Source organism: Coregonus clupeaformis, chromosome 6 (assembly GCF_020615455.1).
Source record: "Coregonus clupeaformis isolate EN_2021a chromosome 6, ASM2061545v1, whole genome shotgun sequence".
Lineage (NCBI taxonomy): Eukaryota > Metazoa > Chordata > Actinopteri > Salmoniformes > Salmonidae > Coregonus > Coregonus clupeaformis.
The window spans coordinates 50,248,189-50,536,546 of NC_059197.1; the positions used below are offsets into that span (position 1 = coordinate 50,248,189).

At 43.5% G+C, this 288,358-nt stretch overlaps 8 protein-coding genes across 22 annotated transcripts; 4 read left to right on the top strand and 4 right to left on the bottom strand.

Moving 5' to 3' along the window:
* The first annotated feature begins 14,216 nt into the window (after positions 1–14,216).
* Positions 14,217–48,185, top strand: LOC121531448 (synaptotagmin-9). The gene is made up of 7 exons (XM_041836689.2): positions 14,217–14,701; positions 26,403–26,766; positions 26,868–27,408; positions 41,906–42,026; positions 42,312–42,483; positions 44,643–44,772; positions 47,455–48,185. The coding sequence occupies exons 1-7, from the start codon at positions 14,554–14,556 to the stop codon at positions 47,527–47,529; spliced, it is 1,551 nt and encodes a 516-aa protein (XP_041692623.1). The 5' UTR covers positions 14,217–14,553; the 3' UTR covers positions 47,530–48,185.
* A 35,073-nt stretch (positions 48,186–83,258) lies between these two features.
* On the top strand, positions 83,259–86,246 carry olfml1 (olfactomedin-like 1). Its single transcript, XM_041836688.2, has 3 exons — positions 83,259–83,670; positions 84,725–85,007; positions 85,129–86,246. Exons 1-3 carry the CDS (start codon positions 83,554–83,556, stop codon positions 85,908–85,910), a joined length of 1,182 nt encoding a protein of 393 aa, XP_041692622.1. The 5' UTR covers positions 83,259–83,553; the 3' UTR covers positions 85,911–86,246.
* A 1,823-nt stretch (positions 86,247–88,069) lies between these two features.
* Positions 88,070–167,920, top strand: ppfibp2b (PPFIA binding protein 2b). Of its 13 annotated transcripts, XM_041838278.2 has the most exons (28): positions 88,070–88,228; positions 103,212–103,313; positions 120,340–120,563; positions 130,489–130,575; positions 131,628–131,741; positions 136,610–136,750; positions 145,912–146,121; positions 147,353–147,445; positions 154,046–154,157; positions 155,254–155,315; positions 155,429–155,504; positions 156,409–156,515; positions 156,776–156,843; positions 157,641–157,715; positions 158,053–158,113; positions 158,556–158,591; positions 158,984–159,122; positions 160,500–160,635; positions 160,858–160,986; positions 161,251–161,401; positions 163,302–163,413; positions 163,533–163,621; positions 163,791–163,913; positions 164,071–164,196; positions 164,799–164,987; positions 165,579–165,764; positions 167,184–167,249; positions 167,548–167,920. In XM_041838278.2, the coding sequence occupies exons 2-28, from the start codon at positions 103,250–103,252 to the stop codon at positions 167,608–167,610; spliced, it is 3,039 nt and encodes a 1,012-aa protein (XP_041694212.1). In that variant the 5' UTR covers positions 88,070–88,228; positions 103,212–103,249; the 3' UTR covers positions 167,611–167,920. The 13 variants fall into 13 exon arrangements, with proteins under 13 accessions (XP_041694212.1, XP_041694200.1, XP_041694202.1 ...); XM_041838266.1 differs by lacking the exons at positions 167,184–167,249; positions 167,548–167,920 and adding an exon at positions 154,514–154,546 and having other exon boundaries at positions 165,579–166,477; XM_041838268.1 differs by lacking the exons at positions 167,184–167,249; positions 167,548–167,920 and adding an exon at positions 154,514–154,546 and having other exon boundaries at positions 88,070–88,224; positions 165,579–166,477.
* LOC121532346 (rab15 effector protein-like) lies at positions 167,180–176,527 on the top strand. Of its 2 annotated transcripts, XM_041838281.1 has the most exons (3): positions 167,180–167,249; positions 174,864–174,923; positions 175,131–176,527. In XM_041838281.1, the coding sequence occupies exon 3, from the start codon at positions 175,170–175,172 to the stop codon at positions 176,046–176,048; it is 879 nt and encodes a 292-aa protein (XP_041694215.1). In that variant the 5' UTR covers positions 167,180–167,249; positions 174,864–174,923; positions 175,131–175,169; the 3' UTR covers positions 176,049–176,527. The 2 variants fall into 2 exon arrangements, with proteins under 2 accessions (XP_041694215.1, XP_041694214.1); XM_041838280.1 differs by lacking the exon at positions 167,180–167,249 and having other exon boundaries at positions 174,463–174,923.
* Positions 176,528–197,616: 21,089 nt separating this feature from the next.
* LOC121531446 (ovochymase-2) lies at positions 197,617–206,384 on the bottom strand. The gene is made up of 12 exons (XM_041836687.1): positions 206,251–206,384; positions 206,004–206,144; positions 204,856–204,986; positions 204,331–204,424; positions 203,986–204,117; positions 203,696–203,752; positions 200,045–200,228; positions 199,715–199,769; positions 199,248–199,440; positions 198,802–198,944; positions 198,281–198,443; positions 197,617–198,009 (listed from the first exon to the last, which is right to left on the bottom strand). The coding sequence occupies exons 1-12, from the start codon at positions 206,321–206,323 to the stop codon at positions 197,897–197,899; spliced, it is 1,479 nt and encodes a 492-aa protein (XP_041692621.1). The 5' UTR covers positions 206,324–206,384; the 3' UTR covers positions 197,617–197,896.
* Positions 206,385–210,959: 4,575 nt separating this feature from the next.
* On the bottom strand, positions 210,960–213,289 carry LOC121531235 (ovochymase-2). Its single transcript, XM_045216933.1, has 8 exons — positions 213,278–213,289; positions 212,961–213,058; positions 212,636–212,844; positions 212,385–212,504; positions 212,012–212,163; positions 211,607–211,802; positions 211,464–211,496; positions 210,960–211,247 (listed from the first exon to the last, which is right to left on the bottom strand). Exons 1-8 carry the CDS (start codon positions 213,287–213,289, stop codon positions 211,147–211,149), a joined length of 921 nt encoding a protein of 306 aa, XP_045072868.1. The 3' UTR covers positions 210,960–211,146.
* Positions 213,290–229,695: 16,406 nt separating this feature from the next.
* Positions 229,696–271,916, bottom strand: far1 (fatty acyl CoA reductase 1). 2 transcript variants are annotated; one of them, XM_041838265.1, is made up of 12 exons: positions 271,887–271,916; positions 252,877–253,100; positions 252,355–252,530; positions 242,277–242,456; positions 241,469–241,646; positions 241,317–241,361; positions 241,026–241,153; positions 240,834–240,901; positions 239,732–239,903; positions 233,827–233,956; positions 233,334–233,461; positions 229,696–230,365 (listed from the first exon to the last, which is right to left on the bottom strand). In XM_041838265.1, the coding sequence occupies exons 2-12, from the start codon at positions 253,063–253,065 to the stop codon at positions 230,203–230,205; spliced, it is 1,557 nt and encodes a 518-aa protein (XP_041694199.1). In that variant the 5' UTR covers positions 253,066–253,100; positions 271,887–271,916; the 3' UTR covers positions 229,696–230,202. The 2 variants fall into 2 exon arrangements, with proteins under 2 accessions (XP_041694199.1, XP_041694198.1); XM_041838264.2 differs by lacking the exon at positions 271,887–271,916 and adding an exon at positions 269,742–269,923.
* Positions 271,917–272,554: 638 nt separating this feature from the next.
* Positions 272,555–285,012, bottom strand: dkk3b (dickkopf WNT signaling pathway inhibitor 3b). Its single transcript, XM_041838263.2, has 7 exons — positions 284,719–285,012; positions 284,184–284,309; positions 283,910–283,987; positions 281,322–281,414; positions 279,955–280,099; positions 275,798–275,948; positions 272,555–272,801 (listed from the first exon to the last, which is right to left on the bottom strand). The coding sequence occupies exons 1-7, from the start codon at positions 284,941–284,943 to the stop codon at positions 272,777–272,779; spliced, it is 843 nt and encodes a 280-aa protein (XP_041694197.1). The 5' UTR covers positions 284,944–285,012; the 3' UTR covers positions 272,555–272,776.
* Positions 285,013–288,358: the final 3,346 nt, after the last annotated feature.

Below are 288,358 nucleotides of genomic sequence, written 5' to 3' on the forward strand. Positions count from 1 at the left end.
CCATCCACCAACGCCACGTTGCACCACAGACTGTCCAGGAGTTGGCGGATGCTTTAGTCCAGGTCTGGGAGGAGATCCCTCAGGAGACCATCCGCCACCTCATTAGGAGCATGCCCAGGCGTTGTAGGGAGGTCATACAGGCACGTGGATGCCACACACACTACTGAGCCTCATTTTGACTTGTTTTAAGGACATTACATCAAAGTTGGATCAGCCTGTAGTGTGGTTTTCCACTTTAATTTTGAGGGTGACTCCAAATCCAGACCTCCATGGGTTGATAAATTTGATTTCCATTGATAATTTTTGTGTGATTTTGTTGTTAGCACATTCAACTATGTAAAGAAAAAAGTATTTAATAAGATTATTTAATTCATTCAGATCTAGGATGTGTTATTTTAGTGTTCCCTTTATTATTTTGAGCAGTGTATAAAACGTCCTAGTTCAATCATAAAGCACTTCTACATTATTGTAGAAGCCATTGTTTCATATTGCTCTCAATGAAATAATCATTGAGTATGACAGTGTGTACCCAGCTCCAGGTTTAAAGACATGAGCCACCTCCCAGCTCCAGGTTTATAGAGATGAGCCACCTCCCAGCTCCAGGTTTATAGAGATGAGCCACCTCCCAGCTCCAGGTGTACAGAGATGAGCCACCTCCCAGCTCCAGGTTTATAGAGATGAGCCACCTCCCAGCTCCAGGTGTATAGAGATGAGCCACCTCCCAGCTCCAGGTTTATAGAGATGAGCCACCTCCCAGCTCCAGGTGTATAGAGATGAGCCACCTCCCAGCTCCAGGTTTATAGAGATGAGCCACCTCCCAGCTCCAGGTTTAAAGAGATGAGCCACCTCCCAGCTCCAGGTTTATAGAGATGAGCCACCTCCCAGCTCCAGGTTTAAAGAGATGAGCCACCTCCCAGCTCCAGGTTTAAAGAGATGAGCCACCTCCCTGCTCCAGGTTTAAAGAGATGAGCCACCTCCCTGCTCCAGGTTTATAGAGATGAGCCACCTCCCAGCTCCAGGTTTATAGAGATGAGCCACCTCCCAGCTCCAGGTTTAGAGAGATGAGCCACCTCCCAGCTCCAGGTTTAGAGAGATGAGCCACCTCCCAGCTCAACCTGGTCTCAGAGCATTTCGTAATATACTTTACATAATCCGAGATGCTTCATTTATTATGATATGTTACATTTCGTATGGTATGTATTAATTTGTGGATGTCCATCACACATTTCGTATGACATGTTACAAATTACAATTAGTATTAAATGTTCCGAATTTGCAACACCCACAATATGCTACGAATTTGCCAAAAGTACAATATTTAACGAATTTACAAAATGCACAATATTACAAATTAGAAAACGTACAATATGTTACGAATTTGAAAAATATATGTTATGATACAAATTCTAGCTAGGTGGCAAACGTTAGCTAGCTGGCTAACATTAGCTAGACCAGAGGTTAGGGTTAAGGTTAGGGTTAATTTTAGGAGTTATGTTAAAGGGGAAGGGTTAGCTAACATGCTAAGTAGCTAACAAGTAGTAAGTAGTTGAAAAGTTGCAAATTATCTCAAATGCTAAAGTTGTTTCTTTATGAGATTTGAACACGCAACCTTTGGGTTGCTAGACGTTTGCGTTATATGCCCCAACCATGCCGAACTTAACATACAGTCTCATACTAATTTGAGTTTTTTCGGATTTACTTTTACCATGTTACGTCTAGTCTGAGACCAGGCTGCACAACTTCAGCATTTAGAGATGAGCCAACTCCCAGCTGCACTGTACCCGATCAGCCAACAGGGGGAGAAAGAGCCTTGATTGTAAATGTTCATCTGCCACTGTCAAATCAGCCCTGTACCTCAGTTACTGTTCCGCCACAGGTTTACCAGGGATGTCATAGATTTAAGAGAACAAATATCAGATATACTTTCTTTGTTAAAGTACGGTTCAATGTCAAATGTCAATTAAATGTCAAAATACAACAGTTGTATTCCTTCTTTGAATTTCAAAAGCGGAAGAACACACTTGTATGAATTTATCAAGATATGCATTGTATGCTTACCTTATTGAAATACAAGTTGTATTTCAATAAGGTAAGCATACAATGCATATCTTGATAAATTCATCTTAGCTGTAATGGCGATTGAGTTGATTGACTGGCTGGAAACGTAATGGCCGGCGTTATATCGTGCCCCTGTAGCCATGGTAACAAACACTGAGGCCTACATTGCACACTCATGAAAGATTTACTATGATGAAAGATTTACTATGAATTGTGGGAGAGACACTTGCTGATAGACATTAAATATCCGTGGTGGGGGGCTGAGCGATCAGCCCCTGAGACGAACGGTGATAAATGGCAGAGTACACCACCCTGTGGATGAAGGGGACTGGGGGGGGGGGCGGTAGGCTTTCAACCACTCTCTGTCTCCTGACCTTTTCTGCCTCTCTTCCTCTATGACAGGCAAATGCCACAGTGTACCGCCAGGTACCACTCCCAGGTAAGGCTTCTTCTCCCTGTCAGATCTAGCCTTTAAGCAGGGGTGTCAACTCATTTTGCCCAAGGGGGCGCATTCGGTCTTCAACGAGGTCTGGAGGGCAGCACTGAAAATGGGTTGTATTTCCTTGCCGTCAAAATTTGCAAAACATAGTCCTCTATCCATCATTTTTTAAATGCTCGATGCCCCTGACTGTCTAACATTAATTTCAGGGATTATTAGTGAGCTGGACACAGTCAAGAAACTGTATGAAAGTAGGTCCATTATCATTTCTACACAGTTTCGATTTGGTTTTAGTCATATATAATGTTTGACACCCCTGCTTTAAAGTTTTGGTGTTGGAGCTATGGCTCTGAGATCACTGAAAATATCACCAGGGCCATTTTCTACTGACACCCCAGCTATGAGCTAGTCTTTATTGCTATGCCTAGTCTTGTCTATCAGCTGACTCTAGCAATGAGCCTAGGGACAAGGTTACTATTTGCATAAGAGCCTAGGGACAAGGTTACTATTTGCATAAGAGTAGAGGCTTTTAGAAGATGACACCTCCCTGTCTTCCATCACTCCTGCATTCTCCCCATAGTCCCCACTCCTTCCCTTAACAAAGCCAGCTGAATGGCCTGCCTCTTGCACCTGGCCCTGCCTGTGTAGAGTCCCGTGTCATTAAAGACTGCTCTTGGTGCTTCCTGTTCTCCAGACATCTTCAAACACTCAGCCTTCAGAGCGATAATGGCTGTATTATGGGTAGGCTGCACGTCACTGCCAAAAATCATGGACATGTAGATGACTCTGACTCTGGCCTTGTTGTGGTTCCTGTTTACATTCAGACCTGGCTTCATATGTGTTGTCAACAACTAAAGCGGTTCTTTATTTTCTTTGTGCATTTCAAAAGGTCAAAAGGTCAAAAGCTGAAGCGTTACAGATTCCGCGATAGAAATGTAGAAGTCATTTCCAATTGAGCCGACATAAGCAGCATTTATCGTGAATGCAGCTGGAACATTGCCTTTAAATTTCAATCACGCTGTAAAGCTGAATTTCTGCGATGTGGCTTGAATAGAGCCCTTTGTGTTACTAGGGTTAGTGACAGTTATGCAAATCTCTAAACATAAGCCCATTCAGTGACAAAAGCCCCTGTTTTGGAACTTTTAATTACATTGACATTTTAGTCATTTAGCAGACGCTCTTATCCAGAGCGACTTACAGTTAGTTAGTGAGTGCATACATGATTTTTTTCTTTTTCATACTTATACCCCAGCAACCATCAATTTATTCAGGCACAGGGCACTGGATGCAGAAAATAACAACAGCTTTCATCTTTTTATTTTTATTTTTTAAAAACCTTTATTTAACTAGGCAAGTCAGTTAAGAACAAATTCTTATTTACAATGACGGCCTACACCGGCCAAACCCGGACGACGCTGTTATTTTCCATTCTCTTCTGTTCTGTTCCATTCTGTTCTGTTCTGTGCAGAATGTGCCTTTATCTCATGTCTAAGGCTAACTATCTGACTCTATACTCTTCCTGTAGTGTCTCAGTGAGCTGTTCTCCACAGTCTCTCCTCTACCTCTCCTCCCTAATAACAGCACATTAATGTCTTGGCTGGGTTACTACTCACTATTCCCCTTTATGAAACTTAAATCCCTATAATGATGGTGATGAGGCCAGGGGCCTGGGGCCTGCCGGCCCCTCAGATGCTCCTGTTTACCTAGAGAGATAGCAGCTCACTGCCCTAAGGCCCCCAGCCTCCCACACATTAATATTTAATATGTTGACTTGGCAAAGTGTGCTGAATTGATAGCACACAGCCCGTGGCCAGCAAAGGCACTGAATGGGATCTAATGGGTTGGACTAAAGGGATATATGATGGCAAGCACTATAACCTGGTAATGTGAGGTTTTGTGTGCTGGATGGAAAGCTAGCAGAGGATGCTTGTTAATGACTGTCATTCAATAAAAATACATGTATCTTGTTTGTTGAGATGCACTTTTAAAGGGCAGAAATTAAATTTGATTTCCATTGATACTTTTTGTGTGATTTTGTTGTCAGCACATTCAACTATGTAAAGAAAAAGTATTTAATAAGATTATTTCATTCATTCAGATCTAGGATGTGTTATTTTAGTGTTCCCTTAATTTTTTTGAGCAGTGTATTTTGTATTGTATTTTGCATTGCATTATGTATTGTATTATGTATTGTATTTTGCATTGTATTATGTATTGTATTATGTATTGTATTTTGCATTGTATTATGTATGTAATAAAACACTAATTACTTCCATTCCCTGTGAGAACCAACTCCAAATACACATTTCATGCCTAAAAGCACAGTTGAGACATAAAACATGCAGTATAAGTGAAGAGTAGATCCGCTCAAGGACATTCATTTCAGAAACCCTCTGAACAGAAGATCTCTGAAGACATGCTGAATTAAGTATAAGCTGGGGCAGAAGCCCACCATGTCATAAAACAGACAACAGCAGTCACCACCACCATAGCAGTCACCACCACCATAGCAGTCACCACCACTATAGCAGTCACCATCACTATAGCAGTCACCACCACCATAGCAACCACCACCATAGCAACCACCACCACCATAGCAGTCACCACCACCATAGCAGTCACCACCACTATAGCAACCACCACCATAGCCGTCACCACCACCATAGCAGTCACCACCGCTATAGCAGTCACCACCGCCATAGCAGTCACCACCGCCATAGCAGTCACTGCCACTATAGCAACCACCACCACCATAGCAACCACCACCACCATTAGTGGAGTTTGAACATAGCCACTTGACATAGTGTACTGGACATAGTCAGTAAATTAATTAGTTGTGATGAGGTGTGAATGAAGGAGTCAGGCGCAGGAGGTAAAACACCGAAGTCCAGAGTTTATTCCGTTTACATAAATCAAACGCACCAAGCGTCAAAACTAAACTATCACAAGGGAAATATTCCACCTTGGCAATAACAAATGGAAGAGTAGCTCAACCGAGCTACTAGCTCTCACAATGAAACAATCACTCACAAAGACAAGGGGAACAGAGGGAACACTTATACACATACTAATTAGGGGAATGAGCACCAGGTGTGTGTGATTGACAACACAAGACATGACAAGTGGAGTGATGAGAATGGGATCGGCAGTAGCTAGTAAGCCGGTGACGACGAACGCCGAAACCTGCCCGAACAAGGAGGGGAGGCAGCCTCGGCGGACATTGTGACATTAGTAGGGGTCTACACTAAGAGTATTAGCTAGTATGGAGTTTGTACATAGCCCCTTGACATACAGTGTATTGGACATAGTGCAGTCAAATTAGCAAATCGCTCTCTAGTGGCCTCATGGGTGGAATGTTCAGAATTAAAAAAAACTTTAAAATCCGGTGTTTCTATGTCAAACGGTTTTGTTATATTTCAGTCTTCTGTAATGTATAGTATATAAAGTGTAATAATGGGATGCAAACTCAAAATGTAATACATTTCAACTCTATATCTGACATGGTACAGGTGTCTTCTTTTTTTAAGCTCATAACCATGTGTGTGTACTTTTATTTCAAAGTAGATTTGTTTAAGACTACCAAGAAACACAGTGTGACCCTGATTTAGCCCACTGCAGTAATTAAAGATGCCCTTTCCCTGTGTTTAACCCTGTGATGTGTGGAATTCTTTCAATGGATTCTCACAATCTCTGGTCCCATTGTGAGAGGAAAATAGTTGCTATGGATATGTAAAGTCAGTGTAAAAGGTTGTGTGGGTGAGCCAATCCCCATGGGAGGATTACTGCGTTCTCCACCAGTAGTCACCATGTCTATGTCAGCATACACAAACACACATTCAAAACATTGTTTTAATGCTATTTATTGTGTCACCAAAATGTGACGTATACAGAAGGCAGACATGACATCTGAAAAGAACAAAGACCCGCACATTGAATATGGTCCCAATTAACACCATCATTGACAAGGATGAAAACTGATTACATTGACATGACATGCATGACATCTCCCAGATAGTGTTCCCAAAATGTTCTCCTTTTTTCAAATGCTGATACACTCCAATGTCCATAATTAGCCTACAGTCTCAGAAACACAAGTCCTGTTGCTAAAGATGTATGCAGTCTGCCTTAATTGGTTGTATACGTGTACATTATAAATAGAAACTGAGAAAACACAAACTCCCAAAGCTCAGTGAATCTATCACACCACACTACAGTAGAGTGCTGCTCTAATACCACACATTGTGGTTTAGGTAGGAGACAGTTAAGAGAAGGGAAACAGCACACTACAAATGATTGTCATGGCTCAGTTACTCAAGTGCCATGTCAAACAAAGCAAAAATACAAGAGTATCCGCATTGATTTTTTTGAATGTGCAAATTGCCCAAAGAGACAATCTCTCAGGTTACAGTGACCAAATTACTGGCTTTAACTAATAGGGGAATTATGCAGCATTTCTCAGTTTCACCCATTGTGTAGTGAAATTTGTAGCACTCAGAACCTAAATTCAGATTTCATTTCACCAGTTGACAACCATACTGGTCATTAAAACCCCCTAGAGTCGATTGGCACATCGGTGCTTCAATCTAAGTAACATAATAAAAAAATCCCCATCAAAATCCATCAGTTTAAGCTAGAGATGTGTTTTTTTTGTATGGGCTGCGTCTCAATCCACCGCATCCGCCTATTTCGGCCTTCCGCATCTGTGGTGGGAAGGTGGCCGAGCTACAGCGGTGTTTGTCAGACCATGAGACATCCCAAAAATCGGTCTTCTCACAAAACATCTGTAGCATCCAAACAGTTTGGCCTACTTCACAAGTTTAAAGACCAGACATTGAAATGGGTTTAGAATATTTGAGGAAACAGATGAGAGAAGGATTCAACAGGGGAATGAGAATGGGCCAGATGAAGTAGAGGGCTGTAAAGAATGGATTCAGGAGAGGAATGAGAATGGGCCAGATGAAGCCGAAGGCTGCAGATGAAGGATCCGGGGGGGTGGACTCTAGAGTTTGGCTTGGAGTCTCAGGTAGACATCATCGTCAGGCCGTGGTACTTAGGCTGCCGTGGTGATGGCAATCCCCCCAGGAGATCCTTGGAAGAACCTAAGACATACTAGAGAGAAGGGATGCAATCTCTTGATAAGGCTAGTAAGCAGAGTGTTGTGCAACGCGACATATACACATGAGGAATGTTAGTTTGGTCAGGTTTAAGTAGGGTGGCAGTGGTGGAGGCTGATTAGCAATGAGTTGCAGCTGAAGCTGTTGAGGAGCTGCGTTCACAGAAACTAGTTAAATTGTTGCAACAGGCGTGGAAGCTGATTGGCAGTTAGTAGCAGCTGGTGCTTGTTGAGTTAGTAGGGAGCTGCGTTCAAGGCAACTAGTTAAGTGTTGCGTTCAAGTCTGGTACTCTCTCCTAAATGTATGTTAAATCTTAACACCATAAACTATTATGACCAGTTTATGGAAAGGGGAGACACTCACGATGGTGTTCTCCGTTTTGCTCTACGACCCCCACAAGTGTCATGGGACTCGTCTGAAGGTAACCAGTACCGGTCTTTAAAACATTATGGCAGTATGGAGGTAGTTTTGTGCCTACCCCAAAAAGGGGTTAAAATGTGTAAAAAATGAAATATATACACTACCAGTCAAAAGTTTGGACACACCTACTCATTCAAGGGTTTTTCTTTATTCTTACAATTTTTTTACATTGTAGAATAATAGTGAATACATCAAAACTATGAAATAACACATATGGAATCATGTAGTAAACAAAAAAGTGTTAAACAAATCAAAATATATCTTATATTTGAGATTCTTCAAATAGCCACCCTTTGCCTTGATGACAGCTTTGCACACTCTTGGCATTCTCTCAACCAGCTACACCTGGAATGCTTTTCCAACAGTCTTGAAGGAGTTCCCACATATGCTGAGCACTTGTTGGCTGCTTTTCTTTCACTCTGCGGTCCGACTCATCCCAAACCATCACAATTTGGTTGAGATCGGGGGATTGTGGAGGCCAGGTCATCTGATGCAGCACTCCTGTGCAATCACTGTCCTTCTTGGTCAAATAGCCCTTACACAGCCTGGATGTGTGTTGGGTCATTGTCCTGTTGAAAACAAATGATAGTCTTATCGCTGCAGAATGCTGCGGTAGCCATGCTGGTTAAGTGTGCCTTGAATTATAAATAAATCACAGACAGTGTCACAAGCAAACCATAACACCTCCTCCTCCATGCTTTACGGTGGGAAATGCACATGCGGAGATCATCCGTTCACCCACAACGCGTCTCACAAAGACACGGCGGTTGGAACCAAAGATCTCCAATTTGGACTCCAGACGACAGGACACATTTCCACCGGTCTAATGTCCATTGCTCATGTTTCTTGGCCCAAGCAAGTCTCTCCTTCTTATTGGTGTCCTTTAGTAGTGGTTTCTTTGCAGCAATTCGACCATGAAGGCCTGATTCACAGTCTCCTCTGAACAGTTGATGTTGAGATGTGTCTGTTACTTGAACTCTGAAGCATTTATTTGGGCTACAATTTCTGAGGCTTGTAACTCTAATGAACTTATCCTCTCCAGCAGAGGTAACTCTGGGTCTTCCATTCCTGTGGTGGTCCTCATGAGAGCCAGTTTCATCATAGCACTTGATGTTTTTTGTGACTGCACTTTAAAAAAAACTTTCAAAGTTCTTGAAATGTTCCGTATTGACTGACCTTCATGTCTTAAAGTAATGATCGACTTTCGGTTCTCTTTGCTTATTTGAGCTGTTCTTTCCATATTATGGACTTGGTCTTTTACCAAATAGGGCTATCTTCTGTACCCCCCTATGTTGTCACAACACAACTGATTGGCTCAAACACATTAAGAAATTCCACAAATTAACTTTTAAGAAGGCACACCTGTTAATTGAAATTCATTCCAGGTGACTACCTCATGAAGCTGGTTTAGAGAATGCCAAGAGTGTGCAAAGCTGTCATCAATCCAAAGGGTGGCTATTTGAAGAATCTCAAATATAAAATATTTTGATTTGTTTAACACTTTTTTGGTTGCTACATGATTCCATATGTGTTATTTCGTAGTTTTGATGTCTTCACTATTATTCTACAATGTAAAATAAAGAAAAACCCTTGAATGAGTAGGTGTTCTAAAACTTTTGACGGGTATTGTATATGAATATCAGTCCTCCCCTCTATATGAATGTCATTACTCACATCTCAGCCTTATGAGCAACATTACAGTTTGATATACGTAACTCTTAGTTCATGTAGTTACAGACAGTGTTTTATTGCTCAAACATTCAACCCCCTTTACCTTTACTCAGTGATGATAACACTGACTTGATGAACACACACCACCAATTGCCCACCATAGACCTTTACTCATTTTGGCACATATAATCATCATCATACTTCCTGTAAACAGAACTCCTTAATATTCTAGAGACCCACAAAGGGTTGTTATGTGGAACATCCCCTGGATTCCTGTAAAAACCAACCCTTCCTTCATTCCTCCCTCCTTCTACGATATCAGTACAACAGAGACCCAAACCAGCCATAACTCTGATCCATTATATTCACAATGGGACTCTGGGCTAAATTTAATCAAACCTGCCATATCAATGTTTATGCAGTATCTTAGTCAGTACAACTGCTGCCTGCCAGCAAACACATCCTATCATGACAACGATGAGTACTGTGTACTGTGTATACTACAATAAGTTACATGTTACAGTATACAGTACATACAGGAGTGCAGGTTCGATTGATCTGAGCCCATGCAGTCTCTGCACTAGCACCTTGACAAGCAGTTGACAAGCTTTCCATTAAAGGGGCAATCTGAGTGTCTATTTTTTTACTTTTAAATAAATTACATACCCATTGATTCTTGATGTCTCACGAGCTTGGTTAAAACTGTCGGACCCAAAATATACTCTATTCTTTGTAATTTATGTCATTGTAAACAAACATTGTATAGCCTCAAAACATGGTTAAAACTGTCATTGTGATCTCATTGATTGTCAGTCTTTGCATCCATAGCTCTGTCTATAAATCTGAGTGTTTACATTTCTCCAGGCCCATCCCTCAGCTGTTAACCAAATCAGTGGCCGGGTGACCCCTTAAGTTTTGTTTACATTTCAGATTACCCCCCTTAAATGTATGGTTTTTGTACAAGATGGGCGCCTCATTCCTATACTGTATGTCTGGTTGCCTATGTAGGGTCTAATTAGTTGGCACCATGCTGTGACAGTGAGACTCAGTGGCAGTCAGTAGCAGTGCATGGCTAAAATCACTGGGGAAGCCAGAAGAAAAGCAATTTACAACCTATGTGTTGTGATAATTGCATTGTTTGCTCTATAACCTGTTAGTTCATATGCCTTGCCACCGTGATATATAGGCCTAAGGCCAAGACAATAAGAAGACACAGTGGCAGAATAAATTCAACCACACCTTTGTTTCATCACAAAACCGGAGAGCAACCTCTGTCCGGTGAAGTCCACAAAGCATATTGCATGTAACAACCAGTAATATGACCTACAGCATGGTCAAGCAAGTTAATGTTTCCGACATTTCCAGACCACTAAACAACTATTGATTTAGAACCAATGAGAGTTACCGCTATTCCAGCACCACTTCAACGTCAACATTTCAGCATCATCAAATCACCTATGCTTAGTCTATGTGATTTGATAGTATGTCATACTATTTTGGACCAGACAGCATCCGATAGATGGCCTACGCATACAGAGACAGAGGGGTGCTGTTTCGCTCGCCGGATGCTTTCTCCGATGAGACACATTCAGTCTCTTGCGAATTGAAGGAAAGTTATGAAACACAGAGAGAAGAAATATAAATTATGTATATGGTTTTAATTGTTTTATTTAATTTTTTTTATAAAGCCTGGCTTCCCTTGGCAGCCATGAATACGCGCTACTGGTGGCAGTGGGGGCAGAGACATAGAGAGGCCTCTCTCATTACATTTACATTTTAGTCATTTAGCAGACGCTCTTATCCAGAGCGACTTACAGTTAGTGAGAGCATACATTAGTCTTCATTCCATAATGAGAGAGGAGAAATCACCATGTATGTCTAATGCTTTATTCTCCCTCTGATGTCTACTGCCTCTAAGAGACATACATTGTTTATTTGAGCGCAACAAGGAGACTGGACAAGAGCTACAGGTCGTTTTTTTTCAGTCTGTTAGTTGCCATAGATGACAAGCAAGCAGACTCAGATATGGGGAATGGAAAAGCCATTCACTTTTTCCCCTCAGCATGTAGCCACAACTGTTGCTGCTCGGCAGCTGTACTATTGGTGTGAACAATAAACAGCTGGGTATGGAGAAATCTAAATAGTCTTTCAAATGTACAGTCCAAATTGCTCATAAAAAGTACAATATAAAGAATCTCAAGTTATTTCCAGATGGAGATACAGGTGTTTGTATCCACTACCATCGCAGTCTATCAGTAAACAGCCGACGATTCCGAGGACAAGGCACCAGTGAGACTACTCTGTATATATTCTACATACCAATGAAGCTAGTCTTTTCTTTCACTCACTTCCTGAACCCAAATGCCAAGAGTTTAAAAGGCTGCCTTGTTTTGGACTAAGCTCTCATCTCATCTCATCTCTTTGGTCTGATCATCAAAAACCCTATCCACTTCTTACACTCCTAAAAGGCTTTCTTCGGCTGTCCCCATAGGAGAACCCTTTGTAGAACCCTTTTTTGTTCCAGGTAGAGCCCTTTTGGGTTCCATGTAGAACCATTTCCACAGAGGGTTCCTCATGGAACCCAAAAGGGTTCTACATGGAACCAAAAAGGGTTCTACCTGGAACCAAAAAGGATTCTCCTATGGGGACAGCCGAAGAACCCTTTTGGAACCCTTTTTTCTAAGAGTGTATACATCTGTTATCAACATCAACTGAATCACTGAATCAGTGTTTTGTGCTGTTTGTTGTCATCATGGCAGAAGACCTTGAAGACCTTGGCCGAACTTTGAGAGTAGCTTCTCGATCACAGCATCAACTGATTGACATATCCACAGTGAGGAGGAACAGATCCCCTTTGTTCCTGTAAGGCAGCTGGGAGAAGCTAAACCTTCAGTAAATCCTCCCTAATGAACAAACGCACATGCCAAAGGCTCCAGGGACCTCTGATTAATCACATCATAATGATCAGTGAATTTAATGTTAGTACGGCGCCATTAGACGACGGCAGGAACACTTAGAAAAAAGGGTTCCAAAATTGTTCTTCGGCTGTCCCTTAGGATAACCTTTTTTGGTTCCAGGTAAAATACTTTTGGGTTCCATGTAGAACCCTCTGTGGAAATGGGTTCTACCTGCACACACACACACACATTTTAAATACTTTATTTGAATCCACAAATCACATTACAGTTGAGAAGGAGGCAAACAATTCAAACGACAGATACAGTATCTTGACACTTATGGATACAGAAAGCCCCTTCTTCTCCAGACAGCTAGGCTGCCCATGAAAGTTGACAGAGCAGTACCTCGCTAGCTGCTTTGCCTTTGTCCTATGCAGGCCAGCAATATGAAGGCCACGTACTGTCAGCCTATGTACATGGCTGAGACTCCCTAATATCAGCACCACAAGTTTGCACTGATAACCAATACTCTTACCACTGATAACCAAGGCCGTTAGCACTGATAACCAAGGCTGTTAGCACTGATAACCAAGGCTGTTAGCACTGATAACAAAGGCTGTTAGCTCCAATAACCAAGGCTGTTAGCACCGATAACCAAGGCTGTTAGCACTGATAACAAAGGCTGTTAGCACTGATAACCAAGGATGTTCAGGCACACACACACACACACACACACACACACACACACACACAGCCAGTGTTTATCGATAAAGATGAGTGCACAAGCAGAATGTAGGCCTTTAGGAGACCACGGTTCATGGAAAAAACACAATAAAAAAACGTATAGCAGAGGCTGGAGAATGAAAAGCATATTTTCCGAGAAATTTCTTTGACATCTTTCAAGTTAATACCTTTACAAAAGGTATTTCTTTGATATCTTACATGTTGAATAGCTAGGGAACATGAAACATTTATTTGTCCATTTACTTATTTTCCAACTAGCTGACATTTACTGTCTTTTCCCCTAATTAGCTTAGTGACTAGAGGTCAGACATGGAGCTTTACAAAGTGACAAATCAATGCTGGAATTACTGTGCAACTCAGAGAGTCATGGGGGTTTATCCATGTTTATCCATGTACATCAATTGAGAACACACACATTTAATTGAAGGCCTTGTCAAGAGGCTTCAAACACAGCAATAAGTTACCAACATATTTTACATAGATTACGAACTGGGTTCAAAAGAAGAAACTATTGGAGAAAGCATGAATCATAGCAAAATATAAACCGATTAGCTTGAGGGTTAAAGAAAATATAAATATTATGTCGACTATAACAAAAAGACTGAAAAGTGTCAGGTGATCAAAGCTCTACTTCATTACTTAACAGAAAGTATCCTTCATCACACTGAATATCCACGATTGAGCGTTTAATAACAACAAACCATGAAAGATTGATTTACCACAATGTCTGTGTTTGTATTGCTTGTTCCATCACTTGCTCTGCAGAGAACGATAGGACGGGCTGTAATTCGTGGACAATAGTGGGGGGTGGGTAGGCAGAACCGAGATTCCTGTGAGTGTGCATTGAGAAATAATTGAGCGCTGTCAAAGCCATTCATTCAAGACCTTGACGAGCGCAGCTCAGTAATTCAGCACCACAGTCTAGTGAACAGCGCACAACGCAGGGCACAACGAAGGACAGCGAATGCCAGTGGATGGATTCAACCAGTGGCACAATATTTCCACACTTTATATTCTAACTAAAGTAATATTTCAGAGCAAAACTTCGTTGGATAAAGCTTTTCTCCACTCTCCGCTCGCGTGATGCTGGTGTAGGCAAAAAGTGCTCTTTGGGATGACTGTCTGCGCCGGGCACCTGGGTCTAGATAGGCGTTAGGAGTGGTGTGGAGCTGCGGAAGAGCCCCTCCATTCAGAAGGATGCTGGTGGGAAATGCCTGGAGACAGAGAGGACGAGATTTGTCGAAAGGCTCTGGAACTGCTGTCGGATCTATGTTCTAGGGGCGAAGTGCAAAACGACAATTGTGTGGATTTCATATACTATTTTCGAGATCTTGCCAGACCGAGATACTCAGACTCAGGTATGTTGTGCAATAATGTGAAATACAACGCATTGATTTAACTAAAACAATTATGAGATAGATTTTGTACAGGATGGTGAGATTGACATTTTCTTCAATTACTCAATATCAGAGAAACGAGCGTTATAATAGCAAATTCGGCCGTTTTAAAACATTTTGCGAGACACTTTTTCCAGTGAAAAGTGAGGTTTAGAAACTTGTTGCGTAGTAGTCTATATCAATATTATCCAGAACTGGAAAGCAGTGCATAGTGCATTTCCTTTTAAACAATGTAAAATACTTAGACAAATGGCATACACTTAGGCTAGTGACTTCTCTGATTAAATAAGTCATTAAAAATAATAATAATATCCTACACGAGGTTGCCTGTGTTCATCAAAGCGTCTACAGCAGCACAAAATGACGTTTTTTGTGTGTTTTGACAGCGTGGAGGGGATAGGAGCCCCACCCATTTACCATAGCCCAGATAACATAATGCTTTGAAGTTCCTGCTCACTGGCTCACACAACCATCCAGTGGCAGCAGCACTCTAAATTATTCTAAGTGTTTTATATTCTAAAGGTTAATTTGACAGTTTATTTATTATTTATTTAAGCTGTATATTGACATTCACAACTAAATTACCTTAAAGTGACAAAGTGATGATTGATCAAATGGAAATTGAGTTGGTACCTCAGTCCAACCACCACACACTATCAAGTCACAGACCAGAGTGGTTTGTGAGGTCTCTTGTTACTGTAGGTTAGCTACTGGGCTTGACTGATGCGTTTATTAAACATGTTACAAATGCCATTAAACATGCATGATCCTACGGAAGTTCTGCCAACAGATCTTTTCCCCGTTAACTTTGTGACCTATTTACTGCAGGTTGCATAGATGAAAGGAAAGGGTGGGAACTGGTTTTGACCCTCCCATATTGCCATCCATATCTGAATAATATCTGACCACTATGAAACTTTATGTTTTGGTCAGGCTCACTTGAGGAGAGAGTCTAATCTGGTCTGGACAGTTACAAATTGGATTTTTAGTAGGAAAATAAGTGGCCATATAGCTACATAAACTGCTGTCATGAAATGCCTACGGGCAACGGGCTTACTTACAAGAATATAGAAACAGCAGGTGTAATGTAATTGGACAGATGGGAGAAGTCCATATCAAATCCTCTGGTAATGCAATAAAAAGCTTCTTGGCATACAAATCCATCAAGGACAGAGATGAGGTTAAGCAAACCTCTCAGTCTGTGTTTGTCACACAATCTTCTCTTGCTAAACAAAGCCTCTCTCTGTGGCAGTGGGATAGCATTGTCAGTCACCAGTAGCTTTCTGTGGATCCAACAGTCTGTTACTGTCTTTAGTCTCTCAATCCCCCATATCAAAATGACCTCTCACCTTTGCAATTGTGCCTTATTGACATAAGGTTGGCGGTGCTGCTGCTGTAGGTTTATTGAACCATGACAGTCAGTGTGCTTCCCCAGAGGAACTAGACAACAGTTTAATGAAAGGCCACAACCTGGACTTCCCCTCTCTATGGATGAGTAGCAGACCAATATAAACAACACAATGGGTCTAATGGGAGGGCCAATATGACCAACTGCCTGCAGGCCTGTATGGTGTAGGAGTCTTCTATAATGAGACCACAAGGGGGGCAGCTAAGACCCTCAGTAGGCAATTTATTAACTCACCTTCGTGAAAATCTCAACTTTAGTAGATCTAAACCTACTAAGTGTTGTGGATGTGTACGGATCTGTGAGGACGATGAATATTATCAAACATTATATAGAACTAATGTGATCATTCAGTGATGAAATCCCTACACTCTTAGAAAAAAAGGTGCTATCTAAAACCAAAAAGAGTTATTCGGCTGTCCCCATAGGAGAAAACTTTGGAGAACCCCTTTTGTTTTCCAGGTAGAATCCTTTTGACTCCAGGTAGAAGCCTTTTGGGTTTGATGTGGAACCCTTTCCACAGAGGGTTCTACATGGAACCCACATAAGTTCTACCTGTATCCAAAAAGGGTTCTACCTGTATCCAAAAAGCATTCTCCTATGGGGACAGCCGCAGAAACCTTTTGGAAGCCTTTTTTCTACGAGTGTACTCTCAACAGAATGAGGCACTTCAAGAAGCTTCTTAGGAACATGTTTATGTGTGAGGCAGCTTGATGTACAAGCACACCCCCTGGACAGGACGCTAGTCTATCGCAGGGCCTTACCCCAAATCTATTTCCTTAATTCTGAGTGCCAAACAGAGCGGCACTGGCTCCCATTTCTACAGTCTTTGGTATGTCTCGGCTCGGGATCGAACTCCAACCATCCAATCTCAGGGGACACTAACCACAAGGCCACTGAGTTGGTCTCTGTCTTCTGCATAAGTCCTGCATAAAACTTCACGTCACAGTGGTTCTCAATCTAATCTTTTTTGCTATAGCCCTGTTATATCAGTGATTATCCAACATTTCCTTAACAAAATCTCAGGATTAAATCAGAGGTTTGTCAGCTTGTATGCTACTTTAGCACCCACTGAATACAATAAGTTAATGGGTTTGATGCAGCATCCATGTGAAGTGCCAAAGTACCAGTAATAATTGATCAATCAGTAAACACATATTCCCTAGTCCCTGACAGCAGGAGATTCACTTGGCCCATCACTGTTTTGGTAAAAGGCTGAGAGATGGGGCTGGAGTAGCTTCCCTGGAGGTATTGCAACGCGAGACTAGGGCTGGAGAAATGTAGCCACTCTTAAATTCATAGACAGAGCTATGGATGCAAGGACTGAGCCTCCATGATATCAAACATAAAGTTCTAACTATGTTTTGAGGCTATACAATGTTTGTGTACATTTACGTTGTTTAACCCTTCCCTTATGTTCTAGGTCAAATTGACCCAGAACAGAGTTTAAAATCACTAAAATACTATTTTACGTAACCATTTCCACTATGATCCTTCATCTACTTTCCTAAGTATGGGTCTCAAACTTGTAAAATACGTAATAAAAAAATGAATACAAAATTAGATCCAGTGCCGGAATAGTGACATACATGATGATCTGGGTCAATTTGACCCGCAATTTGACCCCTGCAATTTGACACACACAATTTGACCATGACCTTGTTCTACCGTATATAACCTTGGTCTAGAATCAAGCTGCTTTATGCACAGAAATGGTGCAACCATGCTGATCACATAGATATAAGTATGATTTCCCTATTATACTCAGAGGCTGAGCAACACATATCTGAAGTCAATTTGACCTGCAATTTTAACCCGGCGATATGACCTTGGTCTATTGAAGTCGGAAGTTTACATACACTTAGGTTGGAGTCATTAAAACTCGTTTTTCAACCACTCCACAAATTTTTGTTAACAAACTATAGTTTTGGCAAGTCGGTTAGGACATCTACTTTGTGCATGACACAAGTCATTTTTCCAACAATTGTTTACAGACAGATTATTTCACTTATAATTCACTGTATCACAATTCCAGTGGGTCAGAAGTTTACATACACTAAATTGACTGTGCCTTTAAACAGCTTGGAAAATTCCAGAAAATGATGTAATGGCTTTAGAAGCTTCTGATAGGCTAATTGACATACTTTTAGTCAATTGGAGGTGTACCTGTGGATGTATTTCAAGGCCTACCTTCAAACTCAGTGCCTCTTTGCTTGACATCATGTGAAAATCAAAAGAAATCAGCCAAGACCTCAGAAAAGAAATTGTAGGCCTCCACAAGTCTGGTTCATCCTTGGGAGCAATTTCCAAACGCCTGAAGGTACCACGTTCATCTGTACAAACAATAGTATGCAAGTATAAGCACCATGGGACCACGCAGCCGTCATACCGCTCAGGAAGGAGACGCGTTCTGTCTTCTAGAGATGAACGTACTTTGTTGCGAAAAGTGCAAATCAATCCCAGAACAACAGCAAAGGACCTTGTGAAGATGCTGGAGGAAACCGGTACAAAAGTATCTATATCCACAGTAAAACGAGTCCTATTTCGACATAACCTGAAACACCGCTTAGCAAGGAAGAAGCTACTGCTCCAAAACTGCCATAAAACTGCAGGAGGGACTGGTGCACTTCACAAAATAGATGGCATCATGAGGAAGGGACATTATGTGGATATATTGAAGCAACATATCAAGACATCAGTCAGGAAGTTAAAGCTTGGTCGCAAATGGGTCTTCCAAATGGAAAATGACCCCAAGCAAACTTCCAAAGTTGTGGCAAAATGGCTTAAGGACAACAAAGTCAAGGTATTGGAGTGGCCATCACAAAGCCCTGACCTCAATCCTATAGAAAATTTGTGGGCAGAACTGAAAAAGCGTGTGCGAGCAAGGAGGCCTACAAACCTGACTCAGTTACACCAGCTCTGTCAGGAGGAATGGGCCAAAATTCACTCAACTTATTGTGGAAGGCTTCCCTGAAATGTTTGACCCAAGTTAAACAATTTAAAGGCAATGCTACCAAATACTAATTGAGTGTATGTAAACTTCTGACCCACTGGGAATGTGATTAAATAAATAAAAGCTGAAATAAATCATTCTCTCTACTATTATTCTGACATTTCACATTCTTAAAATAAAGTGGCGATCCTAACTGACCTAAGACAGGGAATTTTTACTAGGATTAAATGTCAGGAATTGTGAAAAACTGAGTTGAAATGTATTTGGCTAAGGTGTATGTAAACCTCTGACTTCAACTGTAACTTTTGAATGGTGTGTGCTAGAAACAAGCTACTTCCACAGGAATGGTGCTGATCACATAGATACTGTATAAGTACTGTGAAGCCAATTTCACCTTAACCTCAACCTTTGACCTTGACCTTTGTGCTAGAGACAAATTATATTCTGTGCAGTAAAGATCTATCCAAGATGATCACAAGGATATAAGTATGTTTTCCAGGTGATGTTCAGAGGCCAAGGGGACAGTTACCTGAAGTTTGGCAAAGAAATTGTAAAAAAAATCATGAATGTCATAAAATGTCATAATTTGATTGATTTACGACTTTGGTACAGTAATCAAAGATTTGGCTCTACATTTTTAACAGTTGGGTCTATCAACTCAGGGAAAAAAGCATATGAAATAGGACATTCTCAGCTACTGGAAAATACATTTTGGGAGGTTAAAATAATATATTTATCATCTTGATGTACTTACTGTACGGGTCAAATTGACCCGAAACACAAATGGTGTAGGCCGGATCGAACATAAGGGAAGGGTTAAAACATTGGAGTAAAACAAACTCATATTTTGGTTACGGCAGTTGAAATAAGCTCATGAGGCATTTGTAAGTTATACTCTTCAAGAATCAATGGGTACATTAATTTATAAGTCCAAAAATGCATGTAGCCTCTTTAAATCCATCCTGCAACTCAGATTTTTTGCTCTCTTTTTGAAGATCAACACCAATCAGGCATGTGAAATATTTGTTTGATCATCAGACAACCTTGGCCAACAGCACCTCTCGCTTTTTGTGTTCAATTGTAGAGAAAGTTAGGCACAGTCAACACAAGTTCCCGTGAGTGAAGTCTGCTAACGTTGAGTAGTTTAGGTCACTTCAAAAGCGATTAAACATCTTCGCTAAGAGATCTATTTAAATTTGCTTCGTTTAAAAAAGATATGCTATGCTGCTCTTATAGTTCCCAATACAGTATTTCTCAAGACTGTTGGTGCCTTTACAATTGACTGTGTTTTTACACACATCATTTATAAGCAGGGGTTGGAACCGGTCCAGGGAACAGAACCGAAAACCATCTATATTTTTTGTTTATGCTCAATCTGATTGGATGGGCCTGGCAGGGCCTGGTTCCCCAGTGGGTGGGCCTGTGTCCACTCAGGCCCACCCATGCCTACGCCCCTCGTGCCGCTCTGCAAACACAAGCTTCTTAGTTAGCTAGCTTATAAGGAAGCTTATAAGAAATCCCGCTATGCCCTCCGACGAACCATCAAACAGGCAAAGCGTCAATACAGGACTAAGATCGAATCGTACTACACCAGCTCCAACGCTCGTCGGATGTGGCAGGGCTCGCAAACTATTACAGACTACAAAGGAAAGCTCAGCCGCGAGCTGCCCAGTGACACAAGCCTACCAGACGAGCTAAATTACTTCTATGCTCGCTTCGAGGCAAGTAACACTGAAACATGCATGAGAGCATCAGCTGTTCCGGACGACTGTGTGATCACGCTCTCCGTAGACGATGTGAGTAAGACCTTTAAACAGGTCAACATTCACAAGGCCGCAGGGCCAGAGGGATTACCAGGACATGTACTCCGAGCATGCGCTGACCAACTGGCAAGTGTCTTCACTGACATTTTCAACCTCTCCCTTTCTGAGTCTGTAATACCAATATGTTTCAAGCAGACCACCATAGTCCCTGTGCCCAAGAACACTAAGGTAACCTGCCTAAATGACTACCGACCAGTAGCACTCACGTCTGTAGCCATGAAGTGCTTTGAAAGGCTGGTCATGGCTCACATCAACACCATTATCCCAGAAACCCTAGACCCACTCCAATTTGCATACCGCCCCAACAGATCCACAGATGATGCAATCTCTATTGTTCTCCACACTGCCCTTTCACAACTGGACAAAAGGAACACCTATGTGAGAATGCTATTCATTGACTACAGCTCAGCGTTCAACACCATAGTGCCCTCAAAGCTCATCACTAAGCTAAGGACCCTGGGACTAAACACCTCCCTCTGCAACTGGATCCTGGACTTCCTGATGGGCTGCCCCCAGGTGGTAAAGGTAGGTAACAACATATCCGCCACACTGATCCTCAACACGGGGGCCCTCAGGGGTGCGTGCTCAGTCCCCTCCTGTACTCCCTGTTCACTCATGACTGCATGGCCAGGCACGTCTCCAACACCATTATTAAGTTTGCCGATGACACAACAGTGGTAGGCCTGATCACCGACAACGACGAGACAGCCTATAGGGAGGAGGTCAGAGACCTGGCCGTGTGGTGCTAGGATAACAACCTCTCCCTCAACGTGATCAAAACAAAAGAGGTGATTGTGGACTACAGGAAAAAAAAAGAGGACTGAGCACGCCCCCATTCTCATCGACGGGGCTGTAGTGGAACAGGTTGAGAGCTTCAAGTTCCTTGGTGTCCACGTCACCAACGAACTATCATGGTCCAAACACACCAAGACAGCCATGAAGAGGGCACGACAAAGCCTATTCCCCCTCAGGAGACTGAAAAGATTTGGCATGGGTCCTCAGATCCTCAAAAAATTATACAGCTGCACCATCGAGAGCATCCTGACTGGTTGCATCACCACCTGGTATGGCAACTGCTTGGCCTCTGACCGCAAGGCACTACAGAGGGTGGTGCGTACGGCCCAGTACATCACTGGGCCCAAGCTTCCTGCCTTCCAGGACCTCTATACCAGGCGGTGTCAGAGGAAGGCCCTCAAAATTGTCAAAGACTCCAGCCACCCTAGTCATAGACTGTTCTCTCTGCTACCGCACGGCAAGCAGTACCGGAGTGCCAAGTCTAGGTCCAAAAGACTTCTCAACAACTTCTACCCCCAAGCCATAAGACTTCTGAACAGCTAATCATGGCTACCCGGACTATTTGCACTGCCCCACCCCATCCCCACCCCATCTTTTTACGCTGCTGCTACTCTGTTAATTATTTATGCATAGTCACTTTAACTCTACCCACATGTACATATTCCTTCAACTACCTAAACTAGCCGGTGCCCCCGCACATTGACTCTGTATAAATAGCCTCCCTACTGTTATTTTATTTTACTTCTGCTCTTTTTTTCTCAACACTTTTGTTGTTTTATTTTACTTTTTGATTAAAAATAAATGCACTGTTTGTTAAGGGCTGTAAGTAAGCATTTCACTGAAATGTCTGCACCTGTTGTATTCGGCGCATGTGGCCAATACAATTTTGATTTGATTTGATATACCTATTCCCCCTAAGGAGACTGAAAATATTTGGCATGGGTCCTCAGATCCTCAAAAGTATCTACAGCTGCACCATCGAGAGCATCCTGACTGGTTGCACACTGCTCGGCCTCCGACTGCAAGGCACTACAGAGGGTAGTGTGTATGGCCCAGTACAATACTAGGGCCAAGCTTCCTGCCATCCAGGACCTCTATACCAGGCGGTGTCAGAGGAAGGCCCTTAAAATTGTCAAAGACTCCAGCCACCCTAGTCATAGACTGTTCTCTCTGCTACCGCACGGCAAGCTGTACCGGAGTGCCAATTCTAGATCCAAGAGGCTTCTAAACAGCTTCTACCTCTTCTTTATCTCTGGTCTAGCTCTCATCAACTCTAGGCGGCATTATGTGTAATGTAATGGAACTGAGAGTCATGATCAAGGGCTAGCTCTGGTCCAACGTTAGTTAAGCCAACTCAAAGACATTCAAAGTTCCTTCATAGAAGCACTCCTACAGTGCTATGAAAAAGTATTTGCCCCCTTTCTAATTTTCTCTACTTTTTCATATTTGTGATACTGAATGTTATCAGATCTTCAACCAAAACCTAATATTAGATAAAGGGAACATAAGTGAACAAATAACACAACAATTACATATTTATTTCATTTATTTCCTAAACAAAGTTATGCAACACCCAATTCCCCTGTGTGAAAAAGTAATTTCCCCCTTACACTCAATAACTGGTTGTGCCACCTTTAGCTGCAATGACTCCAACCAAATGCTTCCTGTAATCCACAGTATGAGCAAACGCAACCACAGCAGGGCTGCCTAATTAGTACATTATATCACCAACATTGAATATGCATACCCCTATATATACTAGATATACAATTATTTTAAAAAATGCGCACATGTGAAATCGGCATGTCTAAACATTTGGGTTGTGTTGGGTGGTTGCTGGGTGGTTGATTAATATAATATGAATAATTAAAGTAATTAAGCCAGTGCTAATTACATGTCAGTCAGTGTTGCTTTGAGATTTCTTTTTACTTTAACCCTGTGTCGTGTTTGTAATTAATTGAGCTACAGATCTAATTAGAGGCAGTGGTATTTAGAGCTCATTCTGTTGCTTGCACCTTGTCAGTTTTAGGATAGGAAGAGCAGAGTAGTCCCAGGAGTTTGGTGGGACAACACATTTCATACATTCAATTAGCAAGGGAAAGATATATTCTGCTTCCAAACTCCTCATATAGTGTCCTTGATTTCTTCTCTTTTTAGAACAGCCAAATTCAGATATACCAAGGATTGTCAACATAGCAGACAACCAAATGAGTGAATCCTCAAAAACTGAAGTCCCACAATATCTTGGCATGCCATCTCTCTGTGGCTTAGTGCAGAAGCCCCAGCTGGTCTCCAGTGCAGTATGTGGGCCAGCCCAATGAGCCCATTGATCCCTGGCTGCACACTGTGAATGTAGAGCTGCAGAGCTCAACCAGGATGGAGTGGTGGGAGGAATAACTCTACACCAAATGAGGCTCCATTTCCCTCCACTGCTCTAGATAATCAAAGGGAAGTACGGCCGAGAGACAGTGTAGACAGTAGATTTGATTGGAAGCTATGGCAGTGGCAGGACACTCTGACAGGGGCTTATTCACTGTGGACTAAAAGCCCTCTTTGTGTCTGTATAGCCTGATTCACAATGACTGGGGAGGGGAGACATTCTATTTTAGTAGACGCTCTTATCCAGAGCGACTTACAGTAGTGAGTGCATACATTTTCTCGTACTGGTCCCCCGTGGGAATCGAACCCACAAACCCTGGCGTTGCAAGCACCATGCTCTACCAACTGAGCCACACGGGACCACATGGAGACAGGGTGAGCTCATTCATCAGGTAGTGAGATGCTCTTTCTGAGAACCGGAACATACAGTTGAAGTCGGAAGTTTACATACACTTAGGTTGGAGTTATTAAAACTCGTTTTTTCAACCACTCCACAAATTTCTTGTTAACAAACTATAGTTTTGGCAAGTCGGTTAGGACATCTACTTTGTGCATGACACAAGTAATTGTTCCAACAATTGTTTCCAGACAGATTATTTCACTTATAATTCACTGTATCACAATTCCAGTGGGTCAGATGTTTACATACACTAAGTTAACTGTGCCTTTAAACAGCTTGGAAAATTCCAGAAAATGATGTCATGGCTTTATAAGCTTCTGATAGGCTAATTGACATCATTTGAGTCAATTAGAGGTGTACCTGTGGATGTATTTCAAGGCCTACATTCAAACTCAGTGCCTCTTTGCTTGACATCATGGGAAAATCAAAAGAAATCAGCCAAGACCTCAGAAAAGAAATTGTAGACCTCCACAAGTCTGGTTCATCCTTGGGAGCAATTTCCAAATGCCTGAAGGCACCACGTTCATCTGTACAAACAATAGTATGCAAGTATAAACACCATGCGACCACGCAGCCGTCATACCGCTCAGGAAGGAGACGTGTTCTATCTCCTAGAGATGAACGTACTTTGGTGCGAAAAGTGCAAATCAATCCCAGAACAACAGCAAAGGACCTTGTGAAGATGCTGGGGGAAACAGGTACAAAAGTATCTATATCCACAGTAAAACGAGTCCTATATCGACATAACCTGAAAGGCCGCTCAGCAAGGAAGAAGCCAGAACTGTTTGGCCATAATGACCATCGTTATGTTTGGAGGAAAAAGTGGACGCTTGCAAGCCGAAGAACACCATCCCAACTGTGAAGCACGGGGATGGCAGCATCATGCTGTGGGGGTGCTTTGCTGCAGGAGGGACTGATGCACTTCACAAAATAGATGGCATCATGAGGAAGGAAAATTATGTGGATATATTGAAGCAACATCTCAAGACATCAGTCAGGAATTTAAAGCTTGGTCGCAAATGGGTCTTCCAAATGGACAATGACCCCAAACATACTTCCAAAGTTGTGGCAAAATTCCTTAAGGACAACAAAGTCAAGGTATTGGAGTGGCCATCACAAAGCCCTGACCTCAATCCTATAGAACATTTGTGGGCAGCACTGAAAAGCGTGTGCGAGCAAGGAGGCCTACAAACCGTTACACCAGCTTTGTCAGGAGGAATGGGCCAAAATTCACCCAACTTATTGTGGGAAGCTTGTGGAAGGCTACCCAAAACATTTGACCCAAGTTAAACAATTTAAAGGCAATGCTACCTAATACTAATTGAGTGTATGTAAACTGAAATAAATCATTCTCTCTACTATTATTCTGACATTTCACATTCTTAAAATAAAGTGGTGATCCTAACTGACCTAAGACAGGGCATTTTTACTAGGATTAAATGTCAGGAATTGTGGAAAACTGAGTTTAAAAGGTGTATGTAAACTTCAGACTACAACTGTATACTGATAGAACACACCAGGCTATCTCAGACAAAAGCCAATTCCCTTTCACTGTCTGTGAGAGGCCATTTGAGATGGGAGGACTTACTGATGAGTAAATGTTGACTGAGCAGTACTCTGTAAACTGCTAAAACCAATCTGAGTTTTTTTTTCCTTTGCTAATTGATACAATTGCAGGCCTAAAACCCAGAGGACAATGTCCATCAAAATGCCTTACAGTCTTTCCTTACAGTGACGTTGATAATAAAGTACACATTTTTGTGTAATATCAAGTTGAGGAACACATTTAGAGAGATATAAAGAAAAGTGAATTGCATAAATAATATGTTGATATCAATACAAAAAATATATTTGTACTGTCCCCTGACTTGCCCTAATTCCATCTATCCTTGGTTATGTCTGTCCAGATGTGTCAGTGAGCCTGCTGTCACTGTTGGTGACCACCTGTGGCCTGGCCCTTTTCGGGGTCTCACTCTTCTTCTCATGGAAGCTGTGCTGGGTGCCATGGTGCGACTGTGGCCTTCCCGAGGGCTTGAAGGATGGCCACGGGGACCAGCAACCAGTCCTGATGGAGATGGATGGGGTGGAGAATGAGTACAGCGAGGACTGTGTCAAGGAGCCCTCAGGCCTTTTAGCCCCAGAGTCAGCCATGAAGATCAGCCACACGTCCCCAGACATCCCCCTGGAGGTCCAGTCCAAGCCCAAGGAAAACCACGTCAGCCATATCGCCCGCGTGCAGCGCCAGATCACAGAGCCCACCTCCTCTGTCCGGTCAGCTCCACAACACAGAAACAATAACGAGGCAATTGAACTACCCTGTTGCATTATGTCTATAGATAGCTAATGATAACTGGTTTCTCTACCCTCTGTAGGCACAACTCCTTCCGCCGCCAGATGAACCTGTCCAACCCAGACTTCAACACGGGCCAGTTCCAGAGACAGGAGTCCCTGGCCACTCTGGGCCGGATCAAACCTGAGCTCTATAAGCAGCACTCTGTGGACACGGACGACGGCAGGAGGGCTGACAGCTGCGGCCGGATACACTTCATCCTCAAGTTTGACTGTGACCTGGAGCAGCTCATCATCAAGATCCACAAAGCCCAGGACTTACCGGCCAAGGACTTCACCGGAACCTCTGACCCTTATATCAAAATCTACCTGCTCCCCGACCGCAAGACCAAGCACCAGACTAAGGTGCACCGCAAGACCCTCAACCCCGTGTTCGATGAGGTCTTCCTGTTCCCTGTGGCCTACGCTGAGCTGCCCACGCGCAAACTGCACTTCAGCGTCTACGACTTTGACCGCTTCTCCCGCCATGACATCATTGGCCAGGTGGTGGTGGATAACTTCCTGGACCTAGCAGACTTCCCCAGAGAGACTAAACTCTGTAGGGACATCCAGTACGTCACCACGGTAAGCTAACCTCTTTATGTCTCTCAATACAGTATGTTCATATTGTCTTAGGTACATGGACTAGCAACAATAAATGCACTATTGTGACTTAATGAGTTAGTAAAGTTGGGACATTATCTAAGAGCGTTTAGTGGAGAGTCACTGTTCCCAAAGAACCACCCCTATAGTGTAAAAAGAAGGCTGACATAAAAATATACTTATATGGGTGAATAATACATGATCACACCAGGAAACACATGGGGTAGTAACCTAAATTTGAGTTGGCAGTAAAGAGGCTGCTTTGACATGAGAGGATACAGAGCTGGAGATTCTCTAGATTATTCACATGGACCACATGGATCACTATAGGGAGATGTGACATACTGAAGGTTTCATCTGTTCCATTGAATCTCACTGGACTCTCACTGACATGTCAAAAAGGATCCGGAGTCTCAATTGGCTATCTCAATAAAAGTCTAATAGGAGTCTCACTGAAGAAATAAGGACTATAGTGTCATTGAAAAATTGTAAGTTGTCTGCAGTCTCAAGGGAGGACTGTAGTCTCAGTGAAATATATATATATATAAATATATACATACAGTTGAAGTCGGAAGTTTACATACTCCTTAGCCAAATACATTTAAAGTCAGTCTTTCACAATTCCTGACATGTACTCCTAGTAAAAATTCCCTGTCTTAAGTCAGTTAGGATCACCACTTTATTTTAAGACAGTGAAATGTTAGAATAATAGTAGAGATAATGATTTATTTCAGCTTTTATTTCTTTCATCACATTCCCAGTGGGTCAGACGTTTACATACACTCAATTAGTATTTGGTAGCATTGCCTTTAAATTGTTTAACTTGGTTCAAACGTTTCGTGTAGCCTTCCACAAGCTTCCCACAATAAGTTGGGTGAATTTTGGCCCATTCCTCTTGACAGTGCTGGTGTAACTGAGTCAGGTTTGTAGGCCTCCTTGCTCGCACACACTTTTTCAGTTCTGCCCACACATTTTCTATAGGATTGAGGTCAGGGCTTTGTGATGGCCACTCTAATACCTTGACTTTGTTGTCCTTAAGCCATTTTGCCACAACTTTGGAAGTATCCTTGGGGTCATTGTCCATTTGGAAGACCAATTTGCGACCAAGATTTAACTTCCTGACTGAATTCTTGAGATGTTGCTTCAATATATCCACATAATTTTCCTTCCTCATGATGCCATCTATTTTGTGAAGTGCACCAGTCCCACCTGCAGCAAAGCACTCCGACAGCATGATGCTGCCACCCCCGTTCTTCACGGTTGGGATGGTGTTCTTCAGCTTGAAAGTGTCCCCCTTTTTCTTCCAAACATTACGATGGTCATTATGGCAAAACAGTTATATTTTTGTTTCATCAGACCAGAGGACATTTCTCCAAAAAGTACGATCTTTGTCTCCATGTGCAGTTGCAAACCGTAGTCTGGCTTTTTTATGGCGGTTTTGGACCAGTGGCTTCTTCCTTGCTGAGCGGCCTTAAAGGTTATGTTGATATAGGACTTGTTTTACTGTGGATATAGATACTTTTGTACCTGATTTCTTTTGATTTTCCAATGATGTCAAGCAAAGAGGCACTGAGTTTGAATGTAGGCTTTGAAATAGATCCACAGGTACACCTCCAATTGACTCAAACTATGTCAATTAGCCTATCAGAAGCTTCTAAAGCCATGACATAATTTTCTGGAATTTTCCAAGCTGTTTAAAGGCAACTTAGTGTATGTAAACTTCTGACCCACTGGAATTGTGATACAGTGAATTATAAGTGAAATAATCTGTCTGTAAACAATTGTTGGAAAAATTGTGTCATGCACAAAGTAGATGTCCTAACTGACTTGCAAAAACTATAGTTTGTTAACAAGAAATTTGTGGAGTGGTTGAAAAACAAGTTTTAATGACTCCAACCTAAGTGTATGTAAACTTCCGACTTCAACTGCATATATACACACACACACACACACACACACACACACACTACATGACCATATGTATGTGGACTCCGGCTCGTCGGACATCTCATTCCAAAATCCTGCGCATTAATATGGACTTGGTCCCCGCTTTGCTGCTATAACAGCCTCCACTCCTCTGGGAAGGCTTTCCACTAGATGTTGGAACATTGCTGCAGGGACTTGCTTCCATTCAGCCACAAGAGCATTAGTGAGGTAGGGCACTGATGTTGGGCGATTAGGCCTGGCTCGCAGTCGGCATTCCAATTCATCCCAAAGGTGTTCGATGGGGTTGAGGTCAGGGCTCTGTGCTGGTCAGTCAAGTTCTTCCACACTGATCTCGACAAACCATTTCTGTATGGACCTCGCTTTGTGCACAGGGGCATTTTCATGCTGAAATAGGAAAGGGCCTTCCACAAACTGTTGGCACAATGTTGGAAGCACAGAATTGTCTAGAATGCAATTGTATGCTGTAGCATTAAGATTTCCCTTTACTTGAACTAAGGGGCCTAGCCTAAACCTTGATAAACAGCCCCAGACCATTATTCCTCCTTCACCAATCTTTACAGTTGGGACTATGCATTCGGGCAGGTAGCGTACTCCTGGCATTCGCCAAACCCAGATTCGTACGTCGGACTGCCAGATGGTGAAGCGTGATTCATCACTCCAGAGAACGCATTTCCACTGCTCCAGTCCAATGGCGGCGAGCTTTACACCACTTCAGCCTATGCTTGGCATTGCACATGGTAATCTTAGGCTTGTGTGCGGCTGCTTGGCCATGGAAACCCACTTCATGATGCTCCCGACGAACAGTTCTTGTGCTGACGTTGCTTCCAGAGGCAGTTTGATACTCGTTTGTGAGTGTTGCAACCGAGGACAGACGATTTGTACGCGCTTTGCGCAACAGCACTCGGCGGTCCCGTTCTGTGAGCTTGTGTGGCCTACCACTTTGTGGCTGAGCTTTTTGTTGCTCCTAGACGTTTCCACTTCACAACAGCAGCACATAAAGTTGACCGGGGCAGCTCTAGCAGGGCAGGGCGACTCCGGGATGCTGACCTTCTAGGCAGAGTTGCAAAGAAAAAGCCATATCTCAGACTGGCCAATAAAAATAAAAGATTAAGATAGGCAGTCTGAGATATGGCTTTTTCTTTGCAACTCTGCCTAGAAGGTCAGCATCCTGAAGTCGCCTCTTCACTGTTGACGTTGAGACTGGTGTTTTGCAGGTACTATTTAATGAAGCTGCCAGTTGAGGACCTTTGAGGCGTCTGTTTCTCAAACTAGACACTCTAATGTATTTGTCCTCTTGCTCAGTTGTGCACCGGGGCCTCCCACTCCTCTTTCTATTCTGGTTAGAGACAGTTTGGGCTGTTCTGTGAAGGGAGTAGTACACGGCATTGTACGAGATCTTCAGTTTCTTGGCAATTTCTCGCATGGAATAGCCTTAATTCCTCAGAACAAGAATAGACTGATGAGTTTCAGAAGAAAGTTATTTGTTTCTGGCCATTTTGGAGCCTGTAATCGAACCCACAATTGCTGATGCGCCAGATACTCAACTAGTCTCAAGAAGGCCAGTTTTATTGCTTCTTTAAATCAGCAAAACAGTTTTCAGCTGTGCTAACATAAATTGCAAAAGGGTTTTCTATGTCACGCCATGGTTCTGGGGACTCTTGTATGTTGAGCCAGGGTGTTAGTTTATTTGTGTAGTGTCTATGTTTCGTTTCCTATGTTCTGTTCTAGGTTATGTGTTTCTATGTTGGCCGGGGTGGTTCTCAATCAGAGGCAACGAGAATCAGCTGTTGCTTGTTGTCTCTGATTGGGAACCATACTTAGGCAGCCTTTTGTGCACTTGTGATTCGTGGGATCTTGTTCCGTGTAGGTTTGTGTATATGACCGAGGACTTCACGTATCGTTTTTGTTGTTTTGTCATTTGTATCGTGTTGCTAAGTACACTATTAAAGAGATGTACGCATATCACGCTGCGCCTTGGTCCACTCATTATGACGATCGTGACAGAAGATCCCACCAAAACAGGACCAAGCAGCGTTTCCAGGAGCAAACGCCGGGTAAGGAGCTGGAGAGGTTGGCGATGGCCCAGGTGGGCCAATGGTGGTCCTGGGAGGACATGTTCGCGGGTAAAGGGCCATGGGCTAAAGTTAAAGCCCTGGCGAGAGAGGAGGTACGGCGCCAACAGTGTCGTCGTCGGACAGACGAGAGGCACCCCCAATAAAACATTTTGGGGGGGCACACGGCATGGACGACGGGGCTGCTGGAGGCAGATACAGGGCGAGTTTGTGGACGAGGAGAGAAGGCCACCAGGTTACGGGGGCCATTGGTCGTTAGAGGGAGGGATAGTGTAGAGGCACGGCGAGAGGTACTGAGGTGTGTTACCAGTCCGGTCCGGCCCGTTCCTGATCCCCGCACAAAGCCAGTGGTCTGTGTTCCCAGTACGGTCCGGCCTGTTCCTGTCCCTCGCACCAAGCCTGTGATGCGCGTCGCCAGCCCAGCCCGGCCCGGCCTGTTCCTGGCCCTCGCACCAAGCCTGTGGTGCGCGTCGCCAGCCCGGCCCGGCCTGTTCCTGCCCCTCGCACCAAGCCAATGGTGCGCGTCGCCAGCCCGGCCCGGCCTGTTCCTGCACCTCGCACCAAGCCAATGGTGCGTGTCGCCAGCCCGGCCCGGCCTGTTCCTGCTCCCCGCACCAAGCCTGTGGTGCGCGTCGCCAGCCCGGCCCGGCCTGTTCCTGCCCCTCGCACCAAGCCTGTGGTGCGCGTCGCCAGCCCGGCCCGGCCTGTTCCTGCTCCCCGCACCAAGCCTGTGGTGCGCGTCGCCAGCCCGGTCCGGCCTGTTCCTGCCCCTCGCACCAAGCTTGTGGTGCGCGTCGTCAGCCCGGTCCGGCCCGTTCCTGCTCCCCGCACCAAGCCAGTGGTGCGCGTCGTCAGCCCGGTCCGGCCCATTCCTGCTCCCCGCACCAAGCCAGTGGTGCGCATCGTCAGCCCGGTCCGGCCCGTTCCTGCTCCCCGCACCAAGTCAGTGGTGCGCGTCGTCAGCCTGGTCCGGCCCATTCCTGCTCCCCGCACCAAGCCTGTGGTGCGCGTCATCAGTCCGGCACAGCCCGTGCCTGTTTCACCGGTGCCTGGTCAGGTACCGGTCAGCTGCTCCACACCGGAGCCTAAGCAATCCGCTCCACGATGTCCAGTCCAGCTCCAGCCAGCGTGACCAGACCAGGGGCGCTACGGGGGGGTTGTTAGAGGGTGGTGGTCACGCCCGGAGCCGGATCCGCCTCCGAGGTGGAATGCCCACCCGGCCCCTCCCCTGTTGGGTTTTTGTTGGCGCGGTCGCAGTCCGCGCCTTTGGGGGGTACTGTCACGCCCTGGCTCTGGGGACTCTTGTATGTTGAGCCAGGGTGTTAGTTTCTTTGTGTAGTGTCTATGTTTCGTTTTCTATGTTCTGTTCTAGGTTATGTGTTTCTATGTTGGCCGGGGTGGTTCTCAATCAGAGGATCAGCTGAATCAGCTGTTGCTTGTTGTCTCTGATTGGGAACCATACTTAGGCAGCCTTTTGTGCACTTGTGATTCGTGGGATCTTGTTCCGTGTAGGTTTGTGTATATGACCGAGGACTTCACGTATCGTTTTTGTTGTTTTGTTATTTGTATCGTGTTGCTAAGTACACTATTAAAGAGATGTACGCATATCACGCTGCGCCTTGGTCCACTCATTATGACGATCGTGACATTCTAATGATCAATTAGCCTTTTAAAATGATAAACTTGGATTAGCAAACACAATGTGCCATTGGAACAGAGGACTGATGGTTGCTGATAATGGGCCTCTGTACGCCTATGTAGATATTCCATAAAAAAATCTGCCATTTCCAGCTACAATAGCCATTTACAACATTAACAATGTCTACACTGTATTTCTGATCAATTTGATGTTATTTTAATGGACAGAAAATTGCTTTTCTTTCGAAAACAAGGACATTTCTAAGTGACCCCAAACTTTTGAACGGTAGTATATATATATATATATATATAAAATTGAGACTACAGTCCTCCCTTGAGACTGCAGACAACTTACAATCCTTCAATGACACCATAGTCTTTATTCCTTCAGTGAGACTCCAATGAGACTGTAGACTTCTATTGAGATAGCCAATTAAGACTCCAGAGCTTTTCTGACAATGCGAGTCCAGTACTGTACTGTATATTTACATTTACATTTTAGTCATTTAGCAGACGCTCTTATCCAGAGCGACTTACAGTTAGTGAGTGCATACATCTATCTACTTACTGTCTGCCTGGAGGGCCATGCTCTTTTTTTACTTGTGTTCATTTTCACTTCCCATGATCCCATGATTTACCACCAGTGTAGGGATTTCAGTTAATCAATAGTATGGTAAGGCTTAGACAATGCCTTGAGGACAATTAAGTCTAGGGCTAGGTACTTTCTGTCATTGGCTCTACACTGGGCAAGTTGCACGTTAATATAGATCTATAATTAGTACCCATTGAGATGAACAACCTGTACAGGTACATATTTTTGTGCATTTTGATTAGAATTGCTAAAAGCTATAACGTGGAGAAGGGTTAGTGGAAGATTGAAGGCAAATTAAAGATTGAGATCTAAAAGCTATCAATCCATTAACAGCCAGTCACTTTAAATAAGGTCAGAAATATAGGCTAAAATACTATAGAGTAGATATTTTCACAGCTTTGCTCAGGAGGCCAGTCTTTCACATGTTGACTCTCAGAGAATGTCAAGCTTGGCGACTTCCTAGATCAAAAAATAAAATAAAAATCTACTTCCTGTGTCATGTGGGTGAGCTCACTTGGGAGCCATGGGTTTGCTTTAAAGTGGAAGCAAGTACAAACACACAGACACATACACACACAAACGGCCACACGCGGCCACAAACATAATGTACACAAATACACACGCACACACAGCCACTCAGCCAACTGGGCCAGCCCCCCTGGGAACAGAGCATGGGACATCAGAAGTCCAAGCACTAGTCCATGCATAAATCATACCTCAGGGTGAAGTTAGGTTTCAAACATCCCATATGTAACATAAAAGCTGTAAACTGGCATCACATTTGGCATTAAAGTGGTACATCTCCATAAATAAACTGTAGGATCGCATGAAGAGTAGGGAGGTCAAGAATACTTTGAAAATTTTACACACCACCAACAGTGCCTTGCAAAAGTATTCATCCCCCTTGGCGTTTTTCCTATTTTGTTGCATTACAACCTGTAATTTAAATTGACTTTTATTTTTGGATTTCATGTAATGGACATACGCAAAATAGTGAAAGTGAAATGAAAAAAATAACTTGTTTCAGAAAATTCTAAAAAAGTAATAACGGAAAAATGGTGCGTGCATATGTATTCACCCCCTTTGCTATGAAGCCCCTAAATAAGATCTGGTGCAACCAATTACCTTCAGAAGTCACATAATTAGTTAAATAAAGCCCACCTGTGTGCAATCTAAGTGTGACATGATCTCAGTATATATACACCTGTTCTGAAAGGCCCCAGAGTCTGCAACACCACTAAGCAAGGGGCACCACCAAGCAAGCGGCACCATAAAGACCAAGGAGCTCTCCAAACAGGTCAGGGACAAAGTTGTAGAGAAGTACAGATCAGGGTTGGGTTATAAAGAAATATCCAAAACTTTGAACATCCCATGGAGCACCATTAAATCCATTATAAAAAAATTGAAAGAATATGGCACCACAACAAACCCGCCAAGAGAGGGCTGCCCACCAAAACTCACGGACCAGGCGAGGAGGGCATTAATCAGAGAGGCAACAAAGAGACCAAAGATAACCCTGAAGGAGCTGCAAAGCTCCACAGCGGAGATTGGAGTATATGTCCATAGGACCACTTTAAGCTGTACACTCCACTGAGCTGGGCTTTACGGAAGAGTGGCCAGAAAAAAGCCATTGCTTAAAAAATAAATAAGCAAACACGTTTGGTGTTGGCCAAAAGGCATGTGGGAGACTCCGCAAACATATGGAAGAAGGTACTCTGGTCAGATGAGACAAAAATTTTGCTTTTTGGCCATCAAGGAAAACGCTGTGTCTGGCGCAAACCCAACACCTCTCATCACCCCGAGAACACCATCCCCACATGAAGCATGGTGGTGGCAGCATCATGCTGTGGGGATGTTTTTCCATCGGCAGGGACTGGGAAACTGGTCAGAATTGAAGGAATGATGGATGGCGCTAAATACAGGGAAATTCTTGAGGGAAACCTGTTTCAGACTTCCAGAGATTTGAGACTTTGCAAAGGTTCACCTTCCAGCAGGACAATTTTTTATTTATTGTATTTTATTTCACCTTTATTTAACCAGGTAAGCCAGTTGAGAACAAGTTCTCATTTACAACTGCGACCTGGCCAAGATAAAGCAAAGCAGTGCGATAAAAACAACAACACAGAGTTACATATGGGGTAAACAAAACATAAAGTCAAAAATGCAACAGAAAATATATATACAGTGTGTGCGAATGTAGTAAGTTATGGAGGTAAGGCAATAAATAGGCCATAGTGCAAAAATAGTAACAATTTCGTAATTAACACTGGAATGATAGATGTGCAAAAGATGATGTGCAAATAGAGATACTGGGGTGCAAATTAGCAAAATAAATAACAATATGGGAATGAGGTAGTTGGGTGGCTAATTTCAGAATGGCTGTGTACAGGTGCAGTGATCGGTAAGCTGCTCTGACAACTGACGCTTAAAGTTAGTGATGGAGATAAGAGTCTCCAGCTTCAGAGATTTTTGCAGTTCGTTCCAGTCATTGGCAGCAGAGAACTGGAAGGAATGGCGGCCAAAGGAGGTGTTGGCTTTGGGGATGACCAGTGACATATACCTGCTGGAGTGCAGACTACGGGTGGGTGTTGCTATGGTGACCAGTGAGCTAAGATAAGACGGGGATTTGCCCAGCAGTGATTTATAGATGACCTAGAGCCAGTGGGTTTGGCGACGAATATGTAGTGAGGGCCCGCCAACAAGAGCGTACAGGTCACAATGGTGGGTCGTATATGGGGCTTTGGTGACAAAACGGATGGCACTGTGATAGACTACATCCAATTTGCTGAGTAGTGTTGGAGGCTATTTTGTAAATGACATCGCCGAAGTCAAGGATCGGTAGCATAGTCAGTTTTACGAGGGCATGTTTGGCAGCATGAGTGAAGGAGCCTTTGTTGCGAAATAGGAAGCCGATTCTAGATCTAACTTTTGATTGGAGATGCTTAATGTGAGTCTGGAAGGAGAGTTTACAGTCTAACCAGACACCTAGGTATTTGTAGTTGTCCACATACTCTAGGTCAGACCCGTCGAGAGTAGTGATTCTAGTCGGGTGGGCGGGTGCAAGCAGCGGTCGGGTGGGCGGGTGCAAGCAGCGTTCGGTTGAAGAGCATGCATTTCATTTTACTAGTGTTTAAGAGTGTTGGAGGCTACGGAAGGAGTGTTGTATGGTGTTGAAGCTCGTTTGGAAGTTTGTTAACACAGTGTCCAATGAAGGTCCAGATGTATACAAAATGGTGTCGTCCGCATAGAGGTGGATCTGAGCGTCACCAGCAGCAAGAGTGACATCATTGATATACACAGAGAATAGAGTCGGCCCGAGAATTGAACCCTGTGGCACCCCCATAGAGACAGCCAGAGGTCCAGACAACAGGCCCTCCGATTTGACACATTGAACTCTATCTGAGAAGTAGTTGGTGAACCAGGCGAGGCAGTCATTAGAGAAACAAAGGCTATTTAGTCTGCCAATAAGAATGCGGTGGTTGACAGAGTCGAAAGCCTTGGCCAGGTCGATGAAGACGGCTGCGCAGTACTGTCTTTTAGGACCTTGAGCGTGGCTGAGGTGCACCCATGACCAGCTCGGAAACCGGATTGCATAGCGGAGAAGGTACGGTGGGATTCTAAATGGTCGGTGATCTGTTTGTTAACTTGGCTTTCAAATACTTTCGAAAGGCAGGGCAGGATGGATATAGGTCTGTAACAGTTTGGATCTAGAGTGTCACCCCCTTTGAAGAGGGGGATGATCGCGTCAGCTTTCCAATCTCTGGGGATCTCAGACGTTACGAAAGAGAGGTTGAACAAGCTAGTAATAGGGGTTGCGACAATTTCGGAGGCTAATTTTAGAATTGTTGCAAAAGGTGGCTCTACAAAGTATTGACTTTGGGGGGTGAATAGTTATGCACGCTCAAGTGTTCTGTTTTTTTGTCTTATTTCTTTTGTTTCACAAAAAATATATTTTGCATCTTCAAAGTGATAGGCATGTTGTGTAAATCAAATGATACAAACCCACAAAAAATAAATTTTAATTCCAGGTTGTAAGGCAACAAAATAGGAAAAATGCCAAGGGGGGTGAATACTTTCGCAAGCCCCTGTACTTCTTCGATAACAATGAAAAATGTTAGTTTTTTCCTTATTCCACATCTTCCAGGGCCAGAGAGAGACACAAATACCCATACAAGTGCACCAGCTCCAAACCTTTTACTTGGTCTCTATAAGCCTCTAGGTCAGAAAGCCACCTTTGAGTGTTGAATTGAACCGTTAGACAATAGAACAGGATCACTTACGGTTTATTCTGTCAGGAAGATAAAGGATCTGGATCTGGATGGATGGAGGGACCTGTTGCTGTTTACCACTTTGGTAACACTTTTAATTAGACACAGCTTAACTCATCTATTCTAGAACTCAGACCAATAGCCTCTTCAGGTTCACATTAATTGTCAGGCTGTTATAACAAAGATTACAAAGAGCACAGTAATTTGTGTCCCTGCAACGACAGTCAATAGTACTGATCTGAGCCAACTTGGGACATACTGTAATTAGCATGACTGTGTGTGGCATGATCCATTGCAGCAGGTTTACTACCTAGCTCCACAATAACCACCACTGCAGCATAATGTACTTCCGCCCCACCGCCATGTCTTTACATATTCTGCTGTTCTATCCTGCATGCAATGATGTCAGAGGGGGGAAAAAACAGTGTTTGTTGTTTGCAGTAACTTCTTTGTTGTTGTAATATTGCAAACGGACGTGGCACTTCCACCATTATTGATTCCAGCATTAAGGCATTATCTAGGCCTATGCGAGTGATGCAGCACTGCATTTTTGTTTTTCAACTATTTTAAGGTCATCTTTAAATATATTCAGGCCTCGTTGTTCCTCCAGTAATGAAGAGAATTAAGTAAGTAAGATAAATACATTGAGGAGTAAAGTACGTAAAGGGCAATCCATTTATCAGTGTGAGAGAATGACAGAGGGAAGAGGAAAAGGTGAATCAGGATGATTTACTAGGCCAACTGCTGAGAGAAGAGCGGTCACCACTGAAAAACACATCCAGATTTTATTCACATTTCCACCAGGTCCATTGAGTATTAAAGGCCCAGTGCAGTCAAAATTCAGTTTTTCCTGTGTTTTATATAATATTATAAAACAGCTGATGAAACTAACACTATAAAAGCATTTGGTCACACTTTATTTGGATAGTCCGGATAGTCCATGTAGATGCTCTACAGATGGCCATACTATCAACAAACTATCTGTTGATAAGCAACTGCTTGTTAAGGTTACGGTTAGGATTAGGTTCGAATAAGGGTTAGGGTAAGGGTTAAGGTTAAGTTTAGGGTTAGGATTAGGGTAATGGTTAAGTTTAGGGTAAGGATTAGGGTTAAGGTTAGGGTTAAGGCTAGGGTTAGTAGATAGTTAGTTGAAATGTTACTGATAGTCTGTAGAGCATCAACAGATGGACTATACTAATAAAGTGTTACCAAAAATGTGATCAGTGTTATTTCCTGATAGTTGCTGGTTGAAAATAAAATCTACACAGGACCTTCTAATCAGCAGGTATGCATGGGTGGGAGTTTTGGCTTTCCATGCGTAAATTGGTTAATAGCCCAATAACAAAGAGTGTTTCGAACATCTCTGCCAATAACAGCTAGTTTTCAGTTTCCCACAGTCATTTTTGCTCAATATAATTTTTTCCCACTATTACAGTAAGGTACTTAATTGTTACCCAGAAATAATTTGATATTGATATAAAAACGGCTGCATTGGGACTTTAAGAATGTTTTATTCACAAGATGACAACATCCCAAACTCTGTTGTTGTTAACTAGTCAAACATGAGTACTATCTTAGGTAGTTCTAATGTGTTAGCTTACCCTGATTCTGTCAGTGTACATTTAGCAGATACCAGCCCGGGTCGCACAGCTAAAGTGGGGATTCATGTTGTTCCACAGTGGGTCACAACTGCTGACTTACTGTCTGCTGATGTAATAAAATGACATGGCACGACATGGCCTTACACACGGTGGCTATTTCACCTCTCTATCTCCCTCTCTCTTTGTCTCCCTCTGTTTCTCTCTACTAACATGGTAGCAACACACCCTGTCTATTAAGAGGCCCTTTAAAAAGAGAGAGAGATCCCAGGGTGATGGATAATTACAGAAGATAGACTGCCAACATTCTCGCTCAGCCATATTGGAGGCCTTTAGAGCTCCAGTGTAATTTCATTGAAAGAGCACAAGTGACCATAATTCCACCACAGACTTGATTTAAGTGCTTCAACGAGTAAGAGGCGACTGTTATCCTATAGTCTGCAGATGGAAGTGGGTAATTTGATTATTTAGCCTGAGAGGGATGGGTTGCATGGTTCCACCCCTAATCTGTGTGTGTGTGTGTGTGTGTGTGTGTGTGTGTGTGTAGAGGCTGAGAGTCTGTGTGTGTGTGTGTCTGTGTGTGTTTGTATTGCAAAGTGTGGACTGATGATGCTGTAGGTTAGAGGTCACTGTGGTTCCTTGCCCTATGTTGACAGCCTTGATAAATCAACTATTTTGTTTGATTCAATTGATAGTGATATTGGACGGGCCAGAGAGCAGTATTAGCGCGCCCTAATGTTGTTTTGGATACAGTAGATTGCATTAGATCTGCCATTACAACTATCCAGATAGAACACTTATTGATGCTTGAATGAATGTCCCAATTCTACATTTTCCACCGTTGCACCTGACCTTTTTCAAACTCCCAATCAATGTCCTTGTCTAAAAACTAAAAGTCAACAACAACCTCCAAAATCTTTCACATTCCTTGCAGGACAGGACATGAATTACAATGCACAAAGAAGAACACAACAAACAGCATACATTATTAGTGCAAGTCCTTAGCAACCATGTCCATTGATCTCTGGTGGATGTGATGTGAGGTGTTTTAGAGAGGCTTTGAAATGGAACATCAAAGTAACTATCAGAGTTGAGACCCACTTATAGCAACATGCATTTTTCATATACAGCACATTAGAACAATGTAGCGCATCAGACAGCATGTTATTCTTAAACTTTGAGCTTAACTTTTGAGCTTTGAAGTTACAGTTTGGGACACTATTCCTACAGAAATACATTTTCCAATTCAGGTCCGTCGACGTTGAGTGAGCAATGAGCATAAATGGAGCTGTGTTTGCCTTTCAGTATATTCAAACTTCAGTTACTTAATCAGTGAACATATTCCCTTAGAGAACACAGTGTGCTATATGAGGAACTAAACCCAGTTGCCAATGTTGACGATGGGCTTGTCAGAGCCATGACAGCCAGGCAGAATGGCCTGATATCCCTGGCAACAGAGCTCCAGCAGGGTGTGAGCTAGCTAGCTTCTTGGGGAGGCTGTGTGTGTGTGTGTGTTTGTGATACTGGGACTGACCACTGACCAGGCAGGAGGTGACCAGGGCAGTCCTGATAATGAGTGGTTCTCTGTGGAGAGCTGGACTGACCTTTCCTGCTGATGCAGAATAATGGGGCTTCCCTCACACTGAGCCCAGGGGCCTGCTGACGGGAATCTTCACACAGGGGGAATGATCTGTTATAACAGGCCTGTACAGCTAAAGGCTAAGGAGCACACACGCACCAGTTGAGGCTGCTGAGGGGAGGACGGCTCATAATAATGGCTGGAATGGAGTGAATGGAATGGCATCAAACACATCAAACCACGTGTTTGATGTATTTGATACCATTCCACCTATTCGGCTCCAGCCATTAGCATGAGCCCGTCCTCCCCAATTAAGGTGCCACCAATCTCCTGTGACACGTACGCACACACACACACACACAACCACATGCGTATGCACAAACACGCACGCACACAAAGCCTAATTCAGATGTCAGGCTAGTGCTAGCCAAGCCTGAAGATGCTGCTTATTTAGTGGGCTCCCAGCTTCAAAAACCTACAGGATTAACAGGGTTGTCAGGGTTACCTACCATTGTGAGGTGCATGCCTCAACCGGAGGTGAGACTTGTGGCCTCCATATTCCCTGCCGGTAACTAACCTTGTGAGTGATGCTGGTGTCTGACGAACACATTACTCTCTCACAGAAAAGCTATTTTCGAAAGTGATAATTGGAACGCTGCTCTACCTGTTAACTCACTGTGAACCTGCAGAATCTCTAACAGGGAAGCCAGAGCTATAATGTATGATGACATTGTGAGACATTCGGTTACTAAACATTTTTCACTGATGTTTTCAATACTTTTTAGGACAATGTGGACTTGGGCGATCTCATGTTCTCCCTCTGTTACCTACCAACGGCTGGAAGGCTGACCATCACAATGATCAAGGCTAGGAACCTCAAAGCCATGGACATCACTGGAGCCTCAGGTAGGGGGTCAATAATGTAGGGACTGGGGTCTAGTCTAATATGACAGGGTAATATATCAAATGGAATTTCTGTCTCCCAGTCTTTTAATAACATGGTCCATTGAGCAGAAGGCATGACAAAACATATCAATGTAGCACGACTGTTGAAGAGGCCATGTCTGCATCCGAAATGGCACCATATTCCCTATATAGTGCACAAATTTTGACCATAGGCCTATGTGGACGTACCCCATCAGTTACTCCTTGGGTTTCCCCTTTCCCCCACTGTGTCCCAACTCTCTCTAGATCCCTATGTGAAGGTGTCTTTAATGTGTGAGGGACGGAGATTGAAGAAGAGGAAAACATCCACCAAGCGAAACACTCTGAATCCTGTCTACAACGAAGCCATAGTATTTGATGTACCTCCCGAGAACATTGATCAGATCAGTCTCCTAATAGCAGTGATGGACTACGATCGGTAAATACATTTCATTTTTGTAAAGCTTTTATGAACTGAACTCCATATCATTATGGCAGCAGTTTATGTTTTATTTTCTGCAAATAGCCTGCAGGTTTGTGGTGACTACGATACACTGAAAATAAAATGAGAAAGCAGTATGTTAGCGGTATACAAACACATACAGTCCCAGTCAAAAGTTTGGACACACCTACTAATTCAAGGGGTTTTCTTTATTTTTACTATTTTCTACATTGTAGAATAATAGTGAAGACATCAAAACTACGAAATAACACATATGGAATCATGAAGTAACCAAAAAAGTGTGAAACAAATCAAAATATATTCAAATAGCCACCCTTTGCCTTGATGACAACTTTGCACACTCTTGGCATTCTCTCAGCCAGCTTCAGCTGGAATGCTTTTCCAACAGTCTTGAAGGTGTTCCCACATATGCTGAGCACTTGTTGGCTGCTTTTCCTTCACTCTGCCGTCTGACTCATCCCAAACCATCTCAATTGGGTTGAGGTCGGGGGATTGTGGAGGCCAGGTCATCTAATGCAGCACTCCATCACTCCTTCTTGGTCAAATAGCCCTTACACAGCCTGAATATTTGTTGGGTCATTGTCCTGTTGAAAAACAAATGATAGTCCCACTAAGCCCAAACCAGATGGGATGGCGTATCGTTGCAGAATGCTGTGGTAGCCATGCTGGTTAAGTGTGCCTTGAATTCTAAATAAATCACAGACAGTGTCACCAGCAAAGCACCCCCACACCATAACACCTCTTCCTCCATGCTTTACGTTGGGAACTACACATGCGGAGATCCGTTCACCCACACTGCGTCTCACAAAGACACGGCGGTTGCAATCCAAAATCTCCAATTTGGACTCCAGATCAAAGGACAAATTTCCACCGGTCTAATGTCCATTGCTCGTGTTTCTTGGCCCAAGCAGGTCTCTTCTTCTTATTGGTGTCCTTTAGCAGTGGTTTATTTGCAGCAATTCAACCATGAAGGCCTGATTCACACAGTCTCCTCTGAACAGTTGATGTTGAGATGTGTCTGTTACTTGAACTCTGTGAAGCATTTATTTGGGCTGCAATTTCTGAGGCTAGTAACTCTAATGAACATATCCTCTGCAGCAGAGGTAACTCTGGGTCTTCCATTCCTGTGGCGGTCCTCATGAGAGCCAGTTTTGTCATAGCTCTTGATGTTTTTTGCGACTGCACTTGAAGAAACTTTCAAAGTTCTTGAAATGTTTCGTATTGCCTGACCTTCATGTCATAAAGTAATGGTGGACTGTCGTTTCTCTGTGCTTATTTGAGCTGTTCTTGCCATAATATGGACTTGGTCTTTTACCAAATAGGGCTATCTTCTGTATACCACCCCTACCTTGTCATAACACAACTGATTGGCTCAAACGCATTAAGAAGGAAAGAAATTCCACAAATTAACTTTTAACAAGGCACACCTGTTAATTGAAATGCATTCCAGGTGATTACCTCATGAAGCTGGTTGAGAGAATGCCAAGAGTGTGCAAAGCTGTCATCAAGGCAAAGGGTGGCTATCTGAAGAATCACAAATTTAAAATATATTTTGATTTGTTTAACTCTTTTTTTGTTACTACCTGATTCCATATGTGTTATTTCATAGTGTTGATGTCTTCACTATTATTCTACAATGTAGAAAATAATAAAAAATAAAGAAAAACCCTGGAATGAGTAGGTGTGTCCAAACTTTTGACTGGTACTGTAGCTGAGACTTCCTAAGTGTAACACGTTTTAGTTGATCATGGGTTTGAAAAGCAGCTGGCATTCTGTTAACTCAGCTCCATAGAGAGAAAACAACATTACAAAAAATGAAAATGTTGACGAACAAGCCTGGAGAACACAGAGTACAGACTCCTTGCCTCCTGATGCTGTTCAGAGTAAATATTTGAGGAGTTGATATAATCTGCCAAACATCACTATAATTATTACACCAAAGAACACGCTGTTGGACAGAAAATGCACTAGGATACCAAACCTACAGGGCTTTTTATTCTGTCAGACAAGTGGACTACCTACAATATGATTTTTATTATATATATATTTTTAAACAAAAACATGAATGGGAGTGCATGTATGGAAACAGAAGGTTTTGATGTGACCGTATGTTTGATGTGACCCCCATCCCATAGTGTAGGTCACAACGAGATCATTGGAGTGTGTAGGGTGGGCAACGAGGCGGAGAGCCTGGGTCGTTGCCACTGGAACGAGATGTTGTCATACCCCCGCAAGCCCATCGCCCACTGGCACCCCCTAGTAGAGGTACAGTATGTGCGTGTGTGTATGTGTGTGTGGGTGTCAATCTATTCATTCATTTATACTGTATGTCCGCCCGTCCGTCCGTCTTTCTATGTTAGTCAACATGTATACTGATGGAAGAAGAAATATGAAGTTTTATCCTTGACATTATGACCACACATCTCAAGGGGAAGTAGACAGCAAGGTGTTAGTAAACAACAAGCCATAGAGCTCTGCTTCTCCAGCTTGTATAGGGACAATAAAACACAAGCAGGATTATACACTGCTAAAAAAAATAAAGGGAACACTTAAACAACACAATGTAACTCCAAGTCAATCACACTTCTGTGAAATCAAACTGTCCACTTAGGAAGCAACACTGATTGACAATACATTTCACATGCTGTTGTGCAAATGGAATAGACGACAGGTGGAAATTATAGGCAATTAGCAAGACATCCCCCAATAAAGGAGTGGTTCTGCAGGTGGTGACCACAGACCACTTCTCAGTTCCTATGCTTCCTGGCTGATGTTTTGGTCAATTTTGAATGCTGGCGGTGCTTTCACTCTAGTGGTAGCATGAGACGGAGTCTACAACCCACACAAGTGGCTCAGGTAGTGCAGCTCATCCAGGATGGCACATCAATGCGAGCTGTGGCAAGAAGGTTTGCTGTGTCTGTCAGCGTAGTGTCCAGAGCATGGAGGCGCTACCAGGAGACAGGCCAGTACATCAGGAGACGTGGAGGAGGCCGTAGGAGGGCAACAACCCAGCAGCAGGACCGCTACCTCCGCCTTTGTGCAAGGAGGAGCAGGAGGAGCACTGCCAGAGCCCTGCAAAATGACCTCCAGCAGGCCACAAATGTGCATGTGTCTGCTCAAACGGTCAGAAACAGACTCCATGAGGGTGGTATGAGGGCCCGACGTCCACAGGTGGGGGTTGTGCTTACAGCCCAACACCGTGCAGGACGTTGGCATTTGCCAGAGAACACCAAGATTGGCAAATTCGCCACTGGCGCCCTGTGCTCTTCACAGATGAAAGCAGGTTCACACTGAGCACATGTGACAGACGTGACAGAGTCTGGAGACGCCGTGGAGAACATTCTGCTGCCTGCAACATCCTCCAGCATGACCGGTTTGGCGGTGGGTCAGTCATGGTGTGGGGTGGCATTTCTTTGGGGGGCCGCACAGCTCTCCATGTGCTCGCCAGAGGTAGCCTGACTGCCATTAGGTACCGAGATGAGATCCTCAGACCCCTTGTGAGACCATATGCTGGTGCGGTTGGCCCTGGGTTCCTCCTAATGCAAGACAATGCTAGACCTCATGTGGCTGGAGTGTGTCAGCAGTTCCTGCAAGAGGAAGGCATTGATGCTATGGACCGCCCGTTCACATCTGGGACATCATGTCTCGCTCCATCCACCAACGCCACGTTGCACCACAGACTGTCCAGGAGTTGGCGGATGCTTTAGTCCAGGTCTGGGAGGAGATCCCTCAGGAGACCATCCGCCACCTCATCAGGAGCATGCCCAGGCGTTGTAGGGAGGTCATACAGGCACGTGGAGGCCACACACACTACTGAGCCTCATTTTGACTTATTTTAAGGCCATTACATCAAAGTTGGATCAGCCTGTAGTGTGGTTTTCCACTTTAATTTGGAGGGTGACTCCAAATCCAGACCTACATGGGTTGATAAATTTGATTTCCATTTATCATTTTTGTGTGGTTTTGTTGTCAGCACATTCAACTATGTAAAGAAAAAATTATTTAATAAGATTATTTCATTCATTCAGATCTAGGATGTGTTATTTTAGTGTTCCCTTAATTTTTTTGAGCAGTGTATAAACAAAACAATCCATCCATGTAGTGGGAGAGGAGGAGAGGAAGAGGCTTAATTCACTAAGCTATTTAAAAACACTACTCCTCCACCCTCATTAATGGAGACCAGAAACAGTTCCTGGACTACATCAACGTTTACAGTAATGCAGCCTACACAATGAAATAACGGAAGTGCCTGTCATTGACTAACATTGTAGCTGCACAGTCAGAAGCCCTGGGGTGTATTCACTAGAACCAAGCGGAAGCTTACTAACCCATCAACCACAAACACAAACACTTGACTTTTCATTATTTTCCCTCGCCGCTTTTCATACTTTGGTGTTTTGAAATCTTTGTGCAAGACTCGCTGACCCTCAAGACCACAGACAGTTGTCATCAATAATTCACATCCCCGGCCACACCCTCTTTATTCATCTTCTCTACACAGAGTCTCTCTCCCTCTCTCCCTCTCTCCTTTTTTAAGCTATTAAATGCCAGCTGAAAAATACTTGCTAGTTATTAAACTAACTGCAATCTGAATTGGAGGTCCTCTGAAAGTAGAGAAATTAGTGTGTGATTTTTATTAAACGGAGCATGGCATTTCTGAGGCACAGTGCGTGACAATTGATTTGCGGACAGAGGCGCGACAGAACGCAAAGGGGGGCCGAACACACACATAGGACTATTTTTTGGTCAAACGAATGCAATCTTCAGAGTGCATTATGTGACTTCAGCCTCCCCGTTTCCATTTGCTGAAATTAGATTTAACCTCTGAATCTTTCCTCTTTGTGCAATTCAGCTGTCCATTGTATTCCCAGACCTCATATACTGTAACCTGGTTGTTGTGTTCATCTCTCTGACTGTGTTTCTGTTTCCTATCTGTGTGTTCTCTAGTGGGTGGGCCAGGGGACTGCAGGTGGAAGTCAGGGCGGTTCCACCAACTCTCTGAAGACTCCTCCCTCACCATGATTATTATTATTATTATTATTATTATTATTATTATTATTATTATTATGATGAGGAGAACACAGGGTGGTGAAGAAGAGGAACAGCAGAGAGCCTCAGCATCAAAAGAGGAGGAGAGAGCATTAAGCTGATGGTAGATGTTACACTCGGTTTCCCAGACACAGATTAAGCTTAGTCCTGGACTAAAAAACATGCTAAATAGAGAATCTCCATTTAAAAGTGATTTTGATCCAGAACCAGGCTTAAACCATGTCTGGGAAACCAGCCCTATGTGCTCCCACTGCTGAGTCTGTGACATTCTTGCATGGGGGACCATGTTTAGTCAACTGCATGTCCAGTGGCCATTCATTAGTACTATTTGTTTAAAAAACAACTGGGAAAAAAAGAAAAGTGTTCCAGTTTCAGTTGGGAGGTAACTGTATAGTCTTGTTTATGTCTTGTTTTATCACACATTGTTACAATTCATTGATATTTGTTCTTTGGGTACTGTGCATGGGTTCTTTTTTTCTGTAATATTGTCATTTCTAATGCTCTTTGGTTGATTACATGTGAGATACTAGCATACTGTAAACACAAAATGTACCATGAAACTAAGACCTAGTATGTAAATTGTCCATTCAGATGTTACTAAATAAATATTTATATAGTAGTTCCAGTGATCATACTGAAGAATGCACATACTTTTAGAAAGCTTTGACACAACAATACTCTCCCAACCTTCACCCAAAGTGCAATTCTGCCAGAAAAAAAGGTCACACATTATTTGGATAGTCCGGATTTTCATACTATCCGCAAACTATCTGTTGATAAGCAACTGCTTGCTAAGGCACTGTTAGGGTTAGGTTTAGAATAAGGGTTAGGGTAAGGGTTAGGGTTAGGGCTAGGGTTAGTGGATAGTTAGCTGAAACGTTAGTGATAGTCTGTAGAGAAGATGGACTATCACAAAAAAAAAGTATGTTAATTAAGTTTACTACACAAAGACAGACAGGTAATCTCAACAGTGAATTGCTGTGTCAGGAAGAAGAGAGTAAATATAATTGAATAGACGCACAGGCCTTAGAGCCTGTCCTGGGGGGGAGTGATGCCGAGCCTGTTGACAGCCAAACAAACAGTAATGAAGTGGAGTTATGTCACACATGGAGCTAACAAAAATATATGGAAATGTCTTCTCTATCCAAAATTACAACCAAAAATGGAGGAGGCTAATCGAAAGGGGAGAAGGTAAGGAACTTGTCTGTCGGCCCTACATTAAAGACCAAAATTTTAACAAAAATAATGTGATAAAAAAGTATACCAGTTCCATTTAAGGACCAAAAAATGAACGGCTGCGCCATACAGGTTGCAAAATAGTTGGGAAGAGATTTTCGATGTGCCGAATCCATGGCACATGGTTTATGAACTCATACACAGCAGCTAATGGGTATCCTTAATAAATACATAAAAAATACAAATACACAAAACAACGCCTGATTCAAAACTTTGAGTTTTTCTTATTTAAATTATTATACAAAATTCTTGCAACCAATAGAATGGTATGTACACTATCAGTCTAAAGTTTGGGCACACCTACTCATTCAAGGGTTTTTCTTTATTTTTACTATTTTTTACATTGTAGAATAATAGTGAAGACATCAAAACTATGAAATAACACATATGGAATCATGTAGTAAACAGAAAAGTGTTAAACAAATCAAAATATATTTTATATTTGAGATTCTTCAAATAGCCACCCTTTGCCTTGATGACAGCTTTCACGCTCTTGGCATTCTCTCAACCAGCTTCACCTGGAATGCTTTTCCAACAGTCTTGAAGGAGTTCCCACATATGCTGAGCACTTGTTGGCTGCTATTCCTTCACTCTGCGGTTCAACTCATCCCAAACCATCTCAATTGGGTTGAGGTCGGGGGATTGTGATGCCAGGTCATCTGATGCAGCACTCAATCACTCTCCATCTTGGTCAAATAGCCCTTACACAGCCTGGAGGTGTGTTGGGTCATTGTCCTGTTGAAAAACAAATGATAGTCCCACTAAGCCCAAACCAGATGGGGTATCGCTGCAGAATGCTGTGGTTGCCATGCCGGTTAAGTGTGCCTTGAATTCTAAATAAATCACAGACAGTGTCACCAGCAAAGCACCCCCACAACATAACACCTCCTCCTCCATACTTTACAGTGGGAAATACACATGCGGAGATCATCCGTTCACCCACACCGTGTCTCACGAAGACACTGCGGTTGGAATAAGAACTCTCCAATTTCGACTCCAGACCAAAGGACACATTTCCACGGTCTAATGTCCATTGCTCGTGTTTATTGGCCCAAGCAGGTCGCTTCTTCTTATTGGTGTCCTTTAGTAGTGGTTTCTTTGCAGCAATTCGACCATGAAGGCCTGATTCACACAGTCCCCTCTGAAAAGTTGATGTTGAGACGTGTCTGTGACTTGAACTCTGTGAAGCATTTATTTGGGCTGCAATTTCTGAGGCAGGTTACTCTAATAAACGTATCCTCTGCAGCAGAGGTACAGTTGAAGTCAGAGGTTTACATACACTTACGTTGGCGTCTTTAAATCTCGTTTTTCAACCACTCCACAAATTTATTGTTTACATTTACATTTACATTTTAGTCATTTAGCAGACGCTCTTATCCAGAGCGACTTACAGGAGCAATTAGGGTTAAGTGCCTTGCTCAAGGGCACATTTACGTCATTTAGCAGACGCTCTTATCCAGAGCGACTTACAAATTGGTGCATTCACCCCTATAGCCAGTGGGATAACCACTTTACATTTATTTTATTTTATTATTATTATAATTTATTTATTTATAGGGGGGGGGGTTGAAGGATTACTTTATCCTATCCCAGGTATTCCTTAAAGAGGTGGTGTTTCAAATGTCTCCGGAAGGTGGTGAGTGACTCCGCTGTCCTGGCGTCGTGAGGGAGCTTGTTCCACCATTGGGGTGCCAGAGCAGCGAACAGTTTTGACTGGGCTGAGCGGGAACTATGCTTCCGCAGAGGAAGGGGAGCCAGCAGGCCAGAGGTGGATGAACGCAATGCCCTCGTTTGGGTGTAGGGACTGATCAGAGCCTGAAGGTACGGAGGTGCCGTTCCCCTCACTGCTCCATAGGCAAGCACCATGGTCTTGTAACGGATGCGAGCTTCAACTGGAAGCCAGTGGAGTGTGCGGAGGAGGGTGTGACGTGAGAGAACTTGGGAAGGTTGAACACCAGACGGGCTGCGGCATTCTGGATGAGTTGTAGGGGTTTAATGGCACAGGCAGGGAGCCCAGCCAACAGCGAGTTGCAGTAATCCAGACGGGAGATGACAAGTGCCTGGATTAGGACCTGTGCCGCTTCCTGTGTAAGGCAGGGTCGTACTCTCCGAATGTTGTAGAGCATGAACCTGCAGGATCGGGTCACCGCCTTGATGTTAGCGGAGAACGACAGGGTGTTGTCCAGGGTCACGCCAAGGCTCTTCGCACTCTGGGAGGAGGACACAACGGAGTTGTCAACCGTGATGGCGAGATCATGGAACGGGCAGTCCTTCCCGGGAGGAAGAGCAGCTCTGTCTTGCCAGGGTTCAGCTTGAGGTGGTGATCCGTCATCCATACTGATATGTCTGCCAGACATGCAGAGATGCGATTCGCCACCTGGTTATCAGAAGGGGGAAAGGAGAAGATTAGTTGTGTATCGTCAGCGTAGCAATGATAGGAGAGGCCATGTGAGGATATGACAGAGCCAAGTGACTTGGTGTATAGGGAGAAAAGGAGAGGGCCTAGAACTGAGCCCTGGGGGACACCAGTGGTGAGAGCACGTGGTGCGGAGACAGCTTCTCGCCACGCCACTTGGTAGGAGCGACCGGTCAGGTAGGACGCAATCCAGGAGTGAGCCGCGCCGGAGATGCCCAGCTCGGAGAGGGTGGAGAGGAGGATCTGATGGTTCACAGTATCAAAGGCAGCAGACAGGTCTAGAAGGTGTGACGTCACGAGAGGCTACACAGCTTTCAGCGGGATTGCTCAAGTAGTGCAAGGAGACAAGGTTCAAACAAAACAAGGATTTTATTATAGGTCTTGGGAAATTAACGAAAATATAACAAAATTCTGTTCTCTTGTGGCTCTTTAAGGGTTAACAGTTCAGGGATGTCTCTTCCACATCCAAAATCATAATTCTCACTCGCTCAGATAACTTTTCCCCAGCCTTACTGTAGTCCACGTTGCAGCTAGTGGCCAACCCAGCAAAAAGTCCTTCCAAATGTCTCTCACGTATTTCCACAGGTGCATATATCCAAAGGTGAGTATTTCCCAAAGGTAAGTATCTCCAAATCCTTATATTCCTCATGGAAGTGGACGTGCAGCACTCTTGTTCTCCAGAGAGCCCAGGTTGGAGACTGTGTCTCTTCCCTTCCCAAACCTTCAGCTCATCAGCTCCTCATTTGTTTCAGCTGCGTGGGAAGATTGGCCATAGAGGGGTGGAGTTCCCGACCATACCAGCAGATGGAGCCATAGCTGTCTGGGTTTGCAGCCACCTCAGGGGATGTAACGTCCCTCCAGGACACAGCCTCTCGTGACATCACACATCCCCCTCCTCGGGACCGACGTCCTCGTCGGGGTAAAGGCAGCGAAGAAGGCATCACGCCGGGAGAGGGCGTCCGCATTGCCGTGGGGCTTGCCAGACTGCTCTCTCTTCAACTCCTCCAACTCTAGGACCAGGGACTCAGCCTCCTGTTGTCTCTCCTTGAGTTTCTTACTGAACGCATCAGCCTTGGTTTTAGCAGAGTTTAGCTTCTGTTGAGCAGCTTTCAGTTCCTTCTCTCTCTCTGCCTCCGCATTCTTCATCTTGTTCTCCAACACCTTGTACTTCTCCTCTGCCTTCTTCTGGACCTCCTTACTACTGCGCAGGGTCTCCTCACACTCCTCGATGGTCCTGCGCAGCCTCTCCAGCTCCTCCTGTTGCTTAGGGAAGGAGCTCTGTTGGAGTTTAGCCTGGAGGATATCTAACTCTTCTGTCTTCATGTCTAACTGTTGCTTTAACAAACGATACCTCTCAGCGGTCCCCTTCAGACCAGACAGTTCTTTGTCCAGATTCTGTAGCTCCGTCTCTGTGTCGGTCTGGGCACCTGCCATCCCTATCAGAGCCCGGGCGGGAGTGAGTAACTCGGAGGATTGCACCGGAGCCTTCCCAGGATGAGTCTTGCCTCTCCGTTTCCGAGGTACTCGGGTTATCCTCTCCTGAGACTCTCTCCAGAGTGGGTAAAAGGCTGGGCAGTCTCGTCCAATTAGGACAGGGACGGGGAGGGAATCAACCACCCCCGCCGTCGTGTGTATGGTTCCCCGTGTGCTGGTCATTGTAAGTTCAGTAATGGGGTATTCTCTGGTGTCCCCATGGACACAGGAAACTGGGAGGACTTTCCCGGGGTCAGACACGTTGGGCCCACCAAATCCTTACGCACCAGGGTGGCCCGGCTACCAGAATCCAGTAAGGCCTCCACATCATGGTGATTCACAGTTACCGGGCAGGTGGGGGGTCGATCTGGGCCGCCATCTACGACTCCCAAGAGCGAGGCAAAACGGTGTGTGGGTGCTGAGCTGGAGGACTCCGCAGTGGGCATAGGTTTATCGGCTGGTTTCCCACACTGCCAGGAGATATGTCCCATCTCCCCACACCGGTAACACTGTCGAGTTTCCCCCTCCTGGTGTACTCTTCTTGAACCCGCCTGGTTTCTGGCTCCCCCTGGAGCCGGGATAAGTCCTGACGTGGCTGGGTTCGAGACCTTGGGGTCCTTTGGACGGGTTCTTCCCATTTGTGGTGGGGCCGCCCTCCTGGGGTCTTTTCGGGAAGCATTCAGCATCTCCGCTGTGGCCTGGTACTTTTCCACAGCTTCCACGGTCAGATCAGCCGTGGTCAAGGCCTGTTGACTGATGAACCGTTTTGCCTCATAAGGCAGGGCGCGTAGGTAACGATCCACCACAACGGCCTCCACCACCGCCGCTGCTGTATTCCTCTGCGGATCCAGCCATTTCCTTGCGATTCGGACAAGTTCATGCATCTGCGCCCGAGGAGGTTGGTCTGGTTGGAAGGTCCAGCTGTGAAAGCGCTGGGCCATACCAAACTTTGTGAGTCCATATCTGCTGAGGATCTCAGACTTCAGGGCATCATAGTCAGTAACCTGGTCAGGGCCCAGGTCCCGGACAGCATTCAGCGATTCCCCGGTTAGAAAGGGGGCTAACAGACCAACCCACTGTTGCTTGGGCCAGGCTTCCCTAGTGGCCGTGGCCTCAAATGCATGCAGGTATGCCTCAATGTCATCGGTAGCTCCCATCTTAGATATAAAGTCACTTGCCTTTATTGGGCGGGTATTTTGGACCACCCTCTGTCTCTGCAACTGCAATTCCTCTGCCTTCAGAAGGTTGGCTTTCTTTTGCTCCTCCAAGAGAGCCACGTTTGCTTGCATCTGGGCTTGCTGGCCAGCAACAAGGGCTTTCAATATGTCCTCCATTTCAGTCGGCGGGGAGCCTACGGCCAACTTGGAAAACTGGGTGATCAAACCTTCGGTATCCTCCTCTGACATGCACTATTAACGCTTGAGCGTGCCCGTATTCTCCACCATCTGTGACGTCACGAGAGGCTACACAGCTTTCAGCGGGATTGCTCAAGTAGTGCAAGGAGACAAGGTTCAAACAAAACAAGGATTTTATTATAGGTCTTGGGAAATTAACGAAAATATAACAAAATTCTGTTCTCTTGTGGCTCTTTAAGGGTTAACAGTTCAGGGATGTCTCTTCCACATCCAAAATCATAATTCTCACTCGCTCAGATAACTTTTCCCCAGCCTTACTGTAGTCCACGTTGCAGCTAGTGGCCAACCCAGCAAAAAGTCCTTCCAAATGTCTCTCACGTATTTCCACAGGTGCATATATCCAAAGGTGAGTATTTCCCAAAGGTAAGTATCTCCAAATCCTTATATTCCTCATGGAAGTGGACGTGCAGCACTCTTGTTCTCCAGAGAGCCCAGGTTGGAGACTGTGTCTCTTCCCTTCCCAAACCTTCAGCTCATCAGCTCCTCATTTGTTTCAGCTGCGTGGGAAGATTGGCCATAGAGGGGTGGAGTTCCCGACCATACCAGCAGATGGAGCCATAGCTGTCTGGGTTTGCAGCCACCTCAGGGGGATGTAACGTCCCTCCAGGACACAGCCTCTCGTGACATCACAAAGGACAAGAGCAGAGGAGAGAGAGTTAGCTTTAGCAGTGCGGAGAGCCTCCGTGACACAGAGAAGAGCAGTCTCAGTTGAATGACCAGTCCTGAAACCTGACTGGTTTGGATCAAGAAGGTCATTCTGAGAGAGATAGCAAGAGAGTTGGCTAAAGACGGCACGCTCAATAGTTTTGGAAAGAAAAGAAAGAAGGGATACTGGTCTGTAGTTGTTGACATCAGTGGGATCGAGTGTTGGTTTTTTGAGAAGGGGTGCAACTCTCGCTCTCTTGAAGACGGAAGGGACATAGCCAGCGGTCAAGGATGAGTTGATCAGCGAGGTGAGGTAGGGGAGAAGGTCACCGGAGATGGTCTGGAGAAGAGAGGAGGGGATGGGGTCAAGCGGGCAGGTTGTTGGGCGGCCTGCAGTCACTAGTCGCAATATTTTATCTGGAGAGAGAGGGAGAAAGAAGTCAAAGCATAGGGTAGGGCAGTGTGAGCAGGACCAGCAGTGTCATTAGACTTAACAAACAAGGATCGGATGTCGTCAACCTTCTTTTCAAAGTGGTTGACGAAGTCATCCACAGAGAGGAAGGAGGGGGGTGGGGGGGGAGGATTCAGCAGTGAGGAGAATGTGGCAAAGAGCTTCCTAGGGTTAGAGGCAGATGCTTGGAATTTAGAGTGGTAGAAAGTGGCCTTAGCAGCAGAAACAGATGAAGAAAATGTAGAGAGGAGGGAGTGAAAAGATGCCAGGTCGGCAGGGAGTTTAGTTTTCTTCCATTTCCGCTCAGCTGCCCGGAGCTCTGTTCTGTGAGCTCGCAATGAGTCATCAAGCCACGGAGCTGGAGGGGGAGGACCGAGCCGGCCGGGAGGATAGGGGACACAGGGAGTCAAAGGATGCAGAAAGGGAGGAGAGGAGGGTTGAGGAGGCAGAATCAGGAGATTGGAGGGAGAAGGATTGAGCAGAGGGAAGAGATGATAGGATGGAAGAGGAGAGAGTAGTGGGAGAGAGAGAGCGAAGGTTGTGGCGGCGCGTTACCATCTGTGTAGGGGCAGAGTGAGTAGTGTTGGAGGAGAGCGAGAGAGAAAAGGATACAAAGTAGTGGTCGGAGACATGGAGGGGAGTTGCAGTGAGATTAGTAGAAGAGCAACATCTAGTAAAGATGAAGTCAAGCGTATTGCCTGCCTTGTGAGTAGGGGGACGGTGAGAGGGTGAGGTCAAAAGAGGAGAGGAGTGGAAAGAAGGAGGCAGAGAGAAATGAGTCAAATGTAGACGTAGGGAGGTTGAAATCCCCAAAACTGTGAAGGGTGAGCCATCCTCAGGAAAGGAACTTATCAAGGCGTCAAGCTCATTGATGAACTCTCCAAGGGAACCTGGAGGGCGATAGATGACAAGGATATTAAGCTTAGATGGGCTAGTGACTGTGACAGCGTGGAATTCAAATGAGGAGATAGACAGATGGGTTAGGGGAAAAATTGAGAATGACCACTTGGGAGAGATGAGGATTCCTGTGCCACCACCCCTCTGACCAGATGCTCTCGGGTATGCGAGAACACATGGTCAGACGAGGAGAGAGCAGTAGGAGGCAGTGTTTTCTTGTGAACAAACTATAGTTTTGGCAAGTCGGTTAGGACATCTACTTTGTGCATGACACAAGTAATTTTTCCAACAATTGTTTACAGACAGATTATTTCACTTATAATTCACTGTATCACAATTCCAGTGGGTCAGATGTTTACATACACTAAGTTGACTGTGCCTTTAAACAGCTCGGAAAATTATTGAAAATGTCATGGCTTTAGAAGCTTCTGATAGGCTAATTGACATCATTTGAGTCAATTGGAGGTGTACCTGTGGATGTATTTCAAGGCCTACCTTCAAACTCAGTGCCTCTTTGCTTGACATCATGGGAAAATCAAAAGAAGTCAGCCAAGTCCTCAGAAAAATAATTGTAGACCTCCACAAGTCTGGTTCATCCTTGGGAGCAATTTCCAAACTCCTAAAGGTACCACGTTCATCTGTACAAACAATAGTACGCAAGAATAAACACCATGGGACCACGCAGCAATCATACCGCTCAGGAAGGAGACGCGTTCTGTCTCCTAGAGATGAACGTACTTTGGTGCGAAAAGTGCAAATCAATCCCAGAACAGCAGCAAAGGACCTTGTGAAGATGCTGGAGGAAACAGGTACAAAAGTATCTATATCCACAGTAAAACGAGTCCTATATTTTTTTACGTCATTTAGCAGACGCTCTTATCCAGAGCGACTTACATTGTTATTTTTTTCATACCCCCTGTGGGAATCGAACCCACAACCCTGGCGTTGCAAACACCATGCTCTATCAACTGAGCTACATCCCTGCCGGCCATTCCCTCCCCTACACTGGACGACGCTGGGCCAATTGCGCGCCGCCCCATGGGTCTCCCGGTCACGGCCGGCTACAACAGAGCCTGGATTCGAACCAGGATCTCTAGTGGCACAGCCTGCACTGCTTTAGACCACTGCGCCTTAGACCACTGCGCCACTCGGGAGACTAAATCAACATAACCTGAAAGGCCGCTCAGCAAGGAAGAAGCCACCGCTCCAAAACCGCCTTAAAAAAGCCAGACTAAGGTTTGCAACTGCACATGGGGACAAAGATCGTACTTTTTGGAAAAATGTCCTCTGGTCTGATGAAACAAAAATAGAACTGTTTGGCCATAATGACCATCGTTATGTTTGGAGGAAAAAGGGGGAGCTGCAAGCCGAAGAACACCATCCCAATCGTGAAGCACAGGGGTGGCAGCATCATGCTGTGGGGGTGCGTTGCTGCAGGAGGGACTGGTGCACTTCACAAAATAGATGGCATCATGAGGAAGAAGTTGTGGCAAAATGGCTTAAGGACAACAAAGTCAAGGTATTGGAGTGGCCATCACAAAGCCCTGACCTCAATCCTATAGAACATTTGTGGGCAGAACTGAAAAAGCGTGTTCGAGCAAGGAGGCCTACAAACCTGACTCAGTTACACCAGCTCTGTCAGGAGTAATGGGCCAAAATTCACCCAACTTATTGTGGGAAGCTTGTGGAAGGCTACCCGAAACGTTTGAACCAAGTTAAACAATTTAAAGGCAATGCTACTGAATACTAATTGAGTGTATGTAAACGTCTGTGTCACGCCCTGGCTCTGGGGACTATGTTATGTTGAGCCAGGGTGTGTAAGTCTATGTTTTGTATATCTATGTTGGCCTGAGTGACTCCCAATCAGAGGCAACGAGTGTCAGCTGGTTGTCTCTGATTGGGAGCCATATTTAACTATCGGTCTTTTCACTTTGTGTTGTGGTTTCTTGTTCCTTTTGGTTTGTGTGTATCGAAGGACTTCACGTTTCGTTCGTTGTTTTGATCGGGTGATCTGTTTAATAAATAATATGTACGCATTCAACGCTGCGCATTGGTCCTCCTCCTTAAGCGAACGTGACAGAAGAAACCACCAAAAATGGACCAAGCAGCGTGAAGAGGAGAGAGGAAGGACCTGGGATCAGGGGAGTAGGAGTTTCGGCTGGGCCACGCTAAGTGAAGAGGAGAGAGGCTGGTCTATGAAGCAATGGATCGTGAGTCTGGCGAGAGCTAGGGAGGCCTGGTCCACGGGGAGGAGAGAACCCCAGAAAATTTTTAGGGGGGGGCTCACGACGTGGACGACGGGGCAGCAGGAGGCCGCGATGGAGCGGTCCAGCGGGTGTGAAGAGGAGGCCGCCAGGTTAAGGGGGCCACTGGTCACAGAGGAGAGGGAAAGTGTGGAGGCACGGCGAGAGGTACTGGGGTGTATTACCAGTCCGGTGCGGCCCGTTCCTGATCCCTGCATAGGGCCAGTGGCGTGTGTCCCCAGTACGGTTCGGCCTGTTCCTGCCTCTCGCACCGAGCCTGTGGTGCGCGTCGTCAGCCCTGTCCGGCCCGTTCCTGCTCTCCGTACCAAGTCGGTGGTGCGCGTCGCCAGCCCGGTCCGGCCCATTCCTGCTCTCCGCACCAAGTCTGTGGTGCGCGTCGCCAGCCCAGTCCGGCCCATCCAAGCTTCCCGCACCAAGCCAGTGGTGTGCGTCGTCAGTCCGGCACGGCCCGTGCCTGCTCTCCGCACCAAGTCTATGGTGCGTTTCGTCAGCCCTGTCCGGCCCGTTCCTGCTCTCCGCACCAAGTCTGTGGTGCGCGTCGCCAGCCCAGTCCGGCCCATCCAAGCTCCCCGCACCAGGTCAGTGGTGCGCGTCGTCAGCCCGGTCCGGCTCATTCCTGCTCCCCGCACCAAGTCAGGGGGTGCGCCCGTCAGCCCGGTCCGGCCCGTTCCTCCTCCACGCATCAAGCCAGGGGTGTGCGTCGTCAGTCCAGCACAACCCGTGCCTGGGTCATGTCCGAGCCGGATCCGCCGCCGAGGCGGAGTGCCCACCCGGTCCCTCCCCTGTTGTGGTTGTTTGGCGCGGCCGGAGTCCGCGCCTTTGGGGGGTACTGTCACGCCCTGGCTCTGGGGACTATGTTATGTTGAGCCAGGGTGTGTAAGTCTATGTTTTGTATATCTATGTTGGCCTGAGTGACTCCCAATCAGAGGCAACGAGTGTCAGCTGGTTGTCTCTGATTGGGAGCCATATTTAACTATCGGTCTTTTCACTTTGTGTTGTGGTTTCTTGTTCCTTTTGGTTTGTGTGTATCGAAGGACTTCACATTTCGTTCGTTGTTTTGATCGGGTGATCTGTTTAATAAATAATATGTACGCATTCAACGCTGCGCATTGGTCCTCCTCCTTAAGCGAACGTGACAGTCTGACCCACTGGGAATGTGATGAAAGAAATAAAAGCTGAAATAAATCATTCTCTCTACTATTATTCTGACATTTCACATTCTTAAAATAAAGTGGTGATCCTAACTGACCTAAGACAGGGAATTTGTACTAGGATTAAATGTCAGGAATTGTGAAAAACTTAATTTAAATGTATTTGAGTAAGGTGTATGTAAACTTCCGACTTCAACTGTAACTCTGGGTCTTCCATTCCTGTGGCGTTCTTCATGAGAGCCAGTTTCATCATAGCGCTTGATGGTTTTTGCGACTGCACTTGAAGAAACTTTCAAAGTTCTTGAAATGTTCCGTATTGACTGACCTTCATGTCTTAAAGTAATGATGGACTGTCGTTTCTCTTTGCTTATTTGAGCTGTTCTTGCCATAATATGGACTTGGTCTTTTACCAAATAGGGCTATCTTCTGTATACCCCCTCTATCTTGTCACAACACAACTGATTGGCTCAAACGCATTAAGAAGGAAATAAATTCCACATATTAACTTTTAAGAAGGCACACCTGTTAATTGAAATGCATTCCAGGTGACTACCTCTTGAAGCTGGTTGAGAGAATGCCAAGAGTGTGCAAAGCTGTCATCAAGGCAAAGGGTGGCTATTTCAAGAATCTCAAATATAAAATATTTTGATTTGTTTAACACTATTTTGGTTACTACATGATTCCATATGTGTTATTTCATACTTTTGATGTCTTCACTATTATTCTACAATGTAGAAAATAGTAAAAAAAGAAAGAAAAACTCTTGAATGAGTAGGTGTGTCCAAACCTTTGACTGCTACTGTATATGGGGGAACAATCATCCCAGCTCTGCAGATTTTGCTGCGAAGAGACAATCATTAGATCACTTGTTTTGGTACTGCCCATATGTAGCTTCTTTTTGGTCGTAGGTTCAGGAATGGATGAAAAATCGCAACATTTACCTAAAACTATTTCTGCGAATAGCACTGCTGGGTGATTTGAAAAACCATAGTCATTCGATCAATAATATCATAATACTCTTAGTAAAAATCTAGATTTTTTATTTAGAATCTGTAGAAACTGAGAATAGAAAGGTTCAGAACTTCCTCACAGCACAGTTGAAAAAGATATGGCAAGTAGAAATCAAAACTGGATGGTTTTCAGAGATACATGGGAGGTGTTCAATCAATTTTCAATCAATTTTATTTTATATAGCCCTTCTTACATCAGCTAATATCTCGAAGTGCTGTACAGAAACCCAGCCTAAAACCCCAAACAGCTAGTAATGCAGGTGTAGAAGCACGGTGGCTAGGAAAAACTCCCTAGAAAGGCAAAACCTAGGAAGAAACCTAGAGAGGAACCAGGCTATGAGGGGTGGCCAGTCCTCTTCTGGCTGTGCCGGGTGGAGATTATAACAGAACCATGCCAAGATGTTCAAAAATGTTCATAAGTGACAAGCATGGTCAAATAATAATCAGGAATAAATCTCAGTTGGCTTTTCATAGCCGATCATTAGAGTTTAAAACAGCAGGTCTGGGACAGGTAGGGGTTCCATAACCGCAGGCAGAACAGTTTAAACTGGAATAGCAGCAAGGCCAGGCGGACTGGGGACAGCAAGGAGTCACCACGGCCGGTAGTCCCGACGTATGGTCCTAGGGCTCAGGTCTCTCAGTTGGCTTTTCATAGCCGATCATTTAGAGTTGAAAACAGCAGGTCTGGGACAGGTAGGGGTTTCGTAGCCGCAGGTAGAACAGTTGAAACTGGAATAGCAGCAAGGCCAGGCGGACTGGGGAGGGTAGCTGATAGATGGGAGGGGTTGAGGGTAGCTGATAGATGGGAGGGGTTGAGGGTAGCTGAAGGGTAGGACTGAAGAAAAAGAGGGATAACTAAGGTAAATGTACCGTGCCCGTAAAATGATGCAAACAATTACATTGATAGAACCCACAATCTATCTGCAATATTAAAAGCTGATCTACCCCCTAATTAAAAAAATAAATAAACAGTAATGAGGTTGAGGCAGGGTGATGCAAGATGAAAAAGTACGCAATGTGTTTGGTGTGATTGAAGGCCAGTGGGGAGTGATCCAATCAGTGTCGGAGCTGCACACTGGGCTGCTGATGGGAACACAACACAGGACCGGAGACGGTTCCATCTGCAGTGCTGGAGCCAGGTTTAGAACCACTCCCCTCCCTCAGTGAAATCACATCAATCAGTCAGCAGGTAGTCATCAGGTGAACTCTGATGAGGAGGATGGGACCCCACCAGCAGCCAGATGGAGAGCTCAATTAATGGTTGAATTCCTAAACAACTAGATGTGCAGGTGTTGCATTGCATCAACCAATGGTTGCATGCCACGTCATCGACTGTGCAATCAGGCATCAGATTGTTATGTCAAATTATGTAGTTAGCTGATATGTTAATATCTATCCAGGCATTGTAAGACCTGGCATTTGCTGCAATGCAGTCGTGCAAGAACTGAAGGGGGTTGGGGTCTGTGGTGTGCCTCCGGTCTTACTAATCACTACAGCATCCAGCCCTCATGCTCCAGTAATTACAGTTTGGAAAATAAATTGTTTAACAGCAGGATCTCTCTGAAGTGCAAAGCAGTGCCAAAATGGGTGTGCTCTCATGACTGCTCCTTAACAGCACAGCCTGGAGGACCCGCTCTTTAGAAAAGGGACATAGGGGCAAGGAGGGAATACGGACAGAGCATTTTATCCATGTATAAATGTGTCTTTTCACCCCACTCTTTACCCTTCAGTCTAATCTTACTTTAATGAAAATGTAATTTAATCTATCTAGCTCTTTTCCCCTCCCCTGGCCTTCAGTCTTGGTTTGCCTAATGTTGTGTCAGAGCAACAGAGAGAGTGTGGATGACAATCCCCCATCAGACAGGCAGAGCCAGGTGATATGTTGGGAGACGTGAGGCGCTCCCAGGATGCAGTCTGCTCAGAGCCAGGTGAGATGTTGGGAGACCTGAGGTGCTCCCAGGATACAGTCTGCTCAGAGCCAGGTGATATGTTGGGAGACCTGAGGCGCGCCCATGATGCAGTCTGCTCAGAACCAGGTGATATGTTGGGCGACCTGAGGCGCTCCCAGGATGCTGTCTGCTCAGAGCCAGGTGATATGTTGGCAGACCTGAGATGCCCCTTGGCTGCAAATGCACCACAGACAACCAATAAGCAACGCATAACTGCATATACCAATTACCGACTTTGAGCACTAATCATCATGGTTTGCGTTTTCAACACCACAATCAAGTAGAGTATGTCAATCTCAACAAACAGAAAATACATCCCTCCCTACTCAGTATTGAAGGCTTGGTTTGACAATCTCTGAACGTCATTAAACTTTTGTGTTTTGTAACAGATGTCTCTTTCCATTAATCAAATGGCCGTTGCGCAGTTTGGATGCTGGAATTATATTAGAGTGGAGTGAATGAACATATGCAGGTAGCCTACAAGAGACTTTTGAAGTAGCCTAATCAGATTAAAATATTGTGAATAGTTGTGTTTATGCCCCACATAAAAGGTAATATACAGTATTTTAAAAGTTGAGAAATATTTAGGGTATATTGAAACGTTACGTTCTAAATCGAAGAATACCCGCTCGGATCGGAAAGGAGGCAGAACGCAGTGTTATGCTTTCCTGAATAACTGGGCCTGCTGGGAACATAGGCCTATGTGGCCACACTACAGTATATAGGACGACTTGGGAGAATGATGATCGGCAACAGAAAGCACATCAGTATCAGAACTAAAAATACAGCCAGACTGGCCTACTACTGTGTCTCCTTATAATCTGTTGAGAGTAGACCCACAACGGATCCAAATGGAATGAAACATTCAAATAACAAGGCCATTATTGAAATTACATTTTTACTGCAGTTTACAGCCTAGAGTAGAATTGTCCTCAATTGTACTCACTTGAAAACAATAATGCAATTATTCATTGGATTGTGGTGTTGTAGGCTAGTCTAGGTAGGATCATTTTATTGTCCCTAAACAAGATCAATAGGGGAGCTTTTTCAGTTCCGTGTCTTCACTGTTCTTTCATGTGCAATGACGCACCTGGCCTCTCTGCTGCCTATCAGCTATTCCTCTATCCAATCTGTGGATTGAACATTGGTGCAGATATGATTTTATGTGTGGTATGATTTCTAGTTAACCTATTGCAGATCTGGACAAATGATCCAACTACCACTATCGTCACTATGAATAGAGGGCAGGACGGACAGTTGACTGGTAGACTGTATTGACCTGTGGTATAGTAAGCGCGCGGAAAAGTGTAGTGCATAAGGGAAGTACCAAAACACCTTGATAGGGGAGGAGCATGCAAGAAGATGAGTAAATGTGTGTCACGATCGTTGAGAGACGGGTAGGACCAAGGTGCAGCGTGAAAAGCGTACATGTTTATTACCTCAATAAACATACAACAAAACAAGAAACAACGTAACGTGAAGTCCAAAGGGCTATACACATACCAGACTAACAGGAACAAGATCCCACAACTAAGGTAGGCAACCAGGCTACTTAAGTATGATCCCCAATCAGAGACAACGAGCCACAGCTGTCTCTGATTGGGAATCACACCCGGCCAAACATAGAAAACACAACCTAGAACTGCAACATAGAAATATAACATAGATTTCCACACCCTGACTCAACAAACAAGAGTTCTACAGGTCAGCCGCTGACCGGAGCTGAACTGGACCCTGGTGGAGCGGACTGCGCTGGCTCCGGAGTGGAGCCGCTGACCGGAGCTGGACTGGGCACCGGTGGAGCAGACAGCTCTGGCTCCGGAGTGGAGCCACTGACCGGTGCTGGACCAGGCACCGGTGGAACGGGCCGGGCCGGACTCGGGACACGCACCACTGGTCTGGTGCGTGGAGCAGGAACGGGCCGGGCCGGACTGGAGACACGCACCACAGGTCTGGTGCGAGGAGCAGGAACGGGCCGGGCCGGACTGGGAACACGCACCACAGGTCTGGTGCGAGGAGCAGGAACGGGCCGGACTGGGGACACGCACCACTGGTCTGGTGCGAGGTGCAGGAACGGGCTGGGCCGGACTGGAGACACGCACCACAGGTCTGGTGCGAGGAGCAGGAACGGGCCGGACCGGACTGGGGACACGCACCACTGGTTTGGTGCGGGGAGCAGGTACGGGCCGTACTGGACTGGATACACGCACCACTGGTTTGGTGCGGGGAGCAGGTACGGGGCGTACCGGGCTGGCGTTGAGAGACGGGTCGGACCAAGGTGCAGCGTGAAAAGCGTACATGTTTATTAACTAAATAAACATTCAACGAAACAACGTAACGTGAAGTCCAAATGGCTATACACATACCAGCCTAACAGGAACAAGATCCCACAATACACAGTAGGCTACCTAAGTATGATCCCCAATCAGAGACAATGAGCGACAGCTGCCTCTGATTGGGAATCACACCCGGCCAAACATAGAAATAGAACAACTAGAACTAAACATAGAATATATAACATAGATTTCCACACCGTGACGCAACAAACAAGAGTTCCATACGTCAGGGCGTGACAATGTGGCTATATGGAAGACATTATATAGTAAAACCTGCAAAACGGTAAATCGGGGGGAAAAACGCACTACCCTCCCCAGTGCCCAATAAAAAAAGACAACCAACCCCCCCACCAGCTCAGTAAATGTCTACCTGTCCTTTAGGTGCAGATGACAAACAATCATGTATAAAAGCCATCCATGATGAGGATTTGACAGATGAGTCCCCTACACTGGCTTCCTGTTAAGGCAAGGGCTGATTTCAAGGTTTTACTGTTAACCTATAAAGCGTTACATGGGCTTGCTCCTACCTATCTTTCCGAGTTGGTCCTGCCGTACATACCAATACGTACGCTACGGTCACAAGACGCAGGCCTCCTAATTGTCCCTAGAATTTCTAAGCAAACAGCGGGAGGCAGGGCTTTCTCCTATAGATCTCCATTTTTATGGAACAGTCTGCCTACCCATGTGAGAGACGCAGACTCGGTCTCAACCTTTAAGTCTTTACTGAAGACTTATCTCTTCAGTAGGTCATATGATTGAGTGTAGTCTGGCCCAGGAGTGTGAAGGTGAACGGAAAGGCTCTGGAGCAACGAACAGCCCTTGCTGTCTCTGCCGGGCCGGTTCCCCTCTCCACTGGGGTTCTCTGCCTCTAACCCTGTTGCAGGGGCTGAGTCACTGGCTTGCTGGTGCTCTTTCATGCCGTCCCTGGGAGGGGTGCGTCACTTGAGTGGGTTGAGTTACTGACGTGATCTTCCTGTCTGGGTTGGCGCCCCCCTTGGTTTGTGCTGTGGTGGAGACCTCTGTGGGCTATACTCGGCCTTGTCTCAGGATTGTAAGTTGGTGGTTGAGGATATCCCTCTAGTGGTGCAGGGGCTGTGCTTTGGCAGAGTGGGTGGGGTTATATCCTTCCTGTTTGGCCCTGTCCGGGGTTTCTTCGGATGGGGCCACAGTGTCTCCGGACCGCTCCTGTCTCAGCCTCCAGTATTTATGCTGCAGTAGTTTATGTGTCGGGGGGCTGGGGTTAGTTGGTTATACCTGGAGTACTTCTCCTGTCTTATCCAGTGTCCTGTGTGAATTTAAGTATGCTCTCTCTAATTCTCTCGTTCTCTCTTTCTCTCTGAGAACCTGAGCCCTAGGACCATACGTCAGGACTACCGGGCATGATGACACCTTGCTGTCCCCAGTCCGCCTGGCCTTGCTGCTATTCCAGTTTCAACTGTTCTGCCTGCGGTTATGGAACCCCTACCTGTCCCAGACCTGCTGTTTTCAACTCTTAATGATCGGCTATGAAAAGCCAACTGAGATTTATTCCTGATTATTATTTGACCATGCTTGTCACTTATGAACATCTTGGCATGGTTCTGTTATAATCTTCACCCGGCACAGCCAGAAGAGGACTGGCCACCCCTCATAGCCTGGTTCCTCTCTAGGTTTCTTCCTAGGTTTTCGCCTTTCTAGGGAGTTTTTCCTAGCCACCGTGCTTCTACACCTGCATTACTAGCTGTTTGGGGTTTTAGGCTGGGTTTCTGTACAGCACTTCGAGATATTAGCTGATGTAAGAAGGGCTATATAAAATAAAATTGATTGAAAATTGATTGAGTCCTTACTGCAATGATGCAATGGGTGCAGAATGTTGATTTTCAGTTGGACCACTTTCACCACACCAACAATCTGTTACTGTTGGACAAGTCAATGTCCTCTCTAGGGCAATATATGTTTTCAGCTGAAGGCTGAAAATGTGGTATCCTTAGTGATTTGATTTATTTTAAAAGATACATTGTCAACAGCAACAGTACAGTGTGTGGGAGTGTATTTAAATTAGCTGATTGTCCTCCTCCTACACAACTGGACAGTGCCGTGAAAAAGTATTGTCTTTACAAATATGTGACACATTTGCACGCACACCCACACACAAAAAAACACACAAATACACCTCTCACACATTGCATAGCTGAGCAGCTGACCACCGTACTGTATGTTCTGATGTGGTCCTCTGATGTGCTTCACACACACCAGCCCCTTGGTAAAGCTTGACCTAAATGGTACTTAGATTCCAATCCACAACACTGCCAAAGGCTTTTAAGTATGAACTCTCTCTTACACACTACTTAATCTAATCTCTTTGACCACATTCCCTGTGCATATCTGTGCATATCTGTGCTTCTTAGCTAGGTCCTTTCAAACAAGAAACAACACCTGAACATCCACTACTTCCCCTCTACATATCTAAGTGATACTCCAACTGCTAGCACACTACATGTGTCTATACAGACAAACTGTTACTGATTGATATAAAAACTGTTTTAATTGATAACTACTGGGCTACAAAGGCTCAACTTCAAAAGAATTATGGTCTCGATTGTCAAACTCAAGACCCTTCCCTGGACTAAAATGTAATGATCTGGGGTCCCTAGAAAGCGCAGACTCATAATGTTCGGTGGACTAGTCTAGACTCCCAGGGTAATTTCTTTTGTTTTTCTCCTCTTCTGCCCTCAAATTAAACTGGTTAACAATAGAGCCCCAGGAATCACACCGTTTTCTGTGATTTCTCTCTCTTCATTAAATTTGCAAGTTATTAACAACAACCGGCTCCACACACCAGGATTGTGGGAGAAACACATTTTAGATTGGGAAGGGTGAATTGTGCTACAGATCCTTCCTTAAATAAGTTGGCCACTATTTGTTTGAATAACTTAAGAACAATACATACAATTAAACTTAGATAAACAAAGATGAACTAATTACTTAAATAATTACTACCATACCCCATTAGACCTGGTTTACTCTATGGAGTGCTCTGATCTTTATGGTTCCTCATCAGCCAGTCTGACTCAGCTCATTACGGCAGGAAGAGGAAGTGTGGCCCACTTTCATGTTCTCATCTAAATCGACAGCAATCAGAGGAGCGGCCGTATGGAGCTTCTGCTATCTACAGTGCTGTGATTTACAGCCAGCCTGGATCAGGGGCAACATTTCGATTATTCCACCAGCGAGCAGCACTTCGTTGAAAGAGCAACAAATGAGGTCACTGTATCATCGAGGGATTCACACCTTGACTATTAGCAGATAATTGCCCTGCCTATATCACAGCACAATAATGTCTTGCTGTCGTCTGACCCGTTGCTCATTGAACTATACGCTTGTTTGGGATCTATTGGAGTTGAGAATGATAAAAACATTGGTGGATCGAGATAGATTTCCCTCCAATAAATTCTAATTAGGCAAAGCATTTCAGCACTCTCATAATAGGTGTTAAAATGGAGCTCCCACTAAAATGGGTCATGTAAATAATTCTGGATGGATCCTTAGTGAGGAACTGGGAGGGCCACAGAGCTCCTCCAGAGCCCAGGGACTGACGGAGAGCACACTGCGGTGGGGGAGAACAGCTACAGGACCTCCCCTGGGACCCCTGTTCACTTAGCTAGCATACTATACCATGAATACCACTCTGGGCTGAACAGGGCACACTGGTTTATGGGGCCAGTTGCAGCTGGTTCTTAGCATTGCTGATGAAAAACAATGTTTGCCAATATAAAATAATTGATCCTTCATTCATGTTAAGAAGCTGAAAACATGTCTATTGTTCTTCTAAGTGAAAATAACTATTTCATCACTTTATCAGTGTTTATTAGCTTTCTTGTAGGACTGTCTTACTTGTTCCATGTCTTACTTGTTCCATTTTGTTTTACTCTCAGCAGGTTTTGGAACATCTTATCTATTCTTAATAAGAACCAGCTACACATAATCTGAGTATGGTCTCCTCTACAGGAATCAGTCTATAAGAGTCAAGAGCCTCCCGAGTGGCGCAGTGGTCTGCATCGCAGTGCTAGCTGTGCCACTAGAGATCCTGGTTCGAATCCAGACTCTGTCGTAGCCGGCCGCGACATGGGGCGGCGCACAATTGGCCCAGCGTCGGGTAGGGGAGTGGCCGGTAGGGATGTAGCTCAGTTGATAGAGCATGGCGTTTGCAACGCCAGGGTTGTGGGTTTGATTCCCACGGGGGGCCAGTATGAAAAAGAAAAAAATAATGTATGTACTCACTAACTGTAAGTCGCTCTGGATAAGAGTGTCTGCTAAATGACTAAAATGTAAGAGTTGATTCTGAAGCTGGTCTTAATGCATCATCCACATACAGCCCAGATGTTGACCAGAACAGACTATGGAATCAGATACCAAAGCAGGCATCTGCTTTTGATGACTGTGGGGACTGGCATCCAGGGAACAGACAAGCACTTCAGAGCACTTCAGAGTCAGTCTGCCAGTGTTTACTCCATCCATCCCCATTAAAGGGATACACCCACGCTAATCTCAGCTCACAGCATGGCTCTCATCTCTTTATTTTGGATCACAAAATGACTTATCACTCCCTGCAGTTGATCTCTTGTTCACTCTCTTCTATTTACCGTTTCATTGTAGATATCAAACAGAAGAAACTTGATTTCGAAACACAAAACAATAATCAACAAACTTTTTCCTATCAAGGCAATTTTCCCACATAAAAGGCTCTCTTCTTGTTATTGAGCACTTTGGGCCTGGAAATGGACACATAGCAGTGCATTTGTCCTGATCTTCCAATTGTCTTTCAGAGGGACACTTTCAGGGGATCAAGATATTGTGGCTGTTATATTTAACCACAACATTCCCACCACTAAACAGACAGCATCCGATGGAGGAGAATTTGCTTTAAACAAAGTAAAGCAGAATCACAAGCTTTACGAGGGATCATCAGATTCAGGGGTACATACAGTAGAGTACATGTACATAACTTAGGAATGCAAAAATACATTGGATATCACTCTCTCTCTAATGTAATGGACACTCTTAGAAAAAAGGGTTCTTTGGCTGTCCCATAGGAGAACCCTTTTAGATTCCAGGTAGAACCCTTTTTGGTTCCAGGTAGAAATAACTATTTTGGGTTCCCTGTAGAACCCTCTGTGTAAAAGGTTCTACAAGGAACTAAAAAGGGTTCTACCTGGAACCAAAAGGGTTCGACCTGGAGCCAAAAAGGTTTCTTCAAAGGGTTCTCCTATGGGGAAAGCTGAAGAACCCTTTTAGGTTCTAGATAGTACCTTTTTTTCCTAAATAACATTTTCAGAGATCTATTTGGGTTGCCATGTTCTATTCATTGTGTAGATTGTGCAGATAAAAACATGAGAGAATATGATGCATATGCACAAGTCATTTCTGTTTCTCATTAGCTATTCACTGACGGATGCATACCAAGCAGCATCATATTGTGGAAATTCCTTAGTTGAGCAAATCATTCTCACATTCGCTATAAATATGTACAGTTAAGAGAATGTACAGGCACAGACATGCACACACACACACACGCACAGTGTCCTCTCACGGTCCACACTGTTACAAGCCCGACTCTCCCGGCCAAAGTATGTCTCACAAAGCACTGAGCAAAGGGTCATCTCTCCATACGGAATTTGGGATAATGTCCTTTGAAGTTCCCGAGAATGTCATAGTTTAGTATTCTGATCTACACTGATGGGAGAGAGATAGTTGGTGAGCGTGAAAAAGAAAGATGCGAGGGAATTATGGAAATGGGAGAGAGGGTTGTGCTGGTTCAGATGACTTAGTGGGGAATTGCTAATGCCTTAATTTGGTAGCTGAAGGAGACACTGCTCGCTGGCCATCACTGTTGCAGACAGTTTCACAATACTTTAGGGAGAATATGTCCCTCTGCTGTTAAACTACCTACACGATCACAGGATCAACTGTGCAACAGCAAAAGAGTCACTAGAGAAAATCTATAAATAACAATGGAACAGACAGGTCAGTGCAATCTACAGCTGGATACATCATGGTTAATTAGGTAACAACATTTACATTTTAGTCATTTAGCAGACGCTCTTATCCAAAGCGACTTACAGTTAGTGAGTGCATACAAGTTCATACTGGCCCCCCGTGGGAATCGAACCCACAACTCTGGCGTTGCAAACGCCATGCTCTACCAACTGAGCTACACGGGGCCACAACAAGCTTTAACAAGGACCTGGTAAGACTTCTAAGATCTATGTCTAAAGTAAATCCAATGTGGGAAAGCAGAACATGATTCAAGGCAAAACCTTCCCAAGCAGTACTGTCTTTGATTAAACTTTAGGACTGTGTATTGACTGTAACCATTACAAACCTCTTGGGACCCTTAGAGAGATAGACAGGAACATTACTGGCAGGGAGAAAAAGCATCAAACTCAAAAATGCTTATTTTTCTTTACTCTGTGGGGAACACATCAGCTAGAGAGAAACACGTTGGAAACATTCACCATTTACTTGGGATTGAATATGGACTGAATGCTGGTGTGAGTTTGTATTTGCATGGGATACAGTGCATTTGGAAGGTGGAAGACCCCTTGACTTTTTCCACATTTTGTTACTTTACAGCTTGTGATGTCACGAGAGGCTACACAGCTTTCAGCGGGATTGCTCAAGTAGTGCAAGGAGACCAGGTTCAACCAAAACAAGGATTTTATTAAAGGTCTTGGGAAACTAACGAAAGTATAACACAATTCTGTTCTCTGGTGGCTCTTTAAGGGTTAACAGTTCAGGGATGTCTCTTCCACATCCAAAATCATAACTCTCCCTCGCTCAAATAACTTTTCCCCAGTCTTACTGTATTCCACGTTGCAGCTAGTGGCCAACCCAGCAAAACGTCCTTCCAAATGTCCCACACGTATTTCCACAGGTGCATATATCCAAAGGTGAGTATTTCCCAAAGGTAAGTATCTCCAAATCCTTATATTCCTCATGGAAGTGGACGTGCAGCACTCTTGTCCTCCAGAGAGCCCAGCTTGGAGACCGTGTCTCTTCCCTTCAACAAACCTTCAGCTCATCAGCTCCTGATTGGTTTCAGCTGCGTGGGAAGATTGGCCATAGAGGGTTGGAGTTCCCGACCATACCAGCAGATGGAGCCATAGCTGTCTGGGTTTGCAGCCATCTCAGGGGGATGTAACGTCCCTCCAGGACACAGCCTCTCGTGACATCACACATCCCCCTCCTCGGGACCGACGTCCCTCGTCGGGGTAAAGGCAGCGAAGAAGGCATCACGCCGGGAGAGGGCGTCCGCATTGCCGTGGGGCTTGCCAGACTGCTCTCTCTTCAACTCCTCCAACTCTAGGACCAGGGACTCAGCCTCCTGTTGTCTCTCCTTGAGTTTCTTACTGAACGCATCAGCCTTGGTTTTAGCAGAGTTTAGCTTCTGTTGAGCAGCTTTCAGTTCCTTCTCTCTCTCTGCCTCCGCATTCTTCATCTTGTTCTCCAACACCTTGTACTTCTCCTCTGCCTTCTTCTGACCTCCTTACTACTGCGCAGGGTCTCCTCACACTCCTCGATGGTCCTGCGCAGCCTCTCCAGCTCCTCCTGTTGCTTAGGGAAGGAGCTCTGTTGGAGTTTAGCCTGGAGGATATCTAACTCTTCTGTCTTCATGTCTAACTGTTGCTTTAACAAACGATACCTCTCAGCGGTCCCCTTCAGACCAGACAGTTCTTTGTCCAGATTCTGTAGCTCCGTCTCTGTGTCGGTCTGGGCACCTGCCATCCCTATCAGAGCCCGGGCGGGAGTGAGTAACTCGGAGGATTGCACCGGAGCCTTCCCAGGATGAGTCTTGCCTCTCCGTTTCCGAGGTACTCGGGTTATCCTCTCCTGAGACTCTCTCCAGAGTGGGTAAAAGGCTGGGCAGTCTCGTCCAATTAGGACAGGGACGGGGAGGGAATCAACCACCCCCGCCGTCGTGTGTATGGTTCCCCGTGTGCTGGTCATTGTAAGTTCAGTAATGGGGTATTCTCTGGTGTCCCCATGGACACAGGAAACTGGGAGGACTTTTCCCGGGGTCAGACACGTTGGGCCCACCAAATCCTTACGCACCAGGGTGGCCCGGCTACCAGAATCCAGTAAGGCCTCCACATCATGGTGATTCACAGTTACCGGGCAGGTGGGGGTCGATCTGGGCCGCCATCTACGACTCCCAAGAGCGAGGCAACACGGTGTGTGGGTGCTGAGCTGGAGGACTCCGCAGTGGGCATAGGTTCATCGGCTGGTTTCCCACACTGCCAGGAGATATGTCCCATCTCCCCACACCGGTAACACTGTCGAAGTTTCCCCCTCCTGCTGTACTCTTCTTGGACCCGCCTGGTTTCTGGCTCCCCTGGAGCCGGGATAAGTCCTGACGTGGCTGGGTTCGAGACCTTGGGGTCCTTTGGACGGGTTCTTCCCATTTGTGGTGGGGCCGCACTCCTGGGGTCTTTTCGGGAAGCATTCAGCATCTCCGCTGTGGCCTGGTACTTTTCCACAGCTTCCACGGTCAGATCAGCCGTGGTCAAGGCCTGTTGACTGATGAACCGTTTTGCCTCATAAGGCAGGGCGCGTGAGGTAACGATCCACCACAACGGCCTCCACCACCGCCGCTGCTGTATTCCTCTGCGGATCCAGCCATTTCCTTGCGATTCGGACAAGTTCATGCATCTGCGCCCGAGGAGGTTGGTCTGGTTGGAAGGTCCAGCTGTGAAAGCGCTGGGCCATACCAAACTTTGTGAGTCCATATCTGCTGAGGATCTCAGACTTCAGGGCATCATAGTCAGTAACCTGGTCAGGGCCCAGGTCCCGGACAGCATTCAGCGATTCCCCGGTTAGAAAGGGGGCTAACAGACCAACCCACTGTTGCTTGGGCCAGGCTTCCCTAGTGGCCGTGGCCTCAAATGCATGCAGGTATGCCTCAATGTCATCGGTAGCTCCCATCTTAGATATAAAGTCACTTGCCTTTATTGGGCGGGTATTTTGGACAACCTCTGTCTCTGCAACTGCAATTCCTCTGCCTTCAGAAGGTTGGCTTTCTTTTGCTCCTCCAAGAGAGCCACGTTTGCTTGCATCTGGGCGTGCTGGCCAGCAACAAGGGCTTTCAATATGTCCTCCATTTCAGTCGGGCGGGGGAGCCTACGGCCAACTTGGAAAACTGGGTGATCAAACCTTCGATATCCTCCTCTGACATGCACTATTAACGCTTGAGCGTGCCCGTATTCTCCACCATCTGTGATGTCACGAGAGGCTACACAGCTTTCAGCGGGATTGCTCAAGTAGTGCAAGGAGACCAGGTTCAACCAAAACAAGGATTTTATTAAAGGTCTTGGGAAACTAACGAAAGTATAACACAATTCTGTTCTCTGGTGGCTCTTTAAGGGTTCACAGTTCAGGGATGTCTCTTCCACATCCAAAATCATAACTTCTCCTCGCTCAAATAACTTTTCCCCAGTCTTACTGTATTCCACGTTGCAGCTAGTGGCCAACCCAGCAAAACGTCCTTCCAAATGTCCCACACGTATTTCCACAGGTGCATATATCCAAAGGTGAGTATTTCCCAAAGGTAAGTATCTCCAAATCCTTATATTCCTCATGGAAGTGGACGTGCAGCAATCTTGTCCTCCAGAGAGCCCAGCTTGGAGACCGTGTCTCTTCCCTTCAACAAACCTTCAGCTCATCAGCTCCTGATTGGTTTCAGCTGCGTGGGAAGATTGGCCATAGAGGGTTGGAGTTCCCGACCATACCAGCAGATGGAGCCATAGCTGTCTGGGTTTGCAGCCATCTCAGGGGGATGTAACGTCCCTCCAGGACACAGCCTCTCGTGACATCACAAGCTTTATTCTAAAATTGATTAAAGAAAAAATTATCCTCAGCAATCTACACACAATACTCCATAATGACAAAGCGAAAACAGGTTTTTAGAAATGTTTTCAAATTCATAAAAAAACTAAAAACTGAAATACCTTATTTAGATAGGTATTCAGACCCTTTGCTATGAGACTTGAAATTGAGGTCAGGTACATCCTGTTTCCATTGATCATCCTTGAGAGGTTTCTTCAACTTGATTGGAGTCCACCTGTGGTAAATTCAATTGATTGGAAACTATTTGGAAAGGCACACACCTGTCTATATAAGGTCCCACAGTTGACAGTGCATGTCAAAGCAAAAACCAAGCCATGAGGTCGAAGAAATTGAACGTAGAGCTTCGAGACAGGATTGTGTCAAGACACAGATCTGGGGATGGGTACCAACACATTTCTGCAGCATTTAAGGTCCCCAAGAACACAGTGGCCTCCATCATTCTTAAAATGGAAGAAGTTTGGAAACACAAAGACTCTTCCTAGAGCTGCTGCCTGGCCAAACTGAGCAATCGGGGGAGAAGGGCCTTGGTCAGGGAGGTGACCAAGAACCCAATGGCCACTCTGACAGAGTTCTAGAGTTCCACTGTGGAGATGGGAGAACCTTCCAGAAGGACAATCATCTCTGCAGCACTCCTCAGTAAAAGGCACATGACAGCCCACTTGGAGTTTGCCAAAAGGCACCTAAAGACTCTCAGACCATGAAAAACAAATTCTCTGGTGTGATGAAACCAAGATTGAACTCTTTGGCCTGAATGCCAAGCATCACATCGAGAGGAAAACTGGCACCATCCCTACGGTGAAGCATGGTGGTGGCAGAATCATGTTGTGGGGATGTTTTTCAGCGGCATGGACTGAGAGACTAGTCAGGATCGAGGCAAAGATGAATGGAGAAAAGTACAGAGAGATCCTTGATGGAAACCTGCTCCAGAGCGCTTCAACAAAATACTGAGTAAAGGGTCTGAATACTTATGTAAATGTAATATTTCCATTTTATTTGATAAATTAGCCAACATTTCTAAAAACCTATTTTTGCTTTGTCATCATGGGGTATTGTGTGTAGATTGATGAGGGGAAAAAACAGTTTATTCCATTTTAGAATAAGGCTGTAACCTAACAAAATGTGGAAAAAGTCAAGGGGTCTGAATACTTTCCGAAGGCACTGTAAGGGGCACCGAAGGGGCTTGAATTTTTTAGCTCTACCCGTAGATTTTGCAGTGACGTAGTATCCCCATGAGTGACAGAACACTGAGCCAATCACGGCGCAACTAGAGAACATTGCCAACCCCTACACTCCGTATTTTCCACTGGCTGCCCCACTACCACAGAAAGCACTGAGCTAGGCTGAAACACCTGCATTTTGGAGCTGCCTTACTCAAGAAAGCAAAAAAGAGACCATGTTTGTTGTTAACTCAATTATTATTATTTTTTACATTGTTTGCAAACTGATATGTGACATGTACAGTGAGGGAAAAAAGTATTTGATCCCCTGCTGATTTTGTAAGTTTGCCCACTGACAAAGAAATGATCAGTCTATCATTTTAATGGTAGGTTTATTTGAACAGTGAGAGACAGAATAACAACAACAAAATCCAGAAAAACGCATGTCAAAAATGTTATAAATTGATTTGCATTTTAATGAGGGAAATAAGTATTTGACCCCCTCTCAATCAGAAAGATTTCTGGCTCCCAGGTGTCTTGTATACAGGTAACGAGCTGAGATTAGGAGCACACTCTTAAAGGGAAGCAATCAATCAGATTCCAAACTCTCCACCATGGCCAAGACCAAAGAGCTCTCCAAGGATGTCAGGGACAAGATTGTAGACCTACACAAGGCTGGAATGGGCTACAAGACCATCGCCAAGCAGCTTGGTGAGAAGGTGACAACAGTTGGTGCGATTATTCGCAAATGGAAGAAACACAAAAGAACTGTCAATCTCCCTCGGCCTGGGACTCCATGCAAGAGCTCACCTCGTGGAGTTGCAATGATCATGAGAATGGTGAGGAATCAGCCCAGAGGATGTCGTCAATGATCTCAAGGCTGCTGGGACCATAGTCACCAAGAAAACAATTGGTAACACACTACGCCGTGAAGGACTGAAATCCTGCAGTGCCCGCAAGGTCCCCCTGCTCAAGAAAGCACATATACAGGGCCGTCTGAAGTTTGCCAATGAACATCTGACTGATTCAGAGGAGAACTGGGTGAAAGTGTTGTGGTCAGATGAGACCAAAATCGAGCTCTTTGGCATCAACTCAACTCGCCGTGTTTGGAGGAGGAGGAATGCTGCCTATGACCCCAAGAACACCATCCCCACCGTCAAACGCCTCGAAACCTTAATGACTTGGAGAAGATCTGCAAAGAGGAGTGGAACAAAATCCCTCCTGAGATGTGTGCAAACCTGGTGGCCAACTACAAGAAACGTCTGACCTCTGATTGCCAACAAGGGTTTTGCCACCAAGTACTAAGTCATGTTTTGCAGAGGGGTCAAATACTTATTTCCCTCATTAAAATGCAAATCAATTTATAACATTTTTGACATGCGTTTTTCTGGATTTTTTTGTTGTTATTCTGTCTCTCACTGTTCAAATAAACCTACCATTAAAATTATAGACTGATCATTTCTTTGTCAGTGGGCAAACAAACAAAATCAACAGCGGATCAAATACTTTTTTCCCCTCACTGTATTAATGCCAAAATAACATGCAAACAGGCAACAGGTGGGGCTCAAAACAGGTGGGGCTGTCCGGCAGGTGGGGCTCTGCCCCCATAATGACAAAATGAAAACATGTTTAGACATTTTTTATTTATTTATGGAAAATGAAATACAAAAATATCTTATTTACATAAGTATTCACACTCCTGAGTCAATACATGTTACAATCACCTTGGGCAGCTATTACAGCAGTGAGTCTTTCTGGGTAAGTCTCTAGGAGCTTTCCACACCTGGATTGTACAATATTTGCGCTTTATTCTTTTAGAAATGGTTTAAGCTCTGTCAAAGACAACCATTTTTCAAGCAGATTTAAGTCAAAACTGTAACTCAGCCACTCAGGAACACTCACTGTCTTCTTGGTAAGCAACTCCATTATACATTTGGCCTTGTTTTGTAGGTTATTGTCCTGCTGAAAGGTTAATTAATCTCCCAGTGTCTGGTGGAAAGCAGACTGAACCAGGTTTTCCTCTACAATTTTGCCTGTGCTTAGCTCCTTTCAGTTTATTTTTTATCCTGAAAAAACTCCCCAGTCCTTAACGATTACAAGCATACCCATAACATGATGCAGCCACCACTATGCTTGAAAATATGGGCATTGGTACTCAGTAATCTGTTGTATTGGATTTGCCCCAAACATAACACTCTGTATTCAGGACAAAAGTTTAAGTGCTTTGTCACATTTTTTGCAGTATTACTTTAGTGCCTTACTGCAAACAGGATACATGTTTTGGAATATTTGTATTCTGTACAGGCTTCCTTCTTTTCACTCTGTCAGTTAGGTTAGTATTGTGGAGTAACTACAATGTTGATCCATCCTCAGTTTTCTCCTATCACAGCCATTTAACGCTTGTAACTATTTTAAAGTCACCATTGGCCTCATGGTGAAATCCCTGAGCGGTTTCCTTCCTCTCCAGAAACTGAGTTAGGAAGGACGCCTGTATCTTTGTAGTGAATGGGTGTATTGATACACCATCCAAAGTGTAATTAATAACTTCACCATGCTCAAAGGGATATTCAATGTCTGCTTTTTTTTTTTTTTTACCCATCTACCAATAGGTGCCCTTCTTTTCGAGGCATTGGAAAACCTCCCTGGTCTTTGTGGTTGAATCTGTGTTTGAAATTCACTGCTCGACTGAGGGACCTTACAGAGCATTGTATGTGTGGGGTACAGAGATGAGGTAGTCATTCAAAAATAATGTTAAACACTATTATTGCACTGTTACGTTCAGCAGCAACAAACCAAAAGTTGTCGCTCAAACAGAATGGGGAACTAACAAACAACCAAAGAGTCACTGACAACCAAAACCAAACAGGTGGGGTTTCAAGAGGGGTCCACTGAAAGTTGATAGCAACAACAACTTGAACCTAAAATACACCCACCATGAGCGCCCACTAAATGTGCCCACTAAGAGGCAAACAAAAGAAAAACCCACAGCAAACTTAAAGATAGGAAGCAAACCAAAAAGTTCAGCTAAACAAAAACAGGGAAGATCAGACAAAGGAATGTTTTTCTAGAAATCTAATAGGGAGTGCCAACTAAAGGTGTTGACCCTCCACATCTCTTAAGACAACTGGAGTACTCGGCCAGCCACTCTTAAATATCACCTGGGCCAGCACAGGCGAAACACCTTCCGACTAACGAGATTGACAAGCCAGCACAGGTGTAACCCATACTGACTAACGAGGTGACGCCAATCGGTGCGCCCTACATGCTAACGTGCTATACGTGCTAAAACATAAATAGAAAAACCAAAACCTGTAACAGCACACAGTGTGAGTCCATGCAACTTATTATGTGACTTGTTAAGTACATGTTTTACTCCTGAACTTATTTAGGCTTTCCATAACAAAGGGGTTGAATACAGTTCAGCTTTTAATTTTTATTAATTTGTAAAAATGTCTAAAAATATAATTCCACACGCCATTGACCAAACATCGCAATTTTATCAATTTTAAATTCAGGCTGTAACACAACAAAATCTAGAAAAAGTCAAGGGGTGTGAATACTTTCTGAAGGCACTGTATGTTGTTGGGTGGGCTAGCCTTACACCAGATACATTGAATATCAATTTGTGATCATGGCATTAGTAATTTTTATTTTGCATGCTGAAATCTCAACATAAGTGGACACTTAAATACAGTGCCTTGCAAAAGTATTCATCCCCCTTGGCGTTTTTCCTATTTTGTTGCATTACAACCTGTAATTTAAATAGATTTTTATTTGGATTTCATGTAATGGCCATACACAAAATAGTCCAAATTGGTGAAGTGATATGAAAAAAAATAACTTGTTTCAAAAGATTATGAAAAATAAATAACGGAAAAGTGGTGCGTGCATATGTATTCACCCCCTTTGCTATGAAGCCCCTAAATAAGATCTGGTGCAACCAATTACCTTCAGAAGTCACATAATTAGTTAAATAAAGTGCACATGTGTGCAATCTATGTGTCACATGATCTGTCACATGATCTCAGTATATATACACCTGTTCTGAAAAGCTCCAGAGTCTGCAACACCACTAAGCAAGGGGCACCACCAAGCAAGCAAGCTGCGCCTTGAAGACCAAGGAGCTCTCCAAACAGGTCAGGGTCAAAGTTGTGGAGAAGTACAGATCAGGGTTGGGTTGTATAAAAATATCAGAAACTTTGAACATCCCACGGAGCACCATTAAATCCATTATAAAAAAATTGAAAGAACATGGCACCACAACAAACCTGCCAAGAGAGGGCCGCCCACCAAAACTCACGGACCAGGCAAGGAGGGCATTAATCAGAGAGGCAACAAATAGACCAAAGCTTTTTGGCCATCAAGGAAAACGCTATGTCTGGCGCAAACCCAACACCTCTCGTCACCCCGAGAACACCATCCCCACAGCTCCACAGCGGAGATTGGAGTATCTGTCCATAGGACCACTTTAAGCCGTACACTCCACAGAGCTGGGCTTTACGGAAGAGTGGCCAGAAAAAAGCCATTGCTTAAAGAAAAAAATAAGCAAACACGTTTGGTGTTCGCCAAAAGGCATGTGGGTGACTCCCCAAACATATGGAAGAAGGCACTCTGGTCATATGAGACTAAAATTGAGCTTTTTGGCCATCAAGGAAAACGCTATGTCTGACGCAAACCCAACTCCTCTCATAACCCTGAGAACACCATCCCCACAGTGAAGCATGGTGGTGGCAGCATCATGCTGTGGAGATGTTTTTCATCGGCAGGGACTGGGAAACTGGTCAGAATTGAAGGAATGATGGATGGCACCTTCCAGCAGGACAATGACCCTAAGCATACTGCTAAAGCAACACTTGAGTGGTTTAAAGGGAAACATTTAAATGTCTTGGAATGGCCTAGTCAAAGCCCAGACCTCAATCCAATTGAGAATCTGTGGTATGACTTAAAGATTGCTGTACACCAGCGGAACACATCCAACTTGAAGGAGCTGGAGCAGTTTTGCCTTGAAGAATGGACAAAAATCCCAGTGGCTAGATGTGCCAAGCTTGTAGAGACATACCCCAAGAGACTTGCAGCTGTCATTGCTGCAAAAGGCAGCTCTACAAAGTATTGACTTTGGGGGGGTGATTAGTTATGCACGCTCAAGTTTTCCGTTTTTTTTGTATTATTTGTTTCTCAAATTTTTTTATTTTGCATCTTCAAAGAGGTTGGCAGGTGGTGTAAATCAAATGATACAAACCCCTCAAAAATCAATTTTAATTCCAGGTTGTAAGGCAACAAAATAGGAAAAATGCCAAGGGGGGGGTGAATACTTTCGCAAGCCACTGTATAACAACTGGAAATCCATGAATGGTCACATTCCTTCAATTGGCAATGAACAGTTACAGCACAGAGTTTTCAAACCCAGAGGCCCAACATCGCAAGACTTCCGGGAAAGCGTGCGAAGCAGACTCGGTAGCTCAGCTGGTAGAGCACGGCGCTTGTAACGCCAAGGTAGTGGGTTCGATCCCCGGGACCACCCATACACAAAAAAATTTATGCACACATGACTGTAAGTCGCTTTGGATAAAAGCGTCTGCTAAATGGCATATTATTATTATTATTATAGATCTGGGTTTGTGGTTTGAGAAGTCAATAAAAAATAAAAGTTTCTAGAAATCTAAAAGCACAACCTAGATTCGAGCCAATGTGTTATTTCTTAACCTTCAAAATGAGCAAAATGTAGTCCTTTATCCATTGTTTTGGGAATTTCCGATAATCCCTGACTGGACACAGTCAAGAAACTGTATGAATGTAGGTTCATTATCATTTCTACACAGTTTTGATTTGGTTTAAGTAATTTTTAAGTATATTGAGTTCGTCTCCCCCATGGGCCGGATTGGACCCCTCGAGGGCCGGATCCGTATGTTTGACACCCCTGTAACTAAACCATCTTTAGTTACAGAGCAACAGGAGTTGTTTTCAAGGCTACGATGCTGAAGTCGGCTGAAAGAAAACCTCTGCTGTCACCTAGGGGTGACAGGTAGCCTAGCGGTTAAGAGCGTTGGTCCAGTAACTGAAAGATCACTGGTTTGAATCCCCGAGCAGACTACTTCAAAAATATTTTGATGTGCCCTAATTGCTCCTGTAAGTCGCTCTGGATAAGAGTGTCTGCTGTCTAGTGGAAGTATGCTTTGACATTTCAAATAGAGGCAACTTCCTGACACTGAAAGGATAGTCAGATGAGTGGAAAGATGGCATGGAGAATATTACCTGATGAGACCAGTTCTATGCAATTCAGCTTTTGAGGGTTGTTTGCCATATCACACACAGACAGATGGTACAATATCTCATTCAGAACAGACAGAAAGGACAAACACATTCAAACAAATGAAACATGAGGGGTATACTACAAAGCAGGATCAAGGAGTTAGCCAGCTAACTAATTTTGTAGAAAGATATGCTTGATTTAATATCTATGTTTCACTTTTTTGTGAACCATAAAATCAATAGTTATTTCTGGGTACTAATGAATTATACTTTGTAGTATACCCCTCTGATCTCCACCCCAGACATAAAGTGCTTATGCCTTACATCCAGGTTCATGTAGAGACCATGTCTAGTTATCACTGTTCAAGTTAAAAACACATCCCACCAATTGCATTATACAACAGCATACATAATTCATCATTCGGATTTGAAAATAAATTGTGCCTTTTGCATTCATAATGCATACTGTCCCACTACATTAACTGTTAAGAGGAACTGATCAGGAGTGACATTCAAAAACTATCTGGATGAGGATTTCACAAATGATTGTAGCCTATATCAAATTCTCAATAACAAAACTGTATTGAAGTAGCAAAACAAACTGGCAATGAAAGGTTACAGGAAGTGTTGATTGCTGAAAGTACACAAACAATCAATGTACCAAAAACCCATGGAAGTACTGGACTGGATACAGCTGTCATGCATGTCCTCAGGAGGAAATGAAAACTAGTCTTCTCCAGATAATGTGGCACCACCTGCTGGTAGGAACAAGGTCACCGCTTGTTGGAATCACTGAAATCAACCTGCAGAGGGCTAGCTTTATGGGGCCAAAAGGCATCTTCTAAAACTATAAACAAAGATGAAGAAATCTATTCAGAGCCTGTTCCTGTTCAACAGCTGACTGACCAATGCTCCAACTTCTAAAATAATGAAATAAAAACCAAAACCTACATTTTTTCATAAATACATTATATGATTACAATATCCAAAATAGACAACATGCCTCAACATTTTGGGGAAATCTTTATACAATGGGAGAAAAACTATAATCCAGAAAATAATAGATCAATGCCTGCATGAGTTCACTATAAAAACTCATTAGACTTTGATCCTGCATAGTTTCGTATTTTTTCAGGACTGGGGATGTGCCAAGGGCCCATCTGGATAATATTAGAAGTTCTAAAGACGCAGCAGCCTGAGCAAAACTCTCTCTCAGAAGAAGGATCCAGAAACTCCTGGAACTGTCTCTCAGAAGAAGGATTCAGAACCTCCCGGAACTGTCTCTCACATCAACGAAAAACAGACATACAGCCAGATGACTCTGGAATTCAAACACACAACTCACCAGGGAGACTTATTTTTAGGTTAGTTCAGAACTAAATGCTCTTTTTTTTTTTTTTTTTTTTTGAATATACTTTTCTGGTTGTGTTTGAGAGTAGTTGAAATAAGTCAGAAAAGTGTGTTTGATGTATACCTGTGTGTTGACACTGCTCGTCCTGAGCCTGGGGTTGGGGCATGCTCAGAGGTCCACCCAGGAAGCCTTCATGATGCAGTATTTTGAGAGGAGGATTGCCCAACTTGAGGTAAGAGACATAAACTACATGTTTCCTTCATTACGCACACAATATGAATGCATTGTCTTATGGTCAAATAAAAAAACGAATATCTTATATTTTCAGATTACTCTACCTCGTTGTTTAGTCTGTATTGATAACATTACAGTAACACTAAACTAAAACCAAAGTTAACAGCAAATATCAAAAACTCCTGTTCAATCACTGTGATTATGCGAACTATGGACTCCAATGCATATACACCCTACTCTCATTTGCCACCAAACACAGTTTGCTAATGTTTTGGTTTGTTCATGTGGCTAGCGTGTACCGCTGAACATGTCCCAAAGTTCTTATACAAATGATCACACGCAAGTAGAATTTGTTAACAATGTTTATGAAGAATTTAAGTTACATTGTTTCGATTTATCGACCTGTACTCACCATCGCACCAAAAAATATTGGACTGATTTGGAGGGGCGAGCCGGTGACGCCCAGTACGAAAAAGGCAGTTTCATTCAAAACTAGCAGTATTTCAATTTTCTCTATTTGTCAGTTGGGATAATGGGATAATTAGGAGTACAGCGACATCTTCTATAACTGGATTGAGGTACGTTTTCGAGCCATATCCCGCGCCTGCTCCACTCTTGCCCAGATTAGGGCAGCCAAGCGTTTACGATCTGTAGGGATCTCAGGTTGGAACTATTCTGGATAATTTCAGGAGAGCTTGAGCTGGTGTGACATTTTGTCCCAGTTTTTTATTTATTCAGCAGTATGAGTAATTATTGATGTTATAGGCACTCTGCCTTAGAAGCCAGTTGTTGCTTCAGTTATTGGCTATTTAGATGATTGTTTGTCATTTTGAAAGTTTACGTTTATATGTCAGAGTTCCTCAATGTCTTGTAAACATCCATGGTTCCATTTCACCTTCTGCACCTGTAAATAAATACCTCAATTTTGCACCTGATTTTGTCTGAATCCTTATGCTTCACCCCCCCTGACAAGACCGCCTAGGGTCCACTATCTTACAATCACATTGTGCCACTTCTTAGACAGCATCTGCTTGCTCACCTCTCTTGCCCAGGAGCGTCTAATCAAATGTGAGCAGAACACCCAGCGGGTGGACCAGAAGATCTATGACCTGTCTACAGAGGTGCGTGGCCAGCTGGCTAACATGGAGGTGCACCGGACGGAGGTAAAGACCCAGGTGGATAGTGTGGCCATGCGGGTGGAGCGGGTGGAGAGGGACGTGGAGTACCTGGAGAATAAGACCCCTAACCAGCCCCACATTGAGGTGGAGGAGGTCCTGATGGAACAGCAGATGAAAGACGCCCAGAAGAAAAAAGTAAAGATCACACTGGGGACAGGTACATAGGAAACTGATGTTAACTGGAAAACAATGTAATATATGTGTGTGTGTTGTACATTACATATATTGAGAAATCAATTAGGATACATTCAATCTTACTCTTGTCCTTTCATGTATAGACTGCGACATAGCTCTCACTGGTGTGAAGTCTCTGAAGATAGTGAAGAAAGCAGGGGACGTCTATGGATCCTGGCTGAAAGACCCTACTAAGGGCTCTGCCAAAATCTATTTCTTCAGTGGGAATAAGAACAACACCCTACTAGAGTTTAAATCCCTGAAGACCTTCACTGAGGGAAGGCTCGCCCAGGCTCATCCAATTCAGCTCCCCTTTCCCTGGCAGGGAACTGGCCATGTGGTCTACAATGGCTTTCTGTACTATCACAGGGCAGACACACCCAACCAGATCTTAAAGGTGCATCTCCTCAACCGCACTGTGGCCGACAGTATGCTGCTGCCCGGAGCTGGCCGCCTGCCGACCTACGCCCTCACCACACACACCTTCCTGGACCTGGCTGTGGACGAGCTGGGCCTGTGGGTCATCTACTCTGACCCAGAGTTTGGGGGCAACCTGGTGATCACCAAGCTGGACAAGAGCAGCCTGGCTGTGGAGCACATCTGGGACACCACCTGTAAGAGCCACAACGCAGAGTCAGCGTTCATGATCTGTGGAACGCTGTATGTGGTGTACAACTCCCGCTACGGAGGGCGCTCCAGCATCCAGTGCCTGTACGATATCCACGACACCATCCACAGTGAGCAGAGCCCTGTGCTGTTCTTTCCTAAGCGCTACACCAACCACTACAGTATGCATTACCACCCCAAGGACAAGCAGCTCTATGCCTGGGACGACGGCTACCAGACCATCTACAAAGTGGACCTCAAGAGCAAGGCTGAAGTCTGACACAAATCTACATTAAAAGCAGTGTGTGTGCAAAAGTTAAGCAAGGACACGTCCTCTTTGTCCTGATGGTTGCATAGGATGTTCTTGGCAGATAGTCAAATCAATGCAGTCCTGATTTTTTAAAATCTATAACCCCTCATTATCAGTCATAGAACCACAGGTGTATTCAATTCAAAACATAACTAATGAACAATGTCCATAATCTGTTATCATAATAAAAAGTATAGCCAACAATATATCAATTTAAGTTGAGGTAACACAATACACAGTTTGCTCGAGGCCCATATTTGCATGTGACTTTCTGCAAGATTATAATAAACTGCATTTAAAAAGTTGTTTTTCTGAGAGCAATGTAGTGGTCAGATGCTTCTTGGTACAATGTAGTCAGATGCTTCTTGGAGGTACAGTGACTGAAAATAGGTTTTTGCCAATATGGCACTGTTGAACGGAATGAGGTGAGAGAGCTACACACACTCTCTTCCAAAACAGTAGCTTTTTGCATAGTCATGATGAACACATTAGAGCTCTGTAAAGATTGGATGTGCCTGTAAACTGATGGAAAACAACAAAATCTGACATTTCCACAAACGGATGGCACTTTAGTTTATTCTATTAACAGACAAACCACATTTTCCTATTCCTGTTCCTATAATAATTTTGATATGAGCTTCTGTTGTTCTTTGTGGTAACTTTGAAAGGCAGCACATGACATGTTATTATGGTGTATGTATATGGCATAGTAACCACGTCACCAGGCTAATTGAGCATGGGCAGAAGTGTAGGCAAATGAGATTAGGTAGCTAGTAATAGAGCCCCACAGTGGAGGTATCATAATACCCATAAAACCTAGCGGTCAAACAGGGAAATGGTTCCAATAGTTTTTCTACCATTCATTTTTCCTATAGGGAATTTTAGAAACACTTAAAATAAGGGCTGTGTTTTGTGTAGGCTTACCCTGGCGTGATGTTTTGATAACCATGTAAATCTCTCTCAGACAAGGTGACTTTTATCAATATATTCGGCTCTATTTACTATCAGATTCAAAAATGCTAACTAGCATCAAAGTAGACATCATGCAAGACTACAAATCCCTGCAAGCTCCTGCACGTCATCTCTAGTTGACACCTTTGCAAAACAGGTATTGTGTCAATTTAAATCTTATACAAGAAGGTTCAAAGAAATGTAAGTTTAAAGAAATGTAGCCAATTTATTCATTACTAAATGTAGCTAACATTGGATAGTTAATCCAGAGATATTTACCTTTGCCTCAATTCGGCAGTCTCGTCCAAATCATCATGGCATTTGTAGTTCTTTATGATAGCCACATTAGCAGCTAATTAGCATTTCATTTTTGGGGGGTAGATGCAGGTGACTATATTGATAAGTCACCTTGTCCTAGAGAGATTTACACGGTTATCAGAACGTCACGCCAGGGTAAGCCTACTTAAAATACAGCCCTTATTTTAAGTGTTTCTAAAATCCCCTATGGGAAAAAAATGTATGGTGGAAAAACAAATGGAACCATTTCCTTGTTTGACCGCTAGGTTTTATGGGTATTATGACTCATACTGTGGTAGTCTGTCTAACCTGAGATATTTTTATTTTTTTTATGTAACTATGGTTGTCTCACTTATAATCAGCAGATGGCACTGTTGTCAAGAACTTCAGCACGAACACCAGTGAGCCAAGCGTCCAAATTATAGCCTATATGTTTTAGTCCTACAGTCGTAGGGTATTTAATACTTTGCACGTGCTGGGCCATGGCAGACTCAACCAGGTGAGATAATAAAAAAACATGTTCGCACAGGTAAGTGGGCAAAAAAAATACGTATATTTGTGTGTATACAAATAGCATACACAATATGTGATGCGTTGTGCACAATATTATATTTATTACACATGATTACAATAACTTGTTTCAGATTTGAGTTTACATGTAATGCACCATAACGTTGGATGCCAACCGCCGATAAACCCCACTGAAGAAGAAGAAGAAGAAGAATGTACATGTGAGGCAGTCTTGTTAGTGTATTGAAAAGTAAAAGTAGCTAGAGCACGTGGACTGTGTAGTTTGATGGAATGGCACGCCCCTAGAATCACATGACAGGTGATTGGTGGAGAGGCTTTATGATGAACACACTTATGGCATTGGCAGCGCGAAGGCACAGTCGGCCAGGGCGCGGAGCATCCCATCGTTGAAAACACCACTTTCAGTGCCAAGGACGTTTTAAATCCAAAGTGGTCAATAGTGTATTCTGCAAGTTGCAGGGGAGGAATACGCGCTGGAGAGCAAGTCTCCGAAGTCGAGGATATTGTAGGTAATGCCAGAGACACTTGTTTTCTTCTTATTACTTACTTAGTAAAGTTTGTATTCTACTCGCATGTATTCATAATAGAAGTAGATAAGATTTAAAGCCTATCTATAGCCGAATGTACGACGACTTTGTGAATAAACACTATTTTAACTATACTAGTTTTTCTTCCAGTATGTTCAATATACTGATTTGCTTACGGAACAGGTGGATGAGCGTTGGGAAAGTGATAGAATAAAACTTGTCTGAACATGACAATGCAGTTGTGTACTCAGCATTCCACATAGGCTACTTAAGTATCTAAGCACTTGGCATGTAGCTTTATTTAAATAAAGTGGTTGTTTTTCTCAATTTGTTTTAGTTGCAGTAGTAAAATGATATGGTTTTCTGTTTTTTATGTATGTACACAATATATGGAAGAATTGAGGAGAAGGCTAGGCTACATTTAATGCACACAAAGCAATTCCCTGGTTTGTATTGGTTTGTAATGTGTGGCCTCTGTTGATGAAATGCAGTTTTGTTGTTTTCAGAGTACGCTATAGTAGCCTATGTTGTGTTAAATGATGTTGCAGCCTACTCACCAGAGTTTAATTGCAGACTATCAATTATGGACTGCATGACAAGCAGCTAAATATTACTTGCTGTGAATGATATGGTAATTCGTGAGTATCAAGGGTGTAGCACACCCAGCTGTGTGTGCTTGCCATCAAACAGCGAAGATGATTCACAGACCAGAAATGCTTGAGTGTCTTGAATATGGACGAAGAGTTGGAGGGGACATGCACCCAGGATACAATGTATTCTGTTGCCATGCTCATCCGAAGTGGCCCAGGTCGCATTAATCTGACTAGAATTGCTCCTAAACAACAGTGGTTCATTGGTCTCCAAACTATACTGAACAAAAATATGAACTCAACATGCAACAATTTCAAAGATTTTACTGTGTTACAGTTCATATAAGGAAATCAGTCAATTTAAATAAATTCATTAGGCCCTAATTTATGGATTTCACATGACTTGGAATACAGATATGCATCTGTTGGTCACAGATACCTTAAAAAAAAAGTAGGGGCGTGGATCAGAAAACCAGTCAGTATTTGCCTCATGCAGCACGACACATCTCCTTCACATAGAGTTGATCAGGCTGTTGATTGTGGCCTGTGGAATGTTGTCCCACTCCTCTTCAATGGCTGTGCGAAGTTGCTGGATATTGGCGGGAACTGGAACACGCTGTCGTACACGTCAATCCAGAGCATACCAAACATGCTCAAAAGGTGACATGTCTGGTGAGTATACAGGCCATGGAAGAACTGGGACATTTTCAGCTTCCAGGAATTGTGTACAGATCCTTGCGACATGTAGCAGTGCATTATCATGCTGAAAAATGAGGCGATGGCGGCAGATGAATGGCACGACAATGGCCTTCAGGATCTCTTCACAGTATCTCTGTGCATGCAAATTGCCATTGATAAAATGCAATTGTGTTCGTTGTCCATAGCTTATGCCTGCCCAAACCATAACCCCACCGCCACCATGGGGCACTCTGTTCACAACGTTGACATCAGTAAACCGCTCGTCCACACGACGACATACACGTAGTCTGCGGTTGTGAGGCCGGTTGGACATACTGCCAAATTCTCTAAAACAACGTTGAAGGCGGCTTATGGTAGAGAAATTAACATTCAATTCTCTGGCAACAGCTCTGGTGGACATTCCTGCAGTCAGCACGCCAATTGCACCCTCCCTCAAAACTTGAGACATCTGTGGCATTGTGTTGTGTGACAAAACTGCACATTTTAGAGTGGCCTTTTATTGTCCCCAGCACAAGGTGCGCCTGTGTAATGATCATGTTGTTTAATCAGCTTCTTGATATGCCACATCTGTCAGGTGGATGGATTATCTTGGCAAAGGAGAAATGCTCACTAACAGGGATGTAAACAAATTTGTGCACAAAACTGAAGATAAATAAGCTTTTTGTGCATATGGAAAATGTCTTTTATTTCAGCTCATGGGACCAGCACTTTACATGTTGCGTTTATATTTTTGTTCAGTATCATTCACAGTGCTGTTGATATCTCAGAGAGAGGGTGCCTGTTACATTCTTAATCTATTTTCTTAACTCTATTTTTTTAAACTACATTGTTGGTTAAGGACTTGTAAGTAAGCTTTTCATGGTAAGGTCTACACCTGTTGTATTCGGCGCATGTGACAAATAACATTTGATTTGATTTGAAGATACCTTGATTCATCAATAACTTATTTGATTGTGAAACCCTGCACTGTAAAAAAAGAAAGAAAAAAAAAAGAAGCTACTTAACCAATTGTTTAATCAGTGTTATTCTGTGAGTTGAATGGACTTCAAAAGGACAAGAATTTTCGCTAATGTGAGCTGAATTTGAAAAAGCTTGTTAAGTAAAATTACAAATTAATGTTTGCTCAAAACCACTAAAAACCACCCCCATCATTATCATATTTCCCAGGGTGCTCTATTGCAGGATGGTTTTCAGAATTGTTTGCTTAAATACCTGTGTTTTTGCTTGTACATTGATTGGTTTATTAATCTTATGCTACACAAACATAAATAACATACATTTTTCTAAACTAATCCAATTTGTTTGTAGTTGGACTTTTTGCACCTGTTACTGAGATAGCTGTTCCAGTTGATATGATTTAGGTAGTCTCAATAATCAATATTCCCTACCCTGGCAGTCATTCTCAATGTAGGTTGTGGGTGATTAAAAGTTTCAATTGTTGGATATCGTCACTCTGGCTGGATTCCAATAGGAATTACACATCACTTTGCAAGCCAGCATAATGTGACTTGCAGGCTTGATGTGGCCTGTAAACCAAGAGTTTCAGACCACTGCGTTAGGGTGTAACTAGGCCCTCAAAGAAAGGCCTTTTGATTTATGTAATGTATTGTCATAAAGAGATTAATGTTACACTAAGAAATATGCAAATAAGGTAGAATAAATTCTCAAGTTGAATTGTATGTTCACTTAACCTTAAATTCAAAGTTGAGAGACCATACAATTCAACTTGAGAATATATGTTGATTCAGCTACAGTATATGACCAAATGTTGAGCAAACTCACCAGCCTGTTGCAGCTGGTTGCCTTACAATTGTACAGTGAATAATTATTTTTTTCTATTTGGAGTTAAAATGAATGTGAGGAAGTACAAATTCTTTCCAACATACGAGCAATGTTCAAAGAGGAGTTTGCATTTACAGTATAAGCTTATGTCCTGCACTAAGTCACAGAATGAGGAAGAAAATACATAACCATAGTAGCAGATCAGGGCACTATACTCTGAGGATCAAACAGTGTGTTTAATACCAACAGGACTAGTCCTCCTTCCAGTCCTAGGTTTGGATTATTATTCTGTCAACTCACACGGCTATGGCTCTGTGAGTCGTCTACAGGAGGTAATCCTCAGTCAGATACTGGATGTCAGAGAGAGGAGAAAGCTTACTACTCCCAGGAGGGCTTGAAAAATCACAGGGAAGAGGATTTCTGGTGTTGATTTTAGAGGCCAACCGATACGGATTCCGATTTTTTTGGGAGGGCAAAACGTACCAATACCGATGTATCTGCCGATATACTGTTGTAACGCAGGGAAATTAAAAAGTGTCATTTTTCCACACTGAGTTCTCATAAATTGCCATCCAAAAGAGCAATTGTCCAATAACTATGCTTCAGATGTTGATTTCATACATGGTGACAATAATGACACACCATGAGAATGGCCACAAGTGTTCAGATAAGCATGAGATTCCCTTTTTTCATCCTATTTATTGAATATCGGTTATCGACCGATATGGAGTTAAAAGGCCAATATCGGTGAACCGATACATCAGTCGGGCTCTAGTTGATTTAGCACCACATAATCAATTTATTATATATAATTTTCCTACTTCTAGCAAAGAAAAGCAGCTGTTGCTGCTCTGCTTAGATCTCCTTTAAGGAATGTTCTACCAGAGTTCAGTCAATGACTGATACTCTTGGACAGACCTCTGGTAGCCTATGTATGGTGCTGGACACTTCTGTTTTGAGGTGGTGGAGATAAAGAAACAAAAGCTAGTGATAGGGATCTGCTGTGTTATTACATATAAAAAAACACACTTAAAGCGGCAATCAACAGTTGAAACAATAACAAAGCACTGTTTCGCTACAAAGCTGAGGGATGGGGCTAGAGAAATGGAGCCACTCTCAAATTCATAGACAGAGCTATGGATGCAAGGACTGGTCATCCATGACATCACAATTATAGTTTTAACCATGTTTTGAGGCTATATAGTGTTTGTTTACATTTACTTTGTTTACATTAAAGTAAAACAAGTTTATATTGTGGGTTCTGATGGGGTACGACTGTTGAACTAAGCTCATGAGGCAGTTATTCTTCAAGAATCATTGGGTACACATCATTAATTTATAAGTCCAAAAATGGAGGTAGCAACTGCAGATTGGCCATTTAATATATGTGTAGAAAGTCAAGACAACACATTGATAGTCCCACAGCTCCTGAGTGTAAATTTCCCTTGGTAATGAGTGTGTTGGGCAGCAGTCAGCGGGGCTGTGCTCTGAGGATCATGTGCTCAGATGGATAAAGCCCATTATTTGTCCTCAGCTCTGCTTTGTGCCGCTCCCCAGCTCCATGTGAAACAGTATGCGATTGTATGTCTTTGAGATGACATACCCTCCCAGGACCCAGGCCAAATGCATAAACAGATATTGCAATTGTTTAGCAACTTCCCCCTCAGGATGACTGTAAATGCTGTTTTATTTCTGTAGGATTTTATGTTTCATGGCATTTGGACTGCTATGAATTGCTTGGATATGTTCTGTATGGAAATCGTTGGACATCCATGCTTTAGTTACAAGTAAACCTGAGTCCTATGCTGAAATGTCTAATCTTTTTAATAACAACCCTAACCCTAACCCTAAGTTATTGATCCTGGGGTCCACCAGTGACATTCTTCAACCTGTGTGCTTTCCCCCTAACTGTGATGAGAGTTCATCAGACAAAGGTGAGTGACCTCTACCAGGCCAGGACATTTACTCTCTCCCTGCTTGACAAAATATTTAAAGTTCCATGGTAAACAGGCAGCCCAGAGTTAGCCGGAAGCGAAAAAGAGAGGTTGAAGTGAACATTGTTTTAATCTGACAGAGTTATATGACCATCACCAGTCAAGGCAAATCAAGCTAAAGCCTTCAGCAGAGCAGGGAAGTATTGAGTGGTGAGTGATTGCAGGAGGGAAAAAATACTGTGGGACATAGTTTGACGTTTTTTCATGCAGGTTGGTTGTTTTCCAGTTACAGTTGGAGTTCCTGAGCTAATCAGGTATCCCTGTGTTCTCTAGGAATATGATCCCTAAAACAACTAGTGCTTCACTCCCAGCTCAGATGGGGGTTCTGCCTGAGCGATGAGCTGTTAAAACATTTGGATTTGAAAACACTGCACTTAGTTCTGTGTTTGTCTTGGCCCATTTATCTATGTCAAGGATATAGAGTCTCTATCTCACTAGATGGTTCTTCTACAGATATTAAAGGATGGCACAACACTGTAACTACATTCTGTTAACAGACGTAGCCCTTTCCTGAAGTCAAATGACCTAGTGGCCTCATGGGTGGAATAAAAACCAGCCGAAAATCCGGTGTTTCTATGTCAAACGGTTTTGTTATATTTCAGTCTTCTGTGATGTACAGTACCAGTCAAAAGTTTGGACACACCTACTCATTCCAGGGTTTTTCTTTATTTTTACTATTTCCTACATTGTAGAATAATAGTGAAGACATCAAAACTATGAAATAACACATATGGAATCATGTAGTAACCAAAAAAGTGTTAAACAAATCAAAATATATTTTATATTTGAGATTCTTCAAAGTAGCCAAACTTTGCCTTGATGACAGCTTTGCACACTCTTGGCATTCTCTCAACCAGCTTCATGAGGTAGTCACCTGGAATGCATTTAAATGAACAGGTGTTCTTTCCTTCTTAATGGGGGGGGCTAGCCCTATTTGGTAAAAGACCAAGTCCATATAATGGCAAGAACAACTCAAATAAGCAAAGAGAAACGACACTCCATGATTACTTTAAGACATGAAGGTCAGTCAATCCGGAACATTTCAAGAACTTTGAAAGTTTCATTAAGTGCAGTCGCAGAAAACATCAAGAGCTAGGACGAAACTGGCTCTCATGAGGACCGCTACAGGAAAGGAAGACCCTCTGCTGCAGAGGATAAGTTCATTCAAGTTACCAGCCTCAGAAATTGCAGCCCAAATAAATGCTTCACAGAGTTCAAGTAACAGACACATCTCAACATCAACTGTTCAGAGGAGACTGCGTGAATCAGGCCTTCATGGTCGAATTGCTACAAAGAAACCACTACTAAAGGACACCAATAAGAAAAAGAGACTTGCTTGGGCTAAGAAACACGAGCAATGGACATTAAACATGTGGAAATCTGTCCTTTGGTCTGATGAGTCAAAATTTGAGGTTTTTGGTTCCAACCGCCGTGTCTTTGTAGGACGCAGAGTAGGTGAACGGATGATCTCTGCATGTGTGGTTCCCACCGTGAAGCATGGAGGAGGAGGTGTGATGGTGTGGGGGTGCTTTGCTATTGACACTGTCAGTGATTTATTTAGAATTCAAGGCACACTTAACCAGCATGGCTACCACAGCATTCTGCAGCGATACGCCATCCCATCTGGTTTGTGCTTAGTAGGACTATCATTTGTTTTTCAACAGGACAATGACCCAACACACCTCCAGGCTGTGTAAGGGCTATTTGACCAAGAAGGAGAGTGATGGAGTGCTGCATCAGATGACCTGGCCTCCACAATCACCCGACCTCAACCCAATTGAGATGGTTTGGGATGAGTTGGACCTCAGAGTGAAGGAAAAGCAGCCAACAAGTGCTCAGCATATGTGGGAACTCCTTCAAGACTGTTGGAAAAGCATTCCTCATGAAGCTGGTTGAGAGAATGCCAAGAGTGTGCAAAGCTGTCATCAAGGCAAAGGGTGGCTACTTTGAAGAATCTCAAATATAAAATATATTTTGATTTGTTTAACACTCTTTTGGTTTATTACATGATTCCATATGTGTTGTTTCATAGTTTTGATGTCTTCACTATTATTCTACAATGTAGAAATAAAGAAAAACACTTAAATTAGTAGGTATGTCCAAACTTTTGACTGGTACTGTATATAAAGTATAATATTGGGATGCAAACTCAAAATTGAATATATTTCAACTCTATATTTGACATGGTAAAGGTGTCTTCTTTTTTTTAAGCCCATAACCGTGTGTGAGGTAAATACTTATGTATTCAATTTTGAGAAACAGTATGTGACCCTGATTTAGCCCACTGTTGTAAAAGGTAACTCAGGTGAAATATGTGCTTAGTGTTACAGGATGATGACAGACACTACCATGTTGTAAGAAATAGGCCTACAGAACCTGGTAAAAGGATTGGAATAATTTTTTTTTTTGAACAAACAAAGTATGATGGATTTGATGAGCCAACTGAGCCAAGAGAGGGAAGGTCATGTTGTGGACAGTCCTTATTGGCTGGAATTTCCAGAGTTGAGTTTCTTCCTGGCCTTTTGTCTGATGTTTGTGACATATTGGAGTGCACCTGCTCGTGGATGACATTTCTCTGCTCCTGCAACCTGCACTCCCTCGCGTTACAGCTGCCAGGTGAGCGGAGCGATGATCGGCCCGGTAAGCTGGCAGAAAGTCAACCGGGTCCGGGTCATCTGTCCTGTCCTAACCCCACTACAGCTACTGATATGACTTCATACTTGTCTTCCATAGAATACCCTCCATACCGATGCAATGATAGACTGTTGAAGTTTGTTTGATTCCTTACCTATACAGTACTATGCATGCATGCACCAACGGTATGAGTTTGAAAGCGAAGTATCTCACTCCAACAATGGCCCCACATTGGATGTGCTGATTTCATCTGTCAGTCCAGTGGTCTGAGCACGTGTTGCCCATTGGTTATGAGACACACTTTGCATAGTGTGACTATAACGTTATCCTGTCATTTGAACTGGGTTTGTTCTGGTTGAGCTGGCTTGTGGGTTAAGATGTTGACACCATGTAACCTTACTCTGTCCTGTGCATCAGGAGTCATGTACTGCAAATACTGTAGGAGTCTGGTCTACCAGCCATTTTGAATGAGCTGCTGTAGATTTCTTGGTGGTTCCAACACGGTTCCAAGGCAGAAGCACAGCACACACAAACTCGTCATCTGTCAATGCTATGTGTTAGGCCCCCTGCCAACACTGTTACAATGAAACCTTGTCTATTATGCAACAGATCACCTTTCTCACGCAGGTGCCCAGTGCCACAGACACGAGTCGAGTCCACTTCTGTTTAGATGGCTACCTCTCAAGCGCCCAGCTGAAATGGAAGGCTGTATGAACAAAAGGCCTGCAGGCAGCTAGACCCCTCCAATGTGTCATCTTGTCAACTAGCACATGAACACATGTAAGTGGCAGAATGAGGCCCTGAAAGGATGTTGGAGCTGTCAGTGGGGCTCTGGCTTTGATGCTTATACTGTATATTAAGCTGTGTTGACATGATGGCTCTGTTGGTCTGCCTACTACTGCTGACATTGGCCTTTGTGCATGTTGGTTTCACTGCCTCAGGGTTAACTACTGTACAGTTCTACATGTCTAAATAATGGTGTGGAAAATGTTGTGCATCCCTTTGGCTTTACTAGCCTCTAGCTACGTGTTGGCAGAAGGTTGGTGAGAGAGATTTGAAGAAAAAAAACGTCTTCAGTTTCAAACACATCAAAAATATGTTTGTTTTTTTTTTGTAGAAAAAATAGGATGTTTAGTGTGATCATAAAGTAAATGTCCACTTTATCTGCAGGCAATTGTAAGCAAACCCTGTGATTTAAAATGTTTTCCTGCTTTCCTGAGCTAGTTAAACCTCAAACGTAAAACCTCAAACATGCATGTTTACACTAGTCCACACATTCTCTCCAAGGGCCTCTTACATGTATGGTAATAATAAGGTAGTGCTTATGACTACTGTGTTTTCTTGACTTTTATTTTATAAAGTTGGAAGCCTTTATCCGCCACTGAATGGAGCAATGCAGTTGTGAGGCGCTGTGATCTCATGTTTGCTTGACATGCTCTCAGTTATGATTGGGCTTGATTGCTGATATGAGTATGACAGGGCCACGTAACATCCACTGCCAGGGTGATTACACTCGGGCCGCCTGATGTTGACATTTTGGAGAGCTAACGAAGCTTCGCCAGCAAGGGGAGGTGGATGGGCTTAATATAGGGCTGACTAAGTAAAGCAAACCAAACCCAAGGTTACAGCAGGGTTTCCCACGTGTTGAAAACAAATCTGTCAACTGAGGGCTTAGTTATTTGGTTGGTTAGTTATTGGTTGATGAATGTTGTAATCATCAGCCAGACTCCCATAAGTAGAGTTTCTGTAGGGTGCTGTTAGAGAGATTTGATCGTTAAATACTCATGGCTTGGAATAAATCTGCTAAGTGGATGCATGTTTCTGTTGGCGTGCAAAGTTCCATATATCAGGTATTTTCTGCCTTCTTTCAATTTGTGATGTGTGAATTGTTAGCATTTCATAATGTGTGAAGACTTGTTCTAATGTTCTAGATGATATATTCACACATTTTAAAGGATGAAGATTACTTAATTTTCTGTAAGCATTAGTTAGCATACAAGGGTCTATTTGAGTAAAGGTCAGAGTAGGGAAAATCCCCATCCATATGTCTGTTCATCTCTTCTGCCTTCTTGGTTGAAATTCTTGGGTATTTCCTGCTCAACCCCTTATATTTGTGTTTGTGACAGCCAGGCCTCTGGAGCTCTCTCTCTCTCTCTCTCTCTGGGCTTCAGCAGCAGTTTGCTCTGCTAATCCAAACAGGCCCGAGTCAATGAGGGAAAACAGTAAACTCACACACCTCTGTGCTTCACCACACTTCACAAAAGTGCAGTTTCACATGCTCTGGCATTTCTGTTCACATTTCCCACCAGACTAATTGTTCAAAGTAGAAGGACCACTTCTTAGGCCCAGCCATTAGTGTCAGAAGGCCTGAGAGTTTCTCCTACAGATAGAAGTGGAATTTCTGTCTTCCTCTGGTAACTAGTGATAAACACTAGATTTTCAGTCATGTGAATTAATCAGAAAAGTTTCACCCCCAAAACGTTAAAGCCTTGATGACCTCCTTAAACAAACATTCAGGAATTATGTTAAAATGGCAATCAAATGCACTTCCTTTTTGCAGTGTTTTGCCAGTCTTATTTGAACCTTTGAACACTGTGGCCATTTTCCTTACACACAGACAAGCCATCCTCTGGTCTGGTGGATGTGGGACTTTTCTTGTCCCTGTGAAAGAATGGGACACCGCTGATGGCTGTACTGTAACTCTACCCAGCAGCGCTCAGTGTGTCAGTCTTCAGCAGAGCATAAGGACTGCAGGCCGGGATGACCTGGACAAAAACAGGAACTAGATCTTCCTCCCAGTGTTACTACTGTGACTGTCTGGCTCAAACAAAGCTCACCGTTCATTATTCTATGTCCTAACTGCAAGGGACCACAGTTGATATCATATGTTCTGATAAAAAGTATTTGTCATCTACACAACGTCCAGAAATATATTTCCATAGAAATGATCTTTATTACATCAATCTTGATGTGTCAGACTTTTATCAAAGACTCAGACAGAGGTCTTGAGTGGGCACTGAGCCCACCTGCTCATACAAGTATTTGTCTTTTCTCGGTTGGACTTTGCATTGAGGTGCATACTCTCTTGTTAATCATTAGGCCTGTGTTCCATTGACGGCAGTACTGTATGTAGCAGGTAAACAACATTTTAATAAATTAAAAACCCTCCTGACATTTTGATAGTGATAATGATCAAACTTTATTATCACTGTGTTAATACACTTATTAATGACTGTGTTGTCAATCTTACAGGCGTCATATGTTGTTGTTGTTGTAATCTCCCAGAGACTTTTGAATGGCAGCAGTACGTTAGACCTGACATGGTGCTGATAGCGCTGGCTGAGATAGAGCATCTCTCCAGTCCCAAGTGCTCAGCCAGAATCAGCTATTTCCTGGCCAGCATGAAGGAACGTAATAACACTCTAATTACAACAGCATAAAGTCCCTGGCAGGGGACAGAGAGAGGGCCATGAGGATCTGACCAGTATTAAATGCTGCTTCTTTTTATCAAGCTGGGAGCTTAACGATGCTGCTTTTTATAGTGCTTTGATAGGACTGGAGGGAAAATCAACTGGAAATAATCTGGCATTAATTTTTTCAGGATTATAAAGTAAAGGCATGGAAATTGCAAAGCACTGTTTAGAGGTTCAGACCTTCTCCCTTGTAGGAATGTTTAGAATAATTTAGGCCCTTAGAGAAAAGTTCTCTCCCTTTTTAAGCAGGTCCCATGCAGTGCTTATCAAAGTTCTCCAAATGGATGATGTGCAGAAACCAGATACAGAGCTGGATGTCTGTAATGTACTTAGGACACTGTTCGGCATGTGATGTTTTCTGATGTCACTAATCATTTTACTGATAGCAGCAGAAGCACTCGGCTGCTTGGTGATTCTCCAAACTGTGGGTGGCTCAGAAATGCACTTATGCATGTCACTGAATGAGCAGCAGGACAGAATAGGGCTGGAATGACCTAGCAGACACAGCGGTTTGGCACTGTACGGACTATACACAGGTGCAGTGGATTTGTATATTTGTTTGTACAGACCAAGAACGTCTTAAGATTTGAGGAAGTTATATAGTGTTACAGTTCACACATTTTTAAAGACAGCGGCAAGGGATGATTTAATCTTCATATCGTATTCTTGTAAATCTTTTTTTTTTGTTGCCTAGATTTAATAATTTCAACAGCATAACACGGATATGATTATATTTAGGCTACAGATGTTACTTGACCTCAGAGAAGTTCAATGGGGTTGTGTTTGTTAAGGTAATCTATGATTATCCAAACCAGCTCGGATTCCGTTTGTTTACGGGGTTTGTTGTTTTACCCTTCTGAGTTTTTGGCCACACCACATAAATGCCCCGGCAGCTCAATTTGGCTCAGCATGGAACCTCCAGGTTATGTAGCATTTGATGTGGTCTTTGGAGTAGTGTAAAAGTTCTTTATGTCTTTTCTAGACAGCTACACATTGTTCTAAACCTGCTGTTTTCTGCATTGTCAAAGTTGGCTATTGCTGAGGTGTTGAGTTTTTGACAGAAATGTGCTTTGACGGCACCGAGCTGGATTTCACTCTCTGTCGAGTCGATGGCTTATCCAGTGAGGAGCAGGCCCAGGTGTTTGAATTGAAAATACACCTTGCGGCGGAGAAAGGTGCTGACCCATGGAACATTATTGTGAGAGACTGCTAGACTGCACTGTCAGGGGCAGCAGATGAAATGGGAAGACAGAGGGACAGCCTGAGCACTGCTGGCTAATGTTATCCTCTTCAAACAGGCTCAGCCTACTCCTCTTCTCTGTGGGAAGAATGCCTGTGATAGCTGACTAGTGGCACTGGGGCTAAATTAAATAGAAGGCTTTAGGTGCTGTAAGGTTATTGATGGGTCTGTTTGCTGGGTTATATATTAGTCATATTTGTGACTGCCAAGTACAACCTCAATGCTTTGCACAGCAAGAAATCATTAAGACCTGGCAGAAAATGTAGTTCTTATAACAAACTGCTGTCATGACAGGATGTGTGCAGATGCAGGATCTTAATTTGACCAGTTTCTCACAACTGGAATTTTAAAATGGAAATTACAAACTTTAGAAGCCTTTTTAATTCAACCTCAAATACACTGCATGTTTGCATTTCAGCTGTGCAGGACATTTCCTGCAACAACAGGGTGATCACATTTGTTTTGCTGGCAGTTGTTTTTCTGGGAAACTGTGAGAATAAGGTGTTCTGTTTCTACAGAAACTATGAGTAATAATGAGAAATACAGTGCTATGAAAAAGTATTTGCCCCCTTTCTAATTTTCTCTACTTTTGCATATTTGTGATACTGAATGTTATCAGATCTTCAACCAAAACCTAATATTAGATAAAGGGAACATATGTGAACAAATAACACAACAATTACATATTTATTTCATTTATTTCCTAAACAAAGTTATGCAACACCCAATTCCCCTGTGTGAAAAAGTAATTTCCCCCTTACACTCAATAACTGGTTGTGCCACCTTTAGCTGCAATGACTCCAACCAAATGCTTCCTGTAGTTGTTGATCAGTCTCTCACGTCGCTGTGGAGGAATTTTGGCCCACTCTTCCATGCAGAACTGCTTTAACTCAGTGACGTGTGGGTTTTCAAGCATGAACTGCTCGTTTCAAGTCCTGCCACAACATCTCAATTGGAATTAGGTCTGGACTTTGACCAGGCCATTCCAAAACTTCCAATTTGTTGCTTTTTAGCAATTTTCATGTAGACTTGATTGTGTGTTTTGGATCATTGTCTTGCTGCATGACCCAGCTGCGCTTCAGCTTCAGCTCACAGACGGATGGTCTGACATTCTCTTGTAGAATTCTCTGATACAGAGCAGAATTCATGGTTCCTTCTATTAAGGCAAGTCGTCCAGGTCCTGAGGCAGCAAAGCATCCCCAAACCATACTACCACCACCATGCTTGACCTTTGGTATGATGTTCTTACTGTGAAATGCAGTGTTTGGTTTTCGCCAAGTAGTAGATAGTTTCACTATGATTATGAATATCTGGAAATCATAGGTTTATTACAGATAGCATATCTTATGTTCTAATGTTATCATAATGAAGCTCTAATTTCTTTGCCACTTCACTGTTATTTTGTTACAGTTTGTTCTAATGAACTTGATACACTCCAACAATGGTATCCTAATGCAGGGCAATAGCTCTACCAAGATCGTGTCTTCAAGACATAGCTACATTAGATTGCACAGAAGCAGACATTAGACTATTATTCTCTTTGGCCTGTCCATTAGTGCTCTGCAGTACCCTGATCTCTTCATGGCCTTTATCTGCAGGCTTTAATTAGGTTTGTATGATCCGGCCAGTTATTAGAATACCAGTGTCTGCTGCCCACTGTGCTGCTGTTACACAGAGAAGCTGTCAGTACTACAGAGGCTCTGAATGAATGGAGCCATCACCCTCAGCCGTGTCCAGCTAAATCTGAAAAGCCACATAATGAACACTGTTGACGCCTGGCTCCTTTCAAAGCGCTGCCTGCCTGCCTGTCCGACGTCTACAGTTGCCTTTTGTCACGGAGGCCTAAGCCTGTGTGTCGCCATGTCCTCAACGCATCACAGTCAATGGTCACATCTAATTATTTTTCCAGAGAAGATTACTTGAATAGCTATGTTTCCATTCTGTCATATGATAGATAGTACGGAGTTAGTTGGTGGGAATGAAAGAGTTAAGCAGTCAAAGCTCTGTTCGAGATGCTTTTATTGACTTTGGTCATTGGAACTCATCATAGGTTGATGTGTGAGACATGTATTTTTTGGCACAGCAATCAAATTATCAGTCACGCCTCACTCTGATCCCTTTTGAGCCGTAATGAAAACAGACCTGGGTCCTTGTGAATGCCTCCCAACTCAGCGATGGTTGTGTGGAATGGAGATATACCCCAACCCCACCAACCGTCAGCTCTATCAACAGCTGAAAGAAGGAAGACATTCACAGTGTGTTTAGATCCCGTAACCTGGGGGGTTGGACAGGGGACGTGCTGTTCTCTCTGTTTAAGAGGGTAGATGCTGATGGCTGAAAGGCAGGATGACAGAGGGAGGAGATCCTGCTGGGTGGCTCGGAGGCCTCATTAGAACAGGGGTCCTCCGCTGTACAGTCATCGGGGGGGTAATTTGTACCATATGACATTTATTTTCTAACTGATGTTTACTGTACAAAGTGTTCAAAGCTAAATTATATTAGATTTAGAATTCCTCTTTCTTAAAATGAAACAAGGTTTGTATTTCCCTCCAGGACACCAAGCATAGAGGCTGATGCAGTAGTCTGTCGCCATGGCCTCAGATGCAAGTCACATGTTGGAGGCGGCCTTGGAGCAAATGGATGACATCATTGCAGGTAAAAGTGATTCATTGTCTCTTCCTATTACATCTATTCTCCCACAGTTTATTATGCTTTTTTTGATTCACCATTGAAAAGATTTGTGTATTTTCACACAGCACTGAGATCAATTTGGAATACAAAACCAACTTGAGAAACTAGTTCACTTCTTTTGAAAGAAAGGTCCTTGCCTCATTATACCGTCTTTGTACACAGTGATTGGTACTGTATATCAAACTGGTTTAACTGCTGGCATGTGTGTGCTTGAAACAGACTGTGTCACTGCCACAGGTAAAAGTTGAGAAACGGAGCAGGCTAAGCAAGGCTACTGTCACGCCCTGGCTCTGGGGACTCTGAAATGTTGAGCCAGGGTGTGGATTTTCTATGTTTAGTTTCTCGGGGTAGCTTCTATGTTGTGTTTTCTATGTTTTGGGTTTTGTTCTAGATCATATAGATCTATGTTGGTCAGGGTGGTTCCCAATCAGAGGCAGCTGTTGCTCGTTGTCTCTGATTGGGAGCCATACTTAGGTAGGCTGTTTTCAGCTATTCTTTGTGGGATCTTGTTCTGATTTGGTTTGTGTTATACCGTAGACGTCACGTTATCGTTGTTGTTTTGATCGTGTGATCATTCTAAATAAATAATATGTTCACCTTCAACGCTGCGCCTTGGTCCGCTTCATCATGTGTCAACGATCGTGACAGAAGATCCCACCTTGACTGGATCAAGCAGCGTGACGAGGAGAGAGGATGGACGTGGGAGGAGATGAGTGCGAGTCTGGCAAGAGGGATGGAGGCCTTGGCCACGGGTAGGAGTGAAGCCCATAAATTTTTTAGGGGGGGGGCTAACGCCGTGGACGACGGGGCAGCAGGAGGACGCCAGGTTACGGGAGTCACTGGTCACCAGGGGGAAGGAGGTTGTAGAGGCACGGCGAGAGGTACTGGCGTGTGTTGCCAGTCCGGTCCGGCCTGTTCCTGATCCCCACGTAGGGCCAGTGGTGTGTGTTCCCAGTACGGTCCGGCCTGTTCCTGCCACTCGCACCAAGTCAGTGGTGCGTTTCATCAGCCCGGCGCGGCCCGTGCCTGTTCCCCGCACCAAGTCAGGGGTGCGCTTCGACAGCCCGGCTCGGCCCGCTCCTGCTCCCCACACCAAGCCAGTGGTGTGCGTCGTCAGTCCGGCACGGCCCGTGCCTGTTCCACCGGTGGCTGGTCCGGCACCGGTCAGATGCTTCACGTCGGAGCTAGAGCAATCCGCTCCACCAGTGGTCAGTCCAGCTCCGGCCAGCAGGGCCAGACCGGACCAGGGGTACTGTGGGGGGTTAGAGAGGGAGTGGGGATCATGCCCAGAGCCGGATCCGCCGCCAAGGCGGAGTGCCCACCCGGTCCCTCCCCTGTGGTGTTCTGTTGGCGCGGTCGGAGTCCGCGCCTTTGGGGGTACTGTCACGCCCTGGCTCTGGGGACTCTGAAATGTTGAGCCAGGGTGTGGATTTTCTATGTTTAGTTTCTCAGGGTAGCTTCTATGTTGTGTTTTCTATGTTTTGGGTTTTGTTCTAGATCATATAGATCTATGTTGGTCAGGGTGGTTCCCAATCAGAGGCAGCTGTTGCTCGTTGTCTCTGATTGGGAGCCATACTTAGGTAGGCTGTTTTCAGCTATTCTTTGTGGGATCTTGTTCTGATTTGGTTTGTGTTATACCGTAGACGTCACGTTATCGTTGTTGTTTTGATCGTGTGATCATTCTAAATAAATAATATGTTCACCTTCAACGCTGCGCCTTGGTCCGCTTCATCATGTGTCAACGATCGTGACAGCTACCCTGTAAAGAAATGAGGTCCTGAATAAAACATCAGATCAGCCCTGCCTGTGACACACAGGAGGCTACTGAGGGGATTACGGCTCATAATAATAGCCGGAACGGAGCAAATGGAATGGGATCAAACACATGGAAATCGTGTGTTTGATGTATTTGATACCATTCCACTTTATCTTTTCCAGCCATTTCCACAAGCCCGTCCTTCCTAATTAAGGTGCCACCAACCTCCTGTGCTGTGACAGTTCCATAGACATTAAAACCAGTACATAGTGATAGCGCTGACGTCATCCACGTATTCCTATGGAAAACTCCCCATGGCGCATGAAGACGGAAGTATTTGAATTTGAAGTGGGTCATATTGCTGAATAGGGCTGAATGGTACAAAAAAATTGCTAAGGATCATGGTCGATGTAGTAGTTTTTATCCTGCCTGAGAGAGCCTCCTTCCTCGTAGCCTACCGGCCGGTGATTGGTCTGTGTCAGCATTTGGTCCTGTGTGATGACAAATGTAGTAGTCAGAATAAATCACTATTTAATTAAATATCTCGATTTGTAGCGAACTTGAAAATAATTCACAGTGGGGATCAAACTTGATCATAATAAACTAATTTTAGAGCCCAAAACTTTTGGGCCATTCTGACGATGGTAATTTACGTAGGCTTTCAAGGGCTGACCAGAGCTTTCGGCACCGCTAGGTTGTTACACAGTAGTAGACCAGCAGAGCTCGTGACTTCACGCTCCAGACAGGTCACTGGGGGCCTGGACAGTTCCCCCTGTCATCATCAGACTGTTTACTATAGACTCCATGGACTTGAACTAAGATGGGTTTGTAACACGTTAGACAGAATGCATTTCCATTTCCATTGAACTCCATCTCTTGAACTCTTACTTTTAAGTACAATTCTAAACATCAGATTAGATTAGGTTATTACATTTACTCGTTTTTGTAAATATTGTAATTAATATAACAATTTAGTAAATAGTAGCAAAATGTTATTTTTCCCATTTATACATCATTTCTATAACATGTAGGCTACATTAGCCTACGTTCTGAGGGGTAAGAAAATAGAGTTTATTCTCAAGTCCCCGTGAACAGAATACTAGACACACAGGACTATTTCCTGATCAAGCCGCAGGGTCAGAAAAATCATTAACATGATACACACTGTGATAATGTGATAATATATGCCATTTAGCAGACGCTTTTATCCAAAAAGGGCATTATCATCATTTTCACAATTTCAGACTTTTATTTCGACCTCATAGTTTGGAAATATCATTTTTTGACTGCACTGCCCTTTTAAGCTATGAGTTTAAACATATTCGGCAACATGAAAGTGGGTCGAAACTATTAAGTAATGAAAGAGAGATTATCCAAAGCGACTCACATTCATGTGTGCATACATTTTCGTATGGGTGGTCCCAGCGGGAATCGAATCCACAGTCGTGGCGTTGCAAGCGCCATGCTCTACCAACTGAGCTGGAGAGGACCATGATATGTTTATACTGTATAATCTTTGATGTTCAGAGACATGGAGGACAGGGCATCTCTTCTCATACTGAAGATACCCAGCAGGCAGAGAGAGCTTTAATTAGATATTTAAAAACATTATTCATAGTGTGGATGGAAATCTCCAGCTAATGCCTTTCATTCCAACAAGCGGAACACACTCTAACCTACAGACAACTGTATGGAAATGCCAAGATTGAATATGATATGTGAGAGAGATAGCATTCAAATGAGGATCCCACATTGGCTTACAGTATGTCAGACCTCCATGTTATTTCTGAGGGCCTTGCTGGAGATCCTCAGGGATAATGACGGAGCATGATTGGATGTTTGGCTTGTTTACAGGTGAAATGAGATCAGTCTGTTCTGTTATGATGTGCTCTCAAAATATGAGTGTGTTTTAATGGTGTTTTCCTCTTTCTTGCAAGTACACTAAGAGTCCTATTTGGGGGATCTGTGCAGTGTTAGTGTGGTGGAAAGGCACAGTCAAACATGAACAGTGTGTGTGTGTGTGTGTAGTGTGTGTGTGTGTATGTGTGGGCGTGTGCCCACATCCAAGTGTATGTGTGTGTGGCTGTTAAATTAGGGGCAAGACTTTGAAAGGGGTTGGGCTGAGGGTCACATTCCCTGCAGCAAGCTCAACTATAGCCAACATGATTGAACTAATAAAGGTTTCATGTTTAATGCAGTCGGTCAACTAATTAGAGTGTGGGGGATGAAGCTCAACATGCCAGTTTGTGACTAAAGGGATCAACAGGACAACTCAATGCTACAATCAGCCTCTGTGGAGAGTGAAAGGCATGCTACTCTGACAGCCATTGGAATTGACCACGGAGTTTGACTTAGCTTGCTGTATTAGTGATGCGTGGGTTGACTCATAACCCGCAGTCCTCGCAGTTATATTCACGAGGCGGGCGGGTTTAGGGTGGGTTTAGGGTCATGAAATATTGTGTGGATGAAGGGCGGGGGGGTGGCGGGTGGGTTGAATAAAGAGAAAATAATACCTATAAAAGTCCATAAATGTATCATTATTGTGCAATTTATATCTATAGGGTACTTTGAGGTTTTTCTTTAATTATTTTAGACTATCAGGCATTAGTGTGTAAGCCTAAACTTTAGGGCCTAACTGTACACATGCCAAATAGCCTATACGTCAATCGCCAAATGATTTTGGGAACGGGCAGAAAAAGTTAGCGTCATCCACGGAGGCAAAAAGGACAATGAGTTCAATAAGAGAACAGCTGTGAAAGGAGAGAAAGAGAAGGGAGGGCCAGAACGTTTGGGAAAGATTTGGTGAAGTGGTAAAAGAGTATCATAGCAGTGCCGGCTATGTGATGTGTGATGATTGTGAGGCGTTATACAAATTCGACAGTCACAAGACGGGGACTTCAAATAGGCCTATGGCAGGTCAAGGGAATTGTAGCCTACTGTTCAGCAGTGCCGTTTATTCATGGATGCCAAGGGAAGCCAGGCTTCCCCAAATAATTTACCAAGAAAGAAATAAGAAAACAGAATATAATTTATCTTTCGTCTCTCTGTATTTCATAATTTTCCTTCAATTCGCAAGAGGCTGAATGTACTGTATCTCACTGGAGAAAGCACCCGAGCAGGCGAAACAGCGCCCCTCTGTCTCTGTATGTGTAGACCATCTATCTGATGCTGTCTGGTCCAAAAGAGTATGACATTGTTGCCGCCCGTAGCATTGAATGCAAGGGAAGCCAGCGAGCATTTGGCCTCCCTAGATAAAAAAGTATAAAATAATAGCCAATCAGCATTGAGTTAAACTGTGAATGGTCCTGGCACACCAAAAAAAAGTGTCAAGGGAAGACAGATTGGATTTGGCGTCACTCCTAACAAATCGCATTGAGCGCATACATTGACAGAAACAACTTGAATTGTTACATCTCGTTGTTGTCCTCCAGTGGCTAGCTAAAATTGGCCCTTTCCTAAATTAGCCATGGATGGAGATAGGGATTTGGACATGTGGTTTTACTTAATTATCTGTACTGGCCAATGATTATAACGACGATTCTGATCCAACCATTAATTTATATATTGTGCCCCTGGCCTGAGAGTTCAATATGTAGCTAGATGTAGAAGGCTAATGTTAAGTAGCTAACGTTGCCCATGAAAGGAAGTTAGGCTAGCGAGCAAGCATTTTAGCCAGGTAGGCTAAGACAACAAAAAATGTAAACCTGCACTGTATGACAGAGTGATAGATCATTTCGTCAACATGAAAGAGAGGAAGATGGCATTGGTGTTTGTCTACAAGTAGGGTGAGTCAACATGTTATATTCTACTTGCACGAACGCACACACACACACACAGAAATCAGAAACATGGACAGCCACATAATATTTAGCTTACGTTGATTGGACTAAATTGTTTTTTTATATATTTTAGTTGTCACTGTATTAGACTAAGCATAGGTGATTTGATGATGCTGAAATGTTGAAGTTGAAGTGGTGCTGGAATAGTGGAGGGAGCTCCTGTTTTCTTTGCGACTTGCGGTAACTCTCCTTGGTTCTAAATCAATAGTTGTTTAGTGGTCTGGAAATGTCGGAAACATTAACTTGCTTGACCATGCTGTAGGTCATGTTACTGGTTGTTACATGCAATATGCAGACAAAGGTTGCTCTCCGGTTTTGTGATGAAACAAAGGTGTGGTTGAATTTATTCTGCCACTGTCTTCTTATTGTCTTGGCCTTAGGCCTATATTTCACGGTGGCAAGGCATATGAACTAACAGGTTATAGAGCAAACAATGCAATTATCACAACACATAGGTTGTAAATGGCTTTCTTTTCTGGCTTCCTCAGTAATTTTACCCACGCACCGCTGCTGCTGTTCAGATGGGTTAAATGGAAATGGAAAATCTGGACACTGACAGTAGGTCTATAACCTCTCACATAGCTTTAATATTAACTCCTGCAGAATTAAGCATTTCTTGCAGTAAAATGATACACCAAATGTAGGCTACATTTTGACATGGGAACAGGATCATTTCTATCTTTCAGCATCTTGTGAGAATGTGAATGCTCAGTTACATACCGTCTGTAGTGGTGCTATCTTTATCAGCATCATAAAAGCTGACAGTATTTCAACCACATAAAATAGGCTATGCACCAAGCCGAACTGAAAACTTACCAGAAACATGTTGGGTCATTTTCACAGCTTTCTATTTCCTTACAACTGGTCAACCTGATGCCATGTGGAAATGTTGCACAGAAAATCTTTCCAGTAAATGTTTTGTTGTTGAGTTATTGAATTTAATCCCGGTCCCAAAACATCTTTGCGCCACGAAAGAAGCATAGATGACAGAGAACTTTACCGATGTTAACTAGATTGAAGCATTCATTCTATCGATATGTGACATTATTCTGGTGACAAGGGTTTATTTAGTCTTCTAGGACAGTGTTTTCCAACCCTGGTCCTCGAGTATCCCCAACAGTACACATTTTCATTTTAGCCCTGGACAGGCGCACCTCTTTCAGCTCACTGAGGGCTTGATGATTAGTTGACAAGTTGAATCAGGTTTGCTTGTCCAGCATTACAATAAAAATGTGTACTGTTGGGGGTACTCAAGGACCAGGGTTGGGAAACACTGTTCTAGGGTAACATATAGCCTAATGACAGAAGAGAAAATGCGTGTATCTAATTAAAGATAAGTTGAGTAACAAATAGCTTACAAAAATGTCAGAAATTATAAGGAGAAACATATCTAAATCAGGCAGAAAGAAATCCTGCACCCCCTGTGAAAAAATCATTCCGCTGTCTGTGACTGTAGCCTACAACACATTTTCTATATTAGCGGGTTAGGGTTGGGTGCAAGCCTCCGATTTTCACTTTATCACATATACAGTGGAGGAAAAAAGTATTTAGTCAGCCACCAATTGTGCAAGTTCTCCCACTTCAAAAGATGAGAGAGGCCTGTAATTTTCATCATAGGTACACGTCAACTATGACAGACAAATTGAGAAAAAAAAATCCAGAAAATCACATTGTAGGATTTTTAATGAATTTATTTGCAAATTATGGTGGAAAATAAGTATTTGGTCACCTACAAACAAGCAAGATTTCTGGCTCTCACAGACCTGTAACTTCTTCTTTAAGAGGCTCCTCTGTCCTCCACTCGTTACCTGTATTAATGGCACCTGTTTGAACTTGTTATCAGTATAAAAGACACCTGTCCACAACCTCAAACAGTCACACTCCAAACTCCACTATGGCCAAGACCAAAGAGCTGTCAAAGGACACCAGAAACAAAATTGTAGACCTGCACCAGGCTGGGAAGACTGAATCTGCAATAGGTAAGCAGCTTGGTTTGAAGAAATCAACTGTGGGAGCAATTATTAAGAAATGGAAGACATACAAGACCACTGATAATCTCCCTCGATCTGGGGCTCCACGCAAAATCTCACCCTGTGGGGTCAAAATGATCACAAGAACGGTGAGCAAAAATCCCAGAACCACACAGGGGGACCTAGTGAATGACCTGCAGAGAGCTGGGACCAAAGTAACAAAGCCTACCATCAGTAACACACTACGCCGCCAGGGACTCAAATCCTGCAGTGCGAGACGTGTCCCCCTGCTTAAGCCAGTACATGTCCAGGCCCGTCTGAAGTTTGCTAGAGTGCATTTGGATGATCCAGAAGAGGATTGGGAGAATGTCATATGGTCAGATGAAACCAAAATAGAACTTTTTGGTAAAAACTCAACTCGTCGTGTTTGGAGGACAAAGAATGCTGAGTTGCATTCAAAGAACACCATACCTACTGTGAAGCATGGGGGTGGAAACATCATGCTTTGGGGCTGTTTTTCTTCAAAGGGACCAGGACGACTGATCCGTGTAAAGGAAAGAATGAATGGGGCCATGTATCGTGAGAGTGAGTGAAAACCTCCTTCCATCAGCAAGAGCATTGAAGATGAAACGTTCAGCATGACAATGATCCCAAACACACCGCCTGGGCAACGAAGGAGTGGCTTCGTAAGAAGCATTTCAAGGTCCTGGAGTGGTCTAGCCAGTCTCCAGATCTCAACCCCATAAAACATCTTTGGAGGGAGTTGAAAGTCCATGTTGCCCAGCGACAGCCCCAAAACATCACTGCTCTAGAGGAGATCTGCATGGAGGAATGGGCCAAAATACCAGCAACAGTGTGTGAAAACCTTGTGAAGACTTACAGAAAACGTTTGACCTGTGTCATTGCCAACAAAGGGTATATAACAAAGTATTGAGAAACTTTTGTTATTGACCAAATACTTATTTTCCACCATAATTTGCAAATAAATTCATTAAAAATCCTACAATGTGATTTTCTGGATTTTTCTTTCTCATTTTGTCTGTCATAGTTGACGTGTACCTATGATGAAAATTACAGGCCTCTCTCAGCTTTTTAAGTGGGAGAACTTGCACAATTGGTGGCTGACTAAATACTTTTTTTCCCCACTGTAGTTCTCAAATGACTGCCTCGCCTGGTTCACCAACTACTTCTCAGATAGAGTTCAGTGTGTCAAATCGGAGGGCCTGTTGTCTGGACCTATGGCAGTCTCTATGGGGGTGCCACAGGGTTCAATTCTTGGGCCGACACTTTTCTCCGTGTATATCAATGATGTCGCTCTTGCTGCTGGTGACTCTCAGATCCACCTCTACGCAGACGACACCATTTTATATACATCTGGCCCTTCATTGGACACTGTGTTAACAAACCTCCAAACGAGCTTCAATGCCATACAACACTCCTTCAGTAGCCTCCAACTGCTCTTAAACACTAGTAAAACTAAATGCATACTTTTCAATCGAACGCTGCTGGCACCCGCCCACCCGACTAGAATCACCACTCTCGACGGGTCTGACCTAGAGTATGTGGACAACTACAAATACCTAGGTGTCTGGTTAGACTGTAAACTCTCCTTCCAGACTCACATAAAGAATCTCCAATCCAAAGTTAAATCTAGAATTGGCTTCCTATTTCGCAACAAAGCCTCCTTCACTCATGCTGCCAAACATGCCCTCGTAAAACTGACTATCCTACCGATCCTTGACTTCGGCGATGTCATTTACAAAATAGCCTCCAACACTCTACTCAGCAAATTGGATGTAGTCTATCACAGTGCCATCCGTTTTGTCTCCAAAGCCCCATACACTACCCACCACTGTGACCTGTACGCTCTTGTTGGCTGGTCCTCACTACATGTTTGTCGCCAAACCCACTGGCTCCAGGCCATCTATAAATCACTGCTAGGCAAATCCCCGCCTTATCTTAGCTCATTGGTCACCATAGCAGCACCCACCCGTAGTCTGCGCTCCAGCAGGTATATCTCACTGGTCATTCCCAAAGCCAACACCTCCTTTGGCCGCCATTCCTTCCAGTTCTCTGCTGCCAATGACTGGAACGAATTGCAAAAATCTCTGAAGCTGGAGACTCTTATCTCCCTCACTAACTTTAAGCATCAGTTGTCAGAGCACCTTACCGATCACTGCACCTGTACACAGCCCATCTGAAATTAGCCCACCCAACTACCTCATCCCTATATTGTTATTTATTTTGCTCTTTTGCACCCCAGTATCTCTATTTGCACATAATCTCTTGCACATCTAGCATTCCAGTGTTAATACTATTGTAATTATTTTGCACTATAGCCTATTTATTGCCTTACCTCCATAACTTGCTACATTTGCACACACTGTATATATATTTTCTGTTGTATTTTTGACTTTATGTTTTTTTACCCCATATGTAACTCTGTGTTGTTTTTATCGCACTGCTTGCTTTATCTTGGCCAGGTCGCAGTTGTAAATGAGAACTTGTTCTCAACTGGCTTACCTGGTTAAATAAAGGTGAAATAAAAATAAAAATAGTCGGGTGGTTGCGGATGGGTTATTAGCAATTGCGGGCAGGGTGCAGGTGAACAAACAGCTGACCCGAGCACCACTATTCTGTATGTAGGGGAATGTCACTGCTAGGGTTGCAAAGGGAGGGTATATTACTGGAAACTTTCTAAGTTTACCATTAAACTACCAGAATTGTTGTATATTTCAAGGATTGTATGTAATCTATCACAAAACATCTAGTGGCCCTTTTGGTTGCTTCAGATTATCACAGGTGTCTGTAATAATCTCTGGCCATCTGTGTGCCTTTATCACATGTAAAATACAAAATATTATTTAAAAACAAAAATAGAATGACAACAAGGTAAAGCATTATCGTAAATAAAACCATACATTTAGTGAATACCATTGGTGTTTTATATAAGTGTTTTAGCATGAAATATCCGTAATTATTTTTACAAACTTGTATTAATTTTACTATGTCAATATGTATTTGTTGTCAATGTTTTGGCGTCAAACTGGTGGCAGTTGAGAAAAAAGTCAATAGTTGGAAGAGTTACAGAGGTAATTGAAAATAATCCCATTGTTAATTAGATGCTTTTTTCAATAATTAGGCTATTTTCTCTTTAAACATATGGTCTATCTACTAGAAACTCATGGACAATATGGACACAGGTATAATAAATGAATACTATACAGTATATTAAAAAAAGTTATCCAAGTATAAATTACCAAAATTACAATAGATTGCCATAGTTTTTCTGTTAATTACCAAAATTACTGAAGATTCTGGTAACTTTGGTAAATTACCAGTAGCTTTGCAATCCTCGTCACAGCAGTGTTTTATTGTGTAAATCTAAATACATCTGAGATTCATGCCATTGGTCTTTCCCTTTCTGTCAAGCCACCATGACAAGAGATCGGGATCAACAGTCAAGTATGCTTGACTGATCAAGGTGAAAACGAGTTAACCTCAAGGTCTAAATCAGGATCTTCACAAGTTAATCATTGCAATTACCACAATAAGATCTGCTCAATAACAAGTCAAGTTAATTACTTTACTGTTGCCAAACATTATCTCATATGCAGCCTTGATTCTCAAGGACTACAAATAGAATAGAATCAAAATGTAATTACTGCGAGGAATCCCAATCATCAACAAGGCATTAGTACCAATCATCAGCCATATTTTGAGATACTGGTCTGATTACATTTGAGTATTAGGACATCGTTTTCCGTAATAGTATATGCTGGAAACATCTCTGAAAGGCACTTGACATTTAATATAATATGCAGGTAATGAGTTGCTGCAGCGGTGATGGACTTGAAAATATGCCACCTACTGGTTATTGCTGGAGCATCTGAATCAGATGAGAGAAACACTATTATTATCATCTTGAGTTGAATAATTGGTTTCTTTGTGTTTTTCACTTATTGTCAATTTATATTAGGATAATACTAATTAGTTATATGGATAGTAGTTGGAAACCTCAACCAACTCCAAACCATGCTCTCACAAAGAGAAGTAAATACTACACTACTGTAGAACTGAGCTGGCCTGGTAACTTGTTGTTTCGGGCGTTTTATTGAACAAACGTGTTTTGTAACAGGCTTGTGATCTGAATAAAGCAGATTATATACTAGATATTAGACGAACAATAAACAGGGCTATTTGGCTGTAGATACCCATAGTTATGATATTTTTAGCGAGATGCAGTTGAGCATGCGTGAATAATCCATTCCTCTCTGTGTTCGTATGCCCACTGGCCCTCAGGCAGGCACAGGCATATTTACGGAAAATCTAGTTTTTTTTCTACATCGTGTTCTTGTTCAATTTTCCTCAAAAGTCAAGCCAACCAAAGCATGCACTCAATGTACCATAGTTTCTTTGCATGTTTTTCTTTTAGTGAAAAGAAGGCTGTTTGTATACATGGATATGGACTGGTCCCAGATCTGTTTGTGCTGCATGTCATGACATTGACCATAGGAGTTGGCAAGACGGCACACACAGATCTGGGATCAGGCTAGTCCTACCAAGACGACCAGTTTTTCCCCCTGATTTACTTTCCTTTAGCATTTGGCTTTTCAACATAATAATAGGAACAAAAATCATCATTATGATATCATGCTACATCAGTCAGCTGAGTGTGAAGGCATTAGGGCAGGAGTGTCAGTCATTCCATGGAGGGTTATAGTGTCTGCAGGTTGTTGGTTTTTCCTTTCAATTAAGACCTAGACAAGCAGGTGAGGGGAGTTATTTACTAATCAGTGACCTTAATTCATCAATTATGTACAAGGAGGAGCGAAAACCCGCAGACACTCGGCCCTCCGTGGAAAGAGTTTGACACGTGTGACTCCTCTGTCCACAGGCCCAGGTGACCTTATGGCCCACCCCAGTATCATAGGTCAGTTTCAAATCATTTTAGATACCCACTCACAGGCTTCTAGGGCAAATAGGCATTCCCTGGTCTTAACCAGATGTAGTATTTTACCATGGCCTTATCAATGTCCTATTTCCAGAACTGTCCGTAGGTCACATCATCTCTAGTTACATAATGGAAAAACAAAGGAGATATATTGGCCTGTTCTGCCTTGATCTGATGCTAGTGTGAAGTAGGCTAATAGGAAAAGGGAGGGTGAAGTGTGTTGGAGCATTAAGATGCCATGATAATACACTGCTGCTCTGATCCTCTCTATGATCTGGGATTAGCTGCCAAATGTAAGCTCTCTTCTTTCAGGTTCCACACTTTCCACTTGTTGCTCTAACCCAGGGCTCTCCAACCCTGTTCCTGTAGAGCTACCCTCTTGTAGGTTTTAACTTCAACCCTGTTCCTGGAGAGCTACCCTCCTGTAGGTTTTAACTCCAACCCTATTCCTGCTGGACAGCTACCCTCCTGTAGGTTTTAACTCCTACCCTGTTCCTGGAGAGCTACCCTCCTGTAGGTTTTAACTCCAACCCTGTTCCTGGAGAGCTACCCTTCTGTAGGTTTTAACTCCAACCCTGTTCCTGGAGAGCTACCCTCCTGTAGGCTTTAACTCCAACCCTGTTCCTGGAGAGCTACCCTCCTGTAGGTTTTAACGCCAACCCTGTTCCTGGAGAGCTACGCTCCTGTAGGTTTTAACGCCAACCCTGTTCCTGGAGAGTTACCCTCCTATAGGTTTTAACTTCAACCCTGTTCCTGGAGAGCTACCCTCCTGTAGGTTTTAACTTCAAACCTGTTCCTGGAGAGTTACCCTCCTATAGGTTTGTCACGTTCGTTTAAGGACGGGTCAGACCAAGGCGCAGCGTGAAATGCATACATGTTTATTTCAACGATAAACACACGAACAAAACAACGTAACATGAAGTCCTAAGGCTAAACACAATACAAGCCTCTAACACGGAACAAGAACCCACAACTAATGAGTGCCAACAGGCTACTTAAGTATGATCCCCAATCAGAGACAATGAGCGACAGCTGCCTCTGATTGGGAATCACACCCGGCCAAACATAGAAATACACAACCTAGAAAGAGAACATAGAAAATACAACGTAGAACTCCACACCCTGACTCAACATACTAGAGTCCCATACGTCAGGGTGTGACAGTGCCCCCCCCCCCCAAAGGTGCGGACTCCGACCGCACAAACCTTACATAACAGGGTAGGGTTCGGGTGGGCATTCCGCCTCGGAGGCGGATCCGGCTCCGGGCGTGACGACCACATTCTCTCAGCCTCCCCGTTGCGCCCCTGGTCTGGTCTGGACCTCGGCGCGCTGCTTCCCCTCTCCTTCCTCCCACGATACTCCAAGCCCTGTCTGGACCCTGGTGTGGGAGACCCCGAACCTGGAGAGGGGCTGACGTCTGGGTCTGGACTGGAGCCACTGACCGGAGCTGGACCAGGCACCGGTGGAGCGGACTGCTCTGGCTCCGGAGTGAAGCTGCTGACCGGAGCTGGACTGTGTACCGGTGGAGCGGACTGCTCTGGCTCCGGAGTGAAGCTGCTGACCGGAGCTGGACTGAACCCCGGTGGAGCGGACTGCTCTGGTTCCGGAGTGGAGCAGCTGACCGGAGCTGGATCAGGCACCGGTGGAGCGGACTGCTCTGGCTCCGGAGTGGAGCAGCTGACCGGTGCCGGACCAGGCACCAGTGGAACGGGCACGGGCCATGCCGGACTGGGAACACGCACCACTGGTCTGGTGCGAGGAGCAGGCATGGGCCGGACCGGAGTAGGAACACGCACCACTGGCTTGGTGCGAGGAGCAGGAACGGGCCGGACTGGCGACACGCACCACTGGCTTGGTGCGAGGAACAGGAACGGGCCGGGCCGGACTGGCGACACCTCCACTGGCTTGGTGCGAGGAACGGGCCGGGCCGGACTGGGAACACGCACCACTGGCTTGGTGCGAGGAACAGGAACGGGCCAGGCCGGACCGGACTGGGAATACGCACCACTGGCTTGGTGCGGGGAGCAGGTACGGGCCGGGCCGGACTGGGAACACGCACCACTGGCTTGGTGCGGGGAGCAGGAACGGGCCAGGCCGGACTGGGAACACGCACCACTAGCTTGGTGCGAGGAACAGGAACGGGCCGGGCCGGACTGTGGAGGCGGACTGGAGGTCTGGAGCGGAGAGCTGGCACAACCCGTCCTGGCTGGATGCCTACTTCCGCACATTACGTGTGTGGCATTAGCACAGGACGCACTGGGCTGTGCACGCGCACTGGCGAAACAGTACGTAGAACCGGCGCAGGATATGCTGGACCGAGGAGGCGTACTGGAGACCAGGAGCGTTGAGCCGGCACACCCCGTCCTGGCTGGATGCCCATTTTCACACGGCACATGCGTAGTGCTAGCACAGGACGTACAGGACTGTGCCGGCGCACTGGCGACACAGTACGTAGCTCCGCATAACACGGAGCCTGCATGGTCACACGCTTCCTAGCGTGAGTACGGGGAGTTGGCTCTGCTCTGAACCCAGGCTCCGCCAACCACCCCGTGTGCCCCCCCAAAACATTCTCTTGGGGCTGCTTCTCGGGCTTCCTACTCGGCTGACGCCTTCTGTGTTGCCGTTGCTCCTCTCTAAACCGGGCCTCCACTGTCTCCTTCCAAGGACGGCGATCCATCCCAGCCTGAACCTCCTCCCATGTCCAGGATCCCTTTCCGTCCAGGATCTCCTCCCATGTCCATGATGTCTGCTCCTGGGCACGCTGCTTGGTCCATTTTTGGTGGGTTCTTCTGTCACGTTCGTTTAAGGACGGGTCAGACCAAGGCGCAGCGTGAAATGCATACATGTTTATTTCAACGATAAACACACGAACAAAACAACGTAACATGAAGTCCTAAGGCTAAACACAATTCAAGCCTCTAACACGGAACAAGAACCCACAACTAATGAGTGCCAACAGGCTACTTAAGTATGATCCCCAATCAGAGACAATGAGCGACAGCTGCCTCTGATTGGGAATCACACCCGGCCAAACATAGAAATACACAACCTAGAAAGAGAACATAGAAAATACAACGTAGAACTCCACACCCTGACTCAACATACTAGTGTCCCATACGTCAGGGTGTGACAAGGTTTTAACTTCAAACCTGTTCCTGGAGAGCTACCGTCCTGTAGGCAGTGGTGTAAAGTACTTAGGTAATAATACTTTAAAGTACTACTTAAGTTGTTTTTTGGGGTATCTGTACTTTACTATTAATATTTTTGCCAACTTTTACTTTTACTTCACTACATTCCTAAAGAAAAAATTTACTTTTTACTCCATACATTTTCCCTGACACCCAAAAGTACTGATTACATTTTGACAGGAAAATGGTCCAATTCACACACTTATCAAGAGAACATCCCTTGTCATCCCTACTGCCTCTGATCTGGTAGACTCACTAAACACAAATGCTTCGTTTGTAAATTATGTCTGAGTGTTGGAGTATGCCCCTGGCTATCTGTCAATAAAAACAAAAACAAGAAAATGGTGCTGTCTGTTTTGCTTAATATAAGGAATTTAAATGGTATATACTTTTACTTATACTTTTGATACTTAAGTACATTTTAGCAATTCCATTTACTTTTGGTACTTAAGTATATTTATTTAAGTATACTTTTAGACATTTACTCAAGTAGTATTTTACTGGGTAACTTTCACTTTTACTTGAGTCATTTTCTATGAAGGTATCTTTACTTTTACTAAAGTATAATAATAATAATAATAATAATTGGTTATTTAGCAGACGCTCTTATCCAGAGCGACTTACAGGAGCAATTAGGGTTAAGTGCCTTGCTCAAGGGCACATCGACAGATTTTTCACCTAGTCGGCTTGGGGATTAGAACCAGCGACCTTTCGGTTACTGGCACAACGCTCTTAACCACTAAGCTACCTGCCGCCCTACTCAATGACAATTGAGTACTTTTTCCACCACTGCCTGTAGGTTTTAATTCCAACCCTATTCCTGGAGAGCTACCCTTCTGTAGGTTTTTCGCTCTAACCCCAGTTTTAACTTCTGATTAATCTAATCAACCTGCTAATTATTAGAATCAGGCGCACAAGATTAGGGTTGAAGCAAAAACCTACAGTATGGTAGCTCTCCAGGCAGGTTTCTTTCCAGTTCATTGATTTTGGACGTCTTCAGTGGAATCTGTGTTCATATGGTTTCCTTGCAGCATACTGTAACGATAGGCCAACTGGCTCCAGATGTCTGAGTGTTTATGGAGGAAGTCTTAACTTGCTCTCCAGCTCCCAGATGATGATGAAGCTGGATCAGACATTAGCTTAGTGAGCCGATCCAGGTGACACGTGGATGTATAGTATAAAATAGATGGAGCTGAGTGGGTCTGATTCTGCGATAGATATTTATATGTGCTGATATACTATCTTGTCCACTATAATGACTCTTTGTCCTCTGTCCCCGGCAGGCTCCAAGGCTGCAGCCGAGTACACCAATGGCCTGTTTGATCTGGGCTCCTCAGGTAGCGCGGGGCCCCTGCAGGTGCTGCAGCTGGTTGAGGACCTGAGGCTGGCCCTGGAGCTGCAGCCTAGAGAGGAGGAGAGGAACACCCTTAGGACCCACGTCCCCAGCAGAACCGCTCACATGCTGATGGACTGGCTGGACGTGGACAGGGGCTCAGACAGGGGCTCGGTAAGTAGCAGGGAGCACACCTGGATCTATGGAAACTGTATTTTTTCATTACTTTTGCCAAACATCTCTAGCAACCATTACTTTTGTCAACCATCACTAGCAACCATCGTCATCTTTCTGTGTCTAACAATATAGTTTATAAACAGATAATATAGTTTTATCATTAGTTCATTATTTGCTCAGAATCAAATAAAAATCCTACTCATTAGCAGTGCACTATTTATTGATGTGGCATGATGTCGATAGTGCACAATTCACATGTGGTGTCGTGGTTGTTTACAGGCCAGTAAATATGTGGTCTGATTTACTTCTACTTGAGGCATGTTATCTCTGGGATTTCACAGCTGTGGCAGAAACTTCCAGAAACTTGTAGAAAAGTCAGCCGTATGCTGTCAAAATACTTTTCATTATACACAATTGGGTTCATTTTTTTCCCTCTCTCTTTGTAACACATTGAAGGAGAGAGGGTTGATTCATTGCAGCAGCTGTGTAGGAGTGTTGAACAGACCTATAACTATTCCTGGGTGCTGTTAGGTCTTAGCAGGGCTGTGTCTGGGACTGTGTCTGGGACAGACTGTGTGTGACTGTGTCTGGGACAGACTGTGTGTGACTGTGTCTGGGACAGACTGTGTGTGACTGTGTCTGGGACAGACTGTGTGTGACTGTGTCTGGGACAGACTGTGTGGGACTGTGTCTGGGACAGACTGTGTGTGACTGTGTCTGGGACAGACTGTGTGTGACTGTGTCTGGGACAGACTGTGTATGACTGTGTCTGGGACAGACTGTGTGTGACTGTGTCTGGGACAGACTGTGTGGGACTGTGTCTGGGACAGACTGTGTGTGACTGTGGCTGGGACGACTGTGTGTGACTGTGTCTGGGACAGACTGTGTGTGACTGTGTCTGGGACAGACTGTGTGGGACTGTGTCTGGGACAGACTGTGTGGGACTGTGTCTGGGACAGACTGTGTGTGACTGTGTCTGGGACAGACTGTGTGTGACTGTGTCTGGGACAGACTGTGTGGGACTGTGTCTGGGACAGACTGTGTGGGACTGTGTCTTACTGGGACTGGGACTGTGAACAGGTCTTATTTTGGCCCTGGCTGGGTCTCTCTCTGGGAACTAAGGCTGGCCATGTTTTAAAGACTAAATTTGTTCCTCGGAGACTCCTAATAGGGCTGAGGTCAACTTCCTGCCTTACTCCCTCTATTCGCCTTACTCATAACTTCTCCCCTCTCTCCCTCTTTCTAATCACTCCTCTCTTCTTTTCCTCCTACTTTCCACACTCACTGTTCCGCTCTCTCTACTCACTACACTCACTCTGTTTGCTATGTTCTGTCTGTCTGGTCACCTCAACACACCTGAAGCACTCTGGGGTGTTAGAGGGTAAGTCTGAATCAATTCTTCATGTGTTCACTCTCACATTAAAAAATACTATAGTGTATACTATGGTAGGATTACTATAGTATTCACTGTAGTGTTTTTGCTGACTTTACTGTAGTATTCACTGTAAAAACACTACAGTATTTACTGTAGTATACTGTAGTATTTACAGTTTACTATAGTATAAATACTTAGTAAAAAAATAGTAGTATATACTATAGTAAAGTAGTAGTGTTTTTGCGGACTGTACTATACTGTAATATTTACTGTAGTGTTTTTGCGGACTGTGGTATACTGTAGTATTTACTGTAGGATTTTTGCGGACTGTAGTAAGGTATAATGTAGTATTTACTGTAATGTTTTTAGGGACATTACTGTAGTATTTACTCAAGAGTTTTTGTTTTATTATCTTTGACATAGAAGTGGGGGGCTTTCTCCTTTTCCATAACCTGTAGGTAGGTAGGTAGGTAGGTAGGTAGGTAGGTAGGTAGGTAGGTAGGTAGGTAGGTAGGTAGGTAGGTAGAACTGGGTTCTGAACGGAGAGTGTGTAGTATACAGTACTATTCTACAGTATACTACAGTTTACTACAGAAGTCTATAGTAAGTATTTGTATTTGTATTTATTAAGGATCCCAATTAGCTGCTGCCAAGGCAGCTACTCTAATGTAGTATTCTATAGTAAACTAGTATTGTTTTATGTGGTCTGTTCAGCTCTATCAGCACATCGAGCTCTTAGCCTATAGATTTTTTGTGAATGTCATGCTTGTTTCTGCGTTGTTTTCTTTATTTGTTGGCTGTCTGTGAAATGTTTCATGACTAGGTTTACGAGGGTATGCAGGCACTTAACATATTTTGATCATATTTAGGAAATGATAAGCACATGATGCAACTGCCACTGTTCATAGAGCCGATTGTTGATGTGCGTTGTTATGGAATACACAGTCGTGTCATTGGCTGAGGCTGCGGTAAACAACCTGTTGGCGGGGCTAAGTGGCCAATGAAAGGCTCTTGTTTTTCCCTCTGTCTGAGTCAGAGAGGCCCTGCTCTCTCTGTACAACAGGGGTCTCACACGCCACACGGTCTCTTCACTGAGACCCCCCTCTCCCTCTTCCCCTCCCCTCTCTATTGGCCCGGAGCAAGATCAAACACACACTCCTCAATGACTCCCAACACACTGCTCTCTGAGGAGCTGAGCCCCTCCACAGAGGGAATGTGATAAAGCTCCCTCCGTACGTTATTGGCAGGAAGGAGAGAGACCATGTGATGCTCGTTATCGCTGACCTGAAGCTATTGTTTGTCAATCAGAGAATGTCAGACTGTAAGAGAGGGGTCAGGTGCAGAAGTCAAGCACGAGGCGGAAGATTGTGTTTTAAAGGGAAAGTTGTTGCCTTGACTTCTACAAGGAGTGATTATTTGAGAGAGAGAAAGCGAGAAAGAGGGAGGGAGGGGGCAATAGAGAGAGGGAGGGGGCAATAGAGAAAGGGAGGGTGCAATAGAGAGAGGGAGGGGGCAAAAGAGTGAGGGAGAGGGGGCAATAAAGAGGGGAGGGGGGCAATAGAGAGAGGGAGGGGGCAATATAGAGGGAGGGGGGCAATAGAGAGAGGGAGGGGGGCAATAGAGAGATGGAGAGGGGCAATAGAGTAGGGGGGGCAATAGAGAGAGGGAGGGGGGAAATAGAGTAGGGAGGGGGCAATAGAGAGAGGGAGGGGCAATAGAGAGAGGGAGGGGCAATAGACAGAGGGGGGGCAATAGAGAGATGGAGAGGGTGAATAGAGAGAGGTAGGGGGGCAATAGAGGAGGGAGGAGAGGGGCAATAGAGGGAGGAGAGGGTCAATAGAGTAGGGCGGGGGCAATAGAGAGAGGGAGGGTGGCAATAGAGAGAGGGAGGGGGCAATAGAGAGAGGGAGGGGGCAATAGAGAGAGGGAGGGGGCAATAGAGAGAGGGAGGGGGCAATAGAGAGAGGGAGGGGGCAATAGAGAGAGGGAGGGGCAATAGAGTAGGGAGGGGGCAATAGAGAGAGGGAGGGGCAATAGACAGAGGGGGGGGCAATAGAGAGATGGAGAGGGTGAATAGAGAGATGGAGAGGGGTAATAGAGTAGGGAGGGGGAAATAGAGAGAGGGAGGGGCAATAGACAGAGGGGGGGCAATAGAGAGATGGAGAGGGTGAATAGAGAGAGGGAGGGGGGCAATAGAGGAGGGAGGAGAGGGGCAATAGAGGGAGGAGAGGGTCAATAGAGTAGGGCGGGGGCAATAGAGAGATGGAGAGGGGCAATAGAGGGAGGGGGGGAATAGAGAGAGGGAGGGGCAATAGAGAGAGGGAGGGGGCAATAGGAAGAGGGAGGGGGCAATAGAGAGATGGAGAGGGGAAATAGAGAGATGGAGAGGGGCAATAGAGAGAGAGAGGGGGGCAATGGAGAGAGAGAGAGGGGCAATAGAGAGCGGGAGAGGGGAAATAGAGAGAGGGGGGCAATAGAGAGCGGGAGAGGGGCAATAGAGAGAGGGAGGGGGGCAATAGAGGGGGGACAATAGAGTAGGGAGGAGGGCAATAGAGGCAGGGAAGGGGGAAAAGAGAGAAAGAGAGAGAGTTATCCTGGTGATTGTCTAACTCAGCTGTCAACATAGCCAGGTGCAGGACAGAGTGTACAGTCCATGCAAGCAGTGACTGTAGCAAGCCATGCAAGCAGTGACTGTAGCAAGCCATGCAAGCAGTGACTGTAGCGATGGAGTCACTGGAGCACTCTGCTTTCTTGTTCCAGTTCCAAAACATGGCTGGGAACATGATCAGAGCACATCCACACAATATGGATTACCAAACTGGTTTCTTTTTATGTCTGGCAATGGTATGTATGCATTGTTGTCTCTCTGTGCAGCCTCTGTGGTTCAGGAGAGGACATGTCATGTATCATATGCAGTGGTCTCTGATACCCAGCCACCCACACTCCCGCTCCCTGTCCAAGTGGCTTAGTTTCTCCCATGTGAGTCAAGCAGGAAATGCCCAGGGTGGAGAATGAGAGAGAGATAGAGGAGTGATCTGGACCATGGTAACATACACTGTAGGGTGTTTAGAGGTAGGATCACGTAAATGTATTAAAGGCATCATGCCTCACAGTCACACTGTGCTCTGAGTCTAATTGACTTTACTGCAGTCAAGCTCTGCAAGGAGGACCATCTGTCTCACAGTAAGTTTACAAACAGTATGAGTCTGAGCCTCACTGACTGTAACCCATGATTAATTGCACTCTGCATGGAAGAGGCCTGTTGCAGAATGCCCTACATACATGTCACACACCCCCTGTGCTCTGTGAAGTGTGTACATAAAACTGTCAGAGGCAGCCAAATGGTGCAGTGGGGAGGGGGCTGAGTGACTTTTAAAGAAAGGTCCCATAAACAGGAAATGGGACGTCCAGAGAATGAATTCCAGTCTGAAGCTAAATGGTAGGAGGGCTGTTGCTGCATTGGTCTGAAGAGATAAGAAGAGGTAGATTAAAATGGAGCGGGAATGAGAGAGAGATGTGTGTATGTTTCTTTAAATGGTGCTCCCTCTCATCTTAAGCCACAGTGTTTCAGTTCAGGCTTGTATTGTGACTTTAAGTTAATAAGAGGAGAGGGTGGGAAAGACTGTTCAGGAGAGACCATCAGGAAAGACCATTCAGGAGAGACCATCAGGAAAGACTGTTCAAGAGAGACCATCAGGAAAGACCGTTCAGGAGAGACCATCAGGAAAGACCGTTCAGGAGAGACCATCGGGAAAGACTGTTCAGGAGAGACCATCAGGAAAGACCGTTCAGGAGAGACCATCAGGAAAGACTGTTCAGGAGAGACCATCAGGAAAGACTGTTCAGGAGAGACCATCGGGAAAGACTGTTCAGGAGAGACCATCAGGAAAGACTGTTCAGGAGAGACCATCAGGAAAGACTGTTCAGGAGAGACCATCAGGAAAGACCGTTCAGGAGAGACCATCAGGAAAGACCGTTCAGGAGAGACCATCGAGAAAGACCATTCAGGAGAGACCATCGAGAAAGACCGTTCAGGACAGACCATCGGTAAAGACCGTTCAGGAGAGACCATCGGGAAAGACAGTTCAGGAGAGCATCGAGGAGAGAGAGAGTAAAAGAGAGCGAGAGAGAAACCAAGCAAGCAAGTGAAAGAGAGAGAGTTGGCATGGTCTGTGTCTAGGCTGACATTAAAGCCTGTTGCTCTGCTTTGTGCTGGCTGGGTGCTCTTTCTCAGTCACATGCTGGGGACCTGGCTGCAGCAGCAGACATATATTTATCTCTCTCTCTCTCTCTCTCTCTCTCTCTCTCTCTCTCTCTCTCTCTCTCTCTCTCTCTCTCTCTCTCTCTCTCTCTCTCTCTCTCTCTCTCTCTCTCTCTCTCTCTCTCTCTCTCTCTCTCTCTCTCTCTCTCTCTCTCTCTCTCTCTCTCTGGGTGGCGGGGTTTGGACAGTTGGCTCTCCACGTCACAACGCAGCTGAGCACCGAGCAGGTCCTGTCCTCTCCAGGCTGCATCTCTCCAGAACTCCACAGCACTAGTCTCTCCGCAGCACTAGTCTCTCCGCAGCACTAGTCTCTCCACAGCACTAGTCTCTCCGCTGCACTAGTCTCTCCGCTGCACTAGTCTCTCCGCAGCACTAGTCTCTCCGCAGCACTAGTCTCCCCACAGCACTAGTCTCTCCACTGCCAGGATAAGCCACTCCAGAACCCAGAGGAAGCTCAGGCAGCGATGGGCCAATACCATGGAGAGTGATATTGACTTTTATAAGCATTTCACTTGGCTTAAAAAGGTGAGTGCATGGGCCTCTTATGTTGGCTGTTGTCTCTGGCTTGTTCTTCTACATTCTTGATAGAAAGAGAGAGGTACAGATGTAGGATCTTCATTTTAACACCCTGTTGAAGGAGAACATTCCTGCAATGCAAACCTGTAGGGTATTTGAGGTTTTAAAAGGCTTCTGAAGTTTGTAATTTACACTACAACCCCTAAACAAATGTCCATTAATTATAATCCACATAATATATCATATTTCCTGTTGCTGCAGGATTATTTTCCCGCTGTAGCAAACTGGCTCAAATTACAATCCTACACCTGTATGTTACTTGAGGAGGAAGATAACAGTGAACTGTAAGAATGAACTGCACAAAATTAGAAAGGGACCATATCATGAGATCTGTATTCCCATGAGATGTTGTTGTCCAGTCTGGTAATAGTTTTTCCTGATGCATTTCCACTAGTTTGAAGTTGAGTGGAGTTGTGAATCCTGTTGAGCTTTTGTGTTGTGTTGGCTGGAAACCTGTTATCAGATGACAGGCATTACAACACCAACCAGCTGAGGATTGTTTTGTAAAGAGAGCCTTGGCACTGTTATTCTTATGTCTTCATAATGCTGTCTTGTGATTATGTGATATCACAGCACTGTGTAATCCAAAATCAATGGCGACTTGATCATGGTCTCTGGGTATACAGTAAGGGTATAAAGCTGCCATGAAATCACCATTGAGGAAGACTTGATTGAGAAGGTGTGTTTTGTTTGGTAGACATACCAGGGTTCGAAATTCAATTTAAAGGTAGGACATGTTATTGCAGTCTTGGTGTGACTGTCAAAAGGAGAGTTAATTTAGTGGCTTGTACAAGCCTGGTTATGGTTGTTGTGAGTTATTAGGTAGTGGAATGGAGCTAGGGCATGTCAAGAGGTGGAACCACTGAAGCCAAAGTGGGCAGCATGCAGCCATAGTAAACCACTCCTAACATTATTTTATAGAAAGAGAGGAGTATTACCTACAATAACACTGTGGGGGCTGGTCACCATAAAACTAAAGTGCAACAGAAACATTCAAGGCCGTTTAGAGTACGCGGTAACCCTCTTGCTTACTGTACTGTACAGTCGTCATGCATTCTTAGAAAGGGGGATAATATTTTGGTCATGGCTCTTACTCTTTCTGCCTAGAATGTGCCTTTAAGAGGCATCAAACAGCCACTAGCTCATCGGAAAAGAGAGGGGTTAAGGGAAATGTCATTGTGGCTTAGCCTGAGAAAGATGCCTCTATAGTTTCCATAGCAAATTGTTTGAGCTCTCTGTCCATGTGTGTCCAGTACACTACAGCGCTAGGTGTCGTATTCATTAATGCACACCTTAGAAAAATGCTTTGCAATGGAAAACCACAACAAGCGTTTACTATTGCAAAAGTTCAGGTAGTCCCTCCCTGTTTCAGTCCCTTTTCATCCGTTTGATGCCTAGTGAACACGACCCTGTTCTCTGTAGCTTGTGTAATATCACTTAAAAGGAAGGGAAGTGGTCATTTGTCTGTGTGACAGAGAACGGGGCTGGCTCACCTCTGCCTTGGCTTGTGTTTACAGTCAGTGTAATGACTCTAATCACTGCTAGAAATCTCCATATGGACTCTGACAGGATTCAGGAAGTGCTGTAACCAATCCCTTTCATCTTCTGGACATCTAGCAGCACAGCAGGAACCTGGGTATAGATTTTGCTTTGGTGCATTGTTTAACGTAACCATGTTCAACATCAATCATGGGGTACCTAGAAGGGCAAAGTAAGTATTAAGTTAAGACTTTATGAAATATGACACTGACATGCACTCACCTCACACCTTTCCTCTCAACACCCAGTTCTCAGGGGAAATGGAAAGAGAGCCTGTGACCTGACTTCCTCTTTTGGACTTTAACAAGGCGACACTCCATCTTAACTCCTCCTCCACATTTACTGGACTGGTTGAACAGCACAGAAGATAACCTCCCCCGACAGTTTTTTTCTCGTCAGGACCAGAAAGAAAGGAACGCCGCTATGGCGTTTATTTTACGCCTGCTACATTAGGTTACTAGTACATAGAAGGGCAGGACACACTACATTTGAGTTTCAGAGAGTTCAAGCAGTAATGGACAGTGAGTGGGTATGGACCTGCACTACCTCCTAGAAAGTCAGTTGTGAAACTTCTTTCTGAGGGGACTGCCCTTTCAAATGACCTCAGAGAAACAGGTCTTTATATGTGTGCTGCCAGTACAGTCCGAGGCAGTGGCCCCCAGGACCAGGCAGCGCTATTAAAGACAGGATTATCTGAAACCGTACAGGGAGACAAAACCCCACAGAACCCCCGCCAGCTCAGCGCTGCTGACAAGTCACGGTATGGATTTTCTCCTGCTGTGACAGACCCTTATGACAGGTCCCCAAGACGATCACATGGGGCATTTGTACAGCTCGAAGGCTTAAGTCAAGGCCATGTTGTTAAGACATCTCTGGAGGAGTTCTCAGGGGCTGAGTAAGACAAGCGGTATCCAACAGGGTGTTTGCATGGATGTAGTGGTTGGTTGAGGAGACGTCCTAATGCTCCATGTCAGCTGACTGAGTCCAGAGAGAGAGGAAAAACTGTATTCCTCTGTAGAGGGGCTCTTACAGGTCACAGGTTTCACACAACACACTATATATTATTAGGAGAAATTATATGTTTTCTTATGCAAATCAGTGAAAACGCTATTATTTCCTTGTATCTGATGTTGGGGGCCAAAGGGTGTGTTTTTGTATGTTAATGCCATGTCTCTAGTGACCAGAGCCACGTGGTAACATGTCACATTGTTGTGATGTTAAACATGTTAAGATTCTCACCTGCGCTCAGATTTGGGTGTTAACATAGGTCTACTACTATTCTTGTCTTCCACCAGCTACCTCATATTAGAAACCTTGTTTGAAATGGAGCAGTCTTCCAGCAGGCAGTTGTCTTGGCTTTGGCTGCAGCCAGTAATACTGTATCTGACACGGAATGAAGTTCAGACAACAGTGCAGTGGAGAAAGTGTGTTCCCCTACCGGGAGTCGAACCTGGGCCGCCAAGGTGTAAACAAGGAATCCTAACTGCAAGACCAGGGTTCCCCAACTGGTGGCTCGCGGGCCTAATTTGGCCTGCGGGTGATTTTATTTGTCACCTCAAGTATTCTGAGATTTAAAAAATAATATTGGTGGACATAAAAGACTGTAAAAACACCAGCAAATCCGCTCCAAGTGATTGGAAATCTGTTCCAAAGTATTCCCACGCATTATAGATAGATATATGGGCTCCCGAGTGGTGCAGTGGTCTAAGGCACTGCATCTCAGTGCTTGAGGCGTCACTACAGACCCCCTGGTTCGATTCCAGGCTGTATCACAACCGGCCGTGATTGGGAGTCCCATAGGGCGGCGCACAATTGGCCCAGCGTCGTCCGGGTTTGACCGTTGTAGGCCGTCATTGTAAATAAGAATTTGTTCTTAACTGACTTGCCTAGTTAAATAAAGGTAAAATAAATAAAGGTACATTTGCAGTCTACAAATTATTTGTAAATATGTTCTGGCACCCTGACCATCCGCTCAAGAAAAAATTAATCTAGTTGATGATCCCTGCGCTAGACCATATGGGAAGATATTACAAAACACAATACTTATTTATTCTCTTTTATGGGGTCAGTGCAGGTGAATTGTTGATTGGTTAAGTTGTTGAACCTGTTCAGTGAGTCTTCCTCCCCCTCCGCCCATTCTTGACTCCTCTTTTCTCTGTGTGTTTTTGCAGGTTAACCTCCGCTCCCCGTTGAACAATGAGAGCTATCAGGAGCGTCTGGTTCGCTTAGAGGGGGACAAAGAGTCTCTGGTTCTCCAGGTAAGGTGCTGCTGTCATCTCTCAGCCCCACCGTGACTCTTGCAGGATTAGCGTTTCGCTTTTAGAGAGACGAGAGAGGGGGGTGGGGTGGGCATAGAGAGAGAGAACCTGACCACTGTGACTGAACCAAAATTAAGGAAAGCTTTGACTATGTACAGACTCTGTGAGCATAGCCTTGCTATTGAGAGACTCCGCCGTAGTAGAAATACCACAGTGTGCCATCACAGCAGCAAGATGTGTGACCTGTTGAGAGAGAGAGAGAGAGAGAGAGAGAGAGGTGAGACTGTCCAGGGCAGGCAATGGGGCTGGAGGCTGTTGTGTGTAGCACAGGAGCTCAGTCACGCAGTACGCCCCTAGTTTCTTGTTTTTCCCAAACAAACGTGTCTGGACAATGCCTCTGTCTTTGGTTGTACTGTGATTTGTCACGATGCTCCATGTTTTTTACATCTGTGTAATTGGTAGCTTCTACATCTGTAATCTAGGCTACACAGTGTATATTTATATTTTCTCTCTTTCTACAGTAGTTCCTCCTCGGGCTCTGTCATGTCTTGTCTGCCTCAACGTGTGCTGCTCATAACTAGCTTTATCTCAGCCTTGTGCCAAAGTAGCCCTTTCTTTCGCACACGCCAGTACATTCCTCAAGCCCCTCTGACAAACGCTGCTGATTGGCCAACAGGCCTGTGCCAGTTGACTGATAAAATGATTGGCTGCCACCTCCCCCAAGGTGCTTTACTGCTTTGCTTTCCCCTTTACCTGCTTCCTTGTGGGCTGGCCAGAGTTGACCCACCAAGACAAAGAAAGAGGCTAAGTTTACTCAGCTCAGTTTTTGTAATTCAGTGAACCATGTCAAGTCAAGGGTAGGTTATCTTTCATGATATTTCACATTGGCTGTTGACATAGAGTTCTACGCCGGCTGAGGAATGAAGTGAAACTACCGGTGTGTTGTCAGAGGAATTAGTGCTATTAGCATACGGGTAGTTCCAGTCCAGAGCAGGCGAGAGGAGGTATTTCTCAATGTGTGTAAGGTGTCCTGTCTGTGGGTTGTACTGTAGGTGAGTGTGCTCACAGACCAGGTGGAGGCCCAAGGAGAGAAGATCAGAGACCTGGAGAGCTCTCTGGAGGAGCACCATCACAAACTCAACTCCACTGAGGAAATGCTACAGCAGGTAAGAGAGAGACACTACTACCACTACTTTACCTGTGCTCAGCATATTAGCTTGGAGTTAAATATTGATGTTTTCAACCTCTACTTGTTTCCTACATAACTAAGTCTTGTTTTAGTCTTAGATTAATTGAATTGACTGTATTTTGTAAATGTGTGATTTATAGCACATTTAAAGATTACAATGTTCTGTAGCTTAGTGACAAATGGAACCAACAACCTGTTCTTTTTCTGTTTCCTTTAGTGTGAAGTAGGTGTGTGGTAAATTAGTAACAAGAGGTGTGGTTTCATTCATGCCATTCTTACTAACATAGAATTCTGTCGCTTCCTGTGAGTGACTCACCTCGATTGCACAACGTTTGTCACTGAGAAGATGGAGGGATAGCTTTCAAAGTTCACTATCTTTCAATCTTACAAGGTTACTTTCTCTGGCTGACTGACTCCATGGCATTATAAGAGCAGAGATATTTATTGTAGTGGCCTCCACTAAGAGCAGACTGCATAATCTTACAATAATTACAGCATATTCTTTCTGAAGCTAGAGCAGCACATAAAAATGGAGGGAAAATAAGACTTTCTCACAATTTCCTCTCAATGCACACAGTTTAGGTGCACCCATACTAAAATAAATGTAGCTGTGTGTACCAGGACAGGCTGCCAAGCAGGCTTTGGATCTTCAAAATTGTAGAGGTCTTGTCTCTGCCTTATGCACCAGCAGGTATGAAGAAGACACTAGGAAGTAAGTCAGTCAGTGCACCATGTTTGTTGTGGAAAGGTAGGGAGGGAGACAGGGTGAGAGTTGTCCAGTTTGTGCTCTGACTGTCAGAGACGGGAGTGAGGGGGTGTGAGAGAAAGGATCGCTTGAGCTACATCTGCTGACATCTCTTATCAGGCTGTTACGTGCATTCCAAACACTGGAACACAAAGCTACCCAATTTAAGAATCAAAAAGCCTGTTTAGTTCCCCATAAATGTCAGTGATAAAAAAATATTTTGTTTTTTTATCAGTTTTATTGGCCTCAAATGCCAAGCAGATTGTGTTGCTTTGATTTTGTTGCCTTTGTACATAGGCACAGGTCTAGGGGAAAACCTTTCTTCCCCCTGAGAAATACCATTTCCTTTTATTACATTATCTCACAAGGTCATGCTGAATATACAGTGGGGAAAAAAAGTATTTAGTCAGCCACCAATTGTGCAAGTTCTCCCACTTAAAAAGATGAGAGAGGCCTGTAATTTTCATCATAGGTACACATCAACTATGACAGACAAATTGAGATTTTTTTTCTCCAGAAAATCACATTGTAGGATTTTTAATGAAATTATTTGCAAATTATGGTGGAAAATAAGTATTTGGTCACCTACAAACAAGCAAGATTTCTGGCTCTCACAGACCTGTAACTTCTTCTTTAAGAGGCTCCTCTGTCCTCCACTCGTTACCTGTATTAATGGCACCTGTTTGAACTTGTTATCAGTATAAAAGACACCTGCCCACAACCTCAAACAGTCACACTCCAAACTCCACTATGGCCAAGACCAAAGAGCTGTCGAAGGACACCAGAAACACAATTGTAGACCTGCACCAGGCTAGGAAGACTGAATCTGCAATAGGTAAGCAGCTTGGTTTGAAGAAATCAACTGTGGGAGCAATTATTAGGAAATGGAAGACATACAAGACCACTGATAATCTCCCTCGATCTGGGGCTCCACGCAAGATCTCACCCCGTGGGGTCAAAATGATCACAAGAACGGTGAGCAAAAATCCCAGAACCACACGGGGGGACCTAGTGAATGGCCTGCAGAGAGCTGGGACCAAAGTAACAAACCCTACCATCAGTAACACACTACGCCGCCAGGGACTCAAATCCTGCAGTGCCAGACGTGTCCCCCCTGCTTAAGCCAGTACATGTCCAGGCCCGTCTGAAGTTTGCTAGAGTGCATTTGGATGATCCAGAAGAGGATTGGGAGAATGTCATATGGTCAGATGAAACCAAAATAGAACTTTTTGGTAAAAACTCAACTCGTCGTGTTTGGAGGACAAAGAATGCTGAGTTGCATCCAAAGAACACCATACCTACTGTGAAGCATGGGGGTGGAAACATCATGCTTTGGGGCTGTTTTTCTGCAAAGGGACCAGGACGACTGATCCGTGTAAAGGAAAGAATGAATGGGGCCATGTATCGTGAGATTTTGAGTGAAAACCTCCTTCCATCAGCAAGGGCATTGAAGATGAAACGTGGCTGGGTCTTTCAGCATGACAATGATCCCAAACACACCGCCCCGGGCAACGAAGGAGTGGCTTCGTAAGAAGCATTTCAAGGTCCTGGAGCGGCCTAGCCAGTCTCCAGATCTCAACCCCATAGAAAATCTTTGGAGGGAGTTGAAAGTCCGTGTTGCCCAGCGACAGCCCCAAAACATCACTGCTCTAGAGGAGATCTGCATGGAGGAATGGGCCAAAATACCAGCAACAGTGTGTGAAAACCTTGTGAAGACTTACAGAAAACGTTTGACCTGTGTCATTGCCAACAAAGGGTATATAACAAAGTATTGAGAAACTTTTGTTATTGACCAAATACTTATTTTCCACCATAATTTGCAAATAAATTCATTAAAAATCCTATAATGTGATTTTCTGGATATTTTTTTCTCATTTTGTCTGTCATAGTTGACGTGTACCTATGATGAAAATTACAGGCCTCTCTCATCTTTTTAAGTGGGAGAACTTGCACAATTGGTGGCTGAATAAATACTTTTTTTCCCCACTGTAAATACTTAATGTGGTTATATTGGAGAGACCACAGCCACTATCTACTGTCTACAGCGCTCTGTGGTGTGACTGGGAATTGTCAGCTGGACCCTAGTGTTAGACCTCCATTGATAACCAGACATTGTCGATCTTCACATTGTTTGGCCCCATTGAAGTTTTAATGAGATCTGTTCAAACAATGAGTATGTTTACATGCACAGTAATAATTCAATATTAAACTGATTATGGCAGTAGGCAGATTATTACTCTGCTTATCTAAATCGGAGTACGGTCAAAATCGAAGTAAGCATAGAATGATTAAAACACCTGGTTTTCTGAGCAATCTTTCAAATTATTAGGACATGTAAACACCTTAATCGGCGTTCCAGTGGTGTATATGATCTGTGCATGTTCTAGCACCAGCCGAGCGAGCCTCCCTCTTTAGCGCGAGTCAATTGACTTCAGAACAACTGTATGTATGCGTCTTAGAAGTAGTTTTCACATTCAACTCGGAATCAAATATGCTTCCCAAAAATAACATGGTTGTTTTGGAAGAAAGTTTATTTTGATTGGTCATTTTCTGCATTTATCAGAGTGCCATTAGGAAGCCTGATTTCAGATGTGTCCATGTAAACAGGATTATTAGGGAAATCGTTCTTCTTGCACAGCATAATCAAACTATTATCTTAATCTGACTATCCACAATAATCACAATAATCACATGCATGTAACCATACTCATTGTCTGGGGTGTTATTAGGCCTGGTGAATTTATAGGTTATTCTTTGTCACTGCTGTTCTGAACCTGGAACGGAGATGGCTATTCTGAGTCTCAAGAGAATGATTATCAGTATCTGCTGCCAGTTCCAGTAAAAGCTAATGATTGAGTGTGTTGGGCAGATTATTTCATCAATAGACTCATCAGACCTATACTTACTCAGAGCCACATGCCACTGAGGGATGCCAGTACAACAGAGTCCAATCAAGCCTAGATAAACGGATAGTTCTAGTTCCTACATTAGGTAAACGATTAGTTCTATTTCACTTGCTTTGGCAATGTAAACATTGGTTTCCCATGCCAATAAAGCCCATTGAATTGAATTGAATTGAATAGTTGGATATCAGTAGGCCACAGCCTGCATGTGTTTCAGTTCATAATTAGCTCAAAAGAAGGATTTCAACAGGCTTAGTTAGCTGCAGCATTAGCTGATAGGCTTTCACAGAAAATACCTTCAAATTGCTTCTAAATTCTCAGCTGATCCCGCTCGAAGTTATGCTGGTGTTGGGTTGCAAATGTCACAGGGTGCCATAACTTATTTAACAGATTTCATTTTCAATGTATTTCCCTTGAGCTGTGGTGATTATAGGGGTTTACACAGTCAGTCTATGTGTCTATCTGGTGGTGTGTAGTTGTTCTTTTCCATGTGATGTCACATATATTTAGAATAGCTTATTGCAGATCATTAGGCCTATGTATAGTTGCCTGGTAAGGGACACCTAATTCAGAAGTATGATGGGAAGTTATTTTGATGACAAGTGATAGTGAATCTTGGTCTGTAGTAGAGAGAGTAAGTAGTATCATTCGCTGGAACAGGAAGCAAAATCAGCCTCTAGTGATGAGGGGTGTTGGGAAATCCAAAGGGCGTTAGGGAAATGTGTTTACTGTGTGTGAAATCTATAGTCACAGCTCACACACACACACACACACACACACACACACACACACACACACACACACTCTCTCTCTCTGATTCTCTCCACAGTGACAGTCTATGTCACTTAGGTCTTTTGACAGTTTTTAGAGACTGTTTCTCACTTAGGATTCTGTGTCTCACTTGTTCTTGATCTCTCGCTCTGTCTGTCTCTCTCTCTCGCTCCCCCCAATCTCTCTCTCTCTCTCTGTCAGACAGAGGAGGTCAACATAGAGCCACGTAGCATTGTGTGTAGCATTTAGCGGAGCAGGGCCCTGGCTCCCAGGCTGAACTGTTGGTTTGGGGAAACTTTGTGCCCAGTGGAGCGGCGACTGACTTTGTACTGCACTCTGGTCACCCTGGTCAGTGGATGCATTTTGTGTGTGTGTGTGTGTAGGGGAGTGTTAATGTGTGTGTCTCTGTGGCTGTGTGCGGCACAGGAGCTGCTGAGCCGAACCTCATTGGAGACCCAGAAACTAGATCTGATGGATGAGGTTTCCTACCTGAAACTGAAGCTGGTCGGCATGGACGAGGAACAGAACCACAACGACAGCAGCGAGGACCAACAGAACAAAGCTGAGGTAGAGTACTGTAGTACAGGCTGGCAGGAGGGGAGAGGATGGGCATGTAAGAATCACACACTGAGCTGGTTAACCATGAAACATAACTTAAACTTGACTTAAACTCAGCCTATTCTGAAAATGAAAAGCACTCCACTCAGGGCTTTGTATGGTGGCACCATTAACCCGCAGCTGTTAACAAGAGTCCCACAAAGCCTTATGAAGTGAGCCAACTTAGTATATTTTCTAGTTCGAACAGGACTGGAATGCCAAGTGAAAAACAACATAATTCCATCAGTAGCAAGTGTGGTCTCAGTGTGGTCTCTCAGTGCCTTTACCAGCTTCATGACCCACCTGTTGTTCTCTTTGAGGCTGGCTGGGTAGAAACCACACGTGGAATGTTTATTTGATGTTGCACAGACCACAATGTGCTCTAATGTGTCAGCAGGCCTATGTAGAGCTTTCAGATACTTCAGGAGAAACTTGGCATGAAGAAAATGAAATCTCTATTACCTTGAGAATAGCAATTCACAAGTAGCCTCACTTTCAGTCTTAGAAGAGTTACATGGCTGGGGAAAAGAGACTACAGGAGTAGTGAACAAAGGATTTCAGTTAAAACGGCATAAACATGTAGGTCTGTAGGTTCACTTTGACCCATTTATATGGCCACTCCAAACCTATAGGTTTATAGTAAAGAGAAACAGGTGGTCTCCAGAGCCTGGGACACCCCAATGGGACACCCCAAGAAGATCAAACACTCTCCCTAGACAGACAGGTGGCCCCCTAGACAGGCTGTAAAGTTCCCCTCACAGGAGCACCTCCTCTGTAGGTCTGTCAGAGCCCTGGTCATCCACTGACTGGTCACCATTTTATAACTTTATTAGGAACTGCCATGACCAGACCAGCTCTGTGGCTTTCTGCTCTAGTGTATTGGGCTAATAAAGGACATGAGTCTTCCAGTTACTGTGAACAGTTACAATAATATTAGAAGTACAATTGTAACTGTTCACAGTAACTGGAAGACGTTTGTCCATTATAAGAGCTTATACAACTGTTTGATTGCTGACATTAATTCATTTAGTTCCTCTGACTGTATCCAGAGCTAAGTCAGACACGTCCGTGTGCTTGCTGGATTCCACCTCATGTTATGTGTTGCGTCATCCCTCTGGAGAAGGGGCAGGTGCGACCACATGCAGTCAGCTCAACTCCAACAACCTGACCAACTACTCCAAACAAACACCCCAGTCCAGTTCACCAGCAACAGCACCTCCGCCTCTCCTCAATGAGCCCTTTGTGCTGCTTTGTTCATTGTATCACACCCAGCTGCTCTCAAATGGCGCTGCAGCATGCGAATATGAGACCTTGAAAAAGAGGGGAGGAGGAGAGGCAGACTTTGCCTGTGATGTTGGCAGTGTTTTATCTCTCTGTCTGTCTCTCTGTCTGTCTGTCACCAGAGCCTCAGCCCAGTAACAACTCCCAGTCTATCTGTCACCAGAGCCTCAGCCCAGTAACAACCCCCAGTCTGTCTGTCACCAGAGGATCTGGCCTTGTTAAATAAACATAATTTAGCGTTGTGGACGTCCGCTGAGGCCCAGGGAACCCAAACGCCCCGGCTGCCCCAAACGGCGATTTAGAGACTGATAAGCAGGGCTGGAAATTGCCAGAGACACAAAATCTTGGCGGGGCCTAAACGAGAGCCGCTGACAGACAGTGGGCAGATGAGAAATGGCAGCGTGGAGAAGGGCAGGCTGTGCTCCAGACATTCTGGTGAGCGCAAAAAGACGCTGAACACATTTACACAGCAGATTGGACGTGAGGGGCACATTTATTCGAAAGTAAATCGCTATCTGATTCAGAATCTTGCGATAACATGAGCAAACTTCTGTAACTGTTGGTAACAGTGACATTATGCAGAGTTGTCTTGGGGACAGAGTAGTACAGTGAAGGGAAAAAAGTATTTGATCCCCTGCTGATTTTGTAGGTTTGCCCACTGACAAAGAAATTATCAGTCTATAATTTTAATGGTAGGTATATTTGAACAGTGAGAGACAGAATAACAACAACAAAAATCCAGAAAAACGCATGTCAAAAATGTTATAAATTGATTTGCATTTTAATGAGGGAAATAAGTATTTGACCCCTCTCAATCAGAAAGATTTCTGGCTCCCAGGTGTCTTTTATACAGGTAACGAGCTGAGATTAGGAGCACACTCTTAGAGGGAGTGCTCCTAATCTCAGCTTGTTACCTGTATAAAATACACCTGTCCACAGAAGCAATCAATCAATCAGATTCCAAACTCTCCACCATGGCCAAGACCAAAGAGCTTTCCAAGGATGTCAGGGAAAAGATTGTAGACCTACACAAGGCTGGAATGGGCTACAAGACCATCGCCAAGCAGCTTGGTGAGAAGGTGACAACAGTTGATATGATTATTCGCAAATGGAAGAAACACAAAATAATTGTCAATCTCCCTCGGCCTGGGGCTCCATGCAATATCTCACCTCGTGAAGTTGCAATGATCATGAGAACGGTGAGGAATCAGCCCAGAACTACACGGGAGGATCTTGTCAATGATCTCAAGGCTGCTGGGACCATAGTCACCAAGAAAACAATTGGTAACACACTACGCCGTGAAGGACTGAAATCCTGCAGCGCCCGCAAGGTCCCCCTGCTCAAGAAAGCACATATACAGGGCCGTCTGAAGTTTGCCAATGAACATCTGACTGATTCAGAGGAGAACTGGGTGAAAGTGTTGTGGTCAGATGAGACCAAAATCGAGCTCTTTGGCATCAAACTCAACTCGCCGTGTTTGGAGGAGGAGGAATGCTGCCTATGACCCCAAGAACACCATCCCCACCGTCAAACATGGAGGTGGAAACATTATGCTTTGGAGGAGTTTTTCTGCTAAGGGGACAGGACAACTTCACCGCATCAAAGGCACGATGGACGGGGCCATGTACCATCAAATCTTGGGTGAGAACCTCCTTCCCTCAGCCATGGCATTGAAAATGGGTCGTGGATGGGTATTCCAGCATGACAATGACCCAAAACACACGGCCAAGGCAACAAAGGAGTGGCTCAAGAAGAAGCACATTAAGGTCCTGGAGTGGCCTAGCCAGTCTCCAGACCTTAATCCCATAGAAAATCTGTGGAGGGAGCTGAAGGTTCGAGTTGCCAAACGTCAGCCTCGAAACCTTAATGACTTGGAGAAGATCTGCAAAGAGGGGTGGAACAAAATCCCTCCTGAGATGTGTGTAAACCTGGTGGCCAACTACAAGAAACGTCTGACCTCTGTGATTGCCAACAAGGGTTTTGCCACCAAGTACTAAGTCATGTTTTGCAGAGGGGTCAAATACTTATTTCCCTCATTAAAACATGTGTTTCTCTGGATTTCTCTGGATTTTTTTGTTGTTATTCTGTCTCTCACTGTTCAAATAAACCTACCATTAAAATTATAGACTGATCATGTCTTTGTCAGTGGGCAAACATACAAAATCAGCAGGGGATCAAATACTTTTTTCCCTCACTGTAAGTGTTATTGACAGAGAGGGAAGCTCGTGGGTTTACCATGTAATGTACACAGCCTGTCGGGTCATGAGTCTTTGACCTCGTCCCATAAATCCATGATATCCGGGCAGAGCGGGACTCCACGCCGGTTGCGGTGCCATGGTAACCTGAAACCAGTCTGCATTTGTTTAATCCACGAACACTGTCCCTGGAAGAGACAGCTGCTAGCCTTCATGCACCAAGGGGTAATGGCAGAAATTCACTTGGAACACTCCACAAGTGTGAACATGTTCACCCCAGAGACCTCCCCTCGACCACCAAGCTCAGAACATACAGCTATATATAGAGGGGGAATGTGTCTTATCATCAGCTGTACTGTCAGTGTAACATCAACTGGGACTTTCATATGACACTTCCTCTGTCCACAAGCTAGGCATTTCTGTCAGCGTATCCAAGATTAGGACATTAAACCACCACCCCAGCCCCTCCCTTCTCAGGGAATGGACTTTTCTACTCTAGTGAAAGATTCCAAACATAAAATCAAAAGTTTGTTACCGTTTCACTTGTTTCTATCAAACAAACACTTTGGTTGAATTCTAGTTGGCCAAAATGTTAATAATCTAGTTAGGAATTTACTCGCTGTCCTTAATCTTCGAAGCCTTCCAATTCCTCAGGGAAGTAAAGGGATCCTCTGGCCAGCAGCCAGATAAGGCAGTCTTCACATTTGCACTTTGAGAACTTGCAAAGTAGCTCAGAAACTTTGTTTACGGTGTCTGGCAGTGTGACAGTTTAACTGTGTTTAACATGGCACCGTACAGATCTGCCCCCCAGAGGTCCCTTTACCCTCACCCTAGTAAAAACCACTTATGTTATGTGTTACATCTATATATATATATATATATATATATATATATATATATATATATATGGCCGTTATGGCAGTTAAACTGACGTATGTTGACACGCCTTCAAATTAGTGGATTCGGCTGTTTCAGCCACTCCCGTTGCTGACAGGTGTATAAAATCAAGCAAACAGCCATGCAATCTCCATAGACAAACATTGGCTTGGCAGTAGAATGGCCCATACTGAAGAGCTCAGTGACTTTCAACGTTGCACTGTCATAGTATACCACCTTTCCAACAAGTAAGTTTGTCAAATTCCTGCCCTGCTAGAGCAGCCCCGGTCAACTGTAAGTGCTGTTATTGTGAAGTGGTAGGCCACACAAGCTCACAGAACGGGACCACCCAGTGCTGAAGCGTGTAGCACGTAAAAATCGTCTATCCTCGTTTGCAACACTCACCACCGAGTGTCACGATCGTCATACGAAGCAGACCAAGGCGCAGCGTGAAATGCGTACATCTTTTATTTCAGTACTTTCAAATACACAAAACAACAAAACGAAACGTGAAGTCCTCGGTCATACACACAAACCAACACGATAGAAGATCCCACCAAAACAGGACCAAGCAGCGTGCCCAGGAGCAGACAGCCTGGACTTGGGAGGAGATCTTGGACGGGCAGGGGTCCTGGACTTGGGAGGAAATCCAGGCCGGTATGGATCGCCGTCCATGGGAGGAGACGGTGGAGGCACGCCATAGAGAGGAGCAGCGGCGCCAACCGGGCCGACGTCGGACACGCAAGAGGCAACCCCAAGACATTTTCAGGGGGGGGGGCACACGGCATGGACGACGGGGCTGCTGGAGGCAGCTACAGGGCGAGTTTGGGGATTAGGAGAGGAGGCCACCGGGTTTGGGGGGCTGGAAGGGAGGTTGGCGGAGCCTAGAGGTAGAGCAGAGCCAACTCCCCGTACTCAGGCTAGGCAGCGTGAGACTGGGCAGGTTCCGAGGTATGCGGAGCTGCGTACTGTGCCGCGAGTGGTCCGGCACAGTCCGGTACATCCTGTGCGATCACCACGCACGTGTCGTGCTAAGGTGGGCATGCAGCCAGGACGGAGTGTGCCGGCTCAACGCTCGTGGCCTCCAGTACCCCTCCTCGGTCCCGGATATCCTGCGCCAGTGTCACGTGCTGTAGTGCCAGTGCGAGTACACAGCCCTGTACGTCCTGTGCTGATGCCTCACACAGAGTGTGTAAAAATAGGCATTCAGCCAGGACGGGTTGTGTCAGCTCTTCGCTCCAGACCTCCAGTCCGTCTCCACAGCCCGGTCCGGCCTGTTCCTGCCCCTCGCACCAAGCCTATGGTGCGCGTCGCCAGCCCGGCCCTGCCTGTTCCTGCCCCTCGCACCAAGCCAATGGTGCGCGTCGCCAGCCCGGCCCGGCCTGTTCCTGCACCCCGCACCAAGCCAATGGTGCGCTTCGTCAGCCTGGTCCGGCCCATTCCTGCTCCCCGCACCAAGCCAATGGTGCATGTCGTCAGTCCGGTCCGGCCTGTTCCTGCCCCTCGCACCAAGCCTATGGTGCGCGTCGCCAGCCCGGCCCGTTCCTGCCCCTCGCACCAAGCCAATGGTGCGCGTCGCCAGCCCGGCCCGGCCTGTTCCTGCCCCTCGCACCAAGCAAATGGTGCGCGTCACCAGCCCGGCCCGGCCGGTGCCTGCTCCCCGCACCAAGCCTATGGTGCGCGTCGCCAGCCCGGCCCGGCCGGTTCCTGCTCCCCGCACCAAGCCAATGGTGTGCTTCGTCAGCCCGGTCCGGCCCATTCCTGCTCCCCGCACCAAGCCAATGGTGCGCGTCGTCAGTCCGGTCCGGCCTGTTCCTGCTCCCCGCACCAAGCCTGTGGTGCGCGTCGCCAGCCCGGTCCGGCCCGTTCCTGCTCCCCGCACCAAGTCAGTGGTGCGCGTCGTCAGCCCGGTCCAGCCCATTCCTGCTCCCCGCACCAAGCCTGTGGTGCGCGTCGTCAGTCCGGCACAGCCCGTGCCCGTTTCACCGGTGCCTGGTCAGGTACCGGTCAGCTGCTCCACACCGGAGCCTAAGCAATCCGCTCCACCGATGTCCAGTCCAGCTCCAGCCAGCGGGACCAGACCAGGGGCGCTACGGGGGGGTTGTTAGAGGGTGGTTGGTAGGTGATCAAATACTTATGTCATGCAAAAAAATGCAAATTAATTACTTAAAAATCATACAATGTGATTTTCTGGATTTTTGTTTTAGATTCCGTCTCTCACAGTTGAAGTGTACCTATGATAAAAAGTACAGACCTCTACATGCTTTGTAAGTAGGAAAACCTGCAAAATTGGCAGTGTATCAAATACTTGTTCTCCCCACTGTATATATATATATATATATATATAGGCCTTCATGGTCGAATTGCTGCAAAGAAACCACTACTAAAGGACACCAATGAGAGGAAGAGACCTGCTTGGGCCAAGAAAACACAAGCAATGGACATTAGACCGGTGGGAATGTGTCCTTTGGGCTGGAGTCCATATTGGAGATTTTTGGTTCCAACCGCCGTGTCTTTGTGAGACGCGGTGTGGCTGAACGGATGATCTCCACATGTGTAGTTCCCACCGTAAAGCATGGAAGAGGTGTTATGGTGTGGGGGTGCTTTGCTGGTGACACTGTCTGTGATTTATTTAGAATTCAAGGCACACTTAACCAGCATGGCTACAACAGCATTCTGCAGTGATAAGCCATCCCATCTGGGCTTAGTGGGACCATCATTTGTTTTTCAACAGGACAATGACCCAACACACCTCCAGGCTGTGTAAGGGCTATTTTACCAAGAAGGAGAGTGATGGAGTGCTCTATCAGATGACCTGGCCTCCACAATCCCCCGACCTCAACCCCATTGAGATGGTTTGGGATGAATTGGACGGCAGAGTGAAGGAAAAGCAGCCAACAAGTGCTAAGCATATGTGGGAACTCCTTCAAGACCGTTGGAAAAGCATTACAGGTGAAGCTGGTTGAGAGAATGCCAAGAGTGTGCAAAGCTGTCATCAAGGCAAAGGGTGGCTATTTGAAGAATCTCAAATGTTACTTTTTTATTTGTATGGTTACTACATGATTCCATATGTGTTATTTCATAGTTTTGATGTCTTCACTATTATTCTACTATGTAGAAAATAGTAAAAATAAAGAAAAACCCTTGAATGAGTAGGTGTGTCCAAACTTTTGACTGGTACTGTATAATACAGTGCTATGAAAAAGTATTTGCCCCCTTACTAATTTTCTCTACTTTTGCATATTTGTGATACTGAACGACATGGTTCCAGTAATGCCTGGCGAAAACCAAACTCTGCTTTCCACAGTAAGAACATCATACCAAAGGTCAAGCATGGTGGTGGTGGTGTGATGGTTTGGGGATGCTTTGCTGCCTCAGGACCTGGACGACTTGCCTTAATAGAAGGAACCATGAATTCTGCTCTGTATCAGAGAATTCTACAGGAGAATGTCAGACCATCCGTCTGTGAGCTGAAGCTGAAGCGCAGCTGGGTCATGCAGCAAGACAATGATCCAAAACACACAATCAAGTCTACATGAAAATTGCTAACAATCAACAAATTGGAAGTTTTGGAATGGCCTAGTCAAAGTCCAGACCTAATCCCAATTGAGATGTTGTGGCAGGACTTGAAATGAGCAGTTCATGCTTGAAAACCCACACGTCACTGAGTTAAAGCAGTTCTGCATGGAAGAGTGGGCCAAAATTCCTCCACAGCGACGTGAGAGACTGATCAACAACTACAGGAAGCATTTGGTTGGAGTCATTGCAGCCAGTTATTGAGTGTAAGGGGGCAATTACTTTTTCACACAGGGGAATTGGGTGTTGCATAACTTTGTTTATGAAATAAATATGTAATTGTTATGTTATTTGTTCACTTATTACATTTTAGTCATTTAGCAGACGCTCTTATCCAGAGCGACTTACAGTTAGCACATACGTTATTTTATCGAACCCACAACCCTGGCGTTGCAAACGCCATGCTCTACCAACTGAGCTACATCCCCTGCCGGCCATTCCCTCCCCTACCCTGGACGACGCTGGGCCAATTGTGCGCCGCCCCATGGGTCTCCCGGTCGCGGCCGGCTACGACAGAGCCTGGATTCGAACCAGGATCTCTAGTGGCACAGCTAGCACTGTGATGCAGTGCCTTAGACCACTGCGCCACTCGGGAGACACTTATGTTCCCTTTATCTAATATTAGGTTTTGGTTGAAGATCTGATAACATTCAGTATCACAAATATGCAAAAGTAGAGAAAATTAGAAAGGGGGCAAATACCTCCAATTGACTCAAATGATGTCAATTAGCCTATCAGAAGCTTCTAAAGCCATGACATCATTTTCTGGAATTTTCCAAGCTGTTTAAAGGCACAGTCAACATTGTGTATTTAAACTTCTGACCCACTGGAACTGTGATACAGTGAATTATAAGTGAAATAATCTGTCTGTAAACAATTGTTGGAACAATTACTTGTGTCATGCACAAAGTAGATGTCTTAACCGACTATAGTTTGTTCAACTATAGTTTGTTAAAAAGAAATTTGTGGAGTGGTTGAAAAACGAGTTTTAATGACTCCAACCTAAGTGTATGTAAACTTCCGACTTCAACTGTATATACTGCATTTATACAGTGTGTGTATGTATGTGTGTATATATATATATATATATATATGTTGTTGTTTTTTTAACATAAAAACTAAATACCCACAGCAGTGCATATCATTTTGAATGTTTTATTTTATTTTATTTTCTGTTTTGTATTTTCTTCTCCCTCTCTCAGTGTGTGGTAAATCTGATAAGCGAGCTCCAGGAGCAGATGTGTAGGTTTCAGGAGGAGATCCATACCCGCATCATGGAGAAACGGGCCATGGAGGCCCGGGGGGAGGCCCAGGGGGAGAGTGGTGCCCGCGAGGCCCACGACCAGAACCCCGACGTGGGCTTGGGTGGTTCTGACGTGGATGAGTTTTGCTGTCGCTGTGGAGGACAGAATGTAGGCAGTACCCATGGACACGCTACCCCCCTCTCTCCTAACTACCATCCTCCCTAACCTTCTAGAATCCTCCACTGGGTCTAGTACTTAACCTTTCTCCTTACAGTGACCGACGTCTCTACCTCTACTACTACAGTGTGTGGGAATCCTGTGTACTGTTTGCCTCCATATCCGGGTGTTTTTTGGTTTAGTTTGTTTTTTTGGTGTAGATCAGCTTTAATATTGCAGATTGTGGCTTCCATCAATGTAATTGTCTGCATCATTTCCAATCCCCCATATATATTTTTTGTAAATAGATATATAAAATATCCGGGTGTTAATTCATTGTAAGTGGTGTGGTGTGGTGTGTTTGCATGACTGTGGTTCACCTTATTAATGCAACCAAGGTTTACTGGTCACTGTGTCCAAATACTGGGCTTGGTTGATGGCTTATGCTCCTACCCTGTCTCTAAATGTGAGATAAATTCAAATCTATCTACTTCAGTCACTTTTTCAAAGTTTTTTATGATTTTATGAAATTGTCCAAGAAACATTATATCCTTGTTGCCAGTTTGTTTCAATATTCAGCCTTGACATAACTTTTTTTAAAGGGACCAAATGGATGCTGAAACAAACTGGCAACCAGACTAGCTAACTGACTGGTAATGGCCATAACCATTGGTCCTTTTGAGGAGCCTGAGCCATCACTACTTAGTACAGTATAGGGCAGGGGTATTCAACTCTTACCCTACGAGGTCCGGAGCCTGCTGGTTTTCTGTTCTACCTGATAACTAATTGCACCCACCTGGTGTCCCAGGTCTAAATCAGTCCCTGATTAGAGGGGAACAATAAATAACAAAAGCAGTGGAACTGGCTTCGAGGTCCAGAGTTGGGTTTGAGGGGTATAGGGGCTGACTGACTGGTCACATGTTAAAAGGGTCATCTGCTGCCTTTCCTGGGATGTGGAGGTTAAACTTTTTATGTATTAACTGCACGGTGTTCTGGCTGTTAAGGGATCAAATTACGTGGGTCAACATTTGAAAACTTCCGTTCTACTTTTTGGTGTAACATGTTCATTTATAAACTGAGAGAACCATGTTTGTATCCAACATTGGTTTTTGACTGGAGAAATTGGCATTTTCGTGTGGAAGGCACAGTGAAGAGCATGGTGTTTTTGGTCTGGAGATTTTACATCAAAGGGACACAGTTATTTTCAATTAAAATGTTACAATATGTTCTGTGTTATTGACAGGGCTTACTGCAAGAACTCCGGCTCCTCAAGAGTAAAGTGGATGTGCTGGAGGTGGAGAAATCACAGTATGAGAGAAAACTAAAGGCCACAAAGGTAAAAAAAAACTTCATTTCTGTCACTTTTTTGCTTTACAGTTATCTATCTGTCAGTTTAGTTTATTCACATGGCACTTTAAGGTGACACCCACTTTAGTTGGTTTTCTAGCAAATTAATATTCCTATTTCCTTTGAAAAACATAACTGTTTCAATTTTACTTTGTTGCTCTTAGCAACTCCAATTTTGGAGGTAAACTTTGTTCCTATCTTCCAGCTTACTTTCCACCCATTCTGGCTTTCTCTCCCTCTAGCTGTCTATCTCTTGCTCTCTCCATGTGTGTTACCAGTCGCTCATGACCAAGCTCTCTAGCCTGAAACTCACTGTAGAGCACACTCAGGTGGAGAAGCAGCACTGGGAGGAGCGATGGCGGACCGCTCAGGTGCCTCTTCTTCTTCCTCACCCTAATCCCTCTTTCATGCTGACTACTCCTTCTCCTTCCCCCTCTGCTCCTGTTGTTCTCCGCCTCCACCTCACTCTGCACCTGTCCCTCTTCCTCCTCCTCATCCTCCCTTCCTCTTGTTAACACCATGGTTGTGGAATCTCATTCACCCAATCCCTCACAGGTTCAGGTGGTTCTACTGAGATCATGTGGGTAGAGTTTACTAGGAGTATTGTCATCTGTATGACTAGCCACTGTACGGAATCCATATGAGGAACATTCCTCTGATGATGTTCCTAATATGGATTCCATACCATTTTCTACTTTTAGTTAAATAATGGGGAATTATACTGAACAAAAATATAAATGCAACGATTATACGAGGTACAGTTCATATAAGGAAATCATTAGGGCCTAATCTATGGATTTCACATGACTGGGCAGGGGCACAGCCATGGGTGGGCCTGGGGAGCCAGGCCCAGTCAATCAGAATGAGTTTTTCCCCACAAAAGGGATTTATTACAGACAGAAATACTCCTCAGTTTCATCAACTGTCCGGGTGGCTGGTCTCAGACGATGTGGTGAAGAAGCCGGATGTGGAGGTCCTGGGCTGGCGTGGTTACACGTGGTCTGCAGTTGTGAGGCCGGTTTGACGTACTGCCAAATTCTCTAAAATGACGTTGGCGGCTTATGGTAGAGAAATTAACATTCAAAATCTCTGGCAACAGCTCTGGTGGACATTCCTGCAGCCAGCATGCCAATTGCACACTTCCTTAAAACTTGAGACATCTGTGTCATTGTGTTGTGTGACAAAACTGCACATTTAAGAATGGCCTATTATTGTCCCCAGCGCAAGGTGCACCTGTCTATGATCATGCTGTTTAATCGGGTTCTGTCAGGTGGATGGATTATCTTGGCAAAGGAGAAATGCTCACAAACAGAGATGTAAACAAATTTGTGCTGAATATTTGAGAGAAATAATCTTTTTGTGCATATGGAACATTTCTGCGAACTTTTATTTCAGCTCATGAAACATGGGATCAACACTTTACATGTTGGGTTTATATTTTTGTTCTGTGTATTTATAAAATATTCCTCCAAAATAAGGATATGTACATTGTTTTCTATATCTACGGGGGAGAATGAGAGAGAAAAATAGAAACAAACAAATAGAGAAAAGGGAAGAGAGACCAAGCGAGCAATGCTTTTGACATTGACTCGTTCCGACAGCTCAATATTACTCCCCCGTCCTCCCCGACCAAGAACTAATAATACAGAACTTGGCATGCTTCAATTGCTATCTGTTATTCAATGTACGGGTTCTGCAGAAGCGAGCTGAAGGGGGTCGAGGGGGCGATACGTGCATGTCTTAGGCTGCAGACAGACTGCCATGTTTAGAAGATCTATCTATCTGGCTATACGCTGTGCTCATCCAGAGGAGACGACTCACAAGTGTTTGTTTGTGTGGGCGTGAATGGTAGATGATCGACTCTGAGACTTCTGACCATTAAGTTCACTGACCAAGTGCATGACCCCCTATAGGAGTCTCTGTGGCCATTGACTACCACCCACACAGGCTCCAGGCAGTTAAGCCAGAATGGTCGTAGGCAGGCAAGCAGGCAGGCAAACAATCACCATGCTGACCTCCAGGCTGCCCCATAGGCTATCATTGGATTAATGAGGTTCCCTTTTTAATGTGCATGTGGTCTATTGGGTTTGTACCAGGGGTTGGAACCGGTTCAGGGAACAGAACAGAAAACCGGAAAATAACTAACTTTTTCGAGGAACAGAATCAGAACCAGGAACGAAAGTGATCTATACTGTTCCGGAACAGAACTGTTATTTTAAAAGCATGGGAACCGGATAATAACGTTATTTTACGTTCCCACAAAAAACACAACAAAGCGCCTATGCAAAGCCCTCACTCTGTCACTCAGAAATGTATTCCAGTGTCTGCCTGCTAGCTGGAAGTCTTTGCCAGTGTGTGTGCATGTGTAGGCTACCTGCCCCTGCCCCTCCCCCTCCGAAGCATTGGCTACTGTAGCCTACTGACGTTACAAGTGTGATTCAGAAAATAGGGAGAGATTTTTATTTCAAGAAGAATGGATTCCATTTTTCAATGCTAGTTATGGATATCACATTTCACATTGGATTTATTAACTACAAAAAGGTAAGAGGTGTTTTTAATTCTGGTGCCGCTCTGCACACACAAGCTTGTTAGCTAGCTAGATAGCTAGCTCTGGTCCAACTTTAAGCCAACGCTCGGATGTTCAAAGACATTAAAAGTTCCTCCATAGAAGCCGCTCCTCTGTAGATATTATTCTGTGGGCCTAATTCAGATAATGCATTTCATAACAATGCCCAGCGCACCAAGACCTCTCTAACTCTCTCTCCACACGCAAACTTTCACCTCCTACACTTGTCTGTCCATCGCGCATGTAAACAACTAAAGCCTAGGCAGCCGATAGATCGGCTGCCTAGTCTAAAACAACTATAGCTTGCCCGCTCCATAGCAAGCTGCTCCATCCACAAGTAATGTCGAGCTAATGAAAAGAAAAAAGTCAATTTCAGAGGTTTAAAAAGGAACAGAAAGGAACAATATATAATATATAAATCTGTACTTTTTGGGGGGTTCAAACCGGTTTCAAAACTTTATTTTGCAGGTCGAAACAGTGGAATGGAACAAAAAATATAATTTCAGTTCCAACCCTTGGTTTGTACTGCAGTGGTGAAGTGTACTGTTGTGCTCTCATCCAGCCTCATTCTCCAGTTCTGTCTACTACTGAACCTTATTCCAAACCCCATTGCTCAACCCTAACCCTGTGTGTTACCAGAGAAGGATTGCTGCCCTTGTGTTTAAAGTGTTTGACTACAATAGATACAGAGCTTTTTATTGACTTTTTATTGACTTCAAACTGAATTGATCAGTATTTGTTTGTCCTCCCTACGACACTAAGGACTTAATCAGGACACCCCTCTTATGCTTTTCCTCATTGAGGAAGACTTCATTGCCCTGTCACCTTGGACCTACAGTGGGGTCCGAAATTATTGGCACCCTTGATAAAGATGAGCAATAATGACTGTATAAAATAAATAATTCAAATACTGAGCTACACTACATAACCAAAAGTATGTGGACACCTGCTCGTCGAATATCTCATTCCAAAATCATGGGCATTAATATGGAGTTGGTCCCCCCTTTGCTGCTATAACAGCCTCCACTCTTCTGGGAAGGCTTTCCACTAGATGTTGGAACATTGCTGGGGGGGGACTTGCTTCCATTCAGCCACAAGAGCATTAGTGAGGTCAGGAACTGATGTTGGGCGATTAGGCCTGGCTCACAGGCGTTCCAATTCATCCCAAAGGTGTTCGATGGGGTTTAGGTCAGGTCACTGTGCAGGCCAGTCAAGTTCTTCCACACCGATCTCGACAAACCATTTCTGTATGGACCTCGCTTTGTGCACAGGGGCATTGTCATGCTGAAACAGGAAAGGGCCTTCCCCAAACTGTTGCCTCAAAGTTGGAAGCACAGAATCGTGTAGAATGTCATTGTATGCTGTAGCGTTAAGAACTGGAACTAAGGGGCCTAGCCCGAACCATGAAAAACAGCCCCAGACCATTATTCCTCCTCCACCAAACTTTACAGTTGGCACTATGCATTGGGGCAGGTAGCGTTCTCCTGGCATCCGCCAAACCCAGATTCGTCCGTCGGACTGCCAGATGAAGCGTGATTCATCACTCCAGAGAATGCGTTTCCACTGCTCCAGATTCCAATGGCGGCGAGCTTTACAGCACTCCAGCCGACGCTTGGCATTGCGCATGGTGATCTTAAGCTTGTGTACGGCTGCTCGGCCATGGAAACCCTTTTCATGAAGCTCCCAATAAACAGTTATTGTGCTGACGTTGCTTCCAGAGGCAATTTAGAACTCGGTAGTGAGTGTTGCAACCGAGGACAGACGATTTTTACACGCTACGCGCTTCAGCACTCGGCGGTCCCATTCTGTGAGCTTGTGTGGCCTACCACTTCGCAGCTGAGCAGTTGTTGCTCCTAGACGTTTCCATTTCACAATAACAGCACTTACAGTTGACCGGGGCAGCTCTAGCAGGGCAGAAATTTGACGAACTGACTTGTTGGAAAGGTGGCATCCTATGACGGTGCCACGTTGAAAGTCACGGAGCTCTTCAGTACGGCCATTCTACTGCCAATGTTTGTCTATGGAGATTGCATGGCTGTGTGCTCGATTTTATACACCTGTCAGCAACGGGTGTGGCTGAAATAGCCAAATCCACTAATTTGAAGGGGTGTCCACATACTTTTGTATAATGTATGCAAAACAAATTGGGGGGAAATTATATTATTGTATACTAATACAATTGCTCATAGAAGGAGATTTTGTTTAACAAGTAAAAAATAATAATCATATAATCAAAAATATCATAAAGGAAGGAGTAAAAATGATTGACATCCCTAAAGAGTTGTATAAATAAAGTAGTCAAAAGTTTAGTATTTGGTCCCATATTCCTATCACCCAATGACTACATCAATCTTGTGACTTTACAAACTTGTTGGATATATTTCAGTTCGTTTTGGGTTTGTTTCAGATTATTTTGTGCCCAATAGAAATTAATGGCAAATAATGTATAATTGTGTCACTTTTATTGTAAATAAGAATGGAATATGTTTTTAAACACTTCTACTTTAATGTGGATGCTACCATGATTACGGATAATTCGGAATGAATCGTGAATAAGGATGAGTGAGAAAGTTATAGCAGGTCAAAGATCATACCCCCAAGACTAACCTCCCCTGTTATTGGTAATGGTGAGAAGTTAGCATTCTCTTTCGCTGAGCAGTTGTATTAGTATAAAATAATATACACTGAGTGTACAAAACATTAAGAACACCTTCCTGATATTGAATTGCACCCCCTTTTGCCCTCAGAACAGCCTCAATTCGTCGGGGCATGAACTCTACAAAGTGTCAAAAGCGTTCCACAGGGATGCTGGCCCATGTTGACTCCAATGCTTCCCACAGTTGTGTCAAGTTGGCTGGATGTCCTTTGGGTGGTGGACCATTCTTGATACACACGGGAAACTGTTGAGTGTGAAAAACTCTGTAGCGTTGCAGTTGTTGACACACTTAAACCAGTGCAGATTTAGATAAGGGATCATAGCTTTCACCTGGTCAGTCTATGTCATGGAAAGAGCAGATGTTCCTAATGTTTTTTACACTCAGTGTAATTCCCCCCCCAAAAAAAGTGCCTACAATATACAACTCAGTATTTGAATGATTTATTTTGCACAGTCATTATTGGTCATATTTATCAAGGGTGTCAATAATTTCAGACCCCACTGTATAGTGTATGAGACCAAGGGCTCTATTCAATCTGCATCGCGGAAGTTCAGCTTTACAGCGTGATTGAAATTTAAAGGCAATGTTCCCGCTTTAGCATAGACTGCATTCAGGGTAAACGCTGCATATGTCGTCTCAATCAGAAATGACCTTTACATTTCTATCACGGAATCTGTAACGCTTCAGCTTTACAGATTGAATAGAGCCCCTAATGTCATAATCAAATCAACGTTTATTGGTCGCGTACACCGATTTGCAGATGTTATCGCAGGTGCAGCGAAATGCTTGTGTTTCTAGCCCCAATAGTGCAGTAATACCTAGCAATAAATAACAATACACACATAATACAAATTAAATAAAAACATTTCAGAAATATCCGAACGAGCAATGTCAGAGTCCGGAATATAAATATATATACATATAGTGGTGTGCATAGATGGTATGGACAGTATATGTTTAGAAAAGGTATGTATAGCAATAGTTATATAGGATGAGCCATGACTAGAATGCAGTATATACATATAAAGTGTGTAAAATAGAATTTAAACTTTATTAAAATGACCAGTGTTCAATGACTATGTACATAGGGCAGCAGTCTCTAAGACGCAGGGTAGAGTACCGAGTGGTAGCCAGCTAGTAACAGTAACAGTGACTAAGGCTCAGGGCAGTGGTGACTGTTTAACAGTCTGATGGCCTGGAGATGGAAGCTGTTTTTCAGTCTCTCGGTCCCAGCTTTGATCGCACCTGTACGGTCTCCGCCTTCTAGATGGTAGCGCGGTGAACAGGCCGTGGCTTGGATGGCTGTGGTTGTAAACATGCAGGATTGACTTGTATCACTCCATTGACCGTGACCCTCTTTCTACAGACGGAGATATCAGACCTACAGCAGATACTGGCTTCCAAAGACTCTGAGATTGAGGGCCTACAGAGACAGCTAGTCTCCAGAGGCCCAATGACCAATGAGAACCCAGAGAGAGGTAAATTTACCTGTCAAACACACATCATACATCAACAGTAACAAACACCAGGTGACTGACCATTTTAACGCATAATGTCATTACTTCAGCTGGTCCACCTCAAACTAAATATCATCCACTAATGCTTATTCTATTGTCAGGGCAGGGGGAACTTTGATCATTGACATTTGATAATAATAACTAATTATACATATTGAACCCAAGTTATGGTTGTTTCGAGATTGGATTTTAAATTAAGCTAGTCATCTGCATGTGTGACGTCAGGTATGGTGCCTCATTCAAATAATACCTAACAAATGTCCTCTCTCTGCCCCCTCCACTGTTGTCTTTTTATGCTATGCTGCCCCCTGCTGTAGTGGAGGTCTTTAGGAGACTGCTGACAGACAAATGTAAGGCCCTAGTCTGACTAAGCTCGTGTAGTTGTGGCCATTGTGCAATTCTGCTCCGCCGTCACAGCCTCTCTGTTCTGCTGTCTAATCCACGCTGGCATGCTGTCATGTCTGTCACACCCATTCCATCAGCCCTGGCAGATACAGAGGAGAGAAGGGAAGCTCTGACACATCCTCCTCATACTCACACCCATGAGAACAGTCACTCCTCTTTCCCATAGGGCTGTTCATTTAGCTCTCGTTTTGTCGTCTATGACGCTAAGGTCACTAGGTCAACCATATGAGACCTGTTTTATTTCAGAATTTAAAGGTGCAATCTGCAATATTTCGGCTAAAGCTGGCCAATTTACATCTCAGTTAATGATATACCCATTGAAGAATATAACTTATAAATGCCTCATGAGCTCATGATTACAACTTGATTTAGGGGTGGACTTGAGACCCTTACACTAGCTAATTTTTTTCCCTCGAGGCTCCCACACCGGGCCATTTTTTTTCCTTGAGGCCACCAGTATTAGCCAGATAATATTGTGCAAAAACCCAAACTTAGACTGGCCCTCTGGGCTAAAGATGGACCAGCCCATCTGTTGTTTGCAGTCCACTCCTCTGTCTCTCTGCCATCTTGCGCCCTTTCCATCAGAGTTATGAACAGTTTATATTTATAAATTATTGCTCTTACTACTTTTTTTTTTTCTTCTGGTTTTCAGACCAAGAATTCCAAAGGTTGAAAATGGGGATGGAGACTTTGTTAGCGGCAAATGATGAAAAGGTATGTTTAAAAAATATCTGTTGTATAGTGTGTATAATGTGTTATCATATTATAATTTCTTGAAGTTATACAAAGTGAAGGTATGTTATTAAAGTCCTTTCTGTTTGTGTCAGGACCGTCACATAGAGGAGCTCACTGTTCTCCTGAGACAGTACAGGAAGATGAAGGAGGTGATGGCCCTCGCTCAAGGTAATACACATTCACTGCTTATACATACCTACTGCTTATATACTGTACACACTCACTGCTTATACACACTCACTGCTTATATACTGTACACTCACTGCTTATACACACTCACTGATTTTATACTGTACACACTCACTGCATATACACACTCACTGCTTATACACTGTACACACTCACTGCTTATACACACTCACTGCTTGTACACACTCACTGCTTGTACACACTCACTGCTTATATACTGTACACACTCACTGCTTGTACACACTCATGCTTATATACTGTACACACTCACTGCTTATACACACTCATTGCTTATACACACTCACTGCTTATATACTGTACACACTCACTGCATATACACACTCACTGCTTTACACACTCACTGCTTATATACTGTACACACTCACTGCATATACACACTCACTGCTTATATACTGTACACTCACTGCATATACACACTCACTGCTTATATACTGTACAAACTCACTGCTTATACACACTCATTGCTTATACACACTCACTGCTTATATACTGTACACACTCACTGCATATACACACTCACTGCTTATATACTGTACATACTCACTGCTTATACACACTCACTGCTTATACACACTCACTGCTTATATACACTCACTGCTTATATACTGTACACACTCACTGCTTATACACACTCACTGCTTTTATACACACTCACACTTAGAGGTGATACACATTCACTGTTTTCATATATTCAAGTATTTTTCAAACAAGCTATGTAAATAATTCCAAGAATATTGAAGATGGTATGCATTGAATGATAATGCTTAGGGGGTCATTACACTGCATTAACCCGTGTGTGTGTGTGTGTGTGTGTGTGTGTGTGTGTGTGTGTGTGTGTGTGTGTGTGTGTGTGTGTGTGTAGTGTCCAGTGAGAAGCTCCTGGTTGGGAGCAGTGAGGAGGAACTGAGCGGGAGTCTGAAGATGAGAGCTCTCACACATAAAGCTCATTCAGACATCATCCGGTCAGAGGTAAGAGAGCTCTATCTGCTCCTCCTCTGGGAACCACTAAACACAATACAACTAGAACCTGCATTTCTCAAGTACTCAGTGCTTGTGCCTGCCCACTCCTACATATTTCCATAGAATAGAACTAAAGCACTGGGTAGCAGTAGTACACTATATGCGTCTGTGCTCACATACCATGTCAGTGTATTAGCAGACCATCTAATGTGCATACTCAGTGTCTCTTGGTCTGAAGTGTGTCCTCTGTGCGATCTCTCCCTCTCCAGATGTCTTCCAGATGCTCCTCTCCTCTGTTAGTGTCTTCCTCATCCTTCCAGAAAGAGCTGGACTCTAGGTAAACAAACAAACTAAAAAACACTCTTCCGTAAAGCTCAGATCTGTGGAGTGTACAGCTTAAAGTGGTCCTATGGACAGATACTCCAATCTCCGCTGTGGAGCTTTGCAGCTCCTTCAGGGTTATCTTTGGTCTCTTTGTTGCCTCTCTGATTAATGCCTTCCTTGCCTGGTCTGTGAGTTTTGGTGGGTGGCCCTCTCTTGGCAGGTTTGTTGTGGTGCCATATTCTTTCAATTTGGTGCTCCGTGGGATGTTCAAAGTTTCTGATATTTTTTTAGAACCCAACCTGATCTGTACTTCTCCACAACTTTGTCCTGACCTGTTTGGAGAGCTCCTTGGTCTTCATGGTGCCGCTTGCTTGGTGGTGCCCCTTGCTTAGTGGTGTTGCAGACTCTGGGGCCTTTCATAACAGGTGTATATATACTGAGATCATGTGACACTTAGATTGCACACAGGTGGACTTTATTTAACTAATTATGTGACTTCTGAAGGTAATTGGTTGCACCAGATCTTATTTAGGGGCTTCATAGCAAAGGGGGTGAATACATATGCACGCACCACTTTTCCGTTATTTATTTTTGAGAATGTTTTGAAACAAGTTCTTTTTTTAATTTCACTTCACCAATTTGGACTATTTTGTGTACGTCCATTACATGAAATCCAAATAAAAATCCATTTAAATTACAGGTTGTAATGCAACAAAATACACACACACACACACACACACACACACCTTTTGCTCCAGCCGTACTCCATCAGGTTTACTGTGTTCTATTGGACCTGTCCCTCTGCCACAGTATCCAGACCTCCCTGGAGACGTCCATGGTGATGGTCTCCCCGAGCGACGTTGGCTGCTTCCACAACGGACAATGGCAAGTAGAACTGAGGCTGCATGGGTGTGACAGCCAGGCTGCTCTTTGTTTTGGTTGTCTTTAATTAGGGACCCACTAAAGTGGCTGTGAGTGACCCTGTCACTGGGATGTCCCCGTCTGGCACAAACAGCCCTCTCAGACTCCTTCTCATGTAGAGCCCAGCCTGTCACATCACATTACCCACAATCCCTTCTGGAAGGTAGTGCCACAGACCACAAAGAGCACCAACCAAGAGTTGCCAACTCTTAAGACTACTGCGCTGAACCCGTAACCCAAGTTGAAATACTTTACTGTTGTAGTGCAAGTTGGGTTTCAATGTTGTTGTTTTTCTCAATAGGTCCCAACCACGGATGCTTTCAAGCAGCCTGGAGGAGTTACAAAGCGGATCGTTACCAAAGGTTTCATGATTTTGCTGTGTTTTGATTGAACTTCTAAGACTATATTATAGCCATGTTAGACATACAGCATGTGCTTCATTTGTATTTGACCAAACACATTAGAAACGCTATGCGTGCTCTAACAACAATATATAACCAATAGGCTTCTGATGACTGTTAACCTAACAAAAACTGCTAAACACATACATGCATTCTCACACTCTTGTTGTTGAGTTGATACTATTTTTATTTATTTTTGGTGGGGTAGATCAGCTTTAATATTGCAGATAGATTGTAACTTCCATCAATGTAATTGTCTGCATCACTTCCAATCCCCATATGTTGTTTCTTTCTCGCAAATATATATATCACACTCTTGTTGTTGAGTTGATACTGTCAATACATCACTCTACTAACACTGTGTGTGTTCTCTTCATTACATGCACGGTCCCCCCTCCTGTAGCATGTAGTTGGTCAACCAGTTGAAGCGGTTTCAGAGGTATTTTCCACTGCATGATCTCACCAGAGCCACTAACCCTTAACCCTTAACCTCTCACAATCTGACTTTATCCTAGCTGACCTGAACAGAGCCAAGGGTTCACCTGAAACTGTCAAATGTAATAGCCATCATACTCTAGATGCCCCTAAGGCTTATGAAACTAGCCTTTTGTTTGTTGTCTCCTGAACACTTGTGACTCCAATGGCAGTCCAATCGAATTAACAATGATATTGTCATGAAAGGAAAAAATATAAATCTGAATCTTGTATTATGTTCTGTGTAATGTACAGGAGCAGCAGTTCAACTGAAATCAAATGTCAACAGATGCCATTTAATTTAATTTTGAATAGACTCGTGACTTGCCTGTAACCATGGCTCCCCCCAACCCACAGAATCGGCACATGGAAATGAACAAATATCAGACCCTACCAGGGAAGCTATGTCGACCTGACATGAATGGGGATCAAGAGCAGTATGCCACACAAGTCCAGCTGTCCCCTGATGATAGCGAGGACAGTGAGTTGAACCTAAGTAAGTTACATCTTAAAACACTGCTACTTGTCGTTTTTATCGAACAGCCTACTAGAATGTTTCAAACAACAAAATCTTCCTAGGGTGTATACTATAAATAAATAATTATAAACTGTGTGGTTCGAGCCCTGAATGCTGATTGTCTGACAGCCGTGGTATATCAGACCATATACCATTTATTTTGACTGCTCTAATTACGTTGGTAACCAGTTCATAATAGCAATAAGGCACCTCTGGGGTTTGTGATATATGGCCAATATACCATGGCTAAGGGCTGTGTCCAGGCACTCCGTGTAGCGTCGTGACTAAGAACAGCCCTTAGCCGTGGTATTTTGGCCATATACCACACCCCCTCTGGCCTTATTGCTTAAATACACTTCTATGGCTTGTTACAACAATGGCTCTGTTTCACTCTTCTCTCGTACTGTGGTTGGTTTGTATTGGGGCAGCTATTCTCTGCATTCTCTCTCACTCTGTACTAATCTTCCACTTGGTGTGCTGCTGTTCTGTTTCTCCTGTCCTCTTTTTTGCTTTGCGTGGCTTTCTGCTTGTGTTATGGCTGAAGACCGCTGCAGGAGTGCCAGCGCTCCAGCTTTAGGTACCGTGCTACTACTCCGGCAGAAGCCCAATGCATGTCAAAGCACCAAGCCCCTGTTTTCACTATGGATTAAAGTTGTGACTAAACTCCAGCCTGTGCAGGAGGGAGTAAGACCCTCAGTGAGTCAGAGGGAGGCGTCTCGGATTATGCCTGACTCTTTTTTTTATTTCTCTCGCATAAGTGAGTGGTGTTGCAGTGCACCCCTCCCAAAGCTGACTACCCTCAAAAGCAGGGCTACTTAGGCGATGTCACGTGCGGCGAGGGTTGTGTGCACAGGGATAGACCTTGTCTGAACTGGCTTAACCATCCACTGTAAACCACTATAGATGCAACATGACAACCCATTCGCCTCAGGCTATAATTTAATTTCCCTGTATGAAATATTTTTATTGAATATGCAAAATACTAATTTGTCTTCACAGATTTTAATTGGCATCCGCTAAGACAATGTTTAAATTGCGTTAAGCACTCTGTAGAAACACTTTGACATCTGCTGATGTAAATACTGAAAATGTCGGAGCACACTAACAATGTTAATGCTTTCCTGTTTTACTTCTCACTGGGCTAACCTTTGGCACAGCAGGATCTCGTGGAAAGCATGATTTATTTGAAATGGGTGGGTCCTGCATAGACCTTAACTTTAGGCCCTAAAGAATGAAAGAAATACAGTGTCCGTTAACCTTTGCATTACTTACTTTCATTAAGAGAACAGTAGGGAAATTATTGAAACAGTCTGAAATAGTAGTACAGTACTTAAACATCATCTCCTGCTCTCATAGGAAAATCGGAGAGACTGGATGAGTCCACGCTGTCGGACCTGTCCCCCCTGTCGTCTGGAGTGGACTCAGGACAGCAGTCTCCTGTCTCCCCAGAGAACAGGAAGAACCACCTGGGCATCAAGAAACTCTGGGGGAAGTGAGTACCTGTACAGCAGACACACACCCACATACATGTACACACACACACACAGGAAGGGCACACTGCTGAATAAATATTTAGAGATATTAATTCAGAGACTAATGGTATAAATGGGAGATATCTGATACAAGTCATCCTGGGTAGAGGAGGTGGCCTAGCAAAGGTACTGCATAATTCTAAGTTAATGACTAATGATGTATTCTATCTCCTCTAACCTAGGATTCGGAGGACCCAGTCTGGCAGCCTGCAGAGAGAGGACCTTGAGCCTGGAGAGTTTAAGAGGGGGGGACTGAGAGCCACCGCCGGCCCTCGTCTGGCCCGGACCGGAGAGACATTGACCTCTGTGTGGTATGGGACAGACAGTATCACAAAATACATTTATACAGTGTATTCTCTTAAACATGTGGTGTGACAGAGAATATACAAAAAAGCCAAAGTATTTACATTTAGTCATTTAGCAGACACTCTTATCCAGAGTGACTTACAGTTAGTGAAAATATTCCAGTCTTGATGATCCAATCAATTTACTGTTGTCTGCGACTTACAGTTAGTATTTATAAGAGGAGCGGGAAATACAAATATTCCATTCCAATTGTCTCTCCTCTCCTGCAGGGATTTGAAGACACCCTTCTCCAAGTGGACTCCGGAGCAGGTCTGTTGCTGGCTGGAGGAGTATGGGCTGGACCAGTATGTGATTCTGGCTCGACATTGGGCCAACAGTGGGCAGACCCTCCTCTCCGCCTCACCACATGACTTAGAGAAGGTATAGTCAAAAAAATTACCCAGCTTACATATTTTGATTTACAGAACATTGTTAGAAAGTTATTTGTCAAATAAGCAAAGGAGATCCTTCAGGGAACGTTATTATTTGGACGCAAAGGAGATCCTTCAAGGAACGTTGTTGTTTGGACGCAAAGGAGATCCTTCATGGAACGTCATTGTTTGGACGCAAAGGAGATCCTTCAGGGAACGTCATTGTTTGGACGCAAAGGAGATCCTTCAGGGAACATCGTTGTTTGGACGCAAAGGAGATCCTTCAAGGAATGTCGTTGTTTGGACGCAAAGCAGGTCCTTCAGGGAACGTCGTTGTTTGGAAGCAAAGGAGATTCTTCAGGGAACGTCGTTGTTTGGATGCAAAGGAGATCCTTCAGGGAACGTGGTTGTTTGGATGCATCATTCTCATCACCATCTAGTTCTATCTGTCTAGTTCTCAAGAAGCCATTTCGTTCCTCCTTTCACGTCATCATGTTGCTGGACTTTTGTCTTCATTGTTTTTAGCAAGTTTAGAGGTATATTTCAGATATACACTACTGGTCAAAGTTTTAGAACACCTACTCATTCAAGGGCTTTTCTTTATTATTACTATTTTCTACGTTGTAGAATAATAGTGAAGACATCAAAACTATGAAATAACGCATATGGAATCATGTAGTAACCAAAAAAGTGTTAAACAAATCGAAATGATTTTTATATTTGAGATTCTTCAAATAGCCACCCTTTGCCTTGATGATAGCTTTGCACACTCTTGGCATCCTCTCAACCAGCTTCACCTGGAATGCTTTTCCAACAGTCTTGAAGGAGTTCCCACATATGCTGAGCACTTGTTGGCTGCTTTTTTTCCTTCCGACTCAAACCATCTCAATTAGGTTGAGGTCAGGAGATTGTGGAGGCCAGGTCATCTGATGCAGAACTCCATCACTCTCCTTCTTGGTCAGATAGCCCTTACTCAGCCTGGAGGTGTGTTGGGTCATTGTCCTGTTGAAAAACAAATGATAGTCCCATAAGCCCAAACCAGATGGGATGGCGTATCGCTGCAGAATGCTGTGGTAGCAATGCTGGTTAAGTGTCCCTTGAATTCTAAATAAATCACAGACAGTGTCACCAGCAAAGCACCCCCACACCATAACACCACCTCCTCCATGCTTTACGGTGGGAAATACACATGCGGAGATCATCCGTTCACCCACACCGCGTCTCACAAAGACACAGCGGTTGGAACCAAAAACTCCAATTTGGACTCCAGACCAAAGGACATATTTCCATTGGTCTAATGTCCATTGCTCGTGTTTCTTGGCCCAAGCAAGTATCTTCTTATTATTGGTGTCCTTTAGTAGTGGTTTCTTTGCAGCAATTCGACCATGAAGGCCTGATTCACACAGTCTCCTCTGAACAGTTGATGTCAAGATGTGTCTGTTACTTGAACTCTGTGAAGCATTTATTTGGGCTGCAATTTCTGAGGCTGGTAACTCCAATTTACTTATCCTCTGCCCAAAGGTAACTCTGGGTCTTCCATTCCTGTGGCGGTCCTCATGAGAGCCAGTTTCATCAAAGCGCTTGATGGTTTTTGCGACTGCACTTGAAGAAACTTTCAAAGTTCTTGAAATGTTCCATATTGACTGACCTAATGACGTTTCTCTTTGCTTATTTGAGCTGTTCTTGCCATAATATGGACTTGGTCTTTTACCAAATAGGGCTATCTTCTGTATACCCAGGCCATTTGTTTGGTTCTTGATCACAGTTGTGAAATAGTGTGCCAAGTGATTCCAAATCTAGTTATCAAAACTGTAATTTTCAGCACTCATCTTGTAGAAAGGGATTGGAGCATCTGCTAAATGACTAAAATGTAAAAATTTAACCTGGATTAATCTTAATCTTGGTATCAGGAAATGGGGATTAAGAATCCACTGCACAGGAAGAAGTTACAGTTGGCCCTCAAGTCCTTCAGCACCAAAATGACTGAGAAATCCTCTGAACTGGACCACATCTGGGTCACACGTATGTATCAGGACACAGTAGAGGTCATCAACATATTCACTCAACATTCAGCAAACTTGGTGCTGTATTCTATATAATCAATCCGGTATAATTGGTTGTCATGTGGTTTGTCCTCAAAGGTTGGCTTGATGACATTGGTTTACCTCAGTACAAGGGTCAGTTTCATGAGGGAAGGGTGGATGGCAGAATGCTTCAGTACTTGACAGTGGTAAGCACATCCATTGGTTTTCACTGTTGTGTCTCAGCATTATTGTTTATAAGGCTTTCAGGTCTCCCTCGAAAAAGAGATCTCAAGGGACCTCCTAGTTAAATACAGCTTAAATAAATAAATACAAATTAAGAAAACGTGAGACTTGTATTTGATGCGTTTCCCTCAGAATGACCTCTTGTTCCTGAAAGTGACCAGTCAGCTTCATCATCTCAGTGTGAAGTGTGCTATTCACGTCCTCCACGTCAACAAGTTCAACCCCAACTGCCTGAAGAGAAGACCTGGAGATGAGGTGAGATGTGTGTGTGCACGTTTATAGGAGGTTTTCTGTTTACACAGTATGTAGCTGTGTTTTCTCATACATGTGTTTTGCTGTGACAATATAGGTCAAATTAAGATCCTACATCTGTAGTTGTGTTTGCTCATACATGTTTTATATTTTGTGCTAGAACAAGACATCTCCCTCGGAGGTGGTTCAGTGGTCTAACCACAGGGTGATGGAGTGGCTTCGCTCAGTGGACCTGGCAGAATACGCCCCCAATCTGAGGGGCAGCGGGGTGCACGGGGGCCTCATCGTAAGTAACCTGAGGGGTAGCAGGGTGCACAGGGGCCTCATTTTATGTAACCTGAAGGGCAGCGGGGTGCACGGGGGGCTCATCGTAAGTAACGTGAGGGGCAGCGGGGTGCACAGGGGCCTCATCGTAAGTAACCTGAGGGGCAGCGGGGTGCACAGGGGCCTCATCGTAAGTAACCTGAGGGGAAGCAGGGTGCACGGGGGCCTCATCGTAAGTAACCTGAGGGGCAGCGGGGTGCACAGGGGCCTCATCGTAAGTAACCTGAGGGGCAGCGGGGTGCACGGGGGCCTCATCGTAAGTAACCTGAGGGGCAGCGGGGTGCACGGGGGCCTCATCGTAAGTAACCTGAGGGGCAGCAGGGTGCACAGGGGCCTCATCGTAAGTACACACGCCACATGACTGAATCAGCCCCTTCTTATACCTTTCTACTGCATATCAGCTCAGGTCACATTTGGATACAGTCAGACATACAATTCAAGACTCCCTAAAGCAAAGTTTATTTTGAATTAACCTATTCTGCCAATTAATTCCATCCCAGTGTTCTGTGTAATTGTCTGTATGTAGACTGTATCTTCCTCTGAATCTTCTCTAATGACCCCTAGATTCTGGAGCCTCGTTTTAACTCGGATACCCTGGCCATGCTGCTGAACATCCCCCCTCAGAAGACCCTGCTGCGACGCCACCTGGCCACCAACTTCAACATGCTGGTGGGCTCCCAGGCTCAGCAGGAGAAGAGGGAGTTCATGGAGTCGTCGGGCTACGCTCCCCTCAGCACCACAGCCAAAGTCAGGGTAAGAGATGACAGTACTGTAGTACGTCCAGGGCTGAACCACCACTCTGTTAGGAGCCCTCTTTTTGGTTCTTCCTCCCACTCTCTCTCCCCCTCCTCTCTCTGCCCCCCCCCCTCTCTCCTCTTTCTCTCCCCCTTTGCTCTCTCTCGCGCTCTCTCTCTCTCTCTGCCCCCAAACACTCTCTCTCTCTATCTCTCTCTCTCTCCTCTCTCACCTCCTCCCCTTCCTCATCTCTTTAGAGAGACAGACAACACCATAATCCTCAGTGTGACACCTCAGACCTGGCAAAGCTCTAAGACCACCTAGCAGCTTTGCGTGCAGCAGGCTTTTGTAGCGCCAGCTCATCTCTAAGACTCACCGCTTTGTTAAGGCTAGCAGAAAATGTGCTGAGGAAAATTTTTTGCGATAGCATAATGTACTTAGTCAGCACAATTAGGCTTAAAGTAACCTTTTATAGCAACACTGCCCATATTGTACGGTGTTTAGAAATCTATTCACTGATGATGGTTAAAGGGCTAGAATAGAAGTGATACACAGCTTTATCTCAGTCTGTTCATAAACCATGTCCTCTCTGTGCCATCTCCTGTTCAGCCAAAGAAGTTGGGCTTCTCAAACTTCGGCCACCTGAGGAAGAAGAGGTGTGACGAGTCAACAGACTATATTTGCCCCCTGGAGGAGGCCCAGGTCCAGACGGTGGTGAACGGGGCCCACCGGCCCTACTCCGGCTTCAGGGGCCTCAGCCCCATCCTGGACAGAGACCCAGACAGACGGGAGCAGGTGGGGCCAAACTGCTGATGATGTCACACTACTGTACCTACCTACCCATCACTACTCAGCTTGCTGCCAATAACCCCACCTCTTCCTGCCATGCCCATCCATATCCCACCCCAGCACACCCACCTCCACACCCCTCACGTGCCATCATCTAACAATCAACCCTAGCCTCATGCATGAGCTGCACTCTGGACACTTAAGAGTGGATGGTGAGTGGGAGAGCTCACCCCTCCTATGTTCTCGGTGGATTCACAAGCCTAGTGTTCAGCTGTGGTATATCACCTCACCCCTTTAATGCAGTAGGATAATGCCACTATTATAAACAATATTGTGCATTATTTTAATGATCATTTTAACACCTGTATTTGAGATTCACCTAATGGTATTCATCCATTGTTTTTAAAGATATTCCTAACCAGTAGAAAGTAATGTTGCTGTTTGTCAGACAGTTATGGAACGAACTTGTGCAATATTTGCATATGGAGGAATACATTTCATATATTTATGTTGGTAAATACGTTGAAAGAAGTTCAATGAGATTTTATAGCTGTGCACATTTTGATGGATTCCAGATTGTGATTATGCACTGTTATTTTCATATATGACTGTTATAATATTTTTATAGTTAAAGATAACGCTTCGATCAAGGAATCGCGCTTGTTGTCATCAATTGTAAATAGCATTATCCAAATCATCAATAAAAATCATAAGTGTGATAAGTGTTTTATTCTTCCTGATAAATTGTATTCAATCTTTATTCAAAGCATGCTTCTCTCATTAGAGAAGGAGACCGTAGTCTTGTCTCAGTTTTACAATTAAATGATCTCTGTTCATTATCAATATTTCCAATTTGTCGATTTTAAGGAAACTTGAATCAAAGAGACACTTGTATTGAAATACATTGTGGGGGCGGGGCTCAACCATGTGCAGGTACATCTTTATCATGAATCCATAATGGCCATGTTCTAGGCTGATTACACTGCAGACACCTGCCAGATCTCACAACACCTGGATATGTATCTAAATTACATATCAGCTAGTCACATCATATAGCAGTCTGATACCCGACTGCACAGTTGATGATGTGGCACGCAATCATTGGCTTATGCAATGCAACAACTGCAATGTAGTCGGCCTGGAACGCGACCTATGACTTGAACAATGGTGCTTGCTCAGCAGCTAGATCCTTCTACCCTGCCATCCATCATGCATGGGACTAAACAAAGCACTGTGTGTTATGTCATTGATGTCCTGGCCTGTCAGTAGTACAAGTAGCTCTATTCAATCCGTATCGCGGAAGTTTAGCATTACTGCGTTCACAGGAAATGCTGCATATGTCGGCTCAATCGGAAATGAACTTCAGCGATACAGTTTGAATAGAGCCGCTAGGCGTTGTGTTTGATGAAAGGCCTGACTTTGCAGATGGCGGCGACAGAGGGGACCGTGCTGCAGATAGAAGCTCTGTCTGAGGGAATTAACCACCTCACAGTAAGTAGCTCCTCGGTCAGCCTCGTTCAACAAGCTTTTTAAATCTGTTTAATTAAATAATCAAATAACCAGGTAACAAAGTATTTCCTGTTAAGCTGTTTTGTTTAGCATTTCTCCTGTGGCACTATGCTGTTCTTATATTTGCTAACAGCGGGTGTTGCAACTGAACAAACAGGCTTCAACAAATAGATTTTGAAGTTACTTTGTTGGGACATTAGCCTTAAGCCTTTAACTGACAATAAACATTGCAGCATAACGCACCCTGCTAACCCCAGTTCCTGGCCCTTCTTGCTTTCAGTATTTGCTTAGCCGAGATGAGGTTCTGAAGGAAATGAGACGGCCTCAAACGGCACTAGTCTGAGAGGATGCCACGCTGCCCACACTAACCAACGCAGCCAATCAACCAAGGGAAAGCGCAGCCTCATACCAACCAGTCCTCAACGCAGGGGGCTTTAACAGCAACCTCATCTGGCCATATCCCTTATCTCATCATAATACAGGACTATAATGAACACTACTTCTGTATTAGTGACAGAAACACAATGAACGTTGAAGCAATTCTGTGTTACATGTGTCATTTGAGTGTAGCTCTTCACCAAACTAAATAGTATGTACTATACTATGTACTACACCTCTTTAAGGAATACCTGGGATAGGATAAAGTAATCCTTCTAAAAAACATTGTAAAGTGGTTATCCCACTGGCTATAAGGTGAATGCACCAATTTGTAAGTCGCTCTGGATAAGAGCGTCTGCTAAATGACGTAAATGTAAATGTATGTACTTTGTATTTTTTGTGAAAAGTATTGGCCTACCACAAGCCACTTAAACATTCATTAATGTGCTTTTTTCTCTATGTAATCTCTTACCCTGTAATATTGCCCAAACTGTATTATTTTGTACGATATATATATCATATTTTACAACTTGTTTATTACGTTTGTATACTGAACTAAAATATAAACACAACATGTAACAATTTCAAAGATTTTACTGAGTTACAGTTCATATAAGGAAATCAGTCTATTAAAATACATTCATTACGCCCTAATCTATGGATTTCACATGACTGGGAATGCAGATATGCATCTGTTGGTCACATATACCTTATCATGCTAAAACATGAGGTGATGGTGGCGGATGAATGGCACGACAATGGGCCTCGGGATCTTGTCAGGGTATCTCTGTGCAGTCGATAAAATGCAATTGTGTTTGTTGTCTATAGCTTATGCCTGCTCATACCATAACTGTAACGATTCCGGCAGTCTGAGTCGGTTCCTGTCGGTGTATTAGTTTTTCTGCTCGGGATCTCCAGTTTCCCGAGGGTTCTGGAACGCTCCCTGCCTGGTTGCCGGGCTACGTTGCTAGGCGGGAGCTCTCCTGATTTCCACACCTGCATTCCATCAGCAATCTGCACACCTGGCCCTGATCATCACCTTCATAAGCTCTGACCTGACATCCATTCCCTGCCGGATCGTTAGCCATGAACAGTATGTTTATCAGTGGATCAGCCTTAGAGCATGTAGCGTTAGTTTTGTTGTTTTGCACCTTGTTTGCTTGTTTTGTACTTACCTCCGTTTTGTTCCATCTGCAGTCACTCATCCGGAACCTTCACCCAACCTCTGCCTGATGGTCGGGCGGCTGCCGAGCCATTACTGGACCTACCACTGCACCCTCAACAACCCATCCACGCCACCCGCTCTGTTCCCTGGATTATTCAGCCTCACTCGTGGATCTATTAAATAAACACTCACCTTTGGTTCAATTTACCTTGTCCTGGTCTGCTTCTGGGTTCTGGCTTAGTAAACCGTGACAGAACGATCCGGCCAGTAATGAACCCAGCGGACCTGGACTCTGTTCGCCATGCCATTACCCATCAGGAGAAGATGTTGGGCCATCATAGCACGGAGCTACAGGAGATCGCGTTGGCAGTTCGGAACCTTTCTACCGGTCTGACGGAGGTCCAGAACCAGCGCAAGTTTCCGGTGGAGGATCCACTACCGGTTTCACCCATCTCGCCTGCCGCTTCTGGAGCTGTGTCCTTCCGTGAGCCCAAGGTTCCGACGCCGGATAAATATGAGGGGGAGCTGGGAAGATGCCGTTCTTTCCTTATGCAGTGTGGGTTAGTGTTCGATCTACAGCCCTACTCTTATGCCACAGACAAGGCTAGGATAGCCTTTGTGATTGAGTTGCTGCGTGGTCGAGCGCTGGAGTGGGCTTCAGCCGTTTGGGAACGACAAGACCCCTGCATGGCGTCATACCAGGGGTTCACGGCCGAGATGAGGAAGCTCTTCGACCATTCCGTCCGAGGGAGGGACGCAGCTAGGCGCCTGTTTTCGCTTCACCAAGGAACTCGCAGCGTGGCCGACTTCGTGATCGAGTTCAAGACGTTGGCTGTGGAGAGTGGGTGGAATGAGGAGTCTCTGCAAGCGGCCTTTTACCAGGGTCTGTCGGAGCAGCTCAAGGATGAGTTGATCTCCTATCCGGAGCCTAGTGACCTGGACAGCTTGGTAGCCTTGTCTATTCGGGTGGATAATCGAGTCCGAGAGCGAAGGAGGGAGAAGCAATGGGTTCCGTCCAATCGATCAGCTTCTCAGGTTCCAGTCGGGTCGGGGATTGGACCAGAATACGTCGATCATCGTCCACCACACAGGATTAGTGGAGAGGTCCTGTCTCCCGATTCTGAACCAATGCAAGTAGGGCGGCACGGGTTAACCAAGGAGGAACGCCAACTCAGACGTAGGACTAACTGTTGCCTCTACTGTGGTGGTTCGGGACATTACCTCGCCACCTGTTCCCGGCGGTCGTCAAACTGCGCGGCTCGCTAAAGTTGGGAGGACTTTTAGCGAGCCAGTTTCGACCTCTCAATACCTCTGTCAGACCCCGTTTCCGGCTACCCTTATGAACAGGAATCAGAGCTTAGCGATTAACGCTTTATCGATTCAGGTGCCGATGGAAGCTTTCTTGATGCCGAGTTGGTGGAACAGCTGGGGCTTTCAAGGAGCAATTGCCGGAAGCCATTGAAGCGACCACTCTGAACGGCAGTAGTCTGGCACGTATCACGATGAGGACTGAACCGGTTAAGATGCTGTTGTCGGGGAATCATTCGGAGATGATTTCATTCTTCATTCTGCCGTCTTCCCATGTTCCTCTGGTCCTTGGATACCCCTGGCTGAAGGAACACAATCCCACGTTCGATTGGGTGACGGGCAAGGTAACGAGTTGGAGCCTTGATTGTCATGCTAACTGTCTCAAGACTGCCTGTCCCCATTCGGTTCCCAGTCAGGTGATTGAGGCTAAACCCCCAGATTTGTCCCTGGTTCCCGAGACATATCACGATTTGGGGGAAGTGTTCAGTAAGCAGAAGGCTCTGTCACTCCCTCCCCACCGACCATATGATTGTGCCATCAACCTGTTCCCTGGAGCTGTCTACCCCAAGGGAAGGTTATACAGTATCTCCCGACCTGAACGTGAGGCTTTGGAGACCTACATCAAGGAGTCCCTAGCTGCTGGTCTCGTTCGTCCCTCGTCATCACCCCTGGGGGCAGGATTCTTCTTTGTGGGTAAGAAGGATGGCTCTCTTCGACCTTGTATTGATTATCGAGGGTTGAATGACATCACGGTCAAGAACAAGTATCCCCTGCCCTTGATGAGCTCTGCCTTCGACTCCTTACAGGGTGCTACGGTGTTCACCAAGCTAGACCTACGCAATGCGTATCACATGGTCCGGATCAGAGAGGGGGACGAGTGGTTGACGGGTTTCAATACACCGATGGGTCACTTCGAGTATCAGGTGATGCCGTTTGGACTGACCAATGCTCCAGCGGTATTCCAGAGTATGGTGAACGACGTCCTGAGAGATATGATCGGTCTCTTTGTGTTTGTTTACCTGGATGACATTCTGATCTTCTCGAAGGAACCTTCCGACCACGTCCAGCATGTCCGGCAGGTTCTGCAGCGACTGTTGGAGAATCGCCTGTTCGTGAAGGCCCGAGAAGTGCGAGTTTCACGCCCACACGACATCCTTCCTCGGGTACATCATCTCCAGGGGAGAGATTAGGATGGACCAGGAGAAGGTTAGAGCGGTTCTGGAATGGGCCCAGCCCGGTACGAGATTGCAGCTCCAGAGATTTTTGGGGTTTGCGAATTTCTACCGCAGATTCATCCGGGATTACAGCCGTGTGGCCGCTCCGTTAACTGCCTTGACTTCCAGTATCAGGACCTTCAAGGGGAATCCGGAGGCGGATCGAGCGTTTCTGGATTTGAAGAGGCGATTCACCAACGCACCGATTCTCTCTCAACCGGACACGGCCCGTCAGTTCGTCGTTGAAGTGGACGCGTCTGATGTGGGAGTTGGCGCCATCCTGTCGCAGCGATGCTCCACGGACAGTAAACTCCATCCCTGCGCCTACTACTCTCGTCGCCTTTCGCCTGCGGAGAGGAATTACGATGTGGGTAACCGGGAGCTTCTCGCGGTGAAACTTGCCTTGGAGGAGTGGCGCCACTGGTTGGAGGGGGCGGAGCAACCGTTTATTGTCTGGACTGACCACAAGAATCTTGCTTACGTGCAATCGGCTAGACGCTCTCAACTCCCGTCAGGCCAGGTGGGCGTTGTTTTTCGGACGATTCAATTTTTTCCCTGACGTTCCGACCTGGATCTAAGAACGGCAAGGCGGACGCCTTGTCCCGGATGTTCTCCAAGACGGAAGAGAGTGGGTCCAAGACCGAGACAATTCTCCCCGGAACTGCGTCGTGGGAGCAGTTAGGTGGAAGATTGAGGAGGAGGTGATGGCGGCCCTTCGGACGCAGCCCGGTCCCGGTAACGGTCCACCCGGTCGGTTGTTTGTGCCTGAGTCGGTTCGTCCTGCGGTCCTCAAATGGTCCCACGCCAGCAAGATGGCTTGTCACCCTGGCGTGGCTCGGACGATGGCGTTTCTTCGCAGACGTTTTGGTGGCCTGCCATGGCCGAGGATACTCGGGGTTTTGTTGCTGCCTGTCCAGTGTGTGCGCAGAATAAGAGTACCAATCGGCCCAGCTCTGGACTACTTCACCCCCTTCCTATTCCCCGGCGACCATGGTCGCATCTGGCCCTGGACTTTGTCACTGGGTTGCCCGCTTCTGAGGGGAACACGGTCGTTCTGACTATCGTGGACAGATTCAGCAAGTTCGCCCACTTTGTGCCAATTGCCAAGCTTCCCTCTGCCTCGGAGACGTCCGAGATCCTGGTTAGGGAGGTTTTCAGGGTCCACGGTTTGCCCAGTGATATCGTTTCCGACCGTGGCCCTCAGTTTACCTCTGCTGTCTGGAAGTCCTTCTGTTTGGCCATTGGAGCTACAGTCAGTCTCACATCTGGTTTTCACCCCCAATCTAATGGTCAGGCGGAGAGAGCCAACCAGAAGATGGAATCCACGCTACGCTGCCTTGTCTCTTCCAACCCCACCTCCTGGGTCTCTCAGTTGCCTTGGGTTGAGTATGCCCACAATACTCTCCCTACATCTGCCACTGGGATGTCTCCCTTCCAGTGCCTGTATGGCTACCAACCTCCCTTGTTCCCTTCTCAGGAGAAGGAGCTCTCAGTGCCCTCTGTTCAGGCCCATATTCGTCGTTGCCACCGGACCTGGCATCGGGCCAGAAAGGCACTCCTTAGAGTTTCGGACCGGTATCAGCTCCAGGCGAATCGTCGCCGGATCCCCGCTCCCACCTATACCATCGGAGATAGGGTCTGGTTGGCCACACGGGATCTTCCGTTACGGACTGAGTCTAGGAAGTTGTTACCGAAGTTCATTGGTCCGTTTGTGGTGGAGAAGGTGATCAATCCGGTGGCAGTTCGACTCAAACTACCGAGGACGCTCAGAGTCCATCCCACCTTTCATGTCTCCTGCCTCAAGCCTGTTTTCCTCAGTCCTCTGTTGCCTCCTCCGCCTCCTCCTCCTCCTCCTCGGATGATCGGAGGTGGTCCTGCCTACACGGTGCGACGCATCATGGATTCCAGACGGCGGGGCCGGGGTTTCCAGTATCTCGTGGACTGGGAGGGGTATGGTCCTGAAGAGAGGAGTTGGATTCCGCGGCGACAGATCCTAGATGCTGACCTCATTCATGACTTCTACCGCCTCCATCCTGGCGCTCCGGGAGTCCGCCCGGTGGCGTTCGTCGGAGGGGGGTACTGTAACGATTCCGGCAGTCTGAGTCGGTTCCTGTCGGTGTATTAGTTTTTCTGCTCGGGATCTCCAGTTTCCCGAGGGTTCTGGAACGCTCCCTGCCTGGTTGCCGGGCTACGTTGCTAGGCGGGAGCTCTCCTGATTTCCACACCTGCATTCCATCAGCAATCTGCACACCTGGCCCTGATCATCACCTTCATAAGCTCTGACCTGACATCCATTCCCTGCCGGATCGTTAGCCATGAACAGTATGTTTATCAGTGGATCAGCCTTAGAGCATGTAGCGTTAGTTTTGTTGTTTTGCACCTTGTTTGCTTGTTTTGTACTTACCTCCGTTTTGTTCCATCTGCAGTCACTCATCCGGAACCTTCACCCAACCTCTGCCTGATGGTCGGCGGCTGCCGAGCCATTACTGGACCTACCACTGCACCCTCAACAACCCATCCACGCCACCCGCTCTGTTCCCTGGATTATTCAGCCTCACTCGTGGATCTATTAAATAAACACTCACCTTTGGTTCAATTTACCTTGTCCTGGTCTGCTTCTGGGTTCTGGCTTAGTAAACCGTGACAATAACCCCACAGCCCCCATGGGGCACTCTGTTCACAATGTTGACATCAGCTCACGTGGCCCGCGGTTGTGAGGTCGGTTGGACGTACTGCCAAATTCTCTAAAACAACGTTGGAGGCGGCTTATGGAGGAGAAATGAACATTCAAATTCTCTGGCAACAGCTCTGGTGGACATTCCTGCAGTCAGCATGCCAATTGCATGCTCCCTCAAAACATGAGACATCTGTCGCATTGTGTTGTGAAACAAAACTGCATATTTTAGAGTGGTCTTTTATTGTCCCCAGCACAAGGTGCACCTGTGTAATGATCATGCTGTTTAATCAGCTTCTTGATATGCCACACCTGTCAGGTGGATGGATTATCTTGGCAAAGGAGAAATGCTCACTAACAGGGATGTAAACAAATTTGTGCACAACATTTTAGAGAAAGCTTTTTGAAATGGAACATTTCTGGGATCTTTTATTTCAGCTCATGAAACATGGGACCAACACTTTATATGTTGTGTTTATATTTTTGTTCAGTATATGTTTTCGAGGTTACCTGGACACATCCCTGATAAAAACAAGGCACTAGGTCATACTGCAAACAAACACACCCAACACTTAATACAGCTAATTTCTATTGGATTAACAAGAAACAGGTTTTTCCATGTTTCCACACATAATTGGCATATATTTGCATAGGCAGATGTAGTCCTTGTGGTAAGTCCCTTTAACAAGTCACAAGACCAGAGGATCCCTTCTGTAAGAGAGGAAACACTAAGGGAAGCCTGCTCTCTAGGAGTTAGGTAACCCAGTGAACTGTCCAAACCCAGGCATAACCTGTATGAGGATCCTTCTGCTGGTTGTTCATCTGCTTCAACCCAGCACATCCTAATATCTCACCAGGGTTCCAGAGAGGAGAGAGGGGCTGGAGCTGTTCCAAACATCAAAGGCAGACCCATACTGGTGAGTTGTAATTTACTTATTACTTTTTTACCATTCTGGAGCAAACACAGTACAATCCAAATATGTTTGTAGCTTCTAAGGTTTGGGTTCCATTAGGGTTGAGTACATTCAACCCCTGTTATTACACAAGTATAATTTATGAAACTTTTTTCATCTGAATTAAAATTTCTACAACAATAAACTATGCTGTTGTTATCATATTTCCAGGTTATAAGGGAAACCACCCTCTAACCTAGTCCTGTAAGCATGGGGAAGATAGAGAGCAAGCAACCAGCCCCAGACATTCCCAAGATAACCTCAACCTGGTGGGAGACGCTAGAGAAGAAGCCACCTGCCCCAACCATGACCATTCCAAACATTAACTTTAATTTCCCAACCCTGTGGGGGAGGAGAGAGAGCAAGCCACCAGACCCAGACATACCCAGTATATTCTCCACCTTGTGGAGAACCCCCAACAACCCCAATGATTTCGTCCCTCTATTCAACGACTGTGTGGGGATAGCTGCAGCTAGGACCCAGGAGTATCTCCTATTCCTGGACCCAGAGGACAAGTTCCAGCCCAGCCCGGCAGCCCTCAACGATATTTTCCTAATGACCTATATCACCCAGAGCAGCCACCTCCACATGACCGACTCCTTCAACTGCACCACCATGACCAAGCAGCAGCGCATCCTCCTGGGTGCTGACTGGGTGTGGGCTGTACTGGAGAGGCCCACCAAGAACCCCCGCATCCAGATCGCCGTGCAGATCCTGCACCTGCCCGAGAGGGGGGGAGGGCCAGCCGAGGACATCCCTCCGGAGGTGTACACTGAATCCATGCAGATGGCCAAGATGGAGTCTGCTCATAGGAACAAGGCAGAGAGGATGGTGGATTTCTGTGCCTCCATCGGTAATGACTGCTACGCCCTCTTTCTCCTCTTCGGCCGCAAGGGCGACCCGGGCAACATCTACGGGGTGCTGAGCAACAACTTTCACGCTGCTATAGGGAAGACTAAGATCAACCGTGCACTCATTGAGAATTTCTTTAAAGGGTCCAGGTACTTACACACGCCCACTGGAATGCTACAGGCTATCATCACCAAGAGAGATTGTGACCCTTTAACTCTGCTCATCAAGTTTACCTGACCAGTGTGATCGATGACAGTACAACCATATGGTACCTTTCAGATGACTCTGTGTTTACTGTAGTGTTTCAAATGGGGGGAAGGACTGTTGTGATTGGTGGGTTTATGCTTGCCTGGGACTCGGGGACCCAGTGTGCTGAAATTGGCCCGTGTCCATGTCTCATGTGTGTACTACTGACCCATGCCTGCTGACAGCTGCTCACACCCCCATGGTTAGTATTTCTGTTAGGGCTCTATTCAATCAGATCCGCTTTAACCGACATCCGCATAGCGGTTCTTTTGGCAGTGTCGGAGGTGGAACTGCGTTAGAACTGTCAAATCCAAAGCGGCTCCTGGCATTATACCTAAAGCGGACATTGCCATTGGCTGCACAGAGTCGCATTAAGAGAAATTCCATGCAACCTTGTTTACAACTTCTAACACTGGAATGTGAGATGTAATCTACACCTGGAGTAGGCTGATAGAAATCCTCATTATTTTGTTGAATGGTTTTCAATTTGAGCATCATTATTTCTATATAGCCTACAGTTTCTCGTTCTGAACTTCTAACGCGAGTGGGACGGGTGTGGCTTCATGACAATGATCAATAATTTGCTAGTAACAGATGACATTCATATTCTGACTATCTCTGAAACTCACTTACCTTTGATGATACAGTGGTAGCAATACAAGGTTATAGCATTTGCAGAAAAGATAGAAATGCCAATGGTGGAGGTGTTACTGTTTATATACAGAACCACATTCCTGTGAAGATTAGAGAGGATCTCATGTTAAATACTGTTGAAGTAATATGGCTACAGGTTCATCTTCCTCACCTAAAGCCAATTCTGGTGGGAAGCTGCTATAGACCACCAAGTGCTAACAGTCAGTATCTGGATAACATGTGTGAAATGCTTGATAATGTATGTGATATCAATAGAGAGGTATACTTTCTGGGTGATTTACATATTGACTGGCTGTCATCAGGCTGCCTACTCAAGATAAAGCTTCAAACTGTAACCAGTGCTTGCAACCTGGTTCAGGCATCAGTCAACCTACCAGGGTGGTTACAAACAGTACAGGAATTAAATCATCAACATGTATTGATCATATCTTTACTAATGCTGCAGAGATTTGTTTGAAAGCAGTATCCAAATCCATTGGATGTAGTGATCACAATATCGTAGCCATATCTAGGAAAACCAAAGTTCCAAAGGCTGGGCCTAATATTGTGTATAAGAGGTCATACAATATGTTTTGTAGTGATTCCTATGTTGTTGATGTAAAGAATATATGTTGGTCCGTGGTGTGTAATGAGGAGCAAACAGATACTGCACTTGACACATTTATGAAATTGCTTATTCCAGTTACTAATAAGTATGCACCCATTAAGAAAATGACTGTAAAAACTGTTAAATCCCTGTGGATTGATGAGGAATTGAAACATTGTATGGTTGAGAGGGATGAGGCAAAAGAGATGGCAAATAGGTCTGGCTGTACAACCGATTGGCAAACGTACTACAAATTGAGATCATGTGATTAAACTGAATAAAAAGAAGAAGAAACAACACTATGAAACAAGGATAAATGACATAAAGAATGATAGTAAAAAGCTTTGGAGCACCTTAAATGAAATTTTTGGAAAAAAGGCAAACTCAGCTCCATCATTCATTGAATCAGATGGCTCATTCATCACAAAACCAACTGATATTGCCAACTACTTTAATAATTTCTTCATTGGCAAGATTAGCAAATTTAGGCATGACATGCCAGCAACAATTGCTGACACTACACATCCAAGTATATCTGACCAAATTATGAAAGACAAGCATTGTAATTTTGAATTCCGTAAAGTGAGTGTGGAAGAGGTGAACAAATTATTGTTGTCTATTAACAATGACAAGCCACCGGGGTCTGACAACTTGGATGGAAAATTGCTGAGGATAATAGCGGACGATATTGCCACTCCAATTTGCCATATTTTCAATTTAAGCCTACTAGAATGTGTGTGCCCCCAGGCTTGGAGGGAAGCAAAAGTCATTCCGCTACCTAAGAATAGTAATGCCCCCTTTACTGGCTCAAACAGCCGACCAATTAGCCTGTTACCAACCCTTGGTAAACTATTGGAAAAAGTTGTGTTTGACCAGATACAATGCTATTTTACTGTAAACAAATTGACAACAAACTTTCAGCATGCTTATAGAAAAGGACATTCAACAAGCACAGCACTTACACAAATGACTGATGATTGGCTGAGAGAAATTGATGATAAAAATATTGTGGGGGCTGTTTTGTTAGACTTCAGTGCAGCTTTTGACATTATTGATCATAGTCTGCTGCTGGAAAAACGTATGTGTTATGGCTTTACACCCCCTGCTATAATGTGGATAAAGAGTTACTTGTCTAACAGAACACAGAGGGTGTTCTTTAATGGAAGCCTCTCAAACATAATCCAGGTAGAATCAGGAATTCCCCAGGGCAGCTGTCTAGGCCCCTTGCTTTTTTCCATCTTTACTAATGACATGCCACTAGCTTTGAGTAAAGCCAGTGTGTCTATGTATGTGGATGACTCAACACTATACACGTCAGCTACTACAGCAACTGAAATAACTGCAACACTTAACAAAGAGTTGCAGCTAGTTTCGGAATGGGTGGCAAGGAATAAGTTAGTACTGAATATTTCCAAAACTAAAAGCATTGTATTTGGGTTAAATCATTCACTAAACCCTAAACCTCAACTACATCTCGTAATGAATAATGTGGAAATTGAGCAAGTTGAGGTGACTAAACTGCTTGGAGTAACCCTGGATTGTAGACTGTCATGGTCAAAGCATATTGATACAACAGTAGCTAAGATGGGGAGAAGTATGTCTATAATTAAGCGCTGCTTTGCCTTCTTAACAACACTATCAACAAGGCAGGTCATACAGGCCCTAGTTTTGTCGCACATAGACTACTGTTCAGTAGTGTGGTCAGGTGCCACAAAGAGGAACTTGGGAAAATTGCAGTTGGCTCAGAACAGGGCAGCATGGCTGGCCCTTAAAAGTACACAGAGAGCTAACATTCATGACATGTACAGTGGGGAAAAAAGTAGGATTTTTAATGAATTTATTTGCAAATTATGGTGGAAAATAAGTATTTGGTCACCTACAAACAAGCAAGATTTCTGGCTCTCACAGACCTGTAACTTCTTCTTTAAGAGGCTCCTCTGTCCTCCACTCGTTACCTGTATTAATGGCACCTGTTTGAACTTGTTATCAGTATAAAAGACACCTGTCCACAACCTCAAACAGTCACACCCCAATCTCCACTATGGCCAAGACAAAAGAGCTGTCAAAGGACACCAGAAACAAAATTGTAGACCTGCACCAGGCTGGGAAGACTGAATCTGCAATAGGTAAGCAGCTTGGTTTGAAGAAATCAACTGTGGGAGCAATTATTAGGAAATGGAAGACATACAAGACCACTGATAATCTCCCTCGATCTGGGGCTCCACGCAAGATCTCACCCTGTGGGGTCAAAATTATCACAAGAACGGTGAGCAAAAATCCCAGAACCACCTAGTGAATGACCTGCAGAGAGCTGGGTCCAAAGTAACAAAGCCTACCATCAGTAACACACTACGCCGCCAGGGACTCAAATCCTGCAGTGCCAGACATGTCCCCCTGCTTAAGCCAGTACATGTCCAGGCCCGTCTGAAGTTTGCTAGAGTGCATTTGGATGATCCAGAAGAGGATTGGGAGAATGTCATATGGTCAGATGAAACCAAAATAGAACTTTATGGTAAAAACTCAACTCGTCGTGTTTGGAGGACAAAGAATGCTGAGTTGCATCCAAAGAACACCATACCTACTGTGAAGCATGGGGATGGAAACATCATGCTTTGGGGCTGTTTTTCTGCAAAGGGACCAGGACGACTGATCCGTGTAAAGGAAAGAATGAATGGGGCCATGTATCGTGAGATTTTGAGTGAAAACCTCCTTCCATCAGCAAGGGCATTGAAGATGAAACGTGGCTGGGTCTTTCAGCATGACAATGATCCCAAACACACCGCCCGGGCAACGAAGGAGTGGCTTCGTAAGAAGCATTTCAAGGTCCTGGAGTGGCCTAGTCAGTCTCCAGATCTCAACCCCATAGAAAATATTTGGAGGGAGTTGAAAGTCCGTGTTGCCCAGCGACAGCCCCAAAACATCACTGCTCTAGAGGAGATCTGCATGGAGGAATGTGAAGACTTACAGAAAGCTGTGTCATTGCCAACAAAGGGTATATAACAAAGTATTGAGAAACTTTTGTTATTGACCAAATACTTATTTTCCACCATAATTTGCTAATAAATTCATTAAAAATCCTACAATGTGATTTTCTAGATTATTTTTTCTCATTTTGTCTGTCATAGTTGACGTGTACCTATGATGAAAATTATAGGCCTCTCTCATCTTTTTAAGTGGGAGAACTTGCACAATTGGTGGCTGACTAAATACTTTTTTTCCCCACTGTATGTCAGTCTCTCCTGGCTCAGAGTGGAAGAGAGATTGACTTCATCACTGCTTGTTTATGTGAGAGGTGTCGACGAACTGAATGTACCGAGCTGTCTGTTTGGAATACTGGCACATAGCTCAGACACCCATGCATACCCCACAAGACATGCCACCAGACGTCTCTTCACAGTACTACATAGAGCCATGACTACATGGAACTCTATTCCACATCAGGTAACTGATGCAAGCAGTAGATTCAGATTTAAAAAACAGGTAAAAACACACCTTGTGGAACAGCGGGGACTGTGAAGAGACACACACACAGGTACATACACACATACATATAGACACTCACTCTACACACACGTACACATGGATGTTGTATTGTAAATATGTGATAGTGGAGTAGTGGCCTGAGGGAACACACTAAATGTATTGGGTAAAGTGTTATAAAATATAATGTAATATTTTAAATTGTATAACTGCCTTAATGTTATAGGACCCCAGGAAGAGTAGCTGCTGCCTTGGCAGCAGCTAATGAGGATCCTTAATAAATACAAATACAAAGAGCAGCTGCTCACCAATTTGACAGCTCCAACACAGTTACAGTGAGGGAAAAAAGTATTTGATCCCCTGCTGATTTTGTACGTTTGCCCACTGACAAAGACATGATCAGTCTATATTTTTCATGGCAGGTTTATTTGAACAGTGAGAGACAGAATAACAACAAAAAAATCCAGAAAAACGCATGTCAAAAATGTTATAAATTGATTTGCATTTTAATGAGGGAAATAAGTATTTGACCCCCTCTCAATCAGAAAAATGTCTGGCTCCCAGGTGTCTTTTATACAGGTAACGAGCTGAGATTAGGAGCACACTCTTAAAGGGAGTGCTCCTAATCTCAGCTTGTTACCTGTATAAAAGACACCTGTCCACAGAAGCAATCAATCAATCAGATTCCAAACTCTCCACCATGGCCAAGACCAAAGAGCTCTCCAAGGATGTCAGGGACAAGATTGTAGACCTACACAAGGCCGGAATGGGCTACAAGACCATCGCCAAGCAGCTTGGTGAGAAGGTGACAACAGTTGGTGCGATTATTCGCAAATGGAAGAAACACAAAATAACTGTCAATCTCCCTCGGCCTGGGGCTCCATGCAAGATCTCACCTCGTGGAGTTGCAATGATCATGAGAACGGTGAGGAATCAGCCCAGAACTACACGGGAGGATCTTGTCAATGATCTCAAGGCAGCTGGGACCAAGAAAACAATTGGTAACACACTACGCCGTGAAGGACTGAAATCCTGCAGCGCCCGCAAGGTCCCCCTGCTCAAGAAAGCACATATACAGGCCTGTCTGAAGTTTGCCAATGAACATCTGAATGATTCAGAGAAGACCTGGGTGAAAGTGTTGTGGTCAGATGAGACCAAAATCGAGCTCTTTGGCATCAACTCAACTCACCGTGTTTGGAGGAGGAGGAATGCTGCCAATGACCCCAAGAACACCATCCCCACTGTCAAACATGGAGGTGGAAACATTATGCTTTGGGGGTGTTTTTCTGCTAAGGGGACAGGACAACTTCACCGCATCAAAGGGACGATGGACGGGGCCATGTACCGTCAAATCTTGGGTGAGAACCTCCTTCCCTCAGCCAGGGCATTCCAGCATGACAATGACCCAAAACACGTGGCCAAGGCAACAAAGGAGTGGCTCAAGAAGAAGCACATTAAGGTCCTGGAGTGGCCTAGCCAGTCTCCAAACCTTAATCCCATAGAAGATCTGTGGAGGGAGCTGAAGGTTCGAGTTGCCAAACTTCAGCCTCGAAACCTTAATGACTTGGAGAAGATCTGCAAAGAGGAGTGGGACAAAATCCCTCCTTAGATGTGTGCAAACCTGGTGGCCAACTACAAGAAACGTCTGACCTCTGTGATTGCCAACAAGGGTTTTGCCACCAAGTACTAAGTCATGTTTTGCAGAGGGGTCAAATACTTATTTCCCTCATTAAAATGCAAATCAATTTATAACATTATTGACATGCGTTTTTCTGGATTTTTTTGCTGTTATTCTGTCTCGCACTGTTCAAGTAAACCTACCATTAAAATTATAGACTGATAATTTCTTTGTCAGTGAGCAAACGTACAAAATCAGCAGGGGATCAAATACATTTTTCCCTCACTGTACACCTCTGACACCACCAAAACATCAGCTATGCAGGTGTCGGCTATCGCCAGTTAAAGCTTGATCTGATTGAATCTAGGCCTTAATGGATTTAACAGTTCACTGGCATTGCACCGGTGTGGAAATTCACACAAACTACTTACCTGCTATCACTACTCATTGACATTAAAACCTCTTTACAGCTTACATTGACATGGTAACTATGATTTGCCACAAAATATTTGTGTATTTTCTAGGATGGACTTAATGACTGAACACATTGTGGTACCTTCACCCAAAACCTAATTCCAAGTTCATTTGATTAAGGTGGATTATTTTCTTAAAGTTGAGTCAAAGTAGGAAATAACAGGGGGAGTTTGAAAATAAATTAAATATATATTTCTGGCTGTCTTGAGTTATCTTGTTTAGAAGAGGATTATTTATGTTGAGGATTATGTCAGTGGTAAGTAGCATAATGTAAATTAAGGGATTTGTGTTTAAATATGCAGGTTTGCTAAGGCCTCATGTTATACCGTTTATACAGTGTGGTGCTGACAATAATACTACTCTTTCTCCCCAATACCACAAAGACATGCTTTAGATACAGTACATACAGTGGGGAAAAAAGTATTTAGTCAGTCACCAATTGTGCAAGTTCTCCCACTTAGAAAGATGAGAGAGGCCTGTAATTTTCATCATAGGTACACGTCAACTATGACAGACAAATTGAGAAAAAAATATCCAGAAAATCACATTGTAGGATTTTTCATGAATTTATTTGCAAATTATGGTGGAAAATAAGTATTTGGTCACCTACAAACAAGCAAGATTTCTGGCTCTCACAGACCTGTAACTTCTTCTTTAAGAGGCTCCCCTGTCCTCCACTCGTTACCTGTATTAATGGCACCTGTTTGAACTTGTTATCAGTATAAAATACACCTGTCCACAACCTCAAACAGTCACACTCCAAACTCCACTATGGCCAAGACCAAAGAGCTGTCAAAGGACACCAGAAACAAAATTGTAGACCTGCACCAGGCTGGGAAGACTGAATCTGCAATAGGTAAGCAGCTTGGTTTGAAGAAATCAACTGTGGGAGCAATTATTAGGAAATGGAAGACATACAAGACCGCTGATAATCTCCCTCGATCTGGGGCTCCACGCAAGATCTCACCCCGTGGGGTCAAAATGATCACAAGAACGGTGAGCAAAAATCCCAGAACCACACGGGGGGACCTAGTGAATGACCTGCAGAGAGCTGGGACCAAAGTAACAAAGCCTACCATCAGTAACACACTACGCTGCCAGGGACTCAAATCCTGCAGTGCCAGACGTGTCCCCATGCTTAAGCCAGTACATGTCCAGGCCCGTCTGAAGTTTGCTAGAGTGCATTTGGATGATCCAGAAGAGGATTGGGAGAATGTCATATGGTCAGATGAAACCAAAATAGAACTTTTTGGTAAAAACTCAACTCGTCGTGTTTGGAGGACAAAGAATGCTGAGTTGCATCCAAAGAACACCATACCTACTGTGAAGCATGGGGGTGGAAACATCATGCTTTGGGGCTGTTTTTCTGCAAAGGGACCAGGACGACTGATCCGTGTAAAGGAAAGAATGAATGGGGCCATGTATCGTGAGATTTTGAGTGAAAACCTCCTTCCATCAGCAAGGGCATTGAAGATGAAACGTGGCTGGGTCTTTCAGCATGACAATGATCCCAAACACACCGCCCGGGCAACGAAGGAGTGGCTTCGTAAGAAGCATTTCAAGGTCCTGGAGTGGCCTAGCCAGTCTCCAGATCTCAACCCCATAGAATATCTTTGGAGGGAGTTGAAAGTCCATGTTGCCCAGCGACAGCCCCAAAACATCACTGCTCTAGAGGAGATCTGCATGGAGGAATGGGCCAAAATACCAGCAACAGTGTGTGAAAACCTTGTGAAGACTTACAGAAAACATTTGACCTGTGTCATTGCCAACAAAGGGTATATAACAAAGTATTGAGAAACTTTTGTTATTGACCAAATACTTATTTTCCACCATAATTTGCTAATAAATTCATTAAAAATCCTACAATGTGATTTTCTAGATTATTTTTTCTCATTTTGTCTGTCATAGTTGACGTGTACCTATGATGAAAATTATAGGCCTCTCTCATCTTTTTAAGTGGGAGAACTTGCACAATTGGTGGCTGACTAAATACTTTTTTTCCCCACTGTAATTACAACAATTATTACTGGAACAGTTAAAAAATTCTAAAACCCAACTAACCTTTCACAGTATCTCACACAACAAAGTTTTGTTAATGTTCAACATGCAAATATTACATTTGTTATTCAAAACGCTAGAGAATATCCTGTTGGTCTTGTAATGTAGGCAGTTACATTGTGTTCTACACACAGAATTCAATAGAACATATTGTCTTAAATGTCCTGGTGTGTTTTAATGTATCTATGCCTAGTTGGAGGCCTGGGAGTTATTAGTACAGTTGAAGTCGGAAGTTTACATACACCTTAGCCAAATACATTTAAACTCTGTTTTTCACAATTCCTGACATTTAATCCTAGTAAAAAATCATTGTCTTAGGTCAGTTAGGATCACCACTTTATTTTAAGAATGTGAAATGTCAGAATAATAGCTTTTATTTATTTCATCACATTCCCAATGGGTCAGAAGTTTACATTCACTCAATTCGTTTTTGGCAACAATGCCTTTAAAAACTTGGGTCAAACGTTTCAGGTAGCCTTCCACAAGCTTCCCACAATAAATTGGGTGAATTTTGGCCCATTCCTCCTGACAGAGCTGGTGTAACTGAGTCAGGTTTGTAGGCCTCCTTGCTCCACACGCTTTTTCAGTTCTGCCCACAAATGTCCTATAGGATTGAGGTCAGGGCTTTGTGATGGCCACTCCAATACCTTGACTTTGTTGTCCTTAAGCCATTTTGCCACAACTTTGGAAGTATGCTTGGGGTCATTGTCCATTTGGAAGACCCATTTGTGACCAAGCTTTAACTTCCTGACTGATTTCTTGAGATGTTGCTTCAATAAATCCACATCATTTTCCTTCCTCATGATGCCATCTATTTGTGAAGTGCACCAGGCCCTCCTGCAACAAAGCACCCCAACAGCATGATGCTGCCACCCCCGTGCTTCACGGTTGGGATGGTGTTCTTCGGCTTGCAAGCCACCCCGTTTTTCCTCCAAACATAACGATGGTCATTATGGCCAAACAGTTCTATTTTTGTTTCATCAGACCAGAGGACATTTCTCCAAAACGTACGATCTTTGTCCCCATGTGCAGTTGCAAACCGTGGTCTGGCTTTTTTATTGCGGTTTTGGAGCAGTGACTTCTTCCTTGCTGAGCGGCCTTTCAGGTTATGTCGATATAGGACTCGTTTTACTGTGGATATACAGTGGGGGAAAAAAGTATTTAGTCAGCCACCAATTGTGCAAGTTCTCCCACTTAAAAAGATGAGAGAGGCCTGTAATTTTCATCATAGGTACACGTCAACTATGACAGACAAAATGAGAAAAAAATATCCAGAAAATCACATTGTAGGATTTTTTATGAATTTATTTACAAATTATGGTGGAAAATAAGTATTTGGTCGATAACAAAAGTTTCTCAATACTTTGTTATATACCCTTTGTTGGCAATGACACAGGTCAAACGTTTTCTGTAAGTCTTCACAAGGTTTTCACACACTTTTGCTGGTATTTTGGCCCATTCCTCCATGCAGATCTCCTCTAGAGCAGTGATGTTTTGGGGCTGTCGCTGGGCAACACAGACTTTCAACTCCCTCCAAAGATTTTCTATGGGGTTGAGATCTGGAGACTGGCTAGGCCACTCCAGGACCTTGAAATGCTTCTTACGAAGCCACTCCTTCGTTGCCCGGGCGGTGTGTTTGGGATCATTGTCATGCTGAAAGACCCAGCCACGTTTCATCTTCAATGCCCTTGCTGATGGAAGGAGGTTTTCACTCAAAATCTCACGATACATGGCCCCATTCATTCTTTCCTTTACACGGATCAGTCGTCCTGGTCCCTTTACAGAAAAACAGCCCCAAAGCATGATCAAATCAAATCAAATTTTATTGGTCACATGCGCCGAATACAACAGGTGCAGACATTGATGATGTTTCCACCCCCATGCTTCACAGTAGGTACGGTGTTCTTTGGATGCAACTCAGCATTCTTTGTCCTCCAAACACGACGAGTTGAGTTTTTACCAAAAAGTTATATTTTGGTTTCATCTGACCATATGACATTCTCCCAATCCTCTTCTGGATCATCCAAATGCACTCTAGCAAACTTCAGACGGGCCTGGACATGTACTGGCTTAAGCAGGGGGACACGTCTGGCACTGCAGGATTTGAGTCCCTGGCAGCGTAGTGTGTTACTGATGGTAGGCTTTGTTACTTTGGTCCCAGCTCTCTGCAGGTCATTCACTAGGTCCCCCCGTGTGGTTCTGGGATATTTGCTCACCGTTCTTGTGATCATTTTGACCCCACGGGGTGAGATCTTGCGTGGAGCCCCAGATCGAGGGAGATTATCAGTGGTCTTGTATGTCTTCCATTTCCTAATAATTGCTCCCACAGTGGATTTCTTCAAACCAAGCTGCTTACCTATTGCAGATTCAGTCTTCCCAGCCTGGTGCAGGTCTACAATTTTGTTTCTGGTGTCCTTTGACAGCTCTTTGGTCTTGGCCATAGTGGAGTTTGGAGTGTGACTGTTTGAGGTTGTGGACAGGTGTCTTTTATACTGATAACAAGTTCAAACAGGTGCCATTAATACAGGTAACGAGTGGAGGACAGAGGAGCCTCTTAAAGAAGAAGTTACAGGTCTGTGAGAGCCAGAAATCTTGCTTGTTTGTAGGTGACCAAATACTTATTTTCCACCATAATTTGCAAATAAATTCAATAAAAATCCTACAATGTGATTTTCTGGATTTTTTTTTCTCAATTTGTCTGTCATAGTTGACGTGTACCTATGATGAAAATTACAGGCCTCTCTCATCTTTTTAAGTGGGAGAACTTGCACAATTGGTGGCTGACTAAATACTTTTTTTCCCCACTGTAGATACTTTTGTACCGGTTTCCTCCAGTATCTTCACAAGGTCCTTTGCTGTTGTTCTGGGATTGATTTGCACTTTTCGCACCAAAGTACGTTCATCTCTAGGACACAGAACACGTCTCCTTCCTGAGCGGTATGATGGCTGCGTGGTCCCATGGTGTTTATACTTGCATACTATTGTTTGTACAGATGAACGTGGTACCTTCAGGCGTTTGGAAATTGCTCCCAAGGATGAACCAGACTTGTGGAGGTCTACAATTGATTTTTTTGAGGTCAAGCTGATTTATTTTGATTTTCCCATGATGTCAAGCAAAGAGGCACTGAGGTAGGCCTTGAAATACATCCACAGGTACACCTCCAATTGACTCAAATTATGTCAATTAGCCTATCAGAAGCTTCTAAAGCCATGACATCATTTTCTGGAATTTTTCCAAGCTGTTTAAAGGCACGGTCAGCTTAGTGTATGTAAACCTCTCACCCACTGGAATTGTGATACAGTGAATTATAAGTGAAATAATCTGTCTGTAAACAATTGTTGGAAAAAATTACTTGTCATGCACAAAGTAGATGTCCTAACCGACTTGCCAAAACTATAGTAAATTTGTGGAGTGGTTGAAAAACTAGTTTTAATGACTCCAACCTAAGTATATGTAAACTTCCGACTTCAACTGAATGTGAATGTGTTCTCTGTCTTGTAGCCCAGAGTGGAGAGGTTGGAGTGCCATGCGTGCTGGATCATGGGGGGTGGGCCACACATGACAATGAGCACATCGTTGGATGCCGGGGGAAGGTGCTCTTTCATCATATCAGCATTCACAAACCCTGAGCTGTACTTCCAGTCTGTAATCAGAGGAAAACACGAGCTGAATTCAACCGTTTTTAATCAACAGATAAGGATCAGCCCTGCAGGCCAATTAAATGATCACACCCTGTTAGCGAAGACGTGTTTCTTTTATGTGGAACTAACGGATGAGTGCCAGGATAGACAATTAGCTGGAGCCTCATTTGCATACTGTACCATATGAGGAAACTACAGTATAGCTGGCGGGTCACATGGCAAAACATAATCCAAATAGAACATTTAGATCATAGTGATATTGGGATATGATTGGAGGGGGAAGGATTTCCATTCAATCAGTTTACAGCTTACATCAGTAACAAACCAGTTAAAAAGTGTTGCTGCAGGTGTACCTTTGGGGATTTTTTTGTTCTTCTCCAGCAGTCAGTCAGTCAGTCAGTCAGTCAGTCAGTCAGTCCATACAAAAGGTGTTATAATATGGTAAGACAGCATGGTAAAACTGCTTTCTTGCAGTCCAACACAAATGATTCAATGGTGTTAGCCCATGACAACCCTCTACCTTTATCTTTTTCATTATGGCATACTATTGTCTTACTCTGTGGAGGCTTGTCTAGAGTCAACCACAAGTTGAGTTGGTCAGAGTGACTCTTCAGCACCTCCTCTAGTTCCTCCCGCAGTAGAATATCCTTAGTCTGGGGGACAAGAGAACATAATTAGAATTTTTTTTACATTTGCTAGTGCTTCAACTGCTACAGTATGTTATTGAGTCTTGTTAAACCATACTAAAGGTGAGACATTGATCTTGGTTGTCTACCTTCAGATGATTTCATTGGACAAGCTCTGTGTCCACTTCATTGACAATCCACCGTGATGGTTTAATACTGTGTGGGATGTGACTCTTCCCTGTGCGCCGGTGAGACTGACCTGGTTAGCGAATATGAGGGAGCACTTGGTGTCGTCTGTAGGGTGTGCTGTAATACTGCGAATCAGCTTCAGCATCCGTGAAAAAGCACCCAGACTTTTAAGCCAATTTGCAGTTTTCAACTCAGAGCACATGACTTATGCTAACAGAAACAGTTTTTACAAATCATGTTTTCCTCTGAAGGAAGAAGGATTTATGCTACCCACGTATTTCTAAATAAATACTTGACACATACATTTAAAAAACATGAGGTTCCTACCTGTTCCACCAGCGATCATTCCCATATGTTTAAATTTGCGGACCTTGGCCTCAGACTTCTTATCAGGTTGAATGGCAAATTTGCCTTAACATTTTGAGAAATGTGTTTAAATTAGGTTTTAAAAGAGCTGAGTAAGTTCAGAAAGGGTTGATGCATTGTATTACATTGCCCTCTATTGGTCACACAATTATAATGCCATGATGAAGCACTGCATGGTACACACCTTACTAGAATGACTAGATCACACGCAAGCACGCACACAAACATACCCACATACACTTACCATTTCCTGTGTATACAAGCAGTCCGTTAGGTCCTCTGAAGTCTATTTTGTCTCCAGTGCTAATAGTCCTACAAGTAATTCAACTGATTGAAATGCAATTCCAAACATTCATCCAAATCCATCTCTATGGTGTCAGATCCCTGCTGTTATATTGTAACAAGTCTGAACAAACTCAAATGATCTGTTTGAGAGGGCTGATGAATAAGAGTACCTTGACCACCAGGTCAACAAAGCCCTGTCCCGCATAATAATGATAATAATAATAATAATAATAATAATAATAATAATAACATGCCATTTAGCAGACGCTTTTATCCAAAGCGACTTACAGTCATGTGTGCATACATTTTTACGTATGGGTGGTCCCGGGGATCGGACCCACTACCCTGGCTTTACAAGCGCCATGCTCAACCAATTGAGCTACAGAGGACCACATACCGGCGCATCACTGGAGACAGGAGTGTAGGCCCGGATCACTAGGCTCCCATGCACCTTAGCTGACAGGTGCACATGCTATCCTGGTTGGGCGGAAAGGGGTACATGGGGTGAAAGGAGCAGACGAGTGACAGTACTATCTTCTCAGTCAGTCGTTGTGGGGTTTATAAGTCCTTGATATACCCAGATAAGTAGGTCTCTGGTCTGATAGGATACCGGTGCTGTTGCACTGCCTGATATGCCCAGATAAGTAGGTCTCTGGTCTAATAGGATACCGGTGCTGTTGCACTGCCTGATATGCCCAGATAAGTAGGTCTCTGGTCTGATAGGATACCGGTGCTGTTGCACTGCCTGATATGCCCAGATAAGTAGGTCTCTGGTCTGATAGGATACCGGTGCTGTTGCACTGCCTGATATGCCCAGATAAGTAGGTCTCTGGTCTGATAGGATACCGGTGCTGTTGCACTGCCTGATATGCCCAGATAAGTAGGTCTCTGGTCTGATAGGATACCGGTGCTGTTGCACTGCCTGATATGCCCAGATAAGTAGGTCTACGGTATGATAGGATACCGGTGCTGTTGCACTGCCTGATGAATGAGATGAGTGTTTAGTGTAGCGTCAGTACTTACTGGCAGTCCAAGGACGTGTTGAAGAGGGAAGGCCAAAGCGAAACCGCTTTGTATCATAGCTTATATCCTGTGCAGAAACAGAGTTGCAAAGTTGGAATACTGTAACTTTAATATCACCGGCAGACCAACTCAATAGCAGCTTGAAGTTAGAAACGTGAACTATTATTTTAAATCAATCAATGACTAAAATACTAAGGGCTTGATTCAATCTGTATCACAGAAGTTCAGCGATATAGAGTGATTGAAATTTAAAGGCAATGTTCCCTATCTCCAGTAAAGTTGAAAAACTGAGAGCCCCTTGGATGAGTGAGGAAACTAATCAATGAAAGAGAAGTTGCAGAAAGGCAGAGCAGAAGTGGAGAAAGCCAAAGTTGCAGGTCCATTATGATATTCTGAGAGAGCAACTTGACATATATAACAAGGCAATTAGAAATGCCAGACGGGCACATTTTTCTAACTTCATCACTATTAATCAGAATAATTTGGAAGTGCTCTTCTCGAACATTGATGGCTTGATAAATCCTACCTCTGCAGACCGATGTGAACTTTCCTCCACATCTAAATGTGATGAGTTTACGGCATATTTCAGAGATAAGATTAGGCTGGGTATCAGTCAAGCAAGACCTGATGAGAAGTTTGATGATATGTTCCCTAGCCTACCACGCAAAGGAACTATGGAGTTACTTTCCCTGGTTGACACAGACATGCTCAGGAAGGTAGCTTAGTGGTTAAGAGCGTTGTGCCAGTAACCGAAAGGTCGCTGGTTCTAATCCCCGAGCCGACTAGGTGAAAAATCTGTCGATGTGCCCTTGAGCAAGGCACTTAACCCGAATTGCTCCTGTAAGTCGCTCTGGATAAGAGCATCTGCTAAATGACTAAAATGAAAGTGATATCAAAACTTAAGCCTTCTACCTGCCTTCTCGATCTTATCCACACCAACTTCTTCAAAAAAATTGTTTATTGCATATCTGAAGAAGTGCAAGCTATTGTTAATCACTCCCTGTTCACAGGCACATTCCCCCCCTGCACTAAAAACTACAATGGTGAAACTCCTTCTGAAGAAAAGTAATCTAGATTCTTCAGCATTTAGCCATTTTCAGCCAATCTCCAACCTTCCATTCTTAAGCAAGATTCTGGAGAAATTGGTGTTGAAACAGCAAAATGATTTTTTTAAGTGCCAACTGTATTTAAAAAAAAATCCAATCTGGTTTTCATGCCCACCACAGCACAGATACAGTCTTAGTTAAAGTGGTAAATGATCTTAGAGGCAACACAGATGCCAAACAGCTCTCTGTCCCTGTACTCTTAGATTTAAGTGCTGCATTCGACATGATGTCCTTCTGCACAGACTGGAGAGGTGGGTTGGCCTCTCCGGGCCAGTTCTAAATTGGTTTCGGACCTATTTAACCGGTCGAGAGTTTTTTGTCACATTGGTGAACATAACTCAGAGAAAATACATATCACGTGGCGTTCCACAAGGTTCGATTTTGGGTCCGGTACTGTTCAGTTTATATATGTTACCCCTTGGCAGCGTTATCAGAAAGCACAGCATTGATTTACTTATTTTCCACCATAATTTGCAAATAAATTCATAAAAAATCCTACAATGTGATTTTCTGGATTTTTTTTTCTCATTTTGTCTGTCATAGTTGACGTGTACCCATGATGAAAATTACAGGCCTCTCTCATCTTTTTAAGTGGGAGAACTTGCACAATTGGTGGCTGACTAAATACTTTTTTTCCCCACTGTAAGTGATTAGACTGTATTAGTGATTTAAATACTTGGATGGCTCACAACTTCCTCCAGCTAAATCAAGTCAAGACCGAGGTACTTGGAACCAAAGCACAGAGAGAGAATCTAGCTGCACATTTTAATTCACGGGCAATAAAGACAAAACACTAGGTAAAAAACCTAGGTGTTATTTTAGATTCTGAACTAAATTTCGAATCACACATTAGGAATGTGACCAAAATAGCTTTTTACCACCTGAGGAACATGGCCAAGGTGCGGCCGTTTCTCTCTCAGGCTGATACAAAGACACTCATCCATGCTTTTATTACAAGCAGGCTTGACTACTGTAATGCTCTCCTGTCTGGTCTACCCAAGAAAGCCATTGGTCAACTGCAAAACATACAGAATGCTGCAGCATGGGTACTGACCAAGACCAGTCAGAGAGCACACATTACACTGGTTTAAGGGCTCTGCACTGGCTGCCTGTGAGTTTAGAATTAATTTTAAGATTCTTCTATTGGTTTTTAAATCAATCCACGATTGTGCACATGTCAGTCATGCTTTTAAGTTATATACCCAGTAGGTCCCTCAGTTCCTCTGGCACTGGCCTTTTAACTATCCCAAAGCCTAGGACCAAGAGGCATGGAGAGGCAGCCTTTAGTTACTATGCCCCCCTGCCAGAGAACCTGAGGGGGGCTGAAACTGTGGACATCTTTAAAAGAGATCTTGAAACACATATTTTTAGCTTTGCTTTTCCTCAGGGTCCTTTTTAGTTGTTCAGTTTGTGTCATTCTTTTGTTTTTTATCTTATGTTTATTGTATAGTAAATATTTTAGCTTTTATTTCCATTGTTTTTTATTAGTTTTTTCATGTAAAGTGCATTCCATGTGCTTAATAAATAAAGCTTGATTTGATTTGATTTGTTTACGGAGACTGCATTCACGTAAACGCTGCATATGTCATTTCAATCAGAAATTACCTTTAAATTTCAATCTCGCTATAGCGCTGAACATCCGCAATACGTATTGAATCAAGCCCTAAATTTGTGACAATCCTATAGCTTATAATGTCAGAAGAATCAGAATTATCAGAATGATTTCCTTGCAGGTGTAAGACCATAAACTCTAAAACAAGTAGAAACACATGGGGAAAAGGCAGGAAGGGAAGGAAGGATTTATTTATAATAATTGTATTTATATTTGTGACTTGCAAACCTGCTGTAAAATGAATAAGAGTTCTGGCCAGATTAGGAGAGGGTGTCAAATCATTGTTATTCCTTGTTTGTCATTATAGATAAGATCCAATGGTGCTTATCGGTGAGAGTGGAGATGGGCTCTATCCGAGGGATTGCGACAGGGTGGCTGGGAGGGCGTCAGACACTTCCCTGAAGTATGTGTGGTGCCTCCACTCATCTCACACTAGCCAAATACTTTAATTTAATTCACAAGGTATTACAAACTGACCACGGTACTTAAGTGGCAGTCTTTCTCCAATGTATTTATAATGACATAATCCACAGACTGTTGGTACATTAGGAGAGGATTTGGAGCGTAAAAGCCCTAAAAAGGCACAGGGCCTCAAAGTACAACAAAGTACTTTGCTTTATGTTTTTTGTGTGTTGTCTGTTAAATGTTTGGTCAGCCTACATGTTCCTACATGTTCAAACATTCTATATATGTAATGTATACAATAACTATATATACATATTATGACTCTCCCATATCCATGGGATGTCCACCACCCTATGATATGTCTGCTAAAATGTTTTGTCTGGTTCTTCAATGATGGACGGAACAGACAAGGTTAACTTTGATTCTATACAAGTACAGGCCAACAAAATCCAACTTATTAGATGGAATGTACACAGACTCCCCAATGGCAAGAAAAAGCATTAGGTTCTTGAACATTTAAAAGAGATTGTCAGTATATGTGGTTTTCCTGCAAGAGTTACATTTCAAAAAATGATAAATTTAATATTTAAAGGGGAAATCAGTCAATTGAAATAAATAAATTAGGCCCTAATCTATGGATTTCACATGACTGGGCATGACAGATATGCATCTGTTGGTCACAGATACCTTTAAAAAACAGTAGGGGCCTGGATCAGAAAACCAGTCAGTATCTGGTGTGATCACCATTTTCCTCATGCAGCGCGACACATCTCCTTCGCATAGAGTTGATCAGGCTGTTGATTGTAGCCTGTGGAATGTTGTCCCACTCCTCTTCAATGGCTGTGTGAAGTTGCTGGATATTGGCGGGAACTGGAACACGCTGTCGTACACGTCAATCCAGAGCATCCCAAACTTGCTCAATGGGTGAGTATGCAGGCCATGGAAGAACTGGGTATTTTCAGCTTCCAGGAATTGTGTACAGATCCTTTCGACATTGGGGTCGTGCATTATCATGCTGAAACATGAGGTGATGGCGGCGGATGAATGGCACGTCACGGTATGTCTGTGCATTCAAGTTGACATCAATAAAATGCATTCGTGTTCATTGTCCGTAAATTATTCTTGCCCATGCCATAACCCCACCGCCATCATGGGGAACTCTGTTCACAACATTGACACCAGCAAATTGCTCCCCCACGCGACGCCATACACATCTTCCATCTGCCCGGTACAGTTGAAACCGGGATTCATCCGTGAAGAGCACACTTCTCCAGTGTGCCAGTGGCCATTGAAGGTGAGCATTTGCCCACTGAAGTCGATTACGACGCTGAACTGCAATCAGGTCAAGACCCTGGTGAGGACAACAAGCATGCAGATGAGCATCCCTGAGACAGTTTCTGACAGTTTGTGCAGATATTCTTCGGTTGTGCAAACCCACAGTTTCATCAGCTGTCCGGGTGGCTAGTCTCTGACGATCCCGCAGGTGAAGAAGCCAGATGTGGAGGTCCTGGGCTGGCGTGGTTACACGTTGTCTGCGGTTGTGAGGCCGGTCAGATGTACTGCCAAATTCTCTAAAACGACGTTGGAGGCGGCTTATGGTAGAGAAATGAACATTCAATTATCTGGCAACAGCTCTGGTGGACATTCCTGCAGTCATCATGCCAATTGCTAGCTCCCTCAAAACTTGAGATATCTGTGGCATTGTGTTGTGTGACAAAACTGCACATTTTAGTGGCCTTTTATTGTCCCCAGCACAAGGTGCACCTGTGTAATGATCAAGCTGTTTAATCAACTTCTTGATATGCCACACATGTCAAGTGTATGGATTATCTTGGCAAGGGAGAAATGCTCATTAACAGGGATGTAAATAAATTTGTGCACAACATTTGAGAGAAATAAGCTTTTTTTACATATGGAACATTTCTGGGATATTTTATTTCAGCTCATGAAACATGTAACACACTTTACATGTTGCGTTTATTTTTTTGTTCAGTGTATTTATGAAAAAATGTAGGTTTTGGATGTTATTTCATAAGTAGGAGCATTGGTCAGACAACTGTTGAACAGGCACAGGCTCTGAATAGATTTCTTTATCTTTGTTTATAGTTTTAGAAGATGCCTTTTGTCCCCATAAAGCTAGCCCTCTGCAGGTTGATTTCAGTGATTCCAACAGACAGTGACCTTGTTCCTACCAGCAGGTGGTGCCACATTATCTGGAGAAGACTAAAGTTTTCATTTCTTCCTGAGGACATGCATGACAGCTGTATCCAGTCCAGTACTTCCATGTGTTTTTGGTACATTGATAGAGTTAGTGTACTTTCAGCAAACAACACTTCCTGTAACCTTTAGTAATAAAGTAATAACTAGACATGGTATCTACATGATCCTGGATGTAAGGCATATGCACTTTATGTCTGGGGTATACTGCAAAGTATAATCCACTAGTTAGCCAGCTAACTTTGATAAGTAACCAGAAATATCTATTGATTTTATGGTTTAAAAAAAAACTAAACATAGATATTAAATCAATTAGACCATGCCCATTTCAAGCTTATCTTTCTACAAAATATAAAAGTTATTTCAGAATATTTAGGCAAGTTAGCTGGCTAACTCCTTGATGTTGCTTTGTAGTATACCCCTCAGGTTTCATTTGTTTGAATGTGTTTGTCCTTTCTGTCTGTTCTGAATGAGATATTGTACCATCTGTCTGTGTGTGATATGGTAAACAACCCTCAAAAGCTGAATTGCATAGAACTGGTCTCATCAGGTAATATTCTCCATGCCATCTTTCCACTTATCTGACTATTGGTGTCAGGAAGTTACCTCTATTTTGAATGACAAAGCATACTTCCACCAGACATTTACATAATTTAGCAGACACACTTATCCAGAGAAACTAGGGTTAAGGGCACATTGACAGATTTTTCACCTAGTTGTCTCTGGGATTCAAACCAATGACCATTCAGGTACTGGACCAATGCTCTTAACCACTAGGCAACCTGCCACCCCTAGGTGACAGCGGAGGTTTTCTTTCAGTCGACTTCAGCATTGTATCCTTGAAAACAACTCCTGTTGAGCTGTAACCAAAGATGGTTTAGTTACAGGGGTGTCAAACATACAGAGCCAGGCCCTGGAGTCAGACCTTTGCACCAAGGCTGCCTAGAGGAAGGTGAGTTAATGGAGGGCTGACGGACCAATAGGAGAGAGGAACTCACTATGACAGAGCCATGACGAAGCACAGCTGAGTGATCCAGATGAGGAGGTGAATGGTCCAAAATCACTCCAGTGTCAGATCACTCAGGGGTTGAGCACTGGTTTACAAAGAAAATGTTTGTGTGTTTGTGTGTGTGTGTGCGTGTGTGTGCATGTGTGTGTGTGCGCGCTGTGTAATCAATTAAAATATCTCCAGGCAAGTTGATGACGCTATTAATTTAATATTATCACTCCAGTGTCAGATCACTCAGGGGTTGAGCACTGGTTTACAAATAAAAAGTTTGTGTGTGTGCGTGCGTGCGTGTGTGTGTGTGACAGACAGTATGACAATACAATTGTTCCATAGCCCTTCCCACAAATCCATGGAATTCGTGCTAATTGGATGTTCCCTTTTTCAAATCATGTCTGCTTCATTTCTGAGTGGTATATGAAGCAACAAAAAGCAGCTTGGCTCTGCTAGAGAACCACATGGTCCACCAGCCTCAGGCTAGGTGGCTCAAGGCTAACAGGATTCTCCAGATGACTCAGCTCCATAGTTATTATCATCATAATCTCCTCCTGCTGCTCCTGGCAGGGTCCTAGAGGAGTCAGCTGAATCTTCTGTGGAGAGAAAGCCTGAGACACAGAGAAACACACTTAAGAAAATACATAATATGTTACTCTTGAGCAAATTGTAGGAATGTGAAAATAAATTAATGATTCACACAGTACTTGAGTTAACCCCACAGATATTGTTGTGTTTTTGAGTGTTTCCCATCTCAGGACAATATAAGGCAGAACTGTTTGAGTGCCATTAGCCAGATGATGTAAAGGCATGAAGAACTGCTTTCAAGACAGTAGAGTTTGCGAAGTAGCACCACAGATCCACATGACAAATCTCCCTCACCGTGGAGTTGTTCCTGGATCCAGTCTCTTAGCATGGGGACTGAGGTGTAGACTCCTGGCCTCTGGAACTTCCCACAGCCTTCCCTTCGGCTGCTCACTCCCAGGACAAAGTAACCAGAGTCCTCTGTCTGACACACCAGGGCTCCCCCAGAATCACCTGGACCCTAAAGGAAGACAGTTTGATATTTTACTGAATGTTTCTGACAAATGAAACCCCTCGCAATGAGATTATATTTTATCATCTACTGTATCATATACAGTTACATAGTTTGGGTGACTATACTCTCTCGTCTTGGACTGGTACTGAGTGTTTCAAAGTTTAAGAAAAGGCCCTCCTAATGTGCTCTCTGATATGGTTATAAACCATAGTTCCAAACATTGCCACCAGAGGGGGATGTATGATAACACAAATCCTTTGCTAAAGTTGGGTCCACTGTTGTTATACTTTAATAGCCACCACCCATCCATCCCCGATGTGTTCCAGTGTTTACAGTGTTGCTATGAGCCCTGTGTGTTCCTCACCGTGCAGGTGTCCTGTCCATGATGCTGTGGTGACCCAGCACACAGCATTCTAGGGGTCAGTCTACCAGTGTTATAACGCTCACAGTCAGCATGACTCAAAAGTGGCACCTCTAGCGGCTCAACAGTGCTGTTCCATGGTCCACCTAACAGTCAGCACACACCACAGTCTCTGTGTTAGGCTACACTCAGAAAACTACAAACACATACTGTTAACACACATGCTACGTCCACCCATACACACAAACACGCACAATCACTGAAATACTGACACACACCCACACACACTTTGAATGAGGTAATGTCATGTTTGTACATAGACATAACCCCTGTGTCCACATAAACAAACTTTTTACAATGACACTCATCGTGATACAGTGATCTTTTTGCTTTGTCATCATGGTGTCTTGTTGTTGGTCAAACACAGTATGGCATGATACTGTACATACCTGTCTGACCCTCCCACGATGAGAGCATGCAGACCTGGGAGGGTGGGACTTCCTGTCCCGAGCAGGGCAGACAGACGGACTGGGCATGCTCAGTGATGAGCAGCGGGGAGTCCAGCTGTAGCAGGGCCACATCATAGTCCTGGGAGGAGGGGTCATACTGAGGATGCAGCACTAGCCTCCTCACACCACCCCTCTATAGGACCCATATAGACAATAACACAGAGACATAGAGGAGAGAGAGAGAGAGAGAGAGAGAGAGAGAGAGAGAGAGAGAGAGAGAGAGAGAGAGAGAGAGAGAGAGAGAGAGAGAGAGAGAGAGAGAGAGAGAGAGAGAGAGAGAGAGAGAGAGAGAGAGAGAGAGAGAGAGAGAGAGAGAGAGAGAGAGAGAGAGAGAGAGAGAGAGAGAGAGAGAACAATGACACACTGAGTGAGAGATGGGTAGACTGACTGAGGATGCTTCATCCTACCTGCTTCTTTGGGCCTCCCGTCTCCACTGATAGTGACCTTAATGACTGCACCTCCCTGTGTTAGTTTGAAAATAATAAATACATAAAAATAGAGGCTGGTGTTATTATGATCTGTTTTTATGAATAACATCTTCATCTATGAAAAAGTAGAGCACAGGAGTTTTCAAATTGTTTTCAAACTGTTCAAATACACCATTTATTTTTCACTAAATTAATATTTAATACTATAGGATATGAGTGTGTATCTGCACTGTTATTATTATTTTTATTAACATTATTCATCTATGAAAAAGTATAGGATATGTGAGCGCGTGTTGGTGTGACACTCACAGGCCTAGAAGGCAGTGTGCAGCAGTGAGGACCCAGGCAGGCTGGATGATTGCCCCATAGCAGATGTTCTTAGTGTTCACACTGAGGCGCACGTCCCAGGGCCAGGCGTGTCGCGACGCCCCCTCTCCTTCCAGAGACTCACTGGGGGTCGAGGCAGCACGGACATGAGGCATTCCACACGAGTCTGAGAGGTCATACACACAGTTACACTCCCCTCCATATTTATTTGGACAGTGAAGCTAAAACTTTTAATTTGGCTCTCTACTCCAGCATTTTGGGTTTGAGATCAAATTGTTTATATGAGGCGACAGTACAGAAGATTTCCCCTTTTATTTGAGGGTATTTTCATACATATCTGTTTTACCGTTTAGAAATGAAAGCACTTTATGTACTCTATCTACAGATGTCCCCCCTTTTAAAGATGTCATAAGTATTTGGGCAAATTCACTTATAGTGTATTAGAAGTCAAAGTAGTCAAGTTTAGTATTTGGTCCCATATTCCTAGCACACAATGATTACATCAAGCGTGTGACGCTACCAAATTGTTGAATGCATTTGCAGTTTGTTTCGGTTGTGTTTTTCGGATTATGTTGTGTCCAATAGAAATGAATGGTAAATAATGTATGAATGATTCATGAATAATCGTTAATAATGATGAGGCACAAAGATCATACCCCCAAAACATACTCTCACCATTACCAATAACAGGGGGGGTTAGCCTCTAACTTTCTCACGCATCATTATTCACAGATCATTCACGATTATCTGTAATCATGGTTGCATCCACATTCATGTAGAAGTGTTCAGAAAGATTTTATCTTCTTATTAACAATAAATGTTACTCCAAAATGACACAAACAATCTATAATAAATACATTATTTACAGTTGAAGTCGGAAGTTTACATACACCTTAGCCAAATAAATTTAAACTCAGTTTTCACAATTCCTGACATTTAATCCTTGTAAAAATTCCCTGTTTTAGGTCAGTTAGGATCACCACTTTATTTTACGAATGTGAAATGTCAGAATAATAGTAGAGAGAATGATTTATTTCAACTTTTATTTATTTCATCACATTCCCAGTGGGTCAGAAGTTTACATACACTCAATTAGTATTTGGTAGCATTGCCTTTAAATTGTTTAAGTTGGTTCAAACGTTTCAGGTAGCCTTCCACAAGCTTCCCACAATAAGTTGGGTGAATTTTGGCCCATTCCTCCTGACAGAGCTTGTGTAACTGAGTCAGGTTTGTAGGCCTCCTTGCTCGCACACGCTTTTTCAGTTCTGCCCACAAATGTTCTATAGGATTGAGGTCAGGGCTTTGTGATGGCCACTCCAATACCTTGACTTTGTTGTCCTTAAGCCATTTTGCCACAACTTTGGAAGTATGCTTGAGGTCATTGTCCATTTGGAAGACCCATTTGCGACCAAGCTTTAACTTCCTGACTGATGTCTTGAGATGTTGCTTCAATATATCCACATAATTTTCCTTCCTCATGATGCCATCTATTTTGTGAAGTGCACCAGGCCCTCCTGCAGCAAAGCACCCCCACAGCATGATGCTGCCACCCCCGTGCTTCACGGTTGGGATGGTGTTCTTCGGCTTGCAAGCATCCCCCTTTTTTCCTCCAAACATAACGATGGTCATTATGGCCAAACAGTTCTATTTTTGTTTCATCAGACCAGAGGACATTTCTCCAAAAAGTACGATCTTTGTCCCCATTTGCAGCTGCAAACCGTAGTCTGGCTTATTTATGGCGGTTTTGGAGCAGTGGCTTCTTCCTTGCTGAGCAGCCTTTCAGGTTATGTCGATATAGGACCCATTTTACTGTGGATATAGATACTTTTGTACCTGTTTCCTCCAGCATCTTCACAAGGTCCTTTGCTGTTGTCCTGGGATTGAGTTGCACTTTTCGCACCAAAGTACGTTCATCTCTAGGAGACAGAACGCGTCTCCTTCCTGAGCGGTATGACGGCTGCGCCGTCCCATGGTGTTTATACTTGCGTACTATTGTTTGTACAGATGAGCGTGGTACCTTCAGGCGTTTGGAAATTGCTACCAAGGATGAACCAGACTTGTGGAGGTCTACACATTTTTTTCTGAGGTCTTGGCTGATTTCTTTTGATTTTCCCATGATGTCAAGCAAAGAGGCACTGAGTTTGAAGGTAGGCCTTGAAATACATCCACAGGTACACCTCCAATTGACTCAAATTATGTCAATTAGCCTATCAGAAGATTCTAAAGCCATGACATCATTTTCTGGAATTTTCCAAGCTGTTTAAAGGCACAGTCAATTTAGTGTATGTAAACTTCTGACCCACTGGAATTGTGATACAGTGAATTATTAGTGAAATAATCTGTCTGTAAACAATTGTTGGATAAATTACTTGTGTCATGCTCGAAGTAGATGTCCTAACCGACTTGCCAAAACTATAGTTTGTTAACAAGAAATGTGTGGAGTGGTTGAAAAAGTTTTAATGACTCCAACCTAAGTGTATGTAAACTTCCGACTTCAACTGTACCATTCATGCTGAAGTAGAGAGTCAAATTAAACATTTTAGCTTCACTGTCCAAATAAATACGGAGGGGAGTGTAGTTACAGGTACTTCTTAGACAATGCATGAACACCCATTGTTCAGGACAACCCAGTATGAAAAATGTATGCACTCACTAACTGTAAGTCGCTCTGGATAAGAGCGTCTGCTAAATGACTAAAATGTAAATGTATTACTCCAAATGGACTAATGGGTTACTTAAAGTCAGTTGAGGCTCCTCAGAGGAGGAAGGGGAGGACATCCTACTCAGCAAATTTCATAAAAATAGAAATAGTGAAACAATGAAGGTCTACAGTAGCCTCAACACCACTCTCTGGGGTAGCACCATGGTTTAGCCGGAGGACAGCTATTTTCTGTCCTCCTCTTGGTACATTGACTTCAATACAAAACCTTCCATAGACTTACACAGTAATTATGAAGACTTCCGGAGGACGTCCTCCAACCTATCAGAGCTCTTGCAGCATGAACTGACATGTTGTCCACCCAATCAAAGGATCAGAGAATGAATCTAGTACTGAAAGCATAAGCTACAGCTAGCTAGCACTGCAATGCATAAAATGTGTTCAGTAGTTGACACAAAGAAAGAGAAAGGCAATAGTTGGAACAGTTTTTAACTAATTCATTTCTTAAAAATGAAGGAAAAGCATCAGAGAGAGAGAGCTAGCTATATTTTGATTTATTTTTTTCACTTTCACTTTCACTTACTTAGCTAGCTTATGCAGCTAGCTAATTTAGCCTACTCAAACACCCAGCTCAAACAGAGAGGAATGCTATTTATGTTAGCTAGCTGGCTAAGGCTATCCAACACTGGAACTCTTCCAAGTTAAGGTAAGCTTTCGGTTTTATTAATTTATTGCCACAGGGGCCCGCCGGTGTAACTGCTAAACTGCTTGCTGTACACTGCGTGATTTTAGCGGGTTTACTAATGGGTTAGTTCTATTAGCTATGTAGACTATGATGTTAGCTAATATGGCAGCCTGGTCTCATAGACTAGACGTAACATAGTAAAGGTAAATCTTGTTTTAAGATGGTAATACCAAGGATCATTTAGCTATTTGATTTAGAATTTTTGGTCTCAGGACAACCCATAACCAACCTGGCAGTGAGTGGCGGTAGTGAACAGTGTCCTCCTCTGACTCCCCGTCCAGCAGGTCTGAGTAAAGAGTCAGATTGTCTGTGATCAGCTAGCATGACAGAACAGCCTAAACATAACAGCCAAATTAATATAAAATATTGAAGCATTTATCTTATCATGCAACAGTTATGAAATGTAAAATATTGTAAACGCATGATCTATTATGGAAAGTTTAATGATAACCTGATCTGTGGGCTTCTTATGGAGAGTAATATGAATGTGTGGTTTGTGTGTGTCGGTGTCACACTCACCGATCTTACTGATGAATGACACGGTGGCGTGGAAGCCTCGGTAGGTGACCGTGCTATCAGAGGTGAACTGGAGGACCATCACGTTGTCATAGCTCAGGATGGGGGGAGGCACATTCCTACCACACAGCACCGCTTACACAAGGACACAAACATTACCCTACTCGAAATGTGTGTGTGTGTGTGTGTGTGTGTGTCTGTGTGTCTGTGTGAGATATCTGTTTCAGCTTGAGTCAATGTTTTGTTCATTTATATTTCAGCGTCTATTACAATTATTAATGTGGCATAAAAGTCCAATCCATTTGGATAGGTTTGTTGGTGTATTGATCTTAGGGTCAGATTCTGTACCTATCTCCTCTCTTGTATCCACAGCTCCAAGTACAGTCAGCGAATCATACTCACAGTCATCCGACTGCTCCAGGTCAAAGTCATCAAAGTCAAGCTGCAAGATAAAAGAGAATAAAATAAGATTTAAAAAATGAAGAAAACAGCATCCTTGCACTCAGCTGTAAACTCTATTTTAAACTATCTTAATTTCAGCAAAGAATGTGGCAAGTGCATTTACAGTGTTGCAGTCTGTTGTTGTTATTGTTTAATCAAAGTGAGTATCACATTCTTTCCAGTACAGCTAAACTGATCCCATCCACACCAGAGACTGAACTATCACTGTGTTGGCAGAGTGCCACCATGAATGTATTCATGATTCCACTGGGAGAGATCAGTCCCTGGGGTATCCCTTCGGTCACAACGGCCTTGCTACACAAGCATTTCGCTACACCCGCAATAACAACTGCTAAACACGTGTATATGACAAATAACATTTGATTTATTGAGAGGACAGTAACATAAGAGGTACAGGTCAACATGTGTCACCTTGACAATGTGACCCTTGGGGGCGTAGATGACCCAGTGGCAGACAGAGTCGTTGCTGTAGGATTGTGGGTAGTTGAGACTCTGTACGGCCTTCTGATCCTGGACCAGAGCCACGGTACCACATCCCGACGCTTCACAAACACAAAGGACACATTATCAGCCACAAGCCCTGCCCTCTCTGTGGCTCCATACTCACACTGTCGCACATTTAACCCTTGACAATACATGTGCCTCAGTGCAACACAAACACTGTCCGCCAGCCATCTTGGCTCCTGTCTCTGACCCACGTGGTGGTGTAGTTACAGTGTGTGTTTTCATCACAGACCCTCTGCACCTCATTACCAGGTCATGGGACCACTGTGTGCCTTCCTGGCTGCTATGTGGGTTCGATTGCCATGGGGGGCCAGTATGGAAAATCTATGCACTCACTAATTGTAAGTCGCTCTGGATAAGAGCGTCTGCTAAATGACTAAAATGTCAAAATGTAACTATGGGAGAGTCAGCCCCATGAGCATGAGTGTGTGTGTGTGTGTGTGCATGCGTGTGTGTGTGTGTGTGTGTGCATGCGTGTGTGTGTGCATGCGAGTGAGTGAGTGAGTGAGTGAGTGAGTGAGTGAGTGAGTGAGTGAGTGAGTGAGTGAGTGAGTGAGTGAAAGTGTGTGCATGTGTGTGTCTGACTAGCAGCATTTGGAGGGTGTGTGGCTCACATGGTGGAGAGCTCTACTGGGATTGAAAGAGAGAGAGTAGGGAGCCTATATCATTTGTCAGGATCTCAGAGCAACAAGACACATCCTGTCAGCAGGCAGAGTGATGAAACATCAGACCCAGCACACAGCTCTGCCCTGAAGGCCAAACAACGTATTCTGTCATCAAGTCAAGTCACGAATGCAATACACAGCTATTTGCAGTACAGACAGAGAACGTGATAATTATTTAGCAGAAAACAAATGCTATGAGGATCCATCAATTAGTGTCAGACTTTGTCTTTATAATTGCAATGCACACACAGTAATGATGACATATTACTCCCTAAACTGGTTTAACCTAAGTTCTGGTGTGAAAATGTCTGAGAGTTGTTCTATCCCTGGGCTGGGTGGGGTTAGGCTTGCTGAGCCAAGGAGGCGTGGGTTGACATACCGGTTACTCACCAGGCACAGAATTTCCCTCGACACTTCGGAATCTAACAACAAATCCGTTTCCTGTTCCACTGACATCAGACACAAAGTGGAGAGAAGCACTGTGGTAGTCGATGAGCACTGGGGGCGGGGGGGCGCTGCCACAGAACCTCCCTAAGAGACAGCCAATGGGAGATCACAAAGTCAAACCCCTCATCAACCGGTGGGAAGGAGAAAACTAGGGAGACATACATAGGGTTAATGCAGCCTCATCTCTCACCAATAGGCCTCCCTGAGTCTGCACCCACAGATACTGTGAGTTGGTCACTGTGACAGAGGGTGTCATTCTCCATGTCGAATTCCAAGAATTCCAGCAGAATACTCCTCCCTATAGGAACGTTGATGGACCAGGAACATATCCTATGAGAGAGAGAGAGAGAGAGAGAGAGAGAGAGAGAGAGAGAGAGAGAGAGAGAGAGCGAGAGAGAGAGAGAATCAATATGGAAATCTAATTGGATGCATTTTGGATGTTCCAAGAACAATTTCATTGGTGAAAAAGCTATCACAAGTATTCCGCTTTTTAACTAAATGAACAGTTTTTACATACATTTGGAAATCAAGTGGTGACCCAGCTAGCACATTTGCTTCCTTGGGAGTTGTGGGAACGTGTGTTTTTAGTTTCAGATTGGTTACAGAATCCCTAAGTTTCCTGACCGGTAAAACTGAATGTTTTTTTAACATTCTGAGAACAGAAGCGACCATTCCGACCTGTTCTGGGAACTTTTATTTTTAGGTTGCAGGGAGGTTCTGATAACGTTTTACTCTGGTTCCTTGAAAGTTCTCCTGGAAGGTTTTATTAATGCTCAGAGAACGGAAATGATAGGTAATTTGAAGGTAATTTAACAATAATAACATTCTCTAAATGTTGTGAAACACTAAGAACGACATGTAAAGGTTATTTGGAAGTTTTTGAATAACTTCCTTAAAGCTTTCACTGATTGTTTTAATACGACTTTTAATAACACTGGTAGCTTATTTTGGGTAAACTTTTTTGAACTTCAAGCACAGGTAGGACACATCGAAAATCATTTGTTTAGGCATTAATCAGGCAAACACATTTATTTTCTATTGTGACACGGCATCAGTAAGATTCGATCCTGTGATGTATTGTTCTCTATACATGGAATTAGTCCACTGAGCCACCAGGATGGAGCTAGCATGGCATGTTTATTTACGCATACAAAGCTGTTCATTTTAGTCTATTCAAACAGACCGCATTTCAAAGGAAACCAGACATTGTAGAGTCTTCTGATGGCAATGGTGGGGAAGAAACGGTGTCATTGTCACGGAAGAATCAGTGGAATGCACGGTGGAAGCAGAGCGATGATTGCCAAATGCGGAGAAAGTCCAAAAAGAGAACACAGAAAGAAGGCTGTTGTATAGAACACCTGTCTCCGGATTACATCTTCAAACTAAGAGCAACCATGGCATCCGTGACAGAAAAGAAAAAGCATTCATCCATGTATACGGGTAAGAGTCTAGCTACATTTTTTGATATTATACGTTTCTAGTCCGAAAGTTGTTTTCATTGCAAGTTAAAGTGTACTGTTAGCTGGCTGGCTTGCTAGCTAACGTTATGTGTATGATCAGTATTAATATTATGAGTATCTCAGAAATCAGTTTGCATTGCTAGTTATAGCCTAATGTTAGCTAGCTAGCTAACATTGAACCTAGTTGGTTAGCTTTAGCTACCTGCAGATTCATCCATGGTAGTATTGCCGCGTTCAAAACAACTGGGAACTCAGAAAAATACGAGGTCAAAGCATGACGTCAGTGATCTTCAGGTCAGAAAGTCAGAGCTCTAGAAAAAGGCCTGAGTTCCCGAGTTGGAATTCCGAGTTGGATGACTGTTCAAATCGATTTGTCCCAGTCAGACTGCTTGTTTTTTTCCCAGAGTTTCCAGTTGTTTTGAACACACTGAAGTCAGAAGTCAGAGATTTTCGAGTTCCCAGTTGTTTTGAACACAGCATTAGAGTTGGAATTATGGTTCATTGTTTAGCTAGCTAGCTACATGTCTAAACAAAAGACTCCACTATGCAAGTAACTATTTCACTGTACCGTTTACACCTTCTGTATCCTGTGCATGTGACAAATAAACTTAGATTTGATTTGATATAGTGTGTGTTTACCAGAGATGGTAATGTTAAGAACAACATGACCTGCTTCAAAGTCAGATTAGGATATAGGCCAAGGACTAGATAAAGTGTATTTTTACTACTACTTTTTGCTACTACTTTCACCACTTTCAGTCTTGAAATCTTTGGTTGTTTACTACACTGTGAATCCTTAAAGAGATGTGTGGGGCTAAGGCTTAAGAGGGTGTGAACGATGCTGAATGGGTGTAGACAAAGAAGAACTCTCCAGTAGGTGTACCAAAATATTCACGGGCCATTTTCTTAAAAGTGGGGTTACAAGTTTATCAACTTTCAAATCAGAATTACTCTCCCATTGCTCCTCAACTGCAGTGCATTGTATAACATTTTCAAGCTCGGAGTCTTTACTTTTATCCAATGTAAAAACGCCATTTCGAAAATTGGTCTTCTCACAAAATTGTCTGTAGCGTCCGAACAGTTTGGCCTACAAACTATTATGACCCCTCTATTGAAACACAATGGTTTTCTTCATTTTTCTCTACGACCCCCCGTTTTGCTCTACGACCCCCTGAAGTCGGTCCAGCCGATCTGTCAACTTCTGTCTGTAGCGTCAGAACAGTTTGGGCTAAACACTTACAGTGGGGAAAAAAGTATTTAGTCAGCCACCAATTGTGCAAGTTCTCCCACTTAAAAAGATGAGAGAGGCCTGTAATCTTCATCATAGGTACACGTCAACTATGACAGACAAAATGAGATATTTTTTTTACAGAAAATCACATTGTAGGATTTTTTATGAATTTATTTGCAAATGATGGTGGAAAATAAGTATTTGGTCAATAACAAAAGTTTCTCAATACTTTGTTATATACCCTTTGTTGGCAATGACACAGGTCAAACGTTTTCTGTAAGTATTCACAAGGTTTTCACACACTATTGCTGGTATTTTGGCCCATTCCTCCATGCAGATCTCCTCTAGAGCAGTGATGTTTTGGGGCTGTCGCTGGGCAACACAGACTTTCAACTCCCTCCAAAGATTTTCTATGGGGTTGAGATCTGGAGACTGACTAGGCCACTCCAGGACCTTGAAATGCTTATTACGAAGCCACTCCTTCGTTGCCCGGGCGGTGTGTTTGGGATCATTGTCATGCTGAAAGACCCAGCCACGTTTCATCTTCAATGCCCTTGCTGATGGAAGGAGGTTTTCACTCAACATCTCACGATACATGGCCCCATTCATTCTTTCCTTTACACGGATCAGTCGTCCTGGTCCCTTTGCAGAAAAACAGCCCCAAAGCATGATGTTTCCACCCCATGCTTCACAGTAGGTATGGTGTTCTTTGGATGCAACTCAGTATTCTTTGTCCTCCAAACACGACGAGTTGAGTTTTTACCAAAAAGTTATATTTTGGTTTCATCTGACATTCTCCCAATCCTCTTCTGGATCATCCAAATGCACTCTAGCAAACTTCAGACGGGCCTGGACATGTACTGGCTTAAGCAGGGGGACACGTCTGGCACTGCAGGATTTGAGTCTCTGGCGGCGTAGTGTGTTACTGATGGTAGGCTTTGTTACTTTGGTCCCAGCTCTCTGCAGGTCATTCACTAGGTCCCCCCGTGTGGTTCTGGGATTTTTGCTCACCGTTCTTGTGATCATTTTGACCCCACAGGGTTAGATCTTGCGTGGAGCCCCAGATTGAGGGAGATTATCAGTGGTCTTGTATGTCTTCCATTTCCTAATAATTGCTCCCACAGTTGATTTCTTCAAACCAAGCTGCTTACCTATTGCAGATTCAGTCTTCCCAGCCTGGTGCAGGTCTACAATTGTGTTTCTGGTGTCCTTTGACAGCTCTTTGGTCTTGGCCATAGTGGAGTTTGGAGTGTGACTGTTTGAGGTTGTGGACAGGTGTCTTTTATACTGATAACAAGTTCAAACAGGTGCCATTAATACAGGTAACGAGTGGAGGACAGAGGAGCCTCTTAAAGAAGAAGTTACAGGTCTGTGAGAGCCAGAAATCTTGCTTGTTTGTAGGTGACCAAATACTTATTTTCCACCATAATTTGCAAATAAATTCATAAAAAATCCTACAATGTGATTTTCAGGATTTTTTTTCTCTCGTTTTGTCTGTCATAGTTGACGTGTACCTATGATGAAAATTACAGGCCTCTCTCATCTTTTTAAGAGGGAGAACTTGCACAATTGGTGGCTGACTAAATACTTTTTTCCCCCACTGACCACTCTGATGTAAAGGAGACTCTCTAGAACAAGTACATGTCGGTTGTTTTGCAAAGATGCCCACCGGCCTCACAAGACCCAGTCGAAAAGTACTGTATATATGGAGACTGTTTAGTGCCAAAAATAAGGGGTTAAATACATGTAAAAAAAATAAAATAAAAAGAATAACCTGATCTTTCTTATATCTCTCAGATATAGGATAGACACTTCCTTTAGATTTATTTTTGTGGACTATCTGTTGTTCCATGTAGTGAATCTGTTATTCAATGCGTTTGTATGTCGCTCTGGATAAGAGCGTCTGCTAAATGACGTAAATGTAAATGTAAACGTATGGGCTAATAGCAGTAAGGCCAAATACATTTTCATCAGATAATTTTGTATTTTATTTTTTGATACTTCTTAAAATACAAAATCAAATAGCAAAATGATCCTTGGTATGACCTTCTTAAAACAATTCCATATAGCTTAGTAGGCCCCCCCTTTAAATTCCAAGAAAATAATGTTTTTTTGTCAAATTCCTTAAAATGTGCTGAGAATGTTCCAAAGCCAAGCAAGTTGTGGGAAGGTTGTCAGGAAAATAACCATAGGACAACCCCCCTTCCACCAAGCTCTAAGAAACATATGGTTGTTAGAACGTTCTGTGCCAGCTGGGGAGTGGTGAGGGCAAATTGGCCTGAAAATAAATAGTCCTAAAAGCATACTTAATTCAAGGGCATTCAATGAGCACATTCAGTTCAGCACAGCTCTCCCTCACTCCCCCTGTGCAACGGGCCTGTGCACTGTCAATGGATTACACCCACTCATTGTTGTTGTAGAGATGGCCTGGGAGGCTTGGGTTTCTGATGAGACCCTCACTACCGCTCACAGGCCCATCCCTCACACTGCACAGTCCTGCAGCACAGTACACACACACAAACACACACCATCAAATACACTCTCCAAAGAGTACGATAACATCATACAGTAAAGGTTAATTGTACAAATTGCATAAATGAGCTATTGTGTAAAAATTGAAGTAGCTATTTAGATGACAAAGAGGACATGGGCGCAGTTTCAAAACATGCAAGTATAAGCATTGTGGAATTGATGAGAATAAATACAACTTACTTGACTTGGACCTTTGTTTTGGGTTAGCATCTGCTGTTGAACAAAACACAACAACAAAATAATTTGTTAGACCATCTGTTATACCATCTGTTATACATATCTAGACCTGCATGGCTTACACTGATCAAAAAGTGTTAGATAACCTTCTCTGAGTTTCATCTTGATCCAGGGCAGGAGCATCTTGACGTCAGTGAAGACCCCTGGGGATCCTCTCTTGGCCGGCGACTTGGCCTTGTTGTTGATCCAGCTACGGCCACAACCTTTCCCCCAGGAGGTGACCCCCACCACGGCCCAGTGGCCATCCTCCCTGGGGCAGATCAGAGGACCCCCAGAGTCCCCCTGGAGATGGGAGAACACAACATTATCTGATAAGGGACCTCTCAAAGGAATGATGAGAAGTCTATGGACAGATTAACTGTATGATTGAAAATAACCCCATTTGTCCAGAGATCCTCCACCAGAAACTGGACAGAGATCACTGAAGCATAATAACGCTGTTATAGATTTTGACATGCAGACAGCACTGTGTTGTAGCCTATCTTGTGTACCTGGCAGGCATCCTTTCCTCCTCTCTCAGGCCCAGCACACAGCACAGTGAGGGCCTGCTGTGTGGGTCTCAGGGTCTGGAGAACATACTTGCACTTAGCCGGTTCCACCAACTCCAGCTGCACCTCTCTTAGAATGGCAGGTAGACGACCACCTGAATGTGAATACAGTGGGTTTCCATTAGCCTGATCCCAGATCTGTTTGTGCTGTCTTGCCAATTCCTTATGGTCAAACCATGGTCATAAGACAGCACAAACAGATCTGGGATCAGGCTAGGTCTCCATCATCAAAACATCCAGAAAATTCAAGTGAAGAGTAAAGTGTCCATGTTGATGTGCTAGTTTGAAATGAATGTAAAGTTAGTCTGGGCCTTACGCTCTTTGGTCCGTCCCCATCCACTCACAAGGCAGCTGGTCCTGGGTGGGAAGTTCTCACTGGGCAGAGGCAAGCAAATGGGCTGAACACTGGGGCCTGCAGACGATGTAAGCACAGATACTTTAGAAAATATTTCCTACACCGACAAGAATAATGTCTGGCCAAACTCAGTCAATGACATAGACATTATAATGTCCATAAAGGGTGTGTTATATCTACAGTACAGAACATTACGGCCCGTAAAAACATACTCAACCGCCTGTCACTATAACGGAGAAGAAACCTGCCCAATCGGATATGTCCATTGATTTCCAGCAGAGCTATGTCATAGCTCATAGGAGAGGCATGCTGGTACTTGTCGTGGATTTTGATGGTGTCCACAGTGAAGGTCTGCTCTTCTTCATCAGGAACCCTCTGGTCGTACTCCCCAATCACAACATTAACGTTCCTCAGAAAGTTTCTATGGAAGAAAACAAACATCGGAGACATTAGGGGCATGTTCGTTATGCACCAAATGGAAGAAGTCAGACTGAAAGGGGGAGGGACTACCTGGACTTGAGATGGGATGGAACTTACGTAGAGACGATGGAGAAGCAGTGGGCAGCAGTCAGGATCCAGCGCTCAGTCAGGATAGCCCCTCCACAGAAATGAGAACCCCTGAACCTCAGTGAAACCTTCAAATCATCCCAAATTCCATGTCATTGTGATGTCTGTAAGCCTGTATTTGTGTGGCCTGTGTGGTCCAGCGGTTACAGCCCCTGACCACGGCACACATGTATGCCAGAGTCGGCATGGGTTCGAATCTGGCCCATTGCCCTCTGATTCACCCTACCCCATCTTTCATACAGTGCTATCTCTTCAATAAAGCTTGAAATAAAGCCTGCATGTGTTACCCTCATAGCCATATTTCTCAAAAGGGGGTGTTACATGTACAGTAAAAGGAAATCACTTGCCAACCAGGGGTGGGATCCATATCTTGCCTCCAACCCTCCAACGATTCTCAAAGAGCCGTCAAGGAGGTTCCTGATCTGTGGAAGACCGCACTTTGAACCTGTAGGTGGAAAAAAAGCTAGGGCTTGTTCAACAAAATACACTACATGACCAAAAGTATGTGGACACCTGCTCGTTGAGCATCTCATTCCAAAATCATGGCCATTAATATGGAGTTGGTCCTTCCTTTGCTGCTATAACACCCTCCACTCTTATGGGATGGCTTTCCACTAGATGTTGGAACATTGCTGCAGGACTTGCTTACATTCAGCCACAAGATCATTAGTAAGGTCAGGCACTTATGTTGGGCGATTAGGCCTGGCTCGCAGTCGGCATTCCAATTCATCCGAAAGGTGTTCGATGTGGTTGAGGTCAGGGCTCTGTGCAGGCCAGTCAAGTTCTTCCACACCGATCTCGACAAACCATTTCTGTATGGATCTCGCTTTGTGCACAGGGGCATTGTCATGCTGAAAGAGGAAAGGGCCTTCCCCAAACTGTTGCCACAAAGTTGGAAGCACAGAATTGTCTAGAATGTCATTGCATGCTGTAGCGTTAAGATTTCCCTTCACTGGAACTAAGGGGCCTAGCCCAAACCATGAAAAACAGCTCCAGACCATTATTCCTCCTCCACCAAACTTTACAGTTGGCACTATGCATTGGGGCAGGTAGCATTCTCCTGGCATCTGCCAAACCCAGATTCGTTTGTCGGACTGCCAGATTGTGAAGCATGATTTATCACTCCAGAGTCCAATGGTGGCGAGCTTTGCACTACTCCAGCCGATGCTTGGCATTGCACATGGTGATCTTAGGCTTGTGTGCAGCTGCTCGGCCATGGAAACCCATTTCATGAAGCTCCCGACGAACAGTTCCTATGACGGTGCCACGTTAAAAGTCACTGAGCTCTTCAGTAAGGCCAGTGTACTGCCAATGTTTGTCTATGGAGATTGCATGGCGGTGTGCTCGATTTTATACACCTGTCAGCAACGGGTGTGTCTGAAATAGCCGAATCCACTAATTTGAAGGGGTGTCCACATACTTTTATATATATATATATATTGGACATTCAAGTAAAATTTCCAAAATTCAATATATGTATCTATGAATCTGTGTACCCTGCTAACCTATTACTGGTATACATTTAATAACTTACCAGAGAGATCATCTGAAATGCCAGTGTTGAGACAGTAACACAGACAGAGTAGAACCCCAGTTGTCTTCACCCGTGAACCTCCCATCCTGACTCCTGACTGGGGTCTTGCTGGCTAAGACAAGGGCGTTTATATGGTGGGGGGGGGGTAACTATGTGGGTAGGGTTCCTTGTTAACCAGACTGCAGACGTCTGTAAAGAACAGAGCTCAGCTAGAGTCATAGTGAGGAAGACAGAGTAACACGCTAGACTTGCATACTGCCTCAGACAACAGTGCTCAGGGTGACTCCCCCTCAGAGCTTGACAACAACTATCTCTGGTGAACCGTCATTTGTAGTGGGAGACCAACACAGCCAGACTTTTTTTTTTAAACAATGGAACCCGCATTGAAACTGATCCATGGTATTGTAATCTGATAGTTTCCAACTATTCTGTCAGTGTCTTAAATCTAGGGCAGGATCAGTATAATGTAGGCAGTGGCTCCTCGCTGTCTGTGACGAAACAAGACCATAAAATCAACCAAAGAGGAGGGCCAAGACATCCATAAACCACCCTGGACAATGCTGAGAATCCTCAGAGATCCAAACTTTTAAAGGAACCGCAGACCTGAGAGGAGTGACTTGGGGAATAGACATAAATAGAAAAACGTAAATAGATAAAAAAAAACTGAATAAAAGAGATGAAAGCATTTGATTACTGCTACAGTGCTATTTTGGTTGTTAATCAGATTCCTCCCACCGTTCTTGATTTCTTGTCCTTACATTTTAATTGTTTGACATTTTACTGCATTGTTAGGAGCTAGTAACATAAGCATTTTGCTGCACCCGTTATAACACCTGCCAAACTGTGTACGCAACCAACTTTGATTTGATATAAAGGCTGATTTTCATCTTATCAATCAATGGGCCATGAAAACAGTTAGAGAGGAACAGGGCCACATTCAGTAGGCAAACGTTATCGGACATTGCAGACAGAAATGTAACGAATAGAGCTGACATGTTATTTTATTCTACATGTCAGAGAGGCATGTTGTTCTACATAACATACGTCTATCTGTACGTTGTACAATGTTGTGCCTTGCTGATTGAGCTCCAGGCTAGTTTACTGCTGCCTATTGACAAAGACATCCTCTCATGATGGTCAACTTGACCTTTGAAGCAGAGTTTATGAGACATGGCACAGGAAATGGGAACAATTCATTTGACTTCGTGAACTCTTCTGCCTTTTTGGATGAATGCTAAATTAATCTTCTATGATGCTGAGGTGATAGAGAGGTCTTATGGTGGATCTTATGAATCATGTGATTCTAGAGGCTCTAAAGTTTGCTCAATGCTCTTTCAGCCACAAAATTTCAAGCATACCAAAACCAAGAACACATGGGACTTGCTTGGCCGGCAGGGAACTGGTACAGTTGAGGAAACACGGCATCAAAACAATACATTTCAAATCAACCATGATTTTCTGTTGAAAACAATGAAGTACCTTTTACACACATCAAGACTGACACATTATTCCACATATGGAGTTAAATCTGTTGTGATAGACCTGGTGTGATGTAAATGGGGGTTTACTTACCAGGAGCAGTGGAGTAGTCTGGTTGATAGTCAGGACACAAGTGAACATCAGTGACAACAACATCAGTCAGCTGTTGACTGTCATAGGACAAGCAACCTTTGGGAATGTGACAGAATGTCCTGTACTTTATACAGAGGACTTTCACACAAACCCAGTTTGAACAGCACAAGTGTATCTGCTCTGAACTAATATTGTAACATACTGTAGGCTACTCCTAGAATGCACAGCAGGGAAATCTATGCTGAAAGAGTGTGTGTGTGTGTGTGTGTGTGTGTGTGCACACACACACTATCCCAGGTATTCCTTAAAGAGGTAGGGTTTCAAGTGTCTCCGGAAGGTGGTCAGTGACTCCGCTGTCCTGGCGTCGTGAGGGAGCTTGTTCCACAATTGGGTGCCAGAGCAGCGAACTGTGCTTCCGCAGAGGTAGGGGGACCAGCAGGCCAGAGGTGGAAGAACGCAATGCTCTCGTTTGGGTGTAGGGACTGATCAGAGCCTGAAGGTAAGGAGGTGCCGTTCCCCTCACAGCTCCGTAGGCAAGCACCATGGTCTTGTAGCAGATGCGAGCTTCAACTGGAAGCCAGTGGAGTGTGCGGAGGAGCGGGGTGACATGAGAGAACTTGGGAAGGTTGAACACCAGACGGGCTGCGGCATTCTGGATGAGTTGTAGGGGTTTAATGGCACAGGCAGGGAGCCCAGCCAACAGCGAGTTGCAGTAATCCAGACGGGAGATGACAAATGACAGAGCAGATACAAAGTATGAGGGCATCCCACTGTGCCACTGTCTTAAAGCCCCTGAGCCTGTGGATCCTGTTTACCCTACCGGGGGGTCTGACTCCCACTGGGTCTGACTCCCACTGGGTCTGACTTCCACTGGGTCTGATTCCCACTGGGTCTGACTTCCACTGGGTCTGACTCCCACTGGGTCTGACTCCCACTGGGTCTGACTCCCACTGGGTCTGACTCCCACTGGGTCTGATTCCCACTGGGTCTGATTCCCACTGGGTCTGATTCCCACTGGGTCTGACTCCCACTGGGTCTGACTCCCACTGGGTCTGACTCCCACTGGGTCTGATTCCCACTGGGTCTGACTCCCACTGGGTCTGACTTCCACTGGGTCTGACTCCCACTGGGTCTGACTCCCACTGGGTCTGACTCCAACTGGGTCTGACTCCCACTGGTCTGACTTCCACTGGGTCTGACTCCCACTGGTCTGACTTCCACTGGGTCTGACTCCCACTGGGTCTGACTCCCACTGGGCACACTCAGTAGTGGCTCAGCCCTCAGCACAGACCACGGTTGCCAGGCTGCAGCTGCCAGTTGTTCCAGACTGTTCCAGCACAGGATTTCCCATCTACCTGATATGCATCTTGATTCAGATAAATAAATGAATAACATGGATTAATTAAACAGTCAATACACATCTTATCTCACAATTGTCACAAATCTCACAATTGACTTGATGGGAACTAGCCTGGTGTTTCTCATTAAAGAGTGTAGTTTGAAAGTTGTATTATAATTCTAGCAATTGCGTGTGGCAGAAGATTGCGGAGAAGCTGAGAAGTTCTACAACAAAATCAAACTGGTAAGGTGAAAGTGTACATTTTGGGGGATTTCAACAAGGATATTTTTAGACTTTGCATCCACATATGAATAAACAGCCATATGCAGATGCACACACAGTGTTAAGCCATTTAGTGACATATTACAAGTCGCCATGCAGGAAATTGCATAAATAGGCAGGAAATAAGCTCTGCATTACCTGTAGCCCCGTTAACCTCAGCTCACTAGCTTATTGACTGGACGTCACTCCCCCCGCTGTAAGTACAGTATACTTTCTGATATATATTTTCTAAATGATTTGTTTCTAGTCATCCTTCTGGGCATAGGAATACTACTCTGTACTTTTTAAAATGAGTGAATTTGTGTTGCTGGAACATTAGCCTACAGTATAAATAAATATATGGACTGTGGTTTCACATATTTAGTTTATATTGATTTCTGTATTAAAAAAGAAGACCATAATGATGGTTCTCCCCTCAATTTAGGTGTCAGGGTATTCAACACTTATAAAGTGTGTTTTATTGTCTATTTTGATTTCATTTCTGTGATTGCAGGATGTGAAACATGGCCGTAACAAAAGAAGGAAGTGTGTTCATGGCTTTTCTCTTCTCTGTGGGAGGTATGGTAAATAATAGCACTATATTTCTCCTTATTATCAGTGTTGTTGTGTGACCTACAGACAAATATCATAAAACAATCAGAATAAGATGCTTCTAAATGTTCTTCTAGTGTGCCCAGTGTCACTTACATTGTCCTTACTCTTCTCTGAGTAATGTTGATCTGTTGTTTCCAACCACACGCACACAGAAAAAGTAGTGTCGACATCACATTGGAAGAATTAGGATGTTGTTGTGCTTACAGTATGTGCATAGGGGTATACTACAAAGCAGGTTCAATGAGTAAGCCAGCTAATTTTGATAAACAACCAGAAATAACGATGGATTTTCTGGTTCACTAAGAAAGCTAAACTTAGATATGTGTTTTTGGTTGTTGAGTCAATTAGACCATGCTCATTTCAAGGTTATCTACACATTTTTTTACAAAAATAAACACAATATCTTATGATGTCTGATTGTGTTGCAGTGATACTGGCCTACAATGGATGGAGTGTGTCTTACACTCGAAAGCAAATCTGTATCTTGAAAGGTTCATCAGTGGACCTAACCTGCTTTTACACATATCCCTGTGGATATTTAGTCACATCAACATTCTGGTTTAGTGCCAAACAAAGTGATAGGTGGAGAGATAAGTCGATACCTGAGGACCTAACAGAAGACCCAGGGTATTCAGGTCGTGTGAAGTACCCTGGAACAGAAAGTGGTCACTCCACCCTGAGAATCACAGACCTGAGAGAGGAAGACTCAGCCGAGTATCCCTTCTCATTTCATAAACAGACTTCAGGGTTGGGTTAAAGCTTACCGGGAACAGCTCTTTCCGTCACAGACTTGCCGGTGAAGGTGACAGGGAGTCAGAAACTGACACTGACCTGTAGCACCACCTGCCCTCTGAGTGACAACCCCACCTACATGTGGTACATGAACGGACAATATCTACAAGAAGACACCTTTCCCTGGTACCGATACTTAGTCAGCAGTAATTATGCAGGCAGCAACTCCTGTGCTGTAAAAGGCCATGAGAATCTCCACTCTCCTGCAGTGTGTGTTCATGGTCACAACTGTCAGTGTCACTACCGTCAATAGATATATGTGTGCCTTAAAGGGGACATCAGTGGACATTTCCTGCACTTACACATATCCCAACGACCCCCGGATCAATAAAGCATTCTGGTCTAAAAAATGGGGGCCTAGAGGGGAGCCTGAAGATCTGAGCCAGGACCCAAAGTATGTGGGTCGTGTGGAGTACCGTATTCCTGGAAATAAGGAGAATGACTGTACCCTGAAAATCACAGGCTTGAGAAAGAATGACTCAGCTGAGTACAGGTTCAGGCTCAGAACCATTTCAGGAGGGAAGTTTGCTGGATCTCATGTCTTGCTCACTGTCACAGATGTCCTATTGGAGTTGGATACTACATCTGTGTCAGAGGGGGAGAGTGCCATACTGAGATGTAGAACCAAATGTACACTGGGTCCAAACACAGCCTTTATTTGGTATAAGAATGGACGGCCTATAACAAACAACTATTCCTACTCCAACAGCCTGTACCTAAACCCAGTCAGCAATGAGGATGGAGGTGGCTACTCCTGTGGTGTAGAAGGCCATGAGGATCTCCACTCTCCAGAAGTGAATCTCACTGTCAGATACAAACCAAAGAGCACCTCAGTGTCAGTCAGTCCCTCTGGTAAAATAGTGGAGGGCAGTTCAGTGACTCTGACATGCAACAGTGATGTCAACCCAACAGTGCAGAATTACACCTGGTTGAAGAGAAACACAACTTCACCAAAAGCTTCAGGGCAGAGTTATACCATCACTAAAATCAGCTCTGAAGACAGTGGAGAATACTACTGTGAGGCACGGAACATTTTAGGGGGAGAGAATTCAAGTCTCATTCCTATTCATATTCCTGTTGCTTTTATTTGGGCTCCTGTTGTTGGGGTAGGGGTGGGAGCCGTTCTGGCTGCTGGATCGCTTGTCCTCACCTACTGCATCCTGAAGAGGAGATTCACAGGAAGAGATAATTCCATAGCAGACACACGCAGTGTCCATGTCCATCCTGACCCTAACAGTGACACGTACATAGCTCTGATCAAGACCAAGAAAAGTATTTAGTCAGCCACCAATTGTGCAAGTTCTCCCACTTAAAAAGATGAGAGAGGCCTGTAATTTTCATCATAGGTACACGTCAACTATGACAGACAAATTGAGAAAAATAAATCCAGAAAATCACATTGTAGGATTTTTAATGAATTTATTTGCAAATTATGGTGGAAAATAAGTATTTGGTCACCTACAAACAAGCAAGATTTCTGGCTCTCACAGACCTGTAACTTCTTCTTTAAGAGGCTCCTCTGTCCTCCACTCGTTACCTGTATTAATGGCACCTGTTTGAACTTGTTATCAGTATAAAAGACACCTGTCCACAACCTCAAACAGTCACACTCCAAACTCCACTATGGCCAAGACCAAAGAGCTGTCAAAGGACACCAGAAACACAATTGTAGACCTGCACCAGGCTGGGAAGACTGAATCTGCAATAGGTAAGCAGCTTGGTTTGAAGGAATCAACTGTGGGAGCAATTATTAGGAAATGGAAGACATACAAGACCACTGATAATCTCCCTCAATCTGGGGCTCCACGCAAGATCTCACCCCGTGGGGTCAAAATAATCACAAGAACGGTGAGCAAAAATCCCAGAACCACACGGGGGGACCTAGTGAATGACCTACAGAGAGCTGGGACCAAAGTAACAAAGCCTACCATCAGTAACACACTACGCCGCCAGGGACTCAAATCCTGCAGTGCCAGACGTGTCCCCCTGCTTAAGCCAGTACATGTCCAGGCCCGTCTGAAGTTTGCTAGAGTGCATTTGGATGATCCAGAAGAGGATTGGGAGAATGTCATATGGTCAGATGAAACCAAAATATAACTTTTTGGTCAAAACTCAACTCGTCGTGTTTGGAGGACAAAGAATGCTGAGTTGCATCCAAAGAACACCATACCTACTGTGAAGCATGGGGGTGGAAACATCATGCTTTGAGGCTGTTTTTCTGCAAAGGGACCAGGACGACTGATCCGTGTAAAGGAAAGAATGAATGGGGCCATGTTTCGTGAGATTTTGAGTGAAAACCTCCTTCCATCAGCAAGGGCATTGAAGATGAAACGTGGCTGGGTCTTTCAGCATGACAATGATCCCAAACACACCGCCCGGGCAACGAAGGAGTGGCTTCGTAAGAAGCATTTCAAGGTCCTGGAGTGGCCTAGCCAGTCTCCAGATCTCAACCCCATAGAAAATCTTTGGAGGGAGTTGAAAGTCCGTGTTGCCCAGCGACAGCCCCAAAACATCACTGCTCTAGAGGAGATCTGCATGGAGGAATGGGCCAAAATACCAGCAACAGTGTGTGAAAACCTTGTGAATACTTACAGAAAACATTTGACCTGTGTCATTGCCAACAAAGGGTATATAACAAAGCATTGAGAAACTTTTGTTATTGACCAAATACTTATTTTCCACCATCATTTGCAAATAAATTCATAAAAAATCCTACAATGTGATTTTCTGGATTTTTTCTTCTCATTTTGTCTGTCATAGTTGACGTGTACCTATGATGAAAATTACAGGCCTCTCTCATCTTTTTAAGTGGGAGAACTTGCACAATTGGTGGCTGACTAAATACTTTTTTTCCCCACTGTACACAACTTTGAACAAGACTATGTGCCTTGAAAATTACACACAGGCATGTGTAACACACACAGACCTTCAGAGAGAGGATCAAATCCCAGTATATGAAAACATCCCATTGTACAAGACCATCCTGAGAATAGAACCACCACAGAGCCTGGACAGAAGGCATTTGAAACAGAGACCCATGGTATCAAAGCGAACCTAGACCTCACATACACTCTTGCTATTACAGTACATTATATTGATTTATTTGGGATGAGTTTATTGAGCTTTAATTTATTATGCTGGAGTGGATCACTTTTTCATTATTAAAATGATTAAAAGCTGTAAGTGAAATTATGTATTAATAATGGGACAACTGTCCCAAGATTATGCTTCTGTACCTTCCCTAAGGGATTTGCTTTTATCGTGTTAGCAACAAAATTAATAATTTAGCCTATCAGAGATAAATGTACCTTACTTTATAGTTTTCATATATTTTCAGTCTCATATTTATGCTTGTTTTATTCTCAAATGATTTGTGATAACTGTAGTTTAGTGTAAGTTACATCATGTTGTAAATAAGCCCACATTTTTAAATGCAATTGTTTTTAATAAAAAAAATGAATAAAGTGAGTGAGTGTGTGTGCGTGCTTTCAGCTTGCTTGCATCAAAGTATGAGGGCATCCCACTGTGCCACTGTCTTAAGCCCCTGAGCCTGTGGATCCTGTTTACCCTGCCGAAGGGTCTGTCTCCCACTGGGTCTGACTCCCACTGGGCAGGCTCGGTAGTGACTCAGCCCTCAGCACAGACCACGGTTGCCAGGCTGCAGCTGCCAGGTGTTCCAGACTGTTCCAGCACTGGGTTTCCCATCTACCTGATATGCATCTTGATTCAGATAATAAAAAAACATGGATTCATACAAAACAGTAATTACACTGTTAGTGACTCAATCTCATAATTGTCACAAATCTCCCATCTGACTTGGTGGCAACTAACCTGGTGTTTCTCATTAAAGAGTTGAAAGGAGCATTCTGGAACATTTTGACCATCATGGGTTTTGAGAATGGGTGGCCAGTGATTAACTGAAATCATTTTACAGTAGGGACCCATTCATTATTTAATCACTTAATTTCTTTCCAGTTGTCGTTCTTTGTCTCAAAGTCAACACCACTACATTTACGTCAGCATTTTCTCAGTTAAACCAAGAGACAAAGCATATTGGCATTTATTGGGATGACTCATGTACTGGAGGCAGCTCTTTAGGGAAGTCACTAGCTGGCACCACCACAAAGTCATACAATCTGATTTTAAACTTAACCCTAACCCCACTGCTAACCTTATGCCTAATCCTAACCTTAAATTAAGACCAAAAGTCACTTTTTTTTTCTTCATGAATTTGTACGATATATAGCCAATTTTGACTTTCCAGCTGGCCCATCTGCTTGGAATAGCTAAACTCTGCCTCCAGGACAAGATTCCGCCCAGTAAACGTCAACCTGCAGGGCATTATGACGCATTAATTATTTAGGAGAGGTTGACAACAGTCTTACTTTATTATCAAGGCCATGAATAGAAGTGGAAGAAATGCTAAATGCAGTTCAAAACAGCAGAGGTCTTCTCCACAAAAAGATGACTACTAGTTGAAGCTGACTACGTTAGGAAAGGCTAAATGGCAATTCTTACAACTACATTTTCTGGATGCCATGATCACACTGAAAAATAGACCATTTGCCTCAAGAAACAGAATTGAAGTTCAAATGCGATATTGCTTTTAAACATCTATCCCCTGATAGCAAATTCTACTAATACAAAAGACATTGGAAGCCTTATTACTCTTGGGCAAGCATTTAGTTTAGTCAGCTACTGTAGCTATCAAAGAACAGTACATTTGTGACTCCGCTCTAGTCCTGTACAGTATCAACTCCTGTGCAGTTAAACAAAACCTTGCCTTTGCAATGATATCCTAGCAGAATCTTTAGGGTCAAGTTTCTTGGCAACAACGGTAAACCAAGGAATTGGCACAGCCAGATGATAGGGATCTCTAGTGAGAAGGCCTGATGAAGCTAAAAACATGTTCCATTCACTAGGGGGCCACATCCTGGCTGGCAGTATGACTTAAATCGAGCGTCTGAAAAGAATCAGAGAAACACTCGACACAATCGCTGGTATGCTAAGTGGTGAGGAAGATCTGTTAGGTATTCTTCTAATGCATAAGGTGAATGCACCAATCTGTAAGTCGCTCTGGATAATAGCGTCTGCTAAATGACTTAAATGTAAATGTAAAGAAGCTGGTCAGATGTCTATATAAAGCTGCTCCAAAAGGATTCATAGAATAGAGAACCATTTGTACAAACTAGCTTATTTTTCGTCAGCCCCAAACTAAACTAAAGGTATCATAATGATCCATAAGAAACTCAAAATTACCTTGGGTAAAGGCGAAGATCAAGAAAGCAGAATCACTTTCCTTAAATGTATCCATAATGGAAAGAAATTGGACTTTAATGTGTATAATCCAAATTCATATTAACCTACATTTTTTGATTCTCTGAACAGCATATTGTTAGAATGAACTGAATTCCATCTGGTTATTGGGAAAGACATGAATGCCATTTTGGACATGCAGAACAAATTTAATAAGACCAACCACAATCCACACGCAACCAAGGCTCTCCAGCATATACTCTGTGATTACAACCTCATTGATGCCTGGCGAGCACATAATCCTAAAGCAAAAGAGTACACTCTCAAACAGGCATGAATCATTCTCACAAATCGATTTCATACTATTACCGACACCTATTTTGTTTAATCAACAAAATATAAATTTGTGGACACCCCTTCAAATTAGGTGATTCGGCTATTTCAAACCACACCCGTTGCTGACAGGTGTATAACATCGAGCACACAGCCATGCAATCTCCATAGCCAAATATTGGCAGTAGAATGGCCCGTACTGAAGAGCTCAGTGACTTTCAACGTTGCACCATCATAGAATGCCACCTTTCCAACAAGTCAATTCGTCAAATTTCTGCCCTGCTAGAGCTGCCCCGGTCAACTGTAAGTGTTGTTATTGAGATGTGGAAACGTCTAGGAGCAACAACGGCTCAGTCGCAAAGTGGTAGGCCACACAAGCTCACATAATGGGACCGCCGAGTGCTGAAGAGTGTAAAAATCGTCTGTCCTTGGTTGCAACACTCACTACCGAGTCCCAAACTGCCTCTGGAAGCAATGTCAGCACAATAACTGTTCGTCTGGAGCTTCATGAAATGGGCTTCCATGGTCGAGCAGCCGCACACAAGCCTAAGATCACCATGCGCAATGCCAAGCGGCGGCTGGATTGGTGTAAATCTCGCCGCCATTGGAGCAGTGGAAACGCTCATGCTTCACCATCTGGCAGTCCGACGGACAAATCTGGGTTTGGCTGATGCCAGGAGAACGCTACCTACCCGAATGCATAGTGCCAACTGTAAAGTTTGGTGGAGGAAGAATCATGGTCTGGGGCTGTTTTTCATGGTTTAGGCCCCTTAGTTCCAGTGAAGGGAAATCTTAACGCTACAGCATACAATGACATTCTAGATCCATCAAACTCAACTCTGGACCTCGAAGGTGAAAAAAGTGTGTCCCTTGAGAATTGCTCCAGGGTTGCCGTTGATAATGTCAGACCCTGGCTGTGACCCCAGTCTCCGAGGGCGTCTCAGGGGGATTTGGGATATGCAAAAAACACATTTCCAATTCACACACACACACACACACACACACACACGTATAAATACACACTTGTGTGAAATGGGACAAATAAGCACCCACCAAATTAGAAGTATTACTGGAATGATCAAGTAGTATTACCAGCTCCTCTCTACCTAGGGGTGACCACTGGAGTAAGAAAAAGCTTTTAAGAACAAAGCTATGGCAAGTTATTTTTCAACCGCACAACATAAAATAGAGTTAAGAACAACAAAACTTCCCGCAAACAGGATTTAACAGAGTTTATTCCTTCTTTTTGGTTTACAAACAAAAGGCACCCATTGATTTTTAAAACATTTACCTTGACTGTGGAAAGAGCTTTTAAACCCTCCATGAAATATGCAGAGCGCATACTCTGGAACATTAACTGACAGTCATGGTAAAGACAACAAATTGGTTATAGGGTACAGTTCTTTATAGGGGACTACATTCTACAACTATAAAAGAGGAAACAGGACAACTAAAAAAAATGTGCAGACAAAAGGCAAGAGGAATATATTAATTTAAATCAAAATTTCTGTCCAGACGGTATTGGGATATGATGCTGTAAAACCAGAATGAATGTAAAAGTTACAGATGTGCAATGATCCAGTAATATGAATCCCTAGCAACATAAAAGGAAGCAGTAGAAATGGTCTGCTCCACTTCCTTATTTCTTCAATGGCAAGACAAGCTCCTAGGAAACCCTGAATTGGCTGTTCCATTGCAAGACAAGTTTAACAATACTATACAAGAATAATAGCAAGCCACAACAGAAAAAAACAAAAACACTATTACACACTAAAATCTTCAAATCAAACACAGAAAATGGATTAAAAAAGTGAAAGTAAGGATCCCTTTCAAAATGCTGAAAAAAAAGTTATTACAACGGACATGTCAAGTTGTTAATTCATATTAAAATAGAAGCAACTACAGTATTCCCTTAATTTTCAGGAATCAGGCAGTTTTTTAGTAAGCTGTGCAAAGAGTCAGGCTCTATTAACTATTCTGAGAAAAATTGTACACTTAAAAGAACTGACAATAGAATTGATAAAAAGGGATGCAGCTCAGTTGGTAGAGCATGGCGTTTGCAAAGCCAGGGTTGTGGGTTTGATTCCCACGGGGGGCCAGTATGAAAAAAATGTATAATGTATGCACTCACTAACTGTAAGTCGCTCTGGATAAGAGCGTCTGCTAAATGACTAAAATGTAAATGTAAATAAAACAGTTTAAACATAATGCAGTAAATCCCACAAGTAAAATGGTATGCAGCAGCTGAAGTTGGATCAGGTGAATTTGTTTCCTCAAGCTTTTCTCTTTAGTAAATAAATAGCCATGTAATATTAATTATTTTGTTTAATAGCATAAAAATACTTTAAGTCAGATCTTGAAGTCTACCTAAATAGAGTTGTACACAAACTGATTAGAAAACATAGATCCGATTGCTCTTTTTCGGTTTCCACTAGCTAGCACAGCCACAAAGTCAAAATATCATAAAAGTTCATGAAAACAAAAACGTGCTTTTTGGTCTTCATTTAAGGTTAGGCATAAGGCTGGCAGTGTGATCAAGGTTAGGTTTAAAATCCTATTTTAAGAGGAGAAATTGTAGAACTCTTTGGCTGTGGTAACTAGTGACGAACCTCTAATATTTTGTAATAGACAAGTCAGGCACAATTCATACAAACCTCCCGGAAAGTGGATTACTTATTAATCTTATTCCCAACAGATCATGTGAGCACAGATCAAAGGACTATCTTACAATCTGGCCAAACATCTATGGTAGGTATAAGTGACTATATGACAAATGGACACTCCGAATGAAAGTCATGCAGCGTACTACCACAGGAAAGTGTACTGTAAGTCCAACATCGTAGACAATATGTACAAGACAACATGGAAAAGGGACAAGTAAAAAACATCACCTACCCAGGCAAATATTGGATAAAGACCACCTTTGAAAGTTATAGCAAGACACAAAGATAAAAAGGTGTTCGGATGGGAAGAGGAGAGGACTCTCCCATGCATGGAGTATCCCAAACTAGATAAAACATGTGATATACATAAGCAGAACACAACACTCCAATTCCAGACAGTTAAATATATGCCCGTGACATTGACCAACATGGGGAAAAACAGTTACTCGTTATTTTAAAATGGACATACAGTTGAAGTCAGAGGTTTACATACACCTTAGCCAAATACATTTAAACTCAGTTTTCACAATTCCTGACATTTAATCCTAGTACAAATTCCCCGTCTTAGGTCAGTTAGGATCACCACTTTATTTTAAGAATGTGAAATGTCAGAATAATAGTAGAGAGAATGACTTATTTCAGCTTTTATTTCTTTCATCACATTCCCAGTGGGTCAGAAGTTTACATACACTCAATTAGTAGTCGGTAGCATTGCCTTTAAATTGTTTAACTTGGGTCAAACGGGTCGGGTAGCCTTCCACAAGCTTCCCACAATAAGTTGGGTGAATTTTGGCCCATTCCTCCGGAAAGAGCTGGTGTAACTGAGTCAGGTTTGTAGGCCTCCTTGCTCGCACACGCTTTTTCAGTTCTGCCCACACATTTTCCATAGGATTGAGGTCAGGGCTTTGTGATGGCCACTCCAATAGCTTGAATTTGTTGCCCTTAAGCCATTTTGCCACAACTTTGGAAGTATGCTTGGGGTTATTGTCCATTTGGAAGACCCATTTGCGACCAAGCTTTAACTTCCTGACTGATGTCTTGAGATGTTGCTTCAATATATCCACATCATTTTCCTTCCTCATGAGGCCATCTATTTTGTGAAGTGCACCAGTCCCTCCTGCAGGAAAGCACCCCCACAGCATGATGCTGTCACCCCCGTGATTCACGGTTGAGATGGTGTTCTTTGGCTTGCAAGCATCCCCTTTTTTCCTCCAAACATAACGATGTCATTATGGCCAAACAAAATGGCAATTTTTTTGTTTCATCAGACCAGAGGACATTTCTCCAAAAAAGTACAATCTTTGTCCCCATGTGCAGTTGCAAACCGTAGTCTGGCTTTTTTATGGCGGTTTTGGAGCATTGGCTTCTTCCTTGCTGTGAGGCCTTTCAGGTTATGTCGATATAGGACTAATTTTACTGTGGATATAGATACTTTTGTACCCGTTTCCTCCAGCATCTTCACAAGATCCTTTGCTGTTGTTCTGGGATTGATTTGCACTTTTCGCACCAAAGAACGTTCCTCTCTAGGAGACAGAACGCGTCACCTTCCTGAGCGGTATGACGGCTGCGTGGTACCATGGTGTTTATACTTGCGTACTATTGTTTGTACAGATGAACGTGGTACCTTCAGGCGTTTGGAAATTGCTCCCAAGGATGAACCAGACTTGTGGATGTCTACCATATTTTTCCTGAGGTCTTGGCTGATTTCTTTTGATTTTCCCATGATGTCAAGCAAAGAGGCACTGAGTTTGAAGGTAGGCCTTGAAATACATCCACAGGTACACACATCAGAAGCTTCTAAAGCCATTACATAATTTTCTGGAATTTTCCAAGCTGTTCAAAGGCACAGTCAACTTAGTGTATGTAAACCTCTGACCCACTGGAATTGTGATACAGTGAATTATAAGTGAAAGAATCTGTCTGTAAACAATTGTTGGAAAAATTACTTGTGTCACCCACAAAGTAGATGTCCTAACCGACTTGCCAAAACTATAGTTTGTTAACAAGACATTTGTGGAGTGGTTGAAAAACAAGTTTTAATGACTCCAACCTAAGTGTATGTAAACTTCCGACTTCAACTGTAGATGCGCATTTCTAAAAGCTGTTCTCAGTGAAAGCAGTGTAAGAGACCCTAGAATACACAAACTCCCCAAAATCTAATCCTCAGAGCAGTTGCCTGATCTGAGCTACATGAGCCAAGAGGTATTTGGGCCAGAATCATAAGCGGACAGTCCAGTCAGAAATTGTTTGAATGCAACATAAAAATGAAAGAAAAAACTAATGCAACAAAAAAGAAAAAAACCCAGCTCTGCAAAGTCAGCTGATGCAGGATAATCATACCTTTTAGGCACTGTAAAAAGCCATCCCGTTATATCTACCTTGTGCTTGATCATGTCATTGGGAATTAGTCATTGCCACCATCAAGCATACAGTATATGGGTGCCTTCACCCCATTCAAGCAGGAAAATTTAAACCATTAAATCAAAGCCACCGCCTGACCACCCTGGGGACAGTCAGCAAAGCAGTGCTCCATCAATAACTCTCTGTCTGGCTGACTATCAATGTGCAAGGGGAGCGTCACAGGACCTGGGGTCTGATTAGAGTCATGCTTAGTCAAATGCAGTACAACCCCCCACATCAGGGATCACACTGCAAAGAGAAGGGGACATATCACATACAGTAGATTAAGTGACTCAAAATAGTTCCAGGATTTGCAAAGCCTTGTCGGATACATAGCTTCTGTCTCTGAAGGGGGGCTGGTCAGGAGGGAGAGAAGGCGGACTAGACTGGGGTTGCTGGGTTGAGGAGGGTGGATGGACGGGGTCAGGTTGACTACACCACGTGGCCTCAGCATTTCATGGTGCTGGACGCTTGGAAATAGGACAGGAACTTGAAGCAGAGGCTGACCACAAAGTACCAGATGTTCCTGGCCATCTGGGACCGCGCGATGAACACTCGCCAGATGAACACGACCAGGACCGTGTTGAACGTGTAGCGGATGTTCCTCAACCTGAAACATACAAAAGGATGACAAACATATATCTTTTTTTTATATGAACAGGGCCTAGTTGCCATGGAGATCAGTTTGAGGTAACTGAAGAAATACAATGACGTGTTCATGGTAGCTTGCATGTAGAGAGGCATTCACCTGCATTCTCAGGAGATTAGTAAATACATCCACTACGCTAGGAAAAGGTATCTGCTGCAATACAATTTAGCAGGAATAGGAGTAACCCTTTAAAAGATAAATTTTCCTGATGTCACATTCAATAGAGATTTACCCTTTGAATTTTGTGAGCAACAATTAATTATAGAGCAGAGGATACTAGGGAAACATTGGGATTTGCTAGTGATCCCAAAAAACGGAAAGAAACGTGTGCATCATAGAACAGAAAAATACCATGTCAAAGCCATGACAATTAATTATTCAAGATCACTTGGGCATTTTTAATAAGAGGATAGTTCTTATTGTAGCCAGTGGCACCTAGTGGGTGGTATGAGGTGAGTAATGTCAAATACCTGAGCAGAACCTTCCTCAAGGCATCTTTGGTTCTTCCTCGGAGGACAGGGAACGGTGCACATCCCTGTTCACCCAGTTGGCTGTGTTTGTCAAACTCTGTCAAACGTTTGGGTAGGCTAACTTCTGTTTCTTTCTCTCAGAATGCTTTACCGCTTACTCACCTAAACAACAGCCATGTAAGACAATGATTTGCGTGTCGGTGACGTGTTCGATGCTGTTTTAGAGAAGCGCTCAACGCCGTCTGAGAGACTCGGCATTGAAGCCCTATTCATGGTTGTGCAGACCGGGAAAGGGTATGGCTTATCAACTTTAAAGAGAGCGTTGGAGAATCCTTTCGTTGCTCTTATCGTGTTAGGTTTAACCTTAGTTCGTGTCCCTTACATTAGGTAGGTAGTAGCCTCTTTTACAATCCGAGCGTGAAATACTGACACACACGTCTAACATGTAGGCTCAGCATTCCCGAACAGTCCCTTCATTTACCCACTGTCTGCCCATTTTGTCCCCATGTCAGAGGTCATCTGATACAAAATATCCACAGGGAAGTGTTATCAACCCGACCTTCAGTACGCTGGTCTGTATATCGGTTTGTATTTCCGGTTTGTATTTTCAATATTGATGCAATTCGCACATGACAAACACTTGCACAATATGGCCCGAGCCTAACTGAACCACAGACAGAAAGGCAAACACTTCCAGCTGATTGCGAGTAAACGTGCTTTGGTCGACTACGTTTGGTTACATTCGGCTATTGTTTACATATTGTGCAATGCGTCAAGAGTTTGAAAATACAAGCGACAGAACCTACCGGTGCCGCAAAAAGTTGGGTAAACAACACTTTCCTGTGGATAACCCATCTCCACCTCCTACCGCCAAAAGGACCCACAGCATGTACAACCGGTACAGTAAGTGTAAATATTGCATTCAACATTTTGGCTTGTAGAGACTATTGCATCTTTTTTAGGGCGACTTCGGTCAGACTGAAAATCCATTGAGTAACCATGGTAAGAGTCTGATGTTTTGGTCTAGTCCACCCTAAGCGAATGAGCTGGTATTCTGGCAAAATATTTGGGGTTGTCTTGGCAGGCAGACTAATTGTCCTTGTAAGTCTTTGAATATCTGTCTTATTTGTCACCACTTCCCCACTTCCTCCAGGGCTGGCTGTCTTTTGGAGGGGCTATTTTGATTATAGAACAGCCTTATGAATTAATGTGTGTGCTTTTGCATGCTAATTATCACAAATGTGTTACCATCTTTCAAAGTGTTTCATCTTGAGTGTGCACTCAGTGGTCAGTTTATTAGGTACACCCATCTAGTACCAGGTCGGACCCCCCTTGCCTCCAGAACAGCCTGAATTCTTTGGGGCATGGAAACGTTGCTCAATTGGGCTGCAGTCCAAACACATTATTTTTACCCCCTCAGCCCTCGCGCTAGCCACTTTCCCTTGGGGGAAATCCCAGTCGAAACCGGATGCAGTTTGATTGCCATTTTAAGTGGACGTCCAATTCACTAACGTTGCCCCCTCTGCCCTCGATTTAGCTTGAGGGAGCGAGTGAAGAACTTTGATCACTTGTGGGGTTGATATGATCCACAATTCAATGCAAACTGTAGTCACGTGTCATACTCTGGTGGCTGCGAAGTGTCAAATTTAAGCAACATGGCTGCATTTTCAGCATTTCAGACAAAATTATGACTATAGATTACATTGATTTTAGCGTTGGCAAATTGGCTTAGTCTCGTAGTGAGGAGCCTATAAAACGTAGCTAGCTTCATAAACATATTTTTGGGAATTCTGAAATGTATTGGAATAAAGGACCAAACTATAAAACTAGCTAGCCAGCTATGGGTAACTGTAGCTAGCTAGCTACCTGACAGGAGTGCTGGCTAGCTACGTTAACTTCCTAGGTACATTAATAGCTTTAGGTTGGTTGTTTTTAAGCTCAATTTCAAGATTTCACCCAAGGACGATGCCTTTCCGATCATCACTCTCCCTCGCCTGGGCAAGGGACATTTAAGGTAAACTTGGATCAAGCCTGGCACAGACAATCATACCACGCTCAAAGTTACTTAGGTCACTCATTTTGCCCATTCTAACGTTCAATCGAACAGTAACTGAATGCCTCGATGCCTGCTTTATATAGCAAGCCATGGCCACGTGACTCATGTCTGTAAGAGCTGAAAAAAATTGTGAATGGAGTGGTGTACCTAATGAACTGGCCTCAGTGTACTTTATCTGAAGTTTGCATGAGATTCTCCTAGAAGTGTTTTACATGCAAGGCTTAAGTCTAGGATACTTAGTATTATTTATTGCCCTGCTACTAATTCATTGTGTGTGTCCTCTAAGCCCTAGTCAGGGTGTGTATCTGGAGTTATGATTTGTATGTATTGTTGGTTGTGTTAATAAACCTTGGCACTGTAATTCTGTTGTACAAAAACACATGCAGATAGACATTTATCTTACTTGTTGATGTGTTTGCGTGCAGCTGGCAGGCCGGACTCAGCCTCGTTCAGGACATACTTCTTTGTCCCCATGCAGTAGTTCTCCATGTACTCTGCCCAGTTCAGCTGTCGCACGTCAAAGTTGAATGTCTGGATTAAAAGAACATCAAGAGCATTTCATATTGTAAGGATAGCAAGTTTGTAGTAGAGGAAAAATGTCTACAAAAGTACAATCTGAAACATGTTATCACTAGGTTTCTGTTGGACCAACGTATATTCACTGTACATTTCAGCCAGGCCCTGACTATCCAACACAATTACTCCATTCAAAACCAAGATGAATTATTCAATTGTGCGTCGGCTACAATCTCAAACATACGCCATTCGTCTGTCTGCCACCCTACCAGTGTGCGTGCCCTACACAAGTTTGTGTGTGTGTCCTAGAAGTGTGTGTATATGTGCGTCCTACAAGTGTGTTTGTGTGTGTGTGACTGGTGGGTGGATTTAAAGTGTACCCTCTTGTCATCAGCGCCCATCTGGTTCATGAGCATGGTGACGTTGTCAGTTTTCCACACCCACGAGTGGCTGGTGAAGTACTCCAGCACCATCATGGCCCTGTGCAGCCTTGTAATGGTCTTCATCATCCTGCCGTGGTGGTAACAGGGAAGAGGCAGGTATTAGGAAGGTAAAGCTGGCACAGAGCCGACAGCACAGTGCAGTCTTTTCCCCTTAAAAGCCCAGTGCAGTCAAAAGCATGGTTTTCATTTGTTTTACACACAGAATACCGTCACACCCATTGACTTTTTCCACATTTTGTTGTTACAAATTGGGATTAAAATGGATGTAAAAAGTAGTTTTTTTACAAAATAAAAATCATATTTTTTTTAAGATTCAGGAAAAATGAAACACTAATATACAGTATCTTGATTAGATAAGTATTCAACCCCCTGAGTCAACACATGTTAGAATCACTTTTGGCAGCGATTACAGCTGTGCATCTTTTTGGGTAAGTCTAAGAGCTTTGCTCAACTGGATTGTACAATATTTGCCCTGTCAAGTTGGTTGTTGATCATTGCTACACAGCCATTTTCAAGTCTTGCCCTGGATCTTTAAGCCGATTTCAGTCAAAACTGTAACTAGGCTACTCAAGAACATTCAATGTCGTCTTGGTAAGCAACTCCATTGTATATTTGGCCTTGTGTTTTAGGTCATAGTCCTGCTGAAAGGAGAATGTGTCTCCCAGTGTCTGTTGGAACGCAGACAAGCAGGTTTTTCTCTAGGATTATGCCTGTGTTTAGCTCCATTACGTTTCTTTTTTTTATCCTAAAGAAATCTCCCAAGTCCTTGCCGATGACGAGCATATCCATAACATGATGCAGCCACCACCATGCTAGAAAATAGGAAGAGTGGTCCTCAGTGATGTGTTGTGTTTGCCCCAAACATAATGCTTTATATTCAGGACAAAACGTTTCTTTCTTTGCCATATGTTTTGCAGTATTACTTTAGTGCCTTATTGCAAACAGCATGCATGTTTTGGAATATTTTTTATTCTGTACAGACTGTCAATTAGGTTAGTATTGTGGAGTAACTACAATGTTGTTGATCCATCCTCAGTTCTCCTATCATAGCCATTAAACTCTAACTGTTTTTAAAGTCACCATGGGCCTCATTGTAAAATCCCTGAGCAGTTTCCTTCCTCTCCGGCAACTGAGTTAGGAAGGACGCCTGTATCTTTGTAGTGACTGGGTGTGTTGATACACCATCCAAAGTGTAATTAATAACTTCACCCTGCTCAAACGGATATTCAGTGTCTGCTTTGATTTAATGTTTTACCCATCTACCAATAGGTGCCCTTCTTTGCAAGGCATTGGAAAACCTCCCCGGTCTTTGTGGCTGAATCTGTGTTTCAAATGCACTACTCGACTGAGGTACCTTACAGATAATTGTGTGTGTGGGGTAAAGAGATGAGGTAATCATAAAAAATGTAATGTTAACCACTATTATTGAGTCCATGCAACATAAGCACATTTTTACTCCTGAGCGTATTTAGGCTTGCCATAACAGGGTTGAATACTTACTGACTCAAGACATTTCAGTTATTTGTAAAAAAAAATAAAAAAATAAAATCACATTTGACATTGTGGGGTATTGTGTGTAGATCAGTGGCACTAAATCTAAATGTAATCAATTTTAAATTCAGGCTGTACCAACAAAAATGTGGAAAAAGTCAAGGGATGTGAATACTTTCTGAAGGCACTGTATGAGGTTGGAATAATACTGTGAAATGTAAAAAATTCTGATAATGTCCATTTGGTGTAGGAGCAGTTTTGAAAAGACCGCCTGAAATTTCTGCCCGTTTTGGTGTGATGGAGTTTTGGCCTGCCTGGTGACAAACAGTTCTAGATAAATTCTTGCTTGAGAAATTGCTCTTTGCTAACGTTATTTATAATAAGGGTTACATGGGAAAAATGTGACCCCTCCGAAATGAAAATGGATGGCCCTCCCTTCAGTAAAATATATTTGACCAAGAGTAGGGGTGGAAATATCTCCTTTATAGTAAAATAATTGCATCGTATTTGTATTTTATAAACATTTCATGCAATTCTACATAATTCCACATATCAGAATATGAATACCACACAAATTACTGAAATTACAGGCTAAGAATGGACAGAAAGAGGCCTGTGTGTTCACCTTATCATATGTATACAATGCAAAATCAGTATGTCTTGTTTGCAAATAATTAAAATCGAGACGTCATTAGGAGCCTGGTACTTTCAAAAGTTAGGCCAACCTTGCCACCCCAGACAGAGTAGGCCTACCGACGCAGAAAAATGTAAGCTTTAACTGCTGGCTACTCTTTGTCCATGGCTTAACCCAACAAGAGGTCACAAGTGTTTCCCTAAAAGCTGTCTGGTTTAAAATGTCTTCTATTGTACAGAAAGTGAATAGCTTAAATCAATTGATAGTGACAGAATTAGATTACTTCCCACGCAAAGTCAGCCTTTGAACGTCAAAGAAAGGAAACAATGACATCCCCCATATGCGTCAGTCACATCTTTCCCAGGTATTTTAAAGCTTGTTTATAGCATAAAACATCGGTCGTCCAAAGCGCTGTTATAGATCACTATATATAAATCTGATCAGTTTCATTTTCTTCAAAATCTTAAGCTAACAAGGGTGTGATTTTTACAATTTTCTTTAATAAAAAAAGATAGGCCTATGACACTCTCATACCACCTCAATTAGAGTCTTGGTTGTAACTTAACAGCCCTTCACTGACCCAGAGGAAGGCTATTTAAAGAGTGCATGGTGGGCGGAGGAATTGACCGACAAATCTATGGATATAGCAGCCTATAGCCTAATTTCGTCAGTCAAACAGGTAGGCCTACCTCTTATTTCTTAAATAGGAATAAATAGGCTCTAACACAAAGCCCTCGTTAGTAAAGTCTAATTAAAATGAAGACTTTAAATGAATTATGCCTACTCGAATGTGCCTACTTTCAGCACCATGAGCTGTCCATTTCAGATCGACGGTGCCGCGGCTGCTGCTTCAAGTTTCAGCGCCACAATGTAAGTTACCTGAATCTGGCTTATTGTGAAGTCAAAAACTCTTGATAAATACATAAACGGGCAAGAAACATATTGTTTTAAATCAAATCAATTATAGTAGTAACAAGCTATCAAAGTTGATCTCCGGTCCTCCTTCTCATCTTCGCGCTATCCTTCTCAAACTGAGCAGAACATAGACTACGCCTAATCGACAAACAAAAAAATCGGAATAAACTTTTGACTCTCCTCCTGAACTGCCACCGCAGCCCTACACAGCACAGCCATTGGTTAAGCAGCACACAAAAAGGTTTTTGATCAGCAAGAGCAGAGCAGGCTGGGGCTCAGGTTTGGAATATCCGTTGCAGTGTGTAATGCAGCCTAGTTTTATTTACATCATCCCAGCAGCTATCTTAGAAATCTAACTTTACTCTGTGCTTCTCCGAGCATGCATTTCGTAGCCTATAGCCTATAAATTTGATTGAGGCTACACTAAATAACCTATAGGCGCAAATGATATTGCGCGCCCAGCAGTGAATCAGAGATGAGGGTGGCATCGGGCACACATCGATATATAGCCTCATAAGCTACCAATTCTAAAACACTGAGAAATATTGAAATTTCATCAATTGCATGACCCTCCCCTGGACTAGATTAAAAAATATACTAAATCCTCCCCTTGACTGACATTGAAACTAACTCCAGCTAACTGTTAAGCAAACAATGGCCAAAATGGAACAAAGGATGAAAATAACTTATTGGTCTTTTTGTACAAGGAAAAGGTGACCTCTGAGCAAAATTTGTACAAATATCAGAATAAAACGTAAGGGTATGTCATCGCTTCAGATTTTCAAACATCTGACCCCTGCACACTTTCACAGCTTTAAAGCTGCAATATGTACGGTTTTGGGCTACCCGACCAAATTTACATAGACATTTGGGTTATAAATCTGTCATTTTCATTGAAAGCAAGTCTAAGAAGCTGTAGTTCTGTTCTATGTGCACTATTTCTATGCTTCCCGTACTTAAGTTTCATTTTTGCGTCTTACTTTTGGTTTGGTACACTAGCTTCAAACAGCTGAAAATACAATATTATTGGTTATGGAAAATGTATTATTTCACAGCGGTTTAGATTGTACAATGATTCTCTACACTATACTTGCTTGTTTTGTCACAAACTGAAATTAGGCAAACTATTGTTAGCAACCAGGAAATGGCGGAGCGATTTCTGCATAGTGCATCTTTAAATAAAGAACGGCATGAATCCAGCAATCTATAATATACGAATATAACACTGATAAGAGTGTAAGCATACTAGTATTCTAGGCAGTACGAAAATGTATGTACTCACTAACTGTAAGTCGCTCTGGATAAGAGCGTCTGTTAAATGACTAAAATGTAAAATGTAGTCAGAGCTCAGAGTCCCTCCATGATACATTGTGCACCAAGAGGAAGCTGACAAAACATGCATGGTGGACCATTTAAAAAGTCAAACATTGACGTATTACCTTTTTCAGTGCGTGGGAACCCCATCTATTAACAACACCCTTCGAATATGTTGTATACTAAACCAAATGCATTTCAGACAGACAAATTGTCAAATAATTTTCAAAAGTGTTAACAAATGTTTATCATTGCTGAAATGTTTCTGGTTTACGATCAACTTGTGGGGACCAATACTGTAAACATTGGGTACCAAACACTTGGTTAGACTGAACCATGACCTAGATGTTTAATGAAACAATAGGTGGGGATTAAGTAGGTCCACCCAATGACTCACTGATACATTTACAGGGTCAAGTTCCATTGGCTTGTAAGATTGTCAATTACTGCCAGCGCATTCCATTTGTCCCACAACGTGCTTCATTAAGCCTAGGAATAGGGCTACCAAGAATAGAAGTGTTGATGGGTCAATGAATAAAGGACAAGTGTTTGGTACATGGTATTAGTCTAAACTAGTTCCCTGGTGCCTCTGTTTGAGAGATAAGGTTGAAGAGTGGAGGAGGACGAGGATGAGGACAGATCACTCCCAGGTTACTTCAGAAGACTTAATGGCATGCCTAAGAAAAACAAAAATGTAACCCCCCAAAAAATATTCCACAAAAAATATTCCACAAAAGTAAAAGTGAATGGACAAATTTCACATCTGATCAGAGCCAAATGGTTCAACTGCATAAAAAAATGACAAATGCAGTACCAGGCAAAAAGGGTCAAACAAAAAGTGTGACAAAATAAATTATTTAAATAAAACGTTCCTGAAGCATGCTTTGGACAGGAACCCATGCTTGTCATGATGACACGGTAGCAGGTTAGCAGCCAGCGAAGTCCGATGCCATGAAGTTGAGCAAACGTCAGGGCGTTGCTTCCCCCCACCCACCATGCCACACAACCTGCACCCAGTGGTGGAGGGGAGAGGGGGTTGAGAGGGCACGGGCACTGTAGTAGACCTTACTGGGGCTTCTGACCCGTGGCCCTGAGATACCCGTCATTCAGCAGGGTGGGAAGAGTGTGACTCACTGTGGTCCAGTACTGATTGGTAAAGGAGTTGGACCGCAGGTTAACATCGGGGCACCTGAAAGCCTGCTCTAAGGGGTTGGTCTTGAAGGTCATGTTTATACAGTACTCTGCAGAGAGAATATGACATCACAGGAGGAAGGACATTCAATGCCAGGACACGTTGAGGTAACACAGAGGGCTAAGAGTGCAGAACCCATCTCTAAAAGGTATATGGGTGGCTTATGCACCCTTAGCCTTACACCCCCCAGACACTGGACAGAAGCATAACATCGCTGGTACAGGTTCAGTACATTGGGCTACACTGAGTGAGAATGCGGAGGGAGATGGAGTATGACCGAGCGGGGTGTTATTTACCTGGGCTCTCTTCCCGTCATCCTGAGGCAGAGATCATAAAGGAAGGCTGGTGCCTTGTGGCTTACAGCGATCCAGTACTGATTGATAAGGTGATTGGTTGTGAGATTTACATTGGGCCGTCTGAAGGCCTGCTCGAGGGGGTTCCTCTTGAAAGTGGATATTACATGGTACTCTAAGAGACAAAAGGTAGGGGGTTCAACAGGGGGAATGTTGGCACAACCACTCATTTCTCCAAAGTGGAAAGAACAATCGAAGCAGCAAGCGTACGACAAGCAGCAACAAAGCCAAATGTTTGGTTTAGACAAAATACCTTTTGAAGTGCTTTTAACAATTATTATTTTTAACCATACAAGTTATTGCAGGAGACTAGGGATATTACAAAACAACGGCACAAATCTGGACTTCAAAGTAAGCCTATGTTAACGACAAAGTGATTTCACCTGAAATATTTTAAAAGCATACAAATCTATGGTAAATGAGTAACAAATATATTGACTTACAATATTTGACATTTACTACAACAAACCCACCAGGTTAACAGCTTAAAGGGAACTATACAACTGCCACTTTGAAAATGTCATCAGTCTTTAATGCACTAAACAAATATTGTACTAAGACTGGAACAGTTTTTCATTTCAAGAATAGCAGTCATGTTATATAGTTTACCTATTGCCTTTAAGCCTGCCACAATGTTGATCTTTCTCAGATGGCTAGCATTCAGAGACTATGTACACAGGATCCCGTGTGGCTCAGTTGGTATAACATGGTGCTTGCAACGCCAGGGTTGTCGGTTTGATTACCAAGAGGGACCAGTACGAGAAAGTATGAAAATGTACGCACTCATTACTGTAAGTCACTCTGAATTAGAGTGCGTGCTAAATGACTAAACTGTACACAAATCCAGGAGAGGTCATTTACAGGGAGGTGACTAACACTCCAATGAGGGTTTGAGTAAACCAAAACCTACTCACATTCACTACAGTGATAAGAGTGGGCCCTCAAGAGTATGACTGATAATCATTATTTATCATTCGGCTTTGTTGGAGCATCCGAGAACAAATCCAGCAAGAGTGTATTTGGATAAGATATGAGTGTTTCATACCAACTTCACCCCAGTGGAACGGGTTGATGCTGCCTGTCGTGCAATTGTACACCAATATGCTCTTAGGCCTGCGGGGACAAAAGGGAACAAAATAAAATGCCTTCCATAGAAACCTGAAAGAATATTTGCATTTCACAATCCCATTCTTGGTCCAGCTCTACAGAGAGCAGCTGCAGTGTGTGGGAGACTGACCTGGTGTGTCTCTGGGAGCCGGAGTACCAGGCAGCAGCCAGTGTGGTATTGATGACCACGTCCACAGGCACCAGGTCAGCCACCGCGTTGTTGGACGCTCTCATGGTGCGCAGGATGCCCTTTCCTGCCTATACAGGGCAGAGAAGTGCTAGGTTCATTACCAAATGATGGGAAAGTGGTTTCTCAGGTTATAAATCAGTACCCACACTTTTGAAATGGTCATGATCACATTATTGCGATCTCTGAGCGTTTTACATATTGAGAACACTTCACTTTTTCTAAGGTACTTACTGCAATGAATATTCCACTAGGTCCATTGAAATTATCAATCCAACCCTAAGAGTGAAAAAACATGTTATGAACAGCATGCAGAATTGACCAAGGTCAGTTACAGTATAGCTACAGTTTAGAAGACAGCCGGCTCAGTACATGAGAAGACTCACTGGGAATGGCTCTTTCCAACTGGCCCCTACTATAGAGGGCCTGATTATAGCCACGTTGAGGTTTCCACACTCCTGCTGGACCAGGTACTCAGCCATGGCCTTGGTGTAGGTGTACGTGTTGGGCCTTTTTCCAATCAGCCCTGGGGTCATCGCCGAGACCAGCTTCTCATCCATCCACCTAACCAACGTGAAAACATTGAAGTCAGAGCCACAAAAAAAAAGGTCAATTATCTGCCATATTGCTCAAATACAAATATATATTCCCAAGACCACAAACCAAATAAAAGTTTCTGAAATTCTCTTTCCCCCACACACATACATGTATGTCTCTGAAGAAATTAGCAATCGCCTACTGTAATACTTAGGGGTGGAAACATTCCTACATGAACAGAACACTGACTTTCACACAACTGGTGACCATGTTGTGCATGTGTGACATATTGCACCACCTGCAAGAGCAGTCAGAGGCCACACCTAACATTTAGAGTAAAGCAAATGTCCTGTTAACAGTTGCAATTGCCCTACCACAAATGAGTGAGTGCCACTCAATAAGTAACCAAACTCCATAAAGGTTAAAATCAGAGACCTTCCCTGTGTTGGCACACAGTTTCAGTCCATGCAGTGACATATTGAGAGACCCTCAAGGGATAGCTACCAAGCTTGTGCATTAGCCACTACAAACTAATCCACAGGATGCAAAGAATATACTTATCTATGATTTCCATTTCCTCTCAGTCAAACACGCCAAGTTATAAATTACTAAACTCTTGGCTTCCGTCTCTTACAATCTGCAAATAACTTTACTCACTCTAGGCTGTCGATGAGCTTCTTGTAGTCAACAGGAGTTGGGTAAACCACTTCCTCAATGAGTGTTCGGTCACAGTTGGCGTAGGCTGTGGACACGTGGAGGAACACCTCCAAGTGCTTCATTCTGTGGGCCAGAGCCACCATCTTCTGGGTGGCTAGAACATTCAGCAGCATAGCATCTCTGAAAGAAGGAGAACAAAGACACATTTTACAAAACATAATTACAGAAACGATATACACTAACGGTCAAAAGTTTTAGAACTCGTGTGCCTTGAATTCTAAATAAACCACAGACAGTGTCGCCAGCAAAGCACACCCACACCATAACACCTCCTCCTTCGCCATGCTTTGCGGTGGGAACTACACATGCAGAGATCATCCGTTCACCCACACCACATCTCACAAAGACACGGCAGTTGGAACCAAAAATCTCAAATTTGGACTCCAGACCAAAGGACACATTTCCACCGGTCTAACGTCCATTGCTCGTGTTTCTTGGCCCAAGCAGGTCTCTTTTTCTTATTGGTGTCCTTTAGTAGTGGTTTCTTTGCAGCAATTCGACCATGAAGGCCTGATTAACACAGTCCCATCTGAACAGTTGATGTTGAGATTTGTCTGTGACTTGAACTCTGTGAAACATTTATTTGGGCTGCAATTTCTGAGGCTAGTAACTCTAATGAACTTATCCTCTGCAGCAGAGGTAACTCTGGGTCTTCCATTCCTGTGGTGGTCCTCATGAGAGCCAGATTCATAATAGCACTTGATGGTTTTTGCGACTGCACTTGAAGAATCTTTCAAAGTTCTTGAAATGTTCCGTATTGACTGACCTTCATGTCTTAAAGTAATGATAGACTGTCGTTTCTCTTTTCTGAGTAGGTGTCCAAACTTTTGACTGGTAACACACACACACACACACACACACACACACACACACACACACACACACACACATTTGGACACCTCCTCATTCAAGGGTTTCTTTATTTTGACTATTTTCTACATTGTAGAATAATAGTGAAAACATCTAAACTATGAAATAGCACATATGGAATCATGTAGTAACCAAAAAAAGTGTTAAACAAATCAAAACATATTTTATATTTGAGACTCTTCAAAGTAGCCACCCTTTGCCTTGATGATTGTGCAAAACTTTTATTTTTTGGGGGTAGATCAGCTTTAATATTGCAGATAGATTGTAACTTCCATCAATGCAATTGTCTGCATCACTTCCTGTCCCCCATATGTTTTTTTCCCTCGCATATATACAGTTGAAGTCGGAGGTTTACATACACTTAGGTTGTAGTCATTAAAACTTGATTTTCAACCACTCCACAAATTTCTTGTTAACAAACTATAGTTTTGGCAAGTCGGTTAGGACATCTACTTTATGCATGACACAAGTCATTTTTCAACAATTGTTTACAGACAGATTATTTCACTTAATCACAATTCCAGTGGGTCAGAAGTTTACATACACTAAGTTGACTGTGCCTTTAAACAGCTTGGAAAATTCCAGAAAATGATGACATGGCTTTAGAAGCTTCTGATAGGCTAATTATATAATAATATAATAATAATATAATATGCCATTTAGCAGACGCTTTTATCCAAAGCGACTTACAGTCATGCGTGCATACATATTATTATTTTTTATTTTTTTATTTTGTGTATGGGTGGTCCCGGGGATCGAACCCACTACCTTGGCGTTACAAGCGCCGTGCTCTACCAGCTGAGCTACAGAGGACCACCCATACAGCTACAGAGGACATAATGTGTGTCAATTGTAGGTGTATCTTTGGATGTATTTCGAGGCCTACCTTCAAACGCAGTGCCTCTTTGCTTGACATCATGGGAAAATCAAAAGAAATCAGCCAAGACCTCAGAAAAACAATTGTAGACCTCCACAAGTCTGGTTCATCCATGGGAGCAATTTCCAAACGCCTGAAGGTACCACGTTCATCTGTACAAACAATAGTACGCAAGTATAAACATGGGACCACGCAGCCATCATACCGCTCAGGAAGGAGACGCGTTCTGTCTCCTAGAGATGAACGTATTTTGGTGCGAAAAGTGCAAATCAATCCCAGAACAACAGCAAAGGACCTTGTGAAGATGCTGGAGGAAACCGGTACAAAAGTATCTACACTGCTCAAAAAAATAAAGGGAACACTAAAATAACACATCCTAGATCTGAATGAAATAATCTTATTAAATACTTTTTTCTTTACATAGTTGAATGTGCTGACAACAAAGATCACACAAAAATTATCAATGGAAATCAAATGTATCAACCCACGGAGGTCTGGATTTGGAGTCACCCTCAAAATTAAAGTGGAAAACCACACTACAGGCTGATCCAACTTTGATGTAATGTCCTTAAAACAAGTCAAAATTAGGCTCAGTAGTGTGTGTGGCCTCCACGTGCCTGTATGACCTCCCTACAACGCCTGGGCATGCTCCTGATGAGGTGGCGGATGGTCTCCTGAGGGATCTCCTCCCAGACCTGGACTAAAGCATTCGCCAAGTCCTGGACAGTCTGTGGTGCAACGTGGCGTTGGTGGATGGAGCGAGACATGATGTCCCAGATGTGCTCAATTGGATTCAGGTCTGGGGAACGGGCGGGCCAGTCCATAGCATCAATGCCTTCCTCTTGCAGGAACTGCTGACACACTCCAGCCACATGAGGTCTAGCATTGTCTTGCATTAGGAGGAACCCAGGGCCAACCGCACCAGCATATGGTCTCACAAGGGGTCTGAGGATCTCATCTCGGTACCTAATGGCAGTCAGGCTACCTCTGGCGAGCACATGGAGGGCTGTGCGGCCCCCCAAAGAAATGCCACCCCACACCATGACTGACCCACCGCCAAATTGGTCATGCTGGAGGATGTTGCAGGCAGCAGAACGTTCTCCACGGCGTCTCCAGACTCTGTCACGTGCTCAGTGTGAACCTGCTTTCATCTGTGAAGAGCACAGGGCGCCAGTGGCGAATTTGCCAATCTTGGTGTTCTCTGGCAAATGCCAAACGTCCTGCACGGTGTTGGGCTGTAAGCGTCGGGCCCTCATACCACCCTCATGGAGTCTGTTTCTGACCGTTTGAGCAGACACATGCACATTTGTGGCCTGCTGGAGGTCATTTTGCAGGGCTCTGGCAGTGCTCCTCCTGCTCCTCCTTGCACAAAGGCGGAGGTAGCGGTCCTGCTGCTGGGTTGTTGCCCTCCTACGGCCTCCTCCACGTCTCCTGATGTACTGGCCTGTCTCCTGGTAGCGCCTCCATGCTCTGGACACTACGCTGACAGACACAGCAAACCTTATTGCCACAGCTCGCATTGATGTGCCATCCTGGATGAGCTGCACTACCTGAGCCACTTGTGTGGGTTGTAGACTCCGTCTCATGCTATCACTAGAGTGAAAGCACTGCCAGCATTCAAAAGTGACCAAAACATCAGCCAGGAAGCATAGGAACTGAGAAGTGGTCTGTGGTCACCACCTGCAGAACCATTCCTTTATTGGGGGTGTCTTGCTAATTGCCTATAATTTCCACCTGTTGTCTATTCCATTTGCACAACAGCATGTGACATTTATTGTCAATCAGTGTTGCTTCCTAAGTGGACAGTTTGATTTCACAGAAGTGTGATTGACTTGGAGTTACATTGTGTTGTTTAAGTGTTCCCTTTATTTTTTAGAGCAGTGTATATCCACAGTAAAACGAGTCCTATAAATCGACATAACCTGAAAGGCCGCTCAGCAAGGATGAAGCCACTGCTCCAAAACTGCCATAAAAAAGCCAAACTATGGTTTGCAACAGCACATGGGGACAAAGATCGTACTTTTTGGAGAAATGTCCTCTGGTCTGATGAAACAAAAATAGAACTGTTTGGCCATAATGACCATTGTTATGTTTGGAGGAAAAAGGGGGCGCTTGCAAGCCGAAGAACACCATCCCAAACGTGAAGCACAGGGGTGGCAGCATCATGCTGTGGGGGTGCTTAGCTACAGGAGGGACTGGTGCACTTCACAAAATAGATGGCATCATGAGGAAGGAAAATGATGTGGATATATTGAAGCAACATCTCAAGACATCAGTCAGGAAGTTAAAGCTTGGTCGCAAATGGTTCTTCCAAATGGACAATGACCCCAAGCATACTTCCAACGTTGTGGCAAAATGGCTTAAGGACAACAAAGTCAAGGTATTGGAGTGGCCATCACAAAGCCCTGACCTCAATCCTATAGAAAATGTGTGGGCAGAACTGAAAAAGCGTGTGCGAGCAAGGAGGCCTACAAACCTGACTCAGTTACACCAGCTCTGTCAGGAGGAATGGGACAAAATTCACCCAACTTATTGTGGGAAGCCTGTGGAAGGCTACCCGAAACGTTTGACCCAAGTTAAACAATTTAAAGGCAATGCTACCAAATACTAATTGGAGTGTATGTAAACTTCTGACCCACTGGGAATGTGATGAAAGAAATAAAAGCTGAAATAAAATAATTATTCTGACATTTCACATTCTTCAAATAAAGTGGTGATCCTAACTGACCTAAGACAGGGAATTTTTACTAGGATTAAATGTCAGGAATTGTGAAAAACTGAGTTTAAATGTATTTGGCTAAGGTGTATGCAAACTTCCGACTTCAACTGTACACACAAAAACACTTTTTAACAATATATTTCCCTTTATTACTTTCCAACCCCAGCACCCCTTCCCTAATTGGAGTAAACTAGTGAACAACAACTCTTAGGCCTCTACCTCCAGCTTATATATACACACTATATACATTTTATTTACAACAATTCTATTTTGTTTGTTTTTACTCCTGAACTTCCTCTACCCTCAACCTCTCCGATCATTTTCATGATGTCCATCCGGTTTGCTTCTATATGCCATATCTTTCCAACTGTGCTCTTTCACAAAAGCTCTCAACCTACAGTGGGGGAAAAAAAGTATTTAGTCAGCCACCAATTGTGCAAGTTCTCCCACTTAAAAAGATGAGAGGCCTGTAATTTTCATCATAGGTACACGTCAACTATGACAGACAAAATGAGGAAAAAATATCCAGAAAATCACATTGTAGGATTTTTAATGAATTTATTTGCAAATTATGGTGGAAAATAAGTATTTGGTCAATAACAAAAGTTTCTCAATACTTTGTTATATACCCTTTGTTGGCAATGACACAGGTCAAATGTTTTCTGTAAGTCTTCACAAGGTTTTCACACACTGTTCCTGGTATTTTGGCCCATTCCTCCATGCAGATCTCCTCTAGAGCAGTGATGTTTTGGGGCTGTCGCTGGGCAACACGGACTTTCAACTCCCTCCAAAGATTTTCTATGGGGTTGAGATCTGGAGACTGGCTAGGCCACTCCAGGACCTTGAAATGCTTCTTACGAAGCCACTCCTTCATTGCCCGGGCAGTGTGTTTGGGATCATTGTCATGCTGAAAGACCCAGCCACGTTTCATCTTCAATGCCCTTGCTGATGGAAGGAGGTTTTCACTCAAAATCTCACGATACATGGCCCCATTCATTCTTTCCTTTACACGGATCAGTCATCCTGGTCCCTTTGCAGAAAAACAGCCCCAAAGCATGATGTTTCGACCCCCATGCTTCACAGTAGGTATGGTGTTCTTTGGATGCAACTCAGCATTCTTTGTCCTCCAAACACGACGAGTTGAGTTTTTACCAAAAAGTTATATTTTGGTTTCATCTGACCATATGACATTCTCCCAATCCTCTTCTGGATCATCCAAATGCACTCTAGCAAACTTCAGACAGGCCTGGACATGTACTGGCTTAAGCAGGGGGACACGTCTGGCACTGCAGGATTTGAGTCCCTGGCGGCGTAGTGTGTTACTGATGGTAGGCTTTGTTACTTTGGTCCCAGCTCTCTGCAGGTCATTCACTAGGTCCCCCCGTGTGGTTCTGGGATTTTTGCTCACCGTTCTTGTGATCATTTTGACCCCACGGGGTGAGATCTTGCGTGGAGCCCCAGATCGAGGGAGATTATCAGTGGTCTTGTATGTCTTCCATTTCCTAATAATTGCTCCCACAGTTGATTTCTTCAAACCAAGCTGCTTACCTATTGCAGATGCAGTCTTCCCAGCCTGGTGCAGGTCTACAATGTTGTTTCTGGTGTCCTTTGACAGCTCTTTGGTCTTGGCCATAGTGGAGTTTGGAGTGTGACTGTTTGAGGTTGTGGACAGGTGTCTTTTATACTGATAACAAGTTCAAACAGGTGCCATTAATACAGGTAACGAGTGGAGGACAGAGGAGCCTCTTAAAGAAGAAGTTACAGGTCTGTGAGAGCCAGAAATCTTGCTTGTTTGTAGGTGACCAAATACTTATTTTCCACCATAATTTGTAAATAAATTCATTAAAAATCCTACAATGTGATTTTCTGGATTTTTTTTCCTCAATTTGTCTGTCATAGTTGACGTGTACCTATGATGAAAATTACAGGCCTCTCTCATCTTTTTAAGTGGGAGAACTTGCACAATTGGTGGCTGACTAAATACTTTTTTTCCCCACTGTATATGCCATTTCTTTCTAACTGTGCTCTTTCACAAAAGCTCCCAACCTACAACCTATATACGCATTATGGACACAGCATGCTTCCCACTGTTTCCCCACTGTATATACTTATTATGGACACAGCATGCTTTACAATAGTTATCTTGTTGTTATTAGTTGTTATTAGTCCCATCCTTCAGCTCCATTCAACACCACCCATCTATCTCTTAACACCATCCATATTGGATTTCTATTTGCCATATATATTTTTCAACTGTACTGTTTCACAAAAGTTCTGAACCTTTCTATTTTTCATTGCTTCTACCAATTGTAAATTGAAAATAAACATTATTGCTAAAAGTATTATTACATTATTGATCGATTTACTATGACTTTTCAGATCACCCAGTAGTGCTATCTGCAGGGTTAGCTCCAGGTAAATATTGCAATCCTTCAGCCATTCCTGGACCTGTGATCAAAAACAAGCTACAAATGGACAGTACCAAAACAATGATCGTCTCTTCGCAGCAAAATCTGCAGAGCTGGGAAGATTGTTATTTATATGGGGGATACATTCTATTGGTAGCAAAACTTTGATATAATTTTTCAATTAAAATCATTATAAGTTTTGAATCCGGCGTCGTTTTGCGTATCAGTTCATAAACACCATGCCATGGAATCAGTGAGTCAAAAATCTCTTCAACTATTTTGCAATCTATATGGGACAGCTGTCAATCCTTTGGTCCTTAAACGAAACTGGTATACTTTTTTATTTATCACAATTTTCTTTAACAAATTATGTTCTTTAATGCAGGGCCGACAGACAAGTTCCTTACCTTTCCCCCCTTCCATTTTTGCGGTAATGCTGCAATTATTTGGTTGTAATTTCAGTAGATCAGATATTTCCATATGTTTTTGTTAGCTGCATGTGCACACTTGGCATTCTCTCAACTAGCTTCTTGAGGTAGTCACCTGGAATGCATTTCAATTAACAGGTGTGCCTTGTTAAAAGTTAATTTGTGGAATTTATTTAATTCTTAATGTGTTTGAGCCAATCAGTTGTGTTGTGACAAGGTAGGGGTGGTATACAGAAGATGGTATTTTACCAAATAAGGCTAAGTCCATATTATGGCAAGAACAGCTCAAATAAGCAAAGAGAAACGACAGTCCATCATTACTTTAAGACATGAAGGTCAGACAATATGGAACATTTCAAGAACTTTGAAAGTTTCTTCAAGTGCAGTCGCAAAAACCATCAAACGCTATGATGAATCTGGCTCTCATGAGGACCGACACAGGAAAGGAAGACCCAGAGTTACCTTTGCTGCAGAGGATAAGTTCATTAGAGTTACTAGCCTTCGAAATTGCAGCCCAAATAAATGCTTCACAGAGTTCAAGTAACAGACACATCTCAACATCAACTGCGTGAATCAGGCCTTCATGGTCGAATTGCTGCAAAGAAACCACTATGAAAGGCCACCAATAAGAAGAGACTTGCTTGGGCCAAGAAACACGAGCAATGAACATTACACCAGTGGAAATCTGTCCTTTGGTCTGATGATTCAGATTTTTGGTTCCAACCGCTGTGTCTTTGTGACACGCAGAGTAGGTGAACGGATGATCTCCGCATGTGTGGTTCCCACTGTGAAGCATGGAGGAGGAGTTGTGATGGTGTGGGGGTGTGGGGGTGCTTTGCTGGTGACACTGTCTGATTTATTTAGATTTCAAAAGGTACACTTAACCAGCATGGCTACCACAGCATTCTGCAGCGATACACCATCCCATCTGGTTTGCGCTTAGTGGGACTATCATTTGTTTTTTAACAGGACAATGACCAAACACACCTCCAGGCTGTGTAAGGGCTATTTTACCAAGAAGGAGAGATATGGAGTGCTGGATCAGATGACCTGGCCTTCACAATCACCCAACCTCAACCCAATTGAGCTGGTTTGGGATGAGTTGGACCGCAGAGTGAAGGAAAAGCAGCCAACAAGTGCTCAGCACATGTGGGAACTCCTTCAAGACTGTTGGAAAAGCATTCCAGGTGAAGCTGGTTGAGAGAATGCCAAGAGTGTGCAAAGCTGTCATCAAGGCAAAGGGTGGCTACTTTGAAGAACCTCAAATATAATTTGATTTTTTAAAAACTTTTTTGGTTACTACATGATTCCATATGTGTTATTTCATAGTTATGATGTAGAAAATAGTGAAAATAAATCAAAACCCTTGAATGAGTAGGTGTCCAAACTTTTGACTGGTAATGTATGTATGTATGTATGTATGTATGTATGTATGTATGTATGTATGTATGTATGTATGTATGTATGTATGTATGTATGTGCGCATTCGGAAAGTATTCAGACCCCTTGACTTTTTCCACATTTTGTTACGTTACAGCCTTATTCTAAAATGTATTAAATTGTTGTTTTTCCCCCCTCTCAATCTATACACAATACCCCATAATGACAAAGCAAAAACAGGTTTTTAGAAAATCTTGCAAATGTATTTAAAAACGGAAATATCACATTTACGTAAGTATTCAGACCCTTTACTCAGTACTTTGTTGAAGCACCTTTGGCAGAGATTACAGCCTCGAGTCTTCTTGGGTATGCCGCTACAAGCTTGGCACGCCTGTATTTGGGGAGTTTCTCCCCTTCTTCTCTGCAGATCCTCTCAAGCTCTGTCAGGTTGGATGGGGAGCGTCGCTGCACAGCTATTTTCAGGTCTCTCCAGAGATGTTCGATCGGGTTCAAGTCAGGGCCACTCAAGGACATTCGGAGACTTGTCCCAAAGCCACTCCTGCATTGTATTGGCTGTGTGCTTAGGATCGTTGTCCTGTTGGAAGGTGAACCTTCGCCCCAGTCTGAGGCCCTTCTCCCCCGATTGCTCAGTTTGAGCGTGCGGCCAGCTCTAGTAAGAGTCTTGGTGGTTCCAAACTTCTTCCATTTAAGAATGATGGAGGCCACAGTGTTCTTGGGGACCTTCAATGCTGCAGAAACATTTTGGTACCCTTCCCCAGATCTGTGCCTCGACACAATCCTGTCTCGGAAGCTCTACGGACAATTCCTTCGACCTCATGGCTTGAGTTTCGCTCTGACATGCACTGTCAACTGTGGGACCTTATATAGACAGGTGTGTGCCTTTCCAAATTATGCCCAATCAATTGAATTTACCACAGGTGGACTCCAATCAAGTTGAAGAAACATCTCAAGGATGATCAATGGAAACAGGATGCACCTGAGCTCAACTTTGAGTCTCATAGCAAAAGGGACTGAATACTTATGTAAATAAGGTATTGTTTTTTTATTATTAATACATTTGCAAAAATTTCTAAAAACCTATTTTCGCTTTGTCATTGTGGGGTATTATGTGTAGATTGATGAGAAGTACAATTAATTTAATCTATTTTAGAATAAAGCTGTAACGTAACAAAACGTGGAAAAAGTCAAGGGGTCAATACTTTCCGAATGCAGGTTGTGTGTGTGTGTGCAGCACTGTCCAGCAAGGTTCTGGGAGCAGAAGTGAAACAACGATCTGGGGAGCAGAATCAGTATCAGGAGAGAAACAATGGCTCACTTTAGAGGCTCGTTGAATCGGATGGTTGCAGCACAGTGGAAGACTATGTTGATGCAGTCAGCAAGCGTTTCCTGGTCCTCTTTGCTCAGGTCCAGTTCTGGCAGTGTGAGGTCACTGTTCACAGCCACTATCTTCTCAGCAAAGTCTGGCTGTTCATCTCGTAACCTGTCAAAAAGCTGAAAAACAAATACAATTGTAATACTCCTTCATGCCACTTTCACAGCCAATAAATCAAAATTAGCCTACCCAATGTTTTTTTAATGAAAGCAATGTGTTGGTGGAGGGATGCGTTTTAGTTTGAAAGCACTTCAAGAAAGCAATCCCATTAGTAAGACTTAGGCTAGCCTACATCATGGTCTGCCACAGCCCAATTGTAAAGACAGTATGGAGAGTGTGGGCTGTGGAACTACGAAGTCTCCGTAACAAGCAGTCAAGAACTTATGATGCGTCACCCCACACAGCCTACAGAGATCCCATTTAAGCTGCCCCCCTATAACATTCCCCTTCTCCAGCTCTTCTCACCTTGCAGTTGATCATGTCTGCGATGCGGGCCTGGGGAGCGTGTCCCGCTTTGGGCCGGACCAGGACGTACACGGCCTTGACTCCAGGGCAGGACCGCAGCAGCTTCTCCAGCAGGACTTTTCCCATAAAGCCTGTGGCCCCTGTGATCAGCACATTCTTCCCCTCATAGTACTCAGGAATGGTCACCATTTTGTCTGTGCTCCAACCCTCCTCAACGACGCCACCTGTGGAAGGATTACATCATCGTTAGCCTAGTCACTGAAGATCCTTACTAGCCTGATGGAATTTCAGCAGTTACTAGGGCTGTGACCATACCAGTATTGCAATATTTTTTCCATGCCATAAAGTAAAACACGAAGCAGACTTAACTCTTTTGTCCTTTAAAAACCTGCTGTATGTAAAATAGTAGTCTATAGCTTGGAAAATAAATAATGTGACTCTGTATGACAACATAATGATGTTTGTTTCCTAAAGAAGTTAAATCCGCTTTGTGCTTTGTTTCCTTGCCACGATACTAACGAGTATCGCAATACTCGTATCGTCCCTAGCAGTTACACAGTCAAAACCACCCCAGTTTGTAGTCAAAAACTCCCCTTACCATCTACAACTGTTCACTTCCAAAGCCCATAGCTATCACTTACAGGAGCCAACACATCTTAGGAATTCAGCCACTCCAATGTTGTAAGCTACTTTTATCCTGTCTAATCCACACACTGCCATTAAGATGGCTGCCGGGCTCAAGAGCTTTACTTAAACCTTGCTGAGACGGGTTTCTCATTGGCACAATCTATTGAGAAACCCGTCTTGAGCGCTCTTTGCAAAGATCCAGCAAAGACAATTGAAATAGCCTACAGTACGAGAAAGAAGACTGCTCTACACAACATCAAATTGCATCACTAATATCCAGTTGACCTTGTTACAACTCAAGAGCTTAAACAAGCTGGTCTTAATCTCTAGTTGTCGGGTGGATGATACGCTGCTGTTGATACAGAACACTAGTCAGATATATACAGTGCCTTCAGAAAGTATTCACACCCATTGACTTTTTCCACATTTTGTTGTTACAGCCTGAATTTAAAATTGAGATTTGTTTGGTCACTGGCCTATACACAATACCCCATAATGTCAAAGTAGAATTATGTTTTTAGAAATGTTTACAAATTAAATCAAAAATGAAAAGCTGAAATGTCTTGAGTCAATAAGTATTCAACCCCTTTGCTATGTCAAGCCTAAATAAGTAAAAATGTGCTTAACAAGTCACATAAGTTGAATGGACTCACTGTGTGTGTATTAATAGTGTGTAACATGATTTTTGAATGACTACCTCAACTCTGTAACCCACACATACAGGTAATTGTAAGGTCCCTCAGTCGAGCAGTGAATTTCAAAACAAAAGACCAGAGAGTTTTTCCAATACCTCGCAAAGAAGGGCACCTTTTATTTAACCAGGTAAGTTGACTGAGGAGACATTCTCATTTACAGCAACGACCTGGGGAATAGTTAGTGGAGATCAGTAAAAATAAATTCAAAAAAGCTGATTTTGAATATCCCTTTGAGCGTGGTGAAGTTATTAAATTACACTTTGGATGGAGTATCAATACACCCAGTCACTACAAAGATACAGGCGTCCTTCCTAACTCAGTTTCTGGAGAGGAAGGAAACCGCTCAGGGGATTTCATCATGAGGCCAATGGTGATCTTAACAGTTACAGAGTTTAATGGCTGTGATAGGAGAAAACGGAGGATGGATCAACAACATTGATCCACAATACTAAGCTAAATGAAAGAGTGAAAAGGAAGCCTGTACAGAATTATTTTATTTTTTTACAAAACATGCATCCTGTTTGCAATAAGGCATGAAAGTAAAACTGAAAAGAAATTGGCAAAGACGTTACATTTTGTATTCAGGACATAAAGTTACAGTGGGGAGAACAAGTATTTGATACACTGCCGATTTTGCAGGTTTTCCTACTTACAAAGCATGTAGAGGTCTGTAATTTTTATCATAGGTACACTTCAACTGTGAGAGACGGAATCTAAAACAAAAATCCAGAAAATCACATTGTATGATTTTTAAGTAATTAATTAGCATTTTATTGCATGGCTTGGGCGTAGAAGCTGTTGAGAAGCCTTTTGGACCTAGACTTGGCGCTCCGGTACCGCTTGCCGTGCGGTAGCAGAGAGAACAGTCTATGACTAGGGTGGCTGGAGTCTTTGACAATTTTGAGGGCCTTCCTCTGACACCGCCTGGTATAGAGGTCCTGGATGGCAGGAAGCTTGGCCCCAGTGGTGTACTGGGCCATACGCACTACCCTCTGTAGTGCCTTGCGGTCAGAGGCCGAGCAGTTGCCATACCAGGCGGTGATGCATCCAGTCAGGATGCTTTCAATGGTGCAGCTGTATAACTTTGAGGATCTGAGGACCCATGCCAAATCTTTTCAGTCTCCTGAGGGGGAATAGGCTTTGTCGTGCCCTCTTCACGACTGTCTTGGTGTGTTTGGACCATGATAGTTCGTTGGTGATGTGGACACCAAGGAACTTGAAGCTCTCAACCTGTTCCACTACAGCCCCATTGATGAGAATGGGGGCGTGCTCAGTCCTCTTTTTTCCCCTGTAGTCCACAATCATCTCCTTTGTCTTGGTCACGTTGAGGGAGAGGTTGTTATCCTGGCACCACACGGCCAGGTCTCTGACCTCCTCCCTATAGGCTGTCTCATCGTTGTCGGTGATCAGGCCTACCACTGTTGTGTCGTCGGCAAACTTAAAGATGGTGTTGGAGTCATGCCTGGCCATGCAGTCATGGGTGAACAGGGAGTACAGGAGGGGACTGAGCACGCACCCCTGAGGGGCCCCCGTGTTGAGGATCAGCGTGGCAGATGTGTTGTTACCTACCCTTACCACCTGGGGGCAGCCCGTCAGGAAGTCCAGGATCCAGTTGCAGAGGGAGGTGTTTAGTCCCAGGATCCTTAGCTTAGTGATGAGCTTTGAGGGCACTATGGTGTTGAACGCTGAGCTGTAGTCAATGAATAGCATTCTCACGTAGGTGTTCCTCTTGTCCAGGTGGGAGAGGGCAGTGTGGATTGCAATAGAGATTGCATCATCTGTGGATCTGTTGGGGCGCTATGCAAATTGGAGTGGGTCTAGGGTTTAAGGATAATGGTGTTGATGTGAGCCATGACCAGCCTTTCAAAGCACTTCAGGTCAGTAGTCATTTAGGCAGGTTATCTTAGTGTCCTTGGGCACGGGGACTATGGTGGTCTGCTTGAAACATGTTGGTATTACAGACTCAGTCAGGGACATGTTGAAAATGTTGGTGAAGACACTTGCCAGTTGGTCAGCACATGCTCGGAGTACGCGTCCTGGTAATCCGTCTGGCCCTGCGACCTTGTGAATGTTGACCTGCTTAAAAGTCTTACGCACATCGGCTACGGAGAGCGTGATCACATAGTCATCCGGAACAGCTGGTGCTCTCATGCATGCTTCAGTGTTGCTTGCCTCGAAGCGAGCATAGAAGTGGTTTAGCAGTCCTCCCAAAAGCCTCCAGAAAACGTGTGTTTTGGGACCGAGAGGCACCTTTTCATTACAACATTGGAGGAAATACGTTCCTAGCGTGTGAGGAATGTGTTTGCTAGACTCATAAATGCTAGCCAGCTAACTAATTTATGTTTGGCTATAGTTATTCTAACCCGTTTGCAATCCCTTTAGCGTTGCTTGCTAGCTAGCTACAGAGGTTAGCTGGCTAGTTAGCTACAATAGTTAGCTACTGCCATCAGTTGTGTTATTATCCTATTTTGTCTATTCCACTGTTTGTAGAATGCATACTGGCATTTGAATAAAGCGTGGGAAAAGTGAATCCGGACACACTGTTGGTCAATGTAGACGCATGATACGTTCGAAATTCCATGCTCAGAATACTAAAGATGCATAAACTGTCAAGGTTAGAGACCTACCCAGAAAGACTCACAGCTGTAAATCGCTGTCAAAAGGTGATTCTAACAAGTATTGACTCTGGGGGTGTGAATACTTACGTAAATTAGATATTTCTGCATTTCATTTAATACATTTGCAAACATTTCTAAAAACATGTTTTCACTGTCATTATGGGCTATTTTGTGTAGATGGGTGAGAAGAAAAGAAATATATAGAATACTTTCTGAAGGCACTGACTTGATGATTGATACAGAATATTGTCTTATTCTAACAGATAGCCTAACCCCAATCAAGACCTTGAAATACTTAACATTCAATAAACCTCACAATAAAGCACCTCCTTTCTTGCCACTGGAAACACTACGTATGATGCATTAGTCATGTACAAGGAAGTCCACTTACTCAAAGAACCCTGGACTCAAGGTTTCCGTTAACCGGTAATAAAAAAAATGTGGAAAGCCGATAAAATTGTCCGGGAGACGAAAAAATACCATTGCGAAAAAATGCTTTTTAGCCTATTAATTGAAAATACATTTGACTGGTCATGCTTATCGGTCTATGGGTAAATTTGCATAATTTAGTGGAATTAAATTGACGCATGTGTATATTTGTTATGCATCTTATTTATCATACGTGCACAGCATACCGATTTTGAGCCTTTGATTGGAAAATCTGTCAGACAGCGCTTTTATAAACCCAATCATTGCGTAACAATTGTAAATGCAATCGTGTGTTAAACATTGTTTTTTGGCAATGATTAAAAATAGCTACATTTTTTCCCCCTCAACTGTAGCTCAGTTGGTAGAGCATGGCGCTTGCAACGCCAGGGTTGTGGGTTCGCCAGGGTTGTAAGTGGCTCTGGATAAGAGCGTCTGCTAAATGACTAAAATGTAAATGTTAATTGAAGCGCTCTTCCCATTCAAATGCATAGGCTTCATCATCGTCACATACACACCACTTTTTATTTTTTTTAGGGGGTAGATCAGCTTAATATTGCAGATAGATTGTAACTTCCATCAATGTAATTGTCTGCATCACTTCCAATCCCCCATGTTATTTTTTAAATATATATATATATATATATATATATATATATATATATATATATATATATATATATATATATATATATATATATATATATATATATATATATATATATATATATACATACATACATACATACACACACACTTTTTTAAAAATATATTCCCCTTTATTACTTTCCAACCCCACCACCCTTTCCCTAATTGGAGTAAAACTAGTGAACAACAATGCTTAGGCCTCTACTTCAAGCTTATACTTACTATATACATTTTATGGACACAGTCAATTTTACAATAATTATATTTTGTTTGTTTTTTCTCCTGAACTTCTACTCTCAACCTCTCCGATCATTTTCATGATGTCCATCCGGTTTGCTTCTACAGTGGGGAAAAAAAGTATTTAGTCAGCCACCAATTGTGCAAGTTCTCCCACTTAAAAAGATGAGAGAGGCCTGTAATTTTCATCATAGGTACACGTCAACTATGACAGACAAAATGAGGAAAAAATATCCAGAAAATCACATTGTAGGATTTTTAATGAATTTATTTGCAAATTATGGTGGAAAATAAGTATTTGGTCAATAACAAAAGTTTCTCAATACTTTGTTATATACCCTTTGTTGGCAATGACACAGGTCAAACGTTTTCTGTAAGTCTTCACAAGGTTTACACACACTGTTGCTGGTATTTTGGCCCATTCCTCCATGCAGATCTCCTCTAGAGCAGTGATGTTTTGGGGCTGTCGCTGGGCAACACGGACTTTCAACTCCCTCCAAAGATTTTCTATGGGGTTGAGATCTGGAGACTGGCTAGGCCACTCCAGGACCTTGAAATGCTTCTTACGAAGCCACTCCTTCGTTGCCCGGGCGGTGTGTTTGGGATCATTGTCATGCTGAAAGACCCAGCCACGTTTCATCTTCAATGCCCTTGCTGATGGAAGGAGGTTTTCACTCAAAATCTCACGATACATGGCCCCATTCATTCTTTCCTTTACACTGATCAGTCATCCTGGTCCCTTTGCAGAAAAACAGCCCCAAAGCATGATGTCTCCACCCCCATGCTTCACAGTAGGTATGGTGTTCTTTGGATGCAACTCAGCATTCTTTGTCCTCCAAACATGACGAGTTGAGTTTTTACCAAAAAGTTATATTTTGGTTTCATCTGACCATATGACATTCTCCCAATCCTCTTCTGGATCATCCAAATGCACTCTAGCAAACTTCAGACGGGCCTGGACATGTACTGGCTTAAGCAGGGGGACACGTCTGGCACTGCAGGATTTGAGTCCCTGGCGGCGTAGTGTGTTACTGATGGTAGGCTTTGTTACTTTGGTCCCAGCTCTCTGCAGGTCATTCACTAGGTCCCCCCGTGTGGTTCTGGGATTTTTGCTCACCGTTCTTGTGATCATTTTGACTCCACGGGGTGAGATCTTGCGTGGAGCCCCAGATCGAGGGAGATTATCAGTGGTCTTGTATGTCTTCCATTTCCTAATAATTGCTCCCACAGTTGATTTCTTCAAACCAAGCTGCTTACCTATTGCAGATTCAGTCTTCCCAGCCTGGTGCAGGTCTACAATTGTGTTTCTGGTGTCCTTTGACAGCTCTTTGGTCTTGGCCATAGTGGAGTTTGGAGTGTGACTGTTTGAGGTTGTGGACAGGTGTCTTTTATACTGATAACAAGTTCAAACAGGTGCCATTAATACAGGTAACGAGTGGAGGACAGAGGAGCCTCTTAAAGAAGAAGTTACAGGTCTGTGAGAGCCAGAAATCTTGCTTGTTTGTAGGTGACCAAATACTTATTTTCCACCATAATTTGCAAATAAATTCATTAAAAATCCTACAATGTGATTTTCTGGATTTTTTTCTCTCAATTTGTCTGTCATAGTTGACCGTGTACCTATGATGAAAATTACAGGCCTCATCTTTTTAAGTGGGAGAACTTGCACAATTGGTGGCTGACTAAATACTTTTTTTCCCCACTGTATATGCCATATCCTTCTAACTGTGCTCTTTCACAAAAGCTCCCAACCTACAACCTATATACGCATTATGGACACAGTATGCTTACATTATTAGTTATCTTGTTATTAGTTTTTATTAGTCCCATCCTTCAACTCTATTCAACACCACCCATCTATCTCTTAACACCATCCATATAGGATTTCTATTTGCCATATATTTTTCAACTGTACTGTGATGTTTTACAAAAGTTCTGAACCTTTCTATTCTCATTGTTTCTACAGATTGTAAATAGAAAATAATTTGTTTTGCTAAAAGTATTATATTATTGATCTATTGACTATGACTTTTCAGATCATCCAGTAATGCTATCTGCAAGGTTAGCTCCAGGTAAATATTGCAATCCTTTAGCCATTCCTGGACCTGTGTCCAAAAACAAGCTATAAATGGACAGTACCAAAACAAATGATCTAATGATTCTGTCTCGTCGCAGCAAAATCTGCAGAGCTGGGAAGATTGTATCCCCCATATAAATAACATTCTATTGGTAGCAAGAATTTTATATAATAATTTAAATTGAAAGATTCTAAGTTTTGAATCCAGTGTCGTTTTGTGTATCAGTTCATAAACACTATGCCATGGGATCGGTACGTCAAAAACCTCTTCCCAAATATTTTGCAATCTATATGGGACGGCTGTCAATCCTTTGGTCCTTAAATGAAACTGGTATACTTTTTTATTTATCACAGTTTTCTTTAACCAATTCTGTTCTTTAATGCCGACAGACCAGTTCCTTACTTTCTCCCCCTTCCACTTTCCTCTCACATTTTTGCGGTAAGGCTGCAATTATTTGGTTGTAATTTTGGGTAGAGCAGACATTTCCATATGTTTTTGTTAGCTGCATGTGCGACATAGCTCCAGTTCTACCGATGATATCATTTACGAAGATTATACCTTTTTATTTAATTTGTAAAAAACAAGAGGTTTTTTGTCAATTAGTATATTTGAGTTTAACCACAATTTGTTGCATTATTTGTTCTGTAGTTTCTGGAGGATTAAATTGAAATTGCAACCAACTTTCTATGGCTTGTTTTAGAAATAGTGATATTTGGGAGATTATTTCCTTTTCAAATAACTGAAAGTGAGAGGTTGTAATCTGAATAAATGGAAAAAGGCCATTCTTGAACATTGTCTCACCCAATTTTACTAATTTGCTAGAGAACCAGTTGGGATTTAAGTATAACTTTTGTATGACTGAAGCTTTTAGTGATAGGTCTAATGCTTTAATATTTAATAATTTCTGTCCTCAGAATTCATATTCATTATATAAATTAGGCCCGTTTAAATTTTGTCTGGCTTGCCGTTCCAAATAAAATGGAATATTTTTTTCTCATATAATTTTTAAAAAACTGTTCGCTAGGCGTAGGCAAGACCATAAGCAAATAGGTAAACTGGGATAATACTAAAGAGTTAAATCAGGGTGATTTTTCCACAAATGGACAGGTATTTACCTTTCCATGGTAGCAAGATCTTTCTATTAAAATGTATTGGAGTGAGATCATTTATTTCCTTTGGGTATGTATTCCAAGTATATCCACATCACATCAGATCATTTTATTGGTAAACTACATGGTCATGTAAAAATTGTATTTTTTAGTGATCCAATACGTAATATAGTACATTTGTCATAATTTGGTTGTAATCCAGAGAGGTTAGAAAATGTATCTAGATCCTCCATGAGGCTGTGGAGGGATTCTAGTTGTGGATTTAAAAGAAAACATGAATCATCAGCGTACAATGACACCTTTGTTTTTAAGCACTGGATTTCTAATCCCTTGATATTATTGTTGGATGTGATTTTAATAGCTAACATCTCGATGGCCATAATATATAGATATGCCGATAGTGGACAACCTTGTTTCACACCTCGACAGTTTAAAACTTTCTGAGAAATAGCCATTATTTACTATTTTACACCTAGGGTTACTATACATGATTTTGACCCATTTCATAAGAGATTCTCCAAAATTGAAATGCTCCAGGCATTTATATATAAACCCCAGTCGTACTTTATCAAATGTGGTCTTCTGTAGCTCAATTGGTAGAGCATGGCGCTTGTAATGCCAGGGTAGTGGGTTCGATCCCCGGGACCACCCATACGTAAAAATTTATGCACACATGACTAAGTCGCTTTGGATAAAAGTGTCTGCTAAATGGCATATTATTATTGCTATGAATAGCAGGCCTGGTTTCCCAGATTTTCCATAGTGTTCTATTGTTTCCAGTACTTGCCTTCTATTATCTCCAATGTATCTTCCATGTAAAAAACCTGTCTGATTAGAATGAATAATGTCCGACAATACCTTTTCACACACCACTTTGCAATGAGCTGGAGGCTGTATGCATTTTGAAAACATAGCTATTTAATTGTTTGAAACCTGAACGTTTTACTACATAAAGGCATGTTTTACCTTGCTTCAAAGTAGCCTAAGCAAAATCTGACCATATTATTTTATAAAATACTTCCATATGCCATTGAAACCAGTAACCTATTTCTCTCATGTTCTATTGGTTTTCAACTTTTTCATTGTCTGGTAGCCAAATGCTCATTCACGCGTAGCCTACAGCCTTGTATGCATTGCTGCGCTAATAATGTCAAGAAATAATAGTCCACCAACATTAAGCAAAAAAGTTCTGATCTGTTGCATCAGATTCATTGCTTTTTAACATTTATGAAGGCTAGGCCTACTGGTTACATGAATGTGGGATCTATCGTCCCACAGCTATCACAGAATCTGTTTGGGCTCTTTCTTTCTTGACAAGCTGACCAATAGAATAGGTAAACGTTTCTACTATGGGGGATAGTAGATTGACACACTACCAGTCAAAAGTTTTAGAACACCTACTCATTCAAGGATTTTTCTTTATTTTTACTATTTTCTACATTATAGAATAATAGTGGAGACATCAAAACTATTAAATAACATATGGAATCGTGTAGTAACCAAAAAAAAAGTGTTAAACAAATCAAAATATATTTTATATTTGAGATTCTTCGAATAGCCACCCTTTGCCTTGATGACAGCTTTGGACACTCTTGGCATTCCCTCAACCAGCTTCACCTGGAATGCTTTTCCAACAGTCTTGAAGGAGTTCCCGCAAATGCTGAGCACTTGTTGGCTGCTTTTCCTTCACTCTGCAGTCCGACTCATCCCAAACCATCTCAATTGGGTAGAGGTCGGGGGATTGTGGAGGCCAGGTCATCTGATGCAGCACTCCATCACTCTCCTTCTTGGTCAAATAGCCCTTACACAGCCTGGAGGTGTGTTGGGTCATTGTCCTGTTGAAAAACAAATGATAGTCCCACTAAGCCCAAACCAGATGGGATAGCATATCAATGTAGAGTGCTGTGGTAGCCACGCTGGTTAAGTGTGCCTTGAATTCTAAATAAATCACAGACAGTGTCACCAGCAAAGCACCCCCACACCATAACACCTCCTCATGCTTTAAGGTGGTAAATACACATCCGGAGATCATCCGTTCACCCACACCGCGTCTCACAAAGACACAGCGGTTGGAACCAAAAATCTCAGATTTGGACTCCACACCAAAGGACACATTTCCACCGGTCTAATGTCCATTGCTCGTGTTTCTTGGCCCAAGTAGGTCTCTTCTTATTGGTGTCCTTTAGTAGTGGTTTCTTTGCAGCAATTCGACCATGAAGGCCTGATTCACACAGTCCCCTCTGAACAGTTGATGTTGAGATGTGTCTGTTACTTGAACTCTGTGAAGCATTTATTTGGGCTGCAATTTCTGAGGCTGTTAACTCTAATGAACTTATCCTCAGCAGCAGAGGTAACTCTGGGTCTTCCATTCCTGTGGCGGTCCTCATGAGAGCCAGTTTCATCATAGCGCTTGATGGTTTTTGTGACTGCACTTGAAGAATCTTTCAAAGTTCTTGAAATGTTCTGTGTTGACTGACCTTCATGTCTCAAAGTAATGATGGACTGTCGTTTCTCTTTGCTTATTTGAGCCGTTCTTGCCATAATATGGACTTGGTCTTTCACCAAATAGGGCTATCTTCTGTATACCCCCCTACCTTGTCACAGCACAACTGATTGGCTCAAACGCATTAAGAAGGAAAGAAATTCCACAAATTAACTTTTAAAAAGGCACACCTGTTAATTGAAATGCATTCCAGGTGACTACCTCATGAAGCTGGTTGAGAGAATGCCAAGAGTGCGCAAAGCTGTCATCAAGGCAAAGGGTGGCTATTTGAAGAATTTCAAATATATTTTGATTTTTTTTTATGGTTACTACATGATTCCATATGTGTTATTTCATTGTTTTGACGTCTTCACTATTATTCTAAAATGTAGAAAATAGTAAAAATAAAGAAAAAACGTGGAATGAGTAGGTGTCCAAACGTTTGACTGGTACTGTACACACATACACACATATTTTTAATGGCACACGAGACACCTGTCTTATTCGCGTCCATCTCAGTGAACTAATCCATTGCAGAGGCTGCAGGGATGGCACAGTCCAAGGGGAGTGTGGCTAAAATGCATGTCCCATCACTCATTTGGTGATCTGATAGTATTTGTGACCAGTTTCAGGAAGCTAGGCGTATGTCGCACATCACTACTTCACAGGAGAGGCATTTGAACTTTTTTATGAAAATGTGTTTTGGGGCAGAAATGCCTTGTGGAACATGAACTCTCATGTGCCTTAATAAACTTTTATGCCATCTGTAAATACGAATAAAATGTTTAAATTACAAGCCTAGTTGGTTTAGCCACAGAAAAAGACAGGAACCTTCCCGCTGGACATGATTGACTGAGATAATGGCTGGGCTGGACATGCCAAGAGACGAGTTCGGATTGGTCTGCCATGTAGCACGCTTCTCTCTATAACATGAGCTGCTCAGTGTGTGTCAATAATCCTTTCTACCGCTGCTTTTTTTTTAACGATATCATGAAGAACTGCAAAAGTGTTGCGACTGCTCTTAATGTCGCTGCCCTGAATTTAACAGGCGCTATCGACAAAGTCAAGATCAGTGGGAAAAGGTTGTGATGGACTACTTTCTTTTGGACGATCGTGCCATGCTGACTGAAAATTAATCAAACGATGAGGAAATCCCTGATTTAGGTCAAAACATTTAAATTGAACCAGACATTGTAGAGTCTTCTGATGACAGTGATAGGGAAGAAACAGCGTGTTGTTGTCACGGAAGAAGTTGACCGAGGGAGTCAAAAAGATCAGTCAGAAGGCTGTTGTATAAAACACCTGTCTCCGGATTACATCTTCAAACAAGGGCAACCATGACAGAGGGAGAAGCATTCATTCATGTATACGGGTAAGAGTCTAGCTACATTTTCAGATATTTTACATTTCAAATTTGGTCAGAAAGTCATTTTTATTGCAAGTTAAAGCGTACTGTTAGCTAGCTAACGTTAGCTGGCTGGCTCACTTGCTAACGTTACGAATAATATTACTACACAGATCATACACGTATCTCAGAAAGCCATTTGCATTGCTAGTTATAGCCTAATGTTAGCTAGCTAACTTGAACCTAGTTGGTTAGCTTTAGCTACCAGCAGATTCACGCATGGTAGTAACTTTATGAGTTGGGATTATGGTTCATTGTTTAGCTAGCTAACTACATGTCTAAACAAAAGACTCCACTATGCAAGTCACAATCTCACTGTCAAGTTTACTCCTTTTGTATCCTGTGCATGTGAGAACATAGATTTTATTTGATATAATGTGTGTTTACCAGAGACGGTAATGTGAAGAACAACATGACCTGCACCATGACCTGCACAGTGTCCAAGTTCTAAAATTCTCTGGTAGAATGCCTGCTTTTTTCATTTCGTCACACTCACAACCGTAAGCTATTTTCTGTAATTAGCTCGCCATTAACTTGTAAATAATGGTCTTATTGGGAGTTTATTTTCCTGTAATAATTAATACAAATTAGCTAAAGTTAAGACGTTGTCAGCTATGATATGGCGATTATTTGAACTGGCTAGCCAGCTAAATTAACATTAGGTAGCTAGCTAACAAGCTAGAAAACGAACCAAAACATTGTTTAGAAAGTTGCTTTTATGGCCTCCCGAGTGGCGCAGCGTTCTACGGCACTGCATCGCAGTGTAGAGGCGTTACTACAGACCCGGGTTCATTCCCGGGCTGTGCCGTGGCCGGGAGTCCCATAGAACGGTCCACAATTGGCCAAGCGTTGTCCGGGTTTGGCCAGTGGGGCTTTACTTGGCTCATCGCGCTCTAGAGACTCCTTGTGGCGGGCCGAGTGCCTGCAAGCCAGTAGGAGGGGGAGGAGGATGGTCGGGTCAGGTTAAGTTTTTTTTCTTCTGGTTCTCTGGCTCCCTCAAGTCATTTGTGTCTTATTTCACTAAACAGTGCTCTTAGTTGAACGGTGTTTCCTCCGATACATTGGTGCGGCTGGCTTCCGGGTTAAGCTGGCGGGTGTTAAGGAGCGTGGTTAGGCAGGTCATGTTTCGGAGGACGCATGACTCCACCTTCGCCTCTCTCTCTCCCCCGTTGGGAAGTTGCAGTGATGAGACAAGATTGAAAATTGGGGAGAAAAAGGGGGTAAAATACACACAAAAAGGAAGTTGCTTTTAGTTGTCTGGTTTGCTAGATTGAAATATACTAAATTCATTTTTAAACAGATGTTTTATTGGTGTTAAATACACAAGTTATTTGCTATTTTGGACCACCTTACTGCTGATATCATGCAGCCTGACATTTTTGTGTTTATACCTTTTCATAATGACAAGTTTCCAGCTCTCCAGAATGTGTACCAAAACATTCAATGGCCATTTTCTCAAAAGTGGGGTTACAAGTTAACTTTCAAAAATCTTTCCAGCTCTCTCCTTTTCGATAACCACTCAGCTTGAAAGGGAAACATTTCATAAAATGGCCTACCTGATTCAGGAAACTGAGGGCCCAGAATATTTTATACAACGTTGCAAGTTTGCTAATGATAGCTTCTGTCTGGAGTCAAGTTAATAGTTGATACAATGTTTCAAGTTCGTTGCAGACAGGCCAATGCATAGCCAATGTGATTTATAGGAGAACAATTTTTCTACCTGCAGGCTGCAATGTTTTTCTTAGTTGGTTTTATGTAGGCTATTTTTACATAGTTGACAAATGGGAATAGAAGTTACTTTTTAGGTTTGAATCATTTAGATAGAATTTTGATTAACCACATAACAATGATTGAGACACGAAGACGTTATTATAAATTAAATTAAACTGTTCCACGAAAATGTGCATATGAAAACCATAACTGGCACGCAGACCGGTAGAAATGGTAAGATAAATTGGCATTCCACATGAGAAAGGTCACCTACTCCTCTTGTAGCCTATTACTGGCAACTTCAGGAGAGTAATCGCAGAAAGACAGTAGGAGGTGGAGGAGGATGGTCGGGTCAGGTTAAAGTTTTTTCTTCTGGTTCTCTTGTTCTCTGGCTCCCTCTAGTCATATGTGTCTTAGATCACTAAACAGTGCTCTTAAAAAACTCAATGCATATATAGTTGATTTTATTAAAACATAGGGTGGTGTGTCTATGGAAAAATACACGTTTTTAAAATGTAGACCAATCAATTGGTTGAAAGAACAGACGACTTTCGGTCGACCAAGATATGATTTAGTCGGGGACAGCCCTATTAGGAATAGTAGGCTATCTTACATAAGTCTGCAAATGCTATGATGCATGGAATGCTTTATTATAAAGGTGCATTTCTATGGTGAAAATGTGCTTCCCCAAACTTAACTCAGGCGCCGCCTATGCATAGGCTAGTGACTTTGCATCCTCAATCTTTGCATGTTCAGTTGAGATTCATTACCATAATCTAAATGCGATTTCTGTCATTCTGAGCACCATGGGTGGACGCCCTAATCAGGTTATGCACCCAATGCATGTGGGTCCGGAAATTTTCTCAAATGTCCGGTAAATTAAAATGCTGCCGGTCAAATGTCTAGCGCCACATTTTTATAACTGAAACCCTGCCTGACCTTATAGTGCCATTTAGCTCAAGTATGGAACAATGGGAAGTTGGGAGCCCAGAAACATACACTGTGTTACTGTGTAGTGCCAGAGGCATCCCTTGAACTTATCTGCACACTGTTAAGCCAGTTTTCCTGGTTTGCATACACAGTAGGTCTACTGTTACTGTACAGTACTGATCAGATGTGCCTTGACATTTTTTCTATGTGCAGGACTGGTTCCCTCTGGACAATGCAACAGAGCGGACAGTCTATTATTTATTCTATCAAACCAGTGACAGCTGCGAGCGAGCTTGTCAAACAGAAGCATTGTCTCCGGCCAAGCGGCAAGCCAGTTGAGGCATATATATATATATATATATATATATATATATATATATATATATATATATATATATATATATATATATACATACATATATATATATATATATATATACATACACACACACACACATACTGTATGTGTGTGCTTATTATAAACCAAATAAACCATTTGATAACAGGTGTCACAAGGAGAAACTTGTGTAGGCTATTCACTAAAGCACCACCATGAAGAACCGGATACCCATTCTTGGAGGAATTAAGGTAAGCTTGCCCGTCAGGTAGGTACGAGAGAACAGTGTCTGGAGCTTCAATGAAAACACTCCCCAAATGCCATTCAACAGCCTTGGAGACAGGCTGCTGCGGCTACAGCTTCATGATCATTAACAGGTATTTTGAACCCTGGAGAGAATGTGCCATTTCACTTGGGGCTAATGCCCAAGACAGCCTTTACACCTGTAGGTGTAACTTCTACTCTGCAGTTATCCTGTGGGGACAGAGATTGGCATCCTCCCCTTTGGCCAACCTTGGAAAGTGATCACCAGCAATGAATAACACAACAAATTCAGTCTGACTGCGCACAGCACTGTAATACACAGTGCATTGATCAAGTCTCTTGTACAAGCAAATTGATCCCAGACATCACATATTTTGTTTGAATAATTGATTTGCCTAAACCCATGCCCTTGGAGTTGGCACTTGAATGCTGGAGTAAATGTTTTATGATAGTTATGTGAAATGACAACAAACCTCAAAAGCAATGCGTTAAGTAAGACCACCTTTGTAGTTTAGAGGAACCTGATGATTTTGGCTTACTCACAGCAATTTTGGCTTACTCACAGCAATTACCTAAATACATACAAATGTCAAATGGAAAAGGCCGGAGTTAGTCATAGGACCAGGCCGGAGATCTTGTGACCCCGATTAAAGTCAGACAACTTGCCAGTCACAGCACACAAGCTTTAAAATGGCTTATTTACCTCAAATAAATCTAGTGTCATTCCAGATTAATTTAGATAACAAAACAATCTATGAATGTTGTACAGAATTATAATGAGTTTTAACCTTGAACATCACCTAGCCTACATGTCAACTAGCTAACGTTAGTTAGGCTTGCTGAACTCCAGGCGCTGGCAGCGACTTGTGGCTGTGCTGCTACACTCCCCCCACCACACACACACACACACACACACACACACACGAGTCCAAACTAGATAGTTAGCCAGCCATTAGCTAACCTGCCAACTTCTCTGGTGTGGTGAGAAATTACCACTAACTCATAGCTAACAACAAAACCAGCACTACCAAAATAAGAAGAATGTTCAAACTTTCTGAAAAGTAGGACCTTATGAGTGTTAACACAAAGCTACAATACTTTCTACAAATAATTTTGCTAGCTACCCCTCCCTCTTGCGCATCTTTTCCGTGGCATGCTGTCTGTCGCACGTAGTTAGCAAACGCTAGCCATTTGCAGTCCTCTTTGAACATTTACAAATGTTACATTTAGCTAATGTAGGGGATTCTAGTACACAACAAAACCAAAGCAGAGAAAATAGCATGTGAAAGACGGATATACCTGAAATTTCGACGAGGCTGAGTTTTCCTGCGTTAAATCAGAACAGAAGTATCTGCCGGTTGTAAGTACCGCAACAGCTCAATTTCTGCGGGCTGGGAGAACAGGGGCGTATTCATTACGGAAACTGTTTCCCAATTAAGAACCAACGAAAGCAAACAGAGTAAAACGAGTTTCTATTTGACAAATTCAAGTAGATCCCTCCCCATTTCGTTCCATTAGCTTCCGTTTAAGAAACTTTTGCAGCATAATCGCCGTAATGAATACACCCCAGGAAATGTGACGGAATGCCAGAGATGTGACGTCAGCATCCACCAAAAAGTCCACATTGTTGTTTGACTGTTAGCAACTGCTTTATGGAAATTCCTTTTCTTTTACATAAAAAAAAATATATATATATAAAGCAGACTGTGTGGTTAAATTCGAATGATTAAAAAAAGATGAAAATATCATAGGTCTATCATGATCAAAAATCATATAATCAGTCAAAAAGACATTGTGGTTTCATTCCATATCAGTCAATTAAATCCAAAATACTTTACTTGATACCAACAGAGAAAGCATTTACATTGCAGCACAAAATTAGAGCATAAGCCTGTACTAGAATGGATGTGACAGTAATAAGTGTTGCAATTAACTGAGCACTTAAGCCTATGTTTACACAGGCAGCCCAGTTCTGGGGTGCGTTCAGTTCGATTGAATGTTTGCTACTTTGCGTAACGGTTTGTACTGAACGACACGTTTCCCCAAAACGTTCTTGAACAGACTGAGTGAGGTATGTCTACTCATATAATATATAATATAATATGCCATTTAGCAGACTACTCAGTTTGGTGGATGTGGTTTGAAGCAATAAGTGATGTATTTGAAAGGGCAGCAGTGCATTTTCAACAGGTCGTTCAGAACAGCACCGTTTCTGTGCCACTAAATCTTCGTTCTGAACGCAGCCCTAAACTTTTGACCAATCATATCAGCTATTTGGCCAATAATTGGGCAAAAGATCAGAGGGGTATACTACAAAGCAGGATCAATGAGTTAACCAGCTGACTTTGATTAAAAAATATATATTTCTTTTGATTTTATGGTTAATTAAAAAAGCTAAACTTCTGTGTTTTTGGTTGTTGAGTCAATTAGAGCATGCCCATTTCAAGCTTATCCTTCCAAAAAATAAGACGTTATACAGGAAATATTAAGGCAGCCTTAGAAAATCCAGGTCGAGAGCCCTGTGGGGATGGGATGAGATTTGACACCCCTAATCCTGCCTGGGAGTGTTCCATTTCCATTTGGTTTTAGGTCCACAAGCAGTTTGTCCTGATGTGGTAAAAGGTTGATTTTTCCTGATGTCCCACAGCTGTGTGTAATCTGGCTATAATCTGTTATGCAATTAAAACGTTTTGCCAGGACTTCACCCACCCCTGGCTTTAGGCTCACTATCCCACCGGAGTCCTGCCTAAATTGTTGGCTGCTGCCCATTACAAATTACAACCTAGGACATTACAAGGCAAACAAAACCGACAGTGGGAAAAAAAAGACTGTAGCAGACTCCAGAAACATGTAGACTGCAGCAGAGCATTTTGGGATGATTTGTAAATACTTAGTCGCATAACATTGGTAAACAGGATATGTTACTCCTTTTAGGTTTGTACAAATATGTCACAGATATTGTGAAGGCTTGTTTTTTTTTTTTTTACACACAGAACAAAAATATAAAAATGCAACATTTTCAAAGATGTACATTTTAGTCATTTAGATTTACAGGAGCAATTAGGGTTTTTGGGTTCTTCACATAGTCGGTCAGGCATTCGAACAAGCAACCTTGTGGTTACTGGCCCAACACTCTTAACCACTAGGCTACCTGAGTTACAATTCATATAAAGAAATCAGTCAATTGAAATAAATGTATTAGGCCCTAATCTATGGATTTCACATGCCTGGGCATACAGATATGCATCTGTTGGTCACAGAAACCATTAAACGTATTCAGCGTGCCAGTGCCCATCAAAGGTGAGCATTTGCCCACCGTTGTCGGCTACGACGCCGAACTGCAGTCAGGTCAAGACCCTGGTGAGGACGACGAGCACACAGATGAGCTTCCCTGAGACGGTTTCTGACAGTTTGTGCAGACATTCTTTGGTTGTGCAAACCCACCGTTTCATCAGCTGTCCGGGTGGCTGGTCTCAAGACGATCCCGCAGGTGAAGAAGCCGGATGAGGAGGTCCTGGGCTGGCGTGGTTACACGTGGTCTACGGTTGTGAGGCCGGTTGGACGTTCTGCCAAATTGTCTAAAACACCGTTGGAGGCTGCTTATGGTAGAGAAATTAACATTCAGCTCTGGTGGACATTCCTGCAGTCAGAATGCCAATTGCATGCACCCTCAAAACATGAGACATGGCAAAGAAGAAATGCTCACTAACATCGATGTAAACAAACTTGTGCACAAAATTTGAGCGTAATCAACTTTTTGTGCATATGGAACATTTCTGGGATCTTTCATTTCAGCTCATGAAAACATGGACCAGGATATGTGACCATTCCCAATGGCAATATGTCGTATGACCACAGATGACATGTATGTATGTGTGCAATGCAAGTGTGTGAGTGTTAAACCAGATTAACCTACATCCAACGGAGTCCACGGAATGTTGTCTTTCTGCCTCAAGCATCACTGTCAAAACTAAAGAACAGACAGAAACTAAAGAACAGGACATCAGATGTTTGTATAATGCTGCCATCTAGTGTGTATATATATATATATATATAGCACTGGCCTTTAATATCAGTAGTAATAGCTGGAAAGTAAATTCAAGAAAACTATGTTTATTTGTTGTGATGTTTATTCCAATTACATCATGAGTGCTTTGCTTGGATAGTTGATGTGATTGAGAACACATCTGTCGGCCCCATTTTCATCTGGTTTGGCCATTGTCTGTCTAACACAATGCCAGACAGATACCAGAACCCAGTCGGAAGTTTTCAGAAAACACACAACCATGCCTCATCTTAAGGCGTTAGCTCTCTTCACCGTGTCTTGTGGTCCCCTAGTTCGCACACAGGGATCCGCGTCTGAAACCGAAATATTTTTTTTTTTCAGTTAGTAAAACCCATATAAAAAAATCAATACATTTCAATATATTTAACGTCACGTAAACATATTTCAAATACATGTAGATACATTTGCATCTTTGCTGAAATGCATGTAATGCCTTACAATATTCCAGAAATGGATGGCTATGACATCTAGTCAAAGTGGTTCCTAATTCGGCTTCTGAAATTACTCTTTATGTATTGATCAATGGAGAAATGTTTTTGGGCAACCAAGCAAAAACTTTGGCAGTGATATAATTTAATCTGTCATAGTGAGTCAAAAACAAACGCTTCAATATACAATATGTCAAAGTGTAGGTCTAGGTCTTGTGCTTGTGCTTACAAGGTCTAGGTGTAGGTCTAGGTCTTGTGATTCCAATGAGTGGTATTATACAGCTCTATAGTGGATGGTTGCGGTGTTATGGTGCATTCATGGCTCTACAGTGGATGGTTAGCGGTGTTATGGTGCATTCATGGCTCTACAGTGGATGGTTAGCGGTGTTATGGTGCATTCATAGCCAAGTGGGAAATGGGAATTTATCGCATCTGGGAAAATCCACTTGAATGGCCCTCTAACTGGTAATTACTAGAAATCAGCCATGAATTCCCTTGTGACCGGGGGAATGGAAGCTTGTTTGATCAACAGGAAGTAAACAGCATAGTGGGTCAATTTCCACAACAACTAAGAGTGTTGAAGCGCGAGGCTCAACTTCTACGCTCTTTTGGTTCCCTGGCTACCCCGCTGTAAAAAAATTGAAGCGAACCGAGTGGCGCAGTGGTCTAAGGCACTGCATCGCAGTGCTAACTGTGCCACTAGAGATCCTGGTTTGAATCCAGGCTCTGTCGCAGCCGGCCGCGACCGGGAGACTCATGGGCGGCGCACAATTGGCCCAGCGTCGTCCAGGGTAGGGGAGGGAATGGCCGGCAGGGATGTAGCTCAGTTGATAGAGCATGGCGTTTGCAATGCCAGGGTTGTGGGTTTGATTCCCACGGGGGGTATAAAAAAAATATGTATTCACTAACTGTAAGTCGCTCTGGATAAGAGTGTCTGCTAAATGACTAAAATGTAAATGTAAAATGTACTGTGTGTGAGAAAAGTCCTGCATCTCGCTCATCTCAATATATGCGATGCTGCTCATGGCAACATCATTTAGCTGAGTCTACCTTTAACATAAGGCACTCATTTTGTGGAATGACCCAGTACCCTTTGGTTCCAATGCTCTAGTCAAGTTCGTTTGTCTATTTGTCATATGTACATGAAAGATGGAGTCACTACATGACCGATAATGTATTATGATTGTAGTCGTTTAAATGCATGTTTGTGCTTTTGGTAGTTGTCAAGTAAAAAAAAAAAAAAGCTTTTTGACTAAATATATTGTAGCAGCAGCAGCCTTTTAGAAGACTTGGAGGCGTGGCTTGTTGGGGCGTGGCTTTGTCTTAGTGCTTTTTGGCCTCTCATGAGCCAGTTAATGTGTTATGTTGTGTTCCTTTATTAAAGGTTAAGCTTGTACACTGCCGGTTCTGCAGTCTTCATGAGACTAACATAAATGCATGTGATACCAAAGACCCTACTGTTTTGTTAAGACAGGTCGCTATTTTATTTCAATAGGATTTGCCCAATTTTTTATATTATACATTTAAATAAAACAAAATTGCTGTATTTCTCGATTAACAATTTCGCCAGATCACTTCCACTTCTTTGTTTCTGTCTGATCATTCAGACTGCTGCTGCCTCCTGTTAGCCTGCTACTTTGATAAATCAAATGGCAAGGACGTTTGTTATCAAGCAATCAATGTGCATACCATCTAACAAGCGGGGCGAGGGTAGGGGAAAAATATGAATCGCCGACGCGCATTTTGACTGATAGCAAACTTGTCTGCCCACTGCAAATTCAGGGGACACAGACACAGACACAGGTCTGACACACACATCCCTCAGTGGTACCTAATCTGCAGCTTGTTTGGTTTATAAACGTGCAGTGAGATAGGTATTTTGCCAACATCTAGTTATGTTACGGTCCGGCACTGTTGGTCCTGTTCCTGCTGGTTTTCCTTTCCCTTTTTCCCTGTGTGTGTTGTTTGTGTCTGTCTCCCCCTGCTGTGCAGTCCAGTCAGAGGATCTAGGTCAGGGGGCGTGGCCATTCTCTCACAAGATCAGTTACATCCAGCTGCAGCTTATTGTCTACAATCAACCAGCAGTTATCTACCCGGGCTGGACACCTCTCCAGCGCCAGTTCGTTCCTACACTACCTGTGGTAACTTGGCCCCGTACAGAAATCTCCGTTTAGTTGTACTCTCTCAGTATTATAGTTGTTTCTGCCACGCTTGTAACCTGTCTCTCCTTCGATTAGATCTCGTCTGTTCCTGCTGCCTGCCTGCCTGCCATTCCCACGCCGCAACCTGCTCTGTTGTCTGATATCCTCGTCATCCAGCCCTCAGGACTACTGGCTCTCCACCCTGCTCAGCTCCTACCCCGGCCTGAAGCTACTCCACCCTGTACTGCTTCTCTCTACCATAACACGCTGAATAAACTACATCATAATTCACCCTCTTTGTCCGCGTGTCCGTCTCTGCACCTGAGTCCCCCACCCGAGCCTAATAAGTTAGGCATATTAAAACATTTTAAAAAATTCCGACCACGAGTATCATCCGATCCGACTATCAATTGCCAATTTACGGATACGATTACGAGTATGGCCATGTCGGCACACACCTAATTTCAATGCATGTTGGAACATTTTTGAAATGCATTAAATACATTTCCCGATGCATTTAACATATTGTGATATACATTTTACGTGATATGTTGGAATGTATTTAAAATGTATTAAATATATTTGAAATATTTCACATGTATCCTAAATAATGTAGCTAAAAATATATTATACTTTTTTCTAATTTTTTTCGTATGGGAACATCTGACAGACCCACATGCAACAATCACAGCTGTTTGTGAGGATTAGAGATGCTCTCACCCATGGGGTTGGCAGTGGAGCCCGCTGGCACAGAGGCAGTATTCCCTCGGGCCCTCCACGTCCCAGGACAGCATGTCCATCAGCAGGTTAGGGTGGCTGTTGCACGCTTCACCCTTCTCCAGCCTGGGCTGGCACACTGGGAAGAGTAGCTCTGCAACCACCATGAGAAGGACAGGGAGAGAGTTGGGGAAGCAGAGGAGAAAATGAGAGATGAGGATGGTAAGAGGGGGATAAGGGGTGAAGAAAGCAGATTAGACAGGGGAGGGAAATGCATGAACCTCATAGGAAAGAATGAAGGGGGTACAGGCTGGGCTCTAATTTGCGACAGTCTTGGTCGCATATGCTCCTAAATATTTAGCGGTGCCGTGCTGATTTGGTAGCACCAGTGCGCCTAGAAAAATATTCGCCCAGATAATATATTAGATGGCAAAATGATATTTGTGTCATTGGGAGCAAGCAAAGTTGTTACATTTGTGTTTCATGTCTGGTACAAATAAGCGCCATAAGTGGCCACTAGGGGGCCCACCGCCCAAAATAAATAATTTTCGAAATGTGGTAGTGCATCAGCAGTTTTACTTTTGTTACGTCAGTCACTGTCAGTCATTCAATTAGTCCATGTCAGCTAACATTTTTAGATAGCTGGCTAGACTAATTTACCTAGCAATCTAAACCTTTTATTAATCATGGCCTAATTACCGACCAGGCACCCAGGGCACTTGCCCAGGTGCCCTGACCTGCAGGGGGCCCCCATTGATTTTGTTAGTCACTCTCACCCAGATATCATATGAACATGGCATTAGTCATGGAAAAAGGTGTAGAATTGTAGGAAATTAGCTATAAAACGGCAAGATTTTCTCTACTCATGGCAAAATGTGTAGAACTGCAGGAACATTTACTTAAAAATGGCACATCTTTCTCTATCGCCAGGACAACTCATCACAAGAAGAAAAAATGGTCACACAGAATGGCTAAGGTGGAGACGAGGGTGGCTATTATCCTGTGTTTTAGCAGACACTACATTTTTTCTTTCTATCGCAAATTCGCGGTACACATTTGATAATTTAATCAACCATATCGCTGGCCGTTTAAACTACTATTGGCCACTAGCCATTTGTTTGATAACAAAACAACCTTGTCCAGTCATGTTACCCATCTGGCTAACAACCTGGTAACTTTACCAGTATGGTTTAAAATGGCACTGGAAGAAAGGAAGGGGACTGGATAGCTACCTCAGGATTACCTCTGCGATGATACATCCATTTTGGGACTTTTAAATTAATTATATATAATCATTGATTCTTGAAGAATATAACTTATAAATGTCTCATGAGTTTAGTTAAAGGCCCAGTGCAGTCAAAATTCGTTTTTTCCTGTGTTTTGTGTCATTTCCTGATAGTTGCTGGTTTAAAATACAATCTAGACAGAACCTTGTAATCAAGCAGGTTTGCATGGGCGGGAGATTAGGCTTGCCTGGTGATAACACCAGGCGGTGAATTGGTTAATACACCAATAACAAAAGAGTTCCAAACCAATCTGCCAATAACAGCTAGTTTTCAGTTTTCCTCTCCCCACTCAGACCACTCCCAGACAGTCCTAGCAAAATTATTGCTTGAGAAATGGTTATCTAAAAAGCCATTTTTGTCCATTGTAATGGAAAACTATTACAGTAAGGTACTTAATTGTTACCCAGAAATGATTTGATATTGATCTAAAAACAGCTGCATGTCTTACCCCATCTGAGCCCAAAATATAAGCTTGTTTTACTCCAATGTTTGTAAACAATGTAATTGTAAACAAACACTGTATAGCCTCAAAACATGGACAAAACTATACTTTTTATCTCATGGATGGTCAGTCCTTGATTCCATAGCTCTGTCTATAAATTTGAGAGTGGTTACATTTCCCCAGCACAATCCCTCAGCTTTGTACTAAAACAATGGCGAGGTGGACATTGGTTATTGTTTGAACTGCAGATTGCCCCTTTAAATACCTGGGATAGGATAAAGTAATCCTTCTACCCCCCCTTTACTCCAACCCCCCCCCCAAAAAAAAAAAACACATACATACTAAGTACCAGTCAAATGTTTGGACACACCTACTCATTCAAGGGTTTTTCTTTATTTTTACATTGTAGAATAATAGCGAAGACATCAAAACTATGAAATAACACATATGGAATCATGTAGTAACCAAAGAAGTGTTAAACAAACCAAAATATATTTTATATTTGAGATTCTTCAAATACTAACCCTTTGCCTTGATGACAGCTTTGCACACTCTTGGCATTCTATCAACCAGCTTCATGAGATAGTCACCTGGAATGCATTTCAATTAACAGGTGCCTTCTTAAAAGTTAATTTGTGGAATTTCTTTCCTTCTTAATGCGTTTGAGCCAATCAGTTGTGTTGTGACAAGGTAGGGGTGGTATACAGAAGATAGCCCTATTTTGTAAAAGACCAAGTCCATATTATGGCAAGAACAGCTCAAATAAGCAAAGAAAAACAACAGCCCATCATTACTTTAAGACATGAAAGTCAGTCAATACGGAACATTTCAAGAACTTTGAAAGTTTCTTCAGGTGCAGTCGCAAAAACCATCAAGCGCTATGATGAAACTGGCTCTCATGAGGACCGCCACAGGAATGGAAGACCCAGAGTTACCTCTGCTGCAGAGGAGAAGTTCATTAGAGTTGCCAGCCTCAGAAATTGCAGCCCAAATAAATGCTTCACAGAGTTCAAGTAACAGACACATCTCAACATCAACTGTTCAGAGGAGACTGTGTGAATCAGGCCTTCATGGTCAAATTGCTGCAAAGAAACCACTACTAAAGGACACCAATAAGAAGAAGAGACTTGCTTGGGCCAAGAAACACGAGCAATGGACATTAGACCGGTGGAAATTGGAGAGTCAAAATTTGAGATTTTTGGTTCCAACCGCCGTGGCTTTGTGAGACGCGGTGTGGGTGAACGGATGATCTCCGCATGTGTATTTCCCACCGTAAAGCATGGAGGAGGAGGTGTTATGGTGTGGGGATGCTTTGCTGGTGACACTGTCTGTGATTTATTTAGAATTCAAGGCACACTTAACCAGCATGGCTACCACAGCATTCTGCAGTGATACGCCATCCCATCTGGTTTGGGTTTAGTGGGAATATCATTTGTTTTTCAACAGGACAAGTGCTGCATCAGATGACCTGGCCTCCACAATCCCCCGACCTCAACCCAATTGAGATGGTTTGGGATGAGTCGGACCGCAGAGTGAAGGAAAAGCAGCCAACAAGTGCCCAGCATATGTGGGAACTCCTTCAAGACTGTTGGAAAATCATTCCAGGTGAAGCTGGTTGAGAGAATGCCAAGAGTGTGCAAAGCTGTCATCAAGGCAAAGGGTGGCTATTTGAAGAATTTCAAATATATTTTGATTTGTTTAACACTTTCTTGGTTACTACATGATTCCATTTGTGTTATTTCATAGTTATGATGTCTTCACTATTATTCTACAATGTAAAAAATAGTAAAAATAAAGAAAAACCCTTGAATGAGTAGGTGTCCAAACCTTTAACTGGTAGTGTGTAATATATATTAATTAATAATCTCCACACCATGTGGTTGGAATAATACTGTGAAAATGATAATGCCCTTTTAGTGTAAGAGCTGTTTGAAAAGACCGCCTGAAATTTCAGCCTGTTTTGGTGGGATGGAGATCTTGCCTCACCAGGCGGTAAATTAGTTAATAGACCAATAAGAACGTTTTCAGTTTTCCCCCTCCCCACTCAGACCACTCCCAGACAGTCCTAGCTAAATTCTTGATTGAGAAATTGCTCTTTGCTAATAAGCCATGTTTCTTTTTGACCATTTTAAACTGAAAACAAATCATATTAAGGTACTTCATTGTTACCCAGAAATCATTTGATATTGAGATTAAAACGGCTGCATTGGACTTAATTAATATATTGTGGCCTCTCTTTCTGGTACTCCTATAGAGTTTGGAGTCCTAACTTTTTTAAAGGTGGGAGCACCAGTGCTACCAATGAAAAGGTTAATTTAGAAACATGGGTACAGGGGAGAAAGAGGACCAGTAAGTAACGTACTTTAACACAAACCAAACAATACCTTGAACAGATAGCTTATTGGGCACTGAATGTGTGTTTGACCATATACCTTTGAGGACGGCACAGCAGTGCTTTGGCTTACAGTCACTCTGGTACTGACAGATGCTGCCTGCATTGCCCTTGGTGGCATTCTCAGTACACTGTCCCCACACACACATCTGGTCTGAACAACACTCTTCATCCTTTGTGCAAGTCTGAAAACACACACACACACGTTAGTATTTACATTTACGTCATTTAGCAGACGCTCTTATCCAGAGCGACTTACAAATTGGTGCATTCACCTTATGATAGCCAGTGGTAGTTAGCAGAGGTGTGGACTCGAGTCATGTGACTTGGACTCGAGTCAGACTCGAGTCATGAATTTGATGACTTCAGACTCGACTCGACAAAATGTACAAAGACTTGCAACTCGACTTGGACTTTAACATCAATGACTCGTGACTTGACTTGGACTTGCGCCTTATGACTCGAGAAGACTTGCTACGAGGACTTGTAATGACTTGCAAAGGCTTGCTAAGAGGACTTGAAATGACTCGAAACTAAAATGTAGGACTTTGGACTCGACTTGAGACTTGATGGCTTTGACTTTTGACTCGACTTGGGACTTGCCTCATCTTTGACTCGACTTGACTCGGGACTCGAGGGCAAAGACTTGAGACTTACTTGTGACTTGCATAACAATGACTTTGTCCCACCTCTGGTAGTTAGTAATAGTTAGTTAGTAATAGTCATATTTTTGTGATTGGAACAAGCAGGGAATCAGAGACATAATCTAGACCAGGGATGGCCCTTTTTTAGGCCTGCGGACCAATTTGAAAAATTAAAAATTCTGTTGGGGTCTCAACTTACTGTTGGGAGTTAGAATAATAGAATACACAAGGTGCAATTTCGAAATGTGGTTGTGCATCAGTAGTCGCTCAATTAGCCCATGTCAGCATTATTTATTTATTTATTGGTAAGTTAGTCTTGCGGCCAGCTATCTAAACTTGGAGTAAGCATGGTCAAATTACTGACCGGGGTGGGGCCTATTGATCATTAGTTATCATATTAAAAACTTCAAACATTTGCCTCCGCCCTATGGCGAAATGTGTAGAATTGCAGGAAATTAGCTGTAAAACTGAGTAGAATTGCATGATGTGGGTGTATGGACGTGGGTACGCAGACCCACAAGCCACTGCGGACCCTCATGAGGAGTTCCGTTTTTTTGTGGCCCCCATCCCCATCGAAGATGCCCATCCCTGATCTAGACCTCAAGAACATCTGGAGTGTCATCACAAGTACACAACTAACTTGGGTTCATTGGGTTTGTTTATATCCCTTTCATTTCCATTTCTCAACTCAATGGAAGGCTGAATATTGACTCAGGATTGGGAAGAAAATAAGATATTAATCAACAACAACAAAAAGACTCACCATATCAACATCTTTGCAGGGGAGGCACTTGGAGCTTACTATCTCATATAGGCAGTAACTGCTCTTACCACAATCTTCATCAATCATACACTCCTGGTAAGAGAAATCACATGCATAAGACAGGACCAACCAGCATCCACACAACACACTATCCAACCCCCCTCCAACGCAGGTATACCCAAATTCCCTGTTCAAGTTTTACTAGTCTGTTCAATTTCAGCTACATTTGTTTTCACACAAATGCTTTGCTCATTAAGGGATGTGCATAGACCTTTACATTGAGTACAGATGGATAGGATGGCTAAATCAGGAAATTTCAGTTAAATGGTGTTCTTGTTACAGACTCTGTGAACAACAACTGACATGAACACTGGCCCTCCTCCATCGGCCTGAGGAAACGGCTTCTGCCAAAATCAGTCATCTAAACCTTGTGATTAACATTTTTATCTCTTCATGCTATGTGGAGTCGGGGAAACTCAGCCAGCTTACAGAAACAACATACTTTATCAGAGAGCTCCCAGGGTCTGTCAGCCTTGAACACTTGGCTACTGAGAATGGAGACCTGACGTGTCTGTGGATATGCCTAACACAGCCTTCTCCCACACCTAGCAACATGAGAATACAGCATTTCACTACACAAACTGTACCCAATTCACTTGCCATGAATAAACATGATTTTATTTTTTATTGTTTTATAACTTTGGCTGTGTGTGGTGTGCTCCATCATTACCTAATTATTTCCATTGTGGGAAGTCAAGATGTGAGCATACTCAGTGTATTATGATGAGTTTTTGTTTTAAATCTATTTTACATTCCATTGAATCACAAAGACATGTACTGTATCAAATAACAGGCAGGATCAAAACACATCCCGCCTTCCATCTCCATAGCAGCCTGGACTAGTCTAGACAGATGCAGGTTGTGTCACTAACAGCAGTCTGGCAACCATCAACAGTAAGGGTTTCCTTCACGGCGTACCACTCAAATCCATCTCAGCCAACCCCCTAGCTCACATGAAGTAACAACACCTTTCTAGGATATATAGCTTCTTGCTTTCTCATGTTCTTATTTCTATTTCTCGTGTGTTTTTGTTCTACCTCATGTACTTTTTTTGTGATTGATTACTGTATTGTTTGGTTTAGAGCTTGCAAGAAAGGCATTTCACTGTACTTGTGCACATGACATTAAAACTTTAAACATTATAAGAATATCTCTGCAAAAGCTTCAGTAGAAAATGTGGCTTCCCAGTCCGCCAGACGGGATAACTCAGTGTTGGGGGACTGGAGGAGACACTGGGGAAGAAATGCTGCTCACCAACCCTAATACCCTGTAATTCTGTTGATTAATCACAGCTGTTTAGGCATCATGCTGGGCTTCTCTTCATTTTCCCCCACTAAATATTTAACCAAACTCATCACTGTGGAGCAGCACACACAGCGACAAAATTAAGTAGACCGTTTTTAAAAAGGAAAATGTTTTCCAGCAGGCTACTTTCCATGCATTTTTTCCATGTCTATTAATTCAACCACATTCTGTAATGATGCCAGGAAAGGAAAAAGATCAAAACACTGCCATAAAATCTCCAGTGGTGAAACAGCCTGTGGAATAATGGCTTAATATTGATGTTCTCATGTTTTTAAACTGTGTAAAGTATATGGCCACCTCTTTAAACTACATTATGATCTCATTCATTATAAAAGACGCAGACAATCTATTCACACCGTTGTAAAGCATTCTGTCTTTTTAGTTTTCCTGCAGTAGCTGAGAAAAGACTTGGAAAATAACTTTGGTTTGAAACTGGGGCAACAGGATACATTGTTTCAGTCTCAAAACAAATTACTGTACCCAGTTTCCTTCTTCCTTGCATAATGAGCTGTTAGATGAGTGAAAGGTTGACAAAAGAGCAAAGGAAAACAGGCAATGGTAGAAAAGCTGGGTTTAAGTTTCCATTTGTTTTAGAGGAATAGCAATTGACTTAATTATTGTCTTGATTCTCCACCTAAATAAACTTACTTAGCTATATCAAATAGTATCCAAACAATCCATATCATCAGGTTTGGGATCAATTTCACTTCAATTCCAGCATATTCTGGAGATAAAAACTTTGATAAGTGCTTCAATTGACAGAAAAATTCCCATAGAAAATATTAGAACATTTTCTACCATAACTGGAGACTACATAGATTCATCCCAGCCAGAGAGAGGAGATAACCGGGGCTACAACTTAACTATCACCTTTATGGTTTTAATTACCAGACACTTCCTCTAGCATGGGGACGAGGTTATGGAATGAGAGACAAAGAGAGATCACATCTGTGGAGTCATCATGTGACTGACTAATCTGTTTCTTCAACAGTCATACACTGCTATTGCCTCACCTTATTCCATCTGGCTTTAATTCAACATATACAAACATCCTTGTCTGAATACAATAACTGTCATAGGATTGTTCTGATGATCAGACCCCAGCTGTTTGCAGACTTGGAAGCTGAAACACCTCTTACCTCAGAATTGGTTTGCATTAAACTCCCTGCAATCTTTTTTTTCAGCACCTAATATTTCAAAGAAAATATACAATACAAACTCACATGATCAACTTCGTTCCATTGGCCATTGATCCCGATATGGGTCTGGAAGTGAGTCTCCCCTGTTCTGTTGTCCGTTTCCTAGAGGAGAAACCAGATACTTTCCTTGTCAGAAAACCTAAACATGTCATGCCAAAAGAACGAAGGGGCAACCATTGTTGTCTGATCTCCCTCTAGAATATAAAACATCCAGATAAAATGTTCATGTTGATGACTTGTGAAATGCATCCACACATGATCTTGCATCATTACCTCACCCTGTTTGTAGTGCACCTACCTTGTCAATCCTCTCCACTATGTAAACAGTGTGGTTCCTGTCCTCCCTATATGTACTGGTCTCGTTGTGGTAGTTCAGAGGCAAATCCTGTATTTTAAGCAATGATTTGGCACTCTCATTGACCATCTATGAAAAAAAGTGATACACATTAAATTGTGAGCATATCTTGTTTGTTCCACAGTTCATATCTCTGGTTCTATGATTATATACTAGGCATATGCAAAATACAATTTCAAATCGTTTCATTTATTTAATAGCACTTAAAAGTATAATACAGACATACAGTACATTAATATTTACCAACAACTGATGTGTGGAGGGAAAAACGTACACTACAAGGAAAGCAGGCTACAGGCTATTAGTCAGGTATAATAAAAACACACAATAGCCTGGCTACCCATTGCCACAACGTCAACAGTTTCCCTGTAATGAAAAACGTATTATAAATAGTCTACTATTAAAAAGAATTAAAAGAGAGTTGTAAATAGTCTATTGAATTAGTGTATTATTACATATAGCAGAATGGAACATTTACCTGATCCACAGCCTCCTCCAGTATGTGCTGCGTGTCCTCCATCAACATCTCCACCTCTCGGAACATTTCGTTTAGAGTCGCATGTCCTCGAGTCAAATGGTCCTCGAGACTAACACCAGTGACCGAGATGTCGGGGATGGTCTTCTGGCTCGAGATTCCATTCACAAAACACAAACAAAAAGTAAGCAATGCGACCTGCATCATCCTCGTAGTGGGACCAAGCATACTTGTAACAGCACTCGAAGCACGCACTCGAAGCACAGCTGTTTTATTTGGAAACTCAGAAGGGAAAAAAGAAACCGGAAAAAGAATCATGGTAATTTTAACGGGATCTATGGCAAGTATAAAGTCAAAGTATTGGGATCCAGAATGTATTGTATTATCTAAATGATTTATTGGAAAATGAGGATTCTGATTCTGTTGTTGCTGCTGCTTCTGTTGATGGTGATGATAATTAAAAATATCCCCTAATCAGCACATTTCCTTACCTTGAGTATATTGTCTTAGCATTTGCCTATTCGTTTGTTCACACTATAACCATACATTCATTATAGGCCCTAGGACTACTATTAAGGATTTATATGGTTAAAATCCAATAGCATATCACTGGCTAAGTAAATATACATTTTGGAAGCAGCACATTTCTGATACTCTTTTCACTTTTTTTATTTTTAATGTAGCATAAAATGCAGAGAGAGTGAAGTTGACGGAGTTGGCTGTGCAAGTAGTGTGGCCATATAGACAGTATATATGACAGATTTGCAATAGCACTGTTTGTCCTGTAGATGGCCATGTAGGGCTAATCCTTTTTTCAGAGGCATGCAGTCAAGGGACATACGATCAGTCTGGGATTCCGTGTGAAAATTCAACAACAACAACAACACTTTTTTACACAATCAAATTATCTTTGAGGGTTATTTGATAATTTCTTTTTTACAATATGTTTCCATAGGGCCTGTATTTCAAATGTATGGGATCCATAACTCACTCGTAAGTACTCACAGAGGCCTCTAGGGTCATTGGCCCCCTCTTGAGATGTGCTTATCATACATAGCTCATTGATCATATCTAGGTTCACTTTGCTGTGTGGCTGCTTTGTCAAACTGAAGCCCTAATATGTTACACCTCGATCACACCGACAGCGTCATTGCATTTTGGTACACCAGAAGTACATTCATTTCCAGTGGAACGCTACATTTACCTTGCAGCATTGTGTTGCAGAGGCTGTTGTAGTGCGTTCTGTGTGGTGCATGCGTTGGATTTATCGAACGTATGCATCAAACTGTATGCGTAGACAGCTTGACAGAAATGGTAGCAGAAGGTGAATGTTAAACTTTTGTTGCACACATATCCAGATGGTGCTGCGTACCATTTTGCGCAATGACGCTGTAGGTGTGATCAAGGCGTTACTGTGTGAGAAGGAGAAGTTGATATGTCTCTGGAACTCAAGCCCTCCAAGAGGACAGCTGTCACTGGGCAATAAAACACCATGCAATGTGGAGGAGTGCCCTTGAGTGTGTGTGTGTGTGTGTTATGTCTGTCCTAATCTCTCATGGGCAGACTACGTAAACATAAATGGTACCGTAGATCTGTCTTTATACTATGGGCACTGATAGCTAATGAGCAGCAATAGGTGCTTGGGTTTTTCGTCCATGATTATTTGGACAAATCATGATTTCTCAGGTGTATACATAACCGCGGGAAGTAGGGGTGCATTCCAGGTGACTACCTCATGAAGCTGGTTGAGAGAATGCCAAGAGTGTGCAAAGCTGTCATCAAGGCAAAGGGTGGCTACTTTGAAGAATCTAAAATCTAAAATATATATTTTTTGGTTACTACATGATTCTATATATGTTATTTCATAGTGTTTATGTCTTCACTATTATTCTACAATGTAGAAAATAGTAAAAAATAAAGAAAAACCCTTGAATGAGTAGGTGTGTCCAAACTTTTGACTGGTACTGTATATTTAAAACTGGACCTTTACTAGTATTAGCAGACCGATATGGACCGATATACTGTAGATGTCTGTAGCCAAGCATCTTTGCGTTTGGCAAAAAAGGTAGTTGTATAATTAAGAACAGTATCTTGCAGGATTCAATAGTTGGAATTGTAAGAGTTGTTGCCCTGTCCCTTTCTCTGCGATTGTCATTCTAATGGAATCCAGAAGGAACAAAACCCTGTCCTCAAACATTTACATCAAAAGGTGCAAAGTTATGGGCAAAGACACAAAACATCCACATCAAATACATTTTTTAACTTGATCAAATAACATGAAAACAACCACTTTTTGTGCAGTATTAATTTACCAACCTTACAAACCACTTAATGTAAATGCACACTGCTCATGAAAATAAAGGGAACACTTAAACAACACAATGTAACTCCAAGTCAATCACACTTCTGTGAAATCAAACTGTCCACTTAGGAAGCAACACTGATTGACAATAAATTTCACATGCTGTTGTGCAAATGGAATAGACAACAGGTGGAAATTATAGGCAATTAGCAAGACACCCCCAATAAAGAAGTGGTTCTGCAGGTGGTGACCACAGACCACTTCTCAGTTCCTATGCTTCCTGGCTGATGTTTTGGTCACTTTTGAATGCTGGCGGTGCTTTCATTCTAGTGGTAGCATGAGACGGAGTCTACAACCCACACAAGTGGCTCAGGTAGTGCAGCTCATCCAGGATGGCACATCAATGCGAGCTGTGGCAAGAAGGTTTGCTGTGTCTGTCAGCGTAGTGTCCAGAGCATGGAGGCGCTACCAGGAGACAGGCCAGTACATCAGGAGACGTGGAGGAGGCCGTAGGAGGGCAACAACCCAGCAGCAGGACCGCTACCTCCGCCTTTGTGCAAGGAGGAGCAGGAGGAGCACTGCCAGAGCCCTGCAAAATGACCTCCAGCAGGCCACAAATGTGCATGTGTCTGCTCAAACGGTCAGAAACAGACTCCATGAGGGTGGTATGAGGGCCCGACGTCCACAGGTGGGGGTTGTGCTTACAGCCCAACACCGTGCAGGACGTTTGGCATTTGCCAGAGAACACCAAGATTGGCAAATTCGCCACTGGCGCCCTGTGCTCTTCACAGATGAAAGCAGGTTCACACTGAGCACATGTGACAGACGTGACAGAGTCTGGAGACGCCGTGGAGAACGTTCTGCTGCCTGCAACATCCTCCAGCATGACCGGTTTGGCGGTGGGTCAGTCATGGTGTGGGGTGGCATTTCTTTGGGGGGCCGCATAGCCCTCCATGTGCTCGCCAGAGGTAGCCTGACTGCCATTAGGTACCGAGATGAGATCCTCAGACCCCTTGTGAGACCATATGCTGGTGCGGTTGGCCCTGGAGTCCTCCCACTGCAAGACAATGCTAGACCTCATGTGGCTGGAGTGTGTCAGCAGTTCCTGCAAGAGGAAGGCATTGATGCTATGGACTGGCCCGCCCATTCCCCAGACCTGAATCCAATTGAGCACATCTGGGACATCATGTCTCGCTCCATCCACCAACGCCACATTGCACCATAGACTGTCCAGGAGTTGGCGGATGCTTTAGTCCAGGTCTGGGAGGAGATCCCTCAGGAGACCATCCGCCACCTCATCAGGAGCATGCCCAGGCGTTGTAGGGAGGTCATACAGGCACG

Bases quoted from the DNA above. Each gene is read 5' to 3' on its own strand.
- far1 (XM_041838265.1), bottom strand. From the start codon at position 253,065: ATGGTGACCATTCCTGAGTACTATGAGGGGAAGAATGTGCTGATCACA. The intron at 241,362-241,468 runs GTGAGTCTTCTC...TTTCACTCTTAG, and splicing joins GTTGGAAAGAGCCATTCCCA to GGTTGGATTGATAATTTCAA. The intron at 233,957-239,731 runs GTAAATAACACC...CCACCACGGCAG, and splicing joins ATGACGGGAAGAGAGCCCAG to GATGATGAAGACCATTACAA.
- LOC121532346 (XM_041838281.1), top strand. From the start codon at position 175,170: ATGGGGAAGATAGAGAGCAAGCAACCAGCCCCAGACATTCCCAAGATA.
- LOC121531235 (XM_045216933.1), bottom strand. The intron at 212,505-212,635 runs GTATGTTTTTAC...TATTTTCTAAAG, and splicing joins TTATAGTGACAGGCGGTTGA to TATCTGTGCTTACATCGTCT. The intron at 211,248-211,463 runs GTAAGTTGTATT...ACTGTGCTGCAG, and splicing joins AAAACAAAGGTCCAAGTCAA to GACTGTGCAGTGTGAGGGAT.
- LOC121531448 (XM_041836689.2), top strand. From the start codon at position 14,554: ATGCCTGGAGACAGAGAGGACGAGATTTGTCGAAAGGCTCTGGAACTG. The intron at 27,409-41,905 runs GTAAGCTAACCT...AATACTTTTTAG, and splicing joins ACATCCAGTACGTCACCACG to GACAATGTGGACTTGGGCGA. The intron at 44,773-47,454 runs GTACAGTATGTG...TGTGTTCTCTAG, and splicing joins ACTGGCACCCCCTAGTAGAG to TGGGTGGGCCAGGGGACTGC.
- ppfibp2b (XM_041838278.2), top strand. From the start codon at position 103,250: ATGGCCTCAGATGCAAGTCACATGTTGGAGGCGGCCTTGGAGCAAATG. The intron at 155,316-155,428 runs GTATGTTTAAAA...TGTTTGTGTCAG, and splicing joins TAGCGGCAAATGATGAAAAG to GACCGTCACATAGAGGAGCT. The intron at 160,987-161,250 runs GTATGGGACAGA...CCTCTCCTGCAG, and splicing joins GAGACATTGACCTCTGTGTG to GGATTTGAAGACACCCTTCT.
- LOC121531446 (XM_041836687.1), bottom strand. From the start codon at position 206,323: ATGGAGAATGACACCCTCTGTCACAGTGACCAACTCACAGTATCTGTG. The intron at 204,118-204,330 runs GTACAGAATCTG...TCCTTGTGTAAG, and splicing joins GGATACAAGAGAGGAGATAG to CGGTGCTGTGTGGTAGGAAT. The intron at 198,010-198,280 runs GTGAGGGAGATT...TCTGTGTCTCAG, and splicing joins GATCCAGGAACAACTCCACG to GCTTTCTCTCCACAGAAGAT.
- olfml1 (XM_041836688.2), top strand. From the start codon at position 83,554: ATGTATACCTGTGTGTTGACACTGCTCGTCCTGAGCCTGGGGTTGGGG. The intron at 83,671-84,724 runs GTAAGAGACATA...TCTCTTGCCCAG, and splicing joins GGAGGATTGCCCAACTTGAG to GAGCGTCTAATCAAATGTGA. The intron at 85,008-85,128 runs GTACATAGGAAA...TTTCATGTATAG, and splicing joins AAAGATCACACTGGGGACAG to ACTGCGACATAGCTCTCACT.
- dkk3b (XM_041838263.2), bottom strand. From the start codon at position 284,943: ATGCTTGGTCCCACTACGAGGATGATGCAGGTCGCATTGCTTACTTTT. The intron at 283,988-284,183 runs GTAGGTGCACTA...TTTCTCCTCTAG, and splicing joins TAGTGGAGAGGATTGACAAG to GAAACGGACAACAGAACAGG. The intron at 280,100-281,321 runs GTGAGTCTTTTT...GTGTGTTTTCAG, and splicing joins CCTGCAAAGATGTTGATATG to ACTTGCACAAAGGATGAAGA.